At 37.2% G+C, this 288,358-nt stretch overlaps 1 protein-coding gene and 1 pseudogene across 20 annotated transcripts; one reads left to right on the top strand and one right to left on the bottom strand.

The window, feature by feature from the left end:
- Nucleotides 1-29,239: 29,239 nt before the first annotated feature.
- Nucleotides 29,240-226,267, bottom strand: LOC143669956 (uncharacterized). Of its 20 annotated transcripts, none has more exons than XR_013169154.1 (4): nucleotides 226,071-226,267; nucleotides 214,504-214,572; nucleotides 77,429-77,482; nucleotides 29,240-29,519 (listed from the first exon to the last, which is right to left on the bottom strand). XR_013169154.1 is itself a non-coding variant. In XM_077144609.1 (4 exons), exons 2-4 carry the CDS (start codon nucleotides 214,566-214,568, stop codon nucleotides 29,367-29,369), a joined length of 315 nt encoding a protein of 104 aa, XP_077000724.1. In that variant the 5' UTR covers nucleotides 214,569-214,572; nucleotides 226,071-226,267; the 3' UTR covers nucleotides 29,240-29,366. The 20 variants fall into 20 exon arrangements, 4 of the variants coding, with proteins under 4 accessions (XP_077000724.1, XP_077000723.1, XP_077000726.1 ...); XM_077144609.1 differs by lacking the exon at nucleotides 77,429-77,482 and adding an exon at nucleotides 76,118-76,214; XM_077144608.1 differs by lacking the exon at nucleotides 77,429-77,482 and adding an exon at nucleotides 76,118-76,214 and having other exon boundaries at nucleotides 214,504-214,611.
- A 57,744-nt stretch (nucleotides 226,268-284,011) lies between these two features.
- On the top strand, nucleotides 284,012-284,112 carry LOC143670042 (U6 spliceosomal RNA; annotated as a pseudogene).
- The last annotated feature ends 4,246 nt before the right edge of the window (nucleotides 284,113-288,358 follow it).

Consider the following 288,358-nt stretch of genomic DNA (forward strand, 5'->3'; position numbering starts at 1 on the left):
ATTAGTCATGGTTCTCTAGGGAAACGGAACTGACAGGATATTACACACACACACATATACTCGATAATGTAAATATTATGAGCTTTTTATAAGAATTGTCTCACACAACTGTGGGGACGGGCAAGTCCAAATTCCATAGGACAGGCTGCAAATTGGAATTCGAATGAAGGTTTTTGATGGATTTCCTCAGGAGATGCTGACTAAAGTGGATGTGGGAATTCTTCCTTCCGATGACTGAAATCACCACTTCTCCTTTTAAGATCTTCAGCTGATTGGATGGGATGTCTCTCATTGTTGAAGGCAGTCTCCTCAGTTGATTGTAGATGGAAACAGCCATAGATGCAGTCAAATTACTGATGATTTCCATCCACAAAATATCCTCATAGTAGCAATCAGGCCAATGCGTCCTTGAGCAGACAATTGGACACCATAACCTGGCCAAGCTGACAGATGGACTTAACCATCCCACTTGTCTTCATATTTTTCAGGGAATTAATTCTTGTAATAGTTACCTGAACCTGTTTTGGAGAGCTGAGGCTGTTCCTAACTTGCCGAACATAACTAACCTCCTGAAACCAGGCCCAGGGCCAGCCTCCCTCACCCCTTCACCCTCATCCCTGCCCTGCTAATAATCAGATGCTAATTGTGTCTTTAGGCAGTAAAGCTGCACCTACTTGAAAAAGCAAAGTGATGGGAAGTACCAATAGTATTGGATTTTTTTTCTTCTAAAGCACTTTTGTATCATGTTGTTCAAAATAATGCCTCCTTTCTTCTAATCAGATGATATTAAAAAAGTAGAATTTGACGTTTTGGCAAAGCTTATCACCCGAAATTTTTCAGGAATTTAATTTAGATGTAAGGGCTTACATCATCTCCTCACCACAGCTCCTCACTAATGAATCACGTTTAAAGAGCAACTTTCATAACGCACATACTTCATGACAGGTAGGCTAAGGTTTCTCTGATACGCACAGAAGCTAAAAGAAAAAAAGATATGTTATGGCCCCCGTGCAAGTACAATTAGGAATGTATTTTCCTGTTTTTGATCTTTTTTTCTTAGTTAAAAATTTCTATTAGTGAAGAGGTATCTTGCTTAGGGCCTATTTAGAGGTAGTATTCACTATGCTAATTATATATTTTCATAAGATGGTTCAGTGTTTCTGAATCATATTACAGAACAATTCTACCTCCTTCCACATGAGATATAAGATGCTGCAGCTGTGGCAGCAGCCAGCCCCGTCTATGAGATATAAGATGCTGCAGCTGTGGCAGCAGCCAGCCCCCTCCATGAGATATAGGACGCTGCAGCTGTGGCAGCAGCCAGCCCCGTCTATGAGATATAAGATGCTGCAGCTGTGGCAGCAGCCAGCCCCGTCCATGAGATATAGGATGCTGCAGCTGTGGCAGCAGCCAGCCCCCTCCATGAGATATAGGATGCTGCAGCTGTGGCAGCAGCCAGCCCCCTCCATGAGATATAGGATGCTGCAGCTGTGGCAGCAGCCAGCCCCGTCTATGAGATATAAGATGCTGCAGCTGTGGCAGCAGCCAGCCCCGTCTATGAGATATAGGATGCTGCAGCTGTGGCAGCAGCCAGCCCCGTCTATGAGATATAAGATGCTGCAGCTGTGGCAGCAGCCAGCCCCGTCCATGAGATATAGGATGCTGCAGCTGTGGCAGCAGCCAGCCCCCTCTATGAGCAGGCAGCAAAGGAGCAAGGAGATGGATGAGGCCAAGAAGAGGTAAAAGCACCAGGCACCTTCCGCATTCTCCATTCAGCTCCCTGCTGGGTGTTTCACTCCTGCGGATCCAACAATGGGACCTCGCTGGCAGCTCTTCCACCTTCCCAGCCCTTCCCCGGGGCCTGTGGGGACCTTTGAATGCCATCCTGATCTTTTCCCAGGTGAAACCTAGAGCAACCCAAGAAAGCTAAACTCTGAGCTTTCCCTCTGCCGGGCCACAGGGAGCCAGCAAACTTATTTTCATGTGACCTTGTCTCAGAGTGTTGATGGGCGATCTAAATGGGAAATCTTTTTCTAGAATTTTACATGAGAAACAGGGAAAAGCACCTTTTATGTGGGGTCTCTCATTCCTGTGCCAATTCTTATTAAAGACCCTTGAGAGACCAGTTATGGATGTCATGATTGCATTGTTTCTTTCTGAACACTTAAGTTGTGTGTGGCTAAACTGGAGTAAAATTGTAGTGTGAGTAAATCTACTACAACATATAAACTGTCCTTAGGTCTGTGCCTAGATGCGTCATGGGACTTTCTCTCCATAAGGCCATTCCCATTTCCAGAAAGAATCCAGGGTCTCACACATTCTCTTTGGAGGTGATTAAGTTGTTCATGCCACTGCCCATGATACATCTTCCCACTCAACTACCTGTCAGCCATGATGGGAAGCTAATATGACCAGTAAACCAGCCTAGACACCCTTGGAGAGTGACACTGTCCGGATGTCAAGCCCAAGTACAAGGACTGTGACTAGGAATGCCAGACCCGTCCTTCTCAGCCAGCCCTGACACTATGTCGGAACCCCAGGCTTTCTTCTCCCTGCAGAAGCTTGTTTTAAAGTCCCCGAATGCCCTACGGTTGAGTTTTCCCTAATAGTAGCACAGCTTGGTCTTTAAGGATGAGCTCATTCTTTTACTTTCCTAACATCTCTCATCCAAAGTATTTGTCCCATGTGTTTCCAGAGCCGAGTTAGAGGACATCTGAGTATAACGTATTCTCTGCCTTCAATACAATCAGTAGCTGGACAAAACTCAGACATCAACTTATTTCTTGCTTCCATACACCTTTCCTGTCTAGCTGAGGTACTCCTGGAAAGTTTCTTCCATCATTTTTTTTCTGTCTTAATTCTGGTATCCCAGGGTCTGATCATTACTTTCAAAAGTCCTCTCTGAGGATGCTGCCGCTGGGCTCGCCAGGTCTTTGTGCAAACGAGTACTGTGCCTACATGATCTGCACCCCTCTGTGCCCTGCCTGTGCTGGGCATCTGGGATGCCTTCCATAACCTCAGGGAGCTCACAGGCCCGGATGGGAAGCAAACACAGAGCACCACAACTCCCAAAGCAATCTGCATCCTCGCCAGGTCTGTTAGAAACACAAGTTCATTCTTGATTCAGGGAAGATAAGATATTTTCATTCAAATCTCCCAATATTTTTTTCCTTTGCAGCAATTGAGCTAATTGCCATGTGTCACACTGGTTCTGCTTAAAGCTGCTAAAAATTTAACCTACTTTACAATATCGGAATTAAAGCTAAAGTCAGTGGGTCTTTATGGATATCTGAGAAGTCTCTTTTTAATTTTCAGCCTAATTCAGAAACATCATGACTCTAACAAAGGATAAAATACACGTGGCATCTGTTGCCTCTCAGATTATCAACTAATGGTAACATACCTGACATAAAATTAATTTTACTTAAGGAATCAGAGATGACTTGAACTGAGGTCTAATAGGTGAAAAATGATTGCTTTATCAGCTAAGGTACTCAGCTCCAATCTTTCCTGCTTCTTAAGTACAATTCCATCTAAGTAATGTATGACTGTTTTTGTGTAATTTAGCATGCCTGCCCATCCTGCCATAATTAAAAACTCTCAGAGGCTTAAAAGCTGTTAATGGCCATCCAAATTCTCACTAAATGAAATATACCCACTAAAGTGCATTTTTTATTATCACTCAATTTATAAAAGACCAAACGTGACATGGTTATCACATGTAAGGGTTTAAAAGATAAAATATGGTGAAGATAATTTCCAATGATTGACACACTCGAGCTTTCTTCTGTTTTTTTTTTTTTAAGATAATTAATTCTTTGTTAAATTTGATCATGTTTTAAATAGGGAGCTGAGATATTCGTACATATTTTCAACCCTTAAAAATGGGTAAATGATGCATGTGACATGAGATTTGATCATTGACTGTAGGAGACAATTATTGTAGTCTGTAATATTTTACACCTGAATCGGGGACTTTTTCATTTATGAGTACTGGGGTCCCAGTTAGAAGTGAGAAACTAACTTAACCAGCCTGACGTGACTCAGGTTCTGCCATTCAGACAAGCCCACGTGAGACTTGGATTCAGAAGAGAGTGAGATGGGATGACAAATACAGGGGCATCTTGTCAATGGGTCAGCTTTGGGGCAAGTATTATGCTTCATTAAATTTTTTGCTTCTGTGGACCTGTCAGGTGACTTCAAGGAAATATATGCTAACTTTTTGGCTCAACTTCATTTACTTGGAAATTAGAATCATAGCACTTAGTTTGCATTTTTGAAAGTTGTAAAAAAAATTGCTAAGGTGGTTTTCTTTGGCATATCAGCGATAGTGGTTTTTGCAAATACAGTTTTGTAAGCACTGGAAAGAATACAGATTTTTAAAAAATACCTAGGTGCTAATTTGAAGTAACCCCTAAAGAAAGTGGAAAATAAACAAAATTGTGGTTTAATTTTTTTTGTTTTACTTCTAACCTTATGATGTCAAGTTTGAGCTCATTTCTTATCTGCTTATTGCCTTGCATTTCCTGCAAGTTAAAGAATTGTTAGACTTTGTATTTATTCTGCTTTGAACTGACAACTTCCCAGAAGAAAATATATGTAGAGTTTCTATGTTTAAAGTCAAACGATGTTGTTATTATAAAATGGAGAACACTTCATGTCAGGTTCCATTTTAATGCACACAGTAACTATGATAAATATCAGGTACCATTAAGCTTTTAAAGGCACGAGTTCTGTAATATAGAAAGTTTTCTATATAAAACAATAGAAGGTTTTCTATCCTCTGCTTCCTCACTGGGTGAGTAATGCCATCCATTGCATGAATTACAGCACAGGGACTGCTGCCTGGAGTGCCCACCTTACCTGAGAAATTTTATTCTATGATTGCTTGTGTTTGTGTGGCCACCAGTTAAATAATCTTCGATCCAAGAGTCAGCTGTGTTTTTTCTAAGTCTATTTATGACATTAGTTCTTATGTGTATGTAATTTAATTGGGTATTATATTAACCAATAAAATAGTGCAAAAAGGGCGATTTTTTTCCTAGAAAAACTAAAATGAATACTCTGGAAAGATTTAATAAAGTAAGTCACTGAAATGATCACTGTTGCTCCCCATTGTAGCTAAAGTAACTTTAAAAGATGGAGGTTTAAAATCTAGATGGATTTTTCTATCATATTATTTTGTAATTTGTCTTTAATTTTTTATTTCACTTAAAAAAAAAAACCTGTGGGTGTGATTTACACAAGAAAGATTGATTTGGAACTCCGTAAGAGGAAAAGGCAAGCACTACTCACCTACTCAGGCACAGGCATGTCGCGTCTCCATAAGTGAAAGTGAAAAGGTATAAACCTGGGAGAAATGACTTCAGCAGCAAGTATCTTCTCAGTATTTCAGTATATTCTCAGAAAAGACAAGATGCAGAAAAATTTCCCATTCAGAAATCAAAGCTGCAGGGTTTACGTATCAAACTACCATGTTGACCCCAAATAATAAAGGTCATAGTGCCTTTTAACGAATAAGAAGTTTCACAAGCTGATGGAAGAACTTCCTTCAAACCTGTTGAAAATCAAGGTTAGAGTAGGCTGTGATGAAGAGTGATTCAGAAGTAATAACCAGGATTGTTAATTTGGGAGTTAGTTCTTTAAACCCTGATTAGTAACACTACTTAATATGCATGCTTCACTCTTCTTTTAACACCTCTATAAGGCTGTTTGTTCAACCGAAAAGTCCAAAATTAAGGCACTATTTACTTGTCCAAAATGAATCATGATGTAAGAGAAAACAAAGATATTTAAACTTCTCTAGGAATCAAAAGCGACTCCAAGTACAACACAAAATGATACAGCTACAAAAGGCTTTCCATATGCAGGAAGTAAAGCACCAACAGATAGAACACCTACAATCTTACGTCAGTCAAGAAAACAGATATTAAACAGTGGGCCCAACTTTCTTTCAGGGTTAGTGGCACCCCCAATCCCCCTGTTTTCTGAGAAGGCAGATAATTGCCTGCCCTTCAACTTTTAGGAGGACAGTTTTGAAAGGAACTCGAGGCACTTAGGCTGTTTAACCAAGGTATGGCCTCTCCTCTCCTAACAGATTTGATCCCAAGATGTGCATTTCTTCTCAACATCCCAAGAGCATGAGAGAACCCTCCAGTGGGTAAACCAGCAGAGCCTGAAACCTGCTACCACAAGTACATGTCCTGACATGTGCAGTAGTAAGATGACCTAACATTAAAAGTTTAGTTTATTCACGTGCGATGCCTTTCATTCTCCCCTTTACATGTGGGAAATTGCCATTGAAGGCAGTATTGGTAAACAAATCTTCCTTCTTGCTGCACTGAGCTTCTCTCTTAAACATCAATACCAAATACATATGCAGCATTTACGATATGCCAGATTCAAGTGCTTATTAACTTAATCCTCACAACAAACTTGTGAGATGAGTATTAGTATTATTATTCACCCAAGGTCACCAACTTACTATGGGATAAAGCTCCGATTCAAACCCACTTAGTCTGGCCCCAAATCAGTGCTTTTGGATATTACACTAAGGGGAATGGCGTCCTGTGCTATGTAAAATATGTAAAATAAAATGTCCTTCATGCAGAGCACAAAAGCGTGCTCAAGTACAGCAGTAGAACTGCCAGTCACACGTCACTTCTCTAGCCCTTGAGTTTCTGCAGAGAATAAGCTCAGTGGGTATAAGCTTCATGTGCATAATGAGTGCCTGTGAGCATGTGTGTGTGCTCATGCATGAATGAGGGTTCCTTGGGTACATATGTGTGGGTGGTATGTGGCTGTGTTCATGTAGGCACATGTGAATGTATGTACCTGCACACATGGGCTGTGCATGCATAAGCCATGATTCAAGTCCAAATCTAGCTGATAGGAAGCCTGCACTCCTATAGTACATTTCCTCAAATAAAAGAAAAAAGCATTTCTGACTTTAAGGTCTGCATAGTTTTCTTGTGCACATTGCCTCACTTGAATAATGAAAAGGTGCACCACACAATCTTCCATCTACAGATTTCTTAGTTTGTCCAGAAAGTGGAAATGAAGAGGGATGGGAATTGCAAAATATTTTAAATATTTATCTGCTGGCAGACAACGAGGAGAAAAGTGGGGGTGGGGGGGAGGGAAGGAGCACATTATTGAAATAATACCTTGATGTATAAATCATCTTTTCATCAAAAAAATAAAGTACATTTTAGGTATTTTCTACCTGATTCTCCCAATGCCTCAGGGAAATATATACCACTTTCCTCATATTTTTAGAATAAATAAATTGAAACTGAGAAAGGTAATGTCATTCTCCAATACCATGTGGTATGATCAAGTTAAAATCCAGCCCTTAGGTGGTGCAATGGTGGCTCAGTGGCAGAATTCTTGCCTGCCATACCAGTGACCTGGGTTCGATTCCTGGAGCCTGCTCATACAAAAAAAGAAAGAAAGAATTCAGCTCTTAGGGAAATGGCCACTTCGGTTTCCCAGGAGACCCCAAAGCAACCTTTAAATAAGTCAGTTATTTTGGCCCATCCATGCATAAATGGTTTTGTGTACCTGTACTCTTCAGGACACTTTCATTTTTCTTTAATACTTTTTTATTTTATTTTTTTTAATACCAAAAAACACCAAACAAGCACACACATTCCTATTTTGATCATTCTGTTCTACATATATAATCAATAATTCACAATATCATCACATAGTTGCATATTCATCATCATGATCATCTTCACTTTTGATGCTAGTGAAGTTTGCTTTAGGTAGCTCATCTTTACCCACTACTGAGCTCCATAAATAGCCTCAATAGACCCCCTTGGAAAGAATCAAAGGCAATTGTAGCTGCAGCTTTCCAAAGGAAATTTGAAGCAAACACTTTCACCTCCTGGTAACTCTGACACATTCATTTCCTTCAGCCACCTCCCTTCAAGCAGGCCGTCTGGCACTGCTGCGGCAGGGCTGCTCTAATCAGATACCAAACCAGCGCCGACCGTGTCAGAAATGATGTCAGAGGAACCGCCCTCAGGACCACTGCCTCATTTGGAGCAAACACTGAAACTCTTGTGTTTTAGGCCACTTTATGACTTGCCTGAAAAATGACTTTGTTCACCATGGAAGGCCGCTGACGCATGAGGTGTTATCCCGGGATTTTAGCACTTTCACTCTATGCACACCATTCTTTTTATTCACATAGCTGCACAACCGGTGGAAGTATCATCGATCAACTCATATTATCGATGCTATATATCAGCGGTGAAACTACACGGCAAAAGATGTGTTAATACTTTCCTGTGTATAAAATTTAGCAAGAGCCCATTTTACCAAAGGCGAGGGGAGAAAATGTTTTCATTTTGTACCATATGGTTTGGCTTATACCGGATTTACACATTTGGAGTGTCTTATTTATTTTTAATGGTGCTCCTTCATCTGAGGAACATGAGTATGGTTTTCTCCTCCCTTCTTTTGGGACCGTGCCTGACCAAGGCTATCAAATAGGGTTTGAGAACTTGCCGGCTCTTCTGAAGGCAGATACATCATTTTCCCCATCTCTGCAGGATAAGCCTCTATTCTCTGAGGAGCAGCCAGTTTTACCTTGGAAAGGACCGCCTTGCTCCCTACCTTTTCTCCCTTCGTCACTAAAACCTCACTACTCCTTCTTAGCAAGCTCTCTTTTCCCTCTGGCTTGCTGCTGAAAAGTCAGGCCTAAGCCCACTCTCCTTCTGGAAATTGTTTGGTAATGTGAAACAGACCCAGGACAGCATTGCGGGGTGAGGCTGCAACCTTTCACCTTTGGAGACGGGGTTCCAAGCCTGTCTAGAGGTTGGTGGTCTCTGCCTAAGCATCGCAAGCCATTTTGCAGTGCCCCAGAGCTCCCACCCCGTTTGGGAGCAATGTCCCAGCTGATCCTGAGAAGGAATTGGCAGCGAGATGCGCAGCCACTGGAGCTGGGGAAACTACGCTTTATTTTCCTGCATCATCAATTGTTTCAGATCCAGTAGGCTTTCTGTTTTCATTTTAGTGGCCTTCAGTTTTGTAGAAGGTCATTTATGGAGGGCTGGGTGATGGTGGGGCGGGGAGACCAGCTTTTATGCATACATCATGGTACTCTCCAATTCGCGGCTTGACCTAGGGTACTTCTTCGTATTTGTGATTAGTTCAGATTTTAATCCATTCTCTCTAATATGGATAACATTGTTTTTATTCCTACCTCTGAATTCTTATTTTGCTGTTCTCTCAAATTATAACCCAATGACCTCAATGCAAAATGCAGTAGCTATGATGTTAATACGTGTTTTCCACCTTATTTACCTACAAGGAAAGCCTGAATGATCAATTTTATTTGTCAGAGACTTACCTATTTGTTGGCTTTGCTACTTCAGAAATAAATTCCCTCCATCGTGGTAATTAAGGATGGCTTTGCACGGCCATCACAATTCCAAGATTAATGTGTAGATAACCAGAAGACAAAACCCCTGGTCTTTCTAATCCCTCACAGCTCCACCTCACAGGACCTCACAGTATCAAACCAGCTTTGGGGCACTGAGATTTGTGGGAGCTGGGCTGCCTGAGTTCAACACACAGCCCCCCACCAATTGTTTTTGTGATGTTGGGGAAGTTACGTCACCTTTGCTATATCGACTTTTTAATCTGTAAAATGAGATGAATAACTGTATCCTTGTCAGAGGGCTATTGTGAATTGATATACATTAAGTTCTTAGGACTGTGTCTGGCACAAAGTGTAACTGTTATATAAGGGTTTGCTGCTATTTCATAAGAAAAAACATCAAAACTACTCATTCGACAAATATTTCTAGAAGGCCACAAGAGACTTTCTGATGATGAAAATTTGTACATAAAATATAAAAATGAATTATGACCTCTACAAGTACTTTTTAAAGGGCAGTGAGAGATGACTGATAGATAGATAGATAGATAGATAGATAGATAGATAGATAGATAGATAGATAGATAGATAGATAGACAGATGAAGATTGATAGCCAGGCAGAGAAAGAGAAACCCATAATCAGCCAGGCAAATTTCGGGAATACTGTCTCTTGGATGAACCAGTACTCGGAGCTGAAATTAAGTGGAGAAAGGACTCTATTACACTGTCTCTCCTCATCAGTTTTTACTTATCTGTATCCTCTAATGCTTAGTGTGCTTGTGAGATTCTTTGGCACTTTTATTCCAGAACACTTGACTAGCACTGCAAGAGCCCCAGGTTTCTAAGGGTCTGAGTAGCATTAACTCTTGGAATTGTCCTATTAGAGCTCAAGTCATCAAAACAGGTAGCACAAAACAAACACAAAACAGAAAAACTGAATTTTGCACTTGCCTGTGAATAGAGCACTTAGGAACTTCAGAAGATTCTAATCTCATTTGGGTTTCCAGCCCTATGTACCTAGGACTTGCGCTATTTTGAAAAACATCTGGAAGAGTAGAGCTCTCTCCATGGCAGGCCCTGAAGCTTCTCTGAAGACACCTGAGCTAAGAAGCTCTCTCATTGGCCCAAGAGCCTTATCTTCCAGGTCTTAGCAATAGCAGGGAACTAGCAAAAAAGTCCATGCTGCAGACAAAATGGAGAATTTTCTTGGTGTCATTCTCCTTTCTACACGCTGTGAGGACATCTTCCGAGTGAACGAAGAACACATGAACAGCGGAGAAGTGAGAGCTATGCCCCACATCTTGCATTTCTGCTTACAAGCAAAAAACCTGCTTTTCAATTCCTTTTCACAAAAATGGATTTGATCCATCTAAATTATGGCTAAAATTCTATTTTGAACTAACATCTCAGATATGAGCACTAAATGTTCCATTATAGAAACACTAGCTCGAGGAAAGCCTATTTGCAAATGATTTTTTAAAAATTAAAAATAATTGTGTAATTTAAAATAAATATGATGCCTTAGACTATTAGTGCACATTTTGAAATTGCCAGATGAACACTGATGCATATGTTTGCTGTTTCAGAAAATTCAGATTTTTAAAAATACAACTTATAAAATTATAAAATGAAAGAATTTACAACAGGAGATCTACAAGTGTAAATAAAAAAATATTTAATTCTTACAGAAGTAACAGATCAGCTTGCTGGACCTTGAACATTCATTTTAAGATTCTACTATGTCTAGCTTTTTCAAATACTTTGGAAAATTTGAAAAAAAAGAAAGATGCGCAGTGTTACCACGACTCAGTGGTGCTGTTTCCATTAATGTCAGATTTTGTGGTCAGGTTTCCCACTAACACAAACCAGAGTTTCTTAGAAAAGTGACTGATATTAGGTTCAGGAAATGTAGAAGAAGAACCTGGGAGGTCTTAGTGTGCCAGAAAGTAAGAAATCTATCAAACAGGGATTGGCTCATGTCAAAAGGACATAGGAGACAACTTCAAGAGAACTGGATGCCTAAGATGGAGCAACTTCAGCATTAGAAAGAATCATTACCACAGTGGATTAGAACACACCAAATATGTTTTTAGATCTGTGTATTCATAATGATATAAAAAAAAAACAAAACACTTTGAGAACTGTTAGAGATGCTAGGACATGGACACATTATTCTGTATTATTCCTAAATACAGAGAAAGAATCCTGACTAAATGGTGAGTACAATTCCTTTAATAAAAAAATTCCCAAAATGACAGAATTAAGGAATCACTCTTTTGCAAACCCTAATGAAATAATGGATCTACGCAACAGTTGTCAGTAGATACTAAAGAAATAAAAGTGGAAATGTCATGGGGATCATATAATGGAGGAGTCAAATGGACTCACTGATCAGTCTCAGTAATAGTACTGAGTGGGGTGATCAGACAGGGACCATTTGGTCCCTGGCTGCAAATTATGGGCTGCAGTAGGTGTTCAGCACCACCAGTGAATCTGAACGAAACCAAGACTCTAGATCTAAATAGCCAGCCAGAGGAAGCAGCTAGCCAAATCCAGAATGCAGTACATTCTCATCTCTCTATCAAAGGCATGAAGGCGGTGGAGTAGAGAGTAAGTTCTATTACAGAACAAAAGAGATTTAAGATAATGACGAAATAGTGATATTATTTGAATCATTATTGGAACAAACCAACTGTCAAAAAAAATTTTTAAGGCAATCAAAAGTACTTTGAATATAGACTAGATATTTGAGTATAGTATGATACTTAGCAGTGTTAATTTTGTTGGCATGGGGACATGACAGTTAATATAGAAAAGTCAGCATTTAGAATTATATGCCCAAAATATTTACAGATGAAATGACATGATGTCTGAGATTTGCTTTGAAATGTTGCTAAAAAATATGTTGGGGGCGACAGCTTTAAGGAAAAAAAGTGTTCCATGATACTGAGCACTATTAAAGGTCAGTGAGGGACACCCGCGGTATAATACGGTATTGTCTCTGCCCTTGGGAATGCGCGAAGATTGTGCTTTTAAATTAGTAACTAGAGGGCAGTGCAAGGGTGGCTCAGTGGCAGAGTTCTTGCCTGCCATGCTGGAGACCTGGGTTCGATTTCTGGTGCCTGCCCATGCGAAAAAAAAAAATAGCCTCTGCCATGACTCCGCGTGTCTCCCTAAGTGTCTCCCATCTGCATATCAGAATAGGTTTTCCACATTTGGTTGTCCATAATACTGCATCACATATGATACGGACTGATGGATTTTGTCCCTAAAATTTTCTGGCAAGAGTTCCAGACTATATTTACACTGCCACAAAGTGATAAAATATCCCATCATTATTAAATATTCTTGCGGTTTTGTGCTTCTTTGTACTAATTTAGTAGGCAATGGGTATGATGTAAGCCGTACATATTTTAGGTGCTTTCTCACTAATGTCCTTGGCAATGACTGAATACATGGCTCTGTCTAAAAGGTTTATTTAAAAATAAAATTGATGGAAAAAGTATTAAGCTCCTGTTGGGGCAGAACTCAGAAATGAGGATGTGAGAACATAACTTCTCACTCCAGATTCACACATACCTTAGGAGGAATTGTTTATTACGTTTTCTACTAAAACAGCAGCTGTTTGATGATCTGGAGTTTTCCTGGATGACAGCTGAAAAGCTCCACTCCAAGGCACTGCTAGTTCAGTTTATCAAACCATATTCTCTGAAACACACGATCTATTAGCGAAATCGTCCCAAGCCTGTCAACCCCAGTACTGTGTCCACACATATTCCAGCACTGATATAATTCCTCATTCTCATCATTCTGACGCTTGAATTAGGACAGGTCTTTATTTTGATGGCTGTTTTGTGCCTTAAAGACTAAAAATGGATATGTGTTTTACTCTGTATTCTGGAGTTTATTATACAGTCGAGACAAACTAAGAAAATATGTATGTGGGGGTGTGGGGAGGAAGGAAATAGAGAATAGTACATTTAACATTATTTTCTTTAGTCACAGATTCTCTTTAGTGCTTTCATAGTTTGTACTCAGTCATTATACTAGAATTATCCAGCTTTACTTTATCTAAATAACTGAAAACTATGAATCAACAAAGCAATTCAAGAATAAGTGGAAGTGACTGTAGTTTTTAGTTTATGTGTCTGCAGGGGTATCCAGCTTTCTTAAACACATAGGATAATCTTTACCCTCCATTCACTTTGTGTGTTTGATAGCCTCTAGCTTTTTGGCATAACTGTCAGAGAGTCTAAGTTCTTTAGAAGAGAAAGTCTTTGTATCCATGATGGTGCATGGGTACTTTGTAATGTCTGAGCTAGACCATCTGCTTGAAGTTCAAAGGGCAGTAATGCATAGAGAGAAGGACAGCTAGCACTCCTAGGAGGGGCAGGTCACAGGGACTGAGTTCTCTGGGCTCATGTGGAGATTTTGGGTGATAGTAACAAGAAGCACTTGAGGCCTGCTCAGGCTGAATCCTGAGGTCCAATTCAGCTCTCACCCATCTGGTACCTTTCCATTCCTCTCTCCAGCCCAAGGAGTCTGGTAGTACAAAAACCTCTCACCTATTTCCCATACCCTGTTTTTCTTGCACATAGACTGAGGTTCAGTCTCTGATATCCTTCCATTGAGTTATTAAGTAATAGTAAACCCATCTGATTGAGTGAAGTAAAGAGCCTCATGTCTACATACTCTGAAGATCCTACAAGGGGACAGTGGAAGAGTTATCATTTTAACGTACTATGCCACCATATGTTTTATTATAAATACAGAAATGATATCCACTATAGCATTTTCCAAATGTTACAACTGCATCCTGTGAAGTGAAGATATTTTTATTTTCCTCTTTAGCATTCTTCATTTCCCTGTTCTCTGGACTCTACTTAGTCCTTGAGACCCTGGACCTATTCCCAACTCACCTCCAGCCTTCTATTAAAACAGTCTTTTGGGCTTGGTCTTTGTAGATGGGCCCCAATCTATAAGGTTTTTAGTCAAACTTCTATCCCTCCAAATGTGTCAATCTCAACTTTAGGAACATATTTGAAGTTGGGCGAAATTTAGCTCCTTAAAAAAACTCATAAATGTTAGCGGTCTGATGTAGGGTAATGTGTTAGAGCTTTACTAACAAACAAAATAGGAAAATAGGTCACATAAAAAAAGATACCTAATCTCAAAGCATAGTGGAGACTAAATTTAACACATAGGAGATCATAAATGCTGTTTAACATAAAATCAGCACCAAACTTTTGCTTAATATACACAGAAGATACTCAAAAGCTGATGGCAATGATGCCACTTGGTTGAGCTTACATCTGGCCATGCCCCACACCCAGGAGATCTTTTTCTCATCATGGAACTTTGAAGACTTGGATACTATTTTAAAAATATTAAGGCACTTTTTCGGAAAATTCTCTTTAACAGAGCCCATGCCAAACTTTTATTATAAATTATAAAATTTGTATTCTAAAACAGTGAGCTAAGGATCTAGATCAATTAGTTATACCGAAAGTTAGTCCATACCAAATTACCTTTCTGTTATCAATTATATGTGAATCAAACACGTTTATATCTACGACAATTCCATGGGGATGTGCTATCCTTAGTAACAGAATTATTCTAAATATACCAGTACAAATGTAAACATGTATAAAGTAAATACAAAATGAGGAAGCTGCTCAAATAACCTAATTAAGTAGCTACAAAAAGCTGTCAAAAATAAAAAGGGAGAAATAAACTGGAAAAGGCACAATAAGGCTAAAGGAGAGGGAAAACTAAAGCTAAAAAACATAAAATAATGATCTTATTTCCTAAATCCAATGCTCAACCAACCATATATAAGCTCAAAGAAATATAAAAGCACTAAGTTTCAGAAAATTTTGAATATCTCTTTTCTTTAATGACAGTACAACACAGAGGACAATAAAATGTACCCAAGACTTTCACTGACATCTTTCTTCCATGCCTAGCATCAGTTTTCAAATGCCAGCATAGTGACGAGAAAGCAACTATAAATATTTTCTTCTTGTGTTTGTTAGTGGTGAAAAAAAAAATGCTTGTAGTAAAAATTGGTAAATAAAGTAAAAATAATTTTGTAGGGAATGTGAACTCTTTAGTAGTCAATTGTACAAGAGGAAGCTTCCGAAAGGTTTAGGGGCAACAATCCAGCTTCCTACATGTTTTCTCTCAATTGACCAATGTGTAGTGTGAATGCACTGAGAAATTTAAGAGCTTACAAAATGATTTTTATTGAAGTCATCAAAAGTAGAGAAGGCTGATTTAAATTCAACCATGAGTTTAAATAGGGGCTGAAAACTGTGACTTACGAGGCAAGATTGCAAGTTTGCAAAAAATTTGAGCCAAAGAAAGTATTCTTTATAAAAGATAATGTTCTATTTAAAGGGAAAATTTTAATGCAGCAGTAAGAACTGGCCTGTGACTTCCATTATTTTGTACACTGGACTTTCAAAAGAGGCACTGGAAAACTCTTTAGAGCTTTTATTAAGGGAAAGAAAGAATATGTATTAAGGTAGAAAATAACCCCTTCAGCTCTGGAATTGTTTAGTTGAAAAAATAAAACATGTGTATATGTATGTATAAGTATATACGTATATGTATACAATAAACATTTATTTATTCAACAAATATTTATTGAATGTCTATTGTGTTCCAGGTATTGTGCTTAGTGCCTAAGACGCTCTGAGGAATGAAAAGGTCTTTGTTTTTATGGATCAAGTGAGGGAGACACACAATAAACAACGAGCACACATGTCACAGCATTATATTGTCGGTGAGGAGTCAAGCAGGGTAAAGAGGGCGGTAATGGAGGTAGGTGTGGCTGCAGTTTATTAGGGGGCCCAGGGTGGACCTCAGTGAGCAGGTGACCATTTAAACCAGGACCGGAGGGAAGGGAGGGATTCGTAGGCACAGCGATATCTGGAGGAAGTGTGACCAAGGTAGAAGGAACAGAGGGTGTGAAGTGGTTCCGGTGCACAGCGCGTGTGGAGAAACAGCAAGGAACCCCACGGGACCATGTTAGGGTCAAGGCGAATGGGGAGAAGTAGGAGAAGAGAACCGAAAGGCAATTAGGGAGCAGATTGCTCAGGTCTTTGAGTTTGGGGAGGACTTGGGCACTAATTACACTCATCATATAATCCCCTGGACACACAGGACTGGGAAACAACCCCACCAATAAAGGACTGTCTGCTTTCTAGCAGAGACAAACCATTAAAATGCAGTGTAGAAAATACTCATTGGGCGCCCTGGGTGACTAAGGTGCCTGTGAAAGTGACATCTTTCCCCAATAAGGAGGTCAGAGGTCAGAGAAGGCTTCACCAAAGTTACATGAATTTTGAAATGTAAGGAGTATTTGGCTCGAGAAAGAAAGAAGGCCTTTCCAGTCCAACGAAGCAACATGTACCCAGCATTCAACTAACAAATACTCGTTTGGCCCTTAATACATCCCAGGAATATTTCCAGGCTTCGGGAATACAGTAGTGCTCAAAGCTGATTTTTAAAAAATCCCATGCTCTGGTGGAGAAGGAATAAAGCACAAGGAGTAAAGTCACGGAATATACAAAGAACTTGGGGTTCTTTAGTGTGAGCTGGAGAACGTGGCTGGGAGAGAGTGGCAAGTGATGAGGGCAGATAAGAAAACAGCAGTGGATCCTAAAGGTCTAGTTATCATGTTAAGAAGTTTGGATTTTATCCTAAAGGAAGGCAGGAGGGGGAGGGTGTTCCCTGAGGGGAATTGCTCAGGGGAAAGACACAGTCAGTTTTCTCGAGTCCATGGCAGATAACAGAAAGAGGACACAACTGGGAATATAGGAGATAGACGGCTTTTTTTTTCCTACAGATAATTTGAAGTGGTCTTTCCCCCCACTTTTCCCCTTATGATGTTTTGAAACAAAACACTTTGAGAGAAGATATAAGAACATAACCTTGCATATGTAAGAAGCTCGGGAGTGTTTACACTGTTTATGATTCATTGCGATTACCTTCTCCATGGGAAAATTTCACTTGTGAAATGGTCACATTCTTCCACTGTAAAATAAAAGCTTAAAAATAATACCCATCCATCCTTGTAAAACGACAAGCCAATTTAAACTTGGGAGAAAACAACTGGAATCAGGTTGGGGAAGGCTACGGAGGGCTTCCATTTGCTGACTTGTGTTAGTTTACTAGATAAGGACACACCGCGGCTTTTATGTTGGGTTATCTCCCAGCCAGCCTCGCAGCCAAGCCGCAGCATCCCTCAGAGAGCAAACAAGGCTGGTTTTGATCGTGGGTGTTTGGTGCTGGTTGTTTTCTTTCTAATTGTATCTGCTGACCCTCTAATTCTCCCTGAAGACAGATGATCTTCTTTGAGTTTCTTTTCATCCTCTGACATCAACCTATGTTTTCTTCAGATGCTTCATTGGTGTTATTTGTGGAATGGAGTTTTAATTTTAGATAAAACTGGATAGAATGGTGTAAGCCATCTTCAGATTAACACTTGTTTTCAGGTATCTAAAATCTTAAAATATGCAGGCCCTTCTATAGTTCTATTATCAAACCTGGCTTTGTGTTTCCAAGAATACCACTCTTCTAGCTAAGTGAAATAGGCAGTTAAGAATTGGCCGTGGAATGGAGCCCTACAAACTGGTTTATGGCCTCTGAGTTTACAGATCCAGGGGCTGGCGTTTTAGAGCAGCGTCACCAGCTTCCTTCAAGAGGTGAAATGAAGTTCTTTTTAGAAGTCGTCAAAGAATCCCCCTCACTTAAGAAACCTATGGCATCTGAGGTGATAACAGAACCGAGTTGTTTCAGGCTGGCTGCCCAACTTAACTGAAAACTTAGTGACAGATAAAACATAAATCAGAGCTCTTATCATTCTGCTTCCTTGCTTGCCAAATGGGGGGTTAGTTTATCAGCGACCTATAGCCCACTGACTGCTTCCCCCTCAGTGCTGGACAGCAGGGTGGAGCTGGCTGGAAGCTAAATGGCTGTTCTAAAACGTGTTCATGTAAACAAGCTCGGGTAAGACTTCCTTGAACTGCCAGTTAGGGAAGTGCCATCCATCTCACTAAACTGTACATTTGATAGGGGTGTATCAGCTATATCTTGAAAAGAAAACAAATAAAAAAAGAAAGCAAGTCTCCCCAATTTAGGTTGGGACCTCTCATATTGATAAAAGTACTAAGAATTAGATTGCCTGACTGGTCATGGTTGGCTGGCCATTCAAATGAGGATGGTTGTTGGGATGGAGAAGGAGGGATGATGTATTTTTCAGGACAGTTAAAATTTCATTGGGTTTCTCCCAAAAAGCATGTGGTAGTCGCTTTGATTGCACTAAATGCCGGTAATGCTGTCCTAGCTGAAGGATGTTTTCCAAATATTTAAAGGAGCCATTCTACTACCATTTTGGAAAGATGTTAAAAAATATGGGTTTTTTTTTCATCTCTTCCTATAATTCACTTTCAGTAGTAACATGGTTTTCTAGCCATGGGTATAAAACTCCCAACCCAATCCAATGCTGCTACTCTGGCTGGCAAAGGAATATATAGACACCAGGAAAAAATTATGTTTTATACATGCACTAGAATTTGTCATTGCTGTTGTTTTAAGTTCAGTCTGAGTGGCTCCATGGTAGAATTCTCTTTAGTGAGAATGGAAGTCCTTCACTCAGAAGAATGGATACACATGTTTTCTGAAATAGCTAGGGCAACGCAAGTTAGAAGGAAAATATGTGACCTTAATGAAAGGCCAAATAGTTGCATGCTGGCACTAAAATTAAAGGGACTTCTCCAGGCAAAGGTAGAATAAATCATTGGGAATTAACTATATTTTTGGCATTGCTAAAAACATTTGTATGTGAAATTCCTCGTGTGGAAGAAAGTTGAAGCACATATGAAACTACACTATTTTGGCAACATCCAGACATTTTACCAAGTGTTGTGTGAACACTACTTCCTCACTCGAGATTAGATCAGAGCCACTGAAAACTCAGATGTTTCCTTTTAAAAATTGCTGCATGGATGTAGTATAGAGAGAATATGCCTGTGAGCCATCAAAAATATCAGCATATGAATTTAGTAAGTTCCCTTCAAATGGAGGTCAGAAACATTTGTGCAAAAACATAGCAAATTCTATCACCAAAGAAGTTACTTTGGATGTAGGTTTCAGTTAATGCATCACAAGTTTAAAACCATCCTTTTAACTTGATTAGGGAAATTTTAATCTATTTTAAAGTGCATTTCACTAACAAATATGGAGAGAAATTAAAGGTGGCTTCAATTAGAGCCTCACTGTGTTTGAAAGGGCAGGTAATCTAGTCATATCTTGTCATCAATTTTTAGAGGCACTCAAAATATCTGAATAAGTACTGATATTGGGGTTGCTATCTTAAATTGTCTTCTATAATCTTATACTTATCTGGGACTTCAGAGGAGACCTTCCCTTATTATCATTGCCCTCTAGAAAAAGAAGAGGAGTGAGCTGTCTCAAGTGTTAAACAGCCCTGATTCTTAAGAAGTCATTTAAGTTAACCTACAACCTTCAAATGCAATCTTAGCTTGTCTCACTGTGTCCCCCAAAGATGACAATTAAATTCTGTCTTGCAGGTATCTCCTTCAAGAATAATGCCAATTCTTAAGTCTTTATAGAAGTGACTGCTAAATTTTCAAGTGTCCCACTGAGGCCACATTTATTTTCTATTCCATATTATAACAACTTTAACTCTTTAATTAATAGTTAAAGGCCCAGAGAGCCTGCTTGGTATAGGGGATTAGAATAGGTCAGAAAGTGTTTTTCTCTGGAAGACTGAACCACCTCTGCTCCAGGTCAGTTGACCTTTCCTTGGTCCACACCAGTACTGCCTCTTAGAAATATAATGTGGGCCATAGATGTCATTTTAAATTTCTTTAGTAGCTGCACTAAAAACAGTAAAAATAAGCAGGTGAAATTAACTATAATAATGTATCTTATTGAACTCAGTATACCCAAAATGTCATTATAACATGTAATCAACATACAAAATTATCAGTGAGATCGTTTATATTGGGGATTGAATCATACACAACACAAAAGACATGGTCAAGCCTTAATCCTCATTTCTGTGGGTGTGAACCCATTTCTAAATAGACCTTTAAAGATGATGTTCTTGTTAGTTAAGGAGTGGACTCATTTGTGAGTAGGATCTTCGAAGAGTCTTTGAAGACAAGGTTAAATTGAATCAGGGTGGGCCTTAATCCATATAACTGGAGACCTTGGAGAGAGAGGAAATTTGGATGCAATTAGTAGAAGTTCAAGGCAGAAGAAGCTGGAAATCAAAGGAGCAGGCACAAGGAGAGGCAGACGGCTATGTGATACACAACAATCACCAGAACGCCGCCAAATCCAGGAGAAAGCGTGGTCTTTTCACCATCTCAGGGGCAAAGATACAAGCCATGGAACCCCGAGGAGTGTGGCATACCAGCTCTGAATTCTACAGACCCTGGGAGAAAGAATGGAGTTGGAACCTCAATTTTGGAGCCTTCAAAACCGTGAGACAGTAAATGCTTGTGGTTTAAGCCAACCCGTTGTGTGGCATTTGTTATAGCAGCTCTGGCAAACTAAGGCAATTTACATTCTTTCGTAGTCTTTGAAACCTGGACTGTTTTTTATCCTCCACCCATATCTCAGTTTGGGCTAGCCGTATTTTGAATGCTCAGTAGCCACCCGTGGCTAGTGGCTACTACATTGTAGCACGCTGACCCACGCAAAGCCGGATGGGCTGTCTCAGTGCACCTTGCTTCACACCTGGGGTTCTCCCTGCTGATGGGCTCGGTGACTGTGAAGGCAGAAATTCAGTCCCCCTGTAAGAAGTGTTCCTGATTCTCAGTCCTTGTGCTATTTATTAAAAGTCTGAGGAATCATCATTTTAGTCAGTTTTATCACATTACAAAACATTCTGCATAAGGGTGATTGCTTAGTACCCCCTTAATGAAAAGAAACATTAGGTGTGTTGCTGTTTCCCATTTACCACAGTTTTCAGTCACTCAGCCAGTCAAAAAGTATTTATCAAGGGGGTTGTTGGGTGGCTCAAAGGCAGAATTATCACCTGCCATGCGGGAGACCCAGGTTCAATTCCGGGCCCATGCACACACACACACACACACACACACACAAAAAAAAAAAACTGTAGTGAACACAATTCCCTACGATATACCTATCACATATGTGATACACATATGTGTGTGTATGTACAGGCATAGAAATACATATATGCAGGGAGACACATTAAAAGAAAGTATTTCTCAGGGTCGGCCATGGGCAAGATGTTAAGGTCAAGCCATGAGAAGCCTGGCATCCTGGCCCCTAAGGAAGTCCTAGCCTAGAGTTCACCCAGATGAAGTGGTCTCCACTTTTCACACGGTTTGTCCTGTGAGGGGATCACATTGCCTGACAGACATGCACAGTACGCTCTTGGGCTTTGGCAATAAAAACAAATCAATATTTACAATTGCTTTCCTTTTTAAACGAAACATTCAATTTGGCAACTTTTCTAGGAAATAAAAACACTTGCAAACAAGTGTGTTAAACTGTTTCTTTTTAGGGTGCTAAGTGGTCCTATTTATCTAATCTGTACTTGCTTGCCATCTCATACCTGTTCTTTTTCCTTCTTAAAAGTAAAAATAATGGGAAAAAGTCCAGAAAATCAAAGGATAACTCAAATGGAAATCATCTATCCATGGAGAGATGTGCACTTGTAAAACGCACCACCAATTTCAAGTATTTTGCGGGCAGGAGTTGCCTGTTTATAGTCAGAAGCTCTCTAAAGTGCTGAGAGAGTGACCACTTTCTGAACCAAGTGAATTAAATTGTTTCTGGTATGAGATGAAAGTTAAGACTTTGTTCTCATTCGAGGTTCTACCAGCTTCTAACAAAGCTGGCAAAGCGCACAGGACTTTCCCTGGCACAGCAAGCTCTTTCCCTCTATTTATCAGAGGCTTTTTTTTAGACTTCAAGTTCCTCTGGCCTTAATATGACATTTCAGTTGGGTGATTAATTGCTATTAAATGGCACTGCACTGATTAAACGAAAGCCTTGTTGGTATAATAGTCACTTACAATGCTGCAATTCAGTGTGATAAGCTTAAACATACACAATTAGATGCAGCAATATCTAATTTGTCAAAGCTCTTGTGGCTTAATTTTCTGCCACAAAGCTTGGAAGAAACAGTGACTGGACAAAAAGCTCCAGATTTATTGCTTGAATATATTCCAGTAAATTGCTCTTGCCCAGCATATAATCTTATTTTGGACATTTTGGGAGACAGTGAAGCCCAACCAGCCTGAAACCTACTTAAAAATGGGCCTGAGGGTTCCTGATCATAGAACTTGAAAGCTAAGTGATGAGATACGAATGTCTCTTTAGAGGCAGACAACAATCATTTTGCCTGGCCAGAAGCTTTCCTTTCAGGATAATTGCATAAAAAGAATAAACGTCAGTAAAAGGATGAAAGATTCATGTAGGGAAATAAAAATATGTGCTGGTTCCTGAAAACATCATCCTGAAACAGGCCTCAGCTCTATCATGTGAAAAATAAAACAGGAGCATCTGACATTTCTGTTAGGCTGGTTATTGCAATCATAATTATCTTATCATAATGATAGTCGGTTTTCCTGGCATATGCTTTCAAAGCAGGCTAGTGCTTTCTAATTCGAACAAAGAGATAAAAGATACACTTCTCTTCAAGTCTTTGAAATAACAATTACTTTTCCATTTGATAAATAGAAAAGAGTAAACATGAGCCGTTTCTACAGATTAAATATGAAAAATACCTACTATTTCAGCCAGACATATAGACAAGGCGCAATGCCAAGGGCCCATCACTTACTGTCTCTGGATATCCCACAAACATCTCTGGATCACCGGGGTCCAAGCACCCGGGCCACATGGCAAGGAGATGGAAACATTGATAAGACAACAGTCCCTGTTCTGAAGCCTTAGATGCATGCCTGATTATTATATTTGGCAAAACATAAACGCTGTGAAAGAAGCACAGAACAAGGGACTAGTCCTATCTGGAAGGGGATGGAGAGCAGGGGTCAGCACATGAGACAGTGGCAAACCTTTGATTGTAGGAAAAGCTTTCATCAGAACCCTAAGCTCAGGCCCTGGTACTCACAGGACAAACTTGCAAACATAAAGTGATTAGAGAATAATCACAAACTGCAAATAATCACAAACTGGGTTGTGAATGAAGAGTTTAACTTCATTCAAGAATTTAAGTTAAGGATTTAAGATTTGCAAGGAGTTTTGCTTAAAAGAATGCTAATCAGAGCTGGGCTAAAGACAATCCCTTTCTGGGGAAACCAAGGGCATGCGGTGTTACTGGAAAGCAGGAAGGATAATGAAGAGATTGTTTTGATCCATGTAATGATTATTTCACCTATAGCTATAGAATTGCTATAATACATATATATATATATAGCAATATATATATATTATATATTATATTATATAATATATAATAATCTCTCTATAGCTAAGAGAACTTGGAGAATGGCTGAATGTGAGGATTCTAAGTTATTTGATGTAGGCTGGTGGAGAGACCAGGATCACAAATAGCTCTCATCTTAGAAATGAGACAAATAAAGTGTCAGTGGCTGAGAGATTTCAAGCAGAGTGGAGAGGTTATCCTGGAGGTTATTCTTATGCATTATATAGATATCCCTTTTTAGTTTATGGTGTATTAGAGTGGCTAGTGGGAAGTTCCTGAAACTGTAGAGCTGTGTTCCAGTAGCCTTGATTCTTGAAGATGATTGTATAATGATATAGCTTTCACAATGTGACTGTGTGATTGTGAAAACCTCATGTCTCATGCTCCCTTTATCTACAGTATGGACAGATGAGTAAAAAAGTATGGATAAGAAATAAATAAATAATAGGGGGAAACAGGTTAAAATAAATTGAGTAGATTGAAATACTAGTGGTCAACAAAAAATATGGTAAGGGGTATGGCATGTATGAGTTTTTTCTTTTTTCTTTCTTTTGCTGGAGAGATGCAAATGTTCAAAAAAATGATCACGGTGATGAATACACAACTATGTGATGATATTGTGAGCCATTGATTGTAACCATGTCAAGAAGGTTTGAATGTTTTTTCATTGTTCATAATTAAAAAAAAAAAAGCTCCCATCTTAAAGTTACCATGTTAGTGACAAATATGGCTTAAGGTACAGAATTCTATAGGTTTTTTTTTTAAATCACTTCTTTCAAATCTTACCTTCCTAACAATAAAAAATTAAACTTATTTAAAATTTTGTTGGACGGTTAGTATTTACTAAGCATCACGTAATTCAGTCCTTTCATAGCCACGCCCGGAGAGTGTGCCTATGGCCACAGTACAATGAGAAACAAGCTGCAGTTGGCACCTCCCTTGCTTGTCTTCAAAGCCCGTGTTTGTGTCTCTGCTCTGGGGAGCTCCTAGTCAGGAGAAGATAACACATTATGCCACACTTTATCTCTCTTAAAAACAAGACCAAACAAATAAAATAAAGTAAAACAAAATGTTAAAAGGTATGCCTTTAGAGCTTTTAAATGTTAAAATTTTTAAAAAAGGTAATTACTCTTACCATTGGTGAAAATGTTATAACAACCTCTTGGGAAGAGAGGGACGAGGCAAAAATCACACTGGGGGACAATAAGAACTACTGAGGAAGGGAGCTGAGCTACTAGAATTGTCAGGAAAGACTGCAAACTTCAGGGAGCTGTCAGAGGGAAAAAAGAAAAGCAGAAGAATTGGGACAGGGTCTGGAAAGATTGAAATTCGTCTGCGTTGGGCCTTTCTTTTGACAATTCACATCCATCTTAAGCAGAATCAATTGTTTATTCTTATTAAGCCAGGTTTCCTTTTCTGGTCTGCTGGTTCTCTTGGATTTTGTAGACCAGTAGTACAGCTTTTGAATTTTAAAAGCATTTGGGATTTCGAGAAAACCAAATGTAAAGGACACCCAGCAGCACAGTTTACTTAGGAGGTTTTAATCATAATAATCTGCATAGTGTATGGGAATTACTACTAACCTGTCTCCCTTCTTTCTCTTTGGTATCAGAAAAAGCCAAGAACCTCGTCCTCCAATTTAAATATCTGTAATGTTAACGAAATGCCCTATATATTTTGGAAGCATTTTGTCCCATGCTATCTTCCCAATACTTTTTCTGCTGTAATAAACCAAATTAACACCTAAACACTGCCTTCAACACAGTGTATTAAAGTGGGTCATGGTAGAGTCAAGTGCCACCCATGACTTAACTGTCATTACCTTATGGGCTTTGGCAAGTCCCCTGAATGCCAGGGTGCAAAGTGAGTTTGCGCCCTAAGGCTTTTGAGAATTGACTCTTAACTGCCCCCACGACTGGGAAGGACCTGTGAACACTTCTCCTGGGGAAGAGGTGCCAAACTGAGTCATCACAAGTTAATCTGAGCCAAAAGGCATTTCTGTACAGCAGGTATAAGGTGAGTCCAAGCTCCAAATTTAACACAAAAACCATTACTAAAGAGATCCAACCTCATTATTCCAGACACGAAGTGAGTTGTTTTTCTCCTTCCCTGCCTCACCACTGCTTCCTCCCATTTGGTCACACACGGTAAGCATTCATCCCACCTTCACTGTGGTCCCGAGTCTTATCAGGAGATCTGCACACTTCACCATTTGGGCATGACTGGAGTGCATATTTCCAATGAAAAAAGACTGATGTTATTATTATTTTAATTAACTTATTGCCAGTTTGCATTCTTTCTCTCCCTTTTCCCTCCCTTAGCATCATTCCCATCCTACCTAGCAAAAAAAACAATTGTTTTATTGAGTGAAAAACTATTGTAAGTTTAAGATATGAGCCCCCATGTTAATGTAGGGCTGCATTTGGCATCACTGAAACATTGGCTGGAGGGAGGACAGTACTGTTGTATTGAAGTCTGTTAGCTAGTTTGTAACTTGGATAGCATTTAGAAAAGAGAGAACCAGGGCTGTTCCTTGGACATTGTTCTGATGAAAACTGGTTATTAATTATGAAGTCCAAAATAAAGATTGTTAGCTTGTTTCATCAACTGTGATCATTTACACAATTTTGCTATATACAAAATAGTGTTGTGGTTAAGTTTCAGTGTATATTTTTACACTCCCCCCTTTACGGTATAAATACTGTACATTTATACTTGTGAATAGACTAAAATATTTTCAGAGGCTGAATGAAGAGAGAGACTATAGGATACTGTGATTTCTTCAAAGGGCCTTTTAAATTTTTCAGCTCATTTTTTAAAGGTTTTTTTTTAATCACACACATGTACATTCTTTAACTTGGAAGACAAGTTTCTGTTATAATTAATACAGATTGCTTTCGGACTTAGAAAAATCAGACAAATCTTCTAAATTGTTGAATTCTCTGGGTACATGTATCTTCTGCTTGGTTAAGTTTATTTACTTTATACAGTTTCCCTTCTTTTCTTACTTTAGAGTCTGTTCAATATCACTGGCTAAATCACAGAAAGAACTCCAAGATTGTCTGACTAAGCCACAATCACTGATGCAACTGAATGCTTGTTTAAAGAATCAGAGTAGGTGGTGATCTCAGCTATTTTTAAATCACTATATGGCTAGAAAATGTAAACATTGTTTTTAATTAGAAAAGTTCTTTATACTTTTTACAGCATTGCCATATTTTCTCACCCACGACTCATTTGAAAGAGCTCCACACACTCTACTGATATTAATTTTATGTCAAATTGTAAACATACATTTTTCCTATCCTTACCATGATACTGTTTTAAGTACTATATAATCTAGTATGTTTTATCTGCATGGTAAGTTCTACATGTTTTGCACAACCATCCAGAATGCCTGGCCACAAAATCATGACCATATGTGTTCAGTTGAGGGTTATCCATCAGGCTAGACATTTTAGGGGAAATGAACTTGGTATAGATTTGTCCTAACTTCAGTAACACCCATCTGCAAATGGTCCCCGGGCTGCTACATTTTTGCTGTGGCAATTGCACTGAAGAGAGAGGATCACTCAAGAATGATCTGGAATTTTAATCAATCATACCTGGAGACACACCCAACGATCTGGAGAGTGGGGAGAAGTTAAAGTGGGTGAAATGGCTCCAAATTTCTGATGACCAGGGGAATATGATAAGGCTAACCTGGTAGGCAATACAGGAGGAGAGCAGTTTTGAGTAAAAGTTTACATCATTAAAGAAGACAGTAGGTTACAAGATACCTGGCTTAACCCTGAATGAATGAGAAAATCACTTCCTTTACCCCTACCTCTCTTTCCAAAAAGTGAGAATGATTATATTCAATTGGAAACTTTGGTTTCCCGGACATTAATCTGTATAATCTCCTGTTGTTGTTGTGATGGCAAAAATAAAATTATATATGTTTCATCATGGAATTTTCCACAGGTGGCTTTTTTTGGTCCTGAAGTACTTGTGAGATTTTAGAAAACAGAGAACAGACTATTTTTCTTGGATACTTTAACCAAAATTTGATGATCAATTTATATTTCCTTTATCAGTGAGCTCCAAAATAAAGAATTCCTGGGCATACTGTCAGTTTGTTTTATCAATACACACCTGCAAAGAATTTAGTATCTGTTATAGTTTCCCAGATGCTAAAACAAATACGATGCAATAGGTCAGCTTGGGCAATGGGAATTTATTGACCTATACCATCAATTCTGAGGCTAGAAGAAGTTCAAAATCAAGGTGGACTGCAAGGCAATGCTTTCTGCCTAAAGACTATGGCATTTTGGGACTGGTTGCCAATGATCCTTAATCTTTGGCTTTTCTGTCACATGGCAGGTGCCCATGGCAGCATCTTCTCTTTTCTCATCATGGTTCCGTTGACTTCCCTCTTTGGTCTGCTCCCTGTGGCTTCTACTGTGCCCATTTCCTTTGCTTATAAGGACTTCAGCCATATTGGATTCACCATCATTCAGTTTGGGCTCACCTTACCAATAACATCTTCACAGGTCCTATTTACAAATCAGTCCACAGCCACTGGACCAGGGTTTGGGACCTGAAATGCCTTTTCTGGGGGACATGATTCAATCCTCAACATTCTCCAAAGGACAACCTATCACAGAGCAGGTTTACCTTCTGTCACCAAGGAGACTCATTTAATGAATTCCATTAATGCTTCATTAAAAGGAATACTTTAAAATGTGCTCAGAACTTCTAAGTTGATAAAAATTCAACTCCAAAAACATTCTGGTTGGCTATATATTTCTGGATTAGAACTTTTGTCTGGTAATTTCTCCTATTAGGTTGTAGGGTAGAATAGCCATGTGGTCAGTCTCTCAATCTTCATTTGGCTCCCACCATGAGGAAGGCTAATCTTTAGGTGTTCTGGACATATTGGTAAGCAAGACCCAGTTTCTATCCTCAGAGACTACATAGTCTAATTGGGGTATGAAGGTGGCAGTGTAGAGAGAATATTCTCTAAGTAGGCAATTCCAAGACAGGGAGAAAAATGCTATGGTACAGCCACACAGATGGCTCTGGAATTCATAATGCTATTAAATACTTAAAAGTTATGGCAGGCACTAAGTCTGCATCTTATATGTAACATCTCATTTACACCTCATAATAAGCCAAAAGGTGTATATCTTTACATTATCCCCATTTAACAGAAGAAAACACCCAGACTAGTAGCCTGCCTGAAGTCAGCTCTTATTAAAAAAGAAGGATTCAGAATTTGAATGTAAATATTCTGATTTGGGGTTGTCTCACCATACTTTCAGAGGATTCTACTGAGAACTGAAGAATCAGAAATTGTCCAGAAAATAGGAATGATGGCTGAGGCAGAAATAAAGAGAGGATTAGTGCAGAGAGAGACAATGACTCAGACAAGGAAGAAAGCGTATTTTAATGGAAGAGTAACGAGTCCAGATAGGCTGAATTAGAGGCTTCAGGGAGAAGGAGTGAGCATCGGAAGAAGACTGATGAGATCACTAAATTAACACCATGCAGAATGGCCTGCTTAGGGTTGGTGCTTCAGATTCTTTCAGGCTGGAGGTGGTAGCACTGACATTACTAAGTATGAAAGGCAATTTCCTCTTGGTGAAATCACGATTACCTCCCAATCCTGGACTTTTATTCTGGGGCTGAAAAGATAATAAAAGGCATTTAATTATTATTTAAAAATCAGAAAGTTAAATTTTAGCATGGTAAAGTGACTGGCCCATGTTGACTAATTAAAGAGCACATTCTAACCACAGCCTTGGTGTTTTTTTCTTTCCTCCTCCTGTCTTTTCATTCTACCAAATAGCTGTCTTATAAAAATGTAATGCTGAATGCCAATTTGCAAAACATACTGTTCATCACTAAAAATGAAATTACTTTTTCCACTCCCAGTCTCTCTCCCTTCTTAGGTCAAATGATGCCAGATTAATATTCCAAGAGTACAATTCTAAACACATTGCTCCTTTATTTCTGTGTAATCATTAAATATTTAATTATGATCATAAAAATCACAAATTATTATATTGAAAAAGCCTGCTATTTTTCATGTCACTTTATATAGTGCACGTATTCAGTAGAATCACTTCGAATAGTATTAAATAAATAAGAAGAGAGTATTTTCTTTCCCACCAAAGCTGATACGATATTTTTTCCATGGATTACAATACATTATCACAAATTTTGTTTCATCAGAAAGTACAAAGAAGCCTTCAGAAAATAAGAAAACAAAGGGAGACCCTCAATAGGTTCACTAAGCTATCACTCCATATTTTCCTTCTGATAACCTCCACCTATCAAGTGAGTCACCATTTAACTCTTAGTGACACTTACCATTCATCTTATCTCAACAAATTTCCTCCTTTTAAAAAGAGTCCACTTGCCTTATAGATACAACTGGCTTGGAATGGAAAGTCAAAAGGGATGTATTATGTTCTTACATAGGATCTACAAATATTGATTGTATTAACAAGGAGACAGTCTGAAGAAAAAAAATGAGCCAGTATGTATTTTAAAATTTCAAGAATGCTTTAAAAAAAAAATCACTTCTATTTAAGATCTGCCTTTGCAAATTTAACATCCTCCCCTGGCTCGTCATGCCCACAAATGAAGACCTGAGAAGGCTTCAGCTCAGGCACTGCGAGCTGAGGAATGTACGTAGCTTCCTAGCTCATGCTGCTCTGTAGCAGGTGCCCGCCTCGGGGAGTGTGGGGAGCCCTGGAGACCTGGAGGTCTTACCAGAGCTCCCAAGACATCCCTGGGAATTCTGATTCCTAAAGCATTGATCCGTCTGCTGTGCATGACTCACTGAGTCTGAAAGCAAACCCTTGGAGTGAACTGTTCCAACACAAAGTCTTAGAAACTATGGATCATGGCCAGTCTCCAAGGTGTCCCATGGCCTGCTCCAATAAAATCCCTGAATAATGGTGTGTTTTCTCAAGTGGGATCAAAACGATGGAGCTCTTCTCAATTCCCATGAGAAGCATGTAAAAAACTGTGACCTTCCCATTCCACTAGCCAAGGCAAGCTATCCTCAAGGGTTGTCATTCACTAATGCAAAGTGGGAAGAAGTAGCCATTAACCAGTTGGAACGCTGTGCTTTATACATCTGAAAACATCACGTATTTCATGTACACAGAAGTTTCATGTGAATCTGAAGTTTATATGACTTCAGACTTGAGTGAGATCTTAGAAAGAAAACTATGCTTATTTATTCATTAAACTTTAATGATCTTTTATATCATAGAATACTGGAAGTCATAGAATCGAAACCTGAAATAGTTAAGCTTGCAAAAAGACTCATTCATTACTTTCCAGAAAAGAAAATCTTCTTAAAGCTAAAACATTCAATTCTTGGTTGCAGTCCAAAGGTTCTGTTCAGTTGTTTTGAAGTTACGGGGAAAAAATGTACTTTTCCTATCATACCCATTGACATTTTTAAACAAAAATAATTCAAAGATATTTAAACAATACAACTTCAAATGTCTGTAGTTAATCCTCTGTGGGGAAGAATCTGTAGGAGAAAAAAAGTTATGAAAAAATAAACTTGGAGTTTGATCATCCTTTCAAACACTGAATCAAACTAAAAATTCTAGGCCTATGATTATATTATGAAAGTTCTTGTTTTTACTAAAAAGGAATACAGGTTCTGGTACTGTTTCTTCTAATAGTATCTTTAAGGAGGGCAAAAAACTAAAAACTATTGTATTTAGACTCATAAAACAAAATAATCCCAAGGCAAGAAGTTCTGTTTCACAAAAAAATAATATTGGCCTGATTTTTTTAATATTTCAGGGAACTTCTGGGTGAGGGCTACTCTTCATTCAGATTATACAAAACAGAATTAATGCATGACTTTTTCCCCTAAGTTTGTGTTATAATATAAACCCAAATTCTATCATTAAGAGATCATGGATGGGTAATTTAATTTAAAGAAATGAATACACCTTAGAGTAGCCCAAAGATAAAAGATAAATATAGATTTATCACTGTTACATTTTAGGATTAGTTAGCCTCTTGCATTCAGAGACAGTCAAAAATTGGTAGGTTAGTATTCTCAGATAAAATATTTTGTCTCTTTCAACTTTGGTTTCTTTTTTTATAAAATAGGACTAGTGGTAGGATTGTTGTGATTATTAAAGAGATAAAAAAATATGTATTATATATATATACATATAAAACAGCATAGATAATATCTGGTACACAGTATATTATGAGCAACTGTTATTTTCCTTCCCATTTTCTAGAGGCAAGATCCATTAATAAAATTAAAAATTATAAAATACAAGTCAAATAAAACGGCACTTAATCAATACTAAACAAAATTTGTGTGATAAATTAATGTACTCTCCATTGAACTGGTGTTTTTAAATTGCCATTTATGCACCATTAGTGAGTATGAAATCAATTTAGTTCTAACAAGAACAAAAGGAAAGGAAGGGAAGGGAAGGGAAAGTAAAGAGAAAGGAAAGGAAAGGAAGGGGAGAGAGAAAATAGAGTATGTCACACAATGAAGAGTACTGATTCATTAAATTTTCATTTTAGTTATATGTATAGTGGGTATGTATGTGTAGACAAGGTTATGACATAAAGTGTATTTCTTATGGAAGATTGCAATTTTTTAAATAAATGTAAAACATTACTTTATCTGTTCTTCCTGTTCTCACTGACATTTTTTGTTAATTTTGAGTTCAGGAAGTGTATATAAAGAGTACGTATAAAGATGGCCTTTATATGGTCCAATGTTAAAATTCAATACTGCCTTTTTTACCAACTGTGCAACTAAATGAAACAAAGTGTTCTGGCTATCTGGCCAAAAGCTGTCTTTTACTGAGTACTTACTAATTAGAAGACAGTATGCAATACACTTTTAGTTAATCTTCAAAACCATCCCATGTGATACTGAATATTATCTCCATTCAGCAATGAGGAAATGGAGGCTCTAAGAAGTAAACCCAAAGGCAGGATTGGATACTATTTTGGATGCACTCTGCACCCTTGCTTTTCACCACATGACTGTAAACACATTTCCAAGTGTAAAATAATTGTGTAATACAGTCAGTGAAGAAATGATTCCCACGGTTAATGCTTGACTGCCGAAGGTTTGCTGAAACTAGGAAAAGAATGCACGACACAAAGGAAACTACACATGGATGGGGAAGAGGGCTTCTCATCCAGCAAATCGGGTCTATCACTGACTGGTTTAGCCATAACACAATTTAGCCTTTTAAAGAGTCAGAATTGTATAAATACAGTACAGAAAGTTCAGAAAGTAATATTTTAGACACCACATTCTTTTCTCCAGAACAGGCAGCACAGAAGGCTCCATTTCCCACATTAAAACAGTCAGTCTTCTCCTTGGGACACAGCAAAATATTAACCAACGAGGCTGAGCAGCCTGCAGCATGAATTCTGATACTTTCCACTGTGTGAACAAGTGCAGTGGACTCAATGGCAGTCCAGGACTCTCAGCCACACTGTTCAGACTGCTTTGCCCATGCCCAGCTAGCATGAATCACTCTGACCAAGTATCGCTCTGCTTTGCAGAATGGGATTCTGACATTATTAATAGTTGGCTCTGCTTAGTTGATCACAATAGGAGCTTTCTCCAGCCTGATATAGAGCCAGCCAAGTCCTTACGCAGCTCGGCATTAAGCTTGGGAATGGATCCCGCTCCAAATTTTAACATAGGGTAGAAACTTTCCAAAGATATATTTTAAGAAACCAGCTACTAAAAACCATCATAACAGGGCAATTGTGGAACTCCAGATGCAACCTAACATTGAATGTATCATATGAGAATGTAACACAGAACGAAACTTCTTCAGGGGATTTGTACAATACCTACTAAGAATGCGTTGGTCTACTTTTTTTTCTTTCCTTGCTTGCAACTACTCAGTTCAAATCTGAATTAATTTATTCTTTTATCAAATAGTTTCAAAAATACCCTCTCTGCTCCACAATTTTCAAGTCTTAAAATAGCACATACTCAGTAAAGAGATGTTATAAAGACCCCTTAAAAAGTCCTGTGTGCTTTACCAAGGGGCATGCTCCACTTAGCCAGATGTAAGCACTCCTGCTGCTGACGTGAGGAGAAGCCCTTCGGGGTGGAATGGGTGATTTCACTTCAATAGTGCCAACGTATCTTGAACTAACATTCTTTCAAAAAAAAACCTTTTGGATGGAATTCCAATGAAATCTATCACAAGCACTTTATTTACACTGGAAGCAACATTTTAAATCACTTAAATGCTAGGGCAGGGCATTCGCTTAGTGAGGAACCTGTCATTTGTCCCCTTTTTGGGGAATCCAGGAAGAAATAATAATCAACTTTTCAATGATAAGCTTTAGATTATCGGAAATATTCCTTCCACCCTCACTCTCATCAGCCCAAATTTTATTTATAGTTGCCTATTTAAAACAATGCACCTTTCAGCTCATGTTTTATCATACTAAATACAGAAAAAGAAATCATAAACATAGCAGCTTAAAACAGAGATTATGCTTTCTTATAGCTGATCTTAAAATCATTTGTATCAAAGTTTCTTTTCTGTTGATTGTTAAATATTTCTTTACTTATTTATTTTCTATAGGTCTTCTATAGGGTATATTTTGAGTAACCAAAATATAGGCTCATTATAGAAAAATTAGAAAGTACTGAAAAAAAATAGAGATGAAAAACAAGTTCTCATAACCTTGTCACAGAAAAGAAGCCAGTGTTAACATTTAGGATTCTATCCTTTCAAACCTGGTTTCAATGCACATGAGCAAGCATTAAGTTTGACAAAAAGTAGGATCATACAGTGTATACATCCCAACGAACTATAAATCACAAGTAATTCCTTTTGTTATTAAAATTTTTCAAAAATGTTTTTAACAGCTGTAAATTTTATACTCCCAGAATGTACGATTGTTTATAAAACTATTTTACTATTATTAGGCATTTAGATTTCTTTCTGTTTTTCACTAGTACAATTTGTGTGATTATGACTATCTTTTACGTATCTTCATATGCATTCTTTCTTGGAGATAGAAATGCCATGTCACAGGGCACAAGAAGATGATTCAAGTTGATATGTACTGCCAAAGTGCCCTCCAGGGAGATGGAAAGAATATGTTCCTCCACCTATTTCCTTGAGATGGAAAGAATATGTTCCCCCACCTATTTCCTTGTACTCTGGCCATGCTGGAAATGAGCTTTGTGCTAAGCAGCTTCTAAAAGGGACCCCAGTGAATCCTTTTCCCTAAGTGTGGGCTGCACCTTACTGCAGGTTTCTAATAAGCAGAAGACAGAAATGATTGGCTATCACTAATTAACTTTTTCACTGTCTCGACATTTGTACTGATAGGACAAAATCAGTGATGGGTAGAAGTTCTGATATTGTGACAATAATAAAGATAGTTTCACCAAACTAATCATCATTATATTCCTCAACTGAAGACATTTGCACTTTAAGAAAAAGTTTCACTTAAAAATAACTTTGATGAAACAGTAAAAATTATTAATTTTATTTTACCTCAACTCTTGAGTATGCATCTTTTGGTGTTTTGTGTAATATAAGAAGCATACATAATGCACTATAATATAATGAAATATAAGGTGTTTTGTGTAATATAAGAAGTATACATAATGCACTTTACTGCATGGTAAAGATTGGTAGTTGTCTTGAAGAAAAACACTTTGTTTCAATTCAGAGCTTTTTTTACATGAAACACCATTTTTCACTCAAAAGAATGACAGACAAACTATGTTAATTCTGACTTGGTATCTGGCAGACATTTTCTTGAAAATGGACTAAGAGAACCTGTCACTTCAAGGAAAACAAATGACAGTATTTATTACCAACAATAAAATTTTAACTTTTGAGTAAATATTAGAATTTCAGGAAACTTGTACCTGCCATTGTAAGCATGACAGCTCCCCGATACTTATAGGTGTTTCTGATGCAATCGGTGACACGTATGCTTGCCAGGCTGCTATAATTAATACCACAGACTGGTTGGCTTAAGCAATAGGGATTTATTGTCTCAGAGTTTTAGAAGCTTGAAGTTCCAAATCAGGGTATTGGCAGGCCATGCTTTCTCTAAGTCTGTGGTGTCGTGGTCGTGGCTTGCTGTCCCACCAGCTGCGCTGTCTCTAGGCCCCTCTGGCTTCAAGTTTCCTGCTCAGTCATCTGTGTCTCATTCTAGCTTTCTTCTCCAGGTATATTGGATTAAGCCCACCCTTACTTAATTTGGCCTTTTCTAAACAGGCTCTTCAAAGCCTTACTTATAAGTGAGTCCACACCCACAGAATTGGGGGTTAGGCCGACAGTGTTTATTTGTGGGAGAAATGACTTACTCTGCCACAAATGATAGCATGAGCACGTGTGATATTTTGACATGGTATAATAAAATCTGTCAAGACTTAGAAGATCTACTAACTATTCAAAGCGTAGTTTGGCAAATGGATTTTAGAGTTCAAAATGTCAATAATAGGATCTTAGATTTCGTATTGCAGGTAGCCTTTAAGAAACTCCTGCTTGTTGAGTTTTAGTGTAGTATCAAAAAGAATGTTGGGTGAGTCCAAATTTTCTTTGTATATGTTGGTCAAAGCAATATATGGCAGCAGATTAAATGCAGAGGCAGATGTGAGAAACCAGCTGTCTTCTATTAAGCAAAACTGTAAAGAGATTTATAAAAATGTAAAACAGTGTCACCCATCACTAATTTACTTTTGGTTTGGATTAATAACTAAATCCTTAAAAATTTTTAGTTTTAATTTTTCATACAGTAAACATTGATATATAAAACTCACATAAACAATTCCCCTATGGGATCTCAGTTTCCTTCCTTCTCAACCTCTCCATCTTATGTCTAATGGGTCTTTCCTATCCATTTGTAAATATGCTCAAGTCCAAAAAATGAACACTTTGATCCACTTCTTCCCCCAGATACTGCTTCTTAATCTTCGCCTTCAGAATCCAACATTCTCTTTTGGTTTATCTGTGAGAACAAAGGGTCATAGTTTTCTTACCTCAATAGCACTTCAGGGTCAGTCAACTTTGACAGCTCCTCATCCTCTATCTTGTTTCTAAATGTTTGGAGTCACTCAAGGCTCTGTCCCAGGCCGCCCGCTTCTCTCATTCTTTCTTCCACTCTATCAGTGCCTGAATCACAGGCTGGATGAAAGGCTACCAATATTTCCTGTCTAATTTATTGATTCTTACACGGGAACACGTTTTTTTCTCCTCTTCTTTTCATGTTGCTATAAATATTTAGTTGAAAACAACTGCTGAAAAATTAAATGCTTCGACCATTTCTATAGATGTATGAGGCAAGAGAGGAGGCAAAAAGATTGAATCCAAAGTTCCTGCCAATTGTTTTAATCGTGGTGTGTTTTTAATGGGCTGTACAAGAGTTTGGAAAAGACAGGCATTTCTGATTTATATGAAAGACTTAAGTTGCTCCTAGTGGAAACTGGTTTGTAAGTGAATTAAAACAGTCTACTTGTTGGCCCATACTTCCCTTTAAGAAATGTATAAGCTTCTATTATCAGTAGCATAAATCATTCAAACAACTACATCAAGTAAACCAAATTATATAGATTATAATAAGGAGCCCAGTAGTTGGAATAACTCCAAAGCAATTTAACTCATTAGGCTTTGTTTATCTTATACCAAAAGTTTACCTCAATCTTTTTTTTTTTTCATAAATGATGATTTCTTTGTTGTCAGGTTAACTAGGATTCTATGGCTTCAAATTTCTCGTCTATGCATCAGTTTTAAAGTGCTCATCATTTGAACCTACAAAATCTAAAGTAGGTTCAATTTGCCCCTCTCTGCCCCTCTCTGCTCAGATCATTTACTTATCACTGCTGTGAGAAATACTTCCTGTAAATACCAACTGCTACCATCATTCACTGCTTATGCATGATAACTTTGATAAAAATAATTATTTGGAATCATGAAATCTGTCCCTTAAAAGGTGGCTAGTTTCTTCTAAGCACTGTATTTATAAAAATCACCACAATTACGTAAGTCTCTACTGCTGAAACTCTAAATACATCTAGCGGGCTTGAAAGACAATGTCAGTAAGTTATCATTCTCCTCAAGAGGTGCTAAAACATAGGCATTCAGTAAGAAATGTGATTTTGTTTTAAAAAGAGGAAGAATATACTTTCCAAATATTCTTGACACCTTTTTTGAAGTTACTTGAAAACTAAACTCTCGAAAGAGAAAGGTAGACCTAATTTTTAGAAATAATTGCTTAGTGTAAAGAATTTATGTATGTACTTTAAATGCATCCTTTGGTTTCAGCTCTTCAAGTAATTCAAAAAAGGTGTCAAGAATATTTGGAAAGTATATTCTTCCTCTTTTTAAAACAAAATCACATTTCTTAAAGAATGCCTATGTTTTAGCACCTCTTGAGGAGAATAACTTACTGGCATTGTCCTTCAAGCCCGCTAGATGTATTTAGAGTTTCAGCAGTAGAGACTTACGTAATTGTGGTGATTTTTATAAATACAGTGCTCACTATAAGTTAGGTATCATTTTATCCCCTTATCAGATAAGGCAAATGAACTCACATAGTTAAGTTACCTGCCCTACGTGACACATTGCATTTGAATGTTACAAGAACTACATTTCTCAAATATTTTCCTATGCACCCTCTTTTTCTTTACTCTTTTCCTTCTGCCATTAAAGATAAGCCTAAAGCATATTATCCTAAGAAGGTAAAGGGTAGTTATAGCCCAAATCCTAGAACAAAGAGGTCACTGTTCAGCTTTGACTCTTAAGGCTGACTTTTTAGTGTATAGCGAATTAAATCTTTCTTCATTTTTTTTCCCTGAAATCTTTCTCTTCTCTCATCTTCCCCATCTTTTAATAGCATTATGCCCTGCCTCACATAACCCAAACATCTGGTGGTCATCCTTAATTCCCCCTACTTTCCAGTAACAAAGTTTCCCACAGACCATTCAGTTTGCTTTCAAAGAAGAGTGATTGCGGACCTCATTTCTTCTACTGTATCCCAACTTCAGCAACCTAAATTAGTTGTTTCTCAACTGGCTGCTACAAAAAAAACACCCTCTGTTGGCTTTATCTCTTTCTGTATATGGTTCCTGGGACTGTTGTATAAATTATCACAAACAAGTGGCTCAAAACAACAGAAATGTATTCTCTCACCAGGAATCTAGAAGTCTACAATCGAGGTGTCAGAAGAGCCATGTTCCCTCCAAAAGCTGTAGGGAAGAATACTTCCTTGCCAATTCTAGTCTTTGGTAGTTGCTGATAGATAACCTTGGTGTTCCTTGGCTTGCAGACACAACACTACAATCGCCACCTCTGTGGTTACATTGTATTCTCCCTAGGTATCTTTATCTCTGTGTCCCAATTCTCTTCTCCTTATCAAGACACCAGCCATATTGGATTGGGGCCATCTTAATAAAGCGTGAGATCATTTTAATTTGATTACATCTGTAATGTCCCTATTTCCAAATGTGGGCATCTACACAGTTGTTAGGTGTATATGAATTTGGAGTGGGGGGGTGGACTATTCAACCTAGTAACACCTTCAATATGCAATATGTTTCATCCCCTTTACATGAGAATGATCATCTGAAGAACAAAACTTATGTTGTCACTCATTCTCTCATTAAATGGTTCAGTTACCTGCAACGTAAGGTCCAAATTATCTAGCATGGGAATAAAACTCCTTTATGATCTAGTTGTTCCCTCCCTTTCACTACACTTTTCTTTGCCCCCTCCCAAGCACCCTCGCTCATACCAAATTACTGAGAGGTTCAAGAATATGCCCTGGTCTTTCTTAACTAAACACACAATACTTCTGTTGGCCAGAATGCCTCTGATCAGGTAGGGAATTCTTAACTTAAATCTCATCTACCCTGAGATGTTTTCTAGACCCTATCTAGTCACCCTCCTTCCATCTCCCTTTCCAGAGTTGAGCCCTTCTTCTTGTTTCCCACTGAGGCGTAAACACATCTTTTTGTAATTAGTTATGCTTGTCTCTTCTGATGCTTTAGTTATATTTTTAGCTCCACTTAGTAAAACCTGTCACTTGAATGAAAGAATGAGGACAGAAAGGAGAAGAGTGCCATGGTAAACTCAGAGCTGGATTTCAGGTGTCTGTGTGATACCGTGGTAGAGATACACAATACTGAGCATATGGGATGTTTTGAGCTTGTATTCAAGAGCCTGATCATCACTGGGAAAAGAGATGCTGGCATCATCAGTGGTAGAAGGTGGGGCTACAGGCATGAGGAAAAATAAGAAAAGAAAGGAGCTAAGAATTGTACCTTCAGAGATGACTCAGTAGTGTTCTGAAAGGAAGGTGGGACATCTAGAGAGAATGATGGTGAGGAAGTCCAGAAAAAAGAAAGCGTCTGATAAAGATGATAATTGAAAAGTACCCTATTAGATTAGGCTTACATTTAGTGTTAATCTTACTTGTAAGGTCATTTCAAAAAGTGGAAACAAAATTTAAGTAGTTGAATAATGAATAAAGATTAAAATGTTGAGATAATGGGTCTCAACTTTCTTGCCTCTGGGAAATGTTAGTCTTGGAACTAAAATTTGGGGTCAGCAGAGAAACTGTGGTGAGAAAAATGTTGACGGTGGGGGTGTTATTGGCACTAAGTACAGGATAAAAGAACTCAGTGTGGGACTAATGCTGCCCATTAATGCCTCTAGTCATGACAAAAACCAAACAATATGCCCTGCCCTTCTCCGAGCACTGCTTGCAGGGGAGTCATCTCCCCATCACATGCTGATACCTGAGTCTGCTCTGAAAACTCTAGCAGGATGCTCTCTAGACTGGGAATTTTCTTGACTGAAAAGTCCCACAGTAACATCTTTTAGTTGTGGGGGTTATCAGAAGCCTTTCTTTCCTAGTCAAGACTTTTTATTTCCTTATTGTTGGAACAATAATCACCTTTATCTTTCAGCCACTGCTTATCTCTCACTCAAGAAGTCTTTATACTTCTTGTCAATTTCCAGCAGCCATTTCACCTCTGCCTCCTAATAAATAGTTGCATGTTTTGTTCTCAAAGACCTTTAATGTTATTTTTCCTGTTGAAAAATACTGCCCACAATTAATTATTTTTAACAGAAACTTTGTCTCTGTGAACATCCAGGTGTGCTCAGTAATGTATTTGGTTTTACTTTCGTTCTTGTGTGAACACACTGGGCTAGTTTCTACCTTTTTTTATTTTCTTCATACTGAGATCCTTCATTGAATATCACTTACTTCTCTGCTCTACTCAAATTCTCCTGAACCTCCAAAGCCGTTCTCAGCTTCCACGCTTCCAAGAAGCTTCTCTTACTCCTCTAGCACTGATGCAAAAACTTACTGCTTGTGTGACCTTAGGCAAGCCCTAATGCCTTTGAGCTGTGCTTTATGAAACTTTAAAACATTAACACCAACCTGGCTTGCATCACACACATTAACTCTAGGGTTCAAATAAGTTTCTGTGCGTGAAAGGAACTATACAATAAAAGCCTACCATAAAAAACGAATTCATGAATCCTCTATTTTTTTCATGTCAACTATACCGATGTGATTCTTTCTACTTAAGAATACATTTCCTTTTTGAGATATGCTCTGCCTGAGTAGAGTTGTTTTGTCATTACCCTCATACAGCATGTTTTTTATTGAGTTGGCCAACAGGTCAGCCTAAAGCAGCGGTGGATTTCATGATCTATGCATTTGCACATGAGAAACAGATAGCAGGCCACCAACTTACTTCACGTTGAGACCAAAACAGTTCTCAGATGGAAACAATGACTTTCAGTCATTAACAGCCCGATTAAGGAGAAACAATTGACCTGGAGGTGAAAGAGTCTATACCCTGTCCCTTATTTCTAGTCTTGAAGTGACCTACCAGTTTGCTTTGCTTAATTACTTCACTCATTAAGGGAATGCCAAATTTAACTGAAGCATGTGTGTGCTTGTGTGCGCGCGCGCGCGCACACACACACACACACACACACACACACAGAGGCATGTATACCACCAGAGTAGATTTTTCTATTTCAATTGTCCACTTTTTTTTCAGCCTTTTTTTTGAAGATAACCTTAAGGGATTCCAAGGCTTTCCTTAAGCCATACACATCACGAAGGAAAATATCTGGAACACTGCAAGGATGTTTAAGAGATCAGAGGAGATTATATTATAAAATCACATTTATACTACACATATATACCAACACAGTCTTAAAATGAGTAGGGCCATGTTTCAGGTTTCGGAGTGAGGTATTTTTGGCAGGTATGAGTTACTGCTGCTAAGAGCTGTGTGGCTGCTGAAAGACTACCAGCCCATGATCGGTTTGTGAAATGATAGGGTCTTTTTTTTCCCCCTTTCTCCAGATGAGTGCTATCGAAAACCTGGTAAGAACCTTAACATTTAGTTGTATAACACCAAGGGGAATATATTCACATGAAGTGATTAGCTCTGATGTTTCTGGACAGTCTAAAGATACATTACATTTTCCTAATAATATCTACCTTCTCTTTGATATGATGTTTTAGAAGAACAGCTTGCACTTATAATCAGGACAATTTATCACCTATCCCAAAAGTACCCTGTCGTTGAAATGCCTGACATATATATTGGGTGTCATGGATTTAGCAAAAATTGAATTATAAATTGCCCTGCCAGTTTTTGCCTCTGGAAATAATGAAAAACTGAGCTAAAGAAACATTCTCCTGAAGAATTTACTTTTTAAGTGACTGTGAAGAAAGAAACAATTAAAATGGATTGCCAGAAAATAATCTTTCTGAATATGGATTTTTTTGGCAACTAAGAAAATATAACAATAGAATTAAGAAAAAATGTTAATTCCCCTACCAGGATAAAAAAAAAAGCAATTGTAATGCTGTATTCCTTTTACACAGGTAAAGAATTTAATCCTTACAGTCTCAGAGTCTATCTAAAAGCCAAATCAAATGTCAGGCAAAATTCTTTTTAGAAATTAAAAATATTTTATTCTTACAGATGAAATGATGACCCATGAGAGTTAATTATTTACTTCATTAATTAGCAGTCTAAATAGACTTATTGTTCAGCGTCATTCTGTTTATTTGAATTTTGTATATGTGCTTATGAACAATTTCCTATGAGCTTTTTATTAATTGCTCAATGTATAAAAATTGGAAAATTCAAATATGTATAAAGAAAAAAGAATTTTATGGCTCAACTCAAATTTTGGTGGATAATTTTCTAGTAGCTTTTCCTTTGTCTATAGGTTTTTAATCCAAATTATATGAATACTCTATGCATTTTATGTTTTTCCATCTACTTATGTTATAATAAGTCTTATTGTAAAATATATTATTTTTAATTGCTGTGTAACACAGTCATAGGAAAGTCTACTCACTAAAATATCTTTTTTGAAAATAGTGTTTCTCTCTCGACTATAAAACATAAGAATGATATAACAGTACTTACACTTATTCCATGTTTCATCTCTTACTATTTACTTAGAATTACTGGATAAAAAAATATGAAACTTTTGGAATAATCTGATAATATTTACAAATGCCTTTACATAAAGATTATATCACCTTGCCCTTCCACCAGTAAGGCTGCTAGCCACAGCAAACCTCACCATATTTAAATTTTTTAAGCCTCTGGTCATTTGTTTGGTGTTCCACCATTTTTAAACCTGAATGTTTTAATAAAAAGTTGTGATTTTTTTTTCATATGTTTATTGGCTGTTAGCACTTTTCTATGAATGGCCTGTTGGTAGACTTCACTTTTGATGAGGGGAGTAATTCCTTTAAACTTATGTTTAGTCAAATTGATGTGACAATAATGTTTTTATCTCTTTTTTTTATATTTTACAATGAATGATATAATTGATTATATGGGGCATTTTCCATATTATTTATGTACAGCTTTTTTGAGTGTACACAGTTTCTATGTTCTGAAAAATGTGCCATCATTATTTAAGTACACTTATTACTTTGCTATATTTGCAAAAACTACCCTTTGATCTTCTAAAGCTTGGTCATTTTAGGATTTATTTCAGTCCCATTCATGTGGAGAAAGAATATCCCGTGGTTTCACTGGGATTTACCAATTAGTAACATATTTTATAAAATTACCCTCTTGTTTTTCTCTGGCATTAGCCTGGCTAATGCATCCACGTAGGTATAAGTCTCTATCTAGTTATTTTAGAAACATGTGAAAAAGCACACAATACACACAGCATACTTAATGCTCTTATACTGCATACTTTATAGGCTGAGCTGCATGGAAAGGGCTTGATGATTTCAAAGAGTCTCTCCCAGTCATGCCAGTTTCAAAAAAATAAAAAAGAAACAAAGGCTTTGTCAATCTGTATTTTCTAGGGTCCTAATGCAAAATGTGGAAACGTGAAACTAGAAATATAATAATCTCAAAAAGGAAGAAAAGCAAAGTGTTAGAAACAGGTCATTTTTGCTGTGCTCAGATGCATGTGACATGCAGATAGAAAGGCACGGTGTGGTTCTGGACTTATTTGCAGTGTGATCTTAGACAAATTGCTTCACTCCTCTCTGAAATAGTTTCTTCATTTATGAAACTGGGTTTTTAAAATCAACTTTACAACATTATTGTGACTATCAAAGCAATGTATATAAGGAACCTGACATTTTACACAGTCTCAGACACAAATTAGATGCTCAACAAATAATAGCTCCTGCTGCTACAACAATTATTTAGATTTGAATTTCTTAATTTCATTGAGATACTATTTATTTGGCCACCTTAAAAATACATACTTATAAATTTTTATAAAATTTTAGAACTTCATAGTACTTTTCTCAAATATCTCACCTGATCTTTATAAAAACCGTGAGGAACAAATAGGAGAAAAGTTATTATTTCAGTTTTATAGATGCAGAAACTAAGCATCAGAGTAGAGAAGTGGCAGGACTGGAACTCGTATTTTTGTAACTTAATCCAGTTCTGCTTTCACCACATCTTGAAGACATGAATTGCAAATGTGTTTGGTTGAGTTATGTGCCCCAATTTAGACATAATCTCAATCCTCATCCCTGTGACTGTGAGCCCACTGAAAATAAGACATCTTGGAGGTATTATTGCTTTTTAAGGAGTGGCCTAATTGAATGAGGTGGGCCTTAATCCATGTTATTAGAAGCTTTATAAAGAAAAGAAACCAAAAGCCGGGAATGGGAGAAGACCACCCAGAACAAGCTGGAATCAGCAGAAACCAGAAGAGCCAACACAAGGAAAAGACATCGCCGTGTGACAGAGGCAGAGACACAACCCAAGGAACTTCAAGGATTGCTCTAAGACAGAATCAGAATGCTTCATTCAGACTGTGGGAGAAAGGAAGCCCTGCCAACGTCTTGATTTGGAACTTCTTTTAGCCTCATAACTGTGAGCCATAATAAATTCCCATTTTGTAAGCCAACTCACTGTGTGATATTTTCCACAGCAGGCTGGCAAACTAAGACGACAGAAGACGCAAAACGAGGCCAACCTTAGAACGCAGGACATCTTTGTGTCCTTTGAGAACAGTCTAAGGCTGAGACATTGCAATGTTGGATGCATTTTCTCCTCCCTTTCAGCGGTCTGGGCTTGGCTACAAGCAAAGAACATTAAATCAGACTAGATTTTCCTAATGACTATTATGAATGAAGTAATCACACACAAAAAAATACAACAAAATTAACATAATGAAATCCACAGAGAAGATGTGTGCTCACCTCATGTGCAATCTTCAGATCCTCATTTTACTTTCTGTTTATGATTGTGAAATATCACATTCTAATAGTCAGATACATTATCAGCAGAAAGTTTTAGGGCTGCTTTCATTTGCAAGGCCAGGGTTTTAACATTAGCTTCTAAAATTGGTCAAAGTATACTTATTGGGCTCATAGGGCACTATTTTACTCTAGTGAGAGAATATTTAGAATACAGAGAGAGCAAAAGTAATTCTGGTTTGCTTGATGCCTTCTAATTTGTTAAAATGCATGGGCAAGGTTTGGTGTATAAATCTATATTGAATAAAGATATTGCCACCTTCAGAGGTAATATAATATGTGGGTATATGAAATAAAGCTATTTTATTGGGCTGTTTGTTAAATCTGTAACAGAGGAGTTGAGAGCATCAGCTTTTGCTTCAGATTCCACAATTTCTGATGTTCTCTCAGCTTTTGTTTCAGATTCCACAATTTCTGATGTTCTCTTTCTTCTCCCACCCTCCTCTTGTTATGACCTCCTCTTCTCCACCCCTTCAAATGCTAGAAATCTTCAATGCCCAGTCTATACATTTGCTACCTTAGTATTTCCCAAATCTACCTAAGGCAGGATTTGATAAACAACTGGGGTGCTTATTAAAGACACAGATTCCTTCTTCCCAATCTGGAAATTCTTGCTCGATAGGTCTGCAGTAGAACCTAGGAATATGTATTTTAAATAATTGCTCAGGGAACGATCCAACAAGTTTGTGAAGTACTGTGCTATATCATCTAATCATCATCTGGTTTTAGAAACCATTATACGCTGGGGATGTCTAAAGTCATAGATCCAATCCAGATAGTTCTTTTCAATTTGGCATCATCATTTAGATGTCTTATAAATGTGCTAAATTTAACATATCTAAAACTGCTCTTTTGATCAGCTGCCTCATATTTACTCCTCAATCAGTCTTCCTTTTCTTTACAATCAACCTCATTCCTCCACCCAACAGTCCAGTAGCGACCCTTGACCACCGCTCTCATCCTAATTCCTGCATCCAAACTATCTCCACAACCCCAGGGATTAAACGCCAAAATATATTCAGCCCATCCACCTTATCTTCTACAGCTTCACTGCCACTGCCCCGGACAAAAGCCAACATCATTTCTTGCCTGAAGAATTGTGAAAGCCTCTGCATGTTTCTCCCTCCTTTTACTCTTGTTTCTTCTCTCCTCGTTCTCCATGCAGCAGCCAGGTGATTTTAAAATGTAATCTGGATCAAAAATTCCTTGCTCAAAAATCAAAAAAGTGTTCTTTAGTACTTAGGACAAATTCTGAATTTCTACCCATTCTTTCAAGAGTTCCCTTTTAACCTCTCCAGCACCGATGGGTGCTCTTCTCCCTCTGGGGTACAACACCCCTGCCTCCTCCTCTCTGGCCATTCCCTAGTAATGGCCACACCTCATATCAAGGTCCCTCCCATAAAGAACGCTTCTCTGAACCACTCTCTCCAAAATTATTACCAAACTTACAAAATTGCTAAAATTAAATTACTATGTCTCTCAGAGCACCTTGTACGTGTTTCCTAGTTTGTTATTCATTATTCTTTTCTTTACGGCAATGTGTTTTATGCTTGTCTGTCTATTGCACTAGACCATAAACCCATAAGAGCAGAGGACATTGATACTTCATTAAACATTCTGCTGCAAGCATTCGGCATGTTTGGCATAAAATAGGTTCTCAATTTTTATTGAATGAATAATTGGCACTGAAGATACATCAGTGAACAAAATAGAAAATACCCCCTGCTTTTGTGGAGCTGACATTCAATGGAGAGGCTGTCATTCCCAGGGTACTTGAAATATTCGTGAATAAAAAGGAAAGATTTTTAAAAATTATAAATGACACAAAACCCTATAACATTCCTTTGTTCATTATATTAATATTAATTACAGATTTTCTCAGGATTCTGTGCTATTTTTAAAACTAATAACTTGATAGAAAAGATGGAAACTGTGTCATAAGTGGGTTTTGGAGTTTTATCTCCGACTGCTCCAGATGGATGACTGAATCCACATCAAGAGACATTCTTCAAAGGGGCAGGACCAAGTGGCAGCTGGGGCCCAGGCTTCTGTGCCTTTTGCAAGTCCACCTATTGAAAACTGTCATGGCACAGACAAAAGTGAGGACAGTTCCACAGACATCCTTGCATAAAGTACCGGATTTGTCAAGAAAAAAATATGATTCTTAAAATTTTAAATATTTAATTTAAATGCTATGTGTGTCAAATTCAGGAGAGTGATGAGCTAGTGAGGCCAAAACTAACAGAAGTCTCCAAGAACTTAACACGTCTTCATATTTTACTAAAATAACTGCCAGAAACGTGTGTCTAAAAGTCCAACACATGGAAAACCTACACGTCAGAACCCCACAAGGTGTTCAAGGCCTTCTCCAGCTCTGTGACAATATTAACTGTGCAATTCTTGTGACCCACCAGCCTAAGTGAGAGAAAGAACCAAAACCTAACATTTTAGGTCAGAGAATGGTCCGTAGGATCCGTTTTAATGTGCGATCCTCTTCACGCTCTAAAAGGAAAGCATTTTCCAGTTTTTCATTGCCTTGAAAGCATAAGATCCTACATAAAAATGTCAGCTACACATTTGTAGGCGAATGTTTCCCTTTACAATATGGCACACATCATAATTCCTAAACCCTGTTTCTCCCTGAAGCAGAGGGGAGAATAACCCGGCGACTAACGGGCAAAACTCTTCTCTTAAAAATGCAGTAAAAACAAATGAAACACAGCCGTAACCAAACTAGGTGTCCAGAGCTAAAGTCTCGTCCTGAATTTATCATTTGTTTATATTTCCTCTAGTCTTTTAAAATTTCTCTAGGTACATCCTTTTTGCAAGGAATTAGGACTCAGTTAATAAACCAACTATAAAAGCATTTTCTTCAAATAAACTTATCCACTTGCGCCTTTAGCAAACACTGGTTAAATTTTACTGTGTTCACATTATCTCATGATTAGTACATATAAGTCTTTCAGTTCTAACACTTCCCCTGCTTCTCATATTTTGTTTTACATGGAGAAATTCTCCTCTACCAAAGAAAGAGAATTCTTAAAAGAAAATTAGTTTCGTCAGAGACCCATCTATGTCTGTTTCTTTTCTTTTCTTTGTAAAATGATCCGCTCTCAAACTGACATACTATTTGCCAGTTTTTAGACCAGAGTTGATTTTCCTGAAAATGTTACAAGCCTTTGAAAAGAAATTTGACTTTAAAAATGTTTAGAACCTTATCCAAGTAACATAAACAACATCATTGCAATAAACGTTAATTTAAGGATTATCCTTTAGTTAACTCCAAGGGCTATTGGAGTTTTACCTCTATTCCGTTCCTTTGTCCTCAAATTTACCGAAAAAGGAAACTTATATCTTAGCATAATATTATTGCACCGCCCATTCGTGATAGCAGCGACTCTCAGATAAGCGTGGATAATTGTTTTGTCCCAGGAAGGCGTCTCTAACCCAGCAAATCCTGCCCAAGGGATGTTCTTGCTTAAGCTATTATATTTGCAGCTATGGATTTAGGAAATAAGAAAATGTTGTGTAAATCATTCCTGCCATTCAGCTGGCCAAAGGTAAAATATTCCCAGAGAGTTAAAAAATGCAACTGATGCCTGAGAGTAACTAAAACGCATAGTAGACTCCAAAAAAAATACACCTCCTGATTTATTCTCCTAAAATGGGTTGATAATAATATTAGTATTTTTCTCTCTGTAAAAGGAGTCTTAGAAACCTATGTCCATGATTTCTCTCATGTCTTCCACCACTTTTTTTCACTACTCAGAAGCCTACACTCAAACCAGGTAGATGAAGGTGAGAATAACAGCCTACTCTTATGAGTATTTAAAAAAATCTTAACACTCTTCTCTTCCCATCTAGAAAAAAGAATAGGAAAATGGTTATCAAAGAACACTGCAGAGATATGACCAACTTCCCAAGCAGAGATAATAGGTAAAGGAAAGGAAATGAAAACTTCTCTTTCAGTTCAACTTAGCTAAGGACATAGTTGATAAGAAATGTGGCCATATTAAAGGACAGTTGTCAGGCATAAATTTGTTCTTTGCTCAAAAGCAAATATGTTTATTTTTTCATCTCTATGATAAATTATTTTTACCAACAAAGAATGATGATTGGAAGCCAACATATGTGGGCGCCACCATGACCACTTAATTTTTCTGACTTTGACTATTGTCAAATCTTTGAAGCAAAACTTACAAACGATACTAAAGTAAAATCTGAAATGTCACTTTAGGTGAGGAAAATAAATTATTTTAGGAATAATTAGGAAAAAACACAGCACTTAACACTTCAATAAGTTTAATTCATGAAGCAAACCTTTATTAAACGTAGCATCTTTGAATACCCTTTTAAATGAAGGAAAGGGAGATTGAAAATGAGAAAAAGAGGGAGCCACAGAGATTTCATGACTGAGAAAGGATTTGATAGCAAGGCTAAATCAAAATTGAGGAAGATATTCCCCCTTAAATGTTGCAATCTTAAGGTAAAAACAAAACAAAATACAAGCATCAAAACTATCCATATAAGACAACCCCAACAGGGGTTTAAAATGTTTTTAAGTGCCCTTCGTAAAAATTTATCAATTATAAATGAAGGTTCTCTTTAGGTAGTCCCTTACAATTGATTTTGTTTTTTCCTTCCATATTTGGCTTTTATCCAATCTTTTCACACTGAAAACATTTTATAGTAAAAACAAAAGAAAAAGAAAAACAATAAGCCCTATTTTCTAATAGGCATTTAGAAAATGTAATCAAGAGATTCTTCATAGTGTAGTCTATAGGAACTCTATTTTATGCACGATTTTCTGTAGACCTAAATCTTCCCTAAAAAGAAGACTCCTCTTAGAAAAAAAAAGTCCTGGTGTTGAATAACATACCAGATAATGGCATAATAATATCACTCTAATGGTATAGTGCTCCAGATGCGACATGAAAATCTTGGGGATCCTAGAAGTGGTAACTGCTTGAAATAATAATGAAGTAATTCACAGGAGAGGGAGAAGGAATAAGAAGCGTACTTACTTTTATTTGCAGAAAGGGGATGATAAGAATGCCTCTGGCTAAGATGTGTTTAAGGAGTGTGATTAATTTGGTGTGGCTGGAGAGGGGGGCTGGACGGCCAGGAGTGTTGTAATCCACCACTGTTCTCATCACAACAGCTGACAATTGTTACAATGGAATTTACTTATCATTTTACTTAATTCTTTCATAACTCTTAGGTTAGGTGCTATTATCCACATTTTATGGTTGGAAACTGAGACATAGATTGGGTGAGTCACTTGCCCAAAATAACAATAAACAATTCATAAAATGATACCAGTTTAGTGAGTTTCTAAAGATCAAATGTACCAGTTTAATATTCATTGAAAAAGTACAGCGTGCTCATGTAATCCTATAAATTTCTTAATGTTGTCTATTATACATAACTTTTTCAAACTTAAAAGTCCAAAGCCATCCCTGGTTCTTCTTCTTCTCTTGTCCTGCCCCCCATAAATTGTCACTTCGCTGGAAGTGTCTTACATTCATCCTTTGTCTTCTTTTCCTTCCATTCCCGCTCAGGTCAAAGTGGCATAGCTGGGATCAAACACTGGGTTGTTCTATATGAAAATCTGGCCCCTACACTTCTTTCTGCCTCCCTGGAGAAGTTCATGCTTTAACCTGGAAGCAAAGCCCTCGAGGCAGGTATGTGTGCAAGAGCTCAATCCCATATCACTGTGCAGGACAGATTAGCATTAGGAAGGACTGCCTCCAGTGAAAAGAACTCTGAGGCTGGTTTGAAGGTTCAGAGGAAATTTATGGAACCCCAGTCCCAAGTTCTGGCAAGAGAAATGAAGAAGAGTTAAAATTTGAGATCTGAAAAATATTTAGGAGATGGTATCAGCAGCACTTTGTGAATCCTTTGATGTGAGGAGGTAAGGTAGATATGGAAGGCGGTAACGGTAACAAAGGAAAAATATAAGAAAGAAATAACTTTCATTACAGAAAAATATTTTTCAAACTACATGGGCCAAAGAGCAGGATAATTAGAGATGCTATTAGGATGACCTCATTTACACCAAAACTACATATAGAAGAAACGTCCTTTATTTTTTCACTCTCATCAATCTACCAGAAATATCTACTCTATGAAAAGTACTCCCTAGAAAACGTACAGAATTAAAATGAAGGAAGACATGCTATCTGACCTCAAAAAGTTTAAAAGCCTGGTTGAGAGAAAGGAGATGACAAAGAAAAGAAGAAAATTGAGATAAGGTAGGACAACTACAAGGAGCGAATGAGTAGAGAGGGTGAAAGGGTGGTTCAGAGGTAGAATTCTCACCTGTCATGCGGGACACCCGGGTTCAATTCCCAGCCAACACACTTTCCCCCCAAAAACAAACAATTTCAAAACAAACAAGAAAAACAAAAATTCAACAAATGGTGCTGCAATAGCAGGATACTCACATGGAAAGACAATGAAATGTGACCTCAGCGTACAGCATACAAAACAAACAGAGGAACAAAAACAAATTATTTGTTTTGGGGGAGTTAGGAGGAAAAAGGAGCCAAACAATTATCCTAGAGCCATGCAAAGGTTGTAAAATCAGAAAAGTGATGGTACATTCTATGAGCTCTCACATTCTTTCCCCCCTTTTCTCCACTCCAGCACCCAGAGGCTCCATTCAGTTGGAGGAACGGACCCGCCTCTGCTGGAATCTGGGTTCACGTTTTGGTATTTACGACATAGAAATGCACTCACAACATATAGCTACAAACTGTTTTAAAAATCAAATTATATTTAGTTTTCGTTCCCTGAGTCTTGTAGTGGTCTTTAGCCTCAGATAGTAAAACACTCATCTGACCGGTACCTTTAGCACAGGAAAGCCAAGACATGAATGCATTTTCCTTATACTTGAGCAAAATACTGTTTCCCTATGGAAACAAAAATTCTTCTGAGATCTTAGAATAGTGTTGTTGGGTTGAATTTCTGATAAAACTGTCATCATAAGTCCATTTTAGTGCCTATCTACATGAAAATAAAAATTATAATAACCTTAAAAAATGTGGAGAGGATACAACATCTATTAAGGGGAACACTGACTCCTAATTCCTCTTGCCCCATCTAGGAGGCAATTTCCTAGAAAAATACTTCTGTCTTCCCTTCATACTTCTAATTGATGAAGAGGAATGACATATTTATTAGGCAGACTTGGAAGAACAAGATAAGCATGCTTTCTCTCAGCTCCTGACCCTAACTCTCTCCTTTGGGATTGGCCTGCATGCAGGGACATCTGCTCTGGAGTAGGAGAACCACAATCATCTATGGATGTGCCTGGGCAGACATACCATCAATGCTTCTTGTATGACCATGCACACAACAGTTGCACAAAATGTGTGAAAATTTCCATTCCATTTCTTTTTTTCATGGTAGATTAAAAGAATCAATTTCATAGCCCATTAATGGGACATGATTCAAAAGCATCCTAGCATCCTCCCTCAACCTTACCTTATCAACTAAGCAGAATTTTCCTAATTCCAGTTCCCCTTCCCTTCAATATCTCAAGAATTTGGGGTTTCCACTAAATCCCCCACCTCTGGAACTTTAATGTATGTTCTAATTATTCTCATTTCTTGCCTGGACTTATTTGCAATAATATGAATAGCAGTAGCATAACATTAGTGCTGGTCATTCAAGCGACAACATTCATTGAGAGCTTGTGCTAAAGCAGAGGCGGTTCTTGAAGCTCTTTGTGTAGTAACATTCACTTAATCCAGACAACATTTTGGAGTCTAACATCTCTGGAATGCTGACTTTTACGGCCATCTTGTTACTTTCCCCCCAAAAAAGTAGTCCTAACTCTATCTAACTTCATGGATACAGTAATGAAGCTTAAATATTGTAAATTGTTTTCTTTATTTTGTGGAGGAAGCAATAGGCAATAGTGGTATACTTACATTTGAGGATATATGAAACACTTGGCGTGTGGCACTGTATTGCACTGCTAGCTTGAAAGCTTTTTGGAACCCTCAACTATCTCTTTTCGTCTTTACCTCTGAAGGTAATTCCCCTCCTACATTCTTGTCAAATGACCGAATGAGTCGAATGATCGGAAGACAAAATGAATAGCATTATTAGAAGGCAAATTATTTGGCCTGAAAACACGGTGGCTTTAAAAGGTCTACAAGCACAGTGATGGCCAGATTAGTTTATTTATTCCAGAGGAAACAAATGTTTAGAAATAAAAGCAAAGAAACTAGGGCTTAGACTTGAGAAAAGGGAGGACTATATTAATGTGTTCGATTAAGAGTGTCTGGATAGGTGGGTAGAAATAATATTAAGGAAAGCAAGTATTGTATTTTAGGAGATAAGAAGGGCATATTTCTCACGTTCCTATTTCTCAAATATTATTAACTGAAATAATTAAATTTCCATGTTATAAAATAGTTAATGAAATCATCATCTATAATATTCTTATCGTTAATCAATGTTTTATTTGATATTGAAATTGAGCTTCCTTTTTTCCTCATATAAGTCTAGCCTTTTTTGCTTTACACTTGAGGTCTTCCATAATACAGGCTGAGCGGATGTAGCCAACCTTATTTCCTCTTCTTCCTCACCTCAAAGTCTAGGCTCCAGGCAAGGGGTGTTCTAAGTGTCCCCCAAAATCCCATGTTCATTCGGGTTCCCTTTCAACAAAGCGACACGTTCCACATAGTCTAGTATAGCATCAGACACATGGTAGGAATTGAACAACTGGGGTTCTACAGCAAACGAAGCCATCAGGAATGTGAAAACTGCATACTACTTGCCCAGAACTTGCTAGATATCGTTGAGGATTAAAATGTAGACTATATCCCAGAGTGATGCCCTGATGAATCCCGGAGTGATTTGATCAGTGCGTGGAAAAGTATTTGCAAAGTCCCCTTCGGGGAATGGTGAGAACGGGGGAAAATTCAACCTCCCCAAGTTGAATTCTTGATATTCTCACAAGCAGTGTGGGCAACCAAAGCTATAGGCTGAGCCCCGAGTCTTGGGGTGTGTTCATATGAAACTTAACCCCACAAAGGATAGGTCAAGTGTACTCTAAATTAGGCCTAAGAGTCACCCCCAAGAGAACCTCTTTTGTTGCTCAGATGTGGCCTCTCTCCCTAGCCAACACAATAAGCAAACTCACCACACTCCCCTTGTCTACGTGGGACATGACTCCCAGGGGTGTGGACCTTCCTGGCAACGTGAGACAGAAATCCCAGAATGAGCTGAGTCTCAGTTTCAAGGGATTGAGAAAAACTCTAGAATGAGCTGAGACCCAGCATCAAGGGACTGAGAAAACCTTCTCATCCAAAAGGGGGAAGAGTGAAATGAGACAAAGTGTCATTGGCTGAGAGATTCCAAACAGAGTCGAGAGGTTATCCTGGAGGTTATTCTTACGCATTAAGTAGATATCAGCTTGTTGTTCAAGATGTGGTGGAGAGGCTGGAGGGAACTGCCTGAAAATGTAGAGCTGTGTTCCAGTAGCCATGTTTCTTTAGGATGATTGAATAATGATACAGCTTTCACAATGTGACTGCGTGATTGTGAAAACCTTGTGCCTGATGCTCCTTTTATCTACCTTGTCAACAAATGAATAGAACATATGGAATAAAAATAAATAATAGGGGGAACAAATGTTAAAATGAATTTAGTTTGAAATGCTAGTGATCAATGAAAGGGAGGGGGAAGGGGTATGGTATGTAAATTTTTTTTTTGTTTCTGTTTTCGTTTTATTTTTCTGTTGTCTTTACTTTTTAAAAATTTTTTATTAATTAAAAAAACAATTACAGGAAAGAAACACAAACATTCTTAGTATATGCTCATTCCGTTCTACATATATAATCAGTAATTCACAATATCAACACGTAGTTGCATACTCATCATCATGATTATTTCTTAGAACATTTGCATGAATTCAGAAAAAAATAAAGACCATATCAAGTCTTTCTTCAAGGGGTGAGCAGTTTTCTTAAAGCCATACAAAAAAATTCAAGATAGCATATTACTAGACACTAGATAGCATCCGTTTTTTTTATTGTTGTTTATTTTTTTACACTCTTGCGGCTCTTAGTCTCACATTAGAATGTTCGTCCCCTCATAGCTACTAAAATAGTTCATTCTTCAGGAACAGTACCCCAATTATTTTGTGTACCTTACAGTGTTTAGGACAGCACTTTCCATATAGTAAATAATCAGTAATTAGATGATGGATTTAATTGTGTTGGGCTGACCAATTAGGTTCAGGAATTAAAGAAGTGGGAGATCAATGCTGGGATTGTCAGAATTTTTTAATAGACGCATTTCACTTAGCCTGAAGCCACATATTAACACATAGCAGAGTGGTTCAGCTTGGTAAAGTATCGAGGATATTGGCTTAGAAGTCAGAAGAAAGGAATTCGTGAGCTGGTTCTACTAGTTAGTAGCTGAATGACGTTGTTCGAGTCAGTTAACCACCCTAGTCTTAGTCTCAGCTGTCTCACCTTTGAAATAGGAATAAAGAAAACCCCTCTTCTTCCTTTCTCACAGTGATGGTTAAGCAGCAAATTCAGTAATCTATGGAAATAAAATTTTAAAGCAAAATCCTATATAGCTATTAAAGCTATTTCGTGACTTCAGGAGAACATAAGCTTGCTAGAAAAGTATTCAAGAATACTCAGTTATCAAAAAATGCAATATCAGCCCAGAGAGCTTGAGGGCTTCTTCAAAGGAAACTTTCTGGACCAGGAATATTTTAATAACATCTCTAATGACACAGATGAATTTGGGAGGAACTCATTAAGTTACTCGTGGTACCAAGTTGAGTGGGAAACTTAGCAACTTGAAGAACATAAGTATACCCTTAAATGACCTTGAAAAGTAAACAAAAATAATGAGAATAAAAATTTAATCAAAACAAGTTAAAAGCAAAAAATAAATTATACAGAAATGATGATACAGACCTGGTTACAGACAAATAAAACATAAACAAAAGAATTACAGAGTATCATATATGAGTCACTAATGCCATGTTAATCTTTAAGAATGTTTTGAGAATAAACTGGAAAAAATAGGATTCTAGCATGTGGGAGTTACTAGAAAGTCTTCTCCCATCCTCAGGATTTTATCATTCTGAAAGAGACTTATCAGACACCAGTTGGATGCAAAGCACAATTGTAGAGAAATGTGTCCAATTGGAGGCTTTAAAAATGAAGAATGGACTCCTTGGGTAAGATCCCAAGAGAAGAAGCAAAATGAATCATAGTTTGCAGAAAGGGTCTCTAAGTAGAAGTTAAAAAAGGATCAGGTTTATTTGGCATTGAAGTGGAAACAGGGAAGGGGATGTTGGGTGATATAAGTATCTGAAATCACAAGAAAGAATTTATAATAATAAGCAAGAATATACTGAATCTTCCACAGAATGAGTTTATCTGGGACAATACCCAAAAGCTGCTTATTTAAGCATTGTTAAGGAGCATCATGTAACCACAGAAAGACTGCTTGTTAAAAGTTCCCTAGACTATTGTGTGTTCAGTAATTGCCATTTTACATGGCTAACAAAGAAGTCTACATTTATTGAAGTTTCCTGTGCTCTCTAATTTTTTACCAATTCATTTTGTGAATGATTTGGTGTTTTTATCATAAAACATTTTTTCTGTTTCCTCTGATTTTTTTCACCCTCTATTCAGTTATCCAAGCTAGAAGCCTGAGAGTCATCCTTGAATTCTCTCTCTCTGACTTCACTCCAAATATCCAATTAAGCATGAAGCTCCTGTTTTCATCTCCTTGAGTCTGTTGTCTTCTCTCCCTCAGCACAGAGAATCTTAACTGAGGTTCTCTAGTCCCTCACTTGAACATGCAACAGTTTCCCAATTGTCTGTGCCCACAGTTGTGCATGGTTGTTGTGATACTCTAAGCTTTTTTTTCCATCCAGTCATCCTAGTGAAAATACCTAAAATAGAAGTCTGAGCTAGTAAACCATTTCTAAACAGTCTTCCCACCATATTCCAGATTTTGTCACTCTGAAAACACTTATGAAACACCTATTTGTTGCATGACACAATTGTAAAGAAGTGTGTCTGACTGAAGACCTTAAAACCAAGACATGGGTTTCTTGGATAGGATCTCAAGAGAAAGAGCAAAATCCTTCAGTAGCTTCCCATCACCTACAAAATAAAATCCAAGCTCCTTAATGTTCAAGCCTCCCTTTGACCTGACCCCTCCCACCACCTTGAAGAAGCTCTTGCTTCCCTCTTCCTCACATCTGTCTTCCAGCACCATGCCATTCCTCATTCCCTGTCATCAATCCTGTTTTCCCAATCTCTTTCCCCATTCTTAGGCAAGCTAGTTCCCAGGGTTCCCTGCATTCTCTGCCCAGTTTGCCTTCCCTGACACCCCACTTAAAACTGTCAGAGATCTGTTCTCAGAGGTTACAGAGCCCCTGGAGGACAAAGCCTGTGACACAGTCTCTGGGTCTCCCATTTCCTGGCACAGGGATTCATAAAAGGAGATGTTGGCTAAAGTTTTAAGAATAAAATAAAAGAATTTCTTAAAGGAATGAATGAACACAATCAACTGTCTCTTTCATAGCTCTTGTGTAAGGATTTACAATATATTAAGCTCTAACAGAACCACGGAAATTTTATGTAAGGTATTATGAAGTCATAATTTAAATGTATATAAATGTATATAAATAATTGTATACATAAATATATATAATGTAATAATGTATACAAATTAAATTAAATGTCTTTGCATTTTAGCCAATCCAAATAGAGTTAGAAAAAGGGTTGAGAACACAACAGGGTGCAACTCTTAAATGTGAAAAATAAGACAAAGCACCAAACAGGTTGACTGCAGAAAGGTGCTTTGTCCATCTTAGTTGGAGACCTACTTAGATTTAGAACTTGAGAAATATTGGGATTTTTGCAAAATGAAAGTTGTAGAATTGGCTCATTCAATTTGAATAACTTTAGTTGAAGCTGTTCTCTTGTCTCTTACAAAATGACAGGGTCTTGATCCACCTGGCCTCTGCCTACTTCTCCACTGCTACATTATCTCACTCCACTTCGCCATGGGCTGCTGGATGTCTTGTGCAGGTCATGCTCAGCTAAAGGGTGGATGGGGGCTGAGATGCAGCCCACACTCCTCTCACCATCCCTGCGGCCGGGCCCAGCCTGCATCACCCACCCTTCCCAGGAAAGAGTGCGCCAAAGTGTCGGATCAGCTAGCTGGGTCTGCAGCCCTCTTATATCCTGCCCTGAAGCCCCAGGGCCCTTTTCTCGGTCCCACACAAATGCCTTTGCATTTGCCATATCTCTGCTGGAATTCTCCCTGCCCTTTTCAGCTCACTGTTCACATTCTAACTCAAGCTCCCTTTCACCAGGGAAATCTAACCACGATGGCATGGACAATGTATGCTTTCATATTGTCAGTGTGTTTTCATCAAACTGCAAAGCTTTCTATCACATGTCCAAGCTTTTGATTGTGCAATCATTAAATTATGACCCTATACTTAAAGCTCTGTGAGGACAAGGTGGAAGTCTATTTTTGCTATCATTAGAGTCCTAGAAAACACAGGAGATGTCAAATAACTATCAGTGGAATTAACAAATTAATTCATTCAGGGCACAGAGAGATGCATAATAAATTTTGTTGAATGCCTGAATCGCTTCATTTCATTCCCAAAAGCTTTAGCTGATGATAAAGAGGATAAAATCACATATAGTCTTCTAATTCCTCTACACATTTGAACGTTGCACACTCCTAATTCTCTTTTTTAATCTTTTGGGATATAAACTCTCTTCATCTTCAAGTTTTGGTTTTAGGGGAACAGATGAACCCTTTGACTTCAAGATCTTCAAGGCCAGAAACATAAACTTTATTTAACCATCTGTCAGACCAGTAAAAGTTTAACATACGCCTTCTACACAGTTTGCTGGGAAAAAATATATATCTGATGTTTATTAAATAATGAGGATAATATGAACTTCTAATAATGCAAACAGGTTGATTATAACTGTAAACCGCATGCTTATGTACTTTGGACTTTTACAGCTTTTAATTTATCAAAGGAAATAATTAGCACAGTTTGTGGCAGCCAGTGATGGAATTTATTCATCTGGAAGGCCGTGGGTTTCCTGTCATTAAAACTACATCATGTCCTTCCTTTTCTATTAAACTTCCACTGAGGGCAGTGAGAAGTCACTAAAAGGAAATGAAGAGTTTTCTGGCAATGTTCTCGTGCAATGATTTAATGCTCTTAGAATATAGCAAATGCATAATGTATGCCAACAAGTGTATTATATAGGATGAGGGGCTCAATTATCACATTATTTCCTTTATTTGAAGTTTTTTTGTGACTCAATTAGCTGTGCTTTGCGAAGTTGTTTCAACGCACATATTGTCTTTTTACAGGTTAATGTATTTTTTGGTTTTAATTAGCAATGTTTCACTGCAGTAAAAGAATAGATTTAAATTCTATAACCTCCGCATCTAGATTTATATGTCAAAGGATATTACTTTTCCCTCCATATGCTCAGTGTCATCTCATTAGCTGTAGAATCATTATAGTTAAAGCTCACACATTTTTTTCTCATTGAAGGGGTTTCAGTGAGATAAAGTATAAGCTCTAATCTTTCCTCTGTTTAAATAGTATTAAGGTTTTATCTTGACTCCATTCCAAGCCGTAGCTCCAAGCTAGCTCTGTCTAGTTTGGGAAACGCTAAATAAAATGCTTGTTTTCCTAAGGTCCAAAATGGGCCTGACGAGGAGTCAGAATTAGTCTCTCACCCCCAGAAGTGGGTGGTCCTTTGAAGCTATAATCAAGGGACACTGTTGACCAAGATTTCGATTCAGCTTTCTGACAAAGACCGTCCAGGTGAAGGGAACTTCACATACTATGCGAAGGCTCTGGTTGATCTGCCCAGAAATAGTTGGTGAAAATGTTTCAGATCAGCTCACATACCCCTTTTTTACATGACAGAAGCTGAGAAACAAGAATGCCCTAAGTTCTTAAAATCAGAGATACGGGCAAAACCCCACAGCCTGAAAAATTCTCAAATAAATCTTAAGCAGAAATAATGCCCTTCAAACTTCTTTGTCAGTCTTTATGCTATCATATCACAAATTTATCAAGACAAGTATAATGGTTTTATGGTGAGTCCATCAACTTATTTTGATTTTAAATATTACAGAACATCTAAACAATTTTAGATTTATAGAAACAGTTGTAAAAACAATGCAGAGTCCCCTTTACCCAGATCCCCTCATTGCTAACACCTTACATTATCTTGGCACATTTGTGAAAGCTAAGAAATTGCCATTGAGTATATCAGTCTAAAAAATAATATTTTGCATGATTAAATTTAAATTTATTATTCAAAATATTTGTTTCTGCTTCAGTACAGAGGACATTTTACTGACTCTCAATGGTGCAGCATTTAATTTCAATGCTGTTTTCTCTGAACCACTTAAACCAGGTACTGATATTGCTGCTGAGTTTGCAAATTAAGATGTAAGATCAGAGCTTGGTGAGATTGTCATATTGTCTCCTTTAATTTAGAAAAGTAAAAAGAGGCTAGAGAGAGGCTCATAAAACAGTCTTTATGACTCTTTTCAAGGCAGATATAGAAGCCCACGCTCCAATCCCTTCTCCCAGCCTCTGCAATTACATTTCCGCAGGAAGAAAGAGAAGGAATTAGAAACAGGATAATGTAGTCTTAAATCACCATTCGTAGCCCTTGCCTTGTTGTAGGAGCCCTGAATTTTTATAACATGGACCTCATATTGTATAGTGTGACACAACAAAAAACACAACTTGTTTGACCCTTCCTCAATAAAAGATCATTTTGTCTGACATCCTATAAAACCTGTGCATGAGTGTATGCTAAGCTCTAGTGTCTCCTCCACTTGGCAAAAGAAAAACATTGTAAGCATGTACAGTAAAGATAAAGACCTCCTTCAGTACAGTTTACAAAGAGCTAATAATTCAACATTTTGGGTATCGATCCCCAAAGGCTGATCAGTTAGTTCATCATACTGAAATAATTAGAAATATGGAGCATCGTGGCATTCAAGATAAGGTCCTGAGTCATATGCCTTATCTCAGAATTCTTCTGAAGTGTTTTGAGAATTAGAACCTGAGAAATAAAATATTCTTCTTGGAATGAGAATAAGAAAGTAATGTAATCACGTCTCTAGCCCAAGTTTAAGCTGTACCAGCAACACCGGATTGAGAACCCGAAGTCTTGATGTCACCGGAGGTGGGTGTTGGGTAACGCATTACAACGTGTTCCTGTATAGCGACAAGCCCAGTATAGCGACAAGCCCAGTATAGCGACAAGCTTTCACCATCATCGCTTATCTCAGGCATCAGCTGCAGTGAGAAAGTGGGCCCTGCGTGTCTGTACTGGGAGGGGTTTCACAGTCTCTGTCCCCCACTGGTTTATGATAAGGCAAGTCCCGATGGGAATCGATGGTGAGGAGGCTTCAGGGCTTGCAGCCAGCTCAGGACCCAGGCATCTCCTCCCTGTATTTGCACTCGGCAATGCTGACGGATAAGTACAGAACTAACATTAACATTGCAGATAGTATGAGACTGTTTTTCATAAAACATTGGCATGGAGTAGCCCGAGGTCTGTAAAGTTCGATAAATTTGAAGAAAATATTGCAAGCGTTTTTACTTTTCATTGCAAACCATTTTTCTAAGGTCAGAAAGAGAGATCTTGCCTTTCAAATTAAAGGGAAATAATTGTATGTTCTATGATATATTTAAATATTACAACTAAGTAATGTCTCTTTCTCCTGTAACTGACAAACCACCAAAAATGATGCTTTAAATAAAGATGTTAAAACGCAAAAGACAGGCCATGATCTGTATTTTCCTTAACGAGTTCAGATTGCTTCAATGCAATTAAAACAGAGGACTAATCAAAGGTAGAAGATTTGGGTTTTATCCAAACTCTAACGGTTCTAGACACATGGTCTGAGAAGCTTTCCTAAAGGCGCTTTGCTCAGTTTCTTCTGTTTGAGAAAGAGACAGATCAACAACAACTTTATATCCCATACCAGTATATACTAGCATCAGATACATACAAACTAAACACAATTTTTTATTGCCGCAAATTAATCCACCTTGGTGTAAGTTTTCTAGGGTTTTAGTCTAAATATAATATTAGAATAATATACATTATATTATATATGGCACATGTTATTTTGTGATTAATATCTAGTTCTCTAAATCTGACAAAAATGAATCAGTGCCCTAAAATACCATTGTAAAATGCTGACATTTCTTTCTGAATACTGATAGAACTTGATATTCTAAAAATTTGTACAATATTTAAGAGATGGAATATAGAGTTCTTTTCATAAATCATTGTGGTCCCCAGTTCCTAAAGCATGATGTTTATCTGTTCTTAAAGAAAAAAAAATCCTCCATCAATTATGGTTAAGAATTCCCAAACTGAAACACATGTGGGTGAACACGATTCAAATAACCAGCCTCAAACAGTTGTAGGGGGCAGGGAAGGCAAAAGGAGAGATAAATGGCCTACATGATTGATTTCAACTAAGACCAAAATCTCGGAGGACAATTATTGGATTTATTCACTGTTTGTTTTTGCAGCATTACGGAAATTGGCAAAAGAAAAAAAAAAAGAAGAATGAAAAAATGTTTACAAAGTCAAATGTGATGGCTGAGAAGTTGATTTTTTGGGTAAGTAATATTTTTTCCCCAAAATTCTTTTCTTCATTTACCTTAACTGGTACCAGACATTGGGAATCATCTTCAGTGCAATTATCAACTATTAAATAAGCAATGTGATGATGCAAAATATTCTTCACTGTATATTTCCCCAAAACTTTTATCTAATATATATTTCAGAGTTCTGGTCACATTTAAGGAATTCTTCACTCATCTAAGCTATCCTATATTTTCCTTTTATTATTCTGACTTTATTTTTAAAAGCTAGTTCTTTTCATTGTGTCTTAAGACAATTAATATATCAACATCTCTCTTTCTCCTGTAATTGACAAATGCTAAATGCTTTATCAGTCTGGCACCAAAAATGATGTTGTCTCGGGGTTTTCCCAGACTGCCTTGTCTGAAAATCTACATGAAAAGCTTTAATGATCATATATTAGTTGGGAACTTTAGCCTTCTTTGTACCAGGTCAATTGAGCAGGTAATTGGAAAAGTCAGTTCCACTTGTAATCCACTCAAAAAGCAACTGAGATTTATGCAGGATGCAGTTTCCAGTCACAAAAATAGTACAAGACTGCAGAGAAAAACAAAACAAAAATAGTTCTGGATATAGTTTTCCAGGAATTTAAATGTTTTATGTGGTTAAAACACTGAAACAAGAACAAAAGGCACAGATGAAACAAAAAAACTTTTTACGAGTTCTATATTTTCTTCATCTGTGCATAGGAGAAATTAAGTTTAATTTTAAATTAAACGTGATAGTTATTGAGTGTTTATCATGTGTCTGGCACTGTCCTAAGGTTTTAAAATAAATCTCATTTAACTTTCACAAAAATTTATTAAGGGAAGATTCTTATGTAAAGAGAATATGAGAATGGTTCAGAGTTCAAAATCTGGTGCCAGCTGCCTTCTTTGCCTCTAACACTTATTAACTACCTATCTATAGGTAAAGATTAGTTAACCTCTCAGTACATCATTTTTTCCCATCTCTAAAACTGGGAACGAGATTAGCACCCATCTCGTAGGGATTTTGTGAGGACTAGATAATTGGCTGCACTCAGGTGTTCAATAGAAGCATTTTGTTGTTGTTATTATTTTACAGATAATGAAGCAGAGACTGAAAGAGGTCTTAAAACTTGCCCCAAATCACAGAGCTAAGTAAGTCATAGGACAAGTTCTCCTTCATTGATTTGATTCACACGTCCCGCCTCTAGCAGGCTGGGAGTCCCAGGCGAGCAGTGAGGGATAAGGAACATCGCTGTGGTTCTGGTTACTTCCCCAACATCTCGCATGCCCCCTGACACACAGGAAGCACCTAATAAATATCTAATGACAAATTAAAATGAATGAATAGCTAAGGATGAAATTTAACGTTAGCCTATATGTTCGAGAAAAATGATTTAAAAGAGATTAAAATATAAAGTCCTAAGAACCCTCAAACCGAAGACAGCATGGGAGACTTCTCCATAGCCAGGCCCTCACGGATGTCAGCAGGTATATGGGAAATACCCACTCACAAAAGCCAGAACATCAGAAACAAAAACAATTTAGTCAACTCTCAGGACTTAAGGGCACCAGAAAACACGATTAAACTATCCAGAAAGAGAGAAAGGAGGAGACTCTGCTTCCTGTTTGCTGATCAAACTTTTGAGATATTTATTTTTTATATAAATTTATTTCTCACTTTTCATGTACTAGGCTCTGTGCTAGATGTTGATAAAGCCATTGTTTCTTCACAAGACCAACACATACTTTATGTCCAGAGGACAAGAAGACAAAGAGAGATCAAGAATCCTGCGTTTAGTCTGTGTTTCAGGAGCAGCTGGGGTATCGAGAAGGAAAGCCACGCGACCCCCTCCTCCTCTTTCTCTTCCCATGGATCCACATACCCGGCTTGTTACAATATTGCAAGCTCTTGAAAATTCCTATCACAGGGTCTGATACTTAATAGATGCTCAATAAAACGCTTTATTGAAGAATACATTGACAGGGCCCAGGGATGATACCTAAAACTCACCTTAAAAAATATTAGAGGTTTCAAAAACTTCAGTCACTCACTTTATTTTTCATTAAGTATGTTTTGCCTCTCTGTGAAATTTTCTTCCCTGCTTTGGGATTTTTTTTTTAATTCCTTTTGCCACTTAAAATGAGGTCCCATGAGGGACTCCAAGAGAGTGCCGATGGGATCTCTTTTCTCATGGTCGTGAACACGCCCCACCCGTGGAGATGCAGCACCCCGTTTGTGTTCTCATTTCTTCCTCCACTGAGAGCACAGGATGGCAGTGCCGAGGCTGGCACAGGAGCGGTCACCAGGGGAGCCCAGCAATCAGCATCTTTACCGCGGAAGGGACACACATTCTTTGGGTCTGTGCTCCCTCGGAGGTTACAAGCATCTAATCATTACCTGCTTCAGCCGTATTTTGAATAAAATGAGACTAATTAGAATGAAGATGAGAAACGAATATCAAAGAAAATCTGTTTACAATAAAATATTAAAAACCAATACCATCTTGTTCTCCCCACTTTTTATCTTCCTTTTACAGTAAGTAGATAAGCCGAGCCAAACCTGTATTTATCACTCGTATGCTTATTTTGCTACATGCATGCATTATTCTGCTAAAATATTTTACGTAAAATGTTTTCGGTTTATTTTTAAATGAAGTAAGCAAGTTGTCTGCCCACGTGTAAGAAATCTAGTGCAAAGGAGAATGGAAAATATTATTGAATAAAATTGACATAAAGATCATTAAAAAGGCAAAAATCGAAAAGATTGAGTAAATAGTCCATTAAAAATATTGTTGAAATATTTCAGCTACATCAATACCAAAGGTCAGATGCAGACAAAAGGCTCTCTAAGAGGTGATAAAGTTAACTGAGAGATAGAAGAGAAATTACAGATACTATTAAAATTAAATTAACCATGTAGGATAAAAAGGGCCATGCCAGAAAAAAAGGCAATTTTTTTAAACCAGAAAGCAGAAACGGAAAGTAAGGAAATCAGGATCTTATCATGCATAGTAATCAAGAAATCAGAAGCCTAAAATGCAAATTTCTCCTCCAAATATCTCCCTCACTCAAATCCCAAAAATTTTCATACAGTACAGAGAGATTAAGATCATTAAAAAAAACCACAGGCAGAAATACAGTCCTGGAAAGAGATTTATTATTGCTTATTAGTTGAAGTACACAAATTTATGGCCATGTGGAATGAAATAGAAGGACATAATTTGATTAGAATCATAGCAGCTCTTGCATCAGAACGTTTTCATCAAAACAGAGAGAATTAGAGCAGTATCTATACTGATCAAGTCTCCTTATGAATGCCTTTTCAATTGCAATCTTTATCAATAAATACAGATGAAGATTGAACTCATTTTTGTGTTTTGTTTGTTTCTGGGTTAGTTTTTAATTTAAATGTATTCACATTCAAAAAGCTAATTTTAATGATACAAAAAATGTCATTTCTGAAGTCAGGAAAAGATATGCATGGTGATTCATCAAGAGTGCCACGTGACATGCCTTTTTGTTTTTGTTTTTGAAAAATTTTCTCCTTAGTAAAGTTAGAGATTATCATTCCCACTTTTCTTTGAAGTTGATTACCTTCCTAAATAGAAAAATCTCAGCATTTTAAATGTATTTTCTTGATAACGAGGCAGGCAATGGAATAGGTTAAATCTGTACACTTTCCAACTTATGATGAACTGTGAGTAAAACTTCTACAAATATATAATGTGAATGACATTTTTGTACACATTTTAATGTAGTCATTCAATTTGTATAAAACAAGAGAAGGACATGTAGTTTTCTTTTGTTTTGTTTTGTTTTGTTTTGTTTTTGCATAGGCAGGCACCGGGAGTCAAACCGGGGTCTCCGGCATAGCAGGCGAGAACTCTGCCTGCTGGGCCACTGTGGTTCACCCAAAGACATGTATTTAATACAAAATTTAAGAAAAAACGTTGCTTCACAAAATTAATTCCTGAGTATTTTATAATACAGAAATCACATAGATCAGATCAGACCACATGGGTTTGGCTCTGTTAAAGTCAAAACATCTTCATTTTCAACCAAGAAAAGGTTTCACAGGGAAGTGTGAATAAGGATCTAAATTTTAGCCTTAGATAATTTTCTACGAACCTTGGTAAAAATAGTAGAAGATTTTTAAATTATCTCATCAATTGTAACAAAGGTTCCATACTGATGCAAAATGTTAATAATAGGAAAGGGGGAGCAGGGTATGGAATTCATGACAACTCTTACTTTCTGCACGATTTGTCTGTACTCCTACAGCTACTTGACTTTCAAAATGCGAAAAAGAAAGAGTAGAATATTTTAAAATTGGTGAATGCAATTTATAAGCTAAGATGAAGCTTGTGCAATTCCCATGAAAATGAAGTTTTCTAAGTAAACGAGGCAGGACTATTTAGTCAGTTTGCATAAAAGTAAACAAGCTTTTCTAACTACAAAAATCGCCTTGCCTTTAGATTTTTACATATAAAAAAGGACATGTGAAGTGAAAATAACTTTTACCTACTTATTAAAGGGGAAAGAAGAAGGTTGACTTCACTGACAGTTATTTGGAAGAATTCAAGACTGAAAAAATTCAAAGATGCCATACTTTCCATTTTTTTAACAAAATTTCTTCCCATACTCCAGATTTTATTCCCATTATGAGAAATTATAGGAGAGCTGCTTAAATGTTGCTTCATTTTTCTTCATTATCAGATGAGCTACAGGGATGTGAGAGAAAGGATGTGGAAAAATTGAGAGAATAATAGCTAGTAGGTCTAAAAATACCACACAGGATTTCAGGAAACATAATATAATGGGTTGGGTCTGGTATGACTCTTGTAAGCTGCCTTTTCACATGCAACGGTACAAAAAGAGGGACACATGAATTTACCACTAGTTTTGAACCAAATTTGGTTCTGTTTTGTCTTCTGGTCAGTCTCAGATTTTTATTGCCATCACACAATTCTATTCTGACCATCGCCATAACTTTCATAGTTATGATCTTGGCTCTTTGGAATATTAATCTGAGTTATCTCACAACTATCCTTAGATTGTGTGTGCAAATAGGTTTTAGATTAGCCTCTGTCTGGAGACCCACTTTATCTGCTAATGTGCACCATGGCATTCTCAGCATTTATTCCTTTAGCAAATGTTTATTGGGCATTTATTAGTTGTCAGTCATCCTCCTAGCTAGCAAAGAAACAAAAGCACCTAGGTCATATTTCAAATAAACTGACCATGGTTATCGGAGCAAGAACTAGAAGGAATTATCTACAGATTTCCTAGACTTATTAGCTTCTTCTATCCTGAGTGTCCAATAGAAAAAGGGAGATGTAGAATTACTTAAACTAAACTAAGATTTCGTTTCTCCCATGAGGCTAAAGACGGACTGTGAAGTTCTGTTGTAGCAAAATAAAATCAATTATTCTATATACCTGAGTTTGTGGTCTGAAATAATTTACCCATATGAATCATGTTATACCTCAAAAGGCCTTTATGGCTGAAAAAATGAAGAAGACATAACAAAATGAAGAATGAGTGATCTGTAGGGTCTCACAGCTTGTGTTAAATTAGACAGTAACGGTGCACTGAAGGGAGTGCACATAAATTTTGTTGGTGCTATAAACTGGTAAAAGTTCCCACAGTAACTCCACTACTAAGAGCATATACTAAGTAATAATAAAAAATATATGCAAGTAATATACATGAAGATGTTTGTTATGACATTATTTGCAATAGCCACAAGTTAAAGCAAATTGGATGTCCAACAACAGGGAGCTAAATTTCCATTTTCAGTGGAAACTTTTGGATTTTAGAACTATGAGGTGTCATGGAAGACTGCTTGTAAAAGAACACAGTTGCAAAGTAGAATACAAAATACATAAAAATATTTGAATGAAGCTAAGGAAAAAACATGCATAAGAAATAAATGCAATAAAATACTAATATATAATTAAGGAGAAACACTTTTCTTAATTACTGCCTTTTTTATGAAATTATCTTATGAGGTATTATAATTAATATTTTTAGATGCCCACTGAGAAGATTAAGAAATTTCAATTCATTTAGCATAGTCAATTAATTGTGTTCAATAAAGCGCTTTAACTGAATAGAAAAATTACTCTTCAAGAATAGATTCACATTCTATCCAGACCAAATTTTCTTGACAGTCCCAACTGATGTACTGCGCATGTATGTTTTTTTTACATCAGTTTTAGAGGTTAAGGAGGCACAATTTCTCTCAGAAGCTATTTATGGTCCATTCATAGATTGTTTCAAATCCATTAAATATTCATTTACCTTTCCTTCCAGTACCAACTGTCAAGATAATGAGTTCCACAAGTTTAAACCTGCTACTGATAGGATACTTCCTTTTCCCTACCCTAAAAGTAACTTATCAGATTATTTTTATACTTCAGGATCTACCAAACAAGACTAGCTTTAATTTGGAACACCATTTTGACTTCTATAAAATGAGAATAACGTTTAGCTTATGTGTGTGTCTGTGTGCATGTACATTTTTTTTAGGGTGGTGGTGCATGATCTGGGAATCGAACTCGGGTCTCCTGCCTGGAAGGCGAGCATTCTACCACTGAACCACCTGTGCACCCTACTAGCTGTATTACATAAAGCTCAGATATATAAAATGCCTAGCACAGCAACTAGCATTGATTAAGTGTTTTATCAATAGGGTCTCTTTTTTATTGTTGCTTTTATAATTCAATCATGTTCCCCCTCCATTTTTTTTAATTTTTTTTTTATTGTACAGTATAACGTATATACAAAGAAAAGAAATAAAAAAGCAATAGTTTTCAAAGCACTCTTCAACAAGTGGTTACAGGACAAATCCCAGAGTTTGTCATGGGCTACCATATGATCTTCTCATATTTTTCCTTCTACCTACCCCAGAATATAGGAGGCTAGAGGACTTAAATACTTTTTTATCATCACCTGTTTCATGCCCAGCATATGATATATTCTGGAGAATGTTCCATGAGCACTACAGAAGAATGTATAACCTCGTACTTTGGGGTGCAATGACCTATATATGTCTATTAGGTCTTTTTCATTTATCAAGTTATTTAGCATCTCTATTTTTTCCTTGTTCATCTTCTGTCTGGTTGTTCTATCTATAGAGGAGAGTGGTGTATTGAAGTCTCCTGTTATTGCTGATGCAACATCTATCGCTCCTTTCAGTTTTGCCAATATCTGTCTCATGTACTTTGGAGCTCCTTGATTAGGAGCATAAACATTTATGCCTGTTATATTTTCTTGGTGAACTGGCCCTTTAATCAGTATATGGTGTCCTTCTTTGTCTCTTAGGATGTCTTTACATTTAAAGTTTATTTTGTTCAATATTAGTATAGCGACTCCTGCTTTCTCTCGGTTACAACTTGTGTGGAAGATCTTTTTCTATCCTTTCACTTTCAATCTATTTGTATCCTTGTGCCTAAAATGAGTCTCTTGTAAGCAGCATATAGCTGGATTACATTTGTTAATCCATTCTGCCAATCTGTATCTTTTAATTGTTAAGTTTAGTCCATTAACATTCAAAATTATTACTGAAAAGGTGTTTCTTGATTCCACCATCTTATCTTTTTTATTTCATTTGCCAGATCCAAATTTTCTTTTCCCTCTTTCTCTTTGTAGAATTCAGATTATCCTTAGTGGTACTCTTCAATCCTGTGCCCTCCTCCAGACCTCCCTCTTCTGTCTTTTTTTTTTCAGCTGGCAGAACTCCTTTTAGTATTTCTTGTAGGGCTGGTCTCTTGTTGACAAATTCTTTCGGGACTTCTTTGACTGTGAAAATTTAATCTCCCCCTCAATTTTGAAGGACAATTTGGCTGGGTACAGAATATTTGGCTGGAAGTCTTTCTCTTTCAGGATCTTGAATATATTATACCACTGCCTTCTCACCTCCAGGGTGCTAATTGAGTAGTCTGAACTCAGTCTTATTTGATTTCCCTTGTATGTAGTATATTGCATTTATCTTGCTGCTTTGAGAATTTTCTGCTTCTCTTCAACATTTGACAGACTGATTAGTATGTGTCTTGGGGATGGCCTGTTTGGATTTATTTGGTTTGGAGTTTGTTGGGCTTCTTTGACTTGTTTATTTATGTCCTTTATGAGGGTTGGGAAGTTTCCCGCCATTATATCCTCAATTACTCTTCCTAGCCCTTTACTCCTGTCTTCTCCTTCTGGGACACCAGTGATTCTAATATTTGTGCATTTTGTTTTGCCTATCATTTCCCTGAGTTCCCATTCAGTTTTTTCCATCTTTTTTTTTTTTTTTTTTTTTGCCATTTTGCTGTTCGGAGTCTTCAAAGTCAGTTATGCTGTCTTCTATATCACTCATTCTTTCTTCTGTCTCTTCAAATTTGGTTTTGTGTGCCTCTAGTTCTTTTCTGTTTGATCAACAGAGTCTTTAATCTCTGTGATTTCTACTATTTTTTGTTTATTCTTTCAAATTTCTATTTGTGCTCATCTACTGTCTTCCTGATCTCCTTTACATCATTTGCTATCCCAGTTATTTTACTAAGTTGAGTTGCATGAGCATCTTTGATTAGTTGTTCCAACATCTGTGTCTCCTCTGGTGTTTTCTTTTGGTCATTAGGCAGGGTTATATCTGTCTGCATTGTGATATGCTTAGTGATCTTCTGCTGTCTTCGTCACATGTAAATATCTTGCTTGATTTACTTTGGGAGTTGACTTCTTTCAGTAGCCTAAGGCCTTGTGTTTGCAGGATGGTTGTTCAGTAGGAAGTGGGGCATGGGATGGAGCTTGATTTGTTTCAGGGCAGAAGTGGACACAGGCTGGGGATGTTATGCTGATGCTAACCCTGGTATGCACTGGTCTGAGGCACGGGCCCTTTGTGTGCAAGTGTAGAGCTGTGGTCGGCGTTATGGCTTCATGGATTGTCAGCAGCTGTGACCTGGCTCCACAGGTTCGTGCTTCTCAGAGCTGGGAAGTGAGGCTGAGGGCTTGGCACATGGGCAGTTGTAGGACTGCTGTTAAGTGCAGTTCCCAGAGCTGAATGATGTGATTGGGAGCCCATGCACAAGCGTGGGCCTGGGAGTGCTGTAAATGGAGGTGCTGAGCTCAGGGAAGTCAGGGTGAGGCTGTGTGACACTATGGGTGGGGGCAGCCTAGGCATGGAGATTAGTGCCAGCAACATTTATGCACTGGTAACAGCCTGTAGGGAACAGGGAGGGGGAGGTAGTGCTCAGGAGAGGTGCAGGAGAGGTGGGTTGGGCTGCACTTGAGGTGAGGTGTGAGGCAGGTACCTGCACTGGGGGCTGGTGGAGTGGGGGTGCCTGGAGCGCAGGGAATGGGAATGGGTGATGGGGTTGAGGTACTTGGGGTGTGGGGTGAGTCACTGGTCTTGGGGCTGCACGGCAGGTGTAGCATCCAAGGAATGCAGTCTGGTTTACTTCCTAGTCCCGCGTTCCCATCCATTCACTCCCAGGGGCTCTGAGCCTCCAGCCAGACTCTAGCTTTCTGCCTCTCAGTTCCTTGGCCTCTGCAACCAGGCTGCCACATGTGGTGCAGAAGGCTCTCTCAGGTCAGCTGCACTTCCAAACTGCCACCTCAGTCGCCCTCCTGTCCCTTCTCTAACTTTTCCGTGGGGGGTAGCTAAGCTCGATCTACTCTAGTCAGCCATCTTTCCAGTAGTCCACCCTTTCATTTTTACCTTTCTGAATTTTAGTATCTGGTGCTTCACTTCAGAACTCTTCCCATACAGATACCACTCCAAGTCTGTCATTAGTTCATTTTTCCAAGGCTTTGTCTTGATATTAGGTGTTTTAACTACATACAACATTTTAGGTGTAGCCAACCCATGGTTTTATATTCTGTTTTCCACCTCATTTTCAATATCCTACTCAATCACAGCAAATGGCATTGGCCACAGGAAAGTATCAGTGAAATAGCTCAATGACACCCCAAATCCTTACACTGGTTCAAAACCAATAATCCAGAACCTTTCGTTTTAAACATAAAATTTTGATTTTTTTAAATTTCCCCATGAAATACCCTGAACTTTCCCATATAAAAGCTTGCTAAGCGTAGGTCTGTGCAGTCGACATAAAACTTCTAAATATCATAAACACTTTATCCCATTTCAAAAAACATTTCTTTAAATGTTCTTGAAGTTAAATGGAGGCCACTGTTGATATAGTCAATAGGAGGAGGAAAGAATTTGTTACCAGGTTCCACGAAGTCTTTAAATATATTTATAGACTGAAGAGAGTGGGTAAAACTTCCAGCCAAAGAAGACAAATGTATGTTATTTTAGAACCAATTGTGATGACATTTCATTACACTCAAGACAGACTAATCCATGTAAAGGGAAAATTCTTGCTTTGTATAAAACTGAAACATTTTCTGAATAAATACTGGCTTAACAACTTGATATAGATCTACTTCTTCATACAAAAACAATAGCTTATTATAAGGTCCTGTAAAAGAAAAGCATGTTTCAATAGATGTCACTGACAATGCCATAAATTCTAAAGCAATTGTACCCTTTTTCTTTTGTTTAAATAATTTTTAACTCAATTTTCAAAATATACAGGTAATATGTTTATCATAGGAGACATTAGAAAATATAAATAAATAATGATAATACAAATAAAATGATTCATAATTCCACCACCCTAAAATAAGCTATGTTAACATATTGGTTAATACACCTTCAGAAGTTTTTCAAATTTTGCTGAAAAATGGTATTACACTACACGTACTAATTCATAAAATGATTTTTTTCTTACTTGTCACATCAAGACCGTATTTTCACGTCACTTATCTTTTTGATACATTATGTTTAATGACAAGATGCTTTCCATTAATGAAAACATATTTACTTAATCAATAGGCTACTTTGGGACATATAGGATGTTTCCAAGTTTCCAAGATTTAAAAAAAATTAGTATTTTATGGTATTGTTAAAATAATATTAGAATTAGAGGATGATTATTTTAATTTTCCTTATTCAAAATTCCAAGCTTTTAGATAGAGCATTATTCAAACAAAATTTCCTTGTAAACTTTTTTTAAATCCTTTTCTTAGTCTACAGTCTATAATAGTGATAGTTATCATTGATCAAAGACCTATTTTGAGCCATCCACTTTACACATGCAATTGCTAAATTCCCAAAATTGATGGTCCATTGCCAGAGGCCTCCCATCATCTTCAGAAGGCACTTCCTTAAATGAAATCTATTCTACTTCCAGTAGCTTTAAGGTACGTGAACCAATGACTTCTTCCTACATTTGCCCATACCAAATCAGTATGCATCACTCAGGTCCCACATGAAGCTAAAATTTTGTCAATGAATTTTATAATCTTTGAGGAAGTCCATAAGAAATATCTAGAGTTTAAAAAGTATGGAGAAAAAAAATCTGTTGAAGGGATAAATAAACAGCAATGTAAAATATAATGATGATGAAAAAGAAAGAAAAGAAAGACAAGAAAAGAGACTATCAATTCTTAGAGTCCTGCATCTCATTTATTATTATTACTATTTTGTAAACCCCTCAAGTCTGGATCATAGAGCCTCCACTTATTTTTTTTCTATAATAACTTGTTAATCCATACCTACATCATTATATATTTAAAAATATTGGAAGCAGCAATGGACAGGAATGTCACCAAAAGCAAGGACCAAGTAACGCATCTAATCCACTTTTCTGCTAGACTTTCAAGACAAACTCTAGACTTTGTGTGTATTTAGTTTCCTGACTTAAATTTCTCCACCTAGGCCCATTTCTTCATTTTCCCTCAATATCTACCTTTCCAAACACTGAGAAGTGAAATGCATACTTATGGCAATAAGTCAATACACAGATTCCACTTCTCTTGCCCTCCATGTTTCTTATCCAACCCTGATCCCACCCAAACTTTTCAGCCTCTGCACTCAATGCACCCAACACATAGTTCTAAGATACCACGAGTTTGAAAACAACTAGATTTAATAAAGTACTGGTCAAGTAGAAGAAGAAAGTATTATAGAAGAAATCCAAACTGAAAGAAACAATTTTCCACCAAAGGCAAGTTACCACTGTATCCTCAAGGGTTTGGAAGCAGAAGCTTGTTCTTTGGAAAGAACAGTGATTGAGAAGGGAGAAAAGACCTACACGTGCTGACTCTCCTCCAACTTGTCCCCAAGGGAGGAGAGGGTCTCCTAGAGAATCTCCTTAGAACTTGGGGGTGACAGTCATGAGAGTCTGGTCTCTGCTTCTTACCTGTTTTGCTAAGCTAAGCTTCTCCCTCCCAGCCAGCGTGTGAAGAAAAGACTTCAGAGAAATGAGGTGTGGCAGCGTGAAGTGGTGGTTTCCTGAAGTGCTCTGCTGAACATGATGGTGTCCTCTGGGTTTTTTGTGTGTGGACCAAAGGACATAGACTATGAAAGAAGAATCGACCTGGCCCAACTTCCCAAACATGCAATACCCCATGATAAAGTCACCCCCACCAGCATAGGTTGTGGGGTGGGGGAGGCATCATCCCCAGCAAGAAGCTGCTGGGCTCCCATAGGATCATCCACAGCGGAAGCCATGGGGACAGAGTGTTGGGCCGGTGGCTATTTGGGTTCTCTTAGAATATCTAATTTGGCAAATGAATGAAACCAAATCACACACTGTCCACACCAAAGGCGCCAAGTAAGCACCAGCAGCACTGGCACAGCACCACGCTGAGGTCAGCAGGACATCTTAAGAAGCGCGTATTCAGCCCTTTCCCTTGACGCGCACGTAGCCTCAGTCACATTTTGCTGACCTTGTTCTCTTCATCACCTTTTTTCCACTGCCTTCCATGGCTGGTGTTTTCCTCCATGAGTCCAGTCAAGTTAGCAATGGTACCGGAAGGGACAGACCTTGAGATGAGAAAACTCAGGTAATGGGCTAGGAACAGAAAATAAGACTTAAATGGGTCTGAATAATTCGCCGAAGAGATTACATTTTAAAGTGGAGGTGATTAAGATACATAGAAGCATCTGTATTTAGGCTTTCTACTGACGAGCAGAAAGGGTGGCTTGTGGCAGACAGTCTTTACGGAGACCCCATCATCTCTACCTCCTGGCGTTCAAGCCCTTGCATAACCCCAACCCCTGCATGTAGGAGGACCTGTGACTTGCTTCTAACCAGGAGACTATGTCAAAGATGATGGGATGTCACATCTGCGACTACATTACATTATACAAGACTCCATCCTGCTAACAGATGCTTTCTAATCTTCCTTTGTCTGCGTGGCTGGCTTTAAAGAAACAGGATGCCATGAATCCTACAGGCACAAGAAAATGAATTCTACCAACAATCTGAGTGATCTCGAAAGTGAACCCTTCCCAGTGAAGCCTCCAGACGAGAACCCCATCAGAGCCAAAATTTTGATTGCAGCCTTGGAGAAGATTCAGTTAAACTGTACCCAGACCCCTGGCCCACAGCAACTGTGAAAGTGTGTTCTTGCTGCTATGTCTGTGGTAATTTATTATGTAGCAAATAAAACCATTACAGGGCTCATCAGGAAAATTTCATTTCAGTTGTAGGAAAAAGAAGTTACATTTTTACCTATACCTAACTTGTGAGCTCAATCCATTACCAGTATACTAGATTTATTTCTGCCTTTAAACCTTTGCTCAAACTGTTCCCCCATCTTCCCTGACTAGTCATACTTGACAGTTTCAAGGTCTTATATTCATTCTCAAGTATTCTATGTTCCAATGACCTCAACCTTTTTTCGAACCCCTGATCCTACTGTATCAACACATCTCATTTAATGCTTTTTCATATACGCTTCTTCAGTGCCCTTAGGTAGCTTCACGTGTCCTGTATATGTAGTGGAGTTTAAGTTTCCTGAAGGCAGGAATATCATCTGATATTCCTATTGCATCATTCACTGGGGTGGGTACATATATTTATTCATTCTTTAGTTCAAAGTTTTGAATTTCAATCATGGACCAAACATTCTGCTAGCTGCAAGGGTAAGAGAGTGAGGACAAGTTACAACCTTTCAATGACCTTCTTAGCTGCCTAGTAACATATTAGTGGCAATTTGCTGTAGGAGAAAGGTTTCAAGTCTTTGCCTCTTAACCAGTCTTGTAATTGCAGAGCTGTTACATGATCTCTCTCAGCCTCTGTGATCAGTCTATAAAATTGTAATAATAATCCTTGTATAGTTATTAATATTAAAGTTACTTGAGGTAAAGTGGCTAGTAATGTGACTAGGGACCGATTATTATTACTATAATAAAATTATACATGTTCAGTAGCATTTATTGAAAAACAATTCTGATATTCCTGTTGATGACAGTGATGCCAATGAGGCTAAATACCCTTTTAACGCTTCTCTTTTACTACATTTATTTGAGTTATGATCTTACTGGTTGCTCTAGGGCTTGCAATGTGCATAATAAATTGTCACAATCTACTTCGAATCAACACTATTTTAATTCCAATAAAATATTGAAACATTGTCCCCAATATTGACTCCATTACCACCTCCTCCTTTGGGCTACTATTGCATTTATACTTTATCTAAATATTTAATAAATATAACAATACTACATTATATTATTTTATCATTTATATATTTAAAAATAAATTTATTATTATTGCTACTTTACCAATTTATGTCTTCAAAGAAGTTAAGTGAAGAAATATGTTTAGAGTCATATATTAACTCACAAATTTGCCATTCCTGGTGCTTCTCATCTCTTCCTATGGATCTGAGCTACCATTGGGTGTCATTTCCTTTCAGACTGAAGGTCTTCCTTCCGCCTATCTCGTGAAACAGTTCTACAAGCAGCAAATATCCTCATCTTTGTTTATCTAGGAATGAATTTCACCTGTGCTTTTGAAGAATGGCTTTGATGTGTGTCAACAGTGTATTTTACTTGCAGCATTTTAAATATGTCATTTTACTACATTCTGCACCTCATTGTTTCAGGTGAAAAGTCAGTTACTCTCCTATACATGATGAAGTATTTTCTCTTGCTGCTTTTAAGATTTTTCTTTGTCATTGACTTTCAACAGTTTGATTATAATGTGTCTAGGTATGGTTTTCTTTGTTTTTATCCTACTTGGACTTCCTTGAGATTTCGGATGTGCAGAAAGTTTCGGTCAGTTTTTCTTGAAATTTTTTTCTGCCCCTTTCTCTGTCTCTTCTTCCAAGATTCCCATTACATGTATGTTGGGACGATATCTCAGAGGTCTCGGATGCTCTATCATTTTCCTGCATTCTTTTGTTCTCTGTGGTGTTCAGATTGGTACTCAATGATCTACGCTCAAGTTTGCTGATTCTTTCATCTGCTGTCTTAAATTTGGTATTTGGCCTCTAACAAATTTTTGTTTCATTTATTGTAATCTGCACTTCCAGGATTTCCATTTATTTTATTTTTTATAATCACTATATCCTTATTAGGAACTTTAGTTACTATATTGTCATCACATTTTTAGTTCTTTAAACATGATTTCCTTCAGTCCTTTGAATATGTTTATAATAACTGCTCTACGGTTTGTGTCTGCTAATTCCAACATCTGGGGACAATCAGAAACAGGTTCTATTGACTATTTTTTTTCCTGAATGTTGGTTTCAATTCCTTGGTTTTTGCCTATCTAGTGATTTTTGTTGAAAACTTGGCATTTTAGATAATATATTATAGTAGCACTTCTGGGCTCTGACTTTTCCCATGAATGTTGTTCCTCCTGTTTGTGTTTGCTTGTTGGTTTACTTTTTATTTCTTTGTTCAGTAGCCTTCCTGATATAAATCTGTTTCCACTGCAGGGTACTCAAGCACTTTCAGTCAGTAATGCCTCTGTCTTATGTTGATGGGTAGAGGGATGTATTCAAAATCCAGGCCTGTTTCAATTCTGTTCCAGCTTTTATTTTCTGATGGAGGCTTCCAGTCTCTTATGTGCGTGCTAGGATGATGTAAAGAGTTCAAACTTTTTCTGTTTCCTGCTGCACATGCATACCTTCAGTCAGAAATAGAGTGTCCCAACAATGACCATATTCTCAGACTAGTAGAGCCACTGTCCTTCCATGCTAACTGCCACAGAGATCACCCCTTCCACTAACCATGCAGTGGAGTGTGCATTGCCCACTGCTCCAAAATAAGACTGCCCACAATGATTTTTATGACCTGCTCTTTTCTGGAATAATTTTTATGCCAACCTGGGACAGGTGCAACACAAAGTCTGATCTCTACATCCTCAGCTCAGCAGAACTACTGTGCTCCACTTTCTATACTATGATCAGGAAATTGTTCCCAGAAACAGAGCAGGGGATCATGAGACTTAACTAATGACTTTTAATTCTCTCAGGAATTGTTCCCTTCTATCCAATACATGAATATATATTGTCCAGCTTACAAGGATTGGGCTAGTCCAGCACCAGTTTCTCTACTGTGACTATAATGTGCCTAAGTAAAACTTTTCATGCAGTAAAGTTAGTAAAGGAACCACAAAATTCTGAATTATAGAATATTTGATTTTCACTTGCTTTATTGATCATTTATAAAAAGCATTTCTCAAGTAATGCATTTCTCAGGTTCTTAAATTCCAAAAGACGTTCCCTGAATTTAAAAGAAGTTTCAGATGTTAAAACTAATATGGCATATTTTATGAAATTTCTGAGCTAGAAAAAGATTCAGTTAAATAGTCCAAGGTTTAACCCTATCACAATTTATTGATAGTTATCCTATTCTTTGATATTACTGTCCTTGTCCAAAGGTCACATTCAGAGCTTTTATATAGTTACTGTTTCCTGGGTTATCCAATAAGTGTCCATATTCTGATTACCTCCCCTATAATTCAGCTCAAGGCCTTTCACAGTTCCTTCTTTTTCAAAATGTTTCTTTTTTTCTCACCTATGCTTAAGCCCCTGCTAATATCTCTCATTAGTTGTGTTATTTCTTATTGATGTTATATTCCTCCTAATTTAATATGAACATATTTTATTGTGGTTTTCTATAGCTAATGCTTGAGTTTCAGAGCTGATCTAATGGTAGGAATCTAAACCCCCTATAAAGATGATGGTTATGATGGTTGTAAAATTTGGAGGCAAAGGTATAGAATCAGGAGCTGGGACAGGAAACAGAAAAAGATACCTTAAATCTCCTTAAAATGATTCCTTCTAGGTAGCATCTGAACTTTCTAATTTCAAAATCATCCCTATCAATTGATAGCTTCTTGGCATCATGTTCTTTGTGCTAGAACCTGGCTTCTCCTGAGGGTTTAATGCATCATAGTATGATTTCCTTTCTTTTTTGAGAATATTATAAATTCTTTCATGAGAACAATTTTTCAACAAAAATTATTTATTGAAAATTAACTGTACTCAAGGAGGCAGAAATGAATTTCAAAATCTCTGCCCCGAAGACCTTAATACAATCTAACAGAAGATAATAGTACAAAGACAATTCTATTACAAAGCATAAAATTATGTTTGGAAGGAACCATAGTGAAGGTTCAGAGAACTGAGAGATAATATGCAGTGTGGCAATCAAGGAAAATATCAAGAAGTGGGTCGTGTTATGTCTGGACATGGGTGAATGAGGATGTTCTCTACAGGGAGAAATGGGGACTTTCCATGAGGACATGATAGCACATGCAGAGGCATCTAGTACAAAAGTAGAGGAGATATCAGCAATGTTTGAGTTCCTAAGATGTTAGGTATTCACAAATGTTCATATTATTATAGTTCATAACAAATTTAGATTACTTATATTCTCTTGAATATTTTAAATGGTATATGAGAAATGAATGAATTCTTCATAAAGATAAGATAGTGAAATAACTTTTTAAAGAAGTTTAAAGGAGAAAGGAAAGAGAAAATCACAAAGGTTAAGGTTTGTTGAATTCTTACTATGTGCCAGTCAGGATGTTAAATTCTTCATGTAAAATTTCCTCTAGTCTCCACAATAGTATGACTGGGTCTTATTAGTAGTTTAATAGATGCATAAACTTAAGTCAAAAAAAAAAAAATAAAGTGACTTGCACCTAGTGACTTAGCTAAAATATGCTGCAGGAAGTAGAAGAAACTGGAAGGCTTAAAAGGATGGCTTTTTGCTTTGGATAGACTTTATATTCTAGGGCAGTTTTAGGTTTAAAGAAAAAAAAATGTATAGAATGTATGGACAGTTCGCATATACCCTCTCTCTCCACTCCAAACCCCCACCCTCACATATAATTTCTTCTATTATTAACATCTTATTTTGTCATGGTATGTTTTTTACAGTTGATTAATCAATATTGATGCATTATTATTTACTAAAGTCCACAGTTTACATAGGGGTCACTCTTTACGTTGTGAAGTTCTGTGGGTTTTGACAATGCATAATGTCATGCACTCACCACTGCAGTATCATACAAATATTTCACTGCCCCAATATGCCCTGTACTCCACTATTCATCCCTCACTGCCCCGAACCCTTGGTAACCACTGACCATTTTTACTGTCTCTATAGTTTTGGTATTATACAGTATAGAGCTTTCCCAGATTGGCTTTTTTCATTTAGCAATATGCACTTAAGTTTCCTCCATGTCTTTTTGTGGTTTGATAGCTCATTTCTTTTCTTCATTGAGTAATATTCTATTGTATGATGTGCCACAGTCTGATTGTTCATTCACCTATTGAAGAGCATTTGAGTTGCCTCCAATCTGGGGCAATTATGATGAAGATGATATAAAATGTGTATACAGGTTTTTGTGTGGTCATAAGTTTTCAGCTTATTTGGGTAAAATACCTAGGAGCACAACTGCTGCATCCTGCTGTAAGCTTATGTTTAGTAAAAAACTGTCAAACTGTTTTCCAAAATGTCTGTACCATTTTGCATTCCCACCAGCAATGAATGAGAGTTTTCTTTTCGACAGTGAGTAGAATCAAAAGAAAGTATAATTTTTTTATAGAAAATAGTAAGCCAGAGTAAAGTTTTCAGGTTACTGAGAAGGGAGGAAGGGGAACCAGGCAAAGTACTGCCATTTTTATGAGGGACTGAGGCCAACAAGGAACAAGGTATTTGCGCAAAAAATATTTATTAAATTCCTACCACGTGACAGGCAAGAAAAATAACAATGAAAAAAGAAGAGAGGGTGAGTAAGGATCCGGAAGAGTAAAGTAGAGCAAATACCCATGAAATTATCTCATTCTCAACAAAGTAGAAAGAGAAGTCAGAGGCTAATATGAGAGTGGAGGTGAATCTAAAGCCTTGAGGATGTGCAGAAAGAAAAAAAAATGACATGTTCCTTGTCATTTGCTGTGGAACCTAGGAGTAAAAATAGAGAATGCAGAAAACTGAGGATATCCAGCATTAAGAGATGCCAAGATGAAAATAGGAAAGAGGTAAGGGTTACGGTGATAAAACAAGGCTGGAGATGGAATGCATTGCAGTTAAATGCAGAAGTTGATTGGATAGATGGAGATAAAGAACATGATCCTGGAGCCAAAGTCATGGGGTGTGGGGGCTGGTTGCTGAAAAGACACACTGATGTAGGTGGGTGCATGGACATACACTTCAGTGACCTTTACTGACAACAGTCTGGAAGCTGTTTGTGAAAACCCTCATTTATGCAGCGATCTCTCCATAGAGTTTTAATTTAATTGAGGAGTGGGGTCATTAATTCACACACTCCTACCCTGACTTAGATAACTTCAAAGTGATAGTTTCAGAGCATAATCAGGATTTTGAGACAATTCGTAAAAATTTATCCAGAGGTCTCAAAAATTATTAAACATTCTTGAAGTCTCCCATCTCTAGAGAGTACAGAACTTTTTGATTGTCAGGCAAATGGGTGTGAAACACACAACCATCCTCCTGTGTCTCACATTCTCTTTTTTAGTTAGCGAATCTATCAACTAATAGGGCACCCTTAAACTCTTCAAAAACGATGAAGAGAGTCCCTTCAGCTGGGATGGTTCCATGAACCTGATGTGCTGTTGTTCCAGCTGCAGCCTGGCCCAGGCGGAATTTGCTCAGTGCCCGAGGTTCAGAGACACTGCCTTATTTGTTTTAGTAATAATTGTCTCTCCGCCCTGAATGAGGCTCTAAAATTGCTTCTATGTTTAGAAACAAGATTGCTCTGTCGAGGCTGCCGGTCTGAGTCTCACCTCTTTTTAGAAGTCTGCTATTCCTAGGACGCTTTTCCTAACTTAGTTCTTTGTGGTGCTTGGTTGATGAACGAGCATTTGTTCAACCGAAGACACAGAAACCCTTAGCTTGTGTGCCTGGGGAGTCTGCTGTGACTATACCTTAGAGAAACATTAGTCGCAGGGGTTTTATTGCCTAATACTCTAACAGGCTTAAGTTTCTGATAGTTTTGATTGAATAAGAAGGACAACTTATTGTTAAAGGAAGTGCATTTCAAAGGAGTGCATGAAAGGCAAATCCAAGCTCAACAATTCTGAATTGCATGGATGGAGAGGAAAAGCTGGGTATTCGTGTCTGCGCAGTTGAAGGCGGTCCCTACCCGTCCTTGCCTGCTCTCATGTTTATGTGCCACAGAAACATTTAGAACACTTCTCAATTGCTGCTCTAAATTACCCACCAGTTATTGCATGGATTCTTAGTAAATACTTCCATTCATTTGACCTAAGTCTAGACTTTAAAATCTCAGATAGTCAGCGTACTATCTCCGTTAGCCATATGCTGTCCGGCTTTACACATCACAGAATCACCTCCTGGCGTTCAACGAAGTGAAATCCATGAGATTGTCTATAGAGATGTTATATTTTTTCCTGACGAATTTGAATTTATTGTCCCTTAAATTATGATAAATACAAATCTTACTCACTGCCTTGAAAAGATCTGTTCTCCAAAAGAAATTCTCAACAGAATAAGGAAGACTTTCCATGCCAAAACTAAAGCCCCTTAGTTTTGTTTAAATCTTCAAATGAAGAATGCATTGCATCATTTATGTTGCTGTCCTCCTACCCCCCTCCACTAGGAAAACTTCCCCTTAAATGGTGTTTCTCCATCCCTGGCAATAGCAACTCTATTCTTCCAATTACTCAAGCCCAAGTCCTTGACATCATCTTCCTTCTCTCTCTCTCGGGCATCAGCCCTGTTGGCTCCACCTTTAAAAATACCCACAGTCTGACCACATCTCACCACCTCTGCCACTTCCACTCTGGCCTTCTACTTGGCCACCCCTGTCTTTTCCTTGAATTATTTGCAGATGTCTCCAATTCGGATTTCTTGCTTCCATCTTTGCTCTCCATTCTCCACCAGTGGAGAGATTCTTTCAACATGTGAATGTACCACGTTGGTCTTCCAACACTCTAAGACTAAATTCAAAGGCCTTAATTTGATCCTCATTTCCTCTCTGACATCATCTCCTGACACTTTCCCTCAGGCTCATTCCTGTCCAGCCACCTTGCTATTCCTTAAAACATCAAGTCCACTCCTACCCTGGGCCTTTGCACTTACTGTTCTGCCTAGAAGGCTATTTCCCAAGATGACCACATGGCTTGCCTCCTCATTTCCTTCCAGTCTCTTCCCAAATGTCATCTCATCAAAAGAAGCCTTATTTCACCATCCTGTATAAAGTAGCTGAAACTCCCTACCACCTCTGACCTTATCACCTTCCCCTGCAGTTATCAGCCTCAGCATATTACACATATATGCATTGCTTATTGTATGTCTCCTCCACTGCAAGGCCCAGAGTGGACACTCAATAAACATTTATTGAATAGATGGTTATTATTGGCCCCTGAATTTCCTGTAGAGAAATAGTAAGAGAGCTAGGAGCATTAAAAACATTTAAAAGAGCTTCGACATATCAGCCATAGCCAACACCCCACTGTAAGCAAGGACTTCTATAGAAGCATAGGACAACCACAAAAGCGAGTTACACTAACTTTCTGAGCTTTAAGCCTAAAGGATTTCAGTTATTTTTAAACTTGGTGTGCTGGTTTGAAATGACTTAGGTACCCTAGAAAAGTCATGTTTTAATCCTAATTCAATCTTGTGGGAGCAACCACTTCTCTTAAACCCAGTTTAGCACTGAATGTTGGAAACTTGATTAGATTGTCTCCATGGAGATGCGTCTCCACCCATTCCAGCTGGGTCTTGATTAGTTTACTGGAATCCAATAAAAGAGGAAACATTTTGGAGAAAGTAAGAGATTCAGAGAGAGCAGTGCAGAACAACATAGCCACGAGAAGCAGAGTCCACCAGCCAGTGACCTTTGGAGATAAAGAAAGAAAATGCTTCCTGGGATGCTTCATGAAACAGGAAGCTGGGTGAGAAAGCTAACAGATCATGCTGTGTTCACCACATGCCTTTCCAGATGAGAGAGAACCCCTGACCATGTTTGCCATGTGCCTTCTCACTTCAGAGAGAAACCCTGAACTTCATCGGGCTTTTTGAACCATGGTATCTTTCCCTGGATGCCTTAGACTGAACATTTCTATAGACTTGTTTTAATTGGGACATTTTCTCAGCCCTAGAACTTATAAACTAGCAACTTATTAAATCCCCCTTTCTAAAAGTCATTCCATTTCTGCTCATATTGCATTCCAGCAGTTAGCAGATTAGAACACTTGGTAAATAAATTTATAAGAGAAATAAATCTTCATATAGCCTATGAGGGGATACCTCACTTGTTTTACCTGTCTGTGGCAGAGTTCTACAGAAACTTAGAAAGGAAGGTATTCATCTCTCCTAGAGCAAAGCAGCAGGACTGCGCTCTCCCTTTCAGTGCTTATGTCAGTTATAATAATACTTTTCCATGCTTATCGTTACTTCTCTGTGATAGAAGATTGGTTATGTTCTCTTCCCATGTTTTGCTCCTTTTCAGTCCTGGTGCAGCTCAGACCAGGCCAGTGGAAGCTTGGGATCAGGTTCCAGCATGGCTGGGAGGCGTCCACACTGGTGAGAGGTGAGGATCAGTAGTACAAGACATTTGGGAGATGCTGGGATTTTACTTAAGAGTTGTCAAAAGCTATAGCCAGGGAGAAATTAAAAAAAAAAACATGAATATAATCAGAAAAAAATTGTTACCTGAAGGTATCAAGAGGTAGGAATGTGGGAAAAGCTTACTTTTTCAAACATAGCCATCAAACATGTGCCTGGCATTGGAGTTGAAAGGATGAAAAAAATACATTGCCTACCCTCAAGTTGGCCTCAGATTGGAAAAAGGCAGACAAGTACGCTATTCATTATTAAACAGAGCGAAGAATGCTGGGGTTTTTGAGACAGCATCGACGGGAAATGCTACCCAAACAAGGCTTTGATATAAGCCTAGACATGGGTTTAAAAACCAGTTCTCCCATTTCCTACCAGGGATACACTGGGAAAATTACTTAAATTTACCAACTTTGGTTTTTCTCTCACAGAGGGGGAAAAAGGCTATAAAAATGATAAAAATAGCTAAAAATATATATATATATGTATTAGGTGCTGAGCACTTCTTTTTCCCTCTGGAAACTGCCTACATCTAATAATTATATTAATCATTGTTATGAATATTGTACTTATTAACTTTGTGAGATAGAAATTGTTATTCCCATATTCCATATGGAGAAACTGAGGCAGGAACTTATGGTCGGTCACCAGATGTCACCACAACACCAGGTAATGTCACTTCAGAAGGCTGTTGATGTAACTCATGAAGGAGTTGGGAAGGACAGTAGAAAAGTGTCTGCTTATCTTGTATGAATTCTTTGCCAAAGATTCACAAATAATTCTGCCAAAGAATGGCTCTCTTTGGGGCTGTATTAGCCTCATCACTTCATGTACATCAGCCTTTGATCTGGAGTCCTGGGAGGAACCTACAAAATAAAAGTATTCAATGAATGAGAGACGAGGAGTAATTTAGGGGAAAGGGGAAACATCAAGGACAGGATTCCCAGGTGGAATCAGATGTCATCGAGTCAACTTCCTAAACTCCCTCACACTGGAACAAAAGTCAGTGAATGGGACCCCACCAGAACCCCTGCAGGGAACTGGGAAAAATTCTTCTAAGTCAACAAATGTGAAGTTAGCCACACCCTTCTCTTGAGGACATATAAGCTCAGGTATTATGCGCTGATGAAGGAAATGCACGTACTTCTAGTAGTTTCCTAGGGGACTCTCACCCACAATGATTTTATCTGTAATAACCCTCTTCTTTAACCCCCCACACCTCGGCAATTATAGCAGGAGAGTTGTTATAATGAAAAGTTACCTTTTATCGAAAGAGCTACTATAAGCTAAACACTGGGCAAATTATTTAACTTCTTTACAATTAGTTCTCACAATGATAACATGAGGAAAACTTTTCCCCCCATGTTATAAGTGAGGATATTCATTGCTAAATAGTTAAGTAATTTGTCCATGCATATACAAGCATCAGGTTGAGCAATAGGATATTACTGATGTTTCACAATTTTTTAACCTACAGAAATGGCACTTTCACCTGGTCACACACTGGTAAGTGGCAGAGCCAATCAAAACCTGGTCTGATCCAGTTAGTCGATCACTATATAAGATGCTTCTGCACAGAGTGAATCCTGGTGTGAGATAAACCAAATGTATACTACGGAAGAGAGAAGACCTGGCAAAGGCACTCATTAATGCCTACGTTTAATGAAGTCATTCACCTCTGCATGCTACCTTTAATTAAAAGAGTGCTTGAAATTAAGTGACTCTACAGACCAAGAATTCAAACCCACATTTTTCTCTAAGCACTTCTCCTTGGCATTATGAGCGATTTAGGTTAAAAAAAAATTCTTGGTAGTGTCTGACAGTTAGTAAACATTATTCCCTCTCATGAAATACATTTTTTATGAGTAATACTCTGGGAATTTCTTATAATATTCTGTCCCTAAAAGGAAAGTTATGTTCTGTAACAATAGCAAAGTATTCATACAAGATAAGTGGACTGAAGAGACTCCAGATTCATGCCACTGCAAAAACAGAAAGAGTTTAATTTAATCACCCAGACATTTCTTGTAAAATGGTGTCAGCTGAAATAATTACTTCTGAAGGACCTCTGAAAACATTTCTGATTTGCCACAGATTTGTTTGGCTTAGCTACCAAGAAATATTTTTGATTGTCTAATATTTTAAGAGATTCTAATATTCATTCTATAGAAGAAATGTGATGTGTTTCTGACCATGACTAATAAATGCCTCCTGATGACAAAGAAAACCTGCCGCTAAAAATTGGAAAACCCAATGAGGGGAAAACAATATCTTTATAATGTGGTTCAGAACCTGTTAAAAATGTTGCCACATACAGCTTCCTGTGCTTTTCCTTCAAAAAACTGTTTACAAATTAGAGTATCCCAGAGAATGATAGAAAACCACTGTCATTTGCTCATTTATGTATGTATATAAGAAATACCATAAGAATTGTAATCCAATCTCATTTCCTAAAAATAGCTAATGTTAGCAAAATCACCAAGTGCTTTATTATAAGTATAGTGGCTTATAATGGCTTTTTTGAAAATGATGAAGAGTGGAGAAAAAGTTTCATTTATTTGTTGACTAAATATTCTCCGCGATTAAAAAGTGAACCTACCTGAGGAATTATTTATCTGTTCTGCCTGAGATGTTAACTCCTAAGGTGAGACATATTTATTCTAGTTTCCTGAGAACTCAGTGAATCACGAACCAAACATTATTTTCAGATTTATAAAATGGGTCTTACTCATCCTCATAAACTTTTGCATATGACAGAGATAGGGTCGTTTTCCCTTCATATTTGATCAAATATAAAGATAAAAAAGTTTAATCACTACCTCAATAAATTCTGAACACCACCTTAAGTGACCAGCTTCTCAGTAGAATTCCAATATATGTTAAAATACTATAATAACAAATTTACAAATTTAAATTCAATTTGATAATCAAGTCACACCGAAAGGGTAAGAAGTTATTTCCAAAATTAGGAAAAATGTATCTTCTCAATATGTATCTCCTTACTATAACCCATCATATTAACCACCTTTCAAATTCTATTTTTGTTAGAGTAGATCATCAGCTTCAGGCTCAAGCCTGAACCATTTGAAAAGGAAATATGCTCCCCTGGATTTGGTCAATAAAAATGAAGCTTTAGAGCATAATGGAAAGAAAGCTACATAAAAATTAACTGACACCTTAAGCTTAGGCTTGTAAAATATAATTTAATAACATATTATACCAATACTTTCCATTCTCTTTCAGCTGCTAGTAGCTGTATCCTAAATAACCTAAAGCAGAGTTAATTTGTGGTTTGTACTAATCTCTATTCAGAGTTGCACAATAAATTTAGATGAACTCGTTTCAGAAGCAGAACTAATTACTGCCAAAAAGTAAGAAAGGAGAAAAATGAAGCCCTCTTAAAACTCTTTTTGTTTTGAATGTTGGCATAGATACTAGAGAGAAATTTATGTTTTGAAGATGTCTTCTTAAATGTTAAATATGGTGGTCAATTCTGATGGTGGCTGAAAGAAGAATAAGATTGATGTGGAATTTCTTTTATAAACATCTTTTCAAAACCCATCCTTACTAATTATTCACCTTCCACCGACATTAGGCTTAAAATTGGCTATGTATACAATTTCTTTTATCACTTAAGGTATTTTTAGCCATAAAGCTTCAAATATAGCTGCAGTTTAACTTCATTCTTAATGTTCAGCCAAAGTCCAAATTTAAAAGCTCATGTTTTAAAATATATATTGTGGGTATGCTACATAAAATAGATGTATTAACAGATAATTTTAATAGTACAAATAGCAGAGAGAGTCAAGTTCAATTAATTTAGTGCTGGAATGGATTTCTTATTCTTAGTATCTCCAGAATATTATGCTTGGAGAATTTTTGGTTGAGCATTAACAATCCTAGAATATTTCTGCAGAAAGGGAGCTTAGAGACCTTTGAAGTTAAAAGTCTCATTTTTTTTAAATGAGGAAACTGATTCCCAGAAATGTTCCATGGTTTGCAAAAGGTTGTATTGCTAATTAATAGCAAAGCTTAGACTATAATCAGATTTTAGTGATTCAAATTCCATTACATTTTTTGTTACACCAAGATTATATCTAAAGACTATAAAAATAAATTTACCCCATTAGAGAGGTTTGTGACTGTGTTCCTTGGAGACCTAATGCCCTTGGAGCTATGCTAGAAGCCACCAAAGGGTGAGAAGGAGGCTGTTCCACTCCATAGTCACTTTAACCTAAGTACTGCCTCTTTTTGCAGTTTAGTATTTTGTAATTTTGAATGATATTTCATGTTTAAAAACATCCTCCTACCAAAACAGAAGGTTCAAAAATTATTTCTCAACTCTTGGTTCCTGCTATGCAAAGAAGTAAAAGAAATCTGAAAATTCTTGTACTATGAATACCTCAAAGTAATTTGAATGGAATAAAACAAGCATTCTTTTAAGAGCTTGTGTGTGTGACATTCTAAAAATACTCTCATGTCAGAAACAAAGAGGGATTCAAAAACTCCAGGAGTCTAGAAATTATTCTCTGTCCCACTAGCTAGCGGCTTGCACCAAAGTGCAAATGTGGGGAAAGGAGATAAAATAGATGAGGTAGAGCACGTGAACTGCAATTTCTTCATGCACTATACCCTCCAGGAGAGGGGGGATGAGGAAAGCAATCGTTTCCCATATAGAAAAATAAGGAAGACCATCTATCTCCATCCAGACTCCAAGTGAGAAAATTACAAGTGTCCCCTGAGGAAGTGTAACTCCTGGCAACACTTATGCATGTTTGGGTTTTGGCTTTACATTTGGCATAGTCATGGAAAACCCAATATAGGAAAATTTAATCCTGGACCAGTGATACCAACAGAGAATTCAGCATAAAATTTTGCAAAATGACTCTGGAAGGGTGCTTCTTACATCTAGGGGGCAAATAGTTCACACAGCAAAAGTTTTCAAGATGAGATCACAATAAAAAAAAAATTAAAGTACATAGAAACCACTTACCATGAATGAGAATGAGTAGAAAATTGATCAGTGAATTGGATTATCAAAAGTCTCAAATAACAGAACAATCTAACAGAGGCCATAAACATGCAAAATTAAAATGACTAAATGAAGGAAGAAAAATCATAAAAGCAGATCACTAGTGAAAAGAACAGACAGGTTTGGAGATGACTCTCCCAAAACTTCCAAATGGAAAATATGGTCAATGCAAATAAAAGAACAATAAGTTATATAGGTAATCAGAAACATCTTAAATTATAATTAAAAACCTGGAAGGTCAAAATAAGGAAATTACTCATAATTGAGACTGAAGCATAGAGAAATTAGAAACATGACAGAGCACAGTTCATAGGCTGAGATAAGCCAACAGATGTATAATTGGAGCATCAGAGAGACCAGAAGAAATAGAGAAAGGTAATATTTGAGTAGCAATAACTAAGAATACTCCAAAGCAGAAATTTAGAAATGACAATGAGTCCCCAGCAGCATTTAAAAAAAAAAAATTCTGTGAGAGAGAAACTGCAGAACAGATAAGACAAAGAGAAATGTTAAGTGTAATAAGAAAGACAAGAAATATTACCTGTAACAACAAACTTGTCCGCAATAGGTATAAGACAATAGACATATCTTCAAAATACTGACAAAATAACTGAAATCGAAGCATGTATAACTAAACCATTGCTCGAGAGTAAGGGTGAAATAAACTGATTTTCTAGTAATTACAAACAGAATTTATTCCTCACAAACTCTCACTGAAAAAAACTTTGTACTTGGTGAAGAAGGAAATTCAGCCTAGAGGCAAGATAAAATGAAACAAACAAGGATACACAAGGAAACTTTTAAACATTTGGGTAAATCTAAGTAAGCGTTGACTTTATATTGTAATAATTATCATAATCATTATTTTGGTTGCTAAAAATAGTGTGAAAATAAAATACTATAAAATTGTAATATGTAAGATAAAAGGATGTGATCAGAATTAAAACTTTGTAAGGTTTCTTGTTTTTTTTTAAGGAGATAAAAGTAGTAATCAACACTAGATTTTTGTAAACCATGTATTCGTGACAAAGACGTAAAGTATAACCACTGAAAGAATACAAATAAAATGAGCAACTTTCAATGCAGTAGTGAAGAAAAAAGAATGAAGAAAAATCAGCAAACTAAATAGACTCTAGAAAAGGTGGAAATAAAAATTGTACAAAGGTAAAATAATAAAAATAAACATTGTTTTAAAAAAATAAAAATAATTTGACAATTGCAATAATGGCATCAGATTCTACTCTACTTAAAAGATAGGTTTTGATCCAAAAAAATTCCACCCATGTAATGTTTAGAAGAGACATGCAATACAGAAAAAAAAAATGGCTGGAAAGAAAAAGATAAAACAGACATACTCTTAACAAAAGGAATTGGGAGTAGCTATGCTTCTTTCAGACAAAACAGATTTTTTTTTTGTAATGCTGTATGGCAGGGGTCATATTTCATTCTTTTTCCATGTGAGTATCCCTTTATTGCAGCACTATTCTGGTGAATTTTTCTTTGTGTAGTTTATCGCTTGTTTGTTTGCTTATTTTTTTTGTTGCTGTTGTTTTTGGGAAGTGCATGGACCAGGAATCGAACCTGGGTCTCCTGCACAGTAGGTGAGAATTCTACCACTGAACTACCTTGCACACACACACATCCCCCAGAGAAAATAGGTTTTCATGTAAAAATATTGCTAAGAATAAAGGTAAATTCTAGACAAGATAGAGAGGAAATGTTTTTCATGATAGAAGAATTCTGAACTTGTGTGTGACTAACAGTATAGACACAAAATATATACAACAGAGTGATATCATCAATGTTGGAATGTAAGACATCCCCTGGAAAAGTCTCCACCGAGAATCAGCTGATAAAATGACAAATCCCACTTGCTTGGAGCTCTAGAATATAAGAGAGACTGGAGAAGGATTCCAGAAAAGCTGAATTGAAGAAAAAGAAAAATATCAGGTAGGAAATTTCTGTCCCGGAACCGCCAACCTGGAACACTCCCCCTCACTGTGTCCAGCACAGCTTGGGAATCCCATGAAAGCAGCATAACTGGTCCTTCCCTCCACAGAGACAAACCATAGAGCCACTCAGAGCAGCGGGTTAGAACCCCATGCATGCCTAGGCACAGAGACCCAAGTCAGCAGAGACCCAGGGTGGAACACAAGACTTTAAGGCATGCTGCACACACAAGAACCCCCAGGGATGGGGGGGGGGGGGCGGATAATAAGAGAAACCACTGAGGGAGTCTTGATAAGAGGCACACTTACACAATCCACTTTCTTTTGGCTGGACCACCTAAATGCAAAACGGACAGTTTTGGAGTGACCCACCTTTCTGGAATGACCCCATCAGGCTGCCTGGGGCAGGATACTCTAATGAGGCATAAACCAGAGGTGAAAAGGCCTAACATAAAAAAGGGAGAAGGGCATTAAACTGAGCTACTGTGAGTCAGGATAAGTCCCAGGAGGAAAAAATATAAGGAAAAGGGAGCACTGAGTGAGCGACAGATAAAGAAATCATAGGGGTTGGGGAGAAAAAAGCACAAAAAACAAAACAAACAAACAAAACCAGAACAGATCAAAGTTCTTCGTGAAGGGACAGAGGAAAGGAAACTTTCTCATAGAGGTGAAATAATTGCACAAAAAGTGCAATCTTAAAAATTGTACCCCATATCCAGGGCAAGGACCAGACGAAGAACTGAGAAAATCTGGAGAATTAAAGAGAGGCTACCCAAAAGCAATAAAATAGTTAGACCAAACCTCAAAGTAGAGTTTTAACACAAAGTCAATCAATAATAAAACTGCAGATTAGAAGAAGAAACTGACCTTCAGGGTTAACTTGTCAAAAAAATCAGATGCCCTGTCATCAGCGAAAAATTTCAAGCCACACTGAGAAACAGGAGGATATACCTCAGTCAAGGGAACTAATAAAAATCCAGAGGAGACACAGGATCTGGAAGAACCAATTAAAGACATTCAAACAAATTTCCCAAGTCAATAAAAGGAAATACGCATAAAGAGATAAAGGGTATTAAGAAGACAGTGTGTGGGAATAAAGAATTTGGAACTATAAAAAGAAACATAGAAATTATGGGGATGAAATGCACAACAGTAGAGATTAAGCATACACTAGAGGCACATGAGAGCACGTTTAAACAGGCAGAAAGAATCAGTGACCTAGAAGGCAAGATAATGGAAATTATACAATCAGAAGAACAGATAGAACAGGAACTTGTGTGACAGCCTGAAGTGCATAAACATAATGACATCAGTATCCTTCTGAATATTTGAAGAAATAATGGTCAAAGAATTCCCAACTCTTGGGAAAGACATAAATATACATGTCCAAGAAGAACAATGTACTCTAAACAGAATAAATCCTAATAGGCCTACTCCAAGGCACATACTAATCAGAATGTCAAATGCCAAAGATAAAAAGAATCCTGAAAGCAGAAAGAGAAAGGTGATTTGTCACATACAAGGGATCCTTTAAAAGACGAAGTCTGATATCTCATCAGAAACCATGGAGGTGAGAATTCAGTGGTATGATATATTTAAGGTACTGAAAAAAGAAATTGCCACCCAAAATTCCTTATCCAGCAAAACATCCTTTAAAAATGATGGAAAATATTAAATATTCACAGATAAAAAGAAATTGAGAGCTTATCAACAAAAATTACTCAAGAATTACTAAAGGAAGTTTTGCAGGTTGAAAGGAAAAGACAGAAGAGAGTGTGGAGAAATGAAGATCTTCAATAAGCATGAGTAAAAGGGTAAATGCAAAATCCACAAATACTGTATCCTCAATATACAACTCCTCTTTAGTTCCTATAAGAGTCAGAATACAATTGAGAAAGAAAAAGGCATATTTACTGATAATGGACATGCAAAATATAAAGGGAAGAAGCATGAAAAAAACAACTTAAAGAGGGAAAACAGAGGGATATGGGAGCAGGGAGCACGTGTGCTATTGAAACAAAGTTGGTATCTTTGCGAATTGGTAAATGATAGATGCAGGTTGTAATATAAATCCCAGCATAACCACAAAGAAAGCATTTTTAAAAATATAAGAAGGGAATCAGTCAGATACTTCACGAAAGATCAACTACACAGACCAGTGAATTTAAAAGAAAAATTATCTGCCCTCCCCCCAAATACTCAGCATATGATAATCCTGGTATAAAATAACCACAATAGACAGTCTCATTCAAAAAAAGAGAAGAAAATGAGAGACACACAATGAAATTCTGAAATTCAACTCCTTGGTTAGAATATTTGTGGCTCCCTGTGAGCCATCCTTCCTGTTCCATATGAAAGGTCCTGGATTATAGACTGAGAAGACTTCTCCTTCTTGTCCTTCATCGTAGGTCCAAAGGCTTCTTTTTTATTCAAGCCTCTGGTGCTGTTCCAAGACAGATGTGAAAGAACTTCATGGGTTTTCTACAAATGTTATTGGAGTCCCCTTTGTTAAACTCAAGCACAATCTCTTTGAGATAAGACCTTAAGATTCTTAGAAGCTCTATTTTTTGTGTAAGTTATATGCAAGGCATGTCCTTAAAACACTTAATAGTATGTTTTGATCTGTCTAAAAGGATTTATTATAAGGCACCACCTTAGATCTTTCTGGGATCTTAACAAAGAACCCAAAGTTGATCTGGGTTTTGGTCTGAGTCCCTCTTCTACTTTGAGAACATAGCTGGCAAACGAGGTTGTTCTCCCCCTTTAATTTCCTCCAAATTGTATTCACAAACAATAATTTGCCCTTTAATTCCTCTTTCTTTTCTCCCAATTTATTCTATGCAGCTAGAAGAAGCCAGGAGGCAACATCAACGCATTGCCTGGAAATCTTCTTTGCTAGATGACCAAGTTATTAAGTTTATTTTCTCTTTTTTATGTTACTATAAAGAACAGCTCTGTTAAGCTCCCCACTAGTCAATAACAAGACTCTCATTTCCTTCAACCTCCAATAACATTTCCTTCACTTTCCTTGAAGCTATCACTGACGGCCTCCCTGAGGCCCTTTAGGCTTCTGCTAACACATTCCTGGAGGCCCTTCCAATTTTAACAAAACCTCCCCACAATATCTAGCTTCCACATGCTGCTTGGTGCCAAAACCAATGCAACATGTTTTACATTTTAGTGTCAGTAGCATCCTACCTCCAGGCGTTAAATTCTGTCCCAGTTACTGTTACTACATAACAAATCATCACAATACTTAGTGGCCAAAAACAACAGCAATAATTTTATCTCTCATGGGTTCTGAGATCAAAATGGTAAGGGCTCATCTGTGAGGTTCCCACTCAGTGTTTTTCATTATAGGAACAATATGTTTGGAACTGGAGCACCTCTCCATGCAGCCTAAGGCTACCCCATGTGGTCTATGTGAACAATAAATATGGAACTGGAGCACCTCTCCATGCTCCCTACAGCTTCTCCATGTGGTCTATAGGAACAATAAGTATGGAACTGGAGCACCTCTCCATGCTCCCTAAGGCTGCTCCATGTGGTCTATGTGAACAGTAAGTATGGAACTGGAGCACCTCTCCATGCTCCCTAAGGTTCTCCATGTGGTCTATAGGAACAGTAAGTATGGAACTGGAGCACCTCTCCATGCTCCCTAAGGCTGCTCCATGTGGTCTATGTGAACAGTAAATATGGAACTGGAGCACCTCTCCATGCTCCCTAAGGCTTCTCCATGTGGTCTATGTGAACAATGAATATGAAAGTGGAGCACCTCTCCATGCCACCTAAGGCTGCTCCATGTGGTCTATAGGAACAGTAAGTATGGAACTGGAGCACCTCTCCATGCTCCCTAAGGCTGCTCCATGTGGTCTATGTGAACAATGAATATGAAAGTGGAGCACCTCTCCATGCTCTCTAAGGCTGCTCCATGTGGTCTATAGGAACAGTAAGTATGGAACTGGAGCACCTCTCCATGCCACCTAAGGCTGCTCCATGTGGTCTATGTGAACAGTAAGTACGGAACTGGAGCACCTCTCCATGCTCCCTAAGGCTTCTCCATGTGGTCTATAGGAACAATAAGTATGGAACTGGAGCACCTTGACATGTGACCTAAGGTTCTCCATGTGGTCTATAGGAACAGTAAGTATGGAACTGGAGCACCTCTCCATGCTCCCTAAGGCTGCTCCATGTGATCTATGTGAACAGTAAGTATGGAACTGGAGCACCTCTCCATGCGCCCTAAGGCTGCTCCATGTGGTCTATGTGAACAGTAAGTATGGAACTGGAGTACCTCTCCATGCTCCCTAAGGCTTCTCCATGTGGTCTATGTGAACAATGAATATGAAAGTGGAGCACCTCTCCATGCTCTCTAAGGCTGCTCCATATGGTCTATAGGAACAATAAGTATGGAACTGGAGCACCTCTCCATGCCACCTAAGGCTGCTCCATGTGGTCTATGTGAACAGTAAGTATGGAACTGGAGCACCTCTCCATGCTCCCTAAGGCTTCTCCATGTGGTCTATAGGAACAACACGTTTAGAACTGGAGCACCTTGACATGTGACCTAAGCCTTCTCCATGTGGTTGTCCGCATGGGGTGAGCTAGTTTGAGCTTCTTCTTTTCACAGTGTCCTCAGAGCCTTGGAATTCCTTACGTGGTGTTTCAGGATTCTGGTATTAGCCTTCCATCAAGCCAGACCAAAGTTTCATTGCCCTTTCTCATCTAGTCTTATAGATCATGAAGCAAAATATCTGCCACATTCTATTAGCTACAAAGAATACACAAGCTTCCCAGATTTGGAAGTAAGAGAACTGGGCTCCACCTCTTGATGGAGGAATGTAAAGGTTCTAGAACAGGAGTCAGGAAACTATGACATGGGCTAAATCTGGCCTGTACCTGTTTATAAAAATAAAATTTCTTGGCCCACAAATATAGCTCATTAATTCATTTACATGTTGTTTGTGGCTGCTTTTCTACTACAACAGCAGAGTTGAGCAGTTGCAATAGACTCTGGGTGGTCTGAAGAGCCTAAAATATTTACTAGTTGTCACTTTGCAGAAAAAGTCTGCTGTCTCCTGTTCAGAAAGAATAAGTGAAAAAGGAGATAATATTTTGGCCATTTTTTAAAACAACAATCGGCAAAACATTAATTTCTTAAGGTTGATGAAAAGATTTCACTGATTAAGTGAAAGAAAACTATGGAATTAAGGATTGAAAAAATATTAGTTCATATGTGTCTTTGAAAAATTAAGTTGTGCATTAAAACAAAATTCAAAGCAGAATATATACCATCCAAAACTTTGGAGTAAACAAATGCAAACAAAATGGGCCTATGGAAGCATAAATATTAAATCCTCAAAGAAATAAATTAAGGGATAGAAGTAAAACCAAATATCAGTTATTACAATAAATATTAATGTGTTAAACATCCCAATTAAAACATAGACTCCTACTACATGTTTTAAAAATCGAATTAGAAGTATCCTACATGATATACAGTGAAAAACAAGTACATAGATTTTTTAAATAAGGAGGCAGTGTGTCAGGGTAATTAAAAGTGCAAGCTTTTGAAGTCAGACAGTTATTTAAATTCTGATGCTACCAACTTTATAATTTTGGAGGTTACTTTCTGTGAGATTGTTTCTGCATGTGTAAAATAAGGTAAGGATGAGAATATGTTTGTCATATGTCATATGTTTCCATGAGGATGAAATAAGCTTTTGTCTTTAAAATGTTTAGAACCACATGTATTGATTAAATGCTCAGTAAATGAAAATTGTTTATTCGTAACAACAAAAGGATAGATAAAAATACATGATGTATATTTTTACTTTAACATACTGGTGGTGTTTGAAAATTTTCTGAAAAGCAATTTGGCAATATGTATCAAGTGCCTTAAAAATTTATTCCCTTTGATTTAGTGAAAGGAATATGTCATAAAGAAATAACAGTCAAGTGCTCACATATTTATATCCAAGTATATTAACTACAGCTTTGTTTATAATAGTGAAAAAATAGCAATAACCTTAAAGAGCTGTAATAGTGCTGTTGTTAAATTATGACATTATAAATTACAATTCCTAAAAATAATATTCCCCAACATTATTTCATGGCATAGGCTCATTTCAGTTAAAATCAACTTTATCATTCCAGTTTCCCAGATCACAAAATGTGGAGTCATCCTTGATGACTTTTACTCTCTGATCTGTTCTGTTTTACCAATCTGATTCTTCAAAATATAACATCAGACCAATTTTCACCACCGGTGTTACCATTCTAATGCAAACCATTATCACTCCCACCTGGATTATTTCATTAGCCTCTGAACTGACCTCCCTGCTTCTGTTTGTGCCCTCTTCGTTCTGTTCTCAAAGCAGGAACCAGAGTTATCCTGCTAAAACCCAAAGCAAATCATATCATATAGAAACCGCTGTCTTCCCCTTCCAATCAGAGTAATAACTGATGTACTTAGTATGACTTCTAAGACTCTACGTGATCTGTGGCACCTATTACTGTTCTGATTTCATGTCAGACTTATTAGGCACAATTCCACCTCCTTGATGACTTTGATAATAAACTCTCCACCCCACCCCTTGAATTGCATAATTGATCATATGGGAGGCCATTTTACTCTTCTGAGAAAGAACAAGTTGCTGTCATTTTCAAACTTGGGCAATGGAAAGCTGTTCAGACAACTCTATCTTCTATATCAGCCAGAGGCTAGTAGTGGCTGAGATAATACCAGAACTATTTATTTTTGTATTGGGAATGTGGTTTTGTACTTACATCTAAACAAGTGCATACGTGGTGACCTAAGAAGTCATATTACTCAAAGCTGAATATCGAAGCCATCCGTGAAGACTGTGGTCTAAATACCTAAATACTTTTTCTATACCTGCTAGGTTTATACTATCTAATATTACCTCTGAACTGATGCAAAGTATGAAACCAAGATGTTTTCTAAATATCAATTATCCATCTTTATTACTTATGTGTACCTATGTATGGAAACATTGCTTTGGTTTTTGGAAGACTAGAAGTCTTCCAGCCCCAAAGCCGAACTATTCATTGCATGTAGAATTATCAGTAAACAGAAATTCTTGTATGATTATAGTTATGAAAGACATAATTAAGCATAGTAGATGTTTGTGTTATATTGAATTTATAGCAAGAATTGAAATAGGAACAGGAACTGACTAAAGTATCACCGGGGTAGTATCTGATTTCCATAGCTCCACTTTCACAATAAACTTATTTTTCTAAGCTCAGCACCTTAGAGAGAGAAAAAAACAGCTCCCTATCCAGAAAACTTAGCTTACTATTTTGCCTAATGGTTTGTTAGGTCCTCATATCAGATAAGAATTGATTTAAATATCAACATGTTCTCCAAATCAGGTAAGTTTCATAATATTCAGAGTTTTAATTGGTGCAGAAAAATACATAGTAAAGACTCACTTGGCATATAGAACAGCAGTTACCAAGAAAGCCTTTGGTCTGTGCTCCGAGATACTTCTAACTCATTTCAGCGTGTAGTACCAATTCTGCGTATTAAAGCTACTCTGAGGCCCATTGAACGCTGTGGAAAATTTTCCCGGTGGATCAGCCTGTTTGCAAAACCAGGTGTTTCTGTAATTGTGACACCGCGAAAAATATTCATAGAGCTCTGAGGTCCTTTAAACACTCGTTCCACCTGTGCTTTAAGCTTGAGTCCAGTGGCTGCTTACACTTTTCAGGATCTCCTTGTTTGTGTAGGTGCATTTCTTTGTTTCTGAATTTATTTTGCTACATTTTAAAGAGGAAAATTTATAGAAAAAGATTTAACAAGCTAGTGTTGGGAGTCACTCACATTTCAACCAGGTGCACTCCTAATGTGCAGGTGGAAACCAATGAACAGGTAAGGAAAGCATGATGTGGGCAGCACTCTCTGAAGGACTAATTGTACGTGTCCATAATGAGTGTATCCCAAGGTGCATTTTAAACATCTGTTATAAATCGAGGCATTTTCTTCTTTTTCCCCTCTTTCCAGTTTCTCAATGTCATTTACACACATGTAGTAAGCATAACCTATATTTGGAAGTCATGGGAATGAATGTCCCTTATTCATTATTATAAAATTTAATTTTATAGGAATTTTCATTTTTAGGTAGTTAACACACACTTTAAGTCTTCCAACCAACTGATTATTTTTATATTTGAAAATAGATTCTACTTGAGCACTCTATTAAGGTCATGTTTTAATTCCTTCGTCCTCATTTTGTCCTCACATTAGATAGTAAAACAATCATTTCACCAGGTGCATCCCCTACCTTTTTTTTTTCAAATGGGATATTTTTTCAACTGTAATAACCAGTTTTGCTATTCTTAAAAATTTGGAAGACAGCCATTATTAAAGTTCAATTTCTAATCGAAATAATCTTTTTCTTGAAGATTCATTCCAAACAGTATATATTATTTTGTTTATACATTGGAATATGTTAACTAATTACTTTCCCATAGTATTTATCTTAATGTAATACTTTGATACTTTTATATTCCACACAATCATACTGATGGGGCTTTTAGATATTTGTACTTAATTGTATATTTATTTTCTATAATGCAATGTTCTAGATTTGATTTTTAGTCTTTTTTAGTGGTATTTTCACATCTAAGCCAAAATGTATCATTAGAAAACAGGAATGGAAGAATTATAATCTTAGAGTGAAATTAAATATGTTACAATGTCTACAAACTTTTCTTCTCACATTTCATGTGGAAAATAAAACATATCAATAAATTATTATTTTTTAAGAGAAACATTTCATTTTCTCATGAATTTTGGAAGATTCCAACATATAAATCTATAGCCACTCAATGGCAGCCATTCAAAAGAAAAGGGAAATATTTTAGTTTCCCAACATTAAAGTATTTGGCATTACTCATTCATTCAACAATTATATCTAACATCCTAATACATGCTACATAAGATCAAACATCCACATGTTAATGGAATTGGTTTCTTTTCATCCAAATATTTTGACTTTTATATGATAGACAATGGAATAGCATCAGATTACAAATAATATGAAGCATTTCGGTGTCTGGCCATTTGAGCTGAGATGCCATTGATGGTTGCCTCTTGATCAAACAATTATTCAACAATAGCTTGTTGATTAAAGAAGTAAGAAATTAAGTCCTTATAAGCTTAGTCATAAGACAGGATGGAAGGAAAAAAAACTCATAAGAAGTGTTAAGAAGAAATCTAATGAATACAAAAATATTCACTCAATAATAACATACATCAATTAGGGAATCCCAGTTTACCCTTGTGGATATTTTGAGTCTCACCATAGAAAGAAACTATACAAGCTGCATATGCACACTCAATGCAAACAAACATATATACTCTGAGCACATGTATTTAAAAGCCTCTATGTGGGAATTAAGAAACTTCTGGCAGTTTCTTCAGCTGTAATTTTGATTGAGCTGTTAGCTCTGCTCTGTGGACAGCACTACCCCCTTCATTCACAAGAAAATGAAGATGAATACTTGCAAGAAAATAAGGCTGACTCTTATGGACTTCACAGAAATAATCGGCATGAGGCACGCAACTTGAACATTAGAGGCTTAATGGCTGGTTTGGAAGGAACTGAGGAGAACAGGGCAGCCCTGCACTGAGTCATAGCTTTTAAACAAGGCCTCAAGTCAGAACTATCAAGCTAAGGCTGCTGTTTTCCCAGCTCATGATAAGCCTGTCTCTTTCTACCCAGAGGTTGGGTCTGTGATTTAACATAGCAGTGACAGCAATAGTTATCCTAAAAAACATCCTTAACAACTCTTTTCTAATACAAATCACTTATTCTTTGTGAAAGATGAATGAGTCATGCAAGGAGCAGACTGCCCATTAGTGGCACATTGTTAATTTGCTCTTTAATTAGTTTAGTGGCATATAATTATTTGAGGTCAAATAATAATTAAATTTTTGTACACTACTTTTTTTCCCTGGTAAATTACCACTGGACCACCCTCCATGATAAAGGATCTCTAAATAACACAGGATGCTTGCTCTATGGCACAAGGAAGTATGCGATTTTTTTCCTACAAAAGCCCCCTTTTAAAAAAATCTTTTCATATAAAGAATCATTTTGCAATCATTCTTTAGAACTCTCCTTTTAAGAAGTCACTAAATAAAATTATAATAAACTTTATTCATCTAATTAAATGGGCTATCTGAAGAAAAAATATAAAATGCATCAACTTTTAATTTTTATTATAAATCCCAAATATTAGACTTACAAATGCTTAAAGGGTCTTTCCTATAGAAAAGAAGTCATAAGACGTCTTAAGAAGAAATCAAATGAATACGAAAATATTCACTCAATGATAACAATATTTAAATATTGCACCAAAGTAATGTTGGCTCCCACAATCACCTTAAATTAAATAAATTACCCAAATTATCCTCAGCATTTCTTTTTTCCAGAGTCAAGCACTTTATTGTTATTTAAACTGGTTCAGCTAAAATTTCAAAAAGTTGTCCTCAAAAACTAAAACCTAGGAATGTAATTTCTTATTTTGATTTAGGGATTAGAAAAACCACATTCATAATAAAATTAAATATTTTGTATTTTACTAAAATAAAATGTAATTTAAGAAAAGAAAGATTCATATATTCATAAGCTGTGAGTGAGTAAGAAAGGCTGCCTTTGGATTAAAAATATATATTTTGTTAAGTGTTTTAATATTTCATATACATATTCTTGAAAGTAAAAAGTAACGTGTCCCCACCATATTGCATTCAGTCAATAGTTCTGAGCTGATTGAATATAATTTTGGTGTTTACTATAATCTTCTCCCCCACATACATTTTGATCATACAATATTTGTAGAGGAATTTCAACAGGCGCAATGCTAAGGTTTTACCAGTTAATTAGAGAAAAAGTTCTACAAAAAAAAAAAACTTTACAAAAGAAGAATATAATGAAGCTGCATAGAGGCACTAAAGTAATTCTTACAAGGACATTTACCAAGAAAGAACTTTGTGAAATGTTTTATTAAAGTAGATTCCTTCCACAGAATTGACATGAGATAATGAGACTTCTCAGTAAGTACACACACACACACACACACACACACACACACACACAGTTCCACACAATTTTTTATGTGTGGAATTTTCCCATTTACAGAGAGGTTGGCAAAATGCAAAATAATATGTTGGCCTTATTCAAGCTGAAGCCAATCTATACCATAATTAATATTCACTTTGACAAAATGAACTAAGCCCTGACCAAATAGAAGGTGATTTCGCTGTATTTCTCTGCTTTCATGTAATCAAAACAAAAACTCTCAAGCCTAAAAGATTTTTTTGTTTAGCCTACTCATTATCAATTAGAGAGAACTATCATTTTTAAAGTATAATTGACATTTTGAATGACTTTCAAATGACTCTAAATCTATTTTTACTTTGAGGCAAAGCTGTTTAGCCATTTGCCCAAAGGATAAGTGTGATCATGTATTTAAGCTGTAACAAATAGAAACAGCTAATACTCCATTACCTTTATTTTTAGTATCTATTCAGTAGTCTCCCCTTCGGGTTGTGTGTAGTGCTGGCAGCTGTATCCCACATCATGCGTCTCGTAGAAAGTGACGACATTTGCACGGCACTGGGGGAAAGACCAGGCAGCCTGGGTGACAGCTGCTACCCGTTCTAAGACTGCCCTGGGGATGGAGGGACTTTGTTTTTTGCCCCACCTATAATCTTTTTGTGTTGCCCTGATACACATCCTTATAAATTGGCCCATGTATAGTGTCCATAGTAATGACAGCTTTTCAATAACTAGTACAGACGCACCCAGTGCTTCTGTCCAGGAAATCCGCCTAAGATCAAGACTTGGAAGGTCCCCTCAGCTCTGCTGCTCACTTGCAAGTCAACTGAATGGTCAGCTCTTATTCAGCGCACCGTTACCGTGTGTCTTGGTTCCCCAAGGCTGTTGTAGTAAAGTATCACAGACTAGTTGGCTCAAACAACAGGAATTTATTGTCTCACGGTTCTGGAGGCCCGAAGTCCAGAATCAAGGTGTTTGCAGGGCCATGTTTCCGCCTCTCCCCCGGCTTCTGGTGGGTGCCGCATAGGATGCAACTCCTTGGCTTGCGGTGGCGTAACTCAATCTCTGCCTCAATCACATGGCTGTGTCTCTCTGTCTCCTTGTCTCTGCCTCTGTGTGTGCCCCCAAACGTCTTCTCCTTATGAGGCTGCCAGTCCTATGGAATTAGGGCCCAACCTAATCCAGTTTGGCCTCATCTTAATTAATCGCATCTTCAGAGACCTTATTTACAAATAAGTTCACACTCACAGAACCAGGGCTTAGGACTTGAGCATGTTCTTTGGGGGAACACAGTTCAGTCCATAATACCATATACAGGCACCGTGCTATATCCATGGAACCTAAGGAAATAATACGTAGTATTGTAATGTACGAATCCATCTTATTCAGGAGGGGGATCTCCTGAGCCAGTGAGGACCCTGCAGGTGGAACACTAACCATACAATATGGCAAAAGCAATAACATTTGCATTACAAGAGATTTTACTTATACTTTAGGAGACCAGGGAAAGCTTAACCAAAGTGACAGCAAGATGAGTTTTCAAGGATCAAAGGAATTCATTTCCTAGATAAGAGAGTGGCCTGGTAGAATGAGGGCTGAAAATACAGTCAACAACGGTGGGAATTGAAAGTGGTCATGGATAATAGTAGATACGGCCAAATTATTAACATTTTCATTTTATTTTTATATGGCCTCTCCATTATTGATATAGAAAGAGAAAATGTGAAAGGAAAGGAAGAAATACGTCTTCTGTTGTATTAAGGTATAAGGTACTCCTGCCAAAAATGCATGACTTGAATTTGTAAAACTCTCCAAGGGCTTCTCAATTAATTGTCTTTAAAAAATAAAGGCAAATTATTGCCCAGAACCTCATGATCTGGTCCCTGTCTACATCTCACTAACTTTATCTCAGGACTTCTTCCCCTTGCTTGCTGGGCTCCAGCTGGACTGGCCGTCTCCCTGTTCCTCAAGCCTGGCAAGCTTGTTCCAGGGGCTTTTGCTTGAGTGAGTTCCTTTTACTTGGAGACTCCCACCCCACCCCCATGTCGTTCTACTTCAGTTTACAGCTGCCTTCACTGACCACACAATCTCATGGAGTTTACCTCTGTCCCTTGACCACTTTGTTCTATTCCCCACATATTTTCGGGTCGCTGGCATTTTCATGTTCATTTACCTACCATCGGAACTCTTCCTCTCCTAGAGTTATTTAAGTTGTAAATGAAGTTCCTAAGTCATTTTAAAAGCTAAAAACATCATTGTCTTGCTTTGGAACAATGTTAAATCAACTCATCTTAATGATAATAATAGCTCATTCTGGCAACAGTTCTGATTCATAGCCTTTGAATGATTTAACAAGTAAAATGGGGAGACAAAGTATTAATAAAAGCTACGAAGTATTTCAATATCTAGTGTCCCTGGGGGAACAGTGTGTAATAGGCCATCTTTAGCCATGAAAAGTTTAAGAACAACTGAAAGTTTCTATCACTGTTTTGAGAAATTGATTGCAAGGAAACCGACATCAATGAAAGTTGATGTTTCTGCCAGATTATCATGTAGCCAGATTAATTGTTTAGAAAGAGAAGTCACATTCACATCTAATCCTGCTCAGTGATAGGAAGACTGGGAGAAGGAGCTATGCTGAGGAGGGGGCTTTTATTATACCACTTATACAATTTTCATTTTTATTCAAATTTCACATACTTATAATATAAAAAGTCAAAACTTTCCTTAGTACCTAATATGAAAAATAGCATTGCCCACCCAGCTTATTCCCTCCATCCCATCAATCCTGCTCCCTGAAGGCAACAGATTTCACCTAATTTAGCCTTTTATTTTTATCTTATAAATAACATGCTTAAAATTCTGTTTCTTCCTGGTGCCTGCCCATGCAAAAAAAATCTATTTGCTCGGTTTTTAGGTTTTTGGATGCCTGTTGACTTCTTATTATGGAAATGAGTTTTTATCTTATCTCCCACCCCTCTGTGTTTACCCATCCACACACATTTACTTGTTCTTTCTCAATCCTCCTATTTAGTTACCTCAGAATTCACTTTTTATTTGTATGTATTTATTTATCTGTTTATTTTGGTAAGTGCAAGAACAAGGAATTGAACCTGGATACACAGCATGGCAGGCAAGAACTCTACCACTGAGGTACCCTTGCACCACCCAGAATTCACTTTTCACAGTATTATGAGTGTGTCCATTATTCACAGCTGCGCCACGTAGTTTAAAACAATTATCTTGTTTGCATTGCACAGCCTTTAGTTTTCTCTTGAGTTTACAATTATTTTATTTTTGCTTATCTTAGTTTCTCAGAATCGTAACTCTCCCCTCACCAGGTTCAAGTGAATCGGGTATTTTATCTGTTTTGTCCTCTGGAGATGGGTCACCTAGAGCCCACTGCCCTGTTCCTACCTATACTACCTCTTTCTAGGCCATCTAAAGTCCCTTCGCAACTCATCCTATGGCTTCCCTTACAAACGTTCCCACTTGGATTCCCCATTTCCTAGACACCAAGCAAGCTTATTCTTTGACTCAGATCATCTCTTCCACTGACTGTCTAAGAAAAAAAAATGTCTAGAAGGATGAGTTTTGAAACTTTCATGTCTAAAAATGTCTCTCCCATTCCCTCATGCTTGATCGTGAGTTTGAGTGAGTGTAGACTCCTAGATTGGAAAACTTCCTTCAGAATTTCGAAGACGTTGCTTCATTACATCCCATATTTCCCATCTTCCTATTGAGAAGGCATCTGCCATTTTAATACTTGGTTCTTTACTATATGTGATCTGTATTTTGTCTTCTTAGGATGCATGTAGAAGCTTCTCTTCTTCTCAAGTGGTCTAGAATCTCATGTGACTTAATACAGGTCCTTCTTTATTGGGTATGCTAAGCAATTTGGGGGCTCTTTTAGTTTGGGAATTTGTATCCTTCAGTTCTGTAACATTTAAGAAATCACTTCCTTGACAATTTGTTTCCTTCCATATTCTCTGTTCTCTCCAGAACACCTTCATACACATTTATACCCCCTGGACTTGTCCTCTAACTTTCTTATCTCTTCTCTAATATTTTTCATTTCTTCATCTTTCTATACTAACTTCTGGAAAATTGCCTCAACTGTATTTTTTTCAATCCTATTGATTTTTTCATGTCAGCTTTCATGATCTTTAATTTCCAAGTGCATACTTTGTTATCTGGATGCATCTTTTTCATTGTTCTTGTTTCATGAATATAGTGTTTTCTGTTATGTCTCTTAAATATTAACGACAGATATTTATCTGTTGGTTAGTTCTTGAGATTTTTAAAGATAACTACATTTCCTCTGGGGCATTGTCTTCCTGGGTATTAATTTTTTTTTTTCCTGCATCTGTTTCTTTCTAGAGACTACCTCAAATGTCTGTATATTTGGCTTGTCCAGTTTGATTTTAAAGTGGAGCATTAAAGAGCTGAATGGAGAAATGTATGTATGGACTAAGGGTCTTTGCTGAAAGTTTTCTGGCTATGACCCCTTATTGTAAGTATCATTAGATCTTTTCTCTCAGTCTAGTATGACTTTCTAGAGGGAATCTGTCAGAATTTACCTGGAGGTGTGTGCTTCCTTTCCATTGTCCTTGGGTGGGGTGGGGCAGGGGGTCGAAGAGGGAGTTATGCCCCAACTGCAAAAAATGAGAAAGAATCTGGGAGTCAAACTTTTCAAACACACTTCAAGCAAATCTTTGTTCTGCCTACTCCACCTCCATACCTTTGTCAACAATACCTGCTTCCCACAAATTCTTGACTTCTGGGGCCCACATCAGCAAGTTTCTGTACTTTTCATAGCATGGCTCATGGGTCACCTTTCCCAGATTAAGTCAGTTGACCTGGGAAACTGTTAAGTCAGTTTCTACTTGTCCCATCTGCTCCTTTTGAGTTTATTCAATGTTTTATATCTAGGTTTTCAGGATGGTAGGTGGTATATGATTATCTTCATTGTGCCACTTAGTACTTATAGTTGATAAGATAACTTCAAGAAAGTGAAAAAATATAATGAACCAAAAGATCTTTTTTTTTTTTTCCAAAAGATCTTTTAAGTCCAGAAGAAAACACCTCCCAAATTAGTAAATAGATCTGGATTTTTTGGGGTGGTAGAAAAGAGGAGACAAATGACTTTACCTTATGAGGCATGAGATTCTAAAATTGAACTACAAGTCCTTGGATATTCTAATTAAGTGAAATTGGGGGTTGCCTAGGAGGTCATAAAAAAGCAGGGTCAGGTATTTACAATTGGGCCTAAATTGACACAAAGTCAGTTAGAAATAGTATATTGGTGAAAGATTTATTTTTGTCTTTATAGGATGATCTTGAATAAAAAAGAAAGAGAACAATATCTGAAAAGAAGAATGGCTTTTAAAAGGAGCATTTTGCTAGTTATTTGGCTACTACCAAAAACATTTTAAAGACTCAGTAGATAAAGATAATATGTGTAAAATGAACATTATTTATGATTTTCCACATACAAGTGCGTGGTTTCTTTTTTTGGTATGTGGAGATAATGAGAAATGAAAATTATGGCCATGGAACATGTTGAAGTGCTATAGAATTGCAAGAATGTTCTGGCAAAACTCCCTGGGATGCCAGTATAATGAGATAAAGTACTGGCATTTTAAATTTTAATTGTTTAAAAATAACTACAAAGGGTGGGCCATGGTGGCTCAGCAGGCAGAGTTCTTGCCTGCCATGCCGGAGACCAGGGTTTTGGGTTATTTATAAATAAATAAATAACCACTAGGAATTGCAAGAAGAAGTCTGAGTAAGTAGAGTCACCTTTCATCTCCTTTCCCTTACTCTCATTTAAGCATCCAGGAAATCATTACCCAAAATACTCAGAAACAGCCAAAGTGAATGAAAGGGTTAAACACGTTCTGCATTCCAGTAAGTATATCTACCATATCTATCATACTTCTAGGAAAAGATGAAAAGATAGTACTAGCAGCTAATCTGAGCCTCAGACCTCTACACAGGAAAGACCCACACCAGAAGTCGGGATGCTGGGATGGGAGGTGGATTGGCCTTGTGTGCTGTTGCCACACTGGGCATTTCCCAGCCTCCACAGGAGCCCGACTCGGGCTTGCTTCTCATTCAATCCCAAATTCAGCCTCCTTCCAACTCTTTCAATAGGGTAGGTCATCTCTTGACTAAGTTATGACTGGGCACCCAGCTACACTCTTGTTTAGACATATTTTCCATTGAACTGGCATGACATCGTATATCTGGGCACACGTAACCACCGTCTATCCAAGAAGACATTGGGTACCTTCTAAGTAGACGTCTCACCATGAAATGTGCCACCAAACCTAAAACCTTTGTGAGGATCGTGGGACTCAGGACTCGGAATACCATCCCCAGCTACCTCGGTTACGTTATGCTCTAAGCAATCCTCCAGCTCTTCTCATGATTAGCTGAGTTTGGGGTGTAAAGGACCAGTTACATTAAACCTTCTCTCCTGTGATTTAACATTACTATGCTTGTACCAAGCATTTCATTGGAAGGGGTGGATCAGCCAAGGTTTACTTTCACTAATATCTCCTTCCCAAGTTTTTCCTGAGTTCCAAAGAAAGAAAAAGCAAGTTCTATAAATACCTCCAGGCTTTAGAAACTATGCCATCCCAGACACTGGGCCTCACACGTTGCAGTGTGTAGCGAGCACCCAGAGAGCAAGTATTCAATGTAAGCTCCAGGCCCCATCTCCAGAGATTCTGATTCAGATTGAGCTGGGGCAGGAAAGTCCATTTTTAATGATTATTCCAATGATCCTAGGGCAGGTAATCCAAGACCACTTTATGAGTAGTAGAAAAGTTGTTGTGGCTGTATTAAGGTCTAATAATTAGACTCTAATGTCCCTCTGTGTGATCTTCCCATGGCCATTGGGAAACTGGGTAAAGCAACCACACGGGGAAATTGTTATATATTCTATACCAGGAAAAATGAATTCTTCCCTTTCCCTCTGCCTACAGAGATCTATCTTCCCAAGATGTACTGTAGTCTCATTTCTGAAAATAAAATTGGTTGCTTTCTTTTAATATTCATGTTATATTTCCATAACAAAGTAAAATGACCTGAGAACCTGAGTAAATGTGATGGTGGAGAAGAAAACGATATCCATTTGAAAGACATTCAGCATTTTCCACTTTGTATTTCCTGTATTATCTTTTCTTATTGTATGCTCTATGGCAGGGTCACATTTCATTATTTTTCCATGTGAGTATCCTGCTATTGCAGCACCATTTGTTGAATTTTTGCTTGTTTGTTTTCTGGGAAGTGCATGGACCAGGAATCAAGCCTAGGTCTCCTGCATGGCAGGCAAGAATTCTACCACTGGACTACTCTTGCACCCCCTTCCCATATTATCTAAGAGCTGAACTTTGGTATCTAGTCCCCTGAACTTCTAAGAAAAACTTAAAGTCTCAACATTTTCAGTGTCATCACTAATGGCTACTGTTATCCTCACCAACATGAACTTATGAACTACTAAACTAAGCTCGACTTAATTCAGATTAATCAAGATGTCAGATAGGAATACTTATCCTCTCTTCTATTTGACTTACAGGGCCCATATTTTCTTCCCACATAAAAGTTGTCATCATATCAGTTGAAAATTGAACTGTGGCTTAAAGTCAAGTGGTTAAATCAATTAAAGCTGTCCTTCGATGTTTAAGAATACAATGCTCAATTTATCACTTAGAAGCTAGTGTAACATAGGATTAAAGCTAGCACTGCAGAAAATCCATATGAGCCCATGATTAAGACAAACAGAAGATGGTAGGGAAGGGAGTAAAGGATTTGAGGGTGGTAACGCAAAGAAGGAGAAGATCAAAAGGGGATAATCGCTAGATTACCAATTTGAGAAAACAGGGTGATTGGCATTTGGTAAGTATTCAATTTTGTGGAATTTTTTCAATTCCATGGAATTTTCTTGAGACTACGGTCAAATTACTTACATCTTATACAGCCCCATTTCCACAAATGTAAAACTTTGATGACAGTTTGAATTTGCTCAAAGTTATAATAGAAATAACTTGGAATATTCTTGTAGAGGCAGTAAAAAAAATAGGTGTTTGACTCTATCAACACAATATTTTTAAAAGGGGGTGAATTGAAAGGAAATCTGATGGCAGACGTGAAGAAAATCATATAGCTGTCTGTCCTAAAGGAAATTTAATATATGTTATTTTCTATTTCTTTTATTCTAGTTTTGTTTCCAAAGGACCCAATATATTTGCAAACAATTGAAGAGTATTTGCTTATCATAGCTCAATAAGATGGGTGAAGAAACAAAAAGCAGGATAGTAGCACTGAAACAAGGACAAGTTTTACCAAGAGAAAATAAATTCTAATTGATTTATTTCTGAAAACATTTAAAAATTTTATATAGCAGAAGTCAATTTAATGTGCATGCAGCAAAGCTTAAGTTTTAGGGCTCTTCACTTACAAAGGCCATTTCCAAGCCCGTTTTCTTAAAGAGAGGCCTGAAAATTGTATATGCTTATGCCCCAAATAAATATCCAGTTATTACAGCACCATTTGTTGAATTTGTGTGTGTGTGTGCGTATATGTGTATATATGTATGTGTAAGTCTATGTGTATATATAATTATATAACTAATGATGGAAATGACAAAAGTGACTAAACCATATTTAAACATTCCTTGCACAAGTACATGAAGCAATCTCTAAAGTTTTTGAAATGCAATAAAATCTGGTTTATAACTAAGGAAAACCCCATGCTGCTAAGTGAAAAGCTAAATTTACCCATGTTAATTATGTTTTTACTCTGCAAATTAACTTTGAAAAGACCATCAAAGTACTTTCAAAGACCTTTAATGTACTTTTCAAACAGAATATTTTAGAGCCATTTTAAAAAGTAGTGCAAAATGGTAGTTTACCAATAATTATCAAGGAGAAAAACTGTCTAATCACCCTTATATGTTACTTTTATAGTAATAATGATAAAATAACAAAATAATAATTATCTGGGACTTACTATGTGCCAAGGACTTAGTTTACTATTTTACATGCATAACCTTATTTAATCTAATCAAGGTCAAATCCCACATGACCTTAAAAATGCCATGATATTGTCAAAAAATAGTCATTGTTCTCCACCTGTCACGAATGTCAGTCAACAATTAGTAGAACATGACCAATTTTAGGGCAGTGTGTTATCGTATTCACCTTTGTAATTTTCAAAGACATAAGGGTGTGAGTAACTGAATGCCTGAATTAATCAGTGTAAGTTTACTGCCTACCCTCAGCGTAGGCCAATATTAGATGTTGTGGGATACTAAGGAGTTTAAAATATTCCCTAATTTCAATGTGTGTCTGTGTGTGTGTGTGTGTTGTGTGTGTGTGTATGTGTGTGTGAATGTGAATAGATAAGTCTGGAAAAAAGAAAACCATGATGAAGCAAATGTAAAAATAAAACAAACAAAAATAACTCACTTTAATTTTCCTTTTTTAAAAATTGACAATTTCATCAAAAAGCAAGGTAAGAAAAGAAAAAAGACCAAGTGAAGCTACTACATGTGATGTGAATTTGGGGCACTGCTATTTTTCTCATCACTGGAGTTTGAACTAAATTTTTCACAAAAGCAGTTTTTCCCGATTATCAGATTATCCGATGGTTTTGGTTTACTAAGGCTGCTAGAATGCAAAATGCCAGAAATGGAAAGACTTCTAAAAGGGGAGTTTACGCTGCAAGTTTACAGTTCTAAGGCTATAAAAATTGTCCAGAGAAAGATACCTTGACTCAAGAAAGGCCGATGGGTCCGGAACCCCTCTGTCACCTGGGAAGGCGCGTGGCTGGTGCCTGCTGGTTCTTTGGCTTCCGGTTTCAAACAGCTTCCCTGGGGCCTTTTCTTTCTGCATCTCCAAACATCTGGGTCTCAAGTCTGCTCTGTCTGCTCTGTCACATTCTCCAAAATTGTTCCCTCTTAAAGAACTCCAGTAAGCAGCCCCACCTTGAATGGGTGGAGACACATCTCCATGGAAACAACTAAATCAAAAAGATCCCACCCAACAATATTGAATCAGGAGTAAAGAACATGGCTTGTCTGGGGTAAACAGCAGTTTCAAACTGGCACAGTGACATTTTCCTTTGTACACAGCAGTTTCAAACTGGCACAGTGACATTTTCCTTTATCTACATAGTCCTTCTTGCAATGACTCAAAGTTGGGTTTTTCATTGGTAATACACTGTGGTCACTGCTTGAGGGCCTCGTTAGTTTTCAGATCTCCTTAGGTTTATCTCTGCATCCTCTCCCACCTTAGGCTAAGTTCTGTTATTTAGTCCCATGCAGTATTTCTCCTTCCTGCAAATATCCCTTCATTTTCATTCCCGCTTCCACCATTATAATCAAAATTGTACAATCTTTGGTAGGTCCTAGACTGTGAATAATCTAATTAGTTTTCCCACTCTTATCTATCCATAAAGTGCTGCCAACGTAAACTTCCTAAAATATTATTATTCTGTTAAAAAGAAAACCTTCAGTTCTGTACACACTTTTATTCTTTACTCATTGACTATTTTTAATTTTCAAATCATCTTTAATCTTATAAAAATATGACTTTTAACACCATTATATTAGTAAGCAAAAGCAGAACCAAATACTTATTGAAGAAAATTTTTGTTGTTAACAGCACAAACCAGAGATTAGTTGCAAAGTAGAATCTCAAATAGGTAGAATTATATATACATTTGTGATTGATATAAATTGTATCACTAATCTCAGATCACAAGTTTATCTGTGGGAAGAAAATCGAGAACGTCATTGACTTCATTTTGTAGGCCTAATTTATATGATTTCTTAATATTATTTAAAGTAAAACAATAATAATAAATATGATATAATCAAAAATGTTCAAGGCAATCACAATATGACAAAATGGAAAGTAATCACAGATGTTGAAACTGAATAGTCCCAGCCTCCCATTCCAATACTATCTGCCATATGTAAGTTTATTCAATTCTCAATCATTCCCTAGTTCCTAGGTCACTGATGTAAGTCATTGAAGATGTTGATTCTTTCTGCTTCTCTTTATTTCTTCCTGGATATTCAGCCCTGTATCTGTTCATTTTGTCTACCTTTTCCATCAGATCCTTCAACATCTTTATCCTAACTATTTCAAAGCCCTCTGTGGGTTAGCATCTGTTATCTACTTTTATCTTGATTATGGGTCTGTCATGGTTAGGGACAGGTGTCAACTTGGCCAAGTTGTGGTACCTGTTCATCTGATTGGGCAAGCGCTGGCCTGTCTGTTGCAATGAGGACATTTCATAGGATTAGGTCATGATCACGTCAGCTACATCCACAGCTGATTCCATTTGTAATCAGCTAAAGGGGAGTGTCTTCTGCAATTAGTGATGCTAAATGCAATCATGGGAAGCCTTTTAAGGAGGACTCAGAGGAGACAGGTTGCATGCCTGCTTTGGCTGGTGAGCCTCTCCTGTGGAGTTCATCCAGGCCATCCATCCGAGTCATCGGCTTCACAGCCTGCCCTGTGGATTCTGGACTCTGCATTCCTACGGTCACGTGAGACACTTTCATAAATTTTATATTTGCAAGTGTTCCCTGTTGATTCTGTTTCTCTAGAGAACCCTAACTAATACAGGGTCATATTTTCCTGCTTCTTTAGGTGTCTTGTAATGTTTCATTGTATGCCAGACATTATACATAAAAGAGAAAAGAAGATTGAAGTAAATAAACAATCTCTACACCCCGGGAAAGGCCATGCCCCTTCCTCTCCCAGGCCTTTACTGTGAGGGCTGAGTCAATCCAATCTATAGTTGAGACGAGCCTGGGCTTCGTTGCAGCATTCGTTAGATCCAGCACACCATGGTTTCCAAATGTTTTGAGAGAAGGATCAGGGCTGTCTCTCCAGCAGGACTTGACATCTGAGCATCAGTGAGAAGTTGAGATCTCCCCATACTTTACAGCCCGGTCCCCAGCTTTCCAGACTGGGAGGTGGCTCTCCACCCTGATGCCCTGTCCCCTGCCTTCAGGGGGCTTGCTGGTGTGAACTCAAGGAAAGTTTGTTGCTGTGCAGGGCAGGAAATTTGATGCTTCTGGTATACCTCTTTCAGCCCTCCTGAACTGTACCCAGTCTTTGGCTCCTTAGCCATGTTTACTCAATAAAAGACTCATGGGAAAGAGATGGCAGGTGAATGTAGACTGAATTTGTGAAAAAGGACCTTGGAGTTCTAATCCATCCAGCAGTCCATAGAGGGCTGTTAAAAGTTCATTGAAAGTTGGGCTCGTTTCTACTCTCCCCACCTGTATGGTGTATTTTCTCCTTATTTATAGTGGAGCTTGGAATGAAAGCAACTGAGGGCCTCTTCTTTCTTAGGAAGGTCTTGTAATTCTCTAGAATTTAAATCACTTTCTTTTCTTTACTGCTTCAGCTCTCTGGTGAATTTCCAAAAATTATGACTTTGTAGCTTATCTGGGTTGTCAATAATTATTTATTAAAAGGCTAGAATGTAATGTTTAATATCTGACTTCCACTGACATCCAATCCTTCAACTGTCTCTGACTAGAATTCCTAGCTCTTGTTTCTCTGATCCACTCCTCAGTCTCAGGTTATGCCCCATATGCCATCTCCCATCACCAGCCTTAATGCAAATCCACCCTACCCAGCCAGGTGTTTTGAGAACCACTGCCGCCCACTGGTGCCTTCCCTGTTCTCACAACCTACCAGCACCTCCCCCTAGGAATACACTGCTACAAATAGAGCAAAACTGCCTTGTTGTTTAAAACCTTGTATGTATGTTATCTTTTCAACCTAGATTCCTTGAAATCAGAGACCATCTTCTATCACTGTTGTCTCCCTCACATTTGGCAAAATGCCTTACACAAAGGAGGTTCTGACCGAGTGCTCATGGCATCAGAGTCCCCATATGTTTCGACGACTTGTCCTATTTCCTGGGAATTAGGGTTTCTGTTGGGACTGCTCTTTAGATTTGCATTGCAAAGTGATGCAGGCCAGCAGGTTGGAATTGCCCCCTCTGATGTGTAGGCATCGGCACTCTTGGGTTATCATGGACCTGTTGACAAAAGTCTAACCTGCTGCATCTTGATCACATGTATATCGGTGCACACATCACAATAACATGAGAAAAGTCACAACAGATTTCTAAGGAACCCGTTGAAACCTCTTGTAGCTGAACAATTTTGTCTGTCGAAAGTATTTAGCTCATTGATGACAGAATTCAGACTACAGTCCTAAGCTAATGCTTCATCTATTTTGGAAATAATTTAAACTGCACAAAGATGGCCCTTATAAAAACTAAGATGACAAGTAAATCAGGTGAAAGCATAAAAAGCATCAGATAGCTGTAAACTTAAGAGGAAAAATAGGTAAAATCCTGCATGCATCCTTAGGAAGAGTATGGTAAGTCATCAGACTCAAATATGTTTTTTAAAAAAAGATCATGAAATCTGTAAAAAATAAATTCCAAAGCATACAGTTAATATTTGAGGCTCAACCTCTGAAAGGACGAGGAAAGCAAGTGGCTTTCATTTTTTTCAGTATACTCTATGTGCTTTAGGATTAAAGAAATTGATTCTAAGTTAATCGGGTACCCTACAAACACAAATGGTAAATCATCCTGTATGTGTTGCTGAATTTTCTAACTACATATTTAATAGTGGTAACTTGTGCAGTGTTTCTCATAGATTATCACCATTTTTTACCAAAGAATTTTAGGCATGTTGAAGAATTCCTGCAATTTTACCAAAAAAGTCAGCCACATGGTCATTAAAATTTTCTGTGGTATTTAAACTTAATATGACTAAGACTTGGTTATAAAATAAAATAACACTCCATATTGGGAAACCTTTTAAAAAGCTGAATGAACCTTTTTATTCTGCATACATCAGACTCTTAATGGCTTTTCAACAGTTTGGGCCATTTTGTGAAGTTGCCACAGCTGCTTCACATTAGTGGAGAAGTTTTGTTGTAAAGGATAGAGTACAAGCTGCTAAGTGAAGCACCGTAGCTCCAAAGCTGATTTCGTTATTTATTCCTTGTGGGTCTAACGGTTTGTTTTGTTTTCAGCTTAATGAAGACTTTCCAGGAATTTTCTAAAGTAAAAACAAGAAGAAATCTATATTATGTTCACCTTGATGAAAATACCCAAGCAATTTAATTCAATTATTTATTGAGTGCTTAATCACTCATGGCAATAGGCCTATTAAAATATCAAAATATATCCTCAGAACTTCTGAAATCCCAGTTTGTCATTTCCCTGAAGTTGCAGAAACAAGAAAAATGTTTCAACATAAATACATTGTTTTATGAAAGAAAAACCGTTGTTATTGCATATAGTGTTTCTTTCTAATTTAACCTCGTACTTTGAAAAAAAAAAACTTTAACAAAACTAGTTTTATTACTTGGTGCTCACAATATTGCTTTGAAGTGGGTTCATGATGTCTATGAGTGTGACCACTTGACAAGTGGAAAACTTAAGGAAGCCCCTTGCTCCTTTTAGTAGACCACATAGCATTTTACATTTGAAGCCAAGGAAAACCTTTCCAATGGCTTAATGTGGGCTTAATAAGACTTACAAAGTCTTATTATTTCCAGTAATCTTACCTTGTGCAGAAAAACTTCCTTCTTTAAACCTAGATTACTTTGATTTAAATTAAAATTATTTTCAATCATCTAAAAAAATAATAAATCTTTCCTAGTAATGTTAGTAAATCCTGAATGAGCTCTGTCCTCAAATAATTTTAAAATATTGTGGGTTTTAAATGTTATTAAAATAAAAAGTCTGAATAATCTTGAGGAAAACAGAAATTTGATAAAATCCACATGTCCTTGGCTTGTGGACAGCATGGGAAACGGGCTTCTGGTGGTTGTACAGTGACCAAATTTGACTTTTTTCCTAAAGAATTTAGTTCAATGGCCTAGATTGATACCATTATCTGAATTTCACTGCCTAATCACTTTTTAACTTTGTACTTTAATTCCTAAAAAAAAAAGGAGGGGGGCAATAATTTGAGCTTACATATTTCATATATGGACCTCAAAAACGTTAACCAAAATTAACTGATTTTTTTTTAATGGTGAAAGGAAAATATAGCTGGTATTCAAGAGGTATTTGTAGATTTAATTTAATTCTTATTTTATACATGGGAAAGTGACTTTGTTTCATCTATAGAAGAAAACTAAATTGAAAATAATTATATAAGTGTTCTCTAAACCTGTAAATTAGATTTACTGCAGGACCAGACATCAAGTCAATTACAAGATACAATGAAAGGGTAAGGGAGAAGAGGAGGAGGAGGAGGGGAAGGGCAGAGGGGAGAGGGAAGAAGGGAAGAAAGAGAGAAAGGAAGGAAGGAAGGAAGGAAAGAAGAAAAGGAAGAAAGGAGAGAGGAGGGGGGAAGGAAGGAAAGGAAGAAGAAAGGGAGAAAAGAGTCTCAAATAGTTACTTTATAGGCTCCACATAGACATTGCCTCAAAAGGCAAAAAAGCTTATAGATTTCTATATTTATATATTATTGGTTGAATGCCATATATTTTGCTATTCTTTTATTATACATTTAAAAGATACTCCATGAAGGCTATAATGATATCATTATATACAATTCACACACATACATTCATACCAAATCCCTTTTTTTTCTAACATTTACACATGTGGGCAGGAAAATGTGATATGTATATAAAATCCAGAATTCTTCAAAGTGAGACTTGAAAAGACTTTTCATTTTTGACATCTGCTATTTTAAACTATAATATTATAATCCTATTCACAAAAGAAGTCCAATAAGTCAATTCTAAGTTTGGTTCTTCAATTCTGCAAGGTTAAGTGCTCTCGAAAGTCCTGTTAACTAAACACTGAAAAGTGTCTTTTACTATTAGAAATTCTAAAGTTTGAGACATTCAAATGAAAGTGTGAATCAAATTACCATTCTAAGTCAGCATGTGTAACATCAGTATGATTTGATATTTATGAGTAAAATAATTATGTTTGTTGTCTACAAATTACCATAGAAAGCCATTTCTGGGATCTTATACTTAGTTTGGATTTTTTCTTCTGGCTTTTGGCATCACTGTTCAAATTCTTAAGCAAAACACAGATATGTAATGATATTTTGAGCCAAGAAAAAAAAATCTTAAAAGAACTACAACTCTACTATCATGGCTCTTAAGAAGACCATGAGATTTCTTGGCATATTTCAATCATATCCCCAATATTAATAGTCTCAAAGTTGAATCACTGAGAAACTGAAGTCAAATGTCGCCTAAAATGGATTCTGAAAGGTAATTAAAATCTAATTAATTCCAGAGATTTTGTCTTTACAAACAATTATGGGTTATTTTAACCTCCCACTGATTACTTTTGTTTATAGTAATTGGTAAACCTTCTGCTCGTTTTAGGAATATATTTAATAAATAGTTATTTGATAAGCAGAGAATCTGTATTTTCTAGATGCTGCTCAAAAAGCAGAAATAGCACATTTCCTTATTTATGAAGTTATTTTTCACCCATACTGATAGAAGTATTTGTGGTTTATCAATTTATTTTCCACTTCTTCAAATTTTGGGAAGTGGTATTATCAATTAGATAATCATTTTTGTCACATGTAGGAGATTCAGAGGTGGAAAGTGAAATAATTTATTTTTAATAAGAACAAGCTTGCATTATCAAATTGTTCTTCAGGATATAAAAAAAAAATAGATACAAAAAGGGGAAAAGAAGAGAAGACTGTCTGGAATTAAGCATACACTATGTGCCAGAGATACAACTGTCCTAGTTGCAAAACAAGTAATGAAGCACGTAATAAAATTTGACTTTTGTATCCATGTGTCCTTTAACTTTTCTAAACCCTAAAAAATTGGCCATCACAATAAATTTGATATTTATCCTGTTTTTGTCTTTTTTTTAGGCATGGGCAGGCATGGGGAATCGACCCAGGGTCTCCGACATGGCAGGTGAGAACTCTGCCACTGAGCCACCATGGCCTACCCTTTATCCTGTCCTTTTGATCCATTTTTAAAAACTTTTCTTGTTATAAATAGTAAAATGCGTGTCTTGAGTATACAACTCTATTTTACATATATGTGAAGATTTTTACATGTATATCTCTGATACATATGATGATATATAAAGATACACATCTTTAGCAGTATTCAAAGAGACCATTTCCAAAACCCCAGAAGGTAACTCATGCCTCACAAGGTCAATAGCTTCCGGAGGGAGACAGTACTCTGACTTCCACGCCAACTGCAAACATAGTTTTGCATCTCTTTCTATACAGGTGCCTTTGTTTCTTTTTCTTGTCTAATTTTCCTGGCTAGAACATCTGAACAGAAGTGGTTAGAGTAGATTCTCAGTCTAGTCCCAGATATTAGGGACAAATCATCCAGACTTTCATCGCTAAGTTTGGTGTTAGCCATGAGTTTTTCATAGATGATCCTATCAGGCTGAAGAAGTGTCCCCTCCATTCCAAGTTCACTGAGTGTCTTATCATGAGACAGTGTTAGATTCTGTCAGATGCTTTTGTCTTCATATTAAAGTGATCATGCAGTTTTTGTGCTTTATTTTATTAAGATGGTAAGTTACACTGACTGATTTCATACATTAAATCAATCTTACATTCCTGTGATAAATCCCACTTGTTCAAGGAATATATTTTTTTGTGCGTGTGTTTTTTTTTCTTTTTTTTTTTTTTACATGGGCAGGCACCGGAAATCGAACCCGGGTCCTTGGGCATGGCAGACAAGCATTCTTACCTGCTGAGCCACCGTGGCCCGCCCGGGATATATTTTTTTATATATTTCTGGACTTTGTTTTCTAGGGGCTTTTTGAGGACATTTTAGTCTATATAAGGGTTATGAGTCTAGTTTTCATCCTTGTGATTTCATTATCAGGAAAATACTGAATTCATAAAATAAGTTGGGCAGTGTTCTCTCTACTGTTTTTTGTAAGAGTTTTTGAAAGATTGGTGTTAATTCTTATTTAAATGCTTGGTAGAATTCACCAATGAAGCCATGGGCCTGGGTCATGGGTCTATTTAGATTTTCTATTTCTTCTTCAATCAGTTTCAGTAGTTTCTACCTTTCTATTTACACATCCATAGAATTTGTCCATTTCATCTAGATTATCTAATTTATGGCATAAAATTGTTCAGTGGTAGAATTCTCACCAGCCCTGCAGGAAAGCTGGGTTCGATTCCCAAAAAACAAACAAACAAGCAAGCAAAACAAACAAAAAAAGAAAAGAAAAGAAAACAAGCAAACAAAAATTCAACAAATAATGCTGCAATAACAGGATACTCACACGGTAAAATAATGAAATAAGACCCCATCATACAGTATACAAAAAAAAATTGTTCATATTATTTGATGTAAGCCTTTTTTATTTTTTAAGATCAGTGGTTTCTGAATTTAGTAAATAGATTTTTCTCTCTTTTATTTTCTTAGTCAGTGTATCTATGAGTGTGTCAAATTTGTTTATCTTTTTGAAGATCTAACATTTGGCTTTGTCAATTTGCACTACTATCTTCCCATTCTCTATTTTATTTATTTCTACTCTAATCTTTTCTATTCCCTTCCTTCCACCTGTTTAAGACTAATGTGTTCTCCTGTCTCTACTGTCTTCAGTTGAAAGTTTAGATTAATGATTTGACAATTTTCTTATTTCTTAAAATAGGCATTTACAGCTATAAATTTTCCTGTAAGCTTTTGCTATAGCTGCATCTCATAAATTTTGGAATGTTAAACTTTTTTTTTTCATTTACTTTAAGTATTTTATCATTTCCCTTATGTTTTTTATTCTTCAGTATATAATCATCTACTTTTAGTTTCTTTTGCTCATTTCTATGTCTGGTGAGATTCATGTATATTGTTGTTTGTAACAGTAGTTCATTTTTTTCATTGATGTGTAGTATTCTATTTAATAGACTTATCACAATTATTTATCCATTTTCCTAGTGATGAGCATTTGGTTTATTTTCTGTTTTGTCCCTCTATTAGTCAACTGCTATGGACATTTGACTATGTCATATGTCATATGGACATATGGACTTTGGATGGACATTCAAACACCTGCCTCTTTGGTATATACTTTGGAATGAACTTGCTGGCTTACTCTAGGTTTAGTTCTAATGTAATGTCCTGTGCATCTAGGTTGCTAGTGTGGAATTCAATAGCTTGAATTCTAAGCACAATAAGAACAGTTGTTGCAAACTAGGATCTGGAAGGCTTGTCCTAAACTCTTCTACTTTACTTGTTAAATATTTCTCAGGTGTGGTGCAATTAAATTTTGAATCTCTGTGTGTGATTGATCTACTCTAGTAAAAGTACTTTGCAGTAGATATTTGTTTGGGAATTTTTCACACTTACTGTTTTCAATTTTAAAATAATCAAAGTAATTTTTAAAATGCAATATTGATTTTGGATTGGAAGGAAGCGAGAGATAAGAACTTGTATTAGTGTTTTCTGTTTTTATCTTTATCTTTGTCCACATGACATGAAAAAATATTAATAGACTTAGAGGCTAAATATCTAGAGTATTTAAAAATTATCACATAAATAATGCAAGGTCAGTAAACATAATATAGCATGAATTATGAGGTAATTGAATCTTATGTTTACATAAAAACAATAGAAATATATCAAAGATGTATCTTTAAACATGCTTATAGAATGTGTATATGTGAAAATACGAATTCAGCACTCCATTTGCACTGAAGACCAAGGTGACTATTAAATGTCATGGGGTTGAAGCAGAAAAAAGTTCTAGTTTCCTATGCTTTCTTGGTAAGAAATGTGAGTGAAAGTTTCTGGTTTCAATGAATTTAGAAGTTCACTTGGTTTCCACTGCAAATTAAGCAAGTCTCTAGAGATGAGGGCCAATGGAAGGAAACATACAGTAAAGTCTACCCACAAGTTACCATCATGATTGCAACTTTTTCTTCCAAAGCAACCCTTCAGGAAAAGTTTCTATCTAGTTACAAAATCCAAATGGTTTCTTCTATCATGTTCTTTCACTTAGAAGCAGGAGAGTGTATGGGGAAATAACCAAAATATTTCTAGGGAGCAGATAACTGAGCACAGAAAAAGTCCTTTCAACCTTCCTTAATTTCTTTTACTCTCTTGTTTCCATTAGGATGATTCTGAAGACACATATCTCCCATACCCATTAAGAGATAATATGATTTATGTTACTTCATATTTTGTTAATGAGCTTATGGCGTTTTTTTTTAAAGGACTTCTGAAATTTAGGCTTAAATTGTAGTTTATTAGTTAGCAATTATAGCAATTAGGTAACTTGTATTCCTGCCTTTTAAAGTTTCATTGTGTTTTTTACTCTAGTAGAATATTCATATTCTGTTTATAGAATACAAGAATATTCTGAGTACATATAAGTATATACTTTATAAGTATAGAATATAGTACATAAATACTTCCTGGGTATTTGAATGATAAAAGACATCAAACCAGGCATGACAGAAATTTTAACACAACTAAAAGTACAACAGTTTTGCAAAATATGCTTCACAGATCCATGGCACAATTCTCTGTAATCAATAGGAAAAGGTGGCCCCCAGTCAACACATCTTAACAGTAGTTCTGTTCTTAAGATAGGCAGACATATGACCTTTGAGATAAACACAAGTATAATTTTTTGCAAAATTAATGTCATTCATTGCCAAACAATACATTCTGTAAAAACATTTATTCTTAACTCCAATAACATTTCACCAACCCAAGCACAAAATGTAAATACATACATCAGGGCGGGCCATAGTGGCTCAGCAGGCAAGAATGCTTGCCTGCCATGCCAGAGGACCCGGATTCGATTCCCGGTGCCTGCCCAAGTAAAAAATAAATAAATACATACATACATACATACATACATATATCATCATGGTCGCCATGCTTTTATTACACCCTTTTTTATAATTATTGCCAACTGTCTTTTTTATTTAATTAGAAATATCGCAGAAAATAAAAATAATGAAGATTTGCATTGTGTTTCATTGCCAAAATCTGTGTTTCAATGTGTCATTGTTACTGCAAACAGAATCCTCAAGTCCACAAAGTTGACTACTGTCCATAGTTTCTGAACATCTGACAACATGAACTTATTTGGTGGAATACGGCTCTGCTTGAAAGTGTACAGCTTCTCCAAAATTTAGATTTTCCTCAACTTTGTTCTGAAGCATCCTACAAATTTTCTCAATAGCATTAAAAGTAGCAACCAAAAAAAAAGTACCCAATTAAGTAAGAATTTGGTGACATGTGCCTTAAAAGTGCTCAAGCTAAGTTGGGTTTGCAGTAGCAGAAGAAATCTTAAGTGGTAACTTTGTCAAATAATATCCTCCAGGAAGTTCATCCTTACTAGTGTGCATAAATCATACTTTCTTTTGTTTCCAAACGTCCTGTTTCTAAGTTCATAGAAAATTACGGCTGAAAAGGGCCAGAGAGTGACTAGATCAAGAATGATGAATGGATGGGTGCACACATGGAAATACAGATGGACAGACTAATGGCTAACAGGGGCCTAAGGAAGTGATATGTTGTTAAGTAAGTCAGTGATATACCAAAGACAATATTCCATCTCCAGCTTAAAGGTGACACTTAGGGAATATCTGCTTCACAAGGCCCGCTTCTGCCTGGCAGATACGGTGGAGAAAGAAGTTACTTGGAGAAAAGTAAGAGAAATAATGAAAATCATTTGACTTAGATTGGCCCAAATTTCTGAATGATAAAATGTGTAGCAGCTCAAGCACTAAAAAGTTTTGACCATGAACCTCACATCTCCCTTTTCAAAAAAAAAAAAATAGGAACCAGCAGTTGACTATAAGAATCCCTGGTTTCCCTTTCTAATCCAAGTAAAACAGGCAGATAAAAAGCCCAGTTCTTCCTTTGAAACCCAGAACACATAGGTAGGGGTGTGGGTGTGTGTGTGTGTGTGTGTGTGTGTGTGTGTGTGTGTGTGTGAAAGAGAGAGAGAGACAGAGACAGACAGAGACAGAGATTGATTGAGATTTCCACTGGCACATTTTGTTCCTCAAAACTCAATAAGACATAAGGTTAAATCTGTGCTGCCCTTTTCCAGTTGTCAAAACCCAAAGATTGAGCAGATCTGCAATTTAAAGGGTATGAACCAATACAACTTTCCAGGGCATAGAAATAGGACCCATGAATGAAAATTTTAGAGAAATTAATTTGGCAGTTTCAGAAGATTAGAAAGGAAAAATAATATGATTGAACACTTCATATGTTCAATGACATTAAATACATAAGTTGATTGTTGTGTCTCTAGATGGTTCTGGACAGTGGATGAGAGGAGAGTAGAAAACTTTGACCACAAGTTTCAAGCAGGGTTCTTCTTTGTGAGAAAGATATTTCAATTTACATGTTACCATTTTTCTAGATAAAGTAACCCATGAATTTTATACATACATATATATATATGTAAGCAAAGATTATCTTTTGGAATGGAAATATTAGGACATGCGTTATCTAAGAAAATAAATTACTTTATATAAGAAGAAGAAGTTGGCTATTTTCTTAGTGGTTGCTCATTCCTCTGAAAACATCAAGGTAAAAAACTATCATAGTTTAATTTTCACCTTAAACTAAAATATATGATTAATGTTACAGGGCTGGTATTCACTTTGAATAGAAGGAAAAAAACTACTTTGAAAAAAATCCTGTTAAGAGTATTACATGTTGTTAAAAAGCCTGTGATTAGATTGTCCTCTACATGCAGGGGCAGCAGGTTCGTAAGGTTTCCCCAGAGGTACTAGAAGTTCCCACTTCCCATCATCCTGGATAAAGTTCAGTTCTGGGGCAGCACTGAAAACTTGGACATGGCAATAGAAAGAAGCTAGGTCCCTATGAAAAGATACGTGAAATTCTTCAAAGCACAAGGAACAGGTTGTCTCCTGTTCAATTACAAATGATTGGCTCAGCTGCCCCAAAATGTAACTACTACCTTCAATGCATTAAACCTTCAGAAAAGTCCACTATACCTACGCCCTTGAGTTAAGAGTACAGAAAATCCAGGCACTGACACTTCAAATCACATACTGGGTGAGTGATGTGCATTGAAGCTAGATTGTTTGTGCTCAATCTTGGCCCTCCAGTCTGTTAAAGAATTTATTAACTGGGGTAAGCTAATTAATATGTCTGTCCCTCTGTTTCTTCATATGTAAAGTAAAATAAGCAGATTTATAAAATAGAATATATATGCATATTTGTGTATATGCTATATTTTATATGCCATGGAATGTGGCATCTCAAACTTATGGGTCAATGAAAGAAAAATTAACAAATTATGCTAACACAATTATTTACTTAATTTGAGAAAAATTAAATCAATTTAGACTCCTTTAATTATCAAGAATTGTTCAAAATATGCATAGCTTTTAGTTCAATGTTTCTACTACCAATAAAAAACAATATGTAAAGATTATTTTTACAATATTCAGTGAGCACATATAAGGATGTAGCATATGTGGAAGATTTAAAGTTTACCAGAACGAAAGCTCCACAACAGCAGGGATTTTGTCTCTTTTGATTCATTGTTGTATCTCCAGACCCTAGAAGAATACCAGGGTTACCGAAGGCACACAATAAATATTTTTAGAACTAATGAATAAATTTTTATATTTCTTATTTGTGACAGTCTTATGAACTTCTTTCATAAATGTGATTGCTTTTTGATTGAACATTTAAAAAACTTTTAAATTATTATAGTTATTCCTTTCTCCTTGTTTTGGTCTTCTACAACAATGTTCAATAATAAAGGTAATAACAAAAACTTCTTTTATCTTGACTTTTATGATAATCCCTCTGTCAATTTTGTCAATCAGGATATTGCCCTATCTCAAAGAGCCAGAAACACACTTCACCATGTTAGAGATCCTGATAAGCCAGGAAGAACAGAACCCTGTCATCTCTGTTAATACTATTTCAATGCCTAATATTATACTCCAGTGGAAACTTTTGGAAGGAAACATGATAAAATGTTTTGGTACACTAGAGTACTTTGGAGGAGTTTGTGAAATGCTGCAATAAACCAATCTTTAACTTTCTTCTCATTTCAGTTATAAAAATCTCTTGGATGAAAAACTTCAAAAATATTTTCACACTTTATAAATTCTACAGAAGCATCACAATTGTTCCACCTAATTGATACTCCTATGCAGAAATATCTACTTTGAGTTCTGTGCATGTAGTCTGTGTCATAGTACAAAACATTCATATTCAAAATACCATGTTCATAGAATAAACATTGAACTAAAATGTGTTTAAATTACAGGTTTTTAAAACCAAGTAATATATATTAATTACAGAACATAAGAAAGAGTATGAAGAAAAAAATCAATGTCACTCATAATCCCATATTCAAAGATAGAGAGGATAATATAAATGTCTACCTCTCTATCCATCTATCTCCTATTTAAATATTAAGATCCTACTGTGTTTGTATGTTTACTTCTTCCAACATTACCATGCACATAAGTTTTTGTGACTGTAACAGTCCATTATGAGGATAAAAATATTTTTAAACTACTGTTGAATATTTAGGCCATGTCTAATTATTAATTGTGTGAATAACACAGTGATGAAAAATATGTACATAAATCTTTTTTGTGAGAATTATTTATTATCCCCACAAGGGGGAAAAATCTAAGAGAGAAATGATGAGATCATAGAGTATGACCCTACAAGGTCATTGGATTTCTTTTTCCTTTTTTTTCCATTTGTCATTAAAATGAAGTGTCTTGCAATCCCACCTGCTTCAGTTTCTTCAATTATAAAGCTAGACATGGTGTCATCCTTAATATGAAAAGTCACCAGAAAGAATTTCTGCCTAGTCATGATAACTGAAGAAAGGCTAGCCTTGACCAGAGTTTCGTTCCAACAGTGGCATGGCCCGAATGCTGCTTAGAATTGAGGGGCACTGCGACCCACAACATAATGTGTCCTCATGACACAACAGAGCTGTTATGTTTGGAAAACAGACTGCAGCGGGGGGGGGGGGGGGCGTTAATCTTACCATTTGCTGAATTTTGTACTACTTATCCATTCAATCTCATGGTTCCTTCTACACTTGGACTTTTGTGTCCCTTAAGAAATGAAATAATGTCAAAGACAATGCATGGAAATCAGTAGAGGAAGAGGCGTGGAGCAAGTCTCTGTTACGTGAAGAAAATTATCAGTAAATTGGGACAGACTCAGTTCCTGGGGAATTTCCAGATTTATTGTTTACCAATTGATTTGTCTTAGAAGTTAAACTGTAAAGCATCAGGAAAAAAGATGGTCTCGCTTATCAACTCTGTTCCCCCACCAGTACAGCACCTCCAGAACTTTATAGACCTACACATGACTCAAGGGATGGGAATTTCACCACGTCTCCTGGGAGCCTATTTTATGGCCTCATAAGTCTCACCCGTTATGAAAGTCTTCCTGATGAAACTTTTTTTTTTTCTTTTCTTCAGGTCATTCATTATCCTCAGATAATCCCCTAAAGACCACCTTCACAATCTCTCTCCTTCTTTGGGGCCTATACCTTCAATTATCCGCAAATGGCTTTCAGGCTCCTACCCCCCCCACCCCACCCCCCACACACATACTTCTGAGCTCTTCAGCCAACCTCCACACATGTAATTCTTTTAATCTTTCCTCATACATCAAAACCTCCAGCTGCTTAATCATTTTAGCTCCTATAATAAGCAGCGAATTCGAAGGGGGATTATGGTTTCCTTCTCAAGCTTTTCTCATGTCAGCTGTATCCCTTCTCCTCAACCACATGCCAGATTTCTGTATGCCAATAGCCATTCATCAACAGAAATGAGGTTTTTCTGGAATGCCGTGTTCTCCAGTTAAAAAAGAAAAAAAAAAGTACCCCCTGCCCATAACTCATTTCCAGAGTGAATCAATATTTATACAAACTAATAAAGAGGAAATATCTGAAAGAAATCTGGGACTACCCTAAGTTTCCAATCCCATGAGAAACATATTAATTATAAGTGAAAATTTCAAATTAATGTCTCCCCTAAACATGGATTGTAAACTAAGGTGATGCAATCGCCATGAGATGAAGGGAAGCTTGGAGGATTGACTACTGACGTCTTGAAGGGTGCAAACTTAGTTTACAGGAGTTCCCCAAGTGAAGAAAAGATTTTGTCCTTTAACAACACTCTGAATAACTGGTGGGTTTTTGGTTCCTCAAGGGACTCACAGTGCAGCCACTGACAACCGCCTGGGGGGGCTTCACCTTCATAACAGAGCCTCGGTCCCACACCCCAGCACCATTTTCTCCGGTGGCACTGAGACTGCTCTGCCCTGCTGGTCTCCAAGACTCCACCTATTGTCCCCTCTGCTTAAAGACCGAACCCACCCTTTCTTCTAACCTTCTTCATATTTAATGTCAATACTAAATCAACACTTAAAATACGCTCTCTCTCCCACGTGACTCACTCCTCCGCTAGCTTCATGTTTGATAGTCTTTATCTCACCACTAATTTGCAACCCCCTTTACAGCAGGGATTATGTCATGTCTCTTCCGTATCCCCCAAAAGAACTGAGACATTGCTTTTCACCAACTGAGTGCTCAATCGATATTCCTTAGATTCCAACCTCAGCGAGAACATCTTAAGGAGGCCTCCAAGCCTTTGGGGTTCCGTAAGCACTTAGAAAACATTACATATTTTTAAGTAAAAATAGCTTCACATTTAATATTCAAAAACCGTCCTCCTCTGACTCAGTTTCTACTATTGGAGAATAATAAAAAGTCGGCAAAGCCAGCAGATACGTACTTCACCTGGGCTTTCCAAACTCTCTTTTCAGGTTTTCAGGAATCAGGTTTATATTTCTTATCCCCCTTAAATGCTGTCCTTTTTGCTTTCCCCTGCTACAAGTCCATACTTTTTCTTCTTTCAGTACACTTTCAGTTCTTCCCACCAACTTCTCCTCTGCCTCTTCTATACATCCCTTTGCTCTTTCTCCTCCAAGAATTTAAAATATTATAACAAGTATCCAAACTGAAAACCTACCAGTCAGAGGTTGTCATCATTAGTCGCTGAACAACGTGTGAAAAGGTCATGACTCACATCTGTAATTATTGTTCATTTTATCCATTGTAAAGGTCCTGAGGCATTACACCTGGGTTGTCATCTTTCACTGTTGAACAATTGAGTCTGGAGTTACAGCAGCCTTCTTTAAAGGTCCAGCAGACTGGAGTATCATGGTACATATTTTCCAACGGAAAGGCTAGCCTTCCTTTCAAATCTGTCTTCCTTCATTTGTAGGATTTTTAGAAACTCATGTTTTTGCAGCAGACTCATTCTCCCTATTAAGAAGGACACTTGATATTCTGAGTGACATCAGAAACTCTAGGGATACCGTCAAGTCTGGTGTGGAAGCTTCTACATATATAATAGAAAACCAGGCCCTATACACACTCAAGCAAATACCACAAGCAGCAAATTCAGACCCCTCAAAATTCTTCTCAACTGTTTTCCTATATAAGTGAAAATACAAGAGCAGAAAGATGTTTGCTTCTGGTATGTTCTCAGCATCACCATAATGAAAAGCTTCATAGATACTCCATGTGCTTCTAAGCCCATGTGGCGGGTTTATATGCACTTCGGAGTTAAGCAGATGCAGGGCCTCCAAACAGGGCTTTGCCGATGCTGTTTCCACTCTTACTCATTACGGATGGTCTCTGACCTCTTCTTTGCAGGATCTGATTTGTTAATAATCCACGCATGCAATTGCAGCAAAGTGAGCCACAGCTTGCAGTTAGACAGACTGTCAACTGAAACTTGCACAAGTTACTTAATTGTGTCCTTTTCTTCCTTGTACAATGAGGATACTCCTGCCCTCAGAGTATTGCTGTGAAGATTAAGTAAAATACCAGATATAGAGTATTTATGAAGCTTGTATTGTAAACCTTCAATAATGCAGTGGATAGGAGTGAAGCATCCAGAATCAGACACTGGGTTTGCCTCTCATCATTGCCACTTGTTAGCTGAGTACCTTTGGAATCACAACCTCTTTAATCCTCAGTTTCTTCATCTGCAAAATGGGTTAATAGGACAGGTCTTGTGAGAATTAAGTGAAATTGTGTATATAAAATGACTTGGAAGAATACCACATATAATATGTATTCTGTGCTATATCCAAGCATTTCATTTCATTCTCAAAATACCAGTCATGGGAAAAGAGATTAATAAATCAAAGTAATTAAAAATCTTATGCCAATTGCTAAAATCAGTTCAGTTCCGAATGCATAATTTTAACCATTATGTCTTTCATAAATGCATTGCCTGAGGAATAGGGATCTAATCAGTAGAATAAATAGACATAGAAACATTGTTTTAGGAAAAACTTTTTTTTAAATATCTAATTTCTATCAATAAAATATGATTTGGAATTTCTAGGGAATATACTACATATAATATTAGTTATTCTTACAGTGTTTTTATAATTAAATCGAGCAACTTACACATATTTCTATTTTTAGCTTATAAATGCTGTTCAAATAGTAATGACTACAATATTGGCAAAAAAAGTTTTAATAAAGATTTTTAAGTATATTTCAAAAGGAAATATGATAAGGAAAGTAAGTTCCTCATATTTCTTTTGAATAAGTCAGTCTGAAAGTTTTTTTATAGAATGTAAATATAGCATTTGCATGTTACAATGCATATTAGAGCTGGGTTACAAAAGAGAACTGCTATAGAAGCCTAAGAAAAATTATTTGTCTTAAAATCAGCAAGCCAAAAATATAAATATAATGATTCTTGCTTTTCTTTTACTACCAAAGTTACCGTAAAGGAAACTTTGACCATATTTCACTTTGCCAAATCCTCATTTTACGCTTTTGGCCCTGGAAAAAGGAGAATAGCAGGATTAGAAAAGTGTTTTAAAAGAGAATGGGTGCCATAGGAAAATGTGTCTAGACTTTTTTGTACTTGTGAAACGATTGATGAAACAATGACACCAATTTATGAGCTGGTTACTATATTTCAAATATATGTTTAAAAAAAATCAATATGATGAAAGTGCGTTTAATAAAAAATAGAGAGGAAGTTTCACCAGTCCATGAAAAGAAAAAAACAGTTCCATTAAAAAAATCTGTTTTAGAAATACAGAGCAAATTTACAAACCTTCTTTATAAATATGAATGCCTCTATTTACAAAAGTAAAGAAATATTGATTGGTATCAACTTAAGTATCGATTATCATGTCACTAAAATGTGTCTTTTTTAAAAAAAAATTGATCTTCAAGGAATCATCTTCAGCCTAGAGTGTATTTGGATTCTCAGGGTCTATATAAATGTACTCCATAACAATCCACTTAATTTCTCTGCCTCGCCACACAGTTTTACAATTTAGATCGCTAATGGGCACTGCTATACTCAGAATTTAATCCTTTCATTTCTTGGAGACACTGACTCACTTCCTTATTCCACAAACTCTCCGTAAAGCTGGATTTTAAAAATAAACACAGGAAAAAGTAGAGATTATGGACATAAAGATTAGTCCTTAAAATGAATTGACTCCTTAGTCTGGCTCAATGTGAAAATTCCAAATAAAGTTGACCTCACAGTTCCTTATGCGAGCACACTAGGTCGTTTAGTACTAGGCATTGTAAGATGTTTTGTAAGAAACACTCTAAGCACGGTGAACATGTGTAAATATTTATGAAGATGAGCTCACAAATCCTTTTTAAGCAGAGAGTACATGCACCAAAAAACAAAATGAATGTCTTGGTCCAGAATTAATTGTGTTCTTTTCTTTAGGGATGTGGTTTGGACAGATATGCTAAGATTGAGATAGAAATAATTACATAATCATGATGCGTTGAGTTTCAAATAAAGGATATTCATTAACCTCAAATCAGTAAAACAAAAACATTTTATTTTATTTGTTTCTTTCACATTACATTAAGATCAGTAAAAAGTTCATTCACTTGGTTAATCAGCTAGTCGGTCAAAACTGGGAAATGGATAATATATTAGCCACCATATTACTATAAACATATTCAACAGAAAAGTTTTGTTTTTACACAGTTGATAAATAATTAAATTGTGGCAATAATATTTCAGGTTTTCTCCCCTCCTGAGATATCACAATAGCTACAAAGCAGTGCCATCCAATAGAATTTTCTGTAATTATGGAAATATTCCTTATCGATATTGTCCAAATAGATACCTCTAGCCACATGCGGCTAGTGAGCACATGAAATGTGCTGGTGCAGCTAAGGAACACAATTTTAACATTTTATTTAATCATAATATCTTGGGTGAAAGCAGAGAAAGCCTATTGCAAGAGCAGGAAAACTTCCATTTTCAGTGATTATTTTTAAAAATTCTAATTTCATAGAGTAAAATTATCATTCTTGTTAGTAATTGTGAACTATATTGCAAGTAATTTACCTCCCATGTATTTGCAGAATTCTCTCAACATAGATGTCCTACGGATAGAAGTATTGTGTCTCCAAGGGAAAATAAATTAAAAATCTTTTACCTGCTATAACTGTAAATAGAATTAATTTATAGTCTCACATTGTATTTTCTTCATGTTCGAACTCCACCACAATACAAAGATTACAGATATAATAAATTTTTTCCAAGAAAAGATAAAATCTAGGCAGCCGGGAAGAACTGTCTCCCTTGCTACGGTTCCAGCTTGCTTTTCACTCTGCTTTTGAATGAGAGCCCACAGTTTATTTAAACTTAAAATAATTTCCCTGTCCGAGAACAACACTGAATGGCCCTTTGTTAAATTAACATAACGTGTGTGTTAGTTGGGGCTCCCCCTCCCCCAAGATTTCTGCAACTTCCTGCATCATTGGAGCGCTAGGGTGATGTTAAAAAAAATGCACATCTCTTCTGGTTAGAGCTCTGGAAAGTCACTTTCTTATTTCTAAGGGAGGTTGCAATGAAGAAACTTGGTTGATTTCAGAGTTTATTTAGAGTACGGATAAAATTATGTGAAAATTAACCTGGTAAAAATTGCATGCTCTTACCTTCTGTCTTTCCAGTTAAAAACGAGGATGCATATTATCATCTAATGGCCTCTGAAAGGCTGAAAACAACCCACCAGCGGGTCTTATGGGTAAAGCAGAATTCATGTGTAGGTTGATGGGGGAAGAAGTGACAGAGAAAATTCACATCGTGATTCACACATTTTTGCATTTCTCGGTTTGTTTGTTTCTCAAGGGGGAAGTATTTCCTGTTTGTTCTGCCAGATGCACATGCTAGTTTCATAATTTTAGAAACATTAAAGATATGAAGATGGTGTCAATTACAGCTCACAAACTCACAGATGACAAGCCGTATAACAGTCTGAATGTTTTCCATTCCATACCTCAACACAATTTATATTTTGATTCCCCACTATACCTGGGAACATAAACCAAATCTCAGTCACTTAGAGCCACTACCCATCCTTTTCCAGGGTTAAGGCCCAAGTGAATGCATAGTATTAAGGCCTGGAAACGGAGTGCCGGCTGGCCTTTGCTGTCGATTATCCACCGCGGCATGTTCCATGGGGCCCATTGTCCCATCTGGTTCTCATCCATCAGCCCACTCAGGCACTGTCCTAGTCGGGGTTCTCCAGAGAAACAGAACCAGCAGGATATTAAAATAGAGATAGGTATAGGGATAGATAAACAGAGGAGAAGATTTATTATAGGAATTGGCTCACACAACCACGGGGATTGGCAAGCCTGAATTCCATAAGGCAGATCCCAAGTTGAAAACTCAATGAAGGTGACAATGAATTCCTCAGGAGAATCTTGGCTTGAGTGGAGATGGAAATCCTTCTGTCTATTGAAATCCTCAGTTCTCCCTTTAAGGGCTCTGTTTCATTTTTCTAGGCTGCTCAAGCAAATACCATGCGAATGGGTGGCTTAAACAATGAGAATGTAATGCTCGGGGTTCCAAGACCAGGAAAAAGCCCAAAAAAGACAAATAAAAGGCAGTGCCTTCTCCTTGAAGACTGGCCTTTTGGGGCTGGCTGCCAATGATGTTTGATTTTAGACTTCTCTGTCACATGGCAAACGCACATGGTGGCCTCTCCTGACCACTCCATTCTCTTCCAGGTTCCACTGAATTTCAGCTTCTCACTTACCCTCAGCACCATTCTATACCATGAGCACCTCTAAAATGGGGTCATTATCCTGCCTCTTCTATCCTCCAACAAAATGCTTATATCAATAAATGTTATCTGTTAACCGTGGTGGCTTGGAGCTGTGTATCCTAGAAAAACATGTTCCTAAACTTGATCCATTTCTGTGGGTGTGAAGCCTTGTACACAGGTGTACAAGGAGAGGTCACTACAGTTAAGGTTTTGCCCAACTCAATCAGGATGCGCCTTAATGCTATTATTGGCGTCCCTTATAAGCACAGTGACATTGAGACACGTGGAGAGAAAACGCAGGAAGACGCTGGAAATCAACAGAACCCAGAGGAGCCAGTAGAGGCCGCCATGTGCTTTGCCATGTGACTGAAAAGCCAAGGACCAAGGATCCCTGGCAGGCAGCCCCAGAGCACCGCAGTCTTCTAGGAGAAAGAATTGTCCAGATGGAACTTTAATTTTGGACTTCTCCTGCCTCAGAACTGTGAACCAATAACTCACAGTTGTTTAAGCCAACCCTATGCATGGTCTATGTCCCAGCAGCCAGGGAACTAAAACATTACCTAATTCCTTTATCTGCACTTCTATTGTATTTGAGATACATACCATTGCTAGGAAAATACAGTTTCAGATACAATATGAAATAATGTTCCTATCAAAAAATGGAGAAAATAGCAATACTATAATTATGTTTATGAATATTTTCTTTTAAGATAACTGAATTAGAAAATGTTTTAAAGCAAAAGTTTCCAGTGTTGTTATTCAATCCAGTTTCACCAAGTATATTTTTATTACTCCATGCTGGCCTGTGAAACATATATTTATCCCTTTCAAGTTTAAATCCCCAATTTTTTTTCATAAGCATAATGCAAATAATTTCAAGAACATTGGTTGGTAGACATAAATCATACATGGGATTTTTGTATATCTACGAGATGTTCATATTATTAATTCAAGTATCAAAAAATTGCACATCTTGACACATGTGAAAACCATCATACTTGTTTCTATTTCTTTTTTTGGCTAATTAGATCATCAAGATTATTTTTACACATATTTCACAACAGAATTCTGACAAAAATAAGTCATGCTTCATCTAGAAACTCTTTCTTAACTCATTCCTATACCATAAGAGTAGTAGACAAAGATTAAACACATATGCAAGAACTTTTATTATTATTCCTGTTTCTAGAGTATACCCATATTTATAAAATATTTCTCCCAAACCAGTGACATTTTGCTGCATTGCAACTTAATTGCGACTGTGCTTGACATTTTTACTCAGCTGATCTTTGGGAAACTGCATGTTAGAGTTTATTCATTTTGGAAATTATTCCAGAGTGAAGAGTGGCCTCCAAAATGAAGTTTGTTCTAGCTGCACATAATATTTTCCCCAGAAGTGCCTATAAAGTCTCCTAAAATAAGAAAGTGCTCATTATTTTTGATAAACAGTAAAGACTGGAAATTCATATTTCATTTTGGTACCAGAACTGTGGAGTTGAGATGCAGTAGCATTCTTTTTCTGTATGTTATAATGGCCTATTATTTTATGAATTACTATTTATTTTTGTGTCTGTCGCTTAACTATGAGTAAATTCTACCTTTCTTCTCTTGCTAGCTAAGTGGAGGAAAAAAATTACCTCAAACCCTACCAAGTGTCAAAGCTGCCTTAATATATCGGTATTTAAAGGAGGTATAATACCAATAAGTCTGAAGCAATTAAGACTTTTGTATGAGGCTATACAGGACTGTGTTAGGTAGTTTGTGACAGAAATCTTAAATTAGTATGGCAACGTGGATTGCATAACTTTCTCAAAAACTAGGGGTAAAAAAGTGTCAAACCCTTAACTTGCGGTGATGGCACTTACTAAGTATTGTTCTAATAAAGGGGCAGAGAGTATACGAGTTTCTTAAATTCTGATTTTTTTTTTCTCTTCAGAACTTTGAAGTTTTTAAAGCTTTGTTCTCTTCCTCTTTGCCAGGCCAATAAAAAGAATTATTATTGCTACCACATTTGTGTCTTTTGGATTTTATTTTTGGCTAATGCAAACACTTTTACAACATGATCTCTGCTGAAGGAGCAATTAGAATTAAGGAGCCTTATCCAACAATTACGGCACTTATGGCAATTATAATAGTAACTGAGTAAGTTGACGACTTACTGAGTTACCCCAACGTTACATTTTTATTTTGCTTTTAAAGTTATCAAAAGCCCAATGCTGGGGGTTCATAATGACTTTGTGGTAGCCAGATTTGAAGTCTGAAGCCTTGTCTACCTCACTGTTAGCCATCAAAGGGGGCCTGTCCCACCAAGCTCTCTATTTTCACAACAGGATATCTGGTTTCTTTTATGAGGATACAGCTATGTTAATTTGGTTTAGTGGTTTGTTGGAGGTAAGCAGGCTCTTCACAGCACAAACACCAAAATCCCCTTAAAGCAGTTCCTTGTTAATAGCTGGGGCCTGATTGGCAGATTTGCATTGTAAAGTGTGATTTGGTTGGATAAATATGTTTAGTCTAGTAAGCACTTTAGTGATTGAGTGTCTGTTAATGGATAAAGGTGGATTATACTGAAACCTCTACAGGCTGTCACTGGGCACTTAGAGTTGTGAGATGTCAAGGAGAATGGAAAACAAACTGGCACTACAGAACAGCTGAAGAACTATAAAATGTTTAAAATATTCAGTGCTAAGGTTCAGCTTTCAAGTTTTGAATATTAATTTTGATAGAGGAGAAAAAATGGCAATTTCGATGGCAGGGCTTTTGAAACCCAGCAGTGACAAAATAGGGCTGTCCTGAACATATTCGTAGAAGCTGGCATCTCTTGTTGGATTTAAAAGTCAGAGAGCTGACAAATAGGAAGTCCAAGGTAGTTCATTGATATCCTAGAATGAATTTGACTTCTGCTGAAATCTTTGCACCCAAATTAGGCAGAATAAGATGAAAATAATAATAATAATAAGACTTTGCTGTTATTGGTGAAGAATGTTGACATTTCTGTTCACATGTGCCGCTGCATAAACATGGTATTTTACACTTTTCTGAAAGCAATACCGTGTTTTAAGAATTACAGATACTCATTTCCTATCATCCTCCCATCTCCAGGCATCTGAAAATAAAGACTTTTCCATTTCTTCCTTCTGAAAAAGGGTACTGGGATCCTTCATGAAAGCCACCAGAAAATATAACTCTTTTCTTCTTCTCATGTAAATATGCAGAGGTATTTTTATGAGGTGAAAATATCAGCTTACTTCCAGGATCTAAATGGTATTTTAATATCCCAGGCTCTGGGAAAGGAAGGCTGGAACACCTACTCCGAGTCAGTTGTGAAATGCCTAGGACTTCAGAAACTATTCTATTTTGGTGCATTGGCTTTTCTACTAAAATTAAACATATTTCTTAAAGACCTTGCCAGAAAATGTTTATGATTCACCAAATTTTATATGCACTGTGACCTCAAGCATTTTTTTAGAACATTATCACTCAAGGCTTTGTAATTCCAATGGTTCGTCCTTGACCTTTTTCACCACTGATTTCCCTAGGTTAGGGGGTATCAGAACTATAAAGCAGAAATAACGTTCTGCAAAATTGAGTTAAATACAGCTGAGTCTTCAGTCTTCAGGATATTAGAGGTAAATATTCTTCCAACACAATTTTATAAAAAAAGACCAGTTGTAAAAGACTAGATTCTAGTGAGATTTTATCCATTAACTTACATGACTTGAGACAAATCAGTTTCTGCAGGTCCCATTTTCCAATATGCATGAGGTCGATAGTGATTAATATGGCAATGCTGATTAATGAAACTGGATAGTTAACATATATATATAACACATATATACATATATGAGTATGAACCTCAGGTTCCAAATCTAGGTTAGGCAGAAGCACAGTCTGGTTTATTGTTGTACCACAAAACATAATTTCTATTTGGATCCACGTCACACTGGATGAAGGAAAATACAAAGTTATATGTCATCCTAAAATATAATTAGGGTCTTACCCTGTCAAATTTCTAGAATCGTGTACAAGCTCCAGAGACTTCTAGAATGCCAGAGTGGATGTCATCTGTGGGGTGGGGACACAGAGTACCTGGCATTTGTGCCTCACCTGCCCACGCTGACTCATGTTGAGACACCTTCCTCATCCAGTTTCTTGCTCCTGAAGCACACACATCACAGGGCATGTTCCAAATGTCACCTCAGACGTTTCTCAGTAAGATTGTGTCCCTCTTGGGGATCTTCTCACTTGGGCATATGGAAATGTGCATCTGACTCCGACTCCTCCATGTAGGCACCTTGCACCACAGTAGACAGAGAACTTACCTTGTCCCTCACAGGCAAAGCTCAGCACCCCTGCTCTCAGAGCTTCTAAACCCATATGGGATTTTATCCCAAGACCCCACACAACTGACCTTGGTGGTACACCTCCAAACCTCAGCTTCCTTGCTTATAACCTAACTCACTCTCTACTTTCTCTCTATAGGAATCTTTATTTGGTCAGAAAGGGGTGAAATTAGGTCTGACTGAGCACATATTTTACAAAGGAACACTGTGTGTCAGAATTACCAGAAAATCACACGACAATTTGTACACCAACTTACTGTTTAACAGCACACCAAACTGATGATCATATCAGCTATGGTTTGTACATGAGTCAACAAATATAGCAAGTTTAGCACAAGATGTTAAAACAGATACTGGCATCACACAGTTGACACAAAGGGTCAGACCACATCAGCCTGGACCAGCTGAGTGCTGGCTCCTGTTTATTTCCCCAGGCTGCCTCCAAGAATGCATATTCTAACAAACAGGCTTTTAATGGTGTGGTTTTTAAATATATTTTATTAGAGGAGTTCTAGGTTTACAGAAAATCATGCAGAAATAGAGGTTTCATATAGCCCTCACACACACTCAGTTTTCCCTATTATTAACATTGCATTAGTATGGTATCTTTATTACAATTAATGAAAGAATATTATTATAAATATACAATCAACTATAGACCCTAGTTGACATTAGGGCCCACATTTGTATTGTACAGCCTGTATTGTTTGTTTATTAGCTTCTATTCTAGTAACATATATATAACCTAAAATTTGCCCTTTTAACCACAGTCAAATATATAATTCAGTAGTATTAGTTAAATTCACAATGTTATGCAACCATTAGCACCGTTCATTACCAAGAACTTCTCCACCATCCCAAACAGAAACTGTCCATCAATTAAGCCTTAACTTCCCATTCCCAGCCCCTAATCTGGCCCCTGGTGATCTTTATTCTAGTTTCTGACTTTATGACTTTGCTTATTCTAATTATTTCATGTCAATGTGGTCATGCAATATGTGTCCTTTTGTATCTGGCTTATTTCACTCAATATAAAGTCTTCAGAGACAATTCTTGTTGTCACATGCATCAGAATTTCATCCCTTCTCATGGCTGAAAAATATTTCATGGTAGATTTTCTATGTTCCTTCATCAGGTGGTGGACACTTGGGTTGCTTCCATCTTTTGGAAATTGTGAATTATGCCCCTATGGATATCAGTGTGTAAATATCAGTTCAAGAGCCTGCTTTCAATTCTTTGGGGTACTTACCTAAAAATGGGATGACCAGATCATATGCTAGTTCTATACCTAACATTCTAAGGAAATGCCAAAACTGTCTTCCACAGTGGCTGCACCATTTTATTTCCCGTCAATAATAAATGAGTGTTTCTATTTCTCCACATCCTCTCGAACACTTGTCATTTCCCTTTTTTTTTAACAGTAGCCATTCTAGTGGGTGTGAAATAGTATCTCATTGCAGCTTCGATTTGCATTTCCCCAAAAGCTAAGGATGTTGAACCTCCTTTCCTATGGTATTTGGCCATTTCTGTTATCTTTTCTGGAAAAATGTCTATTCAAGGCTTTTTAAAATTATGTTATTTAATTCTAGTATATCTTTATATATTCTCAATATTAATACACAATTAACTATTAAACTGTTGTAGATTATATGGTTTCCAAATATTCTCTCCTATTCTGTAGGTTGTCTTTTTACTCTTATGAGGAAATCCTTGGATGCACAAAAATTTTCCATTTTAATGAAGTCTCACTCACCTATTTTTTGTTGCTCACGTAGTTGGTATAAATTCCAAGAAACCACTGCCTCACACGAGGTCATGAAGATGCTTCCCTACATTTCCCCCCAAGGGTTTTGTAGTTTTGTCCTTATATTTAGGTCTTTGATCCATTTTGAGTTCATTTTTGAAGATGGCGCAAGGTGAGGGTCCACCTTCATCTTGGGCATCTGGACATCCAGTTTTCACAGCACCATTTGGGGAGCAAACTATTCTTTTCCCCTGTGGTGGTCTGAAAGTGCCCCCAGAAGAAAGCATGTTCTTAAATCGACACATCCCTGTAGGTATGGACCTGTCAAGTAGAACCTTTTGATGAGGTTACTTCAGATAAGGTGTGGCTTAGCCCAATCCTGATGTTTTTAATCCTATTACTGGAGTCCTTTATGAGCAGACAAATTCGGACAGAGAGAGAAAGCCACAGGAAGCAAGAGGCTGGACTTTCTAATAGTTTCTCCAAAACCATAAGCAAATAAATCCCCACCGTTTAACCTCATCCATTGCTTGGTGTTTGCTTGAGCAGCCTAGGAAACTAAAACAGATTTTGGTATTGTTGGTGGAGTGCTTCAGGCTGGGAATCCTTTGCCCCAGCCCTTTGATTTGTGTCCTACACTACTCTGGCTGTTAGTGAGCTTCTTCTGTCTGGAGTACAAGTTCTAGAGGAGTTCCCTGTTTCAGTCTTTTGTCTGTCACCTGATGGATTGACACTGACATACAGGCACTCCAGTATGCTCCTAGGAACTATGCTGCTCCCTCTGGAGCAGGACCAGGGACCCACATCGTGAGCACAGGCTGGCTCCAGACCATGCTAGGGAGGGGACAAGGGTGGTATCAGCAAGGGGGGCACCATGAGCTCCTCTTATCATTTTTAAAGGTGCATTTTCTTGATTCAACACTCATCCAATTATTGCAACTTGTTAATTGCTTTATTTCTGGAGTTTTGAGGAAAATTGCTCTGCCAGTTGTTGCTAGTGATTCAAAGATTCTGTGGGAGAAAAGCATCCTGGAGCATCTTATGGCACCACCTTGTTCAACCAGAAACTCTTAACGGAGATTTGCTTACCTTTAATCTTGAACCCAAAGCCAAAGAAGAAGTTTGTGATACATCAGGGACTATATAGACAGCAAGTGTACAATACAGGAGAATGCTTAGCACACATGTGAAAAAGAGTAGAGGTTCTGGAAGTGGGCAGACCCAGGTTAATAACTTGCCTCTGCAAATTGATGGCTGTATTTATTATCTCTTGTTGCATAATGAATTACCCAAATTTAACAGATTAAACCATACATTTGTCATCTCAGAGTGTTGTAGGATAGAAGTCTGAGCATGACAAGACTGAATTTTCTGGCAGGGTCTCACAAGGCTGAAATCAAGATCTCAGCCAGAGCTGGGTTCTCATCTGGAGCTCAGAGACCTCTTCCAGCTTCATTCAGGTTATGGGCAGAGTTCTGTTCCTTGTGGCCATATGACTGATATCCCATTGCCTTGGTAGCTGTTGGCTGTTGGCTGCTCTCAGTATCCAGAGGCCATCCTCCTGGCCACAAGGTCCCTTCATAGCCCCCGCCCCCAACACTCTCACACCTTGAATCTCTTCCTTCTGGAAAGGCCTAGACCCTTTTAAGGGTTCACCTGACTAGGTCAGGCCCATCCAAGATAATATCCTATAAGACTTACTTACAGCCAACTGATTAGAGACCTTAATAATATCTACAAAATCCCTTCTGCCATACAACTTGACATAATTGTGGGCATGATATTTCATCATATTCACAAGTCTTACTCACACTCAAGGGGCAGAGAGTATGCATTTAGCTGTGTGAACCTGGACAAGACTCTTTATCTCACCTTCCTGGGGATAACATCAGTATCCTCATCAGAAGGTGCTTAGAAGTATTAAATCCATGTATATTCCACAATTCAGTGTCTTTGGATCAAATGAGCATAGTAAATACTTGTTTATTACTGTTGTTAATTCATGTTACAAGTTAATTAGAACTGCAAGAAATCTTGTCTTATTTTAATAGCACAAAAACTTAAGGGCCACAGTTATAGAGCCCCTGGGATGATGGTACAGACTAAGTGAAAACTACTCCTGTGTTTCTGTAACTTTTTTGTGGAGGGAAGAGGGTAAAAGAGGGTGAGGCTGCTGAGCCTGGTACAGCTTCAAGTGATCTTAGAAACAAGGAGCCTGGGCTTTAAACCAAATGTAATAGCAATTTCCATTGAAGTAGCTGGAGATTTGGGACTCTTTTCTGAGGGGGTTCTCATCATGGTTCTCTGAACTTCATGAGCACCAGCTTTAATTACTGTGCTTCCCTCTCTCAGAAAATTCTCCAAAACTACCCTGCAACTTCAGTTAGAAAAATAATTCAGGAAGTAAGTAGCCCTCAGGGTGTACTAAAGCAAACAAACAACTGCAACAACAAAAAGACAACCACAGTTGCACAAGATACAAATATGGAACCAAAGCCCAACGAGGAAAGGTGATTTCAGAGAATGAATTACATGGTCCAGGGGCATCCATGTTTCCCTATAAGATCAAAGAATATGACTCTGACAGCAACTCTCTCACATGCTCCAAGGACAGTGTAGGATATGTAATCGTGTGCATATACTCAAATCTAACTTTAGTCTTTAGAAAAGAAGGAAGCAGGAACAGCTTCATGCCTGCCATTTTAAAGTCCCATTTGATTGACCCTCAGCAGCTAAAATTGAGGACATACTTTACCATAAAAAAGTAATAAAACCAGCAAGCACAATATTAAAACAGAAAATCCTACAAAAATATAAGAACTCAGAAAACTGAAAATAGTAACGTGATGCAAAAAGCAATGCTTTTTTTTTATTTTCTCAAGGGAGTGGGGGAAGTAACCATTTGAACAATCTTTGCAAAAAATGGAACTAAGATTTCTTTCTCAAATTAGAGGAATTATTGCAACCAGTTGTCTTAATCAGAAAATGTTGACAATGAACACCTTTAGGCAGAAAGCCAATAAAGTACAAAATTAGAAGCAGCCTAAGGTTTTTATTTGAGGTTGAATCTTTTTCTAACTAAATAGACTGTAAAACCTATAGGGTTTTTAAAATAATTTAATTCATTATTACTTAAAATGTGGAATTTTTAAAGTGGGTAATCTTTTAAAATTTAATTTTTGGATTTATATCTTATAAATGTATATCAAAAATAATTGGCATAAAATCACTGCCACCTGTGGCTTGCAATATGACCTGGATCAATTTACATTAACTCCCCAAATGTCAATTTACAAATTTATAATGAGGACACTAACAGTTTTACAGGACCCGTGTCAAATTATATGAGAGCTTATGCTTTGAAATCTTTACACATAAGGCTAGTGTATAATTAAGCTCTTACCCCAAACACCATAAAACAAATGCATGTAACGTCAGTACTTTTTCTTACTAGACCTTAATACCACCCAAATAACCTTAAATAAGACTATTTGAGGCCATACTATGACTATAAATCTAGCGAAAGGAACATATTAGATGATGGCTTTGCAATAAACACTGTGTTTTGGATACAGAATTAGCACTTACATTGCTATGCCAATCTTTAGTACTGTTCTAAAAAGATACAAAAATTAGCAAACAAAACAGCAAGTATATGGTGTTTCATTATCTAAAATTAGAAAGTTATATGAAATTGTGTCTTGGCATATTAAATTAGATATATGCCGAAGCTGACCCCCAAAGATACTACATCTTCATCATGTTTAAACATCACAATAATTAGGATTCATGTGGAAATTATTTGACATATACATGTACATATATAAATGAGGAAGTGTGGGAATAAATTACTTTCAAATCATGATGGAAAATAAATTCGACGTCTTTCACTTAGGTTTACAGCTATTTTGAATAAAGTAGTTGTAGGTTCTAAATTCATTCAGTATTTCTTCACTGAAGAAATGAAGATTTGCATAAGAAACACTATAACGAGACCTGCAGTAACAGAGCATCTGTTTCCCTGCCTCTCCAAATATTTGCGACCAAATTGCAAAATGCACCTTAAACTTGAAAAGCAATGATTAGTTGCTATATAAATAAAATGATAAATTATAGACATAACAAACAAGATTTTATAGACATTCTATGTGGAGCATTATACATTTTTCATGAGTTTAATTCCGCAACCCTAGAACATTGCATTCAAGAAACGTCCTTCTGTCTAAATTGTATGAAAATCTTGAAGTACGAAGAAAATATTTCTGTCAAAGATTCCTCTGTAAAAGAAAATAAATATGCAGTATTTTACTGCTACAGATATTTTACACCCAAGAGATTTGGCCAAAGGGGGAAAAAAGATAGTTGCAGTCACATCCGTGGAAAAAAAAAAAAAAACATTGAAAGTAGATTTTTGTGAATTAAAAAAAAATGGGGTGAAGGCAGATAGGTAAGTGCTTTGTTCATGGCCCAAGTCCTGTCTAAAGGGAACCCGACAAACAAAGCCCTCTCCTCCTATCTAAAGGAAGCAGCTGTAAGAGTGATATAGGGCCTATTCTTGCAAACAAAGAGCCCCAACAAATCTGTTTGAGCATGAATATTAGATTTGCCGAGTTCTGCTGACATCACTGGGGGAGATAAACATATTACAAGAGGGGGACAGCTTGTTGCTGGAGAGGTTGCAGATGAGATAAGTCAGCAGCAAACATCAAATGAACACGTGATGCTCGCCCATCCCGTCTCGGACATGACTGGAGGCCGCAGCTGAGTGGCATGTCAGCTTAAACATCACTCGTCTACAACAAGTGGATCAAAATGAACTTCCTCAGAGCACAGCACGAGCAGCTGCCTGCATCTGGAAACTATGTGAATGTTCTTTACGGCTGTAAAATAATAAACAAACTAAAAGAAAAAAAAAAATCCCCCAGTCTATTCCATTTACATTCTTGCCCCTTCTCTGGCCTCATTAAATTATAATCTCACATCTAATTATATTTTATCAATTTATTGTTTATATTCCTCAAGAGTTAAATTGAAAACACATTGAAACAAAAATAAATCTCTAACAGTTGTTCTTTCTTGCTTTGCATTAGCAAGTGCACGAAGAGCAGGCTCCGAGACTTTGGAAGGCATCAGCTTGTAGGGGGGACTTCTGGCAGTGCAAGGGGGTGGGGGAGAACCCGACACATTGAGGCTGTGGGATATGATTTACCAGCTCTGCAGCTCAGGGGTCTACATTTTCATAAATATAAGTGACAAATTATCAATAAATCACTCTTTGGTTCACCATAATGCGTAATGTTTATTGAAACCCCGTTCCAATAATTATGAGTCGCCCTTTTTAGCCAAAGCATAAGAAACCAAGATGACAGGAATTACAAACAAAAATGAAAAATGGGACATAAACCCCTGGCCAGCAATGAGCACTTTTTCTCCCCATTCCGATCCGAGACCATTGAATTCTGGAAGAAACTCTCGTATGTGTTTGAAACACTTGTTTCAAAATACCAGTTAATTTTTCTTTTGACCTGAAGAACTTACACTGAGGCAGTGTGGATAATACTTGACCACTGGAAGTTTCCACTATTTTTTCTCATTCCATGTACATAATAAGTTTCAGGAAGATTCCACTGAATTGGCAATAATATGAAATAAACTATCACAAACATTTATTTATTTTTTTAATTGTATTGTATTGTATTGTATTGTATTGTATTGTATTGTATTTTGCGTGGGCAGGCACTAGGAATCGAACCCGGGTCTCTGGCATAGCAGGCGAGAATTCTGCCTGCTGAGCCACCATGGCCCGCCCTATTTCTTGATTTTGAAATGCAGCAATGCCACCATTATTTCCACCAGCCCCCCTCAAAAAAAATGATCCATGGTAAAAGAAAACAGCCAACACACCTACTAAATATATGCAAAATTGCTGACTAAAAAATTGAAAGGTCTAAGGCACATTTAACATTGAAAGTAATTAGTGATCTGCCTTTAAAAGTTTGCGTGCACGTTTCAGCTCAGCATTTGTTCCGCACATATTCCTGCAGGTTGGGAGGGGGACGAATTAAACACATTATTTATTGTTGTCCTTATTTATTTCTTATTAGTCTGATACACTTTTATACACTTTGGGACCTATTTTCCATGTCCAAAAATAAAATTAAGAAGTATTGCAGATAATGTTATAATGCCCTCTAACTTTACAAACTCATTCTGCAGCTGGAAGCAATTGACTTGAACAACACTTTGAACAGTCAACTTGAACCTTCACTGAAATACCCTATATTTCACACGGAATAGATGACCCTATTCTAATCTTTCGTTTCCTTTTACAAAGCAAAGGCTGTGAAATATTATGTTATTTATGAGATTGTTTATCATTATCAAGCAGCAATATTTACTCGAACAAAGACTTTTTTTAAAGATCTCTGAAGCATACCTCTGTTATACATACAATAAATTATTGACGTATAACTGATGATACTAAATATTTCCATTTATGAAAAAGCAATAGAATAGCAAATTAAACATTTTTTTAAATGAGCAAGGTCAACCATAACCTGGACAACTTAACTTTTACACATTATTCTTCAGCCTTTCTCCTTATGTTTCTGCCTGCTATTTACATAGCTGTTTCTAATTTTTTTTATACTTAGGCATTTTCACGTGTTTGCTTACAATTTGTAATGCTATGTTCCAGCTAAAAACTATTACATTAAATACATTTAAATGTGACATAAAAAATGATGAATTAACAACAGTTCATAACTTAATAGGAATGAATTCTCATTAAAGTGCCAGGCCACTGCTCTAGTTGCTTGCCCCCTATACATGACAACTATGCTTATTACTATTATTATATACATTTATCAGGTGAGGCACATGAAGCACAGAGAGGTTAAGTAACTTCCCAATGCACCGTGCTCGTAAGTGATAAAGCCAGGCCAAGAAACACACCTCTGCCAAATTTCCCACACTTAAAGCATGATGTGTGTTCAGAAAAGCGTATTTAAAATTGAATTATAAATGAACGATGCGATGGTGACTCAGTGGCAGAATTCTCGCCTGCTATGCTGGAGACCGGGTTCGATTCCTGAGCCAGCCTATGCCAAAATACAATAAAATTAAATTAAATTAAATTATAAATTAAATGCAGAAAAGCTAATTATGTAAACAAAGGAATCATGTTATGGCAATAGTAATGCAAATTTATCAATTTATAAATTTAAATGTAAATGTATTGTATGAGTTTTTCAGCACCTTTTAGGTTTCTAGTGTCAGAAACTCAAACACATTTAAGCAAGATAGAATATTACTGACCCCTGAAATGGTAAAGGCACATGACTTCAGGCATGACTGGATCCAGAAGTTGCGGTAAGTTTAAGAACTCGCAGTCTTACACCTTAACTGAAATACCCTATATTTCACACTGAATAGATGACTCTATGCTAGTCTTTTGTTTCCTTTTACAAAGCAAAGGCAGTGAAGTATTATGAAGTATTAGTACATAGCTCTGCCTTTGTCTTTACTGATTCCATTCTCAGGCAAACCACTTATCTACTGGCAAGCTTAAATTAGTTAGGCTTACATTGTCCCTACGATTGTGGTACATGGCAGAAACAAACACATATACACACACATCTTTGTCAGTAGCTTAAGCAAACTTCCAGAGGCTGATCCTTCAGGAGGACAGTTGGGTCATGTGCCAATGCCCAAACCATCACTGTGGCTAGAAAAATCAAGTGTTTTTGGTTCATTTTGCTTTATTTTTGTCATCCAGGCCTGAGTCTGAGATCAGCCCTACCCCACTTAGGCGTGGGGGAGGGTGGGTCCCAAAGGAAAATCAGGGAATTGCTGCCAAAAGAAGGGGTAAGAACTGCAGGGGAAAAAACCCACAGAACTCTGACATGAGTTATCTTAAAATGATTTTTAGCTTCACTAGAGTAATCTCTTCAGTATAAATATAAATGTGACATGAATCAGGTAGGGTTCGGTTGCAAAAAATAAAATCTGCTCTAGCTAGTTTAAATTGAAAAGGATTTATTACAGGGTTTTAAAACACACATATTTCTCAAGGCAAAGAGAGTTTCTCGTAAGGTCATAGGAAATATGCTACAAGAAGGTTAATCATTTTAGTGTAAAAGTGTTGGTTTTCATGTAAATACTCCACGCTGAGTTTGGAAAACTGCATTTCCTCTTCCTCTCTCTCCCCTAGATGACCAACTGGGCTTGGTTGGCCTTGTAACTTTCCTGGTTTAAAATGGAAAATCCAACATCTCGGGAGCCCTCTCAGTCCTGGAAAAACCAGGACAGCTGGTCACCCTACCTCGCCCCCAGCCCCTTCCAGCAGGGATACCAAACAAAATCTATTGGCCCAAAACTAAAACCTGAAGTCAAGCAAAAACCATGGGATCTAGAAGGGGTTCAGGAGGGAACAAAAAGATTTGTAGAGCCTGAAACTCTTTAATGAAGTCAGGAAGAGGGAGACAGTTCAAAGTGGAGAACAACAGAGATTACTGTTGGGTCTTGAGGGACTGAAGCTTGTTGAGTGACCAGACTCTAGTAAACAGGAGCTGAGCCTAAGTCTCCATTAATCTCCAAGGCTCATGGGATCTTCATGGGTTGGAAGGCTCTGCTAGAACCCAATGGCTTGATTTAGTCCTAATTCTATATACTGAGTGTGTGCTTGCCAGGCAAACAGGAATATTGTCTGATAATTGGCTAAGCCCCCTTCCCTTTCAGAAAATACCAGAAATGACATATCCATACGCACAATTAGAATCATTTCTGATATTCACTACCAAACCCTTCCACCTTTTGGAAATAGTTACTAAATTCTTTCCTTTTCTCCAGTCTCTAGTCCTCTCCTACTGGGCATCCCATACAGGGGAACTCTAACTCCCTTTCCCCAACCCTGGAAACTTTGGCAATGTATTCCTCCCCAGAGCCCATCTGTGCTACAACTGAAGTAGCAGTACTGTGAGGTGATTCTTTCTGGCTGCTGCGACCCAGAAAAGAGCATCCTTTGATGATACTAGATGTTCTAGTTTGCTGGCTGCCAGAATGTAGTACACCAGAAACAGAATGCTTTTAAAAAGGGGGATTTAATAAGTTGCTAGTTTACAGTTCTAAGGCTGAGAAAATATCCCAATTAAAGCAAGTCTCCAGAAATGTCCAATCTAAGGCATCCAGGGAAAGCTACCTTGAATCAAGAAGGCTGATGAAGTTCAAGGTTTCTCTCTCAGCTGGAGGGGCACATGGCGAACACAGCGTCATCTGCTAGCTTTCTCTCCTGGCTTCCTGTTTCATGAAGCTCCCCAGGAGGCGTTTTTCTTCTTCATCTCCAAAGGTCACTGGCTGGTGGGCTCTCTGCTTCTCATGGTTATGTTGTTCTGCACTACTTTCTCTGAATCTCTCGCTTTCTCCAAAATGTTTCCTCCTTCATAGGATTCCAGTGAAGTAATCAAGACCCACCTGGAATGAGTAGAGACACGTCTCCACCTAATCCAGTTTAACAACCACTCTTTATTGAGTCACTTCCCCAGGGAGATGATCTAATTACAATTTCAAACATACAATACTGGATAAGGATTAGAAGAAACAGCTGCCTTTACAAAACGGGATTAGGATTAAAACATGGCTTTTCTAGGGGACATACGTCCTTTCAAACTGGCACACTAGATATTTCTGTTAGTATCTTTCTGTTCACTCTTCCCTGTCGGCATCTCAGTCTATTGAACTACTAAAATACTATCTTTCCCCCAGGGAACAGCCTGATTTACTTCATCATTCTAATTCAACAATAGATAACCAAAAGTACTTTTCATTCTGCTTATTGGAAAACAAGCCAAATATGTTCCCTCAGACTTCACCTCTTTCCCTTATCCTCCAATCTGCAGCCCTCAATTTCATTACCTGCTATGCTTTCCTTTAACCTATGCTTTACTTCAACCTATGCACTGGTGACCCCCATGTCATCTCCTTTCCATGCATCTCTGCTCTTAAATGATCTTAAGCTACACAGGTTGCCAAACCCCCACGCCTGGAGACTGTCTACCTCTGAGCTCACCAAAACTATATGTGGCCCTTTCTCTCTCCCTTCAAAAGCCTCTACATTAGCTAAGAGATGAGAAGTGTGCATATCATTATCCCTTTATTTGACCAAGAAGGTAACTAAAATCAAACACATGGAAGTGATGTTTTTCAAGGCCAAATGTCTAGTTAGTAGAAGAGCCAATCCTAGAAATTAGGTTCCTCAACTCTGACTGCGCTACGTTAGTCTAAGTGATCCATATCTGGAACTTGCAACAGTGAAAGACTATTTTTAAACAAAATTCAATTTTCATTACTTCCAAATATGCATGATAAAATAAAGACCTTTTCAAGTACCTGCTCATACAAGGGTAATGTTGATTTTTAAATAGAAGCAAATCCAAATCCATGTTATTTATGTTCTCAGGTCCAGCTTATTGTATCTTGCACTATTATTAATGTTTTCATTCATTAAGCAAACATAAAATGTCAAGAAATGGGGGAATGAAAGGGAGAAGACTGCAGAGACCTTGCCCGAACTCAGGCAGACCTCTCTCTCTCAGCCAACACGAAAAGCAAACACACCGCCCTCTCCCTCTCTACATGGAACATGACTCCCAGGGGTGTGGACCTTCCTGGCAACATGGGACAGAAATCCTAGAATGAGCTGGGACTCAGCATCAAGGGATTGAGAAAACCTTCTCCACCAAAAGGGGGAAAAGAGAAATGAGACAAAATAAAGTGTCAATGGCTGAGAGATTCCAAACAGAGTCAAAAGGTTATCCTGGAGATTATTCTTATGTATTATGTAAATATTCCCTTTTTAGTTAAGATATATTAGAAAGGCTGGAGGGAAGTGCCTGGAAATGTAGAACGGTGCTCCAGTAGTCATGTTTCTTGAAGATGATCGTATAATGATATAACTTTTGCAATGTGATCGTGTGATTGTGAAAATTTTGTGTCTGATGCCCCTTTTATCTATGGTATGGACAGATGAGTAAAACATATGGATTAAAAATAAATAAATAAGAGGGGGAACAAATGTTAAAATAAATTTAGTAGATTGAAATGCTAGCGATCAATGAAAGGGAGTGATAAGGGGTATAGAAAAAAATAGGGGAAACAAAAGATAAAATATATAGAGTAGATGTAAATACTCTCAATGAAAAGGAGGGGTAAGGGGTATGTATGAATTTTTTTCTTTTTATTTCTTTTTCTGAATTGATGTAAATGTCCTAAGAAATTATCATGGTGATGAGTACACAACTATGTGATGATATCGTGAGTCATTGATTATATACCAAGAATGGAATGTTCGTGCTTATATGTTGTTATATTTAAATAAATAAATGAAATGAAATGAAAATTTAAAAACTAAAAAAAAAAAAAAAAAAGAACTCAGGCAGAGCTGACAGGTTCCCCTAGATTTTTAGGAGTCAATCCCTACTGCTCCCCCATTCCGTCAGAGCCACGTCTGTCAGAAGTGCCACCCCGGGGGTGAGAACAAGAAATGAGTTTTCCTCTCCTTTTTCTTTCTCCCCTAAAAGCATGTGTATATGTGCAGGACATCTTTCCATTGAAGAACGCCATTTGTTTCCTCAGTTGAATAGGATTAGCAAACTGGTCCACGGGTAAGTTGTACATTTCAAGTCAAATCGTAGTGCCACTTATTTATATTCTCTAATAAACAAATAGTTCATTGTAATTCCATTAGTTATGCATCTACCAAATTTCAACAGTATCTCATCATATTAGAGTAAATTAATACGAATTTGTCACAATAAGAGCCAAAGGTAAATTTTTAAATCACCTGAAGGAAACTCAAAACTTTTTTTTTTTTTTGCATGGGCAGACACCAGGAATCAAACCCAGGTCTCCAGCATGGCAGGTGAGAACTCTGCCACTGAGCCACCGTGGCCCACTCCAAAACTTTTTTTTAAGATTTGACAAGTTTCCTCCACTTCACAGATTTTCTGATGATTTTATGGCCTACTCTTTAGAAGTATTTATGACACATGGGAACAGATGGATCTGTGAAAAAATATCTATACACGTTTGTTAAGAGAATTTGTAGAAAAACCTTGTGAGACATGACTACAGAAATTAATTATTCAACAACAGTGCTACAACTGGGGAGGACGCTGCTTTCCCTGAGGTCCAAGCCCTACTCAACACCTGCTCTCCCAGGTTCTGCCTCTAATCAGACGTCTCTAAATTCCCACTGTGCTGATGGACGCCACTGTCACCCTTTCAAATCACCTTCCTGACCTTGAGAACATGTATTTTTTCCTCCTTTTGCCCTGACAGTTCAGTGGCCAGCCTGAGGCAAAACGACAAGTGAAGGAATTTTATCTCTGGGCTCCCACCCCTCCTTCTCACTTCGAGAACCATTTGTTTCTCTGGTAGCCCTTTTCTCACACAGGACCACGCTGGAAACTTAAATGGGTACTGGGTCCAGCTAACACACCAAAGCAGAGTGGGCACGTGAAAGTCCACAGGCCAAACAAAAACGGGTTTTGTTTGGTTGGTACAGGATTGGTAAAATATACACATATAATTATATTTTTTCAATTGAATATGTTGACAACATTTCAACTTCAGGAAACTTGAGATTAAAGTCCAAGGCTTCCAACGTCTCTCGATGTTAGAAACACCAGCCTGCATTTCCTCCTGACACTTGGCTAAGGAAGATGAGCAGTTATCACCTCCCATGAGATATGTCTCCAGTTTACCACAAACATCGCCATTTGCTTCTTTCCAGTGTATTAAGATGTTGGCTTGGAGGCTCTCGAGTTTATTACCCTCACAGTCAGTATTTAACCAGTCAGTACACACCAGCCTGACAAAAGTGGTTGCTAAAGGTCGATAACAATGGTAACGGCCACTGCCCCAAACCCTTTGATGTCATCCCCCTGACGCCAGCAGCCTCTCATGAAGGACCCTCTAAGATTCCCCCATAACCCAGTAATGCCCTAGTAAATGCTTGTCACTGCAGAAGGGCCCCCAGGACTCCGGTCCCGCCATGCCTAAAGCCTCACCTGAGAGAAGGCCCCTGCTGTAATGGTGTCAAACAATTTGAGCATCACCCTGACAATCCCTGCACTAAAGTATGTTATCCATTCATGAAGGGCTAGATTCACCTCTTCATAAAGTGCTTCTGAAAATTTATAGTTTTTGGATATTGTGTTTCCTAATTTAACTTGTATGGTCAGTTTAGTCGAACACCATAAGGACATGAAACCTTGAATAGGGCCCAAGATTTTGTTGGTTTGTCCAGGTTAGTGTGATGCTCCAAGAAATCCTTTGGACAGTGAATAAAGAATATTTGCAGGGTCACTTTAGGGGAATGTGGAGAAAGGAGAAAAGATCCAGCTTCCCCATTTGGAGAATTTCTGATACTCGCATAAGCAGTTGGAACAACCAAATCAAAAGGCTGAGCCCCCGATTTTGGGATTCACCTCTACGAAACTTATTCTTGAAAAGGATAGGCTAAGCCCATTTAAAATTAGGCCTAAGAGTCACCCTTAGAGAACCTCTTTTGTTGTTCAGATGTGGCCTCTCTCTCTAAACCAACTCAGCAAGGAACCAACTGTCCTCCCCCTCTCTATGTGGTACATGACTCCCAGGGGTGTAAACCTCCCTGCAGTATGGGATAGAAATCCCGGGATGAGCTGGGATTGAGCACCAAGGGATTGGGAAGAGAGAAATGAGAAAAAATAAAGGGTCAGTGACCAAGAGATTTCACAGTCAAAAGGTTATCCTGGAGGTTATTCTTATGCATTATATAGGCATCCCTTTTCAGTTTATGGTGTATTTGAGTGGCTAAAGGGGAGCACCTGAAACTGTAGAGTTGTGCTCCAGTAGCCTTGCTTCTTGAAGATAATTGTATAAAGCTATAACATTTACAGTGTGATTGTGTGATTGTGAAAACCTTGTACCTGATGTTCCCCTCATCTAGGGTATAGGCACATGAGTAAAAATATGGATTAAGAAATAAACAAATAATAGGGGGAACAAAGATTAAAATATATTGGGTAGGTGGAAATACGAGTGGCAAATGAGAGGGAGGTGTAAAGGGTATGGACTGTATGAGTTTTTTCTTTTTTCTTTTTATTTATTTTTCTGGAGTGATGTAAATGTTCTAAAAAATGATTATGGTGATGAATATATAACTATGTGATGATAATTTCAGCCATTGATTGTACACCATGTATGGAATATTTGTATGTTAAGTATGTTTGTGCTTGTATGATGTGTGTCAATAAAATTTTAAGATAAATAAAGTGCCATTTGAAACCCACAGCCATGCTTGGCCAATCTGCAAGTTTTGGTCGGGGCGGGGGGGGGGACTATTTTAGGAAAGATAAACTGTAGCACACCCATCAAATGGCATCCAGTAGATGACAACCAGCCTAGCTCACTGGCTGTTGCATTCACGTATACATAAAGCAATCTGCACATCACATAAAAAATTAGTAAAACATTTTAACCAGGCATTATTCCTTAAATTTAAAAAACTTTTCTAGGTCCTCATTGTAAACTTGAGATAAAACAATTCACTTTCCTTTAAAGTTTCATCATTTAAAAAATGCTTTTCTATTTTGTCATTCATCTATTTACTTCACAAATGCGTGCCAGGTATTTCATCTGATTCTCATAATAATGCAGGATGGTTGACAGGGCATAAGTTATCATCCGCATTTCACATACACGAAAACTAAGGCTTAGAAAAGTGAAATATTTACTCAAAGTCATGCAGTCATTGGCAGAACTGGGACTTAAATCAAAATTCTCCTGGCTCCTTTTTCTGCTGAGTTCCTGAGGTTATTTAGCATTCATTGTAATGCTTTTCAAAGGAAAATTGTCCTCATTTGGTCAGTGACATAGTTCAAGCTGCCTTTTTCCTCAGCTATGTAATGTTAGCTCAGATGATGAAAAGATACAGGTGTAAATTTTCTGCTTCAGAGCCACTAAAAACTTTCGCACTTAAATATTTATTTCCTATTATGGAAAATATTGCACTGAACTACATTTTTCCTCCTTTGAGAGAATCAAAACATATTTTCTAAATGCCTATAACACACCATTAGTACTATGCATTCTGTACTTTTTGTATGCTCATTTCAGAATAGCTTATGTTGACCTCTGGTCTACATATTTTTTAAGCTACTTGTTATATTTTGTTTAACTTTTGGTTCCAATTTTATCCGGAGAGTACTACATTTAGATCAGAACATTTAACTGTTTACATTAGCAGTGTGTCTTTATCTTGCTGACATATTCCCCCGATGATCTATGTGTGTTTCTAGAGAAGACATCTCATAAAAAATTTTCCAGTTATTGCCACATAAGTTCTCCCTCTTACTAGAAGAATGCATTAGCTTCAATTTTTAGCTACTTCTGTTTTCACATTAATAGCTTTTAAAAAAAAAATGTGCTCTAAGCAATACAAAATTTACCAAAGTTCTAAAGTTATATTGCTAAAAGGGGACATTTCAGGTAGTATATATGTTACTAAAATGATTTTTTTTAAAGAAACCAAAGGCTTGTACAAAACAATGAGCTCTAAAGTAAACTATGGACTATAAATACCAGTATAATTATAATAATATTGTTTCATCAGTTGTAAAAAAGATACCATACTAATGCAAAGTATTAACAACCTGTGTAGAGCATTTTCTGCATTACTTTTTTGTAAACTTACAACTCTCTAATAAAAAAGACAAAAAAATATATAAGATTATTTGCCATGAAAAATTATACTAAACAAAACAAGCATCTAAACGGGATTTCAAATTCAGCTCTTAATCTATTTATTTGATTAAAGGACTAACCTCATTCTTAAATGTCAGTGAAAACCACGTGATCCTAATTTATAAAGCATATGCTCACGTTGAACACCACATTAAAACAGTCCTTACAACAACAGTAAACACTGTCTCAATTAATGCTGGATTTTTATATCTCATTTTAAGAGCATAAGTATAAGAGGGAAAATAATGAGGCAAATTAAAATAGGAAGAACAACTTACCAATGAGTCATTCCATTAAATAAGGTTCAAGTAAATGAATTTAAACTCTTGGACAACAAAGCCATAATCCTAATAGTATAGGAACCATTAGAAACCCCCATTCCACTTATTTTGGGGAGTTTCAAAGGCAACATGCAAAATATTTTCCAACAAACATTTACTATAGATTTTTCTCCATTATGATCAAAGGAACAGTATGGTAGCCTCAGCATACTAGTCTAATTCAACATGAAAATAAATCTGAGTGAATATTTCATAAGGAAGGTGTTCAACTGTAGAACCCTTCCCATATCTTTTAACCAGATTGGAAATTGAAATACTGTCAAGAATGTGAAGGGTCTGAGATTTTACCCTCCTTTCAATTTGCTATTCTGCCACAGTTTCATGGATGGTGGTAGAAGATACCAGATTCCTGGCTCAGAAACAAAAGATAATTTATCACTGAGTACAATAACAATAGCCAGGATATCAGCATTTTGCACTGGTTCTCTGAACCAAAATTACTGTAAGTTCATAAGAAGAGGGCCAGAGGACTCCTGTGCACACATGCGAGGGTGTACCCTGAGTCACGAAACCTCAATCACTTATAACGGACAGTAAGCATGCCTGCCCTTTGAGCAAGGTGGAGAACTTATCTTTATTACACTGGACAATAAGTATGCCTGCCCTTTGCTTTGGTGGGGGAAACAATCTGCCTTCAGTGCGATAATCAAACCTGCTATTAGTTCCAGAGGGATACATTCGCTATCTTCTATGTTGTTTGTTTTTTTGTTTGTTTGTTTGTTTGTTTTTTGGCATGGGCAGGCTCCGGGAATCAAACTTGGGTCTCTGGTATGGCAGGAGAGAATTCTGCCACTGAGCCGCTGTTGCACCATCCAATGGCTGTTTCTAATACAAACATCCTTGAAAAGTTAGTCCAGAAAAAAATGGCAGTTAGTGCCTTATTCAAAGACATGTAGATATGTGAAAGACTCAAGGAAAATTATCTCCCAACCGTATTCACCCACCTTGGTTTCTGGCAAATTTTACCATAAGTATGGTGCTACATTGACTAACACGACTGAAGTTGGGACCAAACCAATTCCATTTTTCTATACAGCATTTAATTATGGTCACTACCAAAAAAAATATGAAGAAACAGGATGAGGCCAACATGAAGCATTAACCTCAACCCAGGGTCCCCTAGATAGATAAATTCCATAAACCATCACGGTCAACATTAGAAAGCCAGATGATATTCTCCTTAGCTTCTGTATTAACCTTTCCACTAGACTAAAGTTATTAGTCCAGGTACATGGGAATATATCACGTATTACAGAAAGTCCAACAAGGAGGAAAGCTAGGGTAATTCCATCATCCATAACCACCCAAACCAGTGAGTTGAAGCCTACCTGAATGGTTTCCAGGGTAGAAGGAGTATGACTGATCACTTCATCTAAAGTAAGTGATAAATTTCAAAGCAACTTTTGTGATTTGATGACTCCCATTGTAAAGATAACTGTTCCAGGATATGCATCAATAATCAGGAATCCTTCCAAGAAGCTCCCTTGAGTGATTGATGTTAGTATCATTTTGGAGAGATTTCCCAAAGCATCTGAGGATGACATGATCTACCGGAGGTATTACTGTACATATCTCAAAGTCAGGAGGAAAGCAAGTTAATACCTGGTTTCCACACAAGAAGTATAATACCTGGGGTACAGGTGGTCTCTTGGAAAGAGACCAGTCATCATTTTTAGACTCCCCCAAGTGGGACCTATACTAGTTGAAGAGGCACCAGTTAACAGTGCTTCTATGTGCCACCAGCAAGTTAATGAAGCTTCTTATTACCAGTTCAATTCAAATAATAAAGTCCAGGCCTCATTTTAGAGAGACTGCCGAAAGGCAGCCAGTCCTACTTTTCCAAGCTGTCTAGTCACCAGCCAGGTGGCATTCATCTGTCCCATAGATTGACTGCACAATTGCTGCAAGTTTTGGGGTGAGGAAGAACTCCAAGAGTACTGACAGGTGTTTGGTGTGTGAGGTGTAGGAACTGTAGCCATCCTCTACTGTTTCCATAGACTTTTCAGTCAAATTAAGAATAATGGAGAGGAAATCAGGGTCTGAGTCATCTGGTGAGGGTTAGCAGCCCTAGCAGTTGGTTAAATTTTAGGCTTTTGCAATAGTATAGGAGTTGTGCCAGGGTGTCTTTCTTCATGAGAAAGGCTTCAGGAGCTATTCTGAAAGGCAAAAATTATTCATGTCCCTCCATCCTCATGCTTCCAGGGTTATGTGGTTTTCCCTCCCCAGCTGCCAAGATTGTTGTTATGACTTCACCTCCATAATATGGATTCTACATTTTAGTAACTATAACTTCATTTTCCTATCCAGTCATCCCCTATTAATACTCACATTTTTCTTCTGGACAAGGTAGGTCCAATGGGGGCAAGGTACTTATATAAAACTTACAGAGACCCAACATACACACACATCCCACTGTGGCCCATGGGTGTCACTGAAAGGGGAACACAATGAGCAGTGTATTCAACCAAGTGGTCATTATCTGCCTTACCTAGGACTGTTCAAAAAGAAAATCCAGGCAGAATTAAGTTTTGAATAGGTCAGCTGATTGGGCTAAAACAGCAACATCCTAACCTAAAAATGTGTCAATGGTAAGGAAGCATGAGCCCATTGTTATACTTTCTTTGCTAAAAATGAATTCCTTAATCATAAATGATGTTGCACAAGATACTTGATGGTGACTAAGGGAGTAAGTCTTTGGATGGTAGTGCTTGCAGAAAAATTTTGGACAAGAAAAGCAAACCCACATTCAGAGTAAGAGTCTATTCAAGTAGAAATAAATCACAGCCCTTTCTTCAATGGAAGGGCTCCAAAATTATCAACCCCCCCCCCCCGCCCCGCCCAGGAGCCTAGCTAGTCCCCTTGGGGAAATGTGCTATACTAAGGGATGAATGCAGGCCTCAGTGTCTCCTTAAAGTTCCATTAATAGGTGCAACCATTTTTAAATTATCTTAATTGGCTTCTAATAGGATGACCAGATTGAACAATTAGAAACGACAGCAACTGGGTCATTCTTGGTGGATGGAAGCCCATATTATTGTAATAAAGAACTACCTCTGCCATTTTGTTCATGAATCTGCTAAGCACACTCTGAGGAAATGAGAAAAGAGGCTGGTTGATATTGACAAACTGAATATTCTTGTCCACCCAATTTTATTATTGAGATCTTTTACTGTAGTGGAGGATCTTCACATGTTTTGCTATTCTAAGAAGCCCATCTGTAAATCCTTTCCCAGATCAAACTTTCAATTAGTCTTCCAATTTTCTTCCTGAACATCTAGATGCCTAGCTGTTAGCCGCTACTCATGAATTCCAGTAGATCCATACCTCTGGCCTTTTATCCTTCCAATCAGAGTAAACAATCACCTGCAGGGTGGGCCACGGTGCCTCAGCAGGCAGAGCTCTTGCCTGCCATGCTGGAGACCTGGGTTCCATTTCTGGTGCCTGCTCATGTGGGGGGAAGGGAATAAAAAAAAAAAACCAATCACCTGCACTTCTTGCAAGTTTACGTACTGGAAAGATTTTCTTTCCCCAATGTCCTTCCGTGCTACCTCCAAAGGGAGTGTAATGCTGCGTCAATCGAATTATAGCTAGTGCCGACAGGTTGTGTAGAACTACCTATAAACCACAACTGGATTTTTGCCTTCTTATTCAAGTGATCATAGGAAACTCCCTGTGAGACCATAGGTGTGGAAGCTGAGAGATGATTATATAGCAAAAGTAGATACCAAGATAATTAGAGCCACCTGCTCAAACAATGTGTCTTCAGTACTTTCTTGAACTTTATATACCACTGACACTTAATGATGGAGTGCTTCTGAGCAAACCCAAGTATATGATGTTGTGGATAGAATGCACACTTAATGTCAAATGCTCACTTGGTGCATCTTATCCAGGTAGTCAATCTCTACCAGGAACCAGGATGTGTCAGGAGTAGGAGCTGTTTTTCTAAGAGAGAAGGCTTTTTTCCAACATCCTAGGGGTCTTCTATTTGGGACATCCAAGCTGCATGCAACATCTCTATTTGCTGCCGACATTTTCAGTATCATTGGATCTGTCAGGTCATAAAGTCCAGGAAACACAGCCTCTTGAACATCAGCTTAGACCAGCTGCAAGCCTTCCCTTGTTCTGGGCCCCATCCAAAACTGACAGCCTTACGGTAAATCAATAAATAGGTCAATTCAGCCCATTCAAGTGTGGTACATGCTACCTCCAGAAGACAGTTCCAAGTACTGGATCTCTTTCTGAATGGAAAAAAGCAGTGCCCCAGCCTTAGTAGTTGATCAACATACTGACAGATGCATATGTATATGTATGTATATTATACAAACGATCTTTCATAATCAAATAAGTATGGTTAAGTTTGCATGTGATATGTAATATATGTATGTGTTGGTGTGACATATGAATGATGTTTCCTAATGAAATAAGTATTAAAATTTGCATATGATATTAAATAGTTACTTCCAGCAGAATCAATAAAAGGTGTTTTTGTCTAGTTAAAGGCAAAAATCTCACAATATACTAAGTTCTATTTTAAAATCTTATTATATAAAAACACATTATTGAACACTTTGACCATTTTCATTTCTCTTGTTTTTATAATTAGGCATTGTTTGAACAATGCACCATTGCATGGAATCAGCAAATGATTAATAGGACTTCAATTCAGGAAAATTAAAGAATACATCAGCATGCAAACTATTGTTGGCCCATCTGTTCTCCATCACACATGCATGAATTGTGATTTACTCATCATTTTATCCGGATTTGTATTCCTCATTATTTAAAGAAAACTAAAATGTGAAAAAAACATACTGTTCAGAAAGATTGTGCACGTTAGCAAAAACTCTGCAAAGGAATTATTTATTGATTATTGATATCACAGATTGATTGTTTATCCTTTAGGGTTGAAGTAAAAATAAATGCATTCCATTTTGGTTTTGCTTTTTTTTAACTTAACATGATACTATAAAATATTTATCAGATTTCTATCAGTCAACATAACTTTTCAAATATTGTTTTACTAAACATAAATGTCATGGGGATGTAGGGTTTTTTTTTCTTTTCAGCTTTACAAACAAGTCGTTGTTATAAGGAAGCATAATATATCGAGTAAGGTGTAGGGTCTGGAGGTAGGCAGATCTGAGCCTAAATTTTGGATTCACCAGTGTCTGTGAAACCTGGAGTATATTAACCTACATAAGGCTCATTTTCTCCATTTGTGAAATTGTGATAGGAGAACTACTTCCTGTGGGGTTATCTGAGGAAAAACAAACAAAAACATTATACAGTGCCTAGAACAAAATATGACTGCTTGTGTTATTTTTATTGGTCTCTACTACTCAGTTTTTGAAAGTTCTTTTTACTTTCTACTGTTCATCTACATGTTCTCTCCTTCTTGAAGCCTTTCTTGATCTTTCCAACTGGATGTGCTCTCTCCCTCCACTGACCTCCCCAAACACTGTTTTTGTACTGTTCTTAGGGCACTTAACATAATACTTCGTTTTCAAAATGTCTGTGCACTTCTTTTATCCGCATTGCCATATTAAAGATGCCTTGACAATATCTTGTTAACCTTTTCATCCCCCATGGTACTTGACATGCATTTCACACATCAAATAGATGCTTGATAAATATTTACTAAGTTGAAAAGATTTACAATTAAATAAAAATGTGACTGTGGGTTGTGTACATTCTACAGATAGAAAAACAGTTATATAGTCACTTGGCTAGTTTTCTATTAAAAATGATTCATTTCCTTTGGATATCACGCTTATATTTGAAGTACAAGTAAGTTTCCTACACTAAACTCCAACTTGTCCTTGGATGATTTCACTACTTTTCATCCTTTGCTCCATTGGCCACTTGCAACTTTTTATTCAGGGTAAATTTCTCTTTCTCTTGGGAACCAGCAAAGACCAAAGCACTTTCTGGTCCTTGATCACAGGTCTGTCAGTATTATCTGGCCCAGATACAACGATTTTAGTTCACCAAATAAATAAATGTTTGCATTCATTTGGTTCCCTCCAAATCCTATTCTCATATTTTGGCTCACCAGTGATCACTTCTTTGCTAAATCTATTTAAGCTATAACTTTCTACAAAAGCGGAAGAATTCTTTTGCTCTTACTGAGATTGCTCTCCTCTATTTACAAAGATATGCAGTATCTATAATCTTATAAAATCATTAAATAGGTCACCAGCACCTTTTCTGTATCTGTATAACCAACTTAAAATGAAAAACGACTTACAGCTCTGTAAGCGTGACTTAAATCCCCAAAACCTTGCTTCATATCAACATGTTCACCATATGTAACATCATTATAAAAATAGTTAAGGATCATGAAGCAATCAGATTGGCCTCCAGCCATCAATTTGTAAACTTATCAGAATAATTCCACTCTTATCTCTAAACTGATGGCTATGAAAAATGAGTTTAAAATGAAACTAAATTGCATTTTTGCATTTGTCATGTTCGTCCTTGATGAATGAATGAGTGCAAAAATCATTACACTATGATACACATTAATATGACCAGTCATGCAATTATATAGTACAATAATTGAAGGCTCTTAAACAATCAATGCGTAACATATAGACTTGTCACCAGAGAAAATTTGAACATACTCAAATGTTTGCAAAAACCCATAGGATTGTGTCAGCTATGACAGAAAAGGTCATAGAAGTGTATGCCCATTTGAAAATTTACTACTCACCTAACTTACAAATTAAAATAAAATTAGCTTCAATTAGAGAAAAGAAATAACAAATTATTGTTTCTGCTTCTAAAAGTAGTACAAATTTATCTCACAATTATCTTGTGCTTTCTAACCTTTCTTTTATGAAATGTCACCATTGTAGTTGAGTGAAATTATAGCACCGACAGTAGCAGCATCACTAATCTTTTGTATGTTCATGGCACTTCATAATTCTGAAACCACTTGACCTATGTTACATCATTTGAATTAATTCTGTCTATGGGTCAGCCTTTATTGGTATTCAAAGGACCTTGTACTACACTGTCAGTTTGGTTCCTAAAGCCTCCTTGTCACAAAAGAACTCTTGGTCCCAATTTTTCAACTATGCCAGCGATGAAACAATTGTCCCACACCTGTCAACCGTCCCTCTTCCTTGTGATGCTGGGGCCAGGACCCTGCAATTCACATTTCTGCTATGCCACTGTGTGGTTCTAGGGTCTCTCATAAGGTACACTAGAGATAGATAGAAAGGCTAGAGAAAGGAGAGGAACTTGTCCCTGTTTGCTTCCCATGACCCAACGTCACCTCAGTAACAACACTTCACCCTGGCATCTGATTCCAGTCTCAGTTCTTTTTCTGGCAGTCCCAAATCTGGCCTCAGGCACCCTCCGAGGTGCCAGCCCCATCCAAGCAATGTCCTCTCCTGGGAACACGATGTCCACTCTACAGCACCCTCTTCCAAGATTTCAGGTTCATTTGTGTATGTGTGGCTTCATTTTGATTTTTAATTATGTAAAACATTTACACAGCTCCAAAGTCAAAACTTTAAAATGAGATACATTTAAAGAAGTTTTAGCTTCCATCCCTTTCACCTATTCCTCCCCCACCCACCCACCCCCCACACACACATCTTATAGTTGACCACTGATTGGCTTTGGGGTATTTCTTCATCACTTCTTTGAAAAACATAAGAAAATGGCATGCAGTCTTACTTCTCTCTCATCCTTTCTTTTTTATAATTGTGAAATATAACATATATACAAAAGAACAGTAAATTTAAAAGTACATTCTTAAAGTAGTTATAGAACAGATTTCTAAGTTTGGCATAGGTTACAGTTCCAGAATTTCAGGCTTTTCCATCCAACTGCTCCAAGACACTGGAGACTAAAGAGAAATATCAATATAATGATTCAGCAGTCATACTCATTTGTTAGCACCTAATTTCTCTGTTATAACTCATCTTTCTCCTTCGATCCTTCTCCTAATCTTTAGACATAATGCGTTATGCCCATTTTAACTTCTTCCATGTTGAAAACGGGTGTGGATAATATGGGATATGGGGATGGAACTAATTGATGTTCTTGGAGATACTGCCACCTCTGGGTTTTTCCTCATCCTTTCGTACACAAATGGTATGTACTTCAGTTTATCAGACCAGTTCCCCATTGACACTTGAGCCGTTTCGTCTTTTAGTGTTATAAGTAATGCCATGAGTAATTACACATAAGTCAATGTGCATTTTTCATTTAGAGTCCTAGAAGCAACACTACAGATTCAAAGGGTAAATAAATATGCAGTTTTGCTTAATAGTGCTAAATTCCCCTCCAATGAGGCTTATGCCATTTTGGCGACTCATCAGTAACACATGTGGTACTTACTTCATCTACCACATAGCAGATAATCAGTAAGTATTAAGCTATCTGGTGTATGGTGTGATGAATGGATTTGCTCTTATATCTTTCCGTATTCCTGTCTAGATATGGCAAAACCATTTATTGGAAAGGCCATATTTTCTCCATCTGATTTGAGATGTCACATTAGCAATTCTATATTAACTTGCTATACTGGGTTTTCTATTTGGTTCCACTGACCTTTCCCTATTTCTGTACCATTATTGTAGTCTTTTTTATATAGATAGAGGCTTTAAATGTGTTTTAAGAAAAGTTATTGCTTGTTTATTTTCCATATGAACTTTATCACCAACTTGTTTAGCTCTGGAGTTGGGGAGTGGGGAGGTAGAAACTCATGGTATTTTTACTGGGTTTGAATTAATTGAATAATTAACTTGGGAAGATTTGACATCTTTATTATGTTGACTTATCATATCCATGACTATTCTAAATCTTACTATTTATCGAAGTCTTTATTTGTCTTTTAGGTATGTTTATCATTTTCCTTATATAGGTTTGCATATTTTTAATTAAATATTTGTCTAAGAATTTTATTTCATTTTTGTCAAATCTTATGCTATTTGCTATCATATATGGGGTCTGTGCCTCTATTTTTTCTTCTAATTGGTTATTGCTTGAATATACAAAGGCTATTGATTTCTGTATGTTCATTTTATACCTTGTCATTTTATGAAATTCTCCTACTGTTATTCGCAGTTTTCCAAAGATATTGAGAGATTTCTAGCCATGTAACCATAACATCTGAAATAGAGGTAGTTTCTTAATGCAATTTTATTGAGATATATTCACACCCCAAATAATCTATCCAGAGCGTACATCAATAGTTCACTGCATTATCATGATTGCGCTTTCATCGTGACAATCTTAGAACATTTTCATTACTCCAGATAAAAAAGAAGAAAGAAAACCTAAAACACCCCATAGCTCTTATATCCAATTATTATTATTGTAATATTATTATTATGTCTTTATTTTATTACTCATCTGCCCATACACTGGATAAAGGGAGTGTCAGTCACAAGGTTTTTACAGTCAATGGTCCACAATTAAGACTATATAGTTATACAATCATTATTAAAATTCAAGGCTGGGAGGGGAGACATTGGCTCATTGGCAGAGTTCTCACCTGCCATGCCAGAAACCCGGGTTCGATGCCCACTGCCTGCCCATGCAGAAAAAAAAAAAAAAACAAGGCTACTGTATTACAATTCAACAATTTCAGGTATTTCCTTCTAGCTATTCTAATACACTAAAAGCTAAAAAGAAGTTTCTATTTAATGAATCTATACTCATAATGATTTGTTAAGTCTTACTTTCTCAGTTACACTTCCTCCATCTCATTTGATCATTCTCTTATCTTCAAGGATATCTGGGCAAAAATCCATTTTAGTTTCTTCATGCTGGAAAGGGGTGTGACCTTGTAGAGAACTGAAACTGGTTGATGTTCTTGGAGAGCTGGTGACTCTGGGTTTCAGGGCTTATCTGGCATATGAACAATCTGGAAGCCTTAAGTTTCTGAAAAAACTTATTAAGAAAACTTTTGTAGAGTCTTAAAGCTCAGGGTATTCTTTAGGGTTTTCAGGAACACTGTTTGGGGCTTGGTGTACTGTGACCTCCATAATGACCTCCCAACTCTATATGAAATCTCCTGGCCACTGAAACTTTCATTTGTTTCAATTCTCCTGCCCATTTTGGTCAAGAAGGCATTCTCAATCCCACAAAGCCAAGGTCAAGCTCATCCCCGGGAGTCATGCCTCACATTGCTAGGGAGACTTACGCACCTGAGAGTCATATCGCACATGGAAGGGAGGGCAGTCATTTTATTTGCAGAGCTGGTTTAGAGAGAGAGGCCAAATCTGAGCAAGAAAACCGCTTCTCTGGGGATGACTCTTAGGCATAATCGTGATTACACTTATGTTTGCCAAAGCAGAGATAAGTTTCCTAAGGGCAAGCCTCAGGATTGAGGGCTAGGCTTATTAAATTGTGAGTCCCTAATGCTTGAGAGAATATCAGGAATTCCCCAGGTGGGGAAGTTTAATGGTTCCACATTTTTTCCCCAGTCCCTCAAAGGAACTTTGCTAATACTTTTTAAATTTCTGGATACATTGGGGTTGTTACCTTAACCTGTATGGAGTAACAAGATCTCATTCTTTATTCTAGATTTCATGCCATTAGATTGTTTAACTAAGCGGAACAGACAGGTTAAATTAGATAATGTGCTACAGAAAATTTAAATTTTGGAGCAAATTACTATCTTTTCCATTGGTTTCACGCAGAAGTTGAGGTTTTACAAATCAGAAAATCAGTAAAATCGATATCATCTTTTACCTTGTATTCTGATTTACCTTAGTCCTAACCGAATCTGTTTCATTCATATTTCCGATTAAAGTCGATGTCTTTTTCACCTTCACTGCTGTATGGGGTGATGCTGACTTTCAGAGGTGCAGAACTCTAATTCGGAGGCTCGGGTGTTCCACAGATACCCAATGTTCCAGGGAACTACCGGGTTATTCACAAACAGCACAGCATCTCAAGATTTAGAAATCTAACAGTTAAACTCTGGAATAGTTGTGACTGCTGTAAGAGCTTACAGTCTAGCAACCTTTACAATGAGACTCGTTGAATGGTCTGCACTTCTTAATCATCGATTTCCCAATATCTGTCCACCTTCTATCCTCTGATAACCTATGCTCTCGAATTCAATTCTCAGAGTTTGTTCTCATTATAGTTAGTTTTATAATAGTGAGGCCATATAATATTTCTCCTTTCATTTTTGAGTTATTTCACTCAACATAATGTCAAGAAGATTCATTCATCTACTTGGGTGTCTCATGATTTCGTTCCTTCCTGCAGCTACTCAATATTCCATTGTATGCACACTCCATAGTTTGCCTTTCCATTCATCAGTTTATGTACTCTTAGTCCACCTCCATCCAGTGTAAATTATGACTACACCACCATAAACACTAGTGTGCAAATGTCCAGTCATGTCCCTGCTTTCAATTCTTCCAGTATTGACCCAACAGAAAGGTTGCAGGATCCTATGGCAACCCTAAACTTAGCCTCCCGTGGAACCATCGCACTGCCCTCCAGAGGCACTGCCCATTCTACTTCCTTGCCAATGGCGAATAGGTACATCTCTCTATCCACATCTTCTCCAGAACTTGTATCTTTATGTTTATTTTTTTAACACTTTCATTCACAGACCATACAATCTATTGCAAGTATGCAAACAATGGCCCCATTGTAATCACATAGTTATGCACCCACCACCACAATCTATTTGAGAACATCTCCATTTCTTCCATAAACAAATAAGAGGAAAACAGAGAGGAGAGACAATAACAACAAGATCCCATACCCCTCTCTTATTTCCCCCTCTTATTGATATTTAGTTTTGGTATACTGCCTTCGTTACATTTAATGAGACTCTATTACAATGTTATTGCTAACTATAGACCCTAGTTTGTATGAACTGTATTTTCTCTGTATACCATCCCATTTTTAACTCCTTGCAATGGTGACATTAATGTTTTCTCCCTCTTGTAAGAACTTTCTTATATTTGTTCATTTGATCACCATCGTTGTCCACCCCAGGTTTTTTGTATCCTCTATCTTACCTTCTGGTTTCATATATGCCTCATAGCCTTCTACTTTCAACCACACTCACATTCAGCTTTGTTCATTATAGTTACGATATTGTGCTACCCTCAGATAGCATTGTGCTATCCATTTCTGAATCTTTACACTCAATCCTGTTGAACATTCTGTACTCCTTCAGAATCAAATGCCCAATCTCTACTCTTTTTCTACCTCCTGATAACTTGTACTTCAACTTAAACTCTCAAAGTTCACTTATTATTTTTAGATCATATTAGTGAGACTATACAGTATTTGTTCTTTTGTTTCACTCATTATAATGTCCTCAAGTTTCATCCATGTTGTTGCATATGTCATGACTTTTTTTCTGCCTATCACTGTGTAATATTCCATCATACGTGTATACCACAGTTTTTAATCTACTTCTCTGTTGATAGACATTTGAGTTGTTTCCATCTCTTGGAAATCATGAATAACATCACTATAAATACAGCTTGCAAATGTCTATTCATGTCCCTGCTTTCAGTTCTTCAAAGTATATACTAGTAGTGGGATTGCTGGATCATACAACAAGTCTATACTTAGCTTCCTGAGTAACCATCAAATTGCCTTCCAGAGCAGCTGTGCCATTCTACATTCCCACCAACAGTGGATGAGTATGCCTACCTCTCCACATCCTCCCCAGCATCTGTAATTTTCTGTTTTGTTTGTTTGTTTGTTTGTTTGATAATGCCATTCTAGAAGGTGTGAGATGAAATACCACTGTGGTTTTGATTTGCATTTCCCTAATAGCTAGTGAAGTTGAGCATATTTTCATATGTTTTTTGAGCCATTTGTACTTTCTTTTTAGAAAAGTGTCTGTCCATGCCATTTGCCCATTTTTCAATTGGGTTGTTTTTCTTTTTGTTGTTGAGTTGTAGAATATATAGAGTTATATACTGTAGGAGGTCTTCGGGGAAAATGCTGAATAGAGTAGGTCTAGTTCAGCCCTACTCCATGGAAATACTATAGAAGGGACAGGAAGACAACTGAGATGGCAATTCAAGAGTACAGCTGACCTGGAAGAGCCTTCTGCACCATATAGGGTGGCCCTGGTTGCAGAGGCCAAGGAACTGAGAAGCAGAAAGCTGTGGCCTGGTGCAGAGGTGCGGAGCCCACAAGAGTGCACAGACGAGAGCCAGGGACTAAGAAGCAAGCCAGGTCCCATTCTTTGGGCTCCCTACCCTCACTAGTGCAGCCTCATGACCTGTGACTCACCCTACACCCCACATACCTGAGTACCAATGCCTGCTCCCATTTTCCGTGCTCCAAGCACCCCTACCCCACCAACCCACAGCGTGCGTATGTATCCCACACCTCCACCCCAAGGAGAGACCAAGTCACTTCTCCTGTACCCCTCCCGAGCACTCCCTCCCCCTCCCTGTTCCCTGCAGGCTCTTGCCAGTGCATAAAGGCTACAGGCATGTACCTCCATACCCAGGGTTCACCTGCACTGACTCCCCACCCCGCTGGCTCCCAATCATTTCCTTTGACTTTGGGAAATTTAGTGTAAGGCACTCCTAGACCCACACACACACATGGGACCCCAATCATATCATTCAGTTCTGAGAACTCCACTTTACAGGAGTCCTAGAACCACGCATGCGCACAGCCCTCAACCTCACTTTCCAGCTCTGAAAAAGTGCTGACCTGCACAGCCAGATCACATCTGCCCCCGCCCAAAATGAAGGTGTAACACCTACCTGCTGCCACAGTTCTACACATGCTTACAAAAGAACCAGCACCTTACACCAGCGCACACCGGGGTTATTCCCCGCAGACTGGTGCACCTGCACAGCTACATCCTCCCTGCCTGCTGGATGCCCGCCTTCACAAATGCCAGTGTTACAATCCCAATCTGCACCTATAACTACCCTGAAACAAATCACCACACTGTTGTGGCCCATCCTGTGCCTTGCTCCCTGCTGCATTCAGCATGCAAAGGCCTCAGACTCCTGAAAGAACTCAACTCCCAAAATAAATCAACCAAGATATTTACATGCGACAAAAACAACAGAAGATCACTAAGCATATTACAATGCAGACAGACAGAGCCCAGCCTAATAACCAAATTAAAACACCAGAGGAGACACAGATGTTGAAACAACTAATCAAAGATGTTCATACAACTCGACTTAATAAAATAAGTTGGATGACAAATGACATAAAGGAGATCAAGAAGACAGTAGAAGAGCACAAAGAGGAATTTGAAAGAATAAATTTTAAAATAATGGATATCACAGAGATTATAGACTCTGTTCACCAAATAAAAAACATACGAGAGGCATACAACACCAGATTTGAAGAGACAGAAGAAAGAATAAATGATACAGAAGACAGTATAACTGACTTCAAAGATTCAAAACAGCAAATGGCAAAAAAGATGGAAAAATATGAATTGGCTCTCAGGAAAATTATAGACAAAACAAAACACACAAATATAAGAGTCATTGGTCTCTCAGAAGAAGAGAGAAGTAAAGGGCTAGGAAGAGTAGTTGAGAATATAATGGGGAAAAACTTCCGAAACCTCATAAAGGACATAAATATACAAGTCAAAGAAGCTCAGTGAACTCCAAACAAAATAAATCCAAATAGGCCTTCTCCAAGACACATACTAATCAGCCTGTCAAACGTTGAAGAGAAGCAGAAAATCCCGAAAGCGACAAGAGAAAAATTATCTACTACATACAAAGCAAACCACATAAGACTGAATTCAGACTACTCAACTAGCACCCTGGAGGTGAGAAGGAAGTGGTATGATATATTCAAGATCCTGAAAGAGAAAGATTTCCAGCCAAGAATTCTGTACCCAAATTGTCCTTCAAAACTGATGGCAAGATTAAAGTTTTCACAGACAAACATACCCTGAAAGAATTTGTCAACAAGAGACCGGCCCTACAAGAAATACTAAAAGGAATTCTGCCAGCTGAAAAAGAAAAAAAAGACAGGAGAGGGAGGTCTGGAGGAGAGCACAGAATTGAAGAGTACCACTAAGGGTAATATAAATAATACAAAGAGAAAGAGGGAAAAGAAGATACAGACCTGATAAATAAAATAAAAAAGGTAAGATGGTGTAATCAAGAAATGCATTTTCAGTAATAACTTTGAACGTTAATGGACTAAATTTACCAATTAAAAGATTCAGATTGGAAGAATGGATTAAGAAATATAATCCAGCTATATGCTGCTGACAAGAGACTCATCTTAGACACAAGGATATGAATACACTGAAAGTGAAAAGGTGGAAAGAAATTTTCCATGCAAGTGGTAAGCAAAAGAAAGCAGAAGTAGCTGTATTAATATCGGACAAAATAGACATTAAATGTTAAGACATCATAAGAGACAAAGAAGGACACTATATATTAATTAAAGGGCCAATTCACCAAGAAGATATAGCAATCATAAACATATATGCTCCAAATCAAGGAGCTCCAAATTACATGAGACAGACAATGGCAAAACTGAAGGAAGTGATATATGCTTCAACAATAATAGTAGGAGACTTCAATACACCACTCTCTTCTATAGATAGACCAGCCAGACAGAAGATCAACAAGGAAATAGAGAAGTTACATAACTTGATAAATGAATTAGACCTAACAGACATATATAGGTCATTGCACCCCAAAGCACAAGATTATACATTCTTCGCTAGTGCTCATGGAACATTCTCCAGGATATGTCATTTGCTGAGCATGAAACAGGTCTTTAAAATTTTTAAAACACTGAAATTATTCAAAGCACTTTTTCTGATCACAGTGGGATGAAGCTGAATGTCAATAACCACCAAAGAACAAGAACATTCACAAATATATGGAGATTAAATAACACACTCTTAAACAGCCAGTGGGTCAAAGAAGAAACAGCTAGAGAAATCAGTAGTGATCTAGAGATGAATGAAAATGAGAATACAACTTATCAGAACTTATGGGATGCAGCAAAGGCTGTGCTGAGAGGGAAATCTATTGCCCTAAATGCCTATATTAAAAAACGAGAAAGAGCAAAAATTGAAAAAAACTTAACAGCACACCTGGAGGAACTTAAGAAAGAACAGCAAACTAACCCCAAAGCAAATAGAAGAAGAGAAATTACAAAGATTAAAGCAGAGATAAATTAATGGGAGAACAAAAGAAGAATTGAAAATCAATAAAACCAAAAGTTGGTTCTTTGAGTAAATCAATAAAATTGATGGGCCACTAGCAAGACAGACAAAGAAAAAAAGAGAGAGGATACAAATTTTAAAAAATCAGAAATCAGAAAGGGTGTGTAACCACGGACCCTGAAGAAAGAAAAGAAATCATAAGAGGATACTATGACCAACTGTATGTCAACAAACTAGACAGCTTGGATAAAATGGACAAATTCCTGGAAGCACACAAACAAGCTACATGACTCAGGAAGATAGAGAAGATCTCAACAAACCAGTACAAGTTAAAAGATTCAATCAGTCATCAAAATATTTCCTATAAAGAAAAGCCTAGAGCAAGATGGCTTCACAGTGGAATTTTATCAGACATTCCAAAAAGAACTAACACCAATCCTGCTCAAACTTTTCCAAAAAATTGAAGAAAAAGGAATTCTATCTAACTCATTTTATGAAGCTAATATTATTTTAATACCAAAACCAAGTAAAGATGCTATAAGAAAAGAAAACTACAGGCCAATCTCCCTAATGAACATGTATGCAAAAATTCTCAACAAAGTATTAGTAAATCAAATCCAACAACACATTAAAATAATTCTACACCATGACAAAGTGGGGTTTATACAAGGAATGCAAGGATCTTTCAACACAAGAAAATCAATTAATGTAATATAGCACATTAACAAATTGAAAAGGAAAAATCCCATGATCATCTTGATTGATGCCATAACAGGATTTAACAAAATTCAACATCGTTTTCTGATAAAAGCACTCCAGAAGATATGAATCAAAGGTAACTACCTCACTATGATAAAGGGAATATATGAAAAACCAATAGCCAGCATTGCACTCAATGGAGAGAGACTGAATTCCCCCTAAGATCAGGAACAAGACAAGGATGCCCACTGTCACTACTATTATTCAACATTGTGCTAGAAGTTCTCGCTAGAGCAACTAGACAGGACAAAAATATAAAAGGCATCCAAATTGGAAAGGAAAAAGTAAAACTCTCACTATTTGCAGGTGATGTGATACTATACTTGGAAGATCCTGAGAAATCTACAGCAAAGTTACTTGAGCTAATAAACAAATTCAGCAAGGTGGTGTGATATAAAATTAATGTGCAAAAATCATTAACATTTCTATCGACAAGCAATGAGCTAGCTGAGGAGTCAGTTAAGGAAAATATTCCATTCAGAAAAGCAACTAAAAGAAGCAAGTACTTGAGAATGAACTTAACTAGGTATGTAAAGGACTTGTACACAGAAAACTATATAACATTGCTACAGGAAATCAAAGGAGATCTAAATAGGTGGAAAGACATTCCCTGTTCATGGATAGGAAGATTAAATATAATTATGATGTCAATTCTCCCCAAATTGATCTACAGATCCAGCACAGTACCAATCAAAACTCCAACAACCTACTTTGCAGACTTGGAAAAGCTAATTACTATATTCATCTGGAAGATAAAGAGACCCCAAATAGCTAAAAGAATCCTACAAAAGAAGAACAAAGTGGGAGGATGAACACTCCCTGACTTTAAAACCTATTATAAAGCCACAGTGGTCAAAACAGCATGGTACTGGCACAAAGATAGAAGCATTGACCAGTGGAATGGAATCAAGAGTGCAGAAATAGACCACCAAATCTATGGTCAGCTGATTTTTGACAAGGCTTCCAAATCCTCTGAACTGGGACAAAATAGTCATTTCAATAATTGGGCATGGAAGAACTGGATATCAATAGCCAAAAAATGAAAGAGGACCCCTATCTTACACCCTGCACAAAAACTAACTTAAAGTGGATCAAACACCTAAATATAAGAACTAATACCATAAAGCTTCTAGAAGGAAACGTAGGGAAACATCTTCAAGATCCAGTAATAGGAGGTAGCTTCCTAAACTTCATACCCAAAGCACTAGCAACAAAAGAAAAAACAGATAAACGGGAACTCCTCAAAATCAAATGCCTCTGCACCTTAGAAGATTTTGTCAAAAAGGTGAAGTGGCAGTCAACTCAATGGGAGAAAATATTTGGAAATCACATATCAGACAGAGGCTTGATTTCCTGTATATACAAAGAGATCATACAACTCAACAACAAAGGAACAAACAACCCAATTATAAAATGGGATAAAGATATGAATAGGCATTTTTCTGAGCCTATTTGTATAGCCTAGAGCAAATACAGATAGCTCAAAAGTACATGAATAGATGCTCATTTTCACCGGCTATAGGGGAAATGCAGATGAAGACTACAATGAGATATCAACTCACACCTATCAGAATGTCTGCTGTTAAACAAACAGCGAACTATAAATGTTGGAGAGGATGTGGAAAAACTGGGACACTTGTGCACTGTTGGTGGGATTGTATAATGGTGCAGCCAACAGTCTTCCAGACTGTTTGGCGGTTCCTTAGGAAACTAAATATCAAGTTGCCCTATGACCCAGCAATAGCACTACTTGGTACATACCCAGAAGAGCTGAAAGCAATGTCACAGATATTTGCATACCAATGTTCTTAGCATCGTTATTCACAGTCACCAAAAGATGGAAGCAAACCAAATGCCCATCAACAGATGAGGGGATCAACAAAATGTGGTATATGCACACAATGGAATATTATGAAGCAGTAAGATGAAATTGAAGCACATAACAAGATGGATGAGCCTTGAGGACATAATGCTGAGTGAAGTTAGCCAGACACAAAAGGATAGATTCTGTATGATTCCACTTTTATGATTAGCACAAAGGTATAATCAGAGGCTTATGTTGCAGGTACGTAGAGGTACGTAGAAGCCAGAAATGGGTGAACGGTTAGTTAATGAGGTTGAACTCCAGTGTAAGGGGATAGATAGAAGTGAAGGTGGTTCTCTAGTGGTCTATAATAATATTACCACACTGAAGATGAACAAGATTGAAAGGGGTTGTATAGACCTACGTGTCCCACTGATTAACACTAGAAATGTGAATTAGTTCTTGCAAGAATTACCTAAGAAATGATGCATGTGAAAGAGTGTTCAAATCCAGGGTACAGGGGGAAAACTGCTACTGCATGCTATGAGCTATGTTCAAAAGGAAAACATTAGCACTACTGCAGCAACAGCAGAGGTAAATAACGGGGGGAGGAACAAGAGCTAATAGGAGGTTTAGACTTCTTATTTGGTGAGGGTGAGTTAATTGCTTTTCTTTCTCTTGGGAACAATGAAATTATATAAAATTGAGAATGTTAGCAGCCGAGCCGCCCGCCCTCCTCCTCCCCTCTCTTTCTCCGCCGGCCCGCCGCGCGGCGCCCACGCCCCGCAGCAGCCGAGCTGCCCGCCCTCCTCCTCCCCTCTCTTTCTCCGCCGGCCCGCCGCGCGGCGCCCACGCCCCGCAGCAGCCGAGCCGCCTGCCCTCCTCCTCCCCTCTCCTCCCCCTCCCGCTCCGGCTGCTCTCCAACCACCACGGTGCCCTCTTCCCCCGCCTTCACCGTGCTCCTCCGCCACCAGCCTCGACAGCCTTGCCGCCCTCACCTTTCCTCCTCCAGAACAGCTACTGGGGGAGTGGAGAGAATACAGAGCAGCTCCTGGAACCACGAGGGAGATCAAAGGGACAGCGTACCCCATCCTGGAACGGCTGACTATCTGGGAGAACCAGCTCCGGTGAGATCACCAAGGGGCACGGGCTTTCCTGGGTGGGACGGCAAGCGACCGGAGTCCCTCCCTTCCACCTTCCTGGGCCAGCTGGTAGAATTGGACAGGCGGTCTCCTTAGGCCGCGGCGGCTGGTGCCCCCACCACACGAGGCCCCCCGGAACAACTGAGATAGTTGGGTCGGAAATCCCCAGACTGTGGAGAACAGTGACCGGGGGATCCCTTCCAAACACGTGACTCCCCCGTCGGCTGGGAACAGTGTACTCTCCCGGGCTGCAAAAGCTGGCGCCCTCCCGCCATGCTTGGTGCCCCGGGCCGACTGGCTAATTTGGCCGGACGCTCTCCTGTGCTGCGACGGCCGGCGACCCTCCCCGCATTTGGAACCCCGGGCCGGCTGGCATTCTTCCAAGACGCTTCGGTTGCCGAACCTCCCCTACGGCGAGAGTTTTCCAGAGTTGAGGGACCCACAGCAACTTTCGCTGGTGGAACCCACAGACAGGCGTGTGCCACGAGCGCCAACTACTGGGCAGGATAGGAAGAACAGAACCCAGAGATTGCGCAGAAAAATCTTTCAACCTGTGGGGTCGAACACCCGGGGAAATCTGACTAAATGCCCAGACGCCAGCAGAAGATAACGGATCACGCTCAGAAAATTGAACATATGGCCCAGTCAAACGAAGAAACCAATAGTTCAAATGAGATACAGGAGCTGAAACAACTAATGCTGAATATACGAACAGAAATGGAAAACCTCTTCAAAAACGAAATCGATAAATTGAGGGAGGACATGAAGAAGACATGGGCTGAACATAAAGAAGAAATAGAAAAACTGAAAAAACAAATCACAGAACTTATGAAAGTGAAAGATAAAGTAGAAAAGATGGAAAAAACAATGGATACCTACAATGACAGATTTAAAGAAACAGAAGATAGAATTAGTGATTTGGAGGATGAAACATCTGAATTCCAAAAAGAAACAGAAACTATCCAGAAAAGAATGGAAAAATTTGAACAAGGTATCAGGGAACTCAAGGACAATGTGAACCGTACAAATATACGTGTAGTGGGTATCCCAGAAGGAGAAGAGAAGGGAAAAGGAGGAGAAAAACTAATGGAAGAAATTATCACTGAAAATTTCCCAACTCTTATGAAAGACCTAAAATTACAGATCCAAGAAGAGCAGCGCACCCCAAAGAGATTAGACACAAATAGGCGTTCCCCAAGACACTTACTAGTTAGAATGTCAGAGGTCAAAGAGAAAGAGAGGATCTTGAAGGCAGCGAGAGAAAAACAATCCGTCACATACAAGGGAAACCCAATAAGACTATGTGTAGATTTCTCAGCAGAAACCATGGAAGCTAGAAGACAGTGGGATGATATATTTAAGTTACTAAAAGAGAAAAACTGCCAGCCAAGACTCCTATATCCAGCAAAATTGTCCTTCAAAAATGAGGGAGAAATTAAAACATTCTCAGACAAAAAGTCACTAAGAGAATTTGTGACCAAGAGACCAGCTCTGCAAGAAATACTAAAGGAAGCACTAGAGTCAGATACAAAAAGACAGAAGAGAGAGACCTGGAGAAAAGTGTAGAAAGAAGGAAAGTCAGATATGATATATATAATACAAAAGGCAAAATGGTAGAGGAAAATATTATCCAAACAGTAATAACTCTAAATGTCAATGGACTGAATTCCCCAATTAAAAGACATAGACTGGCAGAATGGATTAAAAAACAGGATCCTTCTATATGCTGTCTACAGGAAACACATCTTAGACCCAAAGATAAATATAGGTTGAAAGTGAAAGGTTGGGAAAAGATATTTCATGCAAACAACAACCAGAAAAGAGCAGGAGTGGCTATACTAATATCCAACAAATTAGACTTCAAATGTAAAACAGTTAAAAGAGACAAAGAAGGACACTATATACTATTAAAAGGAACAATTAAGCAAGAAGACATAACAATCATAAATATTTATACACCGAACCAGAATGACCCAAAATACGTGAGGAATACACTGCAAACACTGAAGAGGGAAATAGAAACATATACCATAATAGTTGGAGACTTCAATTCACCACTCTCATCAATGGACAGAACATCTACACAGAGGATCAATAAAGAAATAGAGAACCTGAATATTACTATCAATGAACTTGACTTAACAGACATTTATAGGACATTACATCCCACAACAGCAGGATACACCTTTTTTTCAAGTGCTCATGGATCATTCTCAAAGATAGACCATATGCTGGGTCACAAAGCAAGTCTTAACAAATTTAAAAATATTGAAATCATACACAACACTTTCTCGGATCATAAAGGAATGAAGTTGGAAATCAAAAATAGGCGGAGGGCCAGAAAATTCATAAATACATGGAGGCTCAACAACACACTCTTAAACAACAAGTGGGTCAAAGAAGAAATTGCAAGAGAAATTAGTAAATACCTAGAGGCAAATGAAAATGAAGACACAACATATCAAAACTTATGGGACGCAGCAAAGGCAGTGCTAAGAGGGAAATTTATTGCCCTAAATGCCTTTATCAGAAAAGAAGAAAAGGCAAAAATGCAGGAATTAACTGTCCACTTGGAAGAACTGGAGAAAGAACAGCAAACTAATCCCAAAGCAAGCAAAAGGAAAGAAATAACAAAGATTAGAGCAGAAATAAATGAAATTGAAAACATGAAAACAATAGAGAAAATCAATAAGACCAGAAGTTGGTTCTATGAGAAAATCAACAAGATTGATGGGCCCTTAGCAAGATTGACAAAAAGAAGAAGAGAGAGGATGCAAATAAATAAGATTAGAAATGAAAGAGGAGACATAACTACTGACCTCACAGAAATAAAGGAGGTAATAACAGGATACTATGAACAACTTTACGCTAATAAATACAACAATTTAGAAGAAATGGACAGGTTCCTGGAAAGACATGAACAACCAACTTTGACTCAAGAAGAAATAGACGACCTCAACAAACCAATCACAAGTAAAGAGATTGAATTAGTTATTCAAAAGCTCCCTAAAAAGAAAAGTCCAGGACCAGACAGCTTCACATGTGAATTCTATCAAACATTCCAGAAAGAATTAGTACCTACTCTCCTCAAACTCTTCAACATAATCGAAGTGGAGGGAAAACTACCTAATTCATTCTATGAAGCCAACATCACCCTCATACCAAAACCAGGCAAAGATATTACAAAAAAAGAAAACTACAGACCAATCTCTCTAATGAATACAGATGCAAAAATCCTCAATAAAATTCTAGTAAATTGTATCCAACAACACATTAAAAGAATTATACATCATGACCAAGTAGGATTCATCCCAGGTATGCAAGGATGGTTCAACATAAGAAAATCAATTAATGTAATACACCATATCAACAAACCAAAGCAGAAAAATCACATGATCATCTCAATTGATGCAGAGAAGGCATTTGACAAGATTCAATATCCTTTCCTGCTGAAAACACTTCAAAAGATAGGAATACAAGGGAACTTCCTTAAAATGATAGAGGGAATATATGAAAAACCCACAGCTAATATCATCCTCAATGGGGAAAAATTGAAAACTTTCCCCCTAAGATCAGGAACAAGACAAGGATGTCCACTATCACCACTATTATTCAACATTGTCTTGGAAGTTCTAGCCAGAGCAATTAGGCAAGAAAAAGAAATACAAGGCATCAAAATTGGAAAGGAAGAAGTAAAACTATCACTGTTTGCAGACGATATGATACTATATGTAGAAAACCCAGAAAAATCCACAACAAAATTACTAGAGCTAATAAATGAGTACAGCAAAGTAGCAGGCTACAAGATCAACATTCAAAAATCTGTAGCTTTTCTATACACTAGTAATGAACAAGCTGAGGGGGAAATCAAGAAACGAATCCCATTTACAATCGCAACTAAAAGAATAAAATACCTAGGAATAAATTTAACCAAAGAGACAAAAAACCTATATAAAGAAAACTACAAAAAACTCTTAAAAGAAATCACAGAAGACCTAAATAGATGGAAGGGCATACCGTGTTCATGGATTGGAAGACTAAATATAGTTAAGATGTCAATCCTACCTAAATTGATTTACAGATTCAATGCAATACCAATCAAAATCCCAACAACTTATTTTTCAGAAATAGAAAAACCAATAAGCAAATTTATCTGGAAGGGCAGGGTGCCCCGAATTGCTAAAAACATCTTGAGGAAAAAAAACGAAGCTGGAGGTCTCGCGCTGCCTGACTTTAAGGCATATTATGAAGCCACAGTGGTCAAAACAGCATGGTATTGGCATAAAGATAGATATATCGACCAATGGAATCGAATAGAGTGCTCAGATATAGACCCTCTCATCTATGGACATTTGATCTTTGATAAGGCAGTCAAGCCAACTCACCTGGGACAGAGCAGTCTCTTCAATAAATGGTGCCTAGAGAACTGGATATCCATATGCAAAAGAATGAAAAAAGACCCATCTCTCACACCCTATACAAAAGTTAACTCAAAATGGATCAAAGATCTAAACATTAGGTCTAAGACCATAAAACAGATAGAGGAAAATGTTGGGAGATATCTTATGGATCTTACAACTGGAGGTGGTTTTATGGACCTTAAACCTAAAGCAAGAACACTGAAGAAGGAAATAAATAAATGGGAGCTCCTCAAAATTAAACACTTTTGTGCATCAGAGAACTTCATCAAGAAAGTAGAAAGACAGCCTACACAATGGGAGACAATATTTGGAAACGACATATCAGATAAAGGTCTAGTATCCAGAATTTATAAAGAGATTATTCAACTCAACAACAAAAAGACAGCCAACCCAATTACAAAATGGGAAAAAGACTTGAACAGACACCTCTCAGAAGAGGAAATACGGATGGCCAAGAGGCACATGAAGAGATGCTCAATGTCCCTGGCCATTAGAGAAATGCAAATCAAAACCACAATGAGATATCATCTCACACCCACCAGAATGGCCATTATCAACAAAACAGAAAATGACAAGTGCTGGAGAGGATGCGGAGAAAGAGGCACACTTATCCACTGTTGGTGGGAATGTCAAAGGGTGCAACCACTGTGGAAGGCAGTTTGGCGGTTCCTCAAACAGCTGAATATAGAATTGCCATACGACCCAGCAATACCATTGCTAGGTATCTATTCAAAGGACTTAAGGGCAAAGACACAAACGGACATTTGCACACCAATGTTTATAGCAGCGTTATTTACAATTGCAAAAAGATGGAAACAGCCAAAATCTCCATCAACAGAAGAGTGGCTAAACAAACTGTGGTATATACATACGATGGAATATTATGCAGCTTTAAGACAAGATAAACTTATGAACCATGTAATAACATGGATGGACCTAGAGAATATTATGCTGAGTGAATCCAGCCAAAAACTAAAGGACAAATACTGTATGGTCCCACTGATGTGAACGGACATTCGAGAATAAACTTGAAATATGTCATTGGTAACAGAGTTCAGCAGGAGTTAGAAACAGGGTAAGACAATGGGTAATTGAAGCTGAAGGGATACAGACTGTGCAACAGGACTAGATACAAAAACTCAAAAATGGACAGCACAATAATACCTAATTGTAAAGTAATCATGTTAAAATACTGAATGAAGCTGCATCTGAGCTATAGGGTTTTTTTTATTTTTGTTTGCTTGTTGGTTTGTTTGTTGTTGTTGTTTTTTACTATTACTACTACTTTTATTTCTTTTCTTTATATTAACATTTTATATCTTTTTCTGTTGTGTTGCTAGTTCCTCTAAACTGATGCAAATGTACTAAGAAACAATGATCATGCATCTATGTGATGCTGTTAAGAATTACTGAGTGCATATGTAGAATGGTATGATTTCTAAATGTTGTGTTAATTTCTTTTTTTTTTTTCTTTCCGTTAATAAAAAAAAAAAAAAATTGAGAATGTTGATGGGCTGTGGACTTTATGCACTATGCATGAGGCCTGATGAATGCAGGTGGCTGAAGGATGCATTGACTGAGAAGTAGATTGGTGAACAATGCTGAATACTTATGAACAAACGTTGTGCGGCTACAAAAAGGTTCTGAGGCATATATATATATATATTCTGAAATTTAGAGGTAAAAATGAAGCCAATCAGGTTGGGGATAAAGTAGTTCAGAACACAGGGTAAGGAAGACAGTGTCTATGTTTTAGAACCACACATACTCTTTGAGACCAATGGGAGAAAGGTTTATTTGGTCTGGAACTGAAATTTCCTATAGCACATAATCTAACTCAACCTATCTATACATTCAGTTGTTCAAATGAGCTGTAGCCCAGAATAAGAAAGAGTTCATTTAATCCTGTGTAGATTATTGTAATGCCTGGGTACATCCTAGAGTGTAGTAAGCAGATAATCAAAAAGTATTGGTAAAGTTCCTTGAGGGATGGGAGAAAGAATATGGAACTATTAAACCTTGCCATCAGGGAATCACCTGATACTGTGTCAAACTTTAGAGACACCCAAATCAATAGGCCATGCCCTTGATCCTAAGTCTTACTTTGGTGAAGCTTATGTAGGAAGCAGAGAAGCTTAGACTACCTATAGGTATGCCTAGGAGTTACTTCTGGAGGACCTCTTTTGTTGCTCAGATGTGGCATCACGCTCTCCAAGCCCAACTCTGCAAGTGAAATCATTGCCCTCCCCTCTACATGGGACATGACATTCAAAGTCTCCCTGGCAACGTGGGAGATGACTCCCAGGGATGAGTTCAGCCCTAGCACCATGGGATCAACAATTTCATCCTGACCAAAAGAGGGGGAAAAGAAGTATAACTAATAAAGTATCAGTGGTAGAGAGAGTTCAAATAGAATCAAGAGGTTACTCTAGAGGTTGCTTTTTGCAAGCTTCAGTCAGACCTTTCTACTTATTATAATCTGTCAAAAACCCAACCAGGATCATTCCAGCCAATCCTAAAGAACACCTAGGGCAATATATAAGATTCCAGAAGGGTTCCAGTGCACTAAAATAACTTTCCAGAAACCTACAACCTCCAGATGGGTCCCTGGTCTAGATAAGTCCTGAAACCTAGAGGACCCAGCCTCTCCAAACCATCAGATAATTCCATCTCTCTACCCCATATTAGTGACAGACCCTTCAAATATGAAAAATTTAGAATGGCCAGAGCCCAAACACCCCTAAAAAGAAGGATGGAAAAATTAAAGGTGATGGTGGAGATATCCAGTGAAGATAGGATTTAACAAATGAATATGAATGCTGAATCATTAAATTGATATCTCTTTTACTCACCAGCATTTTAGAGCAGCTAGAAGTAAAAACCTAAAATTGTGAAATTGTAACCCATGTCAAACTCTGAAATATATTTTACAACTAATTGTGGAGGTGTGCTTTCACATTTACTGCTTTTTTGTCTTTATGTTATTTTTCACAAAAAAAAAGAAAGAAAAAACTCAATTGTGATTATAAAAAAAAATATTTAAACCTTCTAGCCTCCTATATTCTGGAGCAGCTAGAAGGAAAAATCTGACAGGATCATATGGTAGCCCATGACAAACTCTGGGATCTGTCCTGTAACTACTTGTTGAAGAGTGCTTTGAAAACTATTGCTTTTTTATTTCTTTGCTTTGTATATATGTTATACTACACAATAAAAAAATTTTTAAAAACACTTTTATATTCTAGATATTAAATCTTTATCTGATAATGTGGTTTCCAAATAGTGTCTCCCATTGGGTAGGCTGCCTTTTTACTTTCCTGACCACGTCCTCTGACATGCAAAAGTTTTCAATATTATCTCAAATAGAAATAGTTCTAACTCTTTGTTTCCAATATTTGCGGCTCTAACTGCTTTTTTCTAGTGACAGTGGCTAACACTTCCTCTTCAAAATCATACTAGTGGAGATACCCAATGTACCTACCTTGAGGTTGATTTTAGTGAAAATGCTTCTAATATTGCTTCCTAGTTATGTAAAATAGTGACTTTTTACTGAGGATTATATATATCATCATATCAAAGAATATCTGTCAATTCCTAATTTGTGAATTATTTTTTTAGTTTGAGATTTTTTCCTTACTAAAAAGAGTTGTTGGTTTACAGAACAATCATACATAAAAAACAAGATTCCCATAAACCACCCTATTTTTTTTAACATGAATGGGTGTTAAATTTTTTAAATGTCATTTCTTTATTATACAGATGTTTATATGATTTAGTGCCTTAACTGCAATAATATGATGAGTTATACTAATGTATGTCAAAATACAGAGCCACCTCCTAAACATAATCAGGGGGCGGTATGGTAGAAAACTGGAATATCTGTCATGGTTCATATTTGTAAATGGCATCATATTATTTGCATAAAGAATTTGGGCTTTATCCTAAAAGCATTCATGAAGCTTTCTACTAAGAGTCCTGAATTTTACAAAGATCTCTCTGGCACCAGAGAAAGTCAAATTAGATGTAAGAACTATTGTAATTAGTCAGGTAAGAAACGATAAAGGTCTGAATTAAATGGATTCTAAATAGGATGGAATTCAGAGATGTTACGATAGGAAGGAAACCAGAAAAATTAAGGAAATGTAATTGTCGGAGCTCAGTGACTGACTGGTGAAAAGGACGCCCAAAAAGGATTGTCTAAGATAATTCCCAGGTCTCTGGTACGGGAGACAAAATAGAGGACAGCGCCATTAACCAGGATAGGGAGCACAGGAAGATGAGTGGCTTGGTCAGGAAAGATGATGTTTGTGCATTTATATATTGATAAATGTTCAAATATATACATTTTTCTTGGAGGTTGGGAGACATGTAAGGGTCAGAGATGGAAAATTTGAAAACCTAATTTATTATAAACATTGTTACATATTCTTATAAATATCAAATAATGACTCTAAAATTTTCAATTCTATCTCTTGAGAAAATGCTGAAACATCCCAAAGTAGACACCACTTCTGAGTTTTACTTTTTGCTTGAAATAGGAAATCATACGTTTTCATCACAAGTATGTTTTTAAGCATATTGGGAAAATGCCACACATTAGATAAATATATGGCATGCTAACTAAAACAATGATAGGCGCAAATGAATGTTCTTTATGCTCTTTTACCCTATTCCAATTACAATTCTGGCATTAATTATAGAATATGATGCCTACTGACTAGTAACCTTAAAAACACAGAGATTCAAGTAGGTTCTCATTTGCCAAACATTTTTTAATAGCCATAAATATTTCTGTAAGCATATATTCTTTCCATACAATTTCCTTGCACTAATCAAAATAAAAACGAAAAAAAATGAAAGTGGACAGTACTACAAAAATTTGTTTTATTTGCACCAACAGATTTATTACTTTGAGAAGATCACATAACCTTTATAACCTGTGAAATATAAAGTATGTTGGATAGCTCACAAAGATACCCAGAAGATAAAATGAATTATATATTTGTGAAGTTCAGTAGAACAGCTACAAGACAATAGGTGGTGCTGCTGGAATGGAATACTGCATATGCAGATTTGATTCTACAAATATCACGTAAAGTTTTCCTGAAAAAAAAATGCTAGGCTTATTAAATTAAAGGCTGATTTGAGAACAGCATTAAAATCTGATGAGGATGAATATTTGAGGAAGGAAAAAGCTTCAACCAACTCTTCATACTGAAAAGAAAGCTAAATTTTGAAAGCATATTTTAATTTAAAACTTGGTTAAATTCCTTATTAGCTTCTTAAAGCCAGGCACAACTTGAATCTGCACTTTCAGCTACTTCAAACTTCAGATAGGTACAATAGGTACCTATATAAAAGCTCGTTAATATAATTAGATTGTATTCTGATTTCTCTCTTCATCATATTGAAATCCAACTGGAAGAAGATACAAAATCTGGATTTCCTCCTTTCCGGAGCATGTTAGATAGTTCGATAGCCTCGGGGCGTGGCACTGTTCATCAGATAGGACACAGGCATTTGGGGTTTGGATCACTGGACTTGTAGAGTTTCCACACATCCTGCTCTTTGCCATGGCTAAATGATTTGAGATATCACAATAGACTGGAGTTGAATAAAGGAAACATTTTAGAGGAAAGGAAACTAAACCCTGTTTTAGTTTCCTAGGGTACTGAAAGCAGATACCATGAAATGGATTGACTTAAGTATGGGAATTTACTAGCTTACAGTTTACAGTTTTGAGACTGAGAAAAGATGTCCAAATCAAGGCATCATCAAGGTGATGCTTTCTTCCTGAAGATCAGCTGCCAGCGATCCCTGATTCCCCTGCCACGTGGCAAGGCACCTGGCAATATCTGCCGACTCCTAGCTCCTCTTCCAGGTTTAGTTGCTTTCAGCTTCTTGTGACTTTCTCTCCCTTCCTCTGGATTCATTCCACCTATAAAGGATTCCAATAAGCAGATTAAGACCCATCCCGAAGGAGGGGTGTCACACCTTAACTAAAGCCGCCTTGCCGAAAGGTCCTACTTACAGTGGGCCCACACCCACGAGAATGGATTAGATTTAAGAGCATTATTTTCTGAGGTACAGTTTCAAACCACTACAATATCTAATTTTACTAAAAATTATTCCTAACTTTGGAATCAAAGCGATATATTTTTCCTCCTCTTATATTTCTTAGTAAAATGTATGCCAGTAGCAGTGGAAATACCACATGCACAACTCTGCGGGAGAGCCAACTGCAGGTAAGGGTCCCTCCAATGCACTCCTTTGGCACACTACTTCCTTAGCTTGGCACTCATCAGTTTCCAGAGTAACAGGTGGAAATGTTTTTTTCTCTATCTTCCCTGGAAAGTCTGGTTTGTCTTTTTATCTTCAGTGTTTATGGCATAGCATGTACTCAATCAATAGTTGTTAAATCAATGCATGAACTTTTAGCACTTATGCATGTATTTCCAAATAGTGCATTTTCGAAGAACCAACACATTAATATCTGATTTCACCTACTGCTGCTTGAGAGCTGATCGGTATTAAATCATAGTGAGGCCGCATTCTCTATATTTATTCAGGATTGAGTTAAACATTCTACCAGTGCATTATCGCCAGGTGATAAACTCTGTACCTACAATTTGTGCTTTTATATTCTTCATGGAAAAAGAAGCTTAAGACAAGAGATTCAGAGACTGCCAGCTCTGAGAACTGTGAGCATAATGGGAATTATCTCTCTGGCCTGAATGTGGAATTAGGCCAGTCTTAATCACTGTACAGAGATATCCCTTACAGATGGATTATTTGAGTTAGTAGGTAATTAAGCAATAACTTTTACGCTGCGCTTCGAAGGATTATTTCATATACATAGCATCTTATATGGTATGCTAAAGGCATATCCGGTTCTTCCCACTCACCCGAAAGTATCATAATCTCTGAACATTTTTCTCTTTGAATTTCAGGAAAATGGAATATGTGACATCATTATATTTTATGGCTATGAGATATGTTACAAAGTCTCTTGTAAAGGTGAACTCTCTCTCCATGAGCCTCTTTTTTAGCAAATCCACTTATGTGGAATAATTGTGATAGATTAGTCAAAAATGCTTTCATCTTTGTTTCTTGCCTACATTGCATTTTAAAATAATTAAAGCTCCAGATTGTTTCTGTTTTTCACCTAAGTTTACTGGCACCCAGCAAAGAAGCCTACACTTTGATTTTAATCACGACCAGACAATATAAGGCCCTGCTTCAGAAGCAACAAGGCAGCAAGTAGAAACCATGCTGGGTAATTTCAAAGCAATGTACTTCCTGCTGCTAGCCCTACAGTATGATTTCTGTTCTGCCACAGGCACCAATAGAAGGCAACTTCCAATTTGCACCTCACACATAAATTCACATTTTGCCAATAGGTTTCGAAGGAAACCACAAGCTACCCAACTCAGCCGTCAGAGGTCTGTTAACAGACCTTTAACTATGATCTATTGTGCACAGGACCTGAAAAACTGTCGCAGAGTCCCACTTTATAGAGCCCACACTTGCCTGACACCGTTTTTCTTGAGATAATTATAAGTGTTTATTTTCGCTTTTAACAACTTTAATCACGTTATTTAGGATGTTGCTATTTTGTCATCAAGTTCAACGAATTCGGAGTTCTCCCAGGAACTTCCCAGGAACTCACACTTAGGGTGGTTTCACTGATGACAGGAACCAAAATTATAAGATGAAGGTGGTTCAATACATCAAAGCTTCACAGATGCAAAGAAATTTGCCTCAACAAACAAGTAAGCAAACAAATTATACCAAGCAACAAAGAATTGTTAAATAAATGAGGTGCAATATTTATAACTAAAATAGGGTGGCTCTCCCTTTCCCTTGGGTTTCTTATTTTCAGTGGTTTGATGGTAAAAGGAATTTACAAACAATAGAGGCTGGCATGCAATGAGTCCTTGACGTCAAACATTGCGATTACCATGTGTTCTACAGAACACCACTTCTCTGCGTTATCTAGCATTGGGTTTAAAAATAACCTTAATTTGACCACAAAGAGTTCTACAGTCACTGTTAACTTTCAGCCACTGTTGAAACATCATGCTGTGCCAAATAACATTTCATGGACCGGCAATAGCAGAAATATAATATATTAAAATGATTCTAGAAATATCTTCCTAAATGGAAACTGGCTATACAAAACTAAAAGAATGACAGTTCACCCTACTCCTAAATCACTCTGTTCAGTGTGATTGTGAGTCAGCTGGAGGGTAGGTCTATATTATTCAATAAATACATTTAAATGCAATAAAATCTGTGCCTATTTATGTCTTTAATATTTTATATAACGCTATATTTGTGTTCTTAATTACATTAAACTTTCAAAAGCAGACCTTTTCTCCTGTGATTAAGTATTTCTATCTTTTAAAGTGGTCACATCAACTATCTTAAGAAACTAATGATGAACATTTTTTAGTGTTCAGTTGTAATTGTGTTATTCTATGCAATGCTGTCAAGGTGAGAGGCAAAGGGTTTGAAAATGCCAGCAATTGAAATAAGACAGCGAATTAGGGAAATGGTTTCTAAATGACCAACTTTGTAAAGCAAGCATCATTACTTGAAATCATCACATTTCTTTTTCATGAGGACTTACATTGCAATTTATAATATAATCATCAGATTCATGCTTTATTTGTTAAATTCAGAAGCTAATTAATCCATGAATAAAAGTCCTCTCAGAGCATAATCAAAATCTCAAATTCAGTAAATTCATACCCAACAGAAAAATCCTAAACAAATAAGTAGAATAGATACAGAAAATAAATATGAAAAAAAAGAGTTTCTAGTACTTTAAATAGACTGATTGAAAGAGTAACATATAAAAGTACTGTTTAAACATATGGTGATAATGATTAAAATGGTTTAATATATATATATATATTTTATAACATGGGCAGGCACTGGGAAACGAACCCAAGTATTCGGCATGACAGGCGAGAATTCTGCCACTGAGCCGCTGTTGCACTGCCTGATTTAATATTTTTAATAGTTGAAAGTGCTGAGTCTAGTAGATGAATAAAAAGAATGCATTCAGGGTGGCTTTGCCCCTGGAGATTTAGCAGCTACCAGGGCCCCTTTATCATTTCAGCAAAAAAAAACATTTTTCCTTGTTCCAGAAAATCTTTTTCTAACAGGAATGCCATGCAACCAGAATTAAGAGACCTGGGTTATTGTCTTATTTCTGTCATTGGCAATGCGGTATATTCCTTAATCTGCTTCTCATTCAGTAATAAGAACTTCTTACTTTTAACTTGTTTCTGAGTTTAATGCTCTGTCATTAGGTTATACTGATGCAATGAAGAGGTAAAACATAATGTTAATCTCCTTATTTTACCTTATGTAGCAAGGACATCTTACAGTGAAAACTTATAAGAATGTAAAAATATAAAAATAAGGCAACAAAATAGTACATATAGAATTGCTAAAACTTTTACTCTATCCCATTTTAGCTAGCTACATATCAAATAGTAAATTTTTTCTTAGTGTGCTGATCTGAAAGGATTGAATTGGCCTCTAATTCCTCATCAACATCACTGGATACTGGAAGATAATGGGCCAATGTCTTCAAAGTTATTTTGAACCTAGAATTCTATACCCAGCTAAATTATCACTCAAATATGTAGGCAAAATAAATCTTCAGTCATACAATAACATGTAAAGTTCACCTCACACACATTTTCTGAAAAACACATGAATAAAATATTAGCAATTCAAATCCAGCAGTGAATTAAAAGAATAATACACAATGAACAAACATGTTTATTCCCAGGAGCTAAAGAATATTTTAATTTAAATCTCTATCCATGTAACTCACTCTATTAAAAAAGCAAAAGGGAAAAGCCTATAGGATTATGTGAAAACTGCTGCAAATGCAGTTCCTATATTAATTTTACTGATAAAAAGAAAAATAAAAGAATCCTAGAAGACTTGTAATAATTAAAAATTATATCAAAACCTATGTTAAATATCATAATTAAGGATTCCAAAATAAAGTCTAAAGCCAGGCAAAGATGCTTACTATCCCCACTATTCCTTAAGATTATTCTGGAGCATGCTATCCAGTACAATTATACAAGAAAAGAAAGTGAAATATATATACTGGAAAAGGGAGAAGAAAAAAACAACCTCTTATTCGCTTAGCACATTTTTGCTTGCCTAAAAAAATTCAAAACAATCAACTAGAAAACTATGAAAATTAAGAAGATAAGTCAGTAAGGTAGCAAGATAAAATATTCATATTATATATTTATATGTTCTATATATTTAAATAAATAAATGTAATATTTATATTTAAAAATCAAAAGCTTTCATATACAAAAGTAATAACCAATTCTAAATATAATGGAAAACATATACAATTTACAGGAGTGAAAAAAGCAATAAAATGAATGGTGACAAGTCGAACAAGAAAGATCAGCATATATGCGGTGGTTTGACGCTGCATGTACCCCAGAAAACATGTTCTTAAATCTAATCCATTCTTCTGAATGTAAATAGAATCTTTTGATGTGGCTACTTCAGTTAAGGTGTGAACCACCTCATTTAGGGTGGGTTTTAATCCTCTTACTGGAGTCCTTTATACATGGAATGAGTACAGAGAGAAAGTCATGAAAGCAAGAAGTTTAAAGCAATGAAACCCAGAAGAGAAGGGAGAGACCAGCAGACTTCACCATGTGCCTTTCCATCGACAGAGGAACAAGCATCACCAGTAGCCAATCTTCAGGAAGAAAGCATTGCTTGATGATGCCTTGATTTGGACATTTTCTTGACCTCAAACTGTAAGCCAATAAATTCCCACTGTTGAAGCCAACCTATTTCGTGGTATCTTTTCTAGAAAACCAAAACCATTTATATGAAAAAAAAAAGAAAAAACACTTTAACCAAATAATCTAAAAAAAGACCTGAATAAATGGAATAACATAACATTTTCTTGGATGCTTATGCACTACATTAATAAGATGACACTTCTTTCTCAAATTAACCTAAAAATTTCAAAACAATTCTGATGGTATCCTAACAGAACTTTCTCGGAAACCTGACAACATGATTATAAAATTCACTTGGGAGAGTAAATGTATAATACTGTAAACATAATTGAGAGCACGGAAATACATATCTGAATGTTTTGTATATGACAGCAGAATTAAACTAAAAAAAAATCCATGGGACTACATTACACAAACAATGAACCCTAAGCAAAATCATGGACTATAACTCGCAGCACAATTACAAAATGTGCTACCATCAATCGTAACAAATGTTCCACACCAATGCAAGGTGTTGGTGGTGAGATGGTATATGGGAATCCTGTATTTTATGGATGATTGTTCTGTAAACCCACAACTTCTCTAATAAAGAAAAAAAGGAAAAAGGAAAAAAGAGGAGAGCAAATATACAAGAACATTTTGAAATGAAACAGCATTGGCAGTCTAAAAGCCTTAACTTTGCAGTAGGGCAGTTGAGGCTCCCTTCTAGCTCAGCCACTTAATAGCCCAATATTAATAACTCCAGCCTCAGTTTCCTGATATGCAAAATAATGAAAATAATAGTGGCTACAATGGAAGTAGCTTTGAAGATTATTCGAATGGTTCTTGGCACATAATAAAGGTTCAGTAATATTAGAAGTTATTCTGATTAAGGACAGCTATTATAGAATTAAATCAATGTGAAGAATACAGAAATATATCAATGGAACAGAATAGAAATGCCCAACGCAAAATTATGTTCATATTATAATACAGATTATGAAAATGCTGGCATTAAAAACCTGTGATGACACCAATGTTTACGGTGGCATTATTCATGATTGCCAAGAGGTGAAAACCACTCAAATGTCCATCAACAGACAGGTGGATAAACAAACTGTGGTATATACCTAGGGTGGAATACTATGCAGCCGTAAGATGGAATAAAGTCATGATGCATGCCATAGCATGGATGAACCATGGGAGCAACATGTTGGACGAAAAAGGCCAGAAACAAAAGACCAAATGCTGTATGGTCTCATTAACATGAACTAACTGTGAGGAGCAAATTCTAAGAGTTCAAGTTGCAAACACATGTCATCAGGAAACAGAAAAAGGGTAGAGATTGGGCATGTGATGCTGAAGGAGTGCAGAATGTTCAACAGAATGGGTTCTAAGTTTCAGAAATGGATAGCACAATACTGTGAGATAGTAGCACTATATTGTAAGAATAATGAACAAAGAGGAGTGTGAGTGTGGTTGAAAGTAGACTAGGGGCGTATATGACACCAGAAAGAAAGACAGGGGATAAAAACTACACTATATAACAGAGTGAAACCTAGGATGGCGATTAAATGAACAAATATAAGAAAATTCTTACATGAGGGGGAACAAATGAATGTCACCATTGCAAAGTGTTAAAAATGGGATAATATAGGGAAAAATACCATCAATGCACGCTAACATCTATAGTCAATAGTAACATTGTAATAGTCTTTCATTAAGTGTAATGAAGGCAATATAGCAAAGCTAAATGCCAATAAGAGGGGGAAATAAGGGAGGGGTATAGGATCTTGTTGTCGTTGTCTCTCCTTATTTTGCTTTCTTCTTATTTCTTTATGGAAGAAATGGAAATGTTCTCCGATTATGGTGCTGAATGCATAACTATGTGATTATACTGGCACCATTGATTGTAGGCAGGATGGATTGTGTAGTGTGTAAATAAAATTGTTTAAAAAATAAAAAGAAAGATACAAGTTCTGGAGAAGATGTGGATAGAGAGATGCCCCTATTCACTGTTGGTGGAAGTAGAATGATGCAGCCCCTCTGGAGGACAGTGTGGGGGTTCCATAGGAGGCTGAGTGTATGGGCATATAATCCTGCAACCCTTTTATTAGGTGTGTACTGGAAGAACTGAAAACAGGGATATGAATGGACATTTGCACACTGGTGTTTATGGTGGCACTATTCATAGGTGGAGTTGGCCTTAGTGTAAATAGACTGATGAATGGAAACTGTAGCATGTGCATACAATAGAATATTGAGTGGCTGGAGGAAGGAAAGAAATTATGAGACATACAAGTAGGTGAATGAATCTTGTGAACATTATGTTGGCGAAATAACCCAGAAACGAAAGGAGAAATATTGCACGACCTTACTATTATAAACTAACTATAATGAGCAAACTCTGAGAATTGAATTCAAGGGCATAATTTATCAGGGAACAGAAAGTGGATAGAGATTGGGAAATTGATGATTAAGGAGTACATAATGTTTAACGGGTCTCACTGCAAATGTTCCTAGATTGTAAGATTAAACAGCAGTCACAACTATTCCTGAGTTTAACTGTGATTTCTAAGTCCTGAGATGCTCTGCTCTTTGTGTATGACCTGGTAGCTCCCTGGACAACTGGGTATCTGTGGACACTGAGACTCAGAATTAGAGTTCTGCAGCTCTGAAAGTCAGCATTATTCCATACAGCAACTGTTAAAGGTGAAAAAGACATCAGACTTTAGAGATATGAATGAAACAGACCTGATTAGGACAAAGGAAAATCAGAATACAGGGTAAAAGATGATATTGTCTGATTTGTAAAACCTCAACTTCTATATGAAACCAACAGATACCGGCCCCAAAATTTAGATTTTCTGTAGCACACTACCTAATTTAACCCATCTGTTCAGTTTTTTAAAGAACCTAATGACACGAAACCTAGAATAGGGAATGAGATCTTGTTGTTCTGTACAGGTTAAGATAATAACCCCCAATACTACAGTATTGTGGGCAGACAATTTAAAAAGTATTAGCAAAGTTCCCTTGAGGACTGGGGACAAATGTGAAACTGTTAAACTTCCCCACCCGGGGAATTCCTAATACTCTCAAGCATTAGGGACTTCCAATTTAATAAGCCAAGTCCTCGACTTGAGGTTTGCCCTTGGGAAACTTATCTCTGTAATGGCAAAACTAAGCCTACGTGTCACTGTGTCTAATAGTCACCACTCAAAGAGCCTCTTTTGTTGCTCAGATGTGGCTTCTCTCTTTAAGCTAATTCTGCAAATAAAATCACCACCCTCCCCCCTGTATGGGGCATGACTCCCAGGTATATAAGTCTTCCAGGCATCGTGGTACATGGACTCCCAGGAATGAGCTTGGCCCTGGCATGGTGGGATAAGATTGCCTTCTTGACCAAAAGGGGAAGGAGAAATGAAACAAATGAAAAGTTCATTGGCTAAGAGATGTCAAATAGTGTCAAGAGTGGGATGCAAAGGTAGTTCAGTGGTAGAACTCTCGCCTGCCATGCAGGAGACCGGGTTCGATTCCCAGCCCATGCACTTCCCAAACAAACAAATGAAAAACCAAACAAACAAACAAAGTTCAACAAATGTTGCTGCAATAAGGGGATACTCACATGGAAAAAAGAAGGAAATGTGACCCCTGCCATACAGTACACACACAAAAAAAAACATCAGGAGGTCATTCTGGTGAGTACTCTGATGCAAGCTTTAGCCAAATATTGCAAATTGCCTCAGTATACCAAGCCCCAAGCAACAGTATTCCTGAAAACCCTGAATAATACCCTAGGCTCTATCTAAGACCCTGTAAATGTTTTCCCTAGGAGGTTTATTTTTTAGAAACTTAAGGTCTCCAGATTATTCCTATGCCACATAAGCCCTGAAACCCAGAGGTCTCCAAGAACATCAACCAATTTCGTACCTCTACCCCATAAGGTCAACATCCCTTTCCAACATGAAAAAGACAAAACACGCATTGCCAGATATCTGTGGAGAAGGAGAGAATGATTAAATGAAAGGGGAGAGCTGAAACTGAGAAAGTAGCGTTTCACAATTGATTATGACACACACTCATTATACACATATTTCTCTTTTAGCTTCTAATGTATTACAATAACTGGGAGGAAATCCTGGAAATTCTTGAGCTTTAATCCAGTTTCCCTAATCTTTGATCATGATTGTATATTATATAGTAAAATAAATAAATAAATAAAGATAGATCCAGTTGCCTGTGTTGGTATGGCTTTCCTTTTGCAAGTTTTATCCTGTCCACTGATCTATACATCTATCTCTGACAATACTACACTGTCTTACTTAATGTACCTTTATTGTATGTCTTTAAGTTGGATAGAATGCAATACTAGGGGTCAATAAGAGGATGGGTTAAGAAGTTTGGGATGTTTAGGGTTTTCTTTATTCTTTTTATTTCTTTTTCTGGAGTAATACAAATGTTTTAAAATTGATCATGGTGATGAATGTGTAATCGTGTGATGATACTCTGAACCATTGATTGTAAGCTTTGGACGGTTTGTATGATGTATGAATATATCGCAATAAAATTACATTTGAAAAAAATCTGTAGGTAAAAGATGAGCTATTAAGCAAAGTAAAAATAAAACCACTTCTGTAACAAAATATTTGCAACATTATTAACAGATAAAGCCTTAAAATTCATAGAATATTTTGAAAATTGAGCTGCCGAAGAAAATGGGCAAAAATTATGAACTAGTAGAGATATCTAAATCTATACAGATTAAACAATAAGATATGACTCACCCACTTAATAGGCAAACTTGAAAAGTCCATAAGGCTTTGGAAATGGGAACACTGATATATTGGTATAGACATTTTTTTTTTCATGAGCAGGCACCGGGAATCGAACCCGGTCTCGGGCATGGCAGGCGAGAACTCTGCCTGCTGAGCCACCATGGCCCACCCTATTAGAATAGACTTTTAAAGTACAACATGGAAATATCTACCAAAACTTTACAAATTACTTGGCTCAACAGGTTCACTTCTAGGGCTCTCTCCTACATAAGTAATAAAAGATAGGTGTATAGACTCTTTATTCCTTGCAGTACTAAAAAACTGGAAACAAATATCTAGCAATAGAGGAACAGTGAAAGATATCATGAAATATTCATACCAAGGACTGTTAAAAATAATTAGGTAAATATATAAAGAAAGAAATAGTAAAATGCCTATGAGTTATTGTCTAGTATTTGTAATTTTCAAAATCTTTATGTCTACCTATTCATAAATACCTAGAAAATAATATGGAAACATATACATAAATAGTCGTTATCTTCAGACAGGGACGAAGTTTACAGTACAGAGATGCTTTTAGGGAGGCTCATTTTTATATATTAGAATCATTTGTAATTTTCAAAGTAATTACTGTTTCTTTTATATTTAAACATTTAAAACATAAGATAACAGCAAGTAGTTATAGGACTGAAACCGTAGGCTAGAGGTTCAGAGCCAGCTGCTCCTTTGGGAGATAATCCATAGACTAAAATAGTCTCTAGCTAATTAAGCCTCGATGGCTGAGGAAAGAGAGATACCATTGAGAGAGAACGTACATGCGGAAAAAGAATTTGTAGTAGTATTGCAGGAGTAGCTGGGGAGCTTTTTCCCCGTGTTTACATGCTTCCATATAGAAGGACATCCACTCAAATAACCTTTCTAGCCTCTCTGTCCCTACATTAATTCCTCCCCAAGGGAGGCGCGTAGACTGAGCTGATTGACAAGTTTGGAACAAAAAGTGGGCAAGCCTGGATCAGCTCCTGCCATTTTCCTGTTTAGAATTTAACCACATGCAGAGAGCATAGGCTCTAGTCTACTTCCAGCTATGCTATAAACAGAGTGACCAAGAATTTTGAACCTTAACAGGATAAGCCTGTGGTTGCCCGGAGCTGCTATTGACAGAGGAAGTATTATCTCTAGTTCTTAGGCTCCATTAGAACCCACTACTGCCACATACCTAAGTCATGTCCTCCAAGCCACTTTCCTCAGTACCAAAACTGTCATTTTGATCTTCGGGTGCTAGATTTTTGGCTCCATCTCTCAATTGGTTCCAAACTTTGGCAAGGTTTAAGTGGTTAATTTATTAGTAGTACCACTCCAGGTGCTTCCAGAGAGACACCACATAGTTCATATCAGAGTTTCATTCATTTATTACTTTGTTCAATCAACAAACATTTATTCACTACCTTAGCAGGCACTAAACTGGGCTCTGAGACACAAAGACAAACAGAAAAGAAATCTACACTTACGGAGCTCACAGAATATTTGAGAGAGAAAGATATTAAGCAAATATGGCATTCTTTGAGGCAATTGGAAGATTAAGCGATTGGTACATAGAGAAGATGAACCAACTAATAAAAAGAAGTTCATCGGTTTATTGAGGGAGTGTGTGGTGAGGATGGGGCTTATCAGACAGAAGGAACAACATAAGGGAAAGCTGGGAATCTTGGAAGTGCCTGGTGCAGTCAGGAAACACTAGGAAGTGTCGTGCAAATGCTGGGTACATAAAGGATGATAGAAACTGAAGCAAAAAAAGTGTAATCAAAGCACACCAAACAGAACCATGCATATCATGCTTGTCTTGACAATGATTGAGAAATTGGTTGGATTTTTAACACTGAAGTGGTAAATCTTATGTAAAGGATAATGTTTCTTCATACTTTCAAAATTTAGGCTTCTAATCTGTTTCAACATATATTCCTACTAAGATGCATCAAGTCCAGGAGACCCAATGGATATTAGTTTCTTCCTCCTGAAAAATTTGGGCTGCAATTAGATACCGCATTGCGTCCTGCCAGCCTCTCAAAGGAAATGCTAACCAAGATTAATTTTTCTACTTTTTATTTCATTAGTCTTTACAAGATCCCCCAAAAGTAGGTTGTAATTATTATATTCTACATTTTATAGATGAGGAAAAATTGCCAGAGCCATAAAAGGATTAAGAGATTTTTCATTAAGCCACAATACAAATCAAGAACACAGCCCAGATTTGGGTCTCTCTTGAATCCCAATAAGACTCTATGATGGTGAGTGATTTTCTTCCATGTTAAAAATTCTTGCATTCAAAACTTATTCTACTATAGCCAAAAAGAGTATTATGTTTTGAAATGGAAAACCTAGGTATCTCTAAGTCTGAATTCAAGCTCAAAGTTGATTGAAATAACTAGTGTAAAACAGATTTTGCAGAAGAATTATATGAATATTTACTGCATATTTTAATGCCTTTTAAAAATTTCCTAACCTTCTCCCTTTTACCATTAATACTACATTTTTAGTATTCTCCAAGGAATTAATATCATTTTGGAAATACTCTGGAAACTGGGTTCCAAGTTAAATAAAACAATAAACATCCTGGATTATGCCATGATTTCTACGTATTGAGTCATACCATGCCAATCTGTTAGAAGGTCAAGAGATGCACGGAGAGTAGGTCTAGAGAAAACAGTCCCATTTTTTCCTCCTTTCTCCGTACTGGTACCTCTTTACATTACTGGTGAGCATGTAAGAGAGCTCTCGGAAAAGCATCGCATTGGGACCCACTTCAGTTAATTGCTCGCTGTCATACTTCATATATATATGGAAATGTTTAGTGGCATTATAAATAGATTCTAGTGGTTTTAAAAAATCATATTCACTAATTCCAGGGTTGGGGGAGGGGCTTCCTAGTAGAATAATTTGGGGGGGGTATTTATATGTCCTTCCAGAAGTCAGACATATTGGTGTATTGTGTATACCCCACACCTGTCATCGTAGAATACTGTAACTATTACTGCTTCTACCACTTCTGATAATAATGTCATTAATTTGAATTATTATTAGTTCAGCACCTGATCACAAATTTCAGTTCTTAAATTCAACAATTTATATTTTTATGATACATGAAATAAATCTCTACCTGCTTATATAGTAGCATCGCTGAAAATCATTGGTAACATTAGACAAAAATACACCATTCGGATTTTTTCAGGGGAAATACTCATCTCAGTGTTCATATAACTATGCACATCTCTCACTCTGTCCGTAGTTATGAAGCATTTGATATCCCCAGACAGAGATTAATACAGTTACCTTTTAGTAAAATGTAAACAATGCTCATAATAAACTCTCTAAAATTCTAAATTCTAAAATGAATTTTGTTTTCCTTTTATTCAACCTTGATGCCAAGAAGTTATGAAGGGACAGGATCTTAGGCTCACACCACATGTGCTCCCTGCATATGAAAACTGATGACTGGATGATTAGAGCTTCAATTCTGCAAATGTCAGAGCTGAAGGAATCACCCAGAGATGGGACAATCTGTGAGATAAAACCTAGTGAGATAAAACAAAAACCGGCATGGGCTGTTTCCCCCAAATTTCTAATAAACATTTATGAGATTCTAATATGTTTAGATAACTTGATTTTTTCTACCTTTGAGCAGCTCCATGCTTATTAGTTTTGGCTAGAAGCTCTGGTCCTGAAATACTGTCATAAAGCCAGTTCTGGAAGGCATGCCAGCAAAAAGTCTAGACCTAGGATTTTCAGATAAGGGTAATATAAGCACTCATTCAAAAGTTTAGTAGATTGTAAGCTCCTTGAAAATTAACACCATATTTATGCTATAAAATTATACTTAAAAAGTGTTAAGTACCTCCTACAAGTGCCATGGATTTCACATTAAATAGATGACTAATAATAATCTCAATATCATTAAAGGAGCATAGTTTTTGTAAGTACTACTATCATTTTCTTTGCAATTATCTCCTTATTTGTCATCAAAGCGTTACCCAGGACGGCATACTCAGAACTTGCTACAAGCAGTTTTCATTGCTGAATTAATTGTTGGATTTATATAGCGCCATATGGCTGCCAGCCACATTCTATTGAAGTGGTTTGCCTATAAAGTGGAAAAAACATATTTCTATTCCTAAGGGGAAAATGGGGGAAACCTTTAAGTAACAAAACAAAACAAAAAAATAAAGCCCCCAGAGAAATCTATATATCCTATTGGTATGTGGGTTTTACCAATGTAGAGGCAGTGTCTCAACATGAGCCCAGGGCAGCTGGCAGAGAGGCTCTAAGTGAGTGTCTCAGGCCTGTTGTATGCTTTTCCCCTTTCGTTTTTCACAACAGGCATCAACCATACTGATAATGTTCCTTGACACTTCATAACAACACATGTATTTTACCAGTGAAATACCGCTTAATTTCTAAATTAAGTGAAAGATTATGCTAGAAGCCTAATATATGTATTTATTTGAAGAATAACCCAGAGCCAAATATGGAATCCTTTGAATATTTTAAACAGAACCATCTAAATCAGGGCAGGACAACTCACCCTGTGTTTTCTGCCACCCTATCCACAGGGATGCCAAAAGGCACCAAGTGAGACGCCCACTTCAAATGAAGGACAGGGAATGTGAATAAAGGTCCTTCCAAGGGAAGAAGCCCCAGCCTCCAACTGATGCACCTAGATGCACAGAGCACCCAAGCCTCTACAAATGAGCTCTACTCGTTTGGGTAACAGATTGCGTGCTATTCATCTCTGATGCCCCAGCACTTAGCACAGTCCCTGACATACCCTAAGTGAATAAATTTTGGTGAAATTCATGGATGACATCAATAAACTGACCCTTTACTACTCTGAACAAAAATAAAATAAAATGCTAAGGTTTACAAAAATAAAAGCTTCAATCCATACTAATGGTCTCTTTTATGGGAATTTATATGCCTGTAAAACATCAATATACCGGATCCAATTCATTTTCCATATGCCTGATACTTCTCTTCCTCCTTACGGCCTCAGGGCTGGGGGAGCGGTGCACTTACACATATGTTCTGTTTGTCAGAGTTGACACAACAATGGCACTCAGCAATACTTGACCATATCAACTTTACTGTTGATTTCCTTTCAACTGTAATATTAAAAAAATGAGAAAAACTAAATTGTGTGCACATGACTATAGATTATTTTTAAAGCACCCCAAAATTCTTTGCCACTTCTATGTGCATAGCTTGATGAACAAATACATTCAACTTCAGATCTGGTTAAATGAGGAGAATGCTTATAGCATAGTTTAGTGACTATTCATGAATAACACTATTTTAATGATTTTGTTTTCTTACCAACGTAAAATACAGTGCTACAAGACCCACGCCAAAAGGGCATAATGACCCCTTCTAATTTCTAATAAATTTGCTGCTAACCTAATAAGGATTGGGTCTGGACATTTGGTGATGGCATGGTATAATTTTAGTCCTGACCGCTTGAGTGTTCATAGTAAAAGGGCCGTAAAGAACAGGCGATCACAACTTTATTCAAAAATGAAAAGCATGCAGAATAACTTAGCACAGTCCAAAACCACCAGTTTTGCATTTAGTTAAGATCCTGAAGTCCTTAAATCATCAGTTCTCAAGCAAATGTCCGTTCCTCTATCCTCGAAATTCCTCTCAGTGAAAAGAAAGAAATTTTATTATTAATTTTATTATGCATAAAATGAAAAGAAAACTGTAATTTCTTTTTTATTCCTAACCTATCCTATAGAGAATCAATACTTATTAATAAAACAAATGGTGATATTCTCCTTGCCAACAGAATGAAAAAAATCATAAAAGTATAGGTTTTGATATGACATAAGACAATGTATAATCACAGGTAAAGTACATTGATTGTGCATATATTTATTCAAAGTCTATCAGGTTTTACTTTATATTGGCATTATTGTTGTTTACACCTTCCAAGGTAATAAAAAATTTCAGAGCATTCCTTATATTTATATAAATTGTCCAAAAATAAGCAGCACAACTTGATCCCCAATGAAAAGCGTTCACTTATGATCTTCTAGTGAGGGGGCATGCAATTAATTAAGTGAGAAGTCACAGTTCAGAATGATAAGATACACTGAGATTCTCTTGCAGGTACAATAATCCTTTGGAGGAGACAGGAAGGCTGGGAAGGAAGATCTGGGAAGGCCTGATGGGAAAAATCCAATAAAATGTGGTGGGGAATCTGGAGGCACAAGGGTGCAAAGAGAAAAGGCTTAAGAAAAATATTGCAGACAAAAACAAGAGCATCTGTGAAGACCTGGAAGCAACAGAAAACATGAAGCTGAGAGGAACAGGAAAAAAGTTATTTATAAATGGATCACAAAGTTGTTAGTGAGGTACAATTTCTACCATTTATTCTCTGCCTGGCCTTGTGAAGTTTTACACTGAAAACAGTTTAGTTTTCAGCCATAATATCAAAAGGATCCCTGAACTATCTCTGGTATTTTCTGAAGTTGTTTTGTTTTCTTTTCTTTTTTAATCTGCATGGCTTGCTCATCTCTACCGCACAACTTCCAGGGACCAACTTTTCCCCAAATGTTGTCTCTTCACTTCAGCAAGATTACTGTGCACTCCCTCTATCTCCCCTCCCTGCACTAAGCTCTAAAAAGTGTCTTCCCACAGACAGACCAATCACATGACTCACCATGCTTCTTTCCTTCTCTTAGGAATCACGACCCTATGCTCCCTGTTATCCAGTGTCTGAAACAGTCATTCTATATATTTTTTTCCACTTTTTCTAGTTATTTATAGCAGAAGGCCAAGTCTGGTTACAATCACTACATCATGGTCAGAACAGGAGACATAGGGTTTTTTGTTTTTGTTTTTTTTAAATAATCTTTGTTTGTGGTTTTAGAGGACTTATTCCCAGATACTGGATCAACTGAGAAATAGGACAAAAACATTGTCACATGGCTGCCAAAATATTACTTCCATTTCTTATAAAGCTGCTATTTGAGAGTGCACACAAGTGAACTTCATAATATTGAACTCCAGAATTAGAAAGACTTTTCCATCAGGGACTCAGGCACTGTTAGATTTATGACACAGAGAAGCAGAGGGCAAGAAGAATAGGAGAAGTTCACTCCCAAGGGAAAGGAAGAAGGGAAAGTTCTTAACTCGCCTCCCTATGCTACCTCTCTCTGTTGCAGAGTGAGTGAGGAGACAGAGGAGCCAGGAGGGTGATGCTACATGGAAGAAACCTCAGGGTACGAAAAACATCTATTCCCTTCCCACAGCCCATCTCCTTTACAAATGCTTTTTTTTTTCTAATTTTCCCTTCTTGTCTCCACTCATATTCTAACACCAGTTAATATCCTCCCACATGTCTCTGCCCAGAACAACAACCTTTGGCCTAATATGTAAGCCAGTAAGCTGAGAATAGAAGTGTCAACACAATCCCCTATACTGCCAATCATTGCTAAAAATAAGCCAGGATTAATTGTTATTGCAACTAAGCCTTGAGCGCCAGGATGCCACTGACGCTCAGGAAATAATGACTAATGATAGGTGAAGACAGCATTGAGTGAAGGAGTTTTTTGATAATAATATGCAGATGTTAATTAACTATATTACTCTATCGTATAACACACGACTCACAGAAAAGGTAAAGTTTTCATCAATTGTGGGAAAGGCTCTTTCAAGCGTCTACTTCATTTTCAGATATCTATTCAATTCTTGGCACTAATCCAAATGTTAAAAGTAGTGTGTTAATTATAGTGCACAGAAACACACTTCCTCCAAATCATTATAATATAGACAGAAAGTGGGAAATAAGTTTCCAAGTAAAACAAAGCCTGCAGTGGCTGTGAAGTACCATAAATAAAAAGCACTGGCTACTGAAGTCATTTTCTGGATAAGACAAAAACCAGCCACATGTGGCCAGACAAATAAAGGGATCAGCCAAAGCAGCCTTTATTCAGCCTTAAAACAGTCTCATGCAAACAAAAGTGAGCTCAGCTCACTTTGGAGCTGTGGGGCTCAACTCAGTCTAGCTTATTATAAGATTTAAGTATAAGAATTGCAATTTGTGATTTTAAAAAATGTGAAGTTTTGTGATGTAAATAACAAGTTAAGAAAAGAAGGGAAATGTGAATGAATACTGGAAACTGTTGGAAATCAAGCTCTTAAAGGATAAATCAGAGAAGGTTACAGATTTTGCTTTTCTCAAAATTGGAGCCACATAAGAAATTGCAATTAACCAGTGTGATTAAGAAGTAAAGTAGTCCGTGGTTTGTTTTGTTTCTGTGTGTGTTTTGTTTATTCCTGGGAATTGGGGCGAGATGGCAAATCATCGTTTCCCTAGCTGCAACATCAAGGTAGCTCAAAATAAATAAGATCTTTAATAATTACAAAAATGTTGCTTATTTTCAACACTGTGTGTACTTTTTTTTCAGCAAAATTATCATAGGTATTTTATTCTAGATTATGCTGTAATTGATACAAATGCAGTACTACATATGAGAGGACTCCATAGACCTTGCTTACCCTTTCTATTTAAAATTTCCAGCCACACTTCAGCCTCCCAAGCTACCTTTGAAGGGAGATTTATGTGTTTTAAGTACAATTCAAACGTACTGCAGTCTCAACAGGAAACTGTAAACAATCAGAGACCAAATAGGGGAAATTCAAGTATTTCACCCAAAACAGCCGAAAAATACTCATAGGTGTCCTGAAAGATTCAACATTAGCACTAAACCTTATTTAGTCCTGTCCACTAAGCCTACACAAGCTCAGGCTACCAAAGCACACCCTTTATTTAAAGAGTTTTTGTCTCTTCCTTGGTTTCAGCCACTAAAACCTTCTGAAATCACCATTTCTAATGGTGTGGTGCAAATTCTTTTTTGTAACATTTGAGAAATCGTTCTGAAATATCAAGGTGACCAGGCAATGTAACTTCTAAATATAAATCACAACCTTAAGGTATAATCGTGTAGAAATATATTGCTTTTTGTTTTAAAAAATAACACTTTTGTCACATTATTTTCACCAACATTGACAGAAGTAATTATACGGGCACCAACTCATGAAAAACCTAAAACCTTCCTCCCGTGGATTTAAATTCCTCTTCCAGAGGTCTTCTCACAGAAGTTAAGAAATCCTAACTTCATGACTAGGTCTTTGGTTTTTCCTACAGCTTTTAGGTGAGTTACTTTTCATTTCACTTTGGTGTCTTAGTTCCATAAGGAAAGTGGTTTGTACTTTTTTCTATGTTCTACACCATAGAAAACAAAATGCAAAAATCAGATCTCTGTCGTCAAAGTGAAATGAAATATTGGGGCAATAATCTGGATCATTCAGGGGAAGCCAGTATGTCAGAGGTGATTGGGGAAAAGTTGGGTATTTGGGTTTTTGTTTTTTGTTTTTTGGGGGTTTTTTGCTTGAATTGCATATGGTGCTGCCTCTATCAGCTTACTGCTTTGGCAAGCACTTTACTCTGAGTCATTGTATAGCTATTCTAGGGCCAGAAATATCTTATCTTGAAAAGCATAATTAATTCCCTTTGATACACATGCCATTTATAAACTTAAAAAGAAATACCTTAGCCAGTTAAATACATCCACTCATATACAGACATATATATGCATACATATCTTTACCATAGAAGGTTGGGCATTTCTATATAGCTCACTGGCCACCTTCATCGGCATCTATAATGACTTTTCACATGCTTCCTCTATTCACTAATCACAGAAAAGCATTTTCACTCCATCTGAATTCCTAGCTATGAACTAAGGGGTCTCTGTATCACAACAATTTACAGATTAAGTTTGAGAGTATACAGAATTGAAGCTTCTGGCTTAAGGAAGTGTCTGGTATTATAATACTCTATCAGATTAGAATTTATATACCAAAAAGGAATAAATCAATTGATTCAACATATTTACTCAACCCTTTATTATTTATCATTTGCGAAATGCCAAGAACTAGAATTGCCTAATTCAACTCTGCTAACTACTAGTTATTTCCACATTTCATTTTCTTATAGTATAATGTATAGCTGCAATATAATAATAGTATCATGATAAATAATGGTCTTTAAGTAGCAAGCAGAACCATACTGTCACAATATCAAGGTGAAAGAAGATGAGAGAACCCTTTGTATATGAGTTACAAATAAGTTGTTTGGTTCTAAACCACAAATGACCAATGATAGCAAACAAGAGAATAAGTTTCATAATAACATGGTATTGTAAAGAAAACAAAAGGGCAAGAATTTTATCTCCTTCCAAAATATTCACAATTTTAATAATTTTAAAAATAAAAGCATAAATGATTTTTTTGAAATTTTAGAAAATATAAAAGACATTTGGAGAATTTAAAAATCACCCCAATTTCACCACCCAGAAAAAAAGCACTGTAAATGTCTTGACAGAAGTCTTTCAAGATTTTTTCTACGTATATATGCATGTATCTATGTGTACATAGATACATAATTAATATCATAATGTGTGCATTATTCTGTAATCTGTTTTTTCTCTAGACATATAACGAGCATTTGCTCATTTATCATGAAATTAGTCTTCAAAAACATGTAGATAAATCATATCACATAAATATACCATAATCCAATAAATCCATCCTTACCACTGCATGCTTAAACTTTCTAATTTTTTACTTCTGTAAATATTGCTGCAGTAAATATTTTACTATCTAGATCAGATTATGTTTTTAGAATAAATTCCTGGAAGTAAAATTACTCCAAAAAGAATATGAATATTGGGCGGGCCACTGTGGCTCAACAGGTAAGAACGCTTGCCTGCCATGCCCGAGGACCCAGGTTCGATTCCTGGTGCCTGCCCATGTAAAAAAAAAAAAAAGAATATGAATATTTTTGAGGCCTTTCGTAGATTGCCAAACTTTCATTCTAGAAAAGTTGTTCAATTTTCATTCCCACCAATAATGTATGAGGGGACATATACATGTCTTTCTAAGTTATTGCCACTCCAAAATATTAAAAGTGGTATTTCATTTTAATTGGTATTTACTGGATTACTATTGAAATTCTGTATGTATTCATATTGTCCTTCCTTTGTGACTTGCCTGTATGTATCCTTTGCTATGTTTCCACTTGGGTTAAGAATGCATTTTTAAAGTAAATTGCTTTCAATACCACCTAAAATTGGATCCAAAATACAACGTAAGAGATTTTAACTCTTCTAATTGAAGAAAGAAATATTGGAACCCTGCTTTATTACTTACATTGAAACCTTTTCTTGAAATATTCACCTAAATACTGTTTTTAACGACCATCAACCTAGCTATACAGGTGATATCCCACAGCTCTATACATTACTGCTACACTATTTCTAAAACTAAGACAGCTCCACATCATCCTTTCATCAATCGACCAGTTATAGTTTGGTTATAATGAGGTTTTCATGTGGTTGATGTATTTGAAAAGTAATCGTTGTAAAGGACTTCTGAGGTTTTGAATATACTGCAGTGGATTTAATCCTCATTATTAAGTCCTCTTTCCTCTGGATTATGTAGACATACTGCCTGAAAATAGGATAAATAAGCAGCAGCAGGCCACTCATCTGTCTCTTCTTCCCACACACCAACCTCTCCACGTACAAAAGCTAGTGGTCCATAGGACTCAATCGCAGACCCTCTTTTGTCTTCTTTCTACACTCACTCCCAATAAAGCATCTGGTTCCATGGCTGTAAATATAATCCATATACTAATCACTCCCTAGTTTTTAATCTCAAACCTCAGCCTTTCCCCTAAATATCAGACTCGAATATTCAACTGCTTACTCAACAGCTTCACTCGCATGTCTAAAAGGCCCCTGTGCTGGTTTGAATCTTTTATGAGCCACCAGAAAAAATTATATTCTTTTAATCCATTCTTGTGGGTGCAAACCCATTGTTGCGTGGGACCTTTTGATTAAATTGTTTCCATGTAGATGTAACCCACCCAATTCAAGGTGGCTCTTAATACTTTTACTGGAATCCTCTAGGAAGAGAATAAAAGACCAAAAACACAGAAAGAGGTCAGAGCCAATACAGAGAGCAGAGATGAAATCAAGTGGAGGATGCAAAGAGAGAGAGATGCCCTGGAGATGCTGAGAGAAGATCTGCAGGACACAGAGAACTTAGAGTTGTATTTTGGTCCCCAGATGAGCAAGCAAAGACCCACCACAGCTCAGAGGGAAAGCCACTGGAATCAGAAACTGAAAGCAGTGCAACCCAGAAGCAGAGGAGCAGCAGATGCCAGCCATGTGCCTTCCCATGTGACAGAGAAACCCCAGGCATGATCAGCCTTCTTGAGTGAAGGTATCCTCTCATTGATGACTTAATTTCATCATTTTCATGGCCTTAGAATTGTAAATTTGTAACCTAATAAATCCCCTTTGTAAAAGCCAATCCATTTCTGGTACACTGCATTCTGGCAGCATTAGTAAACCAAAGTAGCATCTCAAAGCTGAAATGTATGAAACAAAATTCCAATGTCTCACTCTGCCTCACCCTGCTCCTCTTCCAGTTCTTCCCATCTCATAAATGGTTCCATTCATCAGTTGATCTGACCAAAGACTGAGGGGTCATCTCAACATATCTCTTTCCCTCATATCCTATATTGCATTCATTAAGACCTTTTGGCTGTAACTTCAAATTAGGTCACAAATTTGACCACCTCTTCCCACTTCCAGAGCTGTCCTTATCAAAGCCACCATCAGCTCTCATCTGAAGGGTTCTGATTTTTTTTGTTTCTAATCTTCCCCTCCAAAAATCTTGCTCTCCACATAGTAGCAGAGTGACCTCTTTAAGACATACATCAAATTACATCACTACCCTTTACTAATCTTTCCAAAGGTTTCCCAACACACTCAGAGTGAAATGAAAACTACTTACTGTAAGGCCCCAAATAATTTGATTCTTCTCCAAATTTATCTCTTGCCACCATTCTATCCCCTCCTTCTCACTTTAGTCACACTGATGTTCTTGCTACTACTTGAAGACACCAAGTTTATTCCCCTTCTCTGGATTTTTTTACATTTCTTCTCTCTAGCTTAGAGCACCCTTCCTTCAACTTGCTTGGCATGGTTTCCTCCTCCACTTCATTTGGTCTCTGTTCTAATGCCACCTCCTGAAATAAACCACCCCAGACAACTCTATCTGAAATATCACTCCTGCCATCATTCTCTAATATCTTCTCCTAATTTATATATTGTGATGATTAATTTTCTGTGTCAACTTGGCTAGAGTATGGTGTTCAGTTGTTTGGTCAAGCAAGCTATGACCTGATTGTTACTATGATGGTATTTTGCAGATGGCTTTAAATCATTAGTCAGTTGATTTCATCTACTGCTGATTCCATCTTATAATCACCAAGACGCCTGTCCTCAGCCATGAGAGGACTCTCCTCATCCAATCAGTTGGAAGCCTTCAAGCAGGAACTGCAGATTTCAGCAGTCAGAAAGAAGAATTGCTACCTCTATGACAGCAGCCAGTTTTTCCTGGGGACTTCAATATCATCTTCATCAGTTCCCAGCTTGTGGCTTCTCCAGGGGAATTCAACTTCATCCGTATCTATTTTACAGCTTGCAGCCTGCCTTACAGTATTTGGATTTTTCAGTCCCCACGGGAATTATTATAGGAAGAATTATAACTCCTGTAATAAATCTTAATATTAACATACATATCCTGCTGGTTTGGGTTCTCTGGAAAATCCTAACTAATACATATATCTTTGGGGCATTTATTTCCATTTGATACCATGTGTGTGCTTGAAAATTAGGCTCCATAAAGGTAGGATCTTCTTTGTTTTGTTCAACCATATATCAAAAGCTTAGAACAATAGTATGCATTCAATATATATTTGTTGAATTATGAATCTTTTCCTCTGTAAAGCTGAAAAGGCTTCTTCTAAATCTGAACTATGGATGAATGTCTCCAGACCAACTCAGTTTCTTCCTTTTTCTCCCATTGACCCAGGACCCTATTTTAGAAACAAACTGATCTATATTAAGAAGTCTGCATTATTTTCTGTTACAATCCAGGTTTATCTTTAGTTTCTTTGAAAAGATTTAATGATAGCATTTCACCAAGTAAGTCCTGGTCATTGGTACTAGAAAAGGTCATGAGTGATCACACAGTCCAGTCCCTTGGCTTTGGCTGGATAACATATCATTATGCTATATTTACAAAACAATCAATGGAATCCCAGAAGCTTGTATCTAATTTTCAGCTGTTAACTGTTAGAATTCACAGTTAACAATTATACAGTAATATATAAAGGAGATGGGAAAATCTGTTTGTTGCTATTTTTAACTAGTGCGTAGCAGCATTTCACTTTAATACAATACTTTGATGTTGGGAAGATATTTCTTTGTCCCAAGGTATGGAAAGAGGAAACACTGATTTGTTTATTCCATTGGCTATAGTTAGTTCAAAGGGATAATATACCAGCTTCTCAGAGTATTTTTTCTTTTATTCACTTCTAACATTTCCCTACTGATGTCCAATATCTACCCACAGCTCTTACCTCTTTAACAAATATTAGTGCCCTGAATTCTTAGAGTTGTTTAAAATAGGTGTAGTTTCTATTCAGACAAGATTTGACTGGAAAAGGCTGCACTCCATTTCCCATATCTGTAGAAGAATCTACTAATGGCACACTAAAGCAGCATCAAGAACAGAGCTTGTGTTCCCTAACAAGAGACATAAACATAAGTCCATTCACAACTACTTCAAACAAAAGCACCACTGAACACCACTACCCTGCAGTTGATAATTAACCAAAATATAGTTCGAGAAGTCATAAGGAGAATTTAGTCCTGGCTATGACATGAATGTCAGTCTCAATGCAGAAAAGAAAATTCCAGTCTTTTGAAGACTCAACATTTTACCTTGAAACATAGAGAATAGAGGCTTAACTCCATTTCTTTAAGTTTTAGTATTTGTATTCCCCATAGGAAAGTGGGTGGTAAAATTTTACCCCTTCAGAATATTAGGTGAACCTGGGTCCTCATCCATTAGGACCGTTTCAAAGGCTGACTGGCTCCCACCTCCCCACCAAGCTCTATAGAGGCAGACTTCCACCTTCCCTCTGAAAGCATTCACCCTGTGAGGGCATCTTCCCATTCTACCTAAAGACTTATGAAAGGATTTGGTTAATTTTTTTCAGTAGCCAATACTTGCCATTAAGTTTGATAAGACACTTAAGCATCACTATTTCTACAGGGTTCTTAGTCTTCTGAAGACAATGGCTTATTATCATTGTTTTTCTGCACACCCCTAAACTCAGAACTCTCCCCCAGGCTTACTAATGAGTCACATTTATCTCACACACACAATTAGTTGGTTTCCATTTATTATGCAACCCTACTTTCTGTGCACATCTGTCTACAAGTCTAAGACATGGATGTGGCTTATTGCCTTAGACAACCCTGATGAAATGTGGATCTTTCACATGATTTTTTAAACAAGTTTGATTTTCCTTTGTTATACAGCAACCTGGTAATGTGCTAAGGCAATAAAAATAATCAGTAAGAGAAAGTCCTCCATTATTTTTGTCACCTATTCTTGTTTAAATTTCCCTTTCACTGTCATCTCTAGGAGTAAGTAAGTATTAGTTCATAGTGCTGAAATCAGAAACGTTTTTAATATTTTCACTGACGTTACCTAATCCTAATTATATACTAAAATTCAAGACAAGAGGCAATTTTCTTCTGAAGGTTTGTTTTTTATATTATGGCAGTAGCAAATCAGGTAACTTTCATCATAATAAAAGACTCACTGACAACTTGTAGCCAAAAAAAAGTGTCAAAAAGAGAAGAAATGAAAGGTTGCCCAAAAGGTACTTCTCTTACATCCTCAGAAGCTAACAGCATTGATTTTTATGTCACTCCTAAAGCTAGCTTCATTGTTTTAGGAATCCTATTTCTTACAAAAATGATCTTCCTTTAATTTGCATGGTGTATTGATCTCACCTCTTACCTTCCAACACTGTTTCCACAGGCCTCCTGGATTGAACTGGAATCTTCTGAAGATGATCCCAGCATCCGCCTGAGGAAGACATGAAGCACATGTTATAATGGGCAGGGCCTGCGGATGTGGAACACAACACAAAGCATCTTTCTAAATGCATCAATTTTATATGAAGATTGGGGGAATATGTGATTTTTTAATTGAAAGCATCTTGATATACTTTTATTTTGAGATAGAATAAATGTTTTGTGAAATTGAATGCAAAACTCATATGACTATCTAAGATAAAACACTAGACTCCCAAAACACAATTTGTGCAAGCCATTTAGCTCAAGACCTATAGTTCTCTATCCTAACCACACCTTTTCCATCCTTCAACAGTGTCTAGGACATTCTGTGCCAGTGCCAGAGGAGGCAGGTGGCCCAGGACTGAAAATAGAGACTGAGGAATCTTCATGGAATAGGTCTCTAAGAGTAAAAGCTTTGGAGAAACATAAAGAACACAGCATAGACAAACGTTCAGAGAGAATCTTCCTGAAAGAAATTTCAGTTTAAGGATGTAATGCTTCTTCCTAAAACCAGACAAAATTTTTTAAAGAGCTTGGCCTGATGGGAGAAGAGATCTCATCTCACCACTTCTGAGAATCATCTGAGCAGGAACTGAGGTTGTCCAGCAACAACCTGAATCCATGGAGATGCGGATGTCCCCACATCCCTGTGCCTCAGCACTAAGTACACCCCCAAATTCAAAGGGAACCTTGGGGAAGACAGGAAACCCTAATTGACTAAGATTAAATTTCTCTCACCCTGGTGAAAATGAGGGGATATAAACAAAAATGTACTTGCTTAGAAAAAATTAAAGTTTTATTCTTGCCTACCTGGATGTAGACAGATATTAATACCAATGTGTTCACTGATTAAACTATGTAAACATACCCTCGTTCATCAAAAATAATTTTTCCCTTATGTGCTTAACATAAGCTTAACATACATCTGCGGAGAGAATGAATGGAATTCATGTGCCTGAAGAATTAATGGTACATATATATACACACACAAACACAGACTGTTAGTTGTAAGCCTATATACCAAATATTTAAAAATGGATAAAGAATGCTAGTCAACAGAGAGGGAGGAGAGCATTCCCGTGAGGAATGTGGCATAAAAACAATTGGTGGAAAGACATGAGCAACACAGTTTTATGACCAGTGAACAGAACTTTTTTTTTTTTTTTTTTTTTTTTTAGAAGGAAGGACAGAGAGAAGGAAGGAAGGATAGAAGGAAGAAAGGGAAACATCTTTAAACATTTTCTTGTTTTATTGTATTTTGTTTGTTTATTTGTTTTTTACATGGGCTGGGGCCGGGAATCGAACCGAGGTCCTCCGGCATGGCAGGCAAGCACTTTGCCCACTGAGCCACCGCGGCCCGCCCCAACAGAACTTTTTTTAAATGTTTTGTAATGATTACCAGGAATGGTGATTTTCAAAATATTAGCAGCACAAACTTTTATGCAGATAAAAGTAGAGTTGTTCTAAAGGAAGTGGCAAAGTTTCCCCACCTTCCCCCAGGTGCTTCTCCAAGGCACCTGGGTCTCTGTGGAACACAGTGGAGAAACACCAGTGGAGAAAACCACTGATTTTGCCCATTGAACTTATTTTCTACATGAGGAAACTAAGGCATAGAGGTGTGAAGTGATTTATCAAAGTCATCTATGATTCCACTAAATACTGACCCTGTACTTAAGTTCTCACTGAAACCCATCATTTATCCTGTTGCTTCTTATATAAAAAGTTTGGGTTTTTTCCCTCTCAAGGCAAAACACCAAAAATTATTGGTGTTTTTGAAAGAGAAGAAACACAATCTAAGTCATCCTCAGCTACTAAGTGAAACAAGGATTGGCAGGAAAATGGATAAAATAAAAAGGCAACCTTTAGAATTAACTCATCAAGAAAATAAAATGCCCAGATATCAGCAAAAAGTGGCAAGCCATACTAAGAAAGAGGAAATATGGCTCACTCACGGGAACAAATTAAAACTTCAGAGGAGACACAGAAGTTGGAACAAATAATTAAAGCAGTTCAAACAAATTCCCTAAATCGATTCAAAGATATGAAGGGAAAAGATGCTTAAAGAGATAAAGAATATTAAGAAGACAATGTGTGAACATAAAAAAGAATTTGGAAATATAAAAAGAAACATAACAGAAAGTATGGGGATGAAAGAAACCAGAGTAGAGATTTAAAATGTACTAGAGGCACACAACAGCAGATCTAAGAGGCGAAGAAAGAATCAGTGAAACAGAAAACAGAACAATACAAATACAGTCAGAAGAACAAATAGAAAAAAGAACAGAAAAAATTGAGCAGTGTCTCAGGGATTTGAGAGACAACCTGAAATGGACAAACACACATGTCATGGATATCCCAGAAAGAGAAGAGAAGGGAAAAGGGGCACAAAGAATATATGAGGAAATAATGGCCAAAAATTTCCAAACTTTTATGAAAGACATAAATATATGAGTCCAAGAAGCACAACATACTCCAAATAGAATAAATTCTAATGGACCTATTCTGATACACTTACTAATCAGAAAGTCAAATGTCAAAGATAAAGAGAGAATTCTAAAAACAACAAGAGAAAAGCAATTCACCATATACAATGGCTCCTCAACTAGATCGCGTCAATTTCTCATCAGGGACCATGAAGGCAAGAAGACAGTGGTATTATATATTTAAGGTACTGAAAGAGAAAAACGTCCAAAAATTTTTTAGCCAGCAAAACTGTTCTTCAAAAATGAGTGAGGGTTTAAAGCATTCACACGTTAAACAGAAACTTAGAGAGTTCATCAGCAAAAGACCTGCTAGAAAGGAAGAGGCAGGAGAGAGTGGCTAATAATGTAAAGAAATGAAGAAATTTAGTAAGGGTAATTTAAAAAGGTAAATGCAAAACCCAAGAGTACTGTATCCTCATAGCATATAACTCTACTCTTCAATTACTGCAAGAATCAGAATAAAATTGAACAAGAAAGAAAGCACATTTCTTGCTAATAGAGATGCAAAATACAAAGATGTAAAGTGGTACAAAAACAAGATAAAAAGGGGAAGCAGGGATGTGGAATGATGTATATGATCTTGAAGCTAAATTACAGGTTATAGATGTAAGTTGTATAGTATAAACCCCAGAGTAACCACAAAGAAAGTATTTGAAATATTTTACACCTACTAGAATGGCTCTTGTTCTAAAAGAAAAAGAAAACTATGAGTGTTGGAGAGGATGCCGAGAACTAGGAGCAGCTCATTTATTGCTGATGGGAATGTAAAATGGTGAGGCCACTGTAGAACAGTTTGGCAGCTCCTCAGGAATCTAAGTAGAGAATTACCATACAACCTGGCAATCCCATTACTAAGTATACATTCAGAAGAATGGAAAGCAGCCACTCACTTGTGAGACATGAACGTCGTAGCACTCCATCACACAATCAGAATCTAAACTACACTAAATCAGAAACTCTAGAGGTGAAGTTGGCAATCTGTTTTAACAAGTCTTTCAGATGGCTTTCATGCACACCAATGTTTGAGAAACTCTGGTCCAAGGTTTTTCAACTGTCATACCCTGGATGGGTTTTCAAGTGTGCTATATGATTGATTTCAGCCCTCAGAGAAGAAAAGGGCCTCCAGTGATCAGAACCCACAAGACACAGCCTCTAGCATCAAGCTGCCTCAGCCATGGCTGGTGCCTTGTATGCTACCAACTTGCCTCTCCAGCACTTTCTACACCTCCTCAGTGCCTGAACATTGCCAAAGAGGTACTACCACCTGCACATCTATTTCCCAGCCAGCCACCATCTTGGACAAGGGCCGGTGGGGCTATTGGAACAGTAAGTATCCCATGCACCCATGAAAAAGAGCTAGGGACAGAGCACTGAGTCCAAGAGTCACAGGGTTGGGGGCTGGGGAAGTTCAGGTAAGGATGGCAGGGCAGGGATTCCTGGTAGATGCAACAATAAGCAGTGAGTGGTCCCAACTCTGAGTCTTCACATATATTGAATTACTGCAACCATTAGCAGCTTATGGGACATTGAGTATTGTCCAAGTTTGCTGTGTGATGAATACACATTTTCAAAGTTAGAGCTTCCTTAGTTTGAAATAATTTGATGTGAAAAAAATTTCTTTAGATTTGAAATTCACTTATATGGGTATAAAACACTTTTTTCAATAAAGAAAGGGAAAACCTGTTTAATTTTTTAAAATAAGCAAGATTTCCAAATCTTGTAAATTTTTAATGGTTAATAGCAAATAATGAGAGGTCAGGCCAAGATGGCGGCTTAGCAATGCGCACGTTTTAGTTCGTCCTCCAGAACAACTACTAAATAACCAGAAACAGTACAGAACAGCTCTTGGGGCCACACAGCGTACCCGAGTCTGGACCAGCTGGACCAGCTGCGAGCCTCCCCAGAACCGTGAGTTCCCCAAGCCATGGCAGCCAGTGCCCCTCCCCCACAGTCTGCTTCCCAGAGGGGAAAGGAAAGAGACTTTACATGTAGCAGGGGCTGAGTCCAACCGAACACCAATTGTGGCATTAATTAACAAATTCTGACTACTAAAAATAGGCCCCCAGCTCAGGTGAACCTGGTCAAAACAGAGGTCGCTCATTTTTGCCCCAGTGCCAAGGGGGCAGGGCTGACGGAAAAAAGAAACAGAGGTTTTGTGGCTGTGTTTCTACAAAGGCTTGACTGCCTTTGGAATCAGTGGCAGGACTTCTCAGGCTGCAACTGCCCCAGGCATAGGCAGAAAGAAGCTCATTTGAGGGCTTGTCTGGAGCCCGTACCTTCCCCAGGGGAGGGGTAAAGCCCAATTCAGGTGGAATCCTTCCCTTAAGAAACTCAGACACCAGAGCTTGGTAATTTGAAGCCATTAAAACCAGCCTACAACCTCTCCTCTGTCTCCACCATGCCCCCAGCAGGGAGAGTCTGCCAAAGTTAAAGGTACCACATCATCTTATGCTGGTGGGACCTGCAGGCAGACAAGCACCACATACTGGGCAGGATAAGAAAAACAGAGCCCAGAGTTTTCAAAGGAAAGTCTTTCAACCTGCTGGGTCTCACCCTCAGGGAAAACCTATGCAGGTGACTCTTTCCTCCTGATAGGAGGCCAGTTTGGTCTGCAAAAATCCAGCTGGGGTCTATAATACCTAAGAAGACCTTCCTAAGGGTGGGGGGTGAAGGCACCATACAAGCAGGGCAAGAAACAAGAAAACAAGAACTGAAAAATTCTCCTCTGTTAAACAAAACCTAAGCTAGAGGTCCAGAATAAGCTGAACTGAATGTCAAAGAACAGATAGACAACAAATCCATCCAGCAAGAGAACCCTAGGTAAAGGAAGTGAAAGCAATCTCCAGAATAATCTAGTTAAAGTAATTAAATGTCTAGACGCCAGCAAAAAATAACAAATCACATCAGGAAAATTGAAGATATGGCCCAATCAAAGGAACAAACCAACAATTCAAATGAGATACAGGAGCTGAAGCAATTAATTCAGAATACACCAACAGACATGGAGAACCTCATCAAAAACCAAATCAATGAATTGAGGGAGGATATAAATAAAGCAATAAATGAACAAAAAGAAGAAATTGAAAGTCTGAAAAAACAAATCACAGAACTTATGGGCATGAAAGGCACAGTAGAAGAGATGAAAAAAACAATGGAAACCTACAATGGTAGATTTTGAGAGGCAGAAAATAGGATTAGTGAACTGGAGGATGGAACATCTGAAATCCGACAAGAAACAGAAACTATAGGGGAAGAAAATGGAAAAATGTGAGCAGGGACTCAAGGAATTGAATGACAATATGAAGTGCACAAATATACCTGTTGTGGTGTCCCAGAAGGAGAAGAGAATGGAAAAGTAAGAGATAAACTAATGGAGGAAATTATCACTGAAAATTTCCCAACTCTTATGAAAGGCTTAAAATTACAGATCCAAGAAGTGCACCGTACCCCAAAGAGAATAGATCCAAATAGACGTACTCCAAGACACTTAATAATCAGAATGTCAGAGGTCAAAGAGAAAGAGAGAATCTTGAAAGCAGCAAGAGAAAAGCAATCCATCACATACAAGGGAAACCCAGTAAGACTATGCGTAGATTTCTCAGCAGAAATCATGAAGGCAAGAAGACAATGGGATGATATATTTAAATTACTAAAAGAGAAAAACTGCCAACCAAGAATTCTATATCCAGCAAAATTGTCCTTCAAAAATAGCAAATAGTTTCTCTTTTTTTAATTTTTAAGTTTCTCATTGTATTAGTCAAGGTTCTCCAGGGAAACAAAACAGATAAGAGATATTTGATTGATGAGACTTATGATTTATTATAGGAATTTGCTCATGTGACCTGATTCATTATGTTGGCAATCTGACTTCTTTAGGGCCATAAGTTGGGTATTCTGTTAAAGGTTTTCATAAATCCCCCAGAAGAAGATGGGTGGCTGAAGTAGTGATAGAAATTTTTCTTTCTGAAGCTGAAATCATCAGCTCTTCATTTAAGGCCTTCAACTGATTGAATGAGACTTTTCTCATTGCTAAAGACAATCTCCTTTTTTCATTCCATGTATAATCAGTCACATACAATGAAAGGACTGATGATTCAAATCCACAAAATATCCTCACAGTAACAATCAGGCCAGTGCTTGCTTGGTCAAGCAGCCAGACACCATAACCTAGCCAAGCTGATGTGAACTTATCCATCACACTAACCAATGAGGAATTTAAAAATTTTTTAAATTGAAGAGGTTCTTAAGTCTCAATCAAAAATTTCACATAACCATTTCAAGCATTAAATCTGACAAAATAATGCATTTTCATAGAAGCAAACTCAACTTTCACCTTAAAATTAGTAAAAATATCTTATTTGGAAGTATTTTACAAATTCAGTATTTTATATCTGCCCTTTAGTTCTTTGTAGTTTGCTTTTCTTATAGTTATGCAAGAAGATGAAGTTTTCACTAAGATTCAAATACACATGCCCAAATTTTATTCTGTATATTCCAAAATGTCATGCAAATATTATTTTGGGGACACTTCATGCCATGACATTTGTACTTCTTTTGAAGTTTCAAGTCAAATCCAAGGGTCATCTATTGACTCAAAGTACAGCCGTGATAGGGAAGACTCTGGCCGAGCACCAGGGTTCCAAATAGAACTGCGTCCTCTTTGGTCCCAATATACACTCCACAGTTTTTAAGACTTGATGAAATCTCCATCAAGCAAAATGTCCTGTGAAATTGTTTTACTATCAGATCAATATATAGAATAGCGGTTCTTAACATATTGGGATTGGAGAGGATTGGGAATCTGAATAAACATACGGACCCACTCCATGGAAAATCGCACATAGACATTGTAATGAAATTTCAAGAGCTTCATGAACTCCCCACAGTCCACAGTGTCCATGAAACCACATTGTCCCCTGAAGCATGAGCAGATGATAATAATCCCCAAACATTTATCTACCGCCCAACCCAATGCTTCCAAACAAAGTTCGTAATGGCAAAATCTGACACATAATAGATTAGGCTTTTCACATACAGTCTCTTTTCTTTTCTTTTTTTTTTTTAACTTTTTTTTTGTGGAATATAACATAAATACAAAAAAGCAATGAATTTCCAAGTACATTTTAACAAGTAGTTATAGAATAGATTTTAAAGTTTGGTATGGGTTACAGTTCCACGATTTTTCATCTTTTTCTTCTAACTTCTCCAAGACACTGGAGACCAACAGAAATATGAATAAAATGGTTCAGCAGTCGTATTCATTTGTTAAATCCTATCTTTTCTGTTATACTCCTCCTCTTTAAATAACACATATACACAAAAGCACTAAATCTCAAGGTACACCACAACAATTCGTTGCAGAACAGATTTCAGAGTTGGATATGGGTTACAATTCCATAATTTTAAGTTTTTATTTCTGGCTGCTGTAAAGTAGTTGAAGCCAAAAGAAATATCAGTATAATGATTCAGCACTAATACTCATTCGTTAAACCAGATCTTCTCTATAATTCCACCATCCCCTTTGAACTTTTTCCCACTGTTTAGAGGTATTTGGGCTATGCCCATTTTAACTTTTTCACGTTGGAAAGGGCTGTCAGTAGTGTGGGATGGGGGGATGGAACTAGTTGATGTTCTGGAGAGAGTGGACCCTCTGCATTTCAGGACTTTTCTGGTGTAGGGACACATCTGGAGGGTGTAGGTTTCTGGAAAGTTAGCCTAGTGCATGGAACCTTTATAGAGTCTTATAAATTGCCCTAGGTGTTCCTTAGGATTGGCAGGAATGGTTTTGGCTGGGATTTGGCAAGCTATGATAGGTAGCAATGTCAAACTGGCACTTGCATAAGAGTGATCTCCAGAGTAGCCCCTTGACTCTATTTGAACTCTCTCAGCCGCTAATACCTTATTTGCTACACTTCTTTTCCCCCTTTTTGTAAGGATGGCATTGTTGATCCCACAGTGCCAGGGCCAGGCTCATCCCTGGGAGTCATCTCCCACACCTCCACGGAGACTTTCACCCCTGAATGTCATGTAATTAGGATCTCTTTTAAAACACTTTCTTGTGGGTAAAAGAAGCATAGTCACAATTATTCACTGAAGTTTTTATACAACTGATACATAACTATACCATATGGATATAAGTGAACTAATTTAGTCTCATTTTTCAGAAAAGAGATAAGAGCAAGAATCAAACATTATCATGAATTTTTAAAAATAAATAAAAGCATAAAGATATATTTGAAAATCCAACATTTCACTATCATGCTTGTTTCAGTTTTTTTTTCATAAATAAAAACTTACAAATATAGCAGAAACCAATTTTAAGTCATTCACTTGGCCTGCCTCCCAAGAGATAACCAACACCCTGAAGTTGGGGTGTGTCCATCCTACATATGTTCTCATTTTTACCATTTAAGAAAATATATCCATAAATAACATCCAGTATGACTCTGTTTTTACTTTAAGACAATGTTATTTAATGAAAATATGAAGAGCCACAAATGTAATTTTAAATTTTCTAGTAGCCACATTTAAAAACATAAAAAATTAATTTTAATATCTTATTTAACCCAGTAAACCCAAAATATCATTTCAACATGGAATCAATAAAGAAAAAGTTATTTATAACCTGTTTGACATTCTTTTTTGGTGCTAAATTTTTTAAATGCCGTCTGTAATTTTACTTATAGCACATCTCAATTTGGACACTAAATTTTTATTTCATAAAATTATTGATTTAAATTATGTATTCACATACCATGTAATCATCCAAAGTATACAATAAATGGTTCACAATATCATCATATAGCTGTGCATTTATCATCACAATTGACCTTTTTCTTTTTTGTGAAAAATAACATATATACAAAAAAGCAATACATTTCAAAGCACATCGCAACAATTAGTTGTAGAACAGATTTCAGAGTTTGGTATGGGTTATAATTCCACATTTTTTGGGTTTTCACTAGTAGCTGCTCCAAGACACTGGAGAGTAAAAGAAATATCAATATAATGATTCAGCCTACTCGTTTGTCAAACCCAACCTTCTCTGTATAACTCCACCACCTCTAATCTTTCCATCCCACGTTTTAAGGGTATTTGGGCTATACCCATTCCAACTTTTTCATGTTGGAAGAGGCTGTCAATAATATGGGATAGGAGGACGGAACTAGTTGATGCTCTGGAGAGGTTGGCCCCTCTGCATTTCAAGACTTATCTGGTCCAGGGACCCATCTGGAGGTTATAGGTTTTGGAGATTTATCCTAGTACATGGAATCCTTTGTAGACTCATATATTGCCCTAGGTATTCTTTAGGATTGGCAGGAATAGTTTTGGTTGGGGGTTGGCAAGTTATGATAAGTTATGATAAGTAGCAATATCTAACTGAAGCTTGCATAAGAGTGACCTCTTGTTTTATGACTCCAGTGCCTCTCGACTCTATTTGAACTCTCTCAGCCACTGACACTTTATTAATTACACTTCTTCACCCCCTTTTGGTCAGGATGGCATTGTTGATCCCACAGTGCCAGGGCCAGGGCCAGGCTCATCCCTGGGAGTCATCTCTCATGTCACCAGGGAGACTTTCACCCGTGGATGTCATGTCCCATGTAGGGGGGAGAGCAATGATTTCACTTGCAGGGTTGGGCTTAGAGAAAGCTTTCACAAGCAATGTCTTTTGATTCTCACAATAACTCAGAGAGGTGCAAAAAATAGAATCATTAGTCTACATTTTTTACAGAAGAGGAAATTCAAGGTCACAGCTATCAACCTTCTACTTTCTCACTACTTCTTGAACCACCCAAAAAGCCTACTCAGAAAAACAGATTTTTTTGGTTTTGGTTTTGTTTTGCCTAATCCCACAAGTACTCTGAGCCTTATGTTTTCATTCTAAATTATTTTCAACTAACTGTGATTCTTTTGTAAATTATTTTATTTGCACATCTTCATCAGTTATCCTAAAATATAAGCTCCTTAATATGTTGGGTCTGATTTGTTTATACCTATTGATGCTTTAGGATCTTAGCTGTAATTTTTTTTATCGTAATTTGACAATCAGAGCAATGGATCCAGCAGAGAAAGAAGATAAATTCAATCATCCATGGAATGTTACTGGAATTGCAACATCAATCTCAGGCAGCGACAGCCTTCGCTATGGTCTTACAATCACAACTTCCACCATACTTTAGAGGAATGTCTGACTACTCCAAAGACATTTAATTTATTTTATTATGTTATACCATTTGCTCCATGGTGATCTCATAGTCCTACATGGATAAATTTCAAAGTAAGCTCTCTTTTGTTCATTGTCTCGGTCACAAAATAGTTTCAGGGGGAAAAAAATGAAAATGGTTAGCAATGTTTTAAAACAATTAGCTTTTCCTGAACTAGCCAATCAACATTCTAGAAAAGTAATCGCAATAAAAGAACCCATCCAGTAAAACTCATATGCAGAGTTGGTCACAATGTTATGAAAATGTGATACTAGGCTGCCACATAATAAATTTGAGGATTTCAAGAAGCACTCTTTCACTAACACCATCTGAGGGACACACTTATTACTATTTCTTTTCCCTTTCAGCTTCCCTTAACCTTCATACTCTGAAAACCTTCTCAGGATCCAGTGATGCATACTTGCCATCCCTTCAAGGGCTTTCAATTTACCTTTCAAACTGGAAGTTTTATATTTTAAAAGAATTCTGTAAAAGGAAAAAAGAAAGGCTTCATCATCTAAAAGAATGATTACTACAGGAATTCTAAGCGCTTTCAGGATATGGTAGACGTCTCTGAGTAGAAGGGCGGGAACTTACCTCAAATCAGACCATGGACATGATTCCTTTAGTCCAAAACTACCTGGAATGCATTCTGAGACCCATGGAGCACAAATTACATGATGAAAGGGAAAGCAAAGGCTTTCTTTTAAATCATAAATTTCTTTCTTTAAATCATAAATTTCTTAACCTCATGGGATAAATCTCTCCCCTGGACTAGACAGTTCAGTCCACATGTGATCTCAAGCTGTTTCTCTCACCTTCATCTCTTTAGACATCGATCAGGAGAATTCTGTGGCTTCCTACATGAACCCTACTGGGGTTCATTGTTCAAATCCCAGCTCTGTCCTGGGTTGCTTTGTGACTTCAGACGGGTTTTCAGCATCTCTGCGCCTCGGTTCCCTAACGGCAGACTTGGCGGAAGGATTAGGTGAGCTCGTGCTGCTAAGGCGCAGCTGCTAAGGCGCAACGCCTAAGTGGACGTCAGCTGTGTTGGTTGCTACCAATCACCTCGCGTGCTGGCTGCGGCGCCTGCTCCCTGAGCCACCTGTGAGCTCCTGGAAGGCAAGACCTTGGGGCGGTGGTAGAGCTCACTGCTCTCTCCTTGCTGGCCGCAGTCACAGCAGCCACCCCCAGGGAACATCTCCAGTCTCTGCCTCCGTCCCTAATTACGCTTCCCCAAGTGACACCCCCAGTGTGGATGCCACCAGCTCTGCCAACACGCTGCCACCTTTGGGGCTCTCTCCCAGAGTTGGCAGTAACCCCTCTCTTTTCTGCTTCTAAAAGAAAAGAAAAAAATATATAGTCTGAGACACACACCTGGATTCCATTACCTCTCTCGCTGCTTCACAAAAAGCCGAGGAAACCCCAGAAAGTCACAGCCTTTCCCCGCTGGCTGTGGAGCCCAATGAGTGCTCCCCACCAGGCAGGCAGGACTGAGCAAGCAAGCTGAGCTCAGTACAGAAGCACTGGGCAGTGTCCCTCTCCCTGCCGATTTGGGAAATACAGGTAGACTGCAGGAGACTTACCTTTCATCCTGCAGGCACATTTTCAGATTTCAAATGTGTGTCCTTGTCCCAATACCCCCACTTAGACCCAAAAGTACAACAAAACCTTCTTCGGCATCCAGATTATCAAAGACCCTTTAAAATCTCTCTTTGCCTTGAGAAGATCTAGATTTCACCACTGGCAAGGTTGAATATGCAATCAACTATGAATGTGAAATGCTGCATTTAAATTTGCAATCTATTCCATAATTTGCCAAACAGATGTACTTTTTTATTATGGTTTACTTGAGCTTACATTAAAAATAATTTATACTGCCTGCAACATGCTGAGAAAAGACATGCAATCTGCCCTCATTGCCTTGCTCCTCTGCCCCTCAAACTTGGGCTCAAACATTTGATTCCTTAAACACATCACATTCTCTCAGGCTTCTGAGACTTTGCAATTGCTGTTCCCTCTGTCTGAGAATGTTCAACCATCACTCACCCCTTCCCTTAACTTGTCCCCACCATCCTTCAGTTTTCAGATTAGATTCCATCCTCCATACCCACCACCCGTAAGCTCTTCCCTGGCCACGTAAAGTAGATGAGAGCCCCAGCTGTCTGTCCCCACAGACTCCTGAGCTTCCCCTCATCAGTCTATTGCAGTAAAGTGTCTGGAAACTCGAATAACTGAGAACAGGGTCATTGTTATGCGTAGAATCTAGCACAGTGCCTGACACGTAGAAAGCACTCAAGCACGTTTTTGAGTAAATGAAATGTTAAGTACTAAGTGAATGAGAAGGCCCTTTTGGAACTAACACTATGTCTAAAACAAACCACCCGGTAATATGGCAATAGAAGGTGAATTATCTATGCATGAGTTTCATTGTACATGAATACCTGTTTACTAGATGCTTGAGTTCTGTTACTGGGAAACTGAAAACCATACGGTAAGGAGGTAGAAAAATATTTTCATCGTATAATTGAGTCATTTACTGGGCTGAAGAATATTGCATGTTATAAATCATGCCATAGCAATACAGACCAGTTATCTTTTTAAAACGGAAGCTTTGCCTCTATGATGCAGTGCAGAAACACAACTTATATTCTCCAGATTGGAGAGGGTCACGTTAATTTACACACAAAATTTTCTCATGGTCAGATCATTGCCAAACATCCCATTAATCGCAAAGAGCAGCGTAGGTGACATGTTTCACAGGAAAAAAAAAAAGGAAAAGTGTCACTGAAGTTTTATCCGAATCAAAGTGTATGCAGATTTCTGACCGTCACCCAGGAATGTAAGCTTTCTCTTGATGTGTCCTATTAGAAGTATTAAAAAGCAAACTATGTGGCTTTTTTTCTATGAAAAAAAAAGAGCTCTGAAACGCAAACCAGAAGGACACACTCCTGAAATTGAACAATCTGATCCACGAGGAAAGTCCTTTATAATGTTTTCCAGGGTACTACGGTTTTTGAACATTACATAGAGAAAAATATTATATGGAGGAAATGTCACTTTACGAGCCTTTAGCCGAGGCCTTTTCTATTTTACTGAATATCATATATGAGGAAATGTTCACTATAACAAAGTTTCACTAAACTATATTGTTGAATAAACTGCAGTTACTTTTGACTTTCAGCTTTAATCTTGTGAGAAATATAATTCTAAATACCTCTGGCAAGACGTTCAAGGTTTATTTCCTTCCCAATGTGGATTTTAACTCAAAAAGTCCAGCCAAGCTTACATTTGTGGTATTCAGGTTAATTAAAGGTAAACAAATTGACAAAATATCAAATGAGCGGTAGGGAGTTTCTCTTTCCATTCAATTATCCTTAAGCACTAGAAAACAGGGCGTGCACGAATTTGCTCAGTTTTAAATTACCGTCCACATTTTAAAAACCACCTGGATGGGCTCGAGAAATAATGTGAGGCTGAGAAAAATATGAATTAATGAAGAACACATTTTGGTGATAGACCTATAAATAAATCTTTCTAAGCTTATAGCTGGCACCCACATACTGAATAATACTAATGTAAGCAAACACAGATTTCTAAAGTCTTTTTATGTGAAATGTGGTTGGTTCCTGCTCTCTTTGCTATGCTAATGAATGCCAGGGAGACTGTGAGCCGTATTTTAACTTTTGTCTACATGGTTGGACACACGCTGAGGAAGTTCCCATGGCATACTGTTTACCACATGTCCTTAAAAGGAACAAGCCCACACAATTAATCACATATCTGAAAATGATTCGGTTTCCCACATTCAAGATAATGGGCTTTGTTATTTTTAACAACTTCAGCATAAAAGATATGTACTGACTGAAAGATACGTACTAACTGCTTCAATAAATTGTTAAGTTTAATAAGTCTGGGTTACAATGGTTTCCTGATTCTCCTGAACGGTAATGCATTTCTCCTCACCGGGAAGTGTAGGGAGAAGGCAAAAGCCAACTTCCCTGCGTTTTCATCAGAGGACGCTTACTTAGGTGCATTCACCCAAAGCCAGAGCACCTATTTCAGTCAAGAAGCCAGGAGGTATAAAGTCCAACAGAAAACACGGAGCAGTGAGTGGGAGGGTGAAGGAATAACCCCACTTCTTAGCCACAGAAAATAGAGAACCATTTGAAATGGAACAACAGTAGAGAGAAGGCTGAGTGCAATACACTAACACCTCACTTCATTGATTGTCAGCACGCGTTCCCATTTCATCCCACCCAGTGTGCCTCTTCATAAGCCGTGCAAAAGGTAAGGCCGGCAGGCTCGCCCCTAACGACAGGCCAGGCCAAGGGGACAGATGGACGTATCTAAACATGTCAATTTACAGCAAGCTAGCAAGCTCTTAAATGAAATATCTAAGGTGTTCTGTTCTCCTCCTTAACAAAAATGTCTTCCTAAAAACACAGTTGAAAAATACAGGTAAAGCTATGGTTTATATATGATTCAAGGTTGGCAAACTATCAAACAATACTGCATTTAACTTTTATTGTACATATCTGGGTGTTCTGTGGACGGGCTGGCAACGATTTAGTAGGTAATAAAAATAAAGCACAAAAATAACATAATTTTAAAATTAAATCTTTTTGGCCTCATTTATGCAAATTCACTAATTATGTTATTATACTAAAAAAAAAACTTTACATAGTCATGTTTTACCGGCCACCAAATCAGGTAGTCTAAGAATTTAAGTCTTTGAAGATCTCAAATAATTTTTTTATTTTAATTCGCTTTAATTTGGAAACACTTTGCTCTGCTGAGGCAATAGCAACTGGAATTGTCAATGAAATTTTTAAAACACTTAGATTCAGAAACAAAATGTGAATTACAAATTGTGTTCAAAGATTATAATGCAGATGCTGGTGATATTATCACAAAAATATTACAAAATAATTTTATTCCAGGATCTAAATATCTATCATTTTATCAGATTTTCAAAGTACCTTAAAGAAATATCTAGAGCTAAATAGATCTTTTAGGTTCTTCTTTTTAAATTGTCCCTGCTGAAGTATCATAAAGAGAACTGAAAATAACAGTGTGATGCCCAATTTGTTCCAATCTCTCTTCAGATGAGACCATAGCCGGCTCTCTAATGGCCAGAAAATAATCTTATTGGAATTAATTGCAGAATTACACATGAATCTTTTTCTGCATAGAACATTTCTTGTTCTAATTCCCTTCCATTTTAAATGAATTGCCACATTTGTTGCATAATTCACATGCAGTTTATTGTATTTAGGAAAATCATTTTCTCCAAAGCTCAAAAGAACTTTTTTAAGTTCTTTTACAAGTGAAATAGTCAAGCACATCTTTTTGGGGGGGAGGTGGTCATAACTTTTCCTAATATAGATAGCAAGAGCAGAACCATAGATGGATAGTATAAATTTAAAATTAAATCCATAATCTGTTTTCCACTGAAAACCGCAGTTTGAAATTTGAGGATCTTCTCAATATGACATTTGAAATCCAGTTAAATGAACAAATTTGAATTCGCCATCCAGGAGACAAATCATATTCTTCAGTATTTTTTTATTCATCTTACATGTCCAGCCACTCTATTAACAAATTCGGAATTATTTGTACAAAATCAGAAATTTTCTATTTTTCTGTAAACATTATTGCTGCAAAAAAATGTCATTGCCTTTGGACAAGTGGTATCATTTTTCAAGATTTTAGGAACATTATGACAGTTCTATATTCTGTTCTTTATGAAATTATTTGTTGAAAAATATCAATTGTCATTATTCACTCTTTTTTCAGTCCTAGCAGTTGCTATTTTATGCACATATGACATTTCATGGTCTTTTAATCATGAATGTGATTCCAATCAAAATATCTTCATGAGCCAAAACCAATCGTGAACATTGGTGGAGAAATATACAACAGAAACAAGATAGCTTATCTTTGAACTTAGAAGATAACATCTTTTCCCCAGGTTGAGAGAATTTTGGTTTAAATTGAATAAAAAATTTTCTGCCATGTTTATCCAATGGAAAGTTGTAAATATTGATTTCACCCAGATTGTACTTGGCTAGAAATGTTCTCTTTCTGTCAGAAGAATATGGCAGTCTTTTTACAGGATCGTTATCCAATAAACAGAGTCGAGTTCCAGAAGTTTGCTTTCCCTTCTAATTTGCAGGTTTTATGAATGTAGTTTTCTTCCACAGCTAATGAGTGTGTCAGAGTTATATTAGCTGTGTCTGAGTTGAATTTGATATGAATAATTTCCCTTGCCCATTTTCACTGTTTTGATCAATACTTAAATCTTCTTTAAATAAGGAATTGGTAATGCCTGCTGACAGATTTTACATGGATCTACAGAAGTCTGTTCACTTTCTCGGTTTCCAGTTACGTATATTTTGAGCATTAATTTTTAAAGTTTCTATTTCTATTTGCTTTTTAGCCTTTCTTCTTTTCGAATTCCACTTTTGTATTTTATATTTTTATCATGATCTCAAATTATATATATTCTCAATTATGTATAGTCGGATACATTGGATATATTCCAATAAAACTTTACTTATAAAAACGAATTGCAGGGCGGGCCACGGTGGCTCAGCAGGCAGAGTTCTCGCCTGCCATGCCAGAGGCCCGGGTTCAGCTTCCAGTGTCTGCCAATGCAAAAAAAAAAAAAAAATTGCAGCCAGATTTGACCCACAGCTCATAGTTTGTTGACCTGTGATATAAAGGATTATAAGATAAAATGCTATTTTCCAAGTGTTAAAACTTGAGCATATTTTCATTTAAAAAGAGCAAAAATATCACTATCTAGGATGCACGGATGGTCCAGTGGTAGAATGTACACCTTTCATGCGGGAGACCCAGGTTCCATTGTGTGTGTGTGTATATATATATATATATATATATATATATATATATATATTGTGCCAGTTTGAACCTATTATGCACCCCCCCCCAGAAAAACCATGTCATTAATACTTATTCAATATTGCTGGGTGGGATCTTTTTGATTGCTTCAATGGAGATGTGACCCACCCAACTGTGGGTGATAACCTTTGATTACATGGTTTCCATGGGGATGCGTCGCCACCCATTCAAGGTGGGATTGCTTACTGGAGCCTTTGAAGAGAGAACCATTTTGAAGAAAAAGCTTTAGAGTCACCAGAACCAACAGAGTCCACACAAATGAAGAAGAAAAATACTGTGGGGGGAGCTTCATGAAACAAGAAGCCGCCAGAGAAAACTGGCAGATGCTGCCATGTGCCAATCCAGCTGAGAGAGAAAACCCCAAACTTCATCAGCCTTTCTTGAGTGAAAGCAACCTTTTGTTAGTGCCTTAATTTGAACATGTTCACAGCCTTAGAACTGTAAACTTGCAACTTAATAAATCCCCCCTTTAAAAAGGCTATTCCGTTTCTGGTATATTGCATTTCAGCAGCTAACAAGCTAGAACATATACATACCCCATTTTGTTTATCCATCCATCAGTTGATGAATGGGTTTCTTCCATCTTTGGGCCATTATGAATTTGCAACTATGGACATCAATGTGAAAATATTCAAGCACCTTAGTTAGCTTTGCAAATTTCTCAGGCAGGAGATGATGCCATCAGCATGGCAATGTATGACATGCCCCAGAGAATCATCCCTCAGAATCAACTCATAAAGGGGCAAGTGCCACTTCCTTAGAAATCTAGGGAGTAAAAGAGACTGGAGAAGTACTCCACAAATGCTGAATTGAAGAAGAAGAATCTCCAAGATCAGGCAGTAAAGTTTGATCGGGACCCATCAGTCCAGAGCCCGCCCCCTCACCTGGTCCAGTGCAGCCTGGGAACTGCGCAGAGGTGACAACCTCAAGCCATGGGTGCAGACTACAGAGGCACTCACACAGCAGGTATGAACCCCACACATAGTCAGGCACAGGGACCCGAGTCTATGGACTCAGGGTGGAACAAAAGCTGCTAAGTCATACTGCACACAAATGGCCCCCGGGGGGGGGGGGGGAAGAGAGACCCTGGCAGAATGGTTGTTAAGAGATGTGTGCACTCACTCCAGTTTCTGTAAGCTGGACTACCTAAACACAAAACGAGCATTTCTGGAGCAACCAGAAATCTCTGGATTGATCCCATCTGGCTCCCCTGGACAGGACACCTCAATGAGGAAGAAACTGGAGAAAGAAATGCTTCACAGAAATAAAGGTGCTGGGTTAAATTGAAGTAAGGGACAGCACAGGTCCCAGAAACGAAAAGTGTAATTAAAAAGGGGCAATGAGTGACGGACAGAATTTAAACAAATTATAGATGCTGGGTAGAAAATTCTGCACAAAAACAAACAACCGAAAACAAACAGATCAAGATTGCAGGAGAACAGAGGAAAGGAAGCTTTTCCCTGGAAGTGAAACAATTCCACAAAAAGTGCAATATTAAAAATTGTACTGCACTTCTGGTAGGATGGAGAATTAGGAGAGACTGAGTTCACCCTGGTTCTATGTAGCAATGACAGACGCCATAGTAAAATGACGGGGACAGCAGTTCCAGGGTGCAAGAGATCCTGGAGGGTCTTCTACCTGCAGAGGAAGGCCCTGGGTGAAAAACTGAGAAATCGGAATGGAGAGAATAGGGGGATGTGCTCAGCTTCGCCTCCACCTGCAGCCTATGGGAAGATTTTCCCTTGGGCTTGGGAGCTGCCAGTGCCCGTGGCGAACTTGGAAGATAACAGACGCTTTTCCTTTGCGCTGTCTCCACTTAGTCAAGGTGAAGTGCCTCTTCCTGCCCTTGTGATGTGCTGCTCTGGGCACCTGGTTGTCGTTCTTTATTCCTTCTTTTTTTCTGAAAAATGACACGTACAAAAAAGCTATAAATTTCCAAGCACAGCACCACAATTAGTTATAGAACCATAATTTCAGAGTTTGACATGGGTTACAATTCCACAATTTTAGGTTTTTGATTCTAGTTGCTCTAAAATACTGGAGACCAAAAGAGATATCAATTTAATGATTCAGTATTAAGTTTCATTTATTAAATTCTATCCTCACTGTATAACTCCACCATCACCTTTGATCTTTCCATCCCTCTCTTTAGGGGTGTTTGGGCTATAGCAATTCTAAATTTTTCATATTGTAAGGATCTGTCACTAATATGGAACTATCTGATGTTCTGGAGAGGCTGGGCCAGGTTTCAGGACTTATCTGGACCAGGGACCCAGCTGGAGATTGTAGGTTTCTAGAAAGTTACTCTAGTTCCTGGAGCCCTTGTGGAATCTTATCTATTGCCCTAGGTGTTCTTTAGGATTGGCTGGAATGGTCTTGGTTGGGGGTTGGCAGGTTATGATAGGTAGCAAGGTCTGACTGAAGCTTGTGTAACAGCAACCTCCAGAGTAGCCTCTTGACTCTATTCGAACTCTCTCTGCCACTGATACTTTATTAGTTACACTTCTTTTCCCCCTTTTGGTCAGCACGGAATTGTTGATCCCACAGTATTGTTTGTTTATTGGCAAAGACTAAGGGAGGCCCTTCTCTGGGGAGCAGGGGAAGACATGGAGCATATCAGTCCAACATCCAACCAGCAAAAGAGACCTGTTTGGGTCCTGGTACCACTTCCTTCCCTCATGGAGGCCTTTGAAGACCACAGAAGGATGGAAAGGTGAGGCCAAGGAAGACAGATGAGCTGAGTACCATGACTGGCCTCCAGACATTTCTGGACTGGCTGTGGGCAAGTGAGGCTGAAATGCCTGGTCCCACAGCCCAGCGTCATCCAGGAGAGGAGACTCAGGGCCACACAGGAGGTGTCTCTGTTGCCGCTTGTCCCCAAGTCCCAGGGTTGGTGGATTTTGGAGCATGCTGGGGTCGGCAGCCCTGGCTGGAGTCCCAATTCCAAATCTTAGATGTGGGAGGAAAATAAATCTGCAAAATAACCTTATTAAGACATTAAAATGCCCCAACCACAACAAAAGATTATAAAGCATGTGAAGAACCAGGCCGACATGGCTCAGCCAAATGATCAAATAAATAACCTGGGGACACCGAATTTAGGACGGTTGCTTAGGCTTGTTCAGAATGAAGTAAAAGACAAGAAGACACTGGGGGAGCATAAAGAAGAGGCAGATATGGCTCAGCCAAATGCCCAAATTAAACCATCCAAGGGGACTCAGGATTCAGAACAACTAATTAAGGAGGTTGTTCATAATGATATGAAAGATACCAAGAAGTCATCAGGGAACATAAAGAAAATTTGAAAGAATAAATCAAAAAATATCAGGCATCACAGATATGAACAATAAGAGACCAAATTAAAATCGTACTAGAGACTCACAACAGTAGATTTCAAGAGACAGAAGAAAGAATAAGCAAATTAGGAGACAGGACAAATGAACTTGAATTTCAAAAGCACAAATGGAGAGAAAGATGGAAAAAATGCAACCTGATTTCAAGGAAACGATAGACAATATGAAGCATACAAATATAAGAATTATTGGTGTTCCAGAGGGAGAAGAGAAGAGTAAATGGGACAGGAAGTCTAGTTGAAGAGATAATGGAGGAAAACGTCCCAAACCTCACAAAAGACATAAATACGCAAACCAAACAAGCTCAATGATCCCCAAATAGATAAATCTAGCTAGGCTTACTCCAATACATATACTTATCAGAATGTCAAATCTTGAAGAGAAGCAAGAAAGTCATGAAAGCAGCAAGAGAAAAGAGATGTATTACATACAACGATAACTATATAAGACTGAGTTGACAATTAAACAGGCACCATGGAGGTGAGAAGGCAGTGCTATGATATATTTAAGATTCTGAATGAGAAAGACTTCTAGCTAAGAATTCTTTATCCTATCAGGTTGTCCTGCAAAATTGAGAGAAAGATTAAAATCTTCAAAGATAAACAACAGCTGCAAGTTTTTGCCAAAAGATCTGCCCTCCAAGAAATATTAAATGAGCCCTGTCAACTGAAAAAGACTAGAGAGAGAGGTCTGGAGGAGGGTACAGCATTGAAGAGTATTATCAATGGATATCTTAAAGGATGAAGAGGGAAAAAAAATATGGATCAGATAAATAAACGCTATAAGTAACAGGCTAGACCCAAGAACTGCTTTTACAGTAATAATTTTGAATGTTAATAAACTAAACTCATTAAAAGACACTGATTGACAGAATGAATTAAATAATATGATCTATCTACATATTACTCACAAAAGACCTATCTTAGACCCAAGGATACAAACAAGTTGAAAGTAAAAGGATGGAAATTAAGTCTATATAAGCTGTAACCAAAAGAAAGCACAAGTAACTATTATAAAATTAGATTAAAAAGATTTTAAATATTATATCATAAGATTTTCATGTTAATTGTAAAAAAAAATACTTGTATCGTTTTATTTCCTTGAAACCAAAAACTTGAAAATGTTCTGTAACATACATCATTATGATAGCAAAGTTGAGGTTTCTAATAACTTTCTACTTGATATTTTGAGAATGTATACAGCTTTGATAGCTAATCAAATGGTATTTAAGTTAGTGTTTAATATTTAGAATTCAAGAAATGTTTATATCTGTATTAGATATTTTGCCTTGCTTAAATTGGTTTATGAAACTTACTGTAAAAATGTAGGCTTTACAATGATTATATTATTTAAAATGCCAAAAAATAAAGTGTTCCATTCAGTCGCAAAAAAATGTACTACATACTTAGGGCAGGAATCAGATGAACAAAACTGAAGAAGCCTGAACAAAGGGGCTGCTCTAAAGGTCTAGAATAAATTGAAACAAATGTAAAAGAAAAGCCTTAACACAAAGCCAATCAACCCAAAACCCTAGACAAAAGGGATAAACTGACCTTCAGAGTTAATTCAACAAGAAAATCAGATTTCTGGATATGAGAAAAAATTAAAAGCCATACTAAGAAACAAAAGATATGGCTCAGTCAAGGGAACAACTTAAAACTTCAGAGGAAACACAGAATTTGGAACAACTAATCAAAGATTAGTTTCAAAAGTTTCTCCTAAATCAATTCAGGGAGAAGGAAGAAAATATGGATATGGAATTTAAAGATATTAATAAGACCCTGTATGAGCACAAAGAAGAATTTGAAAGCATAGAAAACAGTATAAATATGGAGATGAAAGGCACAATATTAGAGATTTAAAATATACCAGAAGCATATAATAGCAAATTTGGATGGGCCAAAGAACTGCGAACTAGAAGATACGGCTATCAAAATCATACTATCAGAAGAACAAATAAAGAAAAAAAAAGGAATAAAATGAGCAGTGTCTCAGGGATCTGAGTGACAGCATGAAGCACACAAACATACACATCATGGGTGTCCCAGAAAAAGAAGAGAAGGGATAAGGAGCACAAAGAATATTTAAGGAAATAATGGCTGAAAATTTCCAAACTCTAATGAAAGAAATAAATATAAATGTCCAAGAAGCACAACGTACTTACTCCAAACAGAATAAATACTGGTAGAACTGCTTCAAGACACATGCTAATCATAATGTCAATGCCAACAAAAAAAAGAAAGTTCTGAAAGCAGAAACAGAACACTAATTCGCTGCATAAAAGGGATCCTCAGTTAGACTAAGCTTCTATTTCTCATCAGAAATCGTGGAGGTGTGAAGGCAGTGTATGCCTTATTTAAAGTACTGAAGGAAAAAAGTGGCCAGCCAAAAATTCCTAATTCAGCAAAACTGTCCTTCAAAAATGAGGGAGTTCCCAAGTGTCTGCCCATGCAAAAAAATAATTGAAGGAACTGTTCTAGAAATAATCATGGTGATGAATACACAACTATGTGATGATATTGTGAGCCATTATTGTATAATATGGTTGGACTGTACATGTGTGGCTATTGCTCAATAAAAATATTTTAAAATTTAAAAATCAGGGAGAAGGTAAAATATTCATAGGTAAACAGAAACAGAATTCATCAATCAAAAAATTTGCTCTACAAGAATTACGAAAGGTAGTTCTGCAAATAAAAGAACAAGAGAAAGAGGCTTGGAATAGTGTGATAGAAGGGTAACTAAATGGCTAATACAAATCTCATTATTATTCTCTCCTCAATACACAACACTACTCATGAATTTCTATATGAATCAGAACACAATTGAACAAGAAAAACACCTATTTCTTGATAATGAAATTGAAAAATGTAAAGATGTAAAGTGGGACTAAAACAACATGAAAAGAGAAAATACAGGACTATTAGTAGAGAAAGTATAAGCTACTGAAGCTAAATCAGTTTTTCAAATAAGTAAATTACAGATGTATGTTGCATAATATAAATCCCAGGGTAACCACAAAGAGAAGTATTTTTCAAATACACAGAATCAGAAATGCAAAAGGGATCAATCACAGGAAAGTAGGTTTCAATAAAGGAATAAAGAGACAAAAAAGATAAAACATATGAAAACCAAAGGAAACAATGGCTGACATGTACTGTCTTTGCAGTAATAACACTGAATGTTAATGGATTAAACTCCCCAATCAAAAGACACAGATTGATAGATTGAATTAAAAAGCATGATCCATTTATATGTTTACAAGAAACTCATCTTAGACCTAAAGACACAAATAGGTTGAAAATGAAAGGATGGAAAAAGATATTCCACGCAAATACTAAACAACAACAACAAAAAAGCTGGAGTAGCTGTTCTAATATCCCACAAAAGAAATTAAATAAAAAGCTGTTACAAGACACAAAGGGCATTATATATCAATAAAAGTGATAATTCACAAAGAAGAAATACTAATCATAAATATTTATGCACCTAATCATGCCCCAAAATACATGGGGAAAACTCAGGCAAAACTAAAGGGAAAAATAGACACCTCTATAGAGCTGTGGGAGACTTTAATACACTGCTGTCATCAATTCATAGAACATCTAGAAAGAAAATCAAAATGGAAACAGAATTTGAAAATTTTGACCAATGAACCAGCCCTAACAGATATATATAAAACATTGCACCCTAAACAGCAGGATGTGCATTCTTCTCAAGTGCTCATAGCTCATTCTTCAGGTAAGGTGACATGTTGGTCACAAAATAAGGCTCAACAAATTTTAAAAGATTGAAACTATACAAAGTGTCTTCTCTGACCATAGTGGAATGAAGCTGGAAATCAATAACAGACAGAGAGCTGAAAAATCCATAGAATATAAGTTAAATAACCCACTCTTTAAACATTCAGTGGGTCAAAGACGAAACTGCAAGGGAAATCTTGAGATAAATGAAAATGAGATCACAGCATATTAAAACTTACAGGATGCAGCAAAGGCAGTGCTGAGAGGGAAATTTATATCCCTAAACATGTACATTAAAAACATGTTTAAAATTTTAAAAAAGAAAACATGTTTAAAATCACAGACCTAATTACACACTTCAAGGAACTATAAAAGGAACAGCAGATTGACCCCAAAGCAAACAGAAGGAAAGAAATTATAAAGATTAGAGCAGAAATTTGTGAATTTTAGAATTAGAAAAAACAATATAGCATTAACCAAAACAAAAGTTGGTTCTTTGAAAGGATTTTTTTAAATGATGAATCCTTAACTAGACTGACAAAAAAAAGTAGGATGCAAATAAATAAAATCAGATATAAGAGGAGGGACATTACTACAGACCCCAAAGAAATCTAAAAAGTATCATAAGAGGATACTATGAAAAACTGTATGTCAACAAATTAGGCAACCTAGTAGAAATGGACAAATTTCTAGAAACACACAAATAACCAATACTGACTCTAGAAGAATAGAAGATCCCAACAGACCAATTCCAAATAAAGACAAGGAATCTGTCATCAAAAACCTCCCAAAAATGAAAAGCCCCAGAGCAGATGGCTTCACATTTCTTATGCAGAAGAATTAATTCCAATCCTGCTCAGATTCTTCCTAAAAATTGAAAAGGAGGGAAAAATACCTAGCTCATTTGATGAGGCCAATATCACTCTAATGCAAAAGGTAAATAAAGATACTACAAGAAAAGAAAACTACAGACTTAGTTCTCTAATGAATACAGATGCAAAAATCCTCAGCAAAATACTAGCAAATAAATCCAAGAGCACGTCAAAGAATTATACACCATGATCAGGAGGAATCTATTCAGGTATGCAAAGTGGTTTAACATAAGGAAATTAATTGATGTAATACACCAAATTAACAAAACTAAGGGAAAGACCACATGCTCTTCTCTATTGATGCAGAAAAAAGGCATTTGACAAAATCCGGGATGCCTTATTGATAACAACACTTGAAAAATAGAATAGGAGAAAGCTTCCTCAACATGATAAAGGGCATAAATGAAAAACTCACAGTTAACATCACATGCAATGGTGAAAGACTGAATGTATTCCCACTAGGATCTGGAACAAAACAAGGATACCCCCTTTCACCAATGTTATTTAATATTGTATTGGAATCTCTAGCCAGAACAGTTATGATTGAAAAGGAAATAAAGTGCATCCAAATTGGAAAGGAAAAAGTAAAGTGAAACATTCACTATTTGCAAATGACATGATCCTATATATAGCAAATCCTAAATTTAAAAAAAGCTACCAAAAAGCTACTAGAGCAAATAAATGCATTCAGCAAAGGAATGGGATACAAGATCAACATGCAAAAATCAGTAGTTTTTATAAGCTAGTAATGAGCAATCTGAAGAGGAAATCAAGAAAAAATTCCATTTACAGTAGCAACTAAAAGAATCAAATATTTAGGAATAAATTTAATCAAGGATGTAAAGGATTCATGCACAGAAAACTATGAAACATTGATCAATGAAATCATAAAAGACTAACTACATTAAAGGACATTTTGTGGTCATGGATTAGAAGACCAAATATCAAGATCTCAATACAACCAAAAATGATTTTTAGATTCAATGCAATTCCAATCAAAATTCCAACAGCCTACTTTGCAAAGATGGAAAAGTCAAATATCAAATTTGTTTGGAAAGCAAGAGGGTCCCCAAATAGAGAAAAATATTTTGAAAGAGAACAAAATTGGAGGACCCACATTTCCTCACTTTAAAGCTTATTACCAGGTCTCAGTGGTCAAAACCAAATGGCACTGCCACATGGTTAGATATAACAAACAATGGAATCAAACTGAGACTTCACATCTATGGCCGTTTGATTTTTGACAATTCTGCCAAGTCCACTCAATTGGGAAACAATAGTCTTCTCCACAAATGATGCTTAAAGAACTGTTGATTCACATGCAAAACAATGCAGGAGAACCCCTATCTCACACCATACACGAAATTAACAAAATGAATCAAAGACCAAAATATAAGAAGCAAGACTATAAAACTCCTAAAAGAAAATTTATGGAAGCAGCTTCAAGATCTTGTGTCAAGCAATGGCTTCTTAGACTTTACATCCAAAGCACAAGTAACAAAAGAAAAAAAAAACACAAACATAAATGGGACCACATCAAAATTAAAGCCTTTGCATCTCAAAGGATTTTGTTATGAAAGTGAAAAGACAACCTATGCAGTGGGAGAAAATATTTGGAAAGCATATTTCCAACAAAGGTTTAATGTCTAGAATATATAAAGAAATCCTACAATTCAAAAATAAAAAAGGCAAACAACCTAGTTTAAAAATGGGCAAAAGACTTGAATAGATATTTCTCCAAAGAGGATATACAAACAGCAAAAAAAAATACTATTTTTTTTTAAATATGCTCAGCACAAAGAGATGCTCAGCATTATTAGCTATTAGAGAAATACAAATTAAAACCACAATGAGTTCTATTTCACATCCAGGAGAATGACTATTATTAAAACAGAAAATTCCAAGTGTTTGAAAGGATGTGGAAAACTAGGAATGCTCATTCATTGCTGGTGGGAATGTAAAATGGTATAGTCACTGTGGAAGAGTTTGGACATTCCTCAGAAAGCTAGGTAGAGAAGTTTCAAATAACCCAGCAATCCTGTGACTAGGTGTACACAGAAAAGAATTGAAAGCAGATAGTCAAACAGATATTTTCATACCAGCATCAATGGTGGCATTATTCACAATTGCCAGAAAGTGGAAGCAACCCAAGTGTCCATCAACTGATGCGTGGATAAACGAAATGTGGTATATATGTACAATGGAGTATTATTCAGCCATAAAAAATTAATGAAGTCCTAATGCATGCAACAAAGTGGAAGACCCTTAAGGACATTATGTTGAGTGAAATAAGCCAGACACAAAAGAACAACTATTGTATTATCTCAGTGATATGAACTGGTTATAATAGGCAAACTCGTAGAGTTAGAATCTACAAGGTAGGTTACCAGGGAATAATATGGGGTGAGAGAATGGGAGTTGATGCTTAATATTTACAGAATTTCTATTTAGTTTGATTGTGTAAAGGTTTAGGAAAGGATAGTGGTGATTGTAGCAATTATTGTAAGTGTGATTAACAGCTCTGAATTGTATATAGAATGTGGTTAACAGGAAATTTGAGGTCAGGAGAATAAGAATTAAAAGATAACACATAGTACTGTAAAATACGACAAACTCTATTGTAAACAATGGATAATACTTGACACTACAATCATAAAAATGTTCTTTCAAGAATTATAACAAATTTACCACACTAATAGAAAGTGTTAATAATGTAGGGGAAAATACACCTAATGTAAGCTATGGACTATTATAAGTAGTACAATTTTAGTATTCTTTCATAACGAAAGTACCCCCCTAATGCAAAGTGTGACTAATAGGGGGTTACTGCGTTTTTTACATGATTTCTCTGCAAGCCTACAACTTCTCTAATTAATTTTTTTTAATTTCTGAGGCAGGACTGTGGATAGGGTACATTTAAAATATATATTTAATATCCATTCCATATTCCACATCTTCATAGAGATCAATATTAAATACATTTGGGTAAGGGATGGTGGTTTGAATCTCATGGTTGGTTGTAACTTTGGTCATGATTCTTAGCACAGATTAAGCAATGAATGAATTTTGTTGACAGAATGGATGATTGAAAGCTTAATTATTCTTAAAATTTATGAACATGAAAACATGTTGAGTAGCAGCCAATTCATGGTTGAATAAACCAAAAACAAAAAGGTTAGTTATGGCCCACAATAAGAGTTCAGTGTTACTGATTTAATTCATAATTATGTTTTAATATAGTGGTCCTTGGTTATTTTGCCTTGGTTGTAAAATTATCAATCTAAGAAATAATAATCTCTTTACATGAGGAATTGAGAAGCCTCCTGGAAATGTCTTCATTTTGTTAGTTTACTCCCGGTGGTAAATTGAATTACATGTCACAACTAAGGATATGTCCTTAATCTTAACCCATGTTCCCGTAGGTGTGGACTCATTTGTGAATAGGTTCTTATAAGATCCTATTTACGTCTGGTTCAACTGAATCATACAACTGGAGGCCTTATAAAGAAAAGAAACCAGAAGTCAGAAGTCATAGTATGCCGAACAAGAAGCCAGATGCCTAAGGAAACCGGAAGAGCAGACACGAGGAGAAAGAAACTGCCTTCTACAGGAAATAGAGTTGTGGTCCAGAAACTCTAAGGATTGCATCAAGCCGACACCAGAATGCTGCCGAGTTTGGGGAGAGAACATGGTCTTGGTGATGCCTTGATTTTGGACTTTCACCCTTTCAAATCAAAACCCATTAAATTCCTGTTGTGAGGCCAACCTACACTGCGGAATTAGTCATAGCAGCTGGGCAAACTAAGACACTGCCTGGCAGATTTAACAGAAAGTCTTGGTCTTCAGAGGAAAGAGAGGAGTCTGAAGTCTGAATACAATGTGATGCGCTTTGGCTCACTGAATATTCTCAGCATCCACAGGGCTACAAAAGTGATGAGACTGGGGGTGAGCAGACCCAAGGTGCACAGTGGGTATCTTGAACTATAAAGACTATTTTTCACTTATGTGTTTCTCCTACCTCTAACAACAAGAGAGAGTTGATGGTGCATTAATCCTGAAATTGTCCTAAATCCCAGGAGTTCCTCTTTTTTTTTAAGTAAGCAAAATAGAAGTTTATTTGAGGATAAATTGTTCTCTTCATTATCCGCAGTCAAAAAAAAAGTAAAGATTTCAAGTAAGAAGCTTAAGATGTTTTAAATACTTATAAAGATAGTAGGAAAAGAAGGGTGGAGTTGTTTTGTCATACTAGCTTGAACAGTAATTTAATAGGAAAATGATAGCCCTTTGGGTATTGAGTCATAAAAAGAAACTGGTTTCCAAATCACCAGACACAAAATATTATCATTTGCAAAAGACAAATAAACGAGAGAATAAAATTGTTCCAATTATGAGCAATTGTGACTTCTGATTCCTCCGTAAGAATTTACACTGAAGTATGTAATCACAATAACAACAAATCACAAATGCCCGGGACTGAGATTGCGATCACTTGTAACTTTATCATATTTCCCATGAAATAGTGTGCTCTCTCAGGTTCAGAATATTTCACTCGAACTCAAATGGATCCGCTACTTAAAATTGCTAAAACTGAATTTATAATTGCTGTAGCTAAATAAAGGACCTCATTTCACTAGTTTTCTTTAGTATGTCTGCATGGTCATAGAAAGGATGGACACACACACACACCAAGAAAAGATAGGAAAGTATCTCTCTGTTTTATTCATTTTATATTACTAGATTTTTCAAAAGGATAAATTTATCTAAATGGTCTACATGTGTTCATTTTATTTTAATTTGTTTCTCAGTACTCCTCAATTTTAAGAGTAAAATATATAGCAATGAGATTATACATACTGATGAAAAATTTCAAACAGGTTTTAGCCTAAGAAAAACGTTTATGGGTTTGTTTCTTTGTTTTAAATTAAAAACCACAAGGTTTATTCATTTTAAAAAGTATTAACCTTTAAGTACTCCTAAATGAATTATGATATAAGTATTTAAGTTGAGTTTGTTAAAATGTTTCAATTTTAGAACCTAAATTTAAGCAGACTAGTGTGTTTGGTATTCAAACTATGCTCAAAAGAACATTTTTTAAAATCTGGTCTTCTCTTTTTTATTATTATTTTAATGGTTCACAATATCATCACATAGCTGTGCATTTATCATCACAATAAAAGAAAACTTTGAAAGAGGGGTTTTACTTTTCTTTTTTTATTTAGAGGTTGCATAATAACATATACAAAAACTCTGGACTGGTGTAGAAATAGCCAGAATCTAGTTCTTGTTCTCTCAATAAACACATGTGCGTCTTTGTACTTTTCTATGTATCCATCTCCTCTGCTGGAGAACCAGGTAGCTCCATCACCCGTGCCTTAAATGTCCCGAGGAAGGGCTCAGAGCCTTTATGGGAGAAGGATGGAGGGTTCACACGCCACCACCCCTCACCCAGAGAAGCTTTAATTGTATCTGTTTTACATTTTGGGTGTCCATGTTCTTGTAAAATTTCATTTGAAATAAATATATTTCTTTACCAAAACAAAAAAACAGTGAGGGGGGAGGGGCCAAGATGGCAGCTTAGTAAGGTGCGCGCGTCTTAGTTCCTCCTCCAGAACAACTACTAAATAACCAGAAACAGTGCAGAACAGCTCCCGGAGCCACAACAGAGACCGGACACACAGCGTACCCCAGTCTGGACTGTCTGGACCCGCTGCGAGACTCTATTGTGGTGAGCTCCCCGAGCAGCACACGCTTCCCCTGGCCGCAGTGGCTGGCGGCTGGTGCCCATCCCTCCCTCCTTCCCGGACCTGCTGGGAGTCTCCGATCAGCGAATTCCCCAAGCCGTGGCGGCCAGCAACCGGCGCCCCTCCCCAACAGGCGGCTTCCCAGTCTGGCAGTGGGTCTTGATCAGCGAATTCCCCAAGCCGTGGCAGCCGGCGACCGGCGACCAGCGCCCTTCCCCCACAGGCAGCTACCCGGAGGGAAAGGAAAGAGTCTCCAACAGTAGTGGGGACTGAGTCCAACCAAACACCAATAGTGGCATTAATGGACAAATTCTGACTACTAGAAGTAGGCCCCCAGCTCAGGTGAAACTGATCAAGGCAGAAGTCGCCTATTGGGCTAACTGAAAAAGAGGAAAGGGGGTGAAACAGAGCCTTCTGCGGCTGTTTCTACGGAGGCTTGGTTGCCTCTGGGCTCAGCACCGGGATTACACAAGTTGCAACTGCCCCAAACATAGAAACAGGCTGCTTTCAGGGCTCTCTACCACCTGACCCTTCCCCAGGGGAGGGGTGAAACGCAACTCAAGCGGAATCCCTCTTTCAAGGAATTCAGATCCCAGGACTTCGCAATTTGAAGCCATTAAAATCAGCCTACAAATTTTCCACTGTCTCCACCATGCACACGGCAGGGAGAGCCTTCCAAAGTTAAAGGAGCCACAACATCTTTTGCTGGTGGGATCAGCAGACAGACAAGCGCCACATACTGGGCAGGATAAGAAAAACAGAGCCCAGAGACTTCACAGGAAAGTCTTTCAACCTGCTGGGTCTCACACTCAGGGAAATCTGATTAAATGTCCAGACATCAGCAAAAAATAACAAATCACACCAGGAAAATTGAAGATATGACCCAGTCAAAGGAACAAACCAATAGCTCAAATGAGATACAGGAGCTGAGACAACTAATTCTGAATATATGAACAGAAATGGAAAACCTCTCAAAAACCAAATCAATAAATTGAGGGAGGATATGAAGAAGGCAAGGGATGAACAAAAAGAAGAAATGGAAAGTCTGAAAAAACAAATCACAGAACTTATGGGAATGAAAGATATGGTAGAAGACATGAAAAAAACAATGGAAACCTACAATGGTAGATTTCAAGAGACAGAGGTTAGAATTAGTGAACTGGAGGATGGAACATCTGAAATCCAAAAAGAAACAGAAACTATAGGGAAAAGAATGGAAAAATTTGAGCAGGAACTCAGGGAATTGAATGATAATGTGAAGCGCACAAATATACGTGTTGTGGGTGTCCCAGAAGGAGAAGAGAAGGGAAAAGGAGGAGAAAAACTAATGGAAGAAATTATCACTGAAAATTTCCCAACTCTTATGAAAGACCTAAAATTACAGATCCAAGAAGTGCAGCGCACCCCAAAGAGAATAGATCCAAATAGGCATTCTCCAAGACACTTACTAGTTAAAATGTCAGAGGTCAAAGAGAAAGAGAGGATCTTGAAAGCAGCAAGAGAAAAACAATCCATCACATACAAGGGAAACCCAATAAGACTATGTGTAGATTTCTCAGCAGAAACCATGGAGGCAAGAAGACAGTGGGATGATATATTTAAATTACTAAAAGAGAAAAACTGCCAACCAAGACTCCTATATCCAGCAAAATTGTCCTTCAAAAATGAGGGAGAAATTAAAACATTTTCAGATAAAAAGTCACTGAGAGAATTTGTGACCAAGAGACCAGCTCTGCAAGAAATACTAAAGGGAGCACTAGAGTCAGATACGAAAAGACAGAAGAGAGAGGTGTGGAGAAGAGTGTAGAAAGAAGGAAAATAAGATATGATATATATAATACAAAAGGCAAAATGGTAGAGGAAAGTATTACCCAAACAGTAATAACACTAAATGTTATTGGGCTGAATTCCCCAATCAAAAGACATAGACTGGCAGAATGGATTAAAAAACAGGATCCTTCTATATGCTGTCTACAGGAAACACATCTTAGATCCAAAGATAAACATAGGCTGAAAGTGAAAGGTTGGGAAAAGATATTTCATGCAAATAACAACCAGAAAAGAGCAGGAGTAGCTATACTAATATCCAACAAAGTAGACTTCAAATGTAAAACAGTTAAAAGAGACAAAGAAGGATACTATCTACTAATAAAAGGAACAATTCAACAAGAAGACATAACAATCATAAATATTTACGCACCGAATCAGAATGCCCCAAAATACGTGAGGAATACACTGCAAATACTGAAAAGGGAAATAGACACATCTACCATAATAGTTGGAGACTTCAATTCGCCACTCTAATCAATGGACAGAACATCTAGACAGAGGATCAATAAATAAACAGATAATTTGAATATTACAATAAATGAGCTAGACTTAACAAACATTTATAGGACATTACACCCCACAACAGCAGGATACACATTTTTCTCAAGAGCTCATGGATCATTCTGAAAGATAGACCATATGCTGGGTCACAAAGCAAGTCTCAACAAATTTAAAAAGATTGAAATCATACACAACACTTTCTCAGATCGTAAAGGAATGAAGTTGGAAATCAATAATAGGCAGAGTACCAGAAAATTCACAAATACATGGAGGCTCAACAACACACTCTTAAACAACCAGTGGGTCAAGGAAGAAATTACAAGAGAAATTAGTAAATATCTCGAGGCGAATGAAAATGAAAACACAACATATCAAAACCTATGGGATGTAGCAAAGGCAGTGCTAAGAGGAAAATTTATTGCCCTAAATGCCTATATCAAAAAAGAAGAAAGGGCAAAAATTTGGGAATTAACTGTCCACTTGGAAGAACTGGAGAGAGAACAGCAAACTAACCTCAAAGCAAGCAAAAGGAAAGAAATAACAAAGATTAGAGCAGAAATAAATGAAATTGAGAACATGAAAACAATAGAGAAAATCAATAAGACCAGAAGTTGGTTCTATGAGAAAATCAACAAGATTGATGGGCCCTTAGCAAGATTGACAAAAAGAAGAAGAGAGAGAATGCAAATAAATAAGATCAGAAATGGAAGAGGAGACATAACCACTGACCTCACAGAAATAAAGGAGGTAATAACAGGATACTATGAACAACTTTATGCTAATAAATACAACAATTTAGATGAAATGGACAAGTTCCTAGAAAGGCATGAACAACCAACTTTGACTCAAGAAGAAATAGGTGACCTCAACAAACCAATCACAAGTAAAGAAATTGAATCAGTCATTCAAAAGTATCCCAAAAAGAAAAGTCCAGGACCAGACGGCTTCACATGTGAATTCTACCAAACATTCCAGAAAGAATTAGTACCAACTCTCCTCAAACTCTTCAAAAAAATTGAAGCAGAGGGAAAGCTACCTAATTCATTCTATGAAGCCAACATCACCCTCATACCAAAACCAGGCAAAGATATTACAAAAAAAGGAAACTACAGACCAATCTCTCTAATGAGTATAGATGCAAAAATCCTCAACAAAATTCTAGCAAATCGAATAGCAACACATTAAAGGAATTATACATCATGACCAAGTAGGATTCGTCCCAGGTATGCAAGGATGGTTCAACATAAGAAAATCAATTAATGTAATACATTATATCAACAAATCAAAGCAGAAAAATCACACAATCATCTCAATTGATGCAGAGAAGGCATTTGACAAGATTCAACATCCTTTCCTGTTGAAAACACTTCAAAAGATAGGAATACAAGGGAACCTCCTTAAAATGATAGTGGGAATATATGAAAAACCCACAGCTAATATCATCCTCAATGGGGAAAATTGAAAACTTTCTCCCTAAGATCAGGAACAAGACAAGGATGTCCATTATCACCACTGTTATTCAACATCGTGTTGGAGGTTCTAGCCAGAGCAATTAGACAAGAAAAAGAAATACAAGACATCAAAATTGGAAAGGAAGAAGTAAAACTATCACTGTTTGCAGATGATATGATACTATACGTCGAAAACCCTGAAAAATCCACAGCAAAACTACTAGAGCTAATAAATGAGTACAGCAAAGTAGCAGGTTACAAGATCAACATTCAAAAATCTGTAGTGTTTCTATACACTAGCAATGAACAAGCGGAGGGGGAAATCAAGAAACAAATTCCATTTACAATTGCAACTAAAAGAATAAAATACCTAGGAATAAATTTAACTAAAGAGACAAAAGACCTATACAAAGAAAACTACAAAAAACTGTTAAAAGAAATCACAGAAGACCTAAATAGATGGAAGGGCATACCATGTTCATGAATTGGAAGACTAAATATAGTTAAGATGTCAATCCTACCTAAATTGATTTACAGATTCAATGCAAAAATCAAAATCCCAACAACTTATTTTTCAGAAATAGAAAAACCAATAAGCAAATTTATCTGGAAGGACAGGGTGCCCGGAATTGCTAAAAGTATCTTGAGGAAAAAAAACGAAGCTGGAGGTCTCACGCTGTCTGACTTTAAGGCATATTATGAAGCCACAGTGGTCAAAACAGCATGATACTGGCATAAAGATAGATATATCGACCAATGGAATCGAACAGAGTGCTCAGATATAGACCCTCTCATCTGTGGACATTTGATCTTTGATAAGGCAGTCAAGCCAACTCACCTAAGACAGAACAGTTTCTTCAATAAATGGTGCCTAGAGAACTGGATATCCATATGCAAAAGAATGAAAGAGGACCCGTATCTCACACCCTATACAAAAGTTAACTCAAAATGGATCAAAGATCTAAACATTAGGTCTAAGACCATGAAACAGTTAGAGGAAAATGTAGGGAGATATCTTATGAAACTTACAATTGGAGGCGGTTTTATGGACCTTAAACCTAAAGCAAGAGCACTGAAGAAAGAAAGAAATAAATGGGAGCTCCTCAAAATTAAACACTTTTGTGCATCAAAGAACTTCATCAAGAAAGTAGAAAAACAGCCTACACAATGGGAGATAATATTTGGAAATGACATATCAGATAAAGGTCTAGTATCCAGAATTTATAAAGAGATTGTTCAACTCAACAACAAAAAGACAGCCAATCCAATTACAAAATGGGAAAAAGACTTGAACAGACACCTCTCAGAAGAGGAAATACAAATGGCCAAAAGGCACATGAAGAGATGCTCAATGTCCCTGGCCATTAGAGAAATGCAAATCAAAACCACAACGAGATATCATCTCACACCCACCAGAATGGCCATTATCAACAAAACAGAAAATGACAAGTGCTGGAGAGGATGTGGAGAAAGAGGCACACTTATCCACTGTTGGTGGGAATGTCAAATGGTACAACCACTGTGGAAGGCAGTTTGGCAGTTCCTCAAAAAGCTGAATATAGAATTGCCATATGACCCAGCAATACCATTGCTATGTATCTACTCAGAGGACTTAAGGGCAAAGACACAAACGGACATTTGCACACCAATGTTTACAGCAGCATTATTTACAATTGCAAACAGATGGAAACAGCCAAAATGTCCATCAACAGAAGAGTGGCTAAACAAACTGTGGTATATACATACAATGGAATATTATGCAGCTTTAAGACAGAATAAACTTATGAAGCATGTAATAACATGGATGGACCTAGAGAACATTATGCTGAGTGAGACTAGCCAAAAACTAAAGGACAAATACTGTATGGTCCCACTGATGTGAACTGACATTCGAGAATAAACTTGGAATATGTCATTGGTAACAGAGACCATCAGGAGATAGAAATAGGGTAAGATAATGGGTAATTGGAGCTGAAGGGATACAGACGGTGCAACAGAACTGGATACAAAACTCAGAAATGGACAGCACAATACTACCTAATTGTAATGTAATTATGTTAAAACACTGAACAAAGCTGCATCTGAGGTATGGTTTTTTTTTTTCTCTCTATTATTGTTTTATTTCTTTCTCTTTCTATTTCTTTTTCTAAATCGATGCAACTGTACTGAGAAATGATTAATATGCATCTATGTGATGATATTAAGAAATATTGATTGTATATGTAGAATGGAATGATTTCTAAATGTTGTGCTAGTTAATTTTTTTAATTAATAAAAAAAAAACATTGAAAATTACTTGACCGATGAGCACAAAATTCCCCCTAGAGTGCTCTCTCTTATAAGCTGCTAAATTTAAAACTGCAAACTTCTGAATATAGCCTCTAGATTCAAAGGCTGTGTATCCATTAAGATTCTCAGTTGCAGACCACAGAATCCACTCAGGCTAATTTAAAGGAAAAAGGAATTTATTCAAGAATATAAGTTATATAACTCAAAAAACTCTTAGGAGGAGCAGAGAATAAACCTAGAGGTCACACAGCCCAGTACAACCCTAGAACACAGGTACAACCCCCAAACCAATACTGAGCTTTTCCACAGAAAATCCACTGGGCACAGATAACTACAGGTCACACCACTGCCACTGACCATTGGCCACTAGAATATCCACATCTCTTGCCTTTGCACACACACACAAATGGTCCCTCCTAGAGCATACTTCCAGTGATTGCCTGCCTCTGAATTAGAATATTGTGTGAGTGCATCTGATTGGTACTCCAGTTGCGAGGGACGATTGGAAATAAGCTGTCTGGCTTGCTTTCTTGGGAAGGAAAGATTCACAAGGCAGGAAGCCCAACCCCCCCCCCCAAATGTATGAATGGCATTCAAAAAAATGCAGCAGTAGCATTTCTTATGCTTATTCAATCAATTTTTGTTAGTGCTTATAATAAACGCCAGAATAAACAATGTGCACAATAAACATGACCCTCTTTCATAGAGTTTACTTCTCAAGGAACAGACAGACAATAAGCAAATGAACAAATAAATGTCCAATGCATCAAATGTTGATTAAGTGCTCAAGAATAAAATAAAACCAGGAAAAGGAACAAACACTATTCCTTGAGTAAGGGGAGTCATTAGACAGGATAGTCAGGGGGGCATTATTAAGGAATATGCACTTGAGCAGAGGCAAGAGTGTAGTGAGGAAACAAATCAAGTAGGCATCTCAGGAAAGAGCCTTCCAGGCAGAGACCAGCAGATACAGAAGCCTTGTGGTGGGTGGGAAAAGATGTTCCATGCACTGGTAATACACTCACAGGTGCTTTAAGAGAATATGAAAATCACAGAGTTAAGTAATATGTGTCTAGAGTTTCCAATAGCTAGAATATTTTTCAAACAGTGAAGTTCCCAAGTTACAACTCAGGGGCCCCAAAATGAACTCTATATATCCAGGACAACTCAAGGAGGCCAAAAGGAGGAAGCAAAACTCCTGTCACCATCAACACAAACTGTGCAGCTGCACCCAGCAAGCAGCGGGTACTCAGCCAACAAGAGAGTTAGGGTGCTGGCTCCAATTCTAATGCAGCCTTTCTATAGCACCCTATAAAGAGATAGAGAGATCCTTTTACTTCCAGAGACCTGAGTCAAGGTCAGAATATAGAAACAAACACTTGACAATGGGCTGAGAATGTTCCCCAAACCAGTGAAAACCACCCACTCTAAAGAGTTAACAAAAACAGCATCTGCACAAAGCAGCAAATAACCTTTCATCCGATATCTAATGAATAATAGGAATCCTGCCTGTAGTCTAATGTCATTTAAGTAGGAACACCATTTCCATTCCTATGCAAATGTTCACTTCTTCATTCCTATGCAAAAGTGAACATTTGCCCTTTTACTCTACCAGCAGTAAGCTCAGTCAGGAGTCTGAGAAATTCAGTGGGAGTTAGAATGAAGTCAGAAGAGAATGGATATTTACTAAGGAGCATGTGGAAACTCACAGAAAACGAGGACAGGGAAAACTGGAAAAGGATCTCAAATTTCTAAGGACTCACTTTCACCACCATTCATCTCTTTTCCTCTCTGTATATCTGCTTCGTTTCTCTTTTTCTTTCGACATGACTTTTCTGCTTTTCTGTTGGGAAACATGGCAATCAAAAGCCCTAAGCTTTACATCTCACAGTACAGAAATCTGGGCTCTAGAACCAGCATTTCCAAGGATGGAGTCTGCCTAGCCAAGCCTAACCTATGAGGTCAGATAGTGGGATATAACATGATTGACTCGTCCTAGGTCATGCTTCACCTGGGACCAATCAACTGTCACATGTATGAACATGGCAGCACCACGGCTGTCAATCGAATGTGAAGTGGAAACCCGTTCCTAGAAAAGGCATGCTGGGCAAACAGTGACCTGATGGTCCGTGCCCACTGCTGAGAGCTTCTGCATTTCATTCTTAAATCTAGTTCGGTCTACAGATGGCTCTGTTGATGCTATAAATTCATGTATTCGTTCCACATGGTTAGCAATAATATGTTATGCTGAACTTCCAAATGTCAAAACATTTAAAATGACAAATAAAGTATTTTTCAGAGGATAAAACATCTTATATTAAAATTGAGAGTCTAGAAGTAGTAACCTGATCTTATAAACAACTAGCTGTGGATTCCATGTATGTAGAAAATTTTTCAATGGTATTTTCAAGTATGTGTTTTCTTTGGCACAGTAGATAATTACCCTTCTAAGAACAGCCCTGAAAAGAAATGTAGGTTTATTCTGGCATCACATGTGCAACATAAAGGAGCACTTCCTCTCTATTAAGCTAGAGTATAGTTAGAGAAACTAAACTAGTTTTGGTCCCTCCAAAGGAGGGTAAAAGAATAAAGTGGTAAAAGAATAAAGATGCATACAGTTTATTTCCACTAGCAAGGTACACATGAATTAGCGAGTTCTTTAAGCCAGCTCTGTACCCGCTGCCTGCTAAGCCTTCTCTATGAGTGTGTGTGAAGTCGCTCTTGCTGTGTTAGCTCGCAGCCTTCTGTGCTCTCGTGGCCTCAGAAGTCATCTGTTTGCCCCAGAAGACACTATGGAAATGGAGAACACTGACTGTCTTCTATTCAAGTCAGTCCTCAAAACCAGCATGGTTTCCAGAACATGGCAGGAGCACAGTAAATATTTGTCAATTTAGATTGCATTATTTGATAATCTTTTGCAAGTGACCCAAATACTGAGGGTCAGCTTTCTCGTGCACAAAATGAAGGTGATCATGGTCTTAATTTACCGGGTTGTTATGTGGATTAAATGCCTGTAAATGTGGCTGTTGTTGCTGTTGATGAACCCAAGGCCTAGTGAACAGTCACTATTCATTGATCAGGAACCATCGGATTCTAAGCAACCCATTTACAGGCAGAGAAATCACAGGAGGAGATTTCACAAGAGGTCCAGGCCACACATCTCAAAATAAGCATCAAATGAAGCCTCCCTGTTCAGGCAGTCCCTTCTCCGGCATCTCTGTAGTAATTACAGATGTCAGAGGGCTTTTTTAATACATATCAATGCAGTTTTCACTACCTACTCTTCATTTGCTTTTTTTTAATTTTTTTTTTTATAACATAGGCAGGCACCAGGAAATGAAGCCGGTTCCCAAGCAAGACAGGCGAGAACTCTGCCACTGAGCCACCATGGCCCACCCTCTTCATTTTCTTTTAACAAGTCATTAACGGAATTTATTAGGAGTCAAATAATGTAGCTTTAATTTAATTTATGTTATATGTTTAAAGCCTTTATTACACTTCATAAAATGCTGTGATAGAGAAAGAATCCTGGAACTTTTCTATTTATTTTATTAAAATGCTTTGCTCCAAATTACTTTGCATTTATCATATACCCTTTCAATATGCCAACTTAACCCATTCCTAATTCATTGCCTCTACCCTTAGATGTTAGTCAATTAAATAAGCACATCATTAGAAGAAATGTACAGTATATGCATATTAAATTGTTTCATCAGAAAATCATTCTCACACTTAGACTCTATGGAAATCAAAAAATTTAAAATATTCATTCATATCATCATTTTCAAAGCAATAATTTCAGCTTATAGTTCACAGCATGCACCCACTTTGGGGGAAGAACAAGGATATGTAAAGTTCTAGAGGCAAATAAAAGCCCTTTTGAACCAAAAAAAAAAAAATCCTCAGACCGAACCCCTGAATTGCCAGCAGAAGACAAAAAGAAAAAAATAGTGCTGCTAAAGAAGATGGCAGGTAGAAGCCAAGAGTTAGAACCACAGCTGTACAAACTACCCAAGCAGCCTGTGCAAAAAGGAAAGACAAAGACAAATTTTACGTAAATGCTCATCAGAAATCTATTTTTTAATTTAAAGAGATAATGTCATTCTTTTGAATTGGGGGTGGAGAGGGAGGAGAATGTCGGCTAGAACTTCAATTTACTACATTGAAAAAAGGCATTTGACACTTGCCAACTACCAAATTAATTTGCCATCAAAACTGAGGTTAATTAAACTACTGGTTGCATAATTAGAACTGATGTTGATTTAAAGCCACTTTTAGAAATGTATTAGATGAGGGTGGCTTTTCTTTTTTAAATCTTTCTTCAAAAATATTATTCCAAATTGCCCAGAGTGTCTTTAAATGTGGAGTAAATTCTCTGCTGCAGGGAAGACACTGAAAGCAGGTTCGCTGGTAACACTTTGCTAATGTCCCTACCCTTTCACAAATACAAAGGTGAGTGTGTTACCTAAATTGCATATTACATCCTCAATTGAAATTCTAATCCTAAATCTTTAGCCTAACAAGTTCTTGAGAAATTATAAATGAGGGACTACTTATTTTTGAAGCGAAGTAAAATGTCACAGTTTACTGAACATGAACGCAACTCTGGCATCTCACCCGTGGTATGTTACACATGTTGTTTCTTGAATTATTGCCAGCTAACATTCATTTTGTGATATATGAATATCACCGGGTAAATTCAGAACCCTTCAGCCACTTAGGCAGCACGTTAATACTCCCAAGAGGTTTATTGAAGGCGCCAGCATGCTCTCCATTAGGAGTTGTCGTGCAATGCTTTATTTTGATATTTTACTTCACTGATTTTCATCATAGTTTCCTACCTAGTTTCCAGACACCATGACTGCATTCATAAACTTGTATATAATATGCATGTGAAATCATATTTCCTTCTTGGACGCATTAGCAAAATTCCATCTGTCTGCTCCTTTTTAAATTGTTAAGTTTTCCACATTGAAACAGAATTGGGTTACAATTACTTACTATGATTTTTCACCAAAATAACGTTTTAAGTTGTATATAATATTATTATTCCTTGCCTGAGGAGTTTAAAATGGTTCAGACACCCCAGATATTTCTACAATAAACCCAAAATATTGTAGCATTTTAAAGTTGAAAGGAATTTTTAGAGATTTTTTTCAAGTCTAACCCCTTCATTTTTCAGATAAGAAATCCCAGCTCAAAAAGATTAGAGCAGCAGGAGCAGTTGGGATACATGTGAGCCGGGATCCAGGCAGCCTGGAGTAAAGGCTGCTTCCCCTACGTGCTCACTGTGGGACTAGGGCGAGTTGTTTCCCTTGTCTGTACTTGTGTTTCCACATTCGCAAATCATGACAATAACGTCTATCCCTAGGGCCGTTGTGAGCGTTAAATAAAGCTAATGCATGCATTACCCTGGGGACCATTTCCTCCTCATGCCTGCAGCTTCCTTCAATACTTCTGGCCCCTTCCCAGCCCCTCACTGCCCCCTCACTGCCCCCGTTAGAGTGAAGTTACCTGGCTGGTGACTTTGAGAGGAGGCATATATGTAGCTCCCCCTGCTTCCTCTCCCTTTCTCCCGGGACAGCTGCCCACCGAGTGCCAAAGCTGCTCCTCCTGGGTGGCCCTTCATTTGGAAAATCCCACAGTTGACCTGCACGGCCTGACACTGGATGCCGAAATAAATGTAACTCTGGCGTTTCGCATTTGGAATGCTGGTGTGGCACACCTAAAGCACACTGCCGGACATTAGCTTCTTAGTGATGAGGGTAATATTTGATTCTCCATCTGACCATTGTTTTTGGGTTTTTAAAGCAGTTTTATTCACACAACATACAACCCATCCTAAGAATACAAGCAATGGCTCTTGGGACAATCACATAGTTATGCACTCACCACCACAATCAATAGGCAAACATTCTCATTTCTCCTGGAGAAAAGTAATCCCATACCCCTTATCCCTCCCTGTCACTGATGTTTAGCTCTGGTATCGCGTTTTTACACTTTGTACAATTAATGAAAAAATATTGCAGTTACTTCTAACTAATAGAGTAGTTTGCATTAATTATATTTTTCTCATCTGCTACCCTATTATTAACACATTGTAATAGTGACATACATTTGTTCTAGTTCGTGTAAGAACTTTCTTATATTTGTACAATTAACTACCATCATCGTCCACTCTAGATTTTACTGTTACACAGTAAGTTTCTAATTCTCCAGCTTTCCTTCCGTATAACCTTAGCCTTCCTCTTTCAACCACACCACACTGTTTTGTCCCTTACACATAGAGCACTGTGCTACCGTCACACAGTATTGCGCTATCCATTTCCCAACATTTACAATCAACCTTATTAGGCATTCTGTAGTCCTTAAGCATCAATTGTCCATTCTCCACCCTCTTTCCATCTCCTGATAACCTCTGCTCTTGAATTTAACTCTCAGAGTTTGCTCATTTATAGTTAGCATCAGTGAGACCATATAAAATTACTGACCATTGTTTTTGTTTTATCTCTCATTTGCTTCAGAATTCTAGTGTGGAAAACTATGAATGAATCCCCTTAAACATGAGCATAAAGCAGGTAGCTCACACGGTTCCAGGTACAGAGTGTGCTCTCAACGAACATTAAGTGCTACCATCAACATTTTTGCCTTGCTCAAAGTTGCCTACTACACTAGCAGCAAAATTAGTATCACAATCCAGATCTCTTAATTACTACATGAGGATGATGCTATGACTAGAAAAAGGAGCTCTCACTATAACATCTTAAGATCATATCATTATATTCCTATTTCTCAACTCTTCAGATTGATTTGCTTATCAATCAATCACTATGCCCCTATTTCAGGTAAATGTCTACTGTAAATATTTATTAAATATTCTTAGGGAGCAACAATTCAAATAACAGTAATCTATATCCTTGTATATAGTGTTTCCATCATATCTTGATATTTTTATTTATAAATGATTGAAGTGAAAAATAGCCACTGATTTCATTTCTCAAATGAATAAACTCCGTTTCTTTGATTTGAGTATTCAATTTATAAATGCTACATTTCTTTAGGACTTCCTTTTTATAATTTGTGAGCCTATAATTTTCCATTTAAATTTGCTATTTGCCACTTTTAATAATTTACACACTACATAGTCCATACGCAAAACTGATATTTTAGAAAATCTGGTAAATAGCTTTCTTTAAATTCTCTTTTTCCATCAGAATGTTTATGACTGCTTATATGGTAGAGCTTGGAATAATAGATTTTAAGTTCCTTTAGGAGAGTTCCAAAGTTATTTCATTTGTCTCATTCATCATAAATCAGACGACATCAGTCCCTACTCGAAACCCTCCAATGCGCCTGTTGCACATAGAGTAAAACCCTCCTAGGCCCTCCAGGAGCTGTGCTCTCTGACATCATTTCCAGGAGCTCTACCCGCCACTGAGGGTCACCCAGCCACAGGGAATCTCTGCTGCTTAGAACTTCCCCTGGACACTTCCATATCAGGCCTCTGAATTTGCACTTCCATCTGCCTGAAACTCTCTCCCCTTCGGTATTTACCCTGCTCACTTCCTGACTATATCCATAAACTGTACTTTTTATAAGTTACTGAAGATATTTTCAGACACATTAATTATCTCAGACTTACCCTCGACTTGACCATTAAGTGGTTTAAAAGGTATGTTCACTTACTTATAATTCAGGGCACTAAAAGCTGCTTATCAAAGAATGTCACCCTAGTGGCAAAAAACAATTTGTGTAGGTTCTGAAATTTCAAAGGTTTATATGTCAGTTGTGAATCCAGGAAAGTAAATAATTGGAAGCATTCATATTTCAAATAACCTATCTTCATATTGAACTTTTCCCTTTTAAACTTTTTTATTTTGAAATAACTACGAACTTAAAGGAGAGTTGCAAACATAATTCAAAAATGATACCAAGAATTCCAATATATCCTCTACCCAAATACCCAGATTTAATACGTCGACATATTCGTTATATCATTCTAACTACTTCACTACCTAGCTGTCATATTTAGCTATCTATTTATCATCTGGCTATCTCCTAAACACTTGACAGATGGTTGCATATATCATGTTCCTTTACCATCTAACACATTCATGTATTTTTCCTAAGAACAAAGATAATCACTTGTTTAATCAAGTTTGGTACAATAATCAAATTCAAGAACCTTAAAATTGATGTCAAGCACAAAGTCTATATTCTAATTTTTTTCAGTTGTCCCAATAATGTCCTTTTTGGGCATTTTCTACTCTATTATTAGTTCCAGTCCAGGATCATGTGTTGTATTTAGTTGTTGTTATCTCTTTAGCTTTTATCCCTCTCTTTTTTTGTTAGAGAAGTTACAGGTTTACAGAACAATCACGCATAATTGTGGAAATATATTTACACCATGAAATTTCCCATCTCAGCAATACCTAATCATACCATTCAATGGGATTCATCAAACTCACAGTGTTGTGCTGCCCTCACCATCATCCATTATCAGAGTTTTCCCATCACACAGAACAGAAACCTGGACCCACTACGTATTAACTCCCAATTATCCATACCCCCCATAAACTGTAGTCTAATTTCTATCTCTGCGAATTTGCACAATCTAATTATTTCATATAAGTGGGCTCACTTATACGAAAGGGACATATCTGTCCCTTTGTGTCTGACTTATTTCACTCAGTATGATGTCTTCAAGATTCATCCATGTAGTAATATGTCTAAATTTAATTACATTTTAGGGCTGAATAATACCCCATTGTATGTATATACCACGTATTGTTTATCCTTTTACCTGCTGATGGGCATTTCAATTGTTTTCAATGTTGGGCCATGTGAAATGACTGTACAAATGGACATCAGTGTACAAATATCTGTTAAGTCCCTGCTTTCAATTTGGTAACATACCCAGAAGTGGGAAATTGGGTTATATGGTAATTCTATGATTAATTTGAGGAACCACCAAAATATATTTTCAACAGCAACTGCACCACTTTACATTCTCAACAACAAATGTACACAGATCCTTATTTCTCTGCATCCTCACCAGCACTTATTATGTTCCATTTCTTTATAATACTCATTTTAGTGGGTGTTGGGTGGTATTTCATTGTGGTTTTGATTCATATTTCCCTATTGGCTAATGATGTTGAGCTTCATGTGCTTTCTGACAATCTGTATATCTTCTTTGAAGAAATATTTATTTCAAGCCCTTTCACATTTTATCATTGGGTTGTTTATATTTTTGTTATTGAGTTGTAAGAGTACTTTTTTAGATATTGTGAATATTAAATCTGTTTCAGATACAGAGTTTCCAACTACTCCATTGTGTAGATTATCTTTTCATTTTCTTAATAATGCCCTTTGAGGAACAAATGTTTTAAATTTTGTCAAAGTCCAATTTTCCCTATTATTTTTTTCTTTTATTACTCCTACTTTGGTAAGAATACATTGACTAAAATAAGTTCCTGAGGATGTTTCCTTATGTTTTCTTTTAAGAGTTTTATTATTTTAGCTCACATTTGTAAGTCTTTGATCCATTTTGAGTTCATCTTTGTAGAAGGTGAGAAGTAGGGATCCATTTTCATTCTTTTGCACATGGATATTCTGTTTTTCTTGCACCATTTGCTAAAAAGATAACTCTTTCCCCCATTAAGTGACCTTGGGACCCTTGCCAAAAATCCATTGGTCATATATGGGTAGGTTTATTTCTGAACTCTATTCAACTTCATTGATCTATATGTCTGTCTTTATCTTAGCACCACATAGTTTTGACCGTTGTATCTTTGTAAAAGTTTAAAAAGAAAGAAAAGTGAATCCTCCAACTTTGCTATTTTTTTTTCAAGTTAGTTTTGACTTGCCTTCCCATGTGCATTTGATAGTTGGCTTTTCCATTTCAGTGAAAAAAAAAGCTGTAAGGAATTTGATTGTTAGCTTATTGAATTTATGCATTGCTTTGGGTAATTTTGATATCTTAACAAGACTCTATCTTCCAATCCGTGAACATGGGATGTTTTTCCACTTATTTACATATTCTTTAATTCTTCCAGTATCTTTTTTGTATTTTTAAAAGATTCTTGGTTAATTTATTCCTAGATAGTTCCTTCTTTAGTTGCTATTGAAAATAAAATTGTTTTCTTGACTTCATTTCTGGATTGTTCTTTGCTGGTATATGGAAAAAACATCAATTTTTGTGTACCTTGTATCCCACCATTTTGTTGGCTCTATAAGCTCTGGTTAACTTTCTTGGCTTCCTTGAGATTTCCTATATTTAATTTCATGTCACCTAAAAATAGGAATAGTTTTTCCTCTTAATGATTTCTATATCTTTGTTGAAATTCTCTTCATGATCATCTATCATTTTCTGGGTTTCCCCTAGTTCTTTGTTCATATTTCTCTTTAGTTTTTTGAGCACATATAAGATAATTTTTTAAAGTCTTTCTCGGGTATGTCCAAAGACTGATCTTCCTTGTTGATGGTTTCTACTGTTTTTTTCTTGCTCCTTCTCATAAGACATCATTTCTTGTTTCTTTGCATACATTGTGGTATTTTTTGCACAGACAACATTTTAATATGTAACAGTTATCATTGGAAATTAGTCACTGAAATATCTGTTCTTTAAGCTTGTTTTCTTCCAGTGTTATGACTGAGATTTCCTTTAATGCCCAAGGCTAGCCAAAGTAAAAAGAGAAGAAGAAAGGACAAGAAACACATTTCCCAGTCTTTGCAGACCGGCCATGCAAGTGATCTTCTTCATAGCTAATCCATCTAGCTAGCAATGGGTCGAAACAATAGCCTGAGGTGAAGGTGCAGGGTCTTCCTAGAATTTTCCAAGCATACATCTTGTCCTAGAGATGAACACATGGCCTTAAGAATTCTCCTATTTGCCTTGATTGTGCCTTTCCCCCTAAGAAATTGTGTTTCCTCCAGGTTCTAGGTGCTGTATTGTATGCCTTAAGGCTAGTAATCCTTTTTCTCAGGCAGCTGCTGTGTGCCTGTTTTCTTGTAGTGTATTAGCTGCCATCAAGGCTGCTTCTCCATGCTGGCAATTTCTGGGCAGAAAGCCTACAACTTGTGTCCTATTCAGTCTTTCAAGTTGCCACTTCTGACTCTCAGCAGATTCCAAATAACACCAATCATAGAAGGGAAAGGAGATTAGTAAAGATGCATCCTAGTGTGTACATAAGGGCTATTTGGTGTCCCTTAGAACCAGGAGCAGGGACCCAGAATGAGTGTGCAGACAGACTCCATGCTAAGCTGGGAGGGAAAGGGGGGCAGCAACAATGCCACAGGTTTTCCTATCAATTTTAAATTGCTTTTTCTTGATTTAGTCATCATCCAGCTACTGCAATCTTTTTACTGTTTTCAGAGCTCTGAGAAAGATGGTTCTGCTGACTTTTTCTGGTTATTTAAAATTTCTGTGTGGGGTAAGAACCCTGGAGCATCTCACCCTGCCATCTTGGTGATTAAACATTTGATGCTGTTTGGCATTGTTTACCAAAATGGAACCAATGTGGTGTTGGTAGAACACAGCACTGCTTTCCAAAAGAGTGGATTAAATTTTGATGTGACTCTCAGCAGATTCCAAATAACACCAATCACAGAAGGGAAAGGACGGAAATGTGCAGAAATTTTTGTGAAACAGAAAAATAAACAATTTAAAACTGAGGTTCTTATTTAACTGCAAAATAATAAACCAAAAAAGTATAAAGTAGCTGTTCCTACTTTTCTTTTTCCTTTTTTACATGAATAGTTTAGCTAGGAAGGTGAAATAAACTATGTTAAATGGAAATTTGATGATGTATCAGCCTTTATTTGACATTTTAAAAGAATAAATGGTGCAATTGAGAAGACTCTCCAATGAAATAGTTATATTAAAGTTAATCTACTCTTGGGAGGATGCATTCTTGGGAGAGAAGCTTGGACTCTCGTTTATATGGCTATTCCTGTCAATTAGTTTCCATTCAACCCATCATCAAGCATGAGAGAATAGAGAGGATGGGGAAGTAATCTGTCTTCTGCCTCTTTTTGTTTGGTTGGTTGGTTTTTCTTTGCTCATTTTTTTCTTTTTTAATTTTGTCTTCTGCCTTTTGTAAGCTGCCTACATTCTCTGATTTTAATGGGTGTTAAAGGGATGAAGATAGTAACAGCCTGGTATTACAATCAAAGTCAAAACTTGGATTCATTCATGCATTAATGCAGCACATTTTGCACAAAAAACTTAATTTTCAAATCTGTTGAGAGCTATTACATACATTATTTTAAAAGAATCCAATGAATTCGTTCAAAACATAAAAGCAATTAATAAGGTCATAGTCAGTCAAATCAAACAATATCCAAATACAGTCAATGATTTTAAACTTTAGACAATTCTGAGATTATTACTGCATAATGTTTAGCTTGAAGTTTGGGATAATACCTAGATTCAAGTGGTCACAGGCAATATAGCTTTCCTTTAGTATTTCCAAATCCCTGTCCTAGTTGGAAAATGAGAATATTTCCCTACCTCATAGAATCGTTGTGAGGGTAAAATGACATATTTCAAATGCTTTTTGAGATCTTGTATGCATGTGGAAATTATTTATAAATTATAAAGTGCTAATCACATAGTAATTATGGTTGCATCTCTTTTTTTTTTTTGCTTTTTTATTTGTACCAAAGGTGCATGCATTTAGATTGATCATAATTCTTGGCTTCTAAGAAAAGTCACCATTGGTCCAGGCTTTGTCCACCTTTATTTATCTGGCTGATTACTTAGTTAGTTAGTTTTAATAGTGTAATAAGCATTCATGAACCCACCACTCAAAATATGTCAGTACCCTGATAACAACCCGCATCAAGCCATATGATCCCCTTTCTGACTCCCTGACTTTTCACTGCCTCCCTTATTCCTAATTCTTCCCTAAAAATACTTCTGTTTCCTATTGCCAATACTGCAGTCTCACTAAGAGGACCTAATTATAATGAGCAAATGCTGGGAATTGAATCTGAGACCACAGGTTATCAGGAGACAGGAAAAGGGGAGAGATTGGTCAAATGATGCTTAAGGAGAGCAGGATGCTTAATTGTACTGATTGTTAATATCCAGACATGGACATCACAATACAATATGATAGTATCACAAGCCTGTAAGTATAACTAATATGCTGAATGTGAGTATGGTTGAAGGTGGAAGGCTAAGGTCATGTCTGTCCTAGAAGGAAAGCTAGAGGATAAAACCTGGGACAGTATAACATAGCAAAACCTGTATTGGATGATGACTGTGGTTAACTGTACAAATATAAGAAAGTTCTTGCATGAGCTAAAACAAGCATTCATCACTATTAGGAGGTGTTAATAATAAGGTGGTTTATAGGAAGAAATTCAATTAATGCAAACTAAGGACTTTAGTTAGCAATAACATTGTAATAATCTTTCATTAACTATAACAAAGGCACTATACATATATAAGCATCAATAATAGGGGGATTTAAGGGCTATAGGATTTTTCTGAATAAATGAGAAGGTTCTCATATTTATTATAGTGGTGAATGCATAGCTATGTGATGATACCAAGAGCCACTGCTTGTATACTTAGGATGGCTTATATGGTGTGTGAATAAAACTGCTGGAAAAAAAAAAAAAAAAAACTAGTGACTCACAATGGCCTCAGGTCATTAATGACCATATTTAGTGGCAGGAATATGTATGTGAGTGGAAAGTCATGAATTAATGGCCATAATCTTGAGCCAGCATTCAAAACTCTAAAATTACATTTTATCATTGCTAATGGCATGCATAACTTCATGCAATAAAACTTCATTTTATTAACACTACTTTTTTAAATGGGCAAAAGAAAAAGACTTGAATAGACATCTTTCCAGAGAAGATGTACAAACGGCTAAAAAAAAAAAAAGCACATGAAAAGATGCTCAACATCACTAGTTATTAGGGAAATACAAATCAAAAGCACAATAAGACACCATTTCACACCCACTAGAATGGCTACTATTTAAAAATTAGATAATACGAACACTCATTCATTGCTGGTGGAAGTGTTAGATTTTGCAGCCACTGTGGAAGACAGTTTGGCCATTCCTCAGGAAGCTAAATATAATAATGATCCAGCAATCCTGGATCACTAGTATACACCCAGGAGAATTGAAAGCATGAACTTAAACAGGTATTTTCACACCAATGTTCATAGATGCCATTATTAACAATTGTCAAAAGATGGAAGCAACCCACACATCCATTAATCAATTTATGAATAAACAAAATGTGGTATAAATAAATGATGGAATATTATTCAACTGTATAAAGAATGACGTCCTGCTGCACATGACATGGGTGAACTATGAGTACACTATGCTCAGTGAAATAAATCAGGCACAAAAGGGCAAATATTATATTATGTCACTGATAGAAACTAATTATAAAAAGCAATCTCATAGAGTTAGAATCTGCAATATAGGTTACCAGTGGTAAAGAATGGGGAACTGATGCTTAATTTGCACAGAATATCTATGTGGTTTGATTGTAAAGGTTTGTAAGAGGAGGGTGGTGATGGTAGCACATTATTGCGGGTGTAATTATCAGCACTGAATTATGTACGTGAGTGCGGATGAAAGGGGAATTTGGGGTGGTGTATGTTACTGCAATGAAAGTTGGAAGATAAAAATGGGGCTGTATAACACAGTGACCCCGATGTGAGTAGATGGACTGAGGTTAATGGTACCAGTACACGAACCCTCCTTCAGGAATTATAAGAAATGTATGACACTAATACAAAGTGTTAATAATCGGATGGTAAATGCAGAAAAAAATACACCTATGTAATCTCTTGACTATAGTTAATATTGCTATTTTAATATTCTTTCAATTGTAACAAAGGTACCATGCTAATGCAAAATGTCCACCATAGGGGAGTATATGTGAATATTTGCAGTTTTTACATGACTTTTCTGTAAGCCTATAACTTCTCTAAGAAAATAATAAAAATAACTTTTTTAAATCCGTGGGACTATAACACATAAAGTGTGAGCCCTAAGGTAAACTATGGGCTATAGTTAATAGTACAATTATAAGACTGTGCTTTCATCCATTGCAGTAAATGTACTACACTAATGCAAGTGTTAATGACAGGGTGGTATATGAGGACCCTACACTTTAGGAATGACTTTTTTGTAAACCTACAACTTCCTTACAAAAAAAAAAAAAAAAAAACCTCCAACTGTGCTCCCACCTTACAGCCTGCCCTAAGAAATTCGGATTGGCCCATCCCCACAGTTGCATGAGCCAATTCTTATAATAAATTTCATAATATTTATATTATATTTTTATCATATAATATATTATGTATATTATATCATATATTACACTATATGTTAAATAAAATAAAATCTGTATGATATATATCCTGTTGGTACTGTTCCCCTGAGAATCCTAGTACATGAACAAGCCTTGAGCTAATTATTCCCGAGAACCTCCAAACAAAGCAGTCTGACCCTTTGATTTCAGCCTTACAATGCTTAAGTAAAAACCCAGCCACGGTTTACCTGGGCTTCTGACCTACAAAACCAAAAGCCAATGAATGGTTATTGTCTTAAGCCACTAAATTTCCAGTAATTTTTTATGCAACAATTTTAAAAAACCTACTACTAATGTCTAATGGACATTTTAAGCTCAACCTCCCTGAAACTGGAATATTGATCTTTCCTCCAAACCAGCTTCACCTCTGCCTCCCCCACTTTCACTGATGGCACATCTTTCCTTGCAGTAGCTCAGGCCGAACCACTTGGATTCATCCTTGACTCCAATTGCTCTCACAACCAACATCTAAACTGTCAGGAAATCATGAGGCTTTTCTTCCAAAATATGTCCACAGTCTTAACACGTCTCACCACCTTCTCTGCTACTGCTCTGATCCGAGCCATTCTCAGCCTCCCTCACCTGCACTATTGTAACAGCCATTTAGCTGGTCTCTCCTGGTTCAGCCTTGTCTCCACACCTGTTCTCAACATAGTGGCCAAAGGGACCTTTTTATAACTATTAATCAGATCCTACAACTCCTCTATTCAAAACGCCGCCATAACAGGTCCTCATTTTACTAACAGTAAGCACCTGTGACAGCGAGCGAGACCCGACACTGTCCTCAAATAGCTTCCACTTCCGCTGCTAGTATTCTAAGAAGGGAAAAATCAAGGGACTATATGTTTGAATAGTGATTAAAGCATAGTGTAATTTTATTTCCAACACCACAGTTGTCTTGTCTATGGACAGTTCTATAAACAAAATTCAGTGAAAGAAAATCTCCTGAACATCCCAATGCTCTAGAATCAAATTTTATCTTTCTAAGAACAATAAGATGCCAAGATGTTTTCTGCTCTGAAATCTTCCATTGGTTAACTTGTGATTTCCTTTTAATTGGAATTGGCTTCTGGCACCTCTTTCACCTCTCACTCATAAGACTCCGGCAGTTCAGGCAGACTCTAGGCTCAATTTCTTATCTAAAAAAGGAGGTTAGTGGGCGGCCCACAGTGGCTCAGCAGGCAGAGTTCTCACCTGCCATGCCTGAGACCCGGGTTTGATTCCTGGTGCCTGCCCATGCAAAAAAAAAAAAAAAAAAAAAAAACAGGCAGTTAGAAAGGCGTGCCCCGCTCAACCCACAGGGCCACTGTAAGAATTAACTGAGATTCTCACGTTTGGAGAGAGTGCTATAACTAAAGAATATTGTACCTCTTCTTATCCTTATTATTAACAACACTATTTAGGTGAATGAGTGACCTCTTGGCACCTCCTGCAGGGAATAAGCTTCCCTATAAAATTACAAGGATGTCTGGACCTGCATGTGTCCTGTAGGCTTGCGCGCTCATCGCTTACTCTGTGACCGAGTAACGAAGGGCAAGTTAAGGCTCATAAATTTTCAGAGCTGTCTTTTTCCTATAGCATTTGAAACTAATGCAGCAAGGGAATTGGGGCTATTTGGTAAATACAGCCATTCCTTCCACTCACACAGGAATCCCACTGCTCAAATGTCAGCTGGTGTTCCCAACACATTACAATTTTCTTGCTGAGAAGAAAATGACAATGAAACCCTAAGAAGTTGTGTAGCAGAGCAATTGTCATGAGGGAAAGAGGCAAAATAAGAATATGCCTTAAGTGCTTGGGTAACTCTGGCAGTGCCTTGCTCAGCTGAGATATTTCTGACCCCTTATCCCGCCAATGCAGTCACGTGCAGCTTCTCTACCCAGCATGGTCTGGATAACATGATGAAAACACAACCGCTGGGGAGAAACATTAGAAGAGAGGGTTGTTCTAACAGTATCTAGGCAACAAGATTTCTGATTCTGACAGATCACACCACAAATGGACTCGGCACAGAGGAAATCGTCATAAATCTCTTCACGAGTCTACTATAACTTGTGCGCCCCCCCATATGAGCTGTGTCTGTAGTAGGTGCTTTGTGAGGACTTACTGTGTGAAATATCTTCCAAGCTACATCTCCTGCAGCCTCCTTTTCGCACTGAGAGGCCAAGCTGGCTGGAGCACATCATCCTCTGGCTTTCAGTCGGAGAGCAGAAGAAAAAAATTGCAAGTGCTGAGGAGGTAGCCTCCTGATGCTCACACTGGGGAGTCACCCCAGGCTGCTATGCCTTCAACCTGGGTCACTGCTCCTCCCAAAGCAACCCCCACCCACCCTGCACTAATTTCTCCTTTCGGGCAGGGTAACCTTGCCCTCCCCTTGTCTCTTTGGGCCTAGAGGTTGTAACGGTTCTGCTCTTACCAGCCTGAGGGTACTGCCCGCTGCCATGGGGGTGTCCCCACACCTCCCTACAGCTTTAGTGAATGACCCCTTATTAAACTCTCCTCAAGTCTAGTTTGCATGTGGCACCTGTTTCTTTCCCTGACTGATACACTTGCTGGATAAAATGAGCATTTCCTCTCAGACTCATAACTATAGAAGGCAGACTGGTAGAAAAGTCTAACTTGAGCATTTTCTACTTAAGAAGTGCATCTGTGCATTTTAATACGTCTGTCCTTCACATCTCAGTCTGCATGTCTCTGCTTCAGACTGCGTTCCCCAATCCACAATCTTTCTCACAGCATCCTTCCTTCTCTTTCTTAATACTTACCGCAGTTTGCTGGCATAAACATTTGTTTGTTCACATATTTAATGCCAGCTGTCCCACTGGACCTTAAACTTCATGAAAACAGCAACTACATTTATCTTCTCTGTCCCTAGCACAGTGACAGACACATGGTAGATGCCCCCAAAACACGTGTTGAGTGAGGGACTGAGTTAGCCAAATAGATAAGGGAGAGAATAGCCAGCTAACACCTCTCGCCAGACACATCTAATTCTCCACACCTGTTCACCAATGTCTGCCTGGACTTTGGGACTCCCCTTCACTGCCTATCCAAGTCAAATCACCTCAATCCTTCACGGATCTCCTCCCTTTCTCTCTATTTCTGAGTTCCGCTTTTCCAGAATAGACCATAAGTTTCCAGAAAATTGAGAAAATCTATCAATGAGTCTGTCTTAGCCCAAGAGCTCTCTAAAATGGCAAGAAAAGTAGGACTGACGAAAAGCTCAAAATAACTTAGAAATAATTCATATAACTGGTGGATGAATATATGAGTGGATAAGGCTCATGCCCCATTTCAATTATGAAACCTCAGTAGTTCAAATGTCTCAGCCCAGATCATTCAGCCACATAATTCTTTACTGAACCAGAAATGCTCACCACCCACCAAACTCTGATATCCCAATACAGCAAAAGCATACAATTCTTTAATAATGTTTTCAATTAATTCCAGTATTTTGGAATGTTTGCTACAGATGCAAGTGCCACATAGCAGTTCTTCTTCCCAGGTGGCATTTCTCTGTCTGTAAGTTTTGTCATTTCCCCTTCTCCATCCTTCAGTCTGGAAATTGCAGATGCAGTTTTCTCATTAATCCAGTCTTCAGAAACTCAGAGAAGAGAAACTGCAAAATCTGACAACATTGTACTCCTGAGAAAAAGTTTGGCTTTGGCTTAATTAGCTAGGTAATTATCTAATTATCCACTATAACTGCGTCTTGTGTTGCTTTTTTGAAAACACTCCTTTATTCGTACAACCTCCCTCCCTCACACACAAAAAATTCATTAATATTTTAATAAACAAGCCAAATTTGGACTTGAGAACAGTACATGAAATAAAGAACTTATCTAAATATGAAGATCAACTTCTAAAATAGAAGTTTTGAGAAGAATTTATTAAGTTTATTGTGGTATTGTCTGCTGATAAATAGACAATATTTACTTTTCTTTTTCCCACAAATGTTCATCTTTGGAAAAGAAATTGATTTTGCCTAATTTGCCCTGGATAGGATCTGGCTTCCTTGAGAAGCTTCTAGAAGTAATAACCTGGCATAGACACATCTTAGGATTCATCTGGCCTGATTTACAGCATCCACAAAAAGCATTAAACTCCTTAAATCCTTATCAAAGTTGGATGCTGTTTAAATATTCCTTTAAATAAATTACTTGTTTCCCAAAATTATACAGCCCTAGACAAAAGCTCAAACACCAGAAAGTAAAATTGTCCAACCTATGAAAAATAAATTTTGAAAGTCTTTTTGCCTTCCAATAAAGGTTAAAATCTCAAATTCAGCATACAATAATACATAAGGAAGCTGTGCAAGACGTGTGCAAGTATGATGCCAAAGAATACAGAGGGTTGTCCCATCGTGAGGGTGTTTAACATTTGACATGTTTGAACTCTCAGCACAGTTGGTGAACTTTTGGAAAGCTCTACCAGTCATAATTAGCCACTAATTAAATTTCACTGGGAAAAAAATTTGCAATCTATATTCGAAATCTATTTAAGTCGAAAGGAGCAAATTCCATGAGAATAATTGCCTTCCTATATGAGAGACCGTCACAGAAAGTCTCAGAAACAAATCTGTCCCCAACAGCTAATAATTCACCTATTATCAAACCCTCCAGAATCATAATGCCCCAGTCCCAACCGTGAGCCTGCAAATATGTGACAAAGCAATTGATGAACTGCAGTGGCCAGCAGAGCTGGTAACGCGCCTTGGAATCCTGGGGAACTCCTCCCACCCTGTGTGTGAGAAGAATTTATGAAGATAACATGACATGCTAATATATTTTTACAGCTTCAACAAGATATCCCGTGCCATTTTTGAGCACCACACATAGTATATCAATATAACTTCTAAGACCTTTATCCCGTTTTGTTTCTTTGCTGTTACACTTAATATAATTATCAAAAAGGTTAAGACTAACTGACGAGTAGAAACATTTGAATCCTAGACAGAAGCTCTTAGTCTCCTTTCCTTCTCTATTTTTGTTCTGTGCTGTGGCTCATTTTTTTGTTTGTTTGTTTTTTTCTGTTGTAATTGTCTCAATACAATCTTCAGCCACAGCAAAAATGTGGGGGGGGGGGGTGGAAACTGTGTTGACTTAAGTGTGACCTTTGAAAAACCCTACTCTTTATCTCCTCTTAGATGAGCCAGGTGGTGGGTTGAAACCTAAGCAGCATTGGCTAGGTTTCAGGTATCTTTCAGAGAGAAATCAAGGCCACCACCTTTGAAGGATAAGACTGTTACTTCTTAGGTAGAAAAGACATCAGCGCTGTCCTCTCCTCTTGCTGTTGGTGAATGCCAGATCCACTTCTGGAAACTGCTTCTCATTCTCTAACACAGTTTGCACACTTGATTGTGGAAAAGTACTTCAGGCTTCTCTGGTCAGTCACATTTAAAGTATAAAAATGCATTCTGATTTCTTCAGTAGTCAAGAAGAATTCCTATAAATTGGAAGAGCTAACATATACCAGGCCAGTCACTGCTTATGATAAAAAAAAAAAAAAGAACAAGCAGCGAACATTTGGTGAGTCATTCGTATACACTTGCATGGGTGTGCTTTTCCTGAATTAGCTCACTCAGTCCTTATACAACCCTAAGAGATAGTGATTACTATGTATTCCATTTTCTAAATGAGGAAACAGGCTTCTGAAGTTTAAAAAATTTTCCAAAGTTATAAAAATAAACTAGTAAGTAGGAGAGCTGAAACTTAAAAGTGAGTGCATTCTACTGCAAAACCCATACTCTTAAGAACTAAGCTTAACGAAATTTATACACACTTTGCCTTGCTCTGAAATTTCTTAAATATCAAATATGCACTGAATTAAGATTAAACTATATCACACATCATTAAAAATTAGACCAAATTGTGAACCATATGATCTTGGGAATTTACTCAAATCTTCTAAGTATCAGTCTTCTTGTTGGTATAAATCTCAAAAGATTATTAAAGGGTAACTGAGATCACATATGTCAGGTACATAGTAAGAACCCAACAAATGATAGCATTTCCCTTTAATCCAGTTAGAGATTTTTTTTTTATATTTATGATAACTCAACAATTGTGGTAGTTAGGTTCAGCCATCAACTTGACCAGATGATGATACCCCAATTGTTCTGCTTCTGTGGACTTAAATCATCAGTATGTGAAACTCATCAATGATTGATTACATTTGCGGCCGGCTGGCGTGCCTTCCTCAATGAGTGAGAGTTAATTTAATTAGCTGGAGGCTTCAAAGAGAGAGGTCAAAAGAGAGCTCAACACAGCACAGCCCAAGCTCAGCATACCTCATCTCAGCACTCACAGCTCAGCACAGATGTTTGGATATGCACAAAGGACTCGCCCCAGGAGAAGCTGTTGGAACCACGAAGCCAGGAGAGAAGGCCAGCAGACTTCACCAAGTGCTTTCCCATGTGACAGAGAATCTCAGATGAAAGTTAGCTGCTTTTCCTCTGAAGAACTATACATTTTTAGCTGAATAAACCCCCTTGTTAAAAACTGATCCATCTCTGATGTGTTGCATTCTGGCAACTTTAGCAAGCTAAAACAACCTTACTCATATTTCCCTCTTAATGCCTTGCACATAGTAGGCAATTTCATAAATATCTTTTGAAGAAAAGGAATGTTTCCAGCAAGACTTATTAGGAAAATATTCCCTGATTGAAACTTGGATAATGATTTCCTCCTAAGACACTTCGTCAGTCAGAAGTCTGTAATAGAATGACATGAATCTTAGACAGAAGCAAGGTCAGAGCATATCACACATTGAAATTAAAATGTAAAATAGCCCAACATTCAGCTGGTGACCTCAGCCATCTGTAGTAGTAGCTCACCTTGCTGATGGTGAATGCTGTCTCTTAAATTCTCAACAAATAGGTCTAAAGTTGTGCCATCTAATATAGATGCCATTAACCACATAGGCTGTTGAGCACGTAAAATGTGACTAGTCCAAAGTGAGATGTAAGAGTAAAATAAACACCAGATTTCAAAGACTTAGCATGAAAACAAAGACTGTAAAATGTCTCAATAATTTTATATTAGCCACACATTGAAAGGATTATATTTTGGGTATATCATTATCTGTGACATTAATATATATTATAAAAAACATATTAACATTTATTAGTATATTATTAAAATTAACTTTACCTACCTCTTTTTATTTTTTAATACACCTATTAGAAACTTTAATACAGTGAACTTTAATGGTTCACATTATGGTTTTTTTAGTTAGTTCTGTTCTAGAGTGTTTATCAAATTTAAATAAGAAAGTTTTTTAAATACCATAATTAATTAGTGAAAAATAAGAGATAGGTAAGCATGGAGTCTAGGAAATAGACTAAAAATCGTCCAGTATCTCTTTAGCACTATCTAGAAGTTAAACATTGACTTTCAATGACCAATGTTATTTACTGAAACGCAAATAATCTTACTGTAATAAACTGTAGTCATTCAGTCACAGTAATTTAAAGGAAAAGCCACTAAGAACATTGTTTTCTTGTTCTAATTATAGTAACTTTCTAACTCATTAATGGAATTCCTAAGTGAATCTATCTCCCAAAACAGGAAACCCTCTTCAAATGATCAATGTTTGTAATCCTGTAGACATTTATTTTGCTATACAGAAATAAATTGAAGATCCAATTTATAAATCAATCACTCATGAGTCTCTTTTATATGAATTGGTACCCCAGGGTTTAAGCTACATGAGTGTAAGACTTGGAACACAAGGAGGCATTTGGGTCATCATGGTGCGATAGAGTTCAAGGCAGGATGGTAGACCCAAGATTAGTTTAATCTGAGCTGTGAGTTCTTCAATAACAAGGTTCTTCTTACGACCTATTGCCAGTATTCCTACATAGATGACCAGGCTTATGTAGCAGGATAGTTAAGAGTACAAACAGGCTTCAAAATGAAACTTCAGGTCAGCAACATCTAAAGTGAAGTGAAAGCTTGCTTTCGGTTGGTATGAACTGAGGAGCAGACACAGGAGAAAATGACCGAAAAATAATTCACTCAGAGAGAAGGTCAGAGCTAAGAGGTGAGTCCAACTTTCCTGACACATAAGGAAAACGTATACTAACCAAATCTCAAAACATGAAAGCAAATTGTCTAACGTAATGGTAGCAAGTAAAAGATTTTTATGCTCCCAAACCCCCCACCCACCTACTTTTGTTCTTTGGAAGCCAAGAAAATTTGGAAAATGCTTGTCAACAAGACAAGCAGTCAGGAATGAAAAAAGCATTACACTGGTTTTTCTGAAGGATTATAATAACAGCTGTTTAGGAGTGCATATTTATTTTAATTTTTCTTAAAATGTATTTAATGTGGGAAAAGGAAGCATTCAATTGCTTTAGAAATCAAGAACATTAACATAATTACTATACTTCGTGAAATTTGATAAAAATGTATCCCACCATACAATTTTGATTTTTCAGTTAAAAGTGAAAATAGCAAATTGCTCTAAGTTTATATTTCTTTTCCCTCAGAATATTCCTTCTGGGTTCGGCTCATAAATTTAAAGTCATTTAAACCTGCATTTTATGAAATTTTCAAAAAACCAGCCAAGGATCCTCTGATGCAGATTTCAAAGAAACAATCTGTCTTGGTTTTAAGCAACATGGTTCCATCAGTAAGACTAAACCTGAAATATTGAAATTGTTATAGAATAGTAATACATCTGGCTTCTGACGTTAGCAGGATTTTTTAATCTGTGTGTGGCCAAAATAAAGATTTCAGCGGTGTAGAACATGCTTATTTGTGATGGACACGGAATATAGAAATACTTTCACTTGGGTTCATGATTTAATCAATATTAATGTTTACATCCCCACGTTCCCTCAGAGTAAGTGGAATTTTGTTGGTATTTATAAGAGACATTTAGGGAAGCAGATACCTCAACTTGCCTGGGTTATATGTATGTGAATGTGATATGTTGAATTACGTACCCCAGAAAAAAACATGTTCTTAATTTTAAACCATTCCTGTGGATCCATTGTAAATAGGACCTTTTGAAGATGTTACCTTAAGTTAGCATGTGACTGACTGAATGAGGTTGGGCCTTAATCTATATTACTGGGGTCCCTTGTAAGCAGAATAAAATTCAGAGAGAGAGAGAAGGCTATGAGCAGGAGCGGACGCTGGAAGTCAGTGAAACCGGAAGAGAAAGGAGAGGATGTCACCAAGTACATCGCCATGTGACAGGAAATCCAAAGACCCAAGGATTGCTCGTAGCCAGACTCGGAAAGCCACAATCTTCAGGGAGCCTTGCTGATGCCTGATTTGGGCTTCTAGCCTCAAAGCAGTGAACCAGTGCATTTCCATTGGTTAAGCTAACCCATTGTATTTTTTTTCCAGAAAAAATAATTGTTTAATGAAAAATAAAAACTACAAAGCAACAATAAGATTTTATACATATTCAAAAATAATATAAACACTAAATATATTTAGCAAGATTCATGATATATATATATATATTTAGCTTTCTAGGAAGAGATTAGAGTTAGGAGTTGGGCAGATACAGTGTGTAAATGAAAATACTCATCTTTTGAAACACAGAGGTATCTACAGATTGAGTACGAGTCTAGAAATATAAAATTAAAAATGAAAACATTATTAAAAACTGAGATATACAAAGAAACTTTAAAATAATTGAAATGCAAAACTTTTCAGAAATGGGGTTGAGGATATGAAGAATTGAAGCATGGGGCGCTTTCTTGTTTGTGACACTAATGGTGGCTGTATTATTCAGTATCTTAACCTAAGACTATTTCATTTTGACCCAACATCCCAAACGAGGTAACCCATTGTATTTTATTTATTTATTTTTTTAGCAACCAAGAAACTAAGACGATCAGTTATCAGAAAACATTAAAAGTAAAGGACCTCCTTTATTTTTATTACGTAAATTCTTATTATGTAATGCTTGTTCTTACCACAGCTACCTTTGCACTGTATTTGGCCTATTCTCTTAGATACCCACATGGCTGATGCCTTCACCAAGTGCAAGTCAATAAATTAGATAGACAGAAAGACAGACAGAGAAAGGAAACCCCTTAGGTCAAAGACGAGAAGGCAGCACCTAAAATTGAAAATGAAACAGAACACCTTGAGGACTACAGAACGGGTTCCAACCATACATTCCAACAATTTCTGTCATTTGCTTGTGCGCCTGAAAGGAACTAGTCCATCCAGCCTCTACACACAAATGTTCAAGTAGTTAAAATTACTTTTCCCATCTCAGATAAATTAAATGACTCCCTCAGACTTGTAGATGTACTCAAGCCACACTTGAGTTATTTGAGTAAGTATCCAGTGATTTTAGACTAGTAAAGAGTCATTTAAGGAAAAAAGTAAGCTAGGGGTTCAACCCCCCACTTTTGTTCAGTACACATAGCCTCTAAAACAAAGGGTATAATGTTTTCAGAAGAGTTATAAATAAACATCTAAAGATTGAAAGCATCCTAGCCCTCTAAGAAGATTCAGCAAATATACAGAGATATTTCCCTACTATTGGAATTATTCTACCATCAAAACTGTGTAATAAGTACTCATCTTCAATAAGACGAATAAACGACATTTCAAATGCATATTTTCAGTAGACAAAATATACTTTTGGTCAGAATTTAGTAAAATAAATGAATCTGTATCAATTAATATAGCTCCTCAGATGCAGGTTCACATGGATAACAACAAAGCAATATCCCAAATTCTGCAATTAAGGGAGGACCCTACTTAATAATCAATGAATTACAGTCATTATGCAATGAATTACAGTCATTATTCATTGGAAATAAGTTGAATAAGAAAACCCTAACAGAAAAGGTCATGTACTTAGTTCATGAAGTCTTCTCTGATTAAGTCTACAGGAGTAAATAGACATTATTGAACCCCTATGATGTGGCAGACACTGCTATACCCTGGAGCTTCAAATTTATGTGAGATGTTGTCCTTACCATGGACAGAACCAAAACCTAATGAGAGAGAGACAACATGTAATGTGCTAAGCTATATTGTGGCATGATAATGAAGGGTAAAAATGCCAAAACAACCATTTGCTATAATCACTTCAGTTTGAAAGTAAAAATCAACTTCAGATTGAGTGCAGCAGATCTGAAATGACAGGACTTCACTCTCTCTCCACCAGCTTTCATGGAACTCAATCTCTGCAACCCTACAAGGACCTTCTCTGTAGAACTGGCAGCCTCTAGGGAAGAGAGTCTTACCCTCTTATAGACAATATAGACAATTATTTCCCAGTGTGTATACCTACCACAGCTGGTATGTTTGCAACCTTGAGTCCTCATCCACAATTCTCAGATACTGTGTTCCCTTTGTGACAAAAAGAAAACGCAAACTGTTTTTGACTGTTTTAATTTTCTTATAGGCACCAAAGGTTTTCCTTCCCTTAAATCTAAAAGATCACATCTATCACCTCCAGCAATCAAAAAAACCCAACACTCTTCTTTTTGAAGATTGTGCGACCTCTTACTTCCATTGCTGCTGATAACCTCAGAGAAATCGGCTTTTTCTTCCTCACTTTTTTCTCCCTTCTCTGACCCAAGTTTCATAGTTCATCCCTTCAAATATTCTTCTCTAATGCTGGGTCATACTAGATAAATCTAATTATATTTGTGTAAATACTTGATTATTACATAACCCATTATCCTCTTATTCTGCAGCAGTTAATATTTGTGCTCTTGGAAGCCTGAAATTAAATGGAAAAAGACGGTTTCTAAAGTTAGTCAAGACTCACCAATCCATTTGTATTTTGACTTACATACCTCAAGTTAAGTTTAAAACCAACAACAAATGCCAAAATGCTTCAGACTGCACTTTGGTACATCTACAGTTCTGAGGGAGTCATTTGATTTATCTGAGATGGAAAAAGTAATTTTAATTACATGATAGACCAACAGACAGTTACAACCTCAAAAGTCATTAAAATAAATGAAATGTGTTGTTTTGACTAAAGAAAAAAGCATTGTCTGTAAATTTTTATGGCGCACTCCTATGGAGTACTCCAAAAGCAGACCTTTTTCATCATCCTCTAAATAAACAAAGTCTTAAATTCTGTAGACCAAAGAGTAAAATAAAAACAAAATTAAGAACTGACCACACTAACCTGATTATTTATTTGCAACATATGTGATTAATATCATGATTTAGCACATAGACAATAATGAGGTATCCAAAGAGATTTTAGGGAAGATTATTAATCCTAACTTGGTAGAAGTTTGATTTTTTAATTTTTAACATTCTGAAATAATGTTCTGAATAATAAATACTATACTAAGTAATACTCTAAATAATAATAAAAGTGCCTCATATAGTCATAGGGTTTTTTCCTTACTTTAAAGTATAAATTCAAATTTGCACCAAGATTAATTAAATGAGCTGGTCACATCAATGAGAGACATCATGTCTATGAATATAACTTATGGAATTATTTAGTGGTATAATCATAAATCATGATCCTTTCACATTAGATGTTGAAATTGCTGACCAGCCCTCCCCTAGGGTTTGCCAAACCACATTGAAATTCACAGGAAAGCAAAAAAGATTGCTTTTTGCTTTTTTCTACATGTACAACCTGAGATTCCAGTAGATATGAAGTAATGGGAAATCTACTTGGGTAATTTGAGAGCATTATAGCAGCAAAGAGTGGTAAATTACACATAAATTACACATAACCATACCCAAGAATCTGAAGGGGTAAAGTGTGATGACTGTGAATAAAAATATTACATTTGCTGTGATTCATTCCTTTATATAATAAACTAATACACTATTGGAAACTTTACGTTAGAAAGCAACGGAAAACTTGAAAGAACAATTCACTCAAGGAAAATCTACTTAAATCAAAAGAAAACCACTTAACAGTACTTTTGACTTTGTACAGAGATTTTTTTTCAGATGATCCACATTAGATCACAAACTTTCAGCCTGTAGTAGTCAATCCAAATGGAGGAAATCACTCACTGTTTGGGTAAAGAAGATGACCAAAAGAAGACTCGTTACTCTGAAATGTGCTCCAAGTACCCACGTTAAGTGAGGTATCAGCAAGAGTAACATGAAGTCAGCAAGTATATTTGCTTCTTTCAGCTTAATACAGGTTCCTGGATATAAGTTGTCTGCTTGGATTCATGGTCTTGACATAGAGAATAATAAATCCCAATACTACACAACACCATTTAGTAATTTCCTGACCACATATATATTTATTTTTTGCATGGGCAGGCACCAGGAATCGAACCCAGGTCTCCAGCATAGCAGGCGAGAACTCTGCCTGCTGAGCCACTGTGACCTGCCCTCCTGACCATATTTTATCATAGAAACAATTCCTTTTTTTGATAATGATCAGTTGAATGTTTCATATTTGGATACATTATATAGAACTGTGCTATAGACCAGTAAATTTGATTAATTTATATTTGATATGGAACCAATGGACTAGTAGACAATGGAGACAAATTCTACAACAGAACTGAGAGCCCACAAAGAATGTAGAAAGTGATGAAGTGTGAGACGGAGTGACCAGAGCAAGCAAAAAGGCAATGATATATGATGAAGTGCAGCTGAGAATCCCAAGAAATGATGAAGTGAGATAGGCAGTGATCTTGTGGGGGTGACACTTACCCATAAAGTAAAAGACTTTATATGAAGAATTGTCTGAATAACCAGGAAGGAATTTGAAAATTCTTTACACTAATTTTTGATACATGGATATTATGTAGAGCATTAAAAGCCACATTTGAGAACTAAATCTTTAGATACAATGTGCATCTCCTGTCTTCCTAGCAATGGAAGCAATGGAAAACACTGTAGTGGTGTGCTGTCAGCAGGCAGTCCTCAAAGACTGTAATCTGCCAAAATTTAACTTCTACATATTGAGTGATTTAAAACTCAATAATGGCATAGCTCAACTTTAATGAATACTGGATATCCAAGATTATTAATGCATTCTGAAATATCATGTTGGTTTGTTCCAAAGACAAAATAGTAAACTCCATGAGGACATATGAAACACTTTATACAGTATCTAACACAGAGTCTGTGATCAAAAATATTGTGTGAACAAATTAATGAATGATGTCAGCATAAATCTATGACCATGGGTCAAAGCTGAGACCACACCATAGGTTTTCCAAATAACAGTGGAAGCCCAGAATCTATCAGTATTAGGCACGCGATAGGTCTTAGATTCCTTTGGCAGCCGTGACAAAGTACCACAATGAATGGCTGAAAAGAACAGAAATTTTTTGTCTTACAGTTCTGAAGGCTGGAAATCCAAAATCAAAGTATTGGCAGGGCAAACTTCCTTTGAAGTCTGTAGAGATGAATCTGTTCCATGCCAGTCTCCTGGATTCAGCTGGTGGCTGGCAATCCTCGACTTGTGATAGAACTCAGTCTCCGCCTCCAGCTCCAGAGGGCACATGACTGTCCTCTCTCCGTGTGTCTTTCTGTGTCTCTCCCCTTCTTGTAAGGACACCAGTATACTGGACTAATGGGTCACCCTACTCCAGGATGACCTTTCAACTTGCCTTATTCCACCTGCAATGAACCTATTTCCAAATAAATTCACATTTTTTGGTATTGGGGGTCAGGACTTCACTACATGTTTTGGTAGAGACACAGTTCAACTCAGTAGGCATCCTATACCACTTTTGGAATTACTCATGTAGTCACTAAAATCTGCGTAAGCCAGAAACTATGTTAGTCAGATTTATTTCTTAACCACCAAGCATAAGATCCACTGATCCATCAAAATTCATATTTATAATAACATTAGAGAGGACTTCACTTAGAATATACATGGAGCTATTTTTAGCTTGCTTTCCTTGCCCAAATCATCTTGACATCTACTACTGGACAAAAATGGCCATTTTAAACTCAGTATAGGTTCAAATTCAAGTTTTACAACTATATGAATGCATCTATTTCATTTTGAGGCAAGTAAATATAGCATGTAAAAGTATTCATTTCAGAAGTCCTGGTGTAGCCTTGGTCTTCCTTATTATCAGCTTGGTATTTTCACATTTTCCATGCCAAACTATCTAAGTATTTCTGGTCCAAGTAAGCATTTACTTAGCATTGATAGGGACAGGTAGTTAACGTGGTAAAAATTATCTATATGAGCATGTATTCCCTAAAATCTAACAATTCAGTGTGAAGAAGTTGTGTGGGGCTTCTACTAAAATTACAAACTTTTGCATGATAAATATATTTGTATTTATTTCAGCATGTCTGGCCTTGGGTAAGCATAATGCTTCTATCTTATCAACTCTGCTTTAACATTCTCGGTTGCTTTTACCACTTCCTCCTTTGCTGCTATAAAAAGAACCTTAGTATCTCTCCTTTACATTTGTCCACTTTGTATTTCTTTCCTTAAGAAAATGCTGTCCTGGGCAGGCCACGGTGGTTCAGCATGTAAGAGTGCTTGCCTGCCATGCCCGAGGACCCAGGCTCGGTTCCCGGTGCCTGCCCATGTTAAAAAAGAAAAAAAAAAGAAAATGTTGTCCTTAAAAAGCTTCTGGTCATTCTTATTCCTTCTCTACACACACGGTGAACCGTGAGAAAATCGTACTTTTCAAAAACCGGGAGCCAGAAGGAAGAATGTAAGTGACGCCTGCCAACACTTCCTGCTAATGATAGCAGCATCTATACATGGGTGTTATCAGGGGAAAACTTTGAAGGACTTTTTAATAGTCTTCATAAAAATAAAATTAATTATTTTTGGAATAGTTTGTCTTAGCACCATTAAACTTAAGTGCTTAGCAAGAAAGAGTGGGCAGAGAGGTCAGAGTACAAGAGACTGTACGGAAATCTATAGTCGACTATTTGTAGATGGAAATGAATCATAGATTTCATTTTCAAGAAGGTCATATCATTTTGGTTCATCCAAATTTTATACTTTTACACGAGTTGTCATAAGTGTATCTTTTTATGTATTGTCTTAGTTTGCTACGGCTGCCATGACAAATACCACAGAGTGATTGGCCTCTTCCAACATGAAGAAGTTAGAATACCCCTAAACAGTGTGAGAAAGATCAAAGGTGACTGTGGAGTTATATAGAGAAGGTAGGGTTTCACAAATCAATATGATTGCTGAATCATTAAACTGATCTCTCTTTAGGCTCCAGTATCTTAGAGCAGCTAGAAATAAAAACCTACAATTGTGGAATTGTAACCCAAACCAAACTCTGAAATCTGTTCCACAACTAATTGTTGTGCTGTGCTTTGGATTTTATTGTTTTTTTGCATATTTATTATTTTTCAAGAAAAGGAATAAAACGTCAAATTGTGATGATAAAAAAATAAGCATTCCTTCTAGCCTCCTATGTTCTGGAGCAGCTAAAAGGAAAAATCTGAGAGCATTGCATGGTAGCCCACGACAAACCCTGGGATCTGTTGTCCATTACTTGTTGAAGAGTGCTTTGAAAACTATTGCTTTTTTCCTTCTCTGCTTTGTATATATGTTACATAATACAATAAAAAAAGTTTAAAAAAATAAATGAAATGAAATGCACTTGCCCTTTCCCCTGATTTTGCTCTCTGTGGCTGGTGGTCTATAGTATGTCACTTGGTTGAGTTGAAAACTATGCTCCCAGAACCCCGTCGCCGGCATGGTTCCCGAACAGGGATAGCCAGAAGAACGCGCACGCAGCTGAGTGTGAAAATGGCAGAGCAGCTGTTACTTCAGCAGCACACATACTCAAATGGGAGCAATAAGAAAAGATTAGCATGGCCCCCATGCAAGAATCACACCAAATTTGTGAAGTGTTCCATTTTTTACCTGAATGTGATAAAAGGGGGAAATGTTAGATTGTATATATGGTGAAAGAATAAAGCCGGTTTAAAAAATCCATGGAGCTAGACCACGTAGTGACCCCTAAGTGCAACTATGGCCTAAAGTTGACAGTGCAATGATAAAAACGTGCTCTCGTCGATTGTAACAAATGCCCCACACCAGTGTTTATAGTTTATAGTAGGGTAGTATATGGGAATCCTATATTTTATGTATGATTACTCTGTAAACCCACAGCTTCTCCAAGAAAGAAAGAAAGAAAGAAGCTTCCCTACTCTAAATTTCATGGACCTCTTAGCAACTTATTACATTAGTTAAGAGCAAAGGTTGACAAATAAGGGTTCATGGGCTAAAATTCAGCCTCTTGTCTGTTTTTGGATGCTGCAAGAAAATGGTGTTTACATTTTTAAATGGTTGAAGAACAATCAAAAGAAGAATATTTCATGACATATGAAAATTATATGATATACAAATTTCATTGCACACAACGTTTTATTGGAACACAGCCACACTCGTTTGTTTGCATGGTATGCACGGCTGTGCTGCCAATGGCAGGGTAGAGTAACTGTGACTCAGACCATCTGGACTGCAAAGGCCTGAAATATTTGCTGTCTGGTCCTCTATAGTAAGTTTGTCATTCCCTGATTTAGGACCAACCCACTCTCAGGACATCCTCGGGCTAGCAGAGGTCCCTGGAGTTGAGGAAATGGCATATAGTCTCTTCTTTTCTTTAAAGAGACTCAAAAACCCTGATTTTGCTTCATCCCTCAGTCTCTGAGCTTCTTGGATAAGGAAGATTCTCTATTATTCTTCCCTCCCCAAAATCCATCAGGACGGAGAAAATATTCACATGCCCACGTGACTGCCAATGTTAAATGTGTGGGTTCGTGCTGGCGAAGGAATGAGGTGCGTACAACTAGTAATAAAATGGAATAAACCTTTAGGTTGAGAATCCCTGAATTCTCCAATACAAAACACAAAGCTTTATAAACACCTGCCCCATTCTGAGTCTTTCAAGACATAAATGTACGCTGGTAACTAGTGCGGGAACCCCTGAAAATGAGCTACTTATGAGAAAGATACCACACCAAGAGGAAATGCTGGGGAGAAAAGAGAGGTTGGTGGCAGTAGGTGAGAGAAAGCTTAATTAATATTATTTATCCATCAGGCATCAAGCTAGCAAATTAAGGAAGGAATAGTGATTTATATATACCTTTGGACAAAGAGCTCAAGAGCTAAAACTGGTACGTTTTAATAAAATCCCAAGGAAATCCGGTATACCAAATTTAATTCAACACCTAACCCCATGGCTGTTTGTAAACGGTCAAGTGAGCAGGGGGACTAGGTGGGTAAGCCAGGGCTTTACCAGGGCGTGCTACAGTGATGTATGGGTGTGCTATAAATCAGCATTTTGTTCCCCAAAATGCCAAGGTCCATTCCCAAGACCTTGTTTACAGGAGAACATCAGTATTTTTCTGGGCACGCACGTCAGTGTGAAGGAAACTTTAAATAGCACAAGAGAAAAGTGTTGTTGGTAGTAACACAGCCCATGATAAACTTTGAAGTACAAATGAGAAGTGGAAGTGAATGTTAAACGTATGCCTTGTCCTAAAACTTCATGAAAAATGAAATGTACAAGAAAAGTTGGATCCCTGCCATGACACCCATTACAGAGTAGAAGAAGGCTCTGACCTTTCATGTTATACTTACTGTGTTTTTGACACATTTAGTCAATTAAAATGGGTGAAGTGTAATTTGTTTTTCTTAAGTTTAATACAGCATGTCAATAGAAGTTAACCAAAATTTATAGCTGGAACACTAAAGCTGCCACATGCACTTAAACAAATGAACACAATTTATCATGGTTGAAATAAAGAGAACATCACGAGTATTTGACTTTATACTTCACATAAGCCCGTTGCCAAATATAGGAAAGCAAGCTCCTTCTCACACTTCCAATGGAAACGACATTTTAGTTCACATTAAATATTGGTGTGAAAAATCTGGCAGGTATCCAGTCCTAAGAAGTGTTAACGTTGGCACTTCCACTGTGTACTTTTACTATAAATTGTTGTAGCGTTTATTTGACATGGAATACCCAAAGGATTGATGAGCAAAGAAAGGAAGATTTTTTATTGGGCCATATTACCTTTTTCAGACATCTCTACTAAGCCTTTACGTCTTCAAAGTCTAAACAAGTAGCCACCTGTATTCAATCGGTGCAAGATATTTTTCGTGAAACTATAGCATGCCTTTTTATAAACCAATAAAAACTCACATTTTCCATTTTATTAGTCAGCACATCAGTAGTGGATTTGATAATAAAGCTTATAAATCCAATTTCTTCATATTCAGTTTAAATTTTTTGCTTGCTTAAAACGCCACAAGAGCAATCGAATTTATTTTGCAGTTTCCGTCTTTATCATACAAAAACAATTGGCTGCAACTTTGTATGTCTTTCTGTTAAAAAGTTCATGTAGCGTTCAGACCATTTATATAGCAGCCTCCAAGCCACTAAGAATTTAAGAGAAATCTTAATACCGCCAGAGGAAAAATTCTTCTATTGCAATTAAATACCTGTATTTGAATCTGGTATCCATAAGTATATTGCAGCTACAGTAATCAAGCACTTTGAATTTCTAAGAGCAATTTGAGATAATTTTGTATCCCTTTTTCATATTAAATAAAAAGCTTCAAATTGTGACAAACCACCAAATTAAAATGCAGTGCTTATGTAAAAACATGCTTGGGATATTTCAACAGATTTGAAAAGCTGCGACTAGCATAACAGAGACAGGCTATAATACTTTGGAGCAATATTTTATGTCACATGATGACATAGAAGGAATGATATGTAAGTTTGCAGACTTTAAATACACAGAACTTATAATAAGTATATTAACAGCATTTGAAAATTATCTGATCTGGCCTACTGTCTTCTGACAGCACCTAACCCAAGCCTTTTACACTTAGAAGGACTGGTTTTAATGTTTGATACATTAATTATGCTTAACATAATCAATGGTTTCAATTGTTTAACGTAACCAAAGGTGATATCTTCCTGTCAAGAAATAACTATTAATCTAAATTATGACAAAAGCATTTCTATTAGTATTTGAGTTCATTCACCCAATTCAAAGCTGCAGGACCAGAATCACAGACAATTACTTTTATCCCTCATAGACCTATATAATCTAGAAGAGTTTACAAGCAACCTTTTTCTAACTCAACTATCAAAATATTTGATAAAAATTAAAAGTAACCCAACTATGGGGTTGTATACACAGCTATGTGGTGATACTGTGAGTCAGTGATGTAAGCTTTGGATGGTTTGTATGGTATGTGAATATATCTCAATAAAACTTCATTTAAAAGAAAAATTAACATTTTCAAACTGAAAAAAGATAATAAATGGTAAAGATGTTATTTGAATTCAGATATCTGGATACCAAGCCAAGTGTTCTTTCTAATATGCTAAGAAAATATGTTTATTAAGTGTCATATTGGATCTGAAAAAAAAAGAAATTCAAGCATTTTTTAACATGGCAAAAAATAAACATGCTTATTTTGAACTAATGGGATGCATAGTAAACTCTTATCTGGTAGTAAAAAATTATTATTTATTCATTTGTTGTGCTTAAATGGTAACAAAACACCTACTTAATTAGGCAATTTAAATTTTGGAATTGCTTCAGAAAATAAAAAGGCTGTTAGATAATTATTTGGTATCATAAAGTTATAGGCAGAATTTTTTATTTTTCAAACAGCTGATGTGGTCTTCTTCAGGCAATTACAGTGTGCTATGTATCACTTGATCACTAAAAGTAGCCTGTTATTTAATACATGCTTTACATAGTCTAAAAATGTTAAATATGTATTTTACAAAATATAAAATGCATATATATATATACATTTATAGGTTAGTATGTTTTATATGCATGTATACTTTATAAAATTTAAAGTGTACAAAAATGTTAAATATATATGTATATTTTACAACCCCTGAGATTCATGTGTGTATATATTGCACACATGCAATTACAATGGTTGTAAAATGAAAAATTAAAACTAACAATGATGATTATTACTTGATTATTACACACATGATATTGGTAGATATAAAGTGTGATAACACCAACTGCTAATAGAGATGTGGGAAAATATATACTCACACATTGCTGGTGGAAATATAAATTGCTGCAGACTTTTGGGAAAGCATCTGGCAATATCTAT

This window comes from Tamandua tetradactyla, chromosome 26, assembly GCF_023851605.1.
Source record: "Tamandua tetradactyla isolate mTamTet1 chromosome 26, mTamTet1.pri, whole genome shotgun sequence".
NCBI classification, from domain to species: Eukaryota; Metazoa; Chordata; class Mammalia; order Pilosa; family Myrmecophagidae; genus Tamandua; species Tamandua tetradactyla.

Bases quoted from the DNA above. Each gene is read 5' to 3' on its own strand.
- LOC143669956 (XM_077144609.1), bottom strand. From the start codon at position 214,568: ATGCTGGGATCATCTTCAGAAGATTCCAGTTCAATCCAGGAGGCCTGT. The intron at 76,215-214,503 runs GTAAGAGGTGAG...TCTCATCTCAAG, and splicing joins TGTGGAAACAGTGTTGGAAG to GTCTGTCCCTTCCGGTACCA. The intron at 29,520-76,117 runs GTCAGCAAAATG...TTATCTTTTCAG, and splicing joins AAGGTGATGAAGAGAACAAG to CCCCAGAATAAAAGTCCAGG.